Source organism: Leucoraja erinacea, chromosome 35 (genome assembly GCF_028641065.1).
Source record: "Leucoraja erinacea ecotype New England chromosome 35, Leri_hhj_1, whole genome shotgun sequence".
In the NCBI taxonomy this organism is placed as follows: domain Eukaryota; kingdom Metazoa; phylum Chordata; class Chondrichthyes; order Rajiformes; family Rajidae; genus Leucoraja; species Leucoraja erinaceus.
Window position 1 is genome coordinate 7767819 of NC_073411.1, and position 288358 is coordinate 8056176.

Consider the following 288358-nt stretch of genomic DNA (forward strand, 5'->3'; position numbering starts at 1 on the left):
CAGGGTGAGTAGATATAATTAAAATACAGATCAGCCAAAATCCAGTTAAATGGTGGCGTAAATGGCCAGCTATTGTTAGAATAACTGTGCGAATATCCAGTGCATTTTCTCTCTCTCTAATTGTCAAATTCTCTTTTTTCTTTCCCCGCTGCGAGTAATATCGTGGCATTGTTTTCCAATCATCTCGTTTTGAGCAATAATACTTCAAATCATTCATATTCACAATGCACAAAGAGAATATTGCTCTCTTTAATTAGATCCATTGAGTAAGCTGAGGGCCATTTAATAGACTATTATACATATTTTGGAATTGTCTGACATCAAATAATGCCTAGTTCATCATAATTGGAGGAATCGTTTAAAAGCAGAGGTCATCCACACGAAAAATAATAATTCAAGCACCATGCATTGCCCCGATTTAGTTTAAAACATCCTTATGAGCAGTCAATAATGATATATTCAACATCAATCATTTTCACTTTAATACAAAGAGTGGTAAATCACATGGCACATCTTGTTGATATAAAGTTCAAGTCATCCTATGAGCCACAACACACGAGGCAATCATTTTCTTCAGATCAATTCAAAAGTTAGAAGCTCTAGTGTTTAGATAACGGTTTCTTTATTTATTGTATTGCTACCCCATTGCCTTGCATGAGCATCCCTTTTGTCATTTTGTCATCCTACCTTCTGATGTAGTTGACTTTTCTTTTGTTCTGTCCTCCCTTTATTCCTGCGTCTTAAAACTTGCTCTCTAATTTTTTTCCAACTTCTATTTAAATTCACCTGGAACAATAACAACCTCTTTTTCTCTCTTCAGGCGCTGCCTGACCTGCCGTGTATTTAAACATTTTCAGGTGTTATTTCAAGTATTTTCACTTTCCATTTATAGTATTCTACAGATATTTGGAGATTGAAACCTGGTTGAAGAGACCACATTGTTCACCACTAGGTTGCAAGCAGACAGAGACATCGCTGACTCACTTGAGAGGTAACAGGTCTCCTAGCCTTTCAATTTCAATGAATCACTCTAGTTCCACTCCCTAAACATGAGGGGCAATTTACAGAGGGCAATTGACCTGCAAACCCACATGACTTTGGGCTGTGGGAGGAAAACGGAGCACCCGGAGGAAACCCACAGTTAGAAAGTGCAAACTCCACACAGACAGCACCCGAGGTCAGGATCAAACCTGGGTCTCTGGCGCTGTGGCAGCAGCTCTACCAGCTGTTATTCAGCATTTGTCTGGGCGTTTGCAAAAATCATCTCTCGCCCGCACCATGCCCAGCCCTCCCCTTTCTGAGCCAGCTTGCATTAGTTTCTTTCCTTCCACTAACAAATGAGCTTCCCCCTCTCTGTTCCTGCCCCAAAACAAGTGCTGAGACGGAAGTTACCGTTTTGGTTGCTTGGCACAATGGGATGGTCACCAGCGAATTGCAAGCAGGCTTGCGTAATAACATAATTGAAAATAAAACTAACATCAAATGCAGTTTAAATCACTTTAATAAAGTGTGCAACTCAAGATTGCTCTCAATGTACAGCGTTCTGCACTGACAACAATGGAGTGATTGGTGTACAGTACTGTACACTGACAATTGAATGGAGTGGTCATGTGTTTCTTTCATTAAATACTTATGATCTACCAATTCCGGGAAATCTTGCTAATCATGCGTGATATGAATTCACGGTGCAAATGAATCCATTCAGACCTCCACATGGGTTATTTTTGTCTACTGCAAAAGTGGGGAATCTTCAGTGGAATAATTCACAAACTCAGACGAAGGCATCATGTAAGCTTGAGTCAACTTGAATATCATTGTCTGAAACTATCCAGTAATCAAAGGATTCTCTGATTGCAGCACTCATTTGTGCCCATTGTGCATTAAAATAGGGCTACACCGCACACAATATAAACCACACTCCACACTTCTGGAGGGCAGCAGTTGCTGAAGTGCCTCTCCGGACATTGTAGTATCACAATTCAATGCACACTGTCAGTCCTTGGAAAGATAAAAGAGTTTTAAAAAGGCACTGCTAAATTGCATTTATCTTACAATTTACAAATTAGGCAGCTTAATTAAATTGTGTTGCATGGTCATGTTTCAAATTTACACATTTAATGCAGTTTTTATAAAAACACACCAACAGGGGGACTAATCGCTGGGATCATTGAACACTGCAATGGACAACACTTCTCTGGTGGATTTTTGGTCATCCCGGTTTCTGACTATTACTACCAACTTGAGGTATGTTCTGGCATTCAACGTAGCTGAGACTAGAGTCCTTACAGATCCCTGCTGAGCAGGAGGAGAAACGATCCCGGCTCTGGTGATGCACTTCCTATCTTCTTGTGCGTCTGTCAGGTTGGGCAAAGCTGAACCACTTCGGCAGAATCCGTAACACAATCCCAAACCATTTTGCAAGTCAACGGCCCGGGTCTCATTTCCAAGGTGGTCATTACTTTGGAAAATGCTTCATGCAGACCCGAATGCCAGGGGTTATTTGCACAGTCGAAGGCTGACATCGGATAATTTGACAGGCTGATACTATATTGCTGAGTGACAAGGAAAAGACCCATTGGCCTTGACTGGTCAGGCATTAAAGTGAGATACTGCAATTTTAATTGATGCTTCATCGCTCCCTGCCACGTCCATCCCGCTCCCATGTAGAACTCCTCTCCCAACTCCCACTTCCATTGAGGTTGGAAGTCAAGGTTTCTGATTTCGGGATTTAGTGGGAAAAGGAGCTGCAGCAAATGGATCGGCTCCTTGCACTTGGGAAGTCCTTGAGTGCAGAGAGGCAGGGTTTGTGGCTCCTCGTGCCCCCTGCAGCATATCGGGAGTGACTGCATAGGCATTGGGTAGCTGACCCTGCCACTCCTCCTCTTTGAAGTGGCGGGAGTACTTGGATAATGCTTGAGGATGAAAGGTTTGGGGGTTCCCTGAAGGCAGCAATGACTCTTGAGATCGCAAAGTGCTGGGGGTTTGCATTTGGTGGTTATGAGAATTATTGAAACTTTTTATCGGGTCTCCTTCTCGGTTAGACTTTGCTTCCTTGGAATCTTGCTGGCCAGCGGCCACGAAAGGTGCGGCTCTGTGCTGGACTCCATGAGATGACCCAACACTCGAGTCTTGAAGACCAGGGAACATACTTTGAAGAATCTGATGAGTGTCTGCTCCAACACTTCCAAACTGGGATTGATTAGCTATTTTTTCTGGGGCTTCCGGGACAGGAGGGTACAGAGCCGTCTCTTCCAACGTTGCCAGTGTTTTCTTTTTTGAAAACGGTGCCCTTGTGAAGACATCCATCTCCTCAGTTAGATTTCTAGCAGCATTTGCTTTTATTTTAAACGGAGCCTTGGTAAAAACATTCACGGCACCCTGCGCCGTTTCAGCGCCCCTCGCGTTCCTGAAGGGAGCGGCAGAGAAGACATCTGCCTCGTGGGTCGTCTCTTCACTCTTCTCTACGTGGAGCTTGGATGTCTGTGCCAGCACGTCTGCTCCAACTGAACCGTCGAGGCTAGGTTGCATTTCTGCCGCCTCCCCCAAACGGCACACTGAACTCGAGGGCTTATTGGGATCCTCGTCATCTTCAGAATCCAACAGTAGAGGTCGGTGGCCGCTGCTGTCCAGGAGGTCCTCAATGCAATCTTCGTCGCTGCTGTGCATTGAACCACAGCTGGAAGGACACGAACGGTTCGGCCAATTCACTCTCTCGGCATCGGGTCCCTTTGACTCACCAGACTCAGAGAAAAGAGGAACATTATTGGCAGATGATCGGAACTGCTCCACAGAATGGCCAGATGTGTCCATAGGGAAATCTGGAATAAAACAAAAGCCAAATTAATCTCATCCGTCAATGATGCTGCACTCCCCAAACTCCACTGGTACCATACATTGATTTAGTGGTGGAGTGAGTTTGCATAAGACTGATTAAATCCTATGATGCTTAGCAAGACTCTGGACCCTGCCGCCACAATGCACATTTGACTTTCACCCACTCCCAATATTCCTTTCAGTCCAGTGAAAGCCCGGTTTCCTTAAGGCACTTGGGGCATGTGCTTCGAATGGTAGGACGTGAACAAGGCAAGTCTAAACAACTGTGTTGATGTTCCAAGGAAGTCCACTTGAAACTCAACTATTTCACCCAAATGTTCTCTCACAATCTGCATGATGAACACAGAAATGGTGACAGGCAGAAGCAATCAGAGACAAACCAAAACAGTCTGCTGTACTTTGAAAGCCAAGGGTGTCTCAGTGTTGCTCCTTTTCCATTGCAATTGATGCTCAGAACTTCCACCCCAAAGCATTTCCATAGAATCTCTCCAAAGTTATTTCTTTCAAAACTTTGCCTCCTTAATTAATTAGGCCACTTTTGCTCCGTACTCAACAGTTCTCCTCTTTTACAAATCAATATTGAACAAGCCTTGCTGTAAAAGCAATGCTAGTTAAGTACAAAAGGGATTTAATGGAATATCAATCGCACTATTTTAAATTTTCAAATATCTGAGGGTGTGCTTTGTTTTGCTTTGGCTCTTTGCTTTTCAAAAGATGGCACAGAAAGAGTTCAAAAGATATGGAGCAAGGTAAAAAGATTCCAAAGTGCAGCCATATTGCAATAGCATATCGTCAGACCACCAATTGCTTTTTCTATGGAAACATGGAGATTGTCATGCTACACGTAAACAGCCACAGTAACCAATGCACAGCAAGGGCCTCAGCAGTAACAAGGAATTAAGCATTTCAAAGGTAGGGCGTCTCGTGCGTACAACATCAAAGGCTTAGTGTGCAATCTAAGTACTGCATGTAAAATCTAGTAGCTGCAGGACTCTTTAGATAAATGCTCCAGAAGCTCCTGTTAATTAAAATCAGAGAGCATAGCTTTTTTTTACACAGATTGTAGGGTAATTGAATGATGATGGAATCCCCAACAAGCATTTCAGAGTGAATTAAAGACCCGTGTAAACTGAATTGGGATTCTAGGTTAATTGAACAATGAGGGAAACTGTTGTGTAAGAAAGAACTGCAGATGCTGGTTGATACCAAAGATAGACACACAATGCAAGAGTAACTCAGCGGGACAGGCAGCATCTCAGGAGAAAACGAATAGGTGATGTTTCGGGTGGGAACCCTTCTTCAGACACTATCAGGGAAACAGATTGCCTGCTGTCTGCAAAAGGCAATGCCAGATCAACTAAACAATGGAGACGACCTAACAACAGGGAAGACCAAAACACTGATCAAAGAGGACCAAAAGCCAGCAGAATAATTTCACAGTCTGAAGAAGGGTCCTGACTCGAAACATCACATATCCATGTTCTCCAGGGTTGCTGCCTGACCCGCTGAATTGCTCCAGCACTTTTTTTTTTTTTGAATAGTTTCAGAGACTGGTCTGTTTTCCAACCCATTTCCCACATTTATTTCATAATTTTAACGACAGCATTTTAAGTTTGTTTCGCCAATTCTGTAAACATGATCGCTGCAGAATTGCCATAAACTGAATTTCTAGCATTACAATAGGATGTTGGTCAGTAGATCATACATATGGAAATAAGAAACAACCAAGAGATAATCCTACAATTAAATGCTTAACAGTTAATAAGTCGCATATTCTCATGGGAGTCGGAGAGAGTAATGGGATTAGTGTAATTCTGTTCTTGATGGTTAACGTTGACTTGGTGAGCCAAAGGCCCCGTTTTATGCAGTATGACAACATCACTTCCCAGCAGCGATCCGCTACAAACACTGCTCTACCCTTCCATCAACAAGCCATTGCCTATTGTTAAAGCACTGGGAACTAAAGGGTCAGCTGGTATTTTGTAACAAATGACAACATTGCAAGGGAAAGCGCAGGAGGGCAATGCAATCAGCTCATAACTGAGCAATTGAACCTGCCCCATTCCTCTGCTCCTTCCTCAAGGCACTTCCACCTTTGGTTACCAACAGCAGCTAGTTGGAAGTGGTCACAAACAATTTACGTGGAACAAAGAACAGTATAGCACAGGAACAGGCCCTCCCGCCCACAGTCTGTACTGATCATGATGACAGGTTACACTAATCTCCTCTGCCTAATTAACGTCTATTAAGCGACAATTGGGAATGGGAATGGTGAGATTTTTTTTTGTCTGAATCAGTCTGAAGAAGGGTCCAGACCTGAAAAGTCACCTATCTACATTCTTCAGAGATGCTGCCTGACCTGCTGAGTTACTACAACACCTTTTTGTCCTTTTTTTGAAAAACAGCCTCTGCAGTTCCTTGTTTTGTTTTTTTGCAAAGTTGGTGTATTATCAAAGGAGTGGCATTCGCTGCCGTGGTGGAGACACATATATCCGCACTGTTTGGAGTTTGTTTCACACCTCAGGCATAACCTTGTTATCTTTAGACTATTAGACTTTAGTCATTAGAGATACAGCGCGGAAACAGGTTCTTCAGGCCATCTGAGTCCACATAGACCAGTGATCACCGCGTACTCTACCACTATCCTACATACTAGGGACAATTTACAATTTTACCAAATCCAATTAACCTACAAACCTGTGCGTCTTTAGAATCTCGGACAAAACCGGAGCACCCGGAGAAAACCTACACGGTCACCGGGAGAACATACAAACTCCGTGCAGACAGCACCCATACTCAGGATCGAACCTGGGTTGCTGGTTTGGCAAGCCAGCAACTTTACTGCTGCGCCACTTTGCTGCCCCACTCGTGACAGTAGGAGTTAGCAAAGCTACTGGGCATATTTTATTGATATGAACCTGTCACTCTGGAGAATGTCATCCCAGGAGATAGTCAAGTCCACATGAAAAGGAAAATGAATGCTGGCAACTGAAAGAAAATGTTTGAAATGCACAAGTCGTTCATCTCCTGATATTGAACTTGGCAAGTTTTGGAGGTGGGAATGGGGTGGGGATGGGTGAGCTGATGTTAAAACTGGCTAACAATACTGGTTGCAGGCTGTGCAGCAATCCTGACATTTGAAACAGGAAATTATTCCCTTTTCTCTTCGATGCTGGCAGGTCTGCTCCGCACATCCAGCATTTGCTATTCTCGTTGCATCTAGTTAATGCTGACACGTGGTGAAAATGCTTTAAATTTAGCCGATTCACAACATGAAATCAATGTGCCTCATTTTACCAATTATACTTCGCACTTTTTGGGTGGAATAAAATTTGACTCATCGGTCCTGTAGCTCTTAAACTTTTCAAGCAATCTATTACTCAGTTTATAAACCAGGTCAATTTAAAATTGCTCCTAATGGGATGCAATTTTATGCATTATGTTACTGTGGAAGTGGCTACAATCTATGAAAAAATATAAATGAATGTGGTTCACAACACAATGATTGAGAGTTCATAAAGCATGCAGATTCATGTCCACTGTGTGATGAGTGCAAGACCTCATCCAAGACATTGAAGAAGGTCTATAACAAGGGTTCCCAACCTGGGGTAAATTTCACCTACCCAGGGGGTAAATTTGTTGATTCGGGATTTGTACTTTTTTCATTGACTGACTGTGTTTGGTTTTGGTATACCGTTATCTGTTCATCATTAATTGTTCATAAATAACTGAAATAATATTGCTACGTGCGATTACAGTTGCCAGGGGTAAACGGGACGAAAAAGGTTGGGAACCCCTGGTCTATAACATTATAAGCAAGCCCACTGCTCCTTAACGTTCTTTCCAGCTTATGAATTTCATATATCAGTAAACAGAACACTTTAAATCCCAAATAATATTGCTGGCAAGTGCAAAGTCTCAGTGAAAAAACCCTTGTAGATTAAAATTAAAATTCAAGCTTGTCGACTTAATCCACGTATTTAACTTTTAAAACATAAATCTCACCAATAGCTGATTCAGTGCATCATCTGCAGCAGATGTAAACAGCAAGGAATGTCTACGAGGTAAGCGTACATGCCACAATAATAACTAGCCTTATTGGAACCAGAATTGTCAATCTAATATGTAACAAATGGGAACAATTTTTATATATTAAGGCTCTAGAGAAACACTGAAAAATTTCTTACCTTAGCAGAAGTACCATTATGTTTTAAAATGCCATTTCTGCCAACCTCCAGTTGCATTTGCAGAAAAGTTCAGACAGTTTAGTACAGTTTAGAAACAAATTAGTTAGCTTCATTTCTCCTTTTCTGATTTTGTGCAAGGATTTCCCCCAATATCATTTGTGCCTCAAATTCCATCAATTTTAAAACACACTTTTTGTTTTCTAAAAATAAAAATGATTTCATCTCTTACATTTCTGTACAAATCCAATGTTAATAAGATGTGATTTATTAGCTCTAGATCCCCACCTGTCACCACACCTCCTCTCCCTAGTTTGCTCAGTGTCAGCCACTCTCAATCAGCTCAGCAGAGATTTAATATAAAGCAGTCTCTTTTGATACCCGGTTTAACTCAACCATCGAGAATATTCCAAGAACTGTACTACTGTGACATTTCTAGCAGTATCTTCCCAGCATCTTTAACTGGGATTTGTCTATCACTAAGTTTTGTACCATGATACAAGGTGGTGAGAAAAAAGGGTGAGATGCCAGATCTTTTTATTTTTTGTCTTAACTGCAAGCTAATGGAGGTATATTTAACTTATCTATCCAGATTGAAAGATGGTTCTCAGAATTGTGTCCCGTCTTCCAAATCTTTGTGTGGTTACGATAACTTTAAAGGGTACTTTGACAGTGATTGCAGTTCATTCTGTACCAAGAACCTGGCTCTGCTTTGCACTTCTACCAAGTAAGGGGTAAGCTATGATTGTAAATTAAACTATTTGCTGTTAACTAGGTCTCGCTAATGCACATGCACCCTTCAACTCTGTACCACCAAGTACTGGGGTTTTATCTTTCTCCACCCAAGTGACTGAACCAAAATAGTCTGGACTTTATTCCCTTTTTCCATGTATCTGTACACTGTGGACGGCTCGATTGTAATTGTGTATATAGATTTTTCCGCTGACTAGTTAGCAGGCAATAAAAAGCTTTCCACTGTACCTCGGTACATGTGGCAGTAAACTAAACTAGTCTATCGCTTCTGACGACAGTGTCAATATTTCAAGTCTCATTATTGCCAGCTTGTCCCATAAATTGAGCATGCAAGCACAGACATATCAGGAACTTCAGCAGCAGGGGGCATCAGCAACAAAACCAAAGGAGATTAACACACATACAAGATTTATTTTAAGATATATGCATCAAACATTATTTATTGGGAAAATGAATCACTTGGATACATTACACTGTGAAGTATAGATACAACGTCGTCATCAGCAAGACCCCCCTTTAGACACTAGAATCTGTACAAAAATACTCTGATTTGTAGCTTTACTCTGCTCAATAATGCTGCAAACATTCACTCTTCTGCACCATTTAATGCAAACTACTGAGAAGCATGCCAATATGTGTTCTGATTGCAGAAACTAGAAGCTGGAGTATCTCTCCTTCAGGGGGGTTTGCACAAGCCTTGAGTTTTTACAGCAAAATTGCGTTTTGGCCAGAAGGCCGCGATGAAATCTGGGAAGTTGGGAGGGGCAGGGGTGAGATTGCATGTTACATGTTGCGCCTCTGCGACTTCTGGAAATATACTTAACACAGGACGGGGGTTTTGCCTGGCAGTGTCACACCATGTGTGATAGCTTACACGCTTAGGCAGCATTAAAACAGAAACAAACCCTCAGAGGGAAAAAATATCAAAATAAAGTAGGTGCACTCTAAATGTCTGATATGGACGCAGTGTTCCATGTGGTGAAAGAGAAATGAAACACAATCCGTGTGAACAAGTGTGTACGTTATGTGTATAGGTGTGCAAGGGGAGAGTGTGAGCGAGAGGGTGAGCAAAAGGGTGAGCGAGCAGGAGACCATGAGAGAGAGAGAGGAGTGAGAGAGAGAGAACAAGAGGGCGATAGAGTGAGAGAGAGCAAGAGAGAGAGCGACACCGAGAGAGAGAACAAGAGGAGAGAGAGAGAGAACGAGAGAGAGAGAATGAGCGAGAGAATGAGAGAGCAAGAGAGATACTGAAGCTTTGAAAATCACAGTAAAATCAAAGCAAATCAAAGCCTCTTGAAGCAGTTATATAATTGCTGTCCTAGTTTTGTTACAAAACCAGTGTAGAGTTTGGTACTTGCACTGATCTCAGTAGATCCTTTAAATGAAACCTTTTTTTAAATTTTAATTAAACCACAGCACCTCCCTTGGTTCTGAAAGGTGCATGTAACAACAGACATCACATTACACTAGAATTGCACAATACTGCAGCTGGAATAACAACTCACAATTGTATATTTTTACTCGTATGAATATAAAACCAAAGAGGGAGAAAAGACTGATCTTTAAGAAACCTACTTGATAATCCACAATGATTAGAAACTACAGTAATACAGGTTGCATAGGTTGGCGACACATCAACCTTTAGAGTGAAGAGACAGCATTTTTACAGGCAGTTCACATGTACATTATTTCAATTGGGAATCAGAAAAGCAAAATTAGTTCTGTTGGAAGCAAAAAGAACATGGATATAAGTACAGGTTACATAGATAAGACTTTGGTTACAACAAGATGCACATTATTGGTTACAAGAGAAATGCAGCTTAGTGCAGGGTTTGAAGGAATGTAAATAATCAGAGCAGAAAATGTCATTATTTGTTAAAACAAAAGAATGCAAACATCAAATGGCATGAACGTATTCTGAACTGAAAAAAAAAGAGCTTTATAGCTATAGAATTAAGCTATCTGGATACTGTCACATAAGAAACTCATACTTCAGGAATTTTTCAGTACAGGAAAGCTCTGTCTCACGAGGCTTTTCAAATTGAGAGAGATCAAATGTGCAACATACTTTCCACGGATACATATTGTGATCTCCAAGTTCCTGTCATTTTAATGTGGTGGGCTGTTCTGGAATTTATTGTGCCAGCTGGTAGGAACTCAGTGGTGTGCCAATATCAGCATTGCTCTGTGGACCGGCCAACAGTGAGATTTTGAGCAACACCCTGTTTCCTTTGCAGCTCGTTCCCCACAGCTGGACAAGGGAGCTGGTGAGATGTAATGCATTGCATAGGAGAAAACAGAAATATGTATGCACTGGTTCATGGTCGGGAATTTAAACAAACTTACACTTGCAGCAGCAGAGATTGGCACATGGGATGTTCAAACAGATAGCAGTTGAGTGGCCAGTGATTTGGCTGCTGTTCATATCAATGAGGCCAGGGGGGAAATCTATCTGTGTCAGGACCAATGCAAGACTTTGCTCCACATAACACATTGTGGATCTAATCCACTATCACCTATTTTAACAGTGCCAATACATAGGTCAGCATGCATATTGTGGAGCAGTGCTGTAAACCAACATTATCGGCCTGATCTGACGAATGCATCATTTGGTGCATTGCAAGGGCAAGCAAGCTTTGAAGATTCTGACTGTATGAAGTGTGAAGGTACAGAAGCCATTTTCATACATTTCAGCTATACCGCCTACCCTGTCAAAGCATTGTTCAATGACACAAGCCACTGTTATATTCAACTTACATTTTGCTTAGTGTGCCACTTTGACCGTACTGTTGGGAATACATGTTTTCCATGCTACTTTAAAAAAAACCCCAACTAATTACATTTTAGCAGACAGAAAACACCATATATTACAATTGGTATGAAGTAAGTGGTGGAGTATAACATAGAGGATGCCCATTACCCTTTCTCTCAACTACCTGGGAGACAATACAGGAGCTTGAGAGCACACACACTCAGAACATCTTCTCTCTCCACTGCTGTCAGACTCCTGCACTAATTAAATATTATACACCCGCTTCCCGGGGGGTGCTGCTCACATACTATTACTCTTAAATCGTTATTCCATTATTGCACTTTAGCGTTTTTTTGCATTAATTCAGATTGCACTAGTCTGCTGTTTTGCATTTATTTCATTTTATTTATTGTTATATCTATCATTACCATGTATACTTTTTACTCTATGAGCTTCATGCAAACAAGGGATTATATTGCACCTTGGTGTATGAGACAATAAATTAATCTAATGTAATCTATTTATAGATTTTGATAACATTTATTTCACTGCTTGCAAATGCTGAAAATATAGTCACGTATTATATAAGTTTACACATATCTCAGAGTCATCCAATTGGGTTGGCCAAGGCCGAGTAAAGAGGTGGGTGGGAAGGACAGTTGAAGGAAGCAAATGCTATGAGTGAAATAATTAAAATCCAATACTGGAGAGGAAGTCATACATCTGCCAGGGAGCATTCATTGCTAAATTTATTTTTGAATTTCAAATCTGCACAAACAACACACATGTGGAGTATACCATTCATGAACACGACACTTATCTATTGTTCCCTAGTGGTAGATAATACACTGTGTATATTATATGCAGTGTACAATACATAGGTAAATGGGGATGGTCAGCAGGAAGTCTTGCTATAATATGCTATTAGCTACCTTGGTCTGGTCATTTTTTAAATATATACGAGAACATCAGGAAAGACACACTCCCGTCATCATCCTCAAATAATACATATAAATAGTCTTATACTACATGACCAATTGGCAAAGCCAAGAGATGCCCTTGCACATTATTTGGAGAGGAACCCATTGGAGACTATTCTGGAAAAGGTTTTGTCTTATGAACACAAAATATATTTTTTAAAGAAGTTGTTTGGTTAATTCATGAAGTAAAATCTTGTGAGACATTAAGCACTGAAACTTTCATGAAGCCTCGCATAAGGTTATTTAATTAACTGGAGCCTTGTTGAATGAGTTGGAACTTTTATACTCGTTTAGGCAATGGCCAAAATTTTAAAGAGGATGTCCCCAAGGGTTGGTGCCAGTATAATTGGTACATTTGATAAGTGTGAGATAAAAGAAGAGCAAAATCTAAACCAAACAAATTAAGCTCACCACTTTATTAGGTCACAGAAAGGTAAATGACATTTGGCCGAGGTAAATGTAATATTGAGTGTGGTCGAATCACCTCAGAACATTGCCACAACATGAATTCATCCTGAAAGGAGCTAAGAGGAAATGAAAGGTAGACACAAAATGCTGGAGCAACTCAGCGGGTCAGGCAGCATCTCTGGAGAAAGAATGGGTGACGTTTCGGGTCGTGACCCTTCTTCAGACTGACGTCAGGGGAGGGGGCGGGACAAAGATAGAATATAGTTGGAGACAGTAAGACTAGTGGGAGAACTGGGAACGGGGAGGGGATGGAGAGAGCAAGCAAGGGCTGAAGTTAGACAAGTCAGTGTTCATACCGCTAGGGTGTAAACTACCCATGCGAAATATGAGGTGCTGTTCCTCCAATTTGTGCTGGGACTCACTCTGACAATGAAGGAGACCCAGGACAGAAAGTCCTGGGTCTCCTTCGATTGGGAATGGAAGGGGGAGTTGAGTGTTCTCTTCCGATGGGAATGGAAGGGGGGAGTTGAAGTGTTGAGCCACCGGGAGATCAGGTAGGTTAAGATGGACTGAGCGGAGGTGTTCAGCGAAATGATCGCCGAGTTAGCACTTGGTCTCACCGATGTAGAGAAATTGACACCTGGAACAGCGGACACAGTAGATGAGATTGGATGAGGTGCAAGAGAACCTCTGCCTCATCTGGAAAGACTGTTTGGGTCCTCAGACAGAGTTGAGGGGGGAGGTAAAAGGACAGATGTTGCATCTCCTGCGGTTGCAAGGGAAAGTACCCGCGGAGGGGGTAGTTTGGGTGGGAAGGGACGAGTTGACCAGGGAGTTTCGGAAAAAATTATGCCTGTGTTATTTGCACAAAGCATTGAATGTTCACAATTAATAGAGAATCGGTGGCAAATGCAAACAATGCAACAGCGATATTTATAACTGATGAAGGACACCATTTTGTCATTGTGCAGATCTTTGGTTAAATGCATCAAATACAGTGAGCGTCTAATACATCTCTGGTCCCCTCACATCAAGGAGCTGGCTAAAAGTTCATAATACAGTCTGAGGAAATGATTCCTCACATAAAGATACGGATTAAAAGAACTGGATCTACTTCTTGTCAAGCAAAGGCTTATACATCAACTAATAAGAGGTTTAGTCAGTTGTGAAAGGGATAGATTTTGTGCCAAATTATGGAGGATTCCAGTTTGAAAGATTGGAGAGGAGACTGGAAAGGAAACACACAAACTGTGCAACTTTAGTAATGGACAACTCTGTTCCCTCTATAGGTTGTGACTGGAACCAGTGTTGTGTTTTATTGTACATGAGTAAATATTCCAAGTACATATTATCTCTTTGAACAGTTGTTTATCACTCAAGGGTGTCAGGAACAGTGGGTAAGGGCAGGATAGGTTTATTTTAGTAGGTTTATACAATGGTCTGGCTCTGTCTGCCAATTTGTATGTGCTATTATACAAAGCCATCAATGAAAGCTCTCCTTCGTACTAGTGGATTCCTGTGCATCTTCCAGATTACCTGTAATACCTTGCAAACATGGATAGGTGATCCCAAAATGTCACTTATCCATATTCTTCAGCGATGCTGCCTAACCCACTGAATTACCCCAGCACTTTGTGTCCTTCTTTAGTAACCAGCATCTGCAGTGCCTTGTGTTTCCATCACATCTATCACATTCTCTTATTTTAACATTAATGGTATCCTCTAGAGGACCCTTCGAAGTTACTGTGTGTGCAGGATTACGAAACGGTGCCAACACAAACTTACACCAGGCTATTCTTTCAGAATCCATTTTTCATTGCTTCAAACACATTTCATACAATAACAGCTATTAAAGCCATGCGGACAATTTTGAACCAGCTGGAATTGGGCAAACAAGGGAGGGGGGGCATAAATAAAAAAATTGTTGGCCCCACTTTAATGATGACAATTGTGCTTAAAATAATTTTTAATTGACAATAACAATCTGAGGAATATGAGAATTGACGTAAAAAAAAAATCAACTTTCACAGATAGGCACTTCCACTTACGGTGCATGAAAATGCATGAAGCAGAATAGAGTTCTCCCAGCAAAGTTCCTGCCACATTTGCACATTTAAGCAGCCACAGGAAGTGTAATGAAATCCACAGCTACAGACTTGTATTAACCAGAGACTAGCACAAAAGTCAGGCATTTACATTTCTGAACTCCCAGATGACAACACAAATTTCAACAAAACAGCTCAATTATCATCAACAAGGCTCCTCCAGTGGCTAAACTGAACAGCCACATACTTTTATTTCCTCACCTGTTTAATGAGAGGTGGATTGCTATTGATAATCATCAGTGATCCCATTATTTTTTAAGTATATTGTGATTTACCTAGGTCAAAAAATTATTTATATAGGTTATCAATGATAAATGTCCCTATTGGAGAAAGGAAAATAATTGGAACATATCTCATTGAACCTTTTCTGCCATTTCCAATCTTGAACACAATGTACTTGTTGGTAATGACAAAGGAAGCCAAAACAAACCTAGAATCCTAGACACAAAGAGCTAGAGTATCTCAGCGGGTTAAACAGTATCTCTGGAGAAAAGGAATAGGTGACATTTCGGGTTGAGACACTTAAGGTTAAACTTAAGGGCGATTTTTATTTTTCTCTGAACACTTATATGCTGCTACAATTTTTTAAATTTCATTTCAACATTTCACTTCCGTTGCACTAAATTACTGACAGAAATTCAAGTTGGTTTATTGGGATGCAACATGTTCCATCTTTTTAAATAGAGGTGTTGATCATAATTCCACTGGGAGAGCCAAGATTCCAAGGACAAAACTGAGGCATTGAACTGGTAATGGGCCACAACGGCATCCTTTGTGATTTTTCAACATGTTGAAAATCCTGCGGCGATCAGAAAGACGCTAGGACTGTTTGGGTGACTGAGGAGACGACTCACGACCATACAGGCGACACCCCAGCGACAGCCTAGTCAGTCGCCTGTAGTCGCGTTAAAAAATTGCCTAAGTGGGACAGGCCCTTAAGTGGCTGATTGTCCAACCATCAGGGTCATTAGTATGGTCCAAGATCACTCTGAAGCTATATCCCTGTTAGGTTTGAACCGGGTGGATGAGCAGGTAAAGTAATTTATAGGGTAAAGGACAGACATCAGGAATAAGAAAATCACGTCCTTCCAAACCTCACACTGAAACAAAAAAATGGGGAAAATGTTCACGGCAAGAGAAAAGGTTTCAGCTCTTCAATCTTCCAAAGAAAGCGCACTAAGCAATGTATTATACTGGAGGTGACAATATCATGAAGCATGATCTTTTGAAAGTGGAAGCTAGTGAAGTGGAACACAAGGAAATTGGGAACTCTATTGCTTTGACTACTGACTATTAAATTCTATTATTACATTGGATGTCTCAACATGATCGCCTATTAAATCTTCCAAACACCGCCAACTACAGAAATGAAACCTCCCTTCAAGCTTGTCCATTCATCTTTTGCTTTCAACATAATTTCACCGACACTACTTCAAGGAAGATCAAGGAGATTAGACAGCTGGTACAATGTGCAAACAGGAGACAAATGAAATCAAATGGCGAGAAATATGAAGTTATATTTTGGTAGGAAGGAGAGGGTGTACAATTTTAAAAGACCACAAGAACAGAGCCATTTGAAGGGGGAGGGGGGAGACTATGTGCATCCTTCACTGAAAATGAAGTTACATTAAGAAGGAGGTCAAAATTATACAAGATATATAAAATCACGAGAGGCATAGATGGGGTAGACAGTCAGAACCTTTTTCCCAGGATGGAAAAATAAAATACTAAAGGGCATAGCTTTAGGATGAGATGGGCAACGTTTAAAGGATAAGGGTTTTTTTTTTACACACAGAGGGTGCCCGGAACGTGCTGATGTGTTGGTTGAAGCTGATACATTTAAAAGATTTTTAGAGAGGCATATGGATAAGCAGAGAATGGTCAGATATGAGTTATGTACAGATAAATAAGTGCTGTTCTTGGCATCATGTTCAGCACAGACATTGTGGGTCGAAGGGACTGCTCTTGTGCTGAACTGTTTGATGTTATATTGCAATTTTACAGATCCAGTGGTTATTTTTTAACTGATCTATGTTCTATGTCCATCCTGGGCTTTATACAAATCAGCAATGGAGTCAAAGAACAAGAAAGGCATAATGAAGCATGGGTGGCTACAATTGGAGTACTATATTGAATTCCTGGTGTCAGGTGAGAAAGTTTCAGAGAGAGGATGGAGGACAGATTAACCAAACTGATTCTCGGCATGAAAGACATAATGAAGATGGGGACTAAAGAAACTGCAGATGCTGGTATTCTGAGCAAAACACAAAGTGTTGGAAGACCTCTGAGTTCCTCCAGTACGTTGTGTTTTGCTTATGTTAACGATGGCGCAGTCTACATGAAAATGGGGAGGATACTTACGAGATGTGGTACAGGTAATTACCACCTTGAAAGCTGTAGATTGAATCAAGGAAAATAAACTGTTCTCATTGGCAAAGGGGTAAAAAACTGGGGAACACTGAAAGAAGCTGATTGTCAAAGAAACGGGCAGTGACATGAGGATTCAAATATATATATAGCATGTGGTTTGGATTTAGAATACATTACATTTGAAACTACTGCCACTACTAGGTAGAGTCAAACAGACTGGATAAGTATCCAAAAACAAAAGATTTTGGAGGGCTGTTGGGAGAGGATGTGGAAATTAGACTTGTGGAACTGTTCTTGCATAGAACCTGAATGGCATGTCAAATAGTTTCCTTCCATATTGTAACCATTCTATGATACAGTAATATTTGATAGAAAACACAGTGCATGAACTAATAAGAGCATTTCTGTACATGAATGAATAATCTGTAGGTTATGCCCAAAATTATATTTCATTCCTCATATTTCTTTAAAAATAATTTAAAGTTTTCATTTCATCCAATCTTGATGATCAGTTTCATTTTCATCCAGTCAAATCACAATTTTTCTCTCAAGATGGCCTCATCTTAAACCCTTCAGTGACAACTACCTTCAATGATCTTGGTTAACTTTGACAACTGTGTTTGTTATGTGTTCTATCTCACATCTATCATTACTTCCTGCTTTTGCCTTGAAAGCAGCCAAGAGTTGGTTTAAATTGACATATGTACCAAAAACAGAACGACTAAATTCTTACTTGCAGCAGCATAATAGGTCTGTAAACACAGTACTCATAGATAGGAACGCTCACCCCACCCCCCCGTCATTCCCTCTCCCATCAGGCAGAAGATACTAAAGCTTGAAAATGCCATATTCAAGAACAGCTTCTTTTGCTGTTATCAAACTCTTGAATAGACCTCTCATTTGTTAGGGCTGAGTTCTCAATGTTTCAATCTATCTCATTACAGCCCTTGCACTTTTCAAAAAGATGTGCACTTAATCTATAGCTGCAATACTCTATGCTGAAATCTTGTTTCTTTTCCTCATTTGTACGACCTGATGTATTCATGTCTGGTTTGATTTGCTTGGACCATGGGCAAAGTTTTTCACTGTATCTCGGTATACATGACAATAGTAAACCAATACAGTACTAATTCAAACTTTAACATCAATCCTTCCCGCTTATAAAATCAGAGCTGGAGAACAGTTCATAACGAGAGACTTCGACAGTGACTAATGTAAAAGGTACTGTTCACACTGAATCTCCAATCTGTGCCCAGGGTATATAAGCAGGTGAAAGGTAAAAATCTAGTCTTACTGCTCTGGTGTCTGGCACTTGGAAACTCTGGAGTTACTGCACCAATCTTTCACAAAAGAGCCACCAAAATTAAAGAGGGATCGTACAGTTCTATGAGGATACTAGGCATCCAGGAAGGAAAATTGGACAATTTATCAGGACCAAACTTTTCATTGTACACACTGAGGAAAGAACCCAATATTACTTCAAACAGAAATCCTGGTCCTCCTCCTAACACACAATAACACTGATGAGAGATAAAACTGTACCTTAATTGGTACACGTGACAATAAAAGACCTTTGAACTCCACAGATCTGCAGAGGCACTGTGTGATAGTGAATTTGATCATTGAATCATCATAATCAGTCACATTTTGAACAGTGTCAACATTTACAAGATTACATCAGTTTTGGATAACAAGGCACAGCTTGCCTCAACACAGTTGGCTATATGCTGACACTGCTTCATTTTAAACCACTTAATTTACAGAATTACTCAATAACTTATTTTTATTTAGATCTATATTTAGATTTAATGGAACTTCAAAGGCCAAAAGTCTCACCTGCATTTGATGACAGGGAGGGCAAAGGGCACAGAGTTTTGGAATACTCCATGCAAGTCACAAAACACTACATGGCATTCGAGATAAGAATGCAAGGAAGTAGGGCAGCAACCAAAATTCTTGACTATTATTAAAATCCTATTTCTTCATAAGATTCCAATTTGTATTAAGAAATATAATCCACTGGGTAGTTATTTAGATCCAAATTTCACAATGTGCCCCTACACTCTGCAGATATCAACCTCCACCACTACATCAACAATTCCTATTTGGCAGCTCTTTGTTATAATTTTGTTTTAATTGCATCAGGAAGAGTTTTCAACTTCCTCAGTGAGTCGGTGTTGAATGTAATCTTTCTATGTAATACAAGGATGGGTAGATTGGACTTTCAGAGAATTTCAACATACATCAAGTCCAGATTTGCCCATATCACAGCTACTTCCACTTTATAGGGTTAATATATTTCAGAGTTTTTTTTTACCTGACTAAATCCACAGATTTTGTCTGTGGAAGGGCTAATAGTGTCAAGTGCCTAATAATTTCATCAAAGCAGGGACACACTCAACAATATACTGACATTAGTAATTGTACATCACTCTAACACTGTTAGTTTTTGACATGTACTGTTCAAAACTTGCAGTTCGATACAGAAACCATACAAATGATATTCCTGTATCCAACAATACCGTCAATGACTTGACCTGTTAAGAGAAAGCATTCCAAAAAGATCTATTGATTTTGCTAGTAAATACCCCACTCATTTTTCCATGAAAATAAATAATTTAACAGTATGGAAAAGCAAAACCAAGTTTGCTTAAAAGTTGGGATCAGGACAGAATGCACTATTGTGTTTTGTACACTGAATTCTGTTAAATTAATTAATGCCTATCTACCCTTTCTAGGATTTTGCAGAATTTACTTTGAAAAAGACACCATCTTAATAATCAATATGACCGTACTTTTGCTAAAATGGCAAAATTATATCAATTTCAAAGATGAAAGAAAATGTCAGAAAGGTCATGCTTATTAGACAGGACACAATGGCAAGATAGCAAAATGAAAATGCAACCTATTTCCTCAGTCAATGAAACCTTGTCACAGATTGCATGGACAATCCAGAGGGAGATGCAAATGGCGGTGCAGAGGGCTGCTGAATTTAACGTGCTTGCTGGGCCATCCTACAGGTCTATCAGTTGATCCACAAGCAGTAAAGACCTAGCTAAGTTGGGAAGACTGGATTCAGAGCTCCCACTGTTGTTTCTAGAATGGCCACCTGGAAGGGTAACACAAATTGATTTATGTCAAGAAGCACTGGGTTACATAATCACAGGTGTAAGACAGTACATGAGTGAAAAAGGCGATATAAATTTCTAGAGATTTTATTTGGCCTTCTATGCTATTATTCAAGGGCATTTGTTTGTATTATGGGTTAGACAAAGGGGGGGGGCAACAATATTTTCAAAAATTACTTTAAAAAAAAATCACAAATTTGATCCTTCCTTATTGTGCTACAACAGACCTGTTTTACAATGCAAGCTTTTCTTTGTAATTCGAAATGTGATACAGTTACGTCAGCCCGTGGTATTATATAGCATGTCCACTGGAAGCTATGCTCTGAGTATAAGCATTCAGAGTGTATTTTCAATTACGCATTTGGGCTAAGGACTGTATCATACACATAGTCTCTGATGCAAATGATGTGTTTTTCCAAATGTGCACAGAAATTATTTTCAAACTTCACATAAATTTAAGACACCTGCTCTGGAAGATTAAACAAAATGGCCACGAGCATGGGGAAGGCTTTAGAAAAGCAATTTTTTGGGAAATAATTTTATGCATGGATTATTTCAAAGTAGATTTGACTGCTGAGTAAATTTATACTGCTAGAAAAACAATGTTAGCTTAGAATAGGCTGGAAATGTGCAAAGCTGTGACATCAAACTTAATTGCAACACTCTCAATACAAAGATTGAAAAAAATATAATTGTACTGAACTCAAAGTAATATCTTCAAATGCGTGACGATATTACCATTCCTATTCGGTTTGAGAGGATGCAAGATTCATGCTGCCTCCTCTAATTCTGTATTTCCAAAATGACTCATGTTCATATTGCATTTTAAACAACCTCAAAATGTCCCAAAGGGTTTTGTAGCCAACGAAATAGCTTTTTACAGTTAAAATCGTAGAATTGTACTGTGCTGGAATAGGCCCTATTGGCCCACCTTGCTCTTGCCAACTGTGATGCCTTTCTACGCTAATCTCATTTGAATGCATTATACCTGTATCTCACTGTGCCTTTCCTATTTAAGTACCTGCCCTAATACAACCAAGTTTCAATAATAAGGCTGATTTATTTACACCCTCACCTGCTTGCTCTGCATAAAATATTGGTAGATTATTCATTCATTCAAAGTTTTACCGTTTCTCGGTGCTGTTCAAAGAAGAAGCCACCACTTATGTGCCTTTGCTCTGTTTTGACACCGCAGGCATCGAATATTTAATTATAGCAACATATTCCACATTCAAGCTCAGACTATAACTGTATCTTCATGTTCATGTCATAGGTACAGAATTAGACCATTCGACCCATCAAGTGCACCGCCATTCAATTATAGCATCTTTCCCTCTCAACCCCATTCTCCTGCCTTCTCCCCATAATCTTTGACACCCTTACTGTTCAAGAGCCTATCAATCCCTGCTTTAAAAATACCCAAAGGCTCGGCCTCCACTAACGTATGTGGCAATGAATGTCACAGGTTCACCAGTCTCCAGATAAAGAAATTCCTCCTCACCTCTTTTCTAAAGATGTGTCATCTCCTTTCTAAAGCTACAGCATTTACTTTCAACAGCTTGGGTGGATCTGTGGAAGAGCCAGTTTCTGAAACCAGCTGGCTTTCTTTGCATTTAGCTGCATTTTCTCACCCAAGAGACTCACTATTCTTGTTTCGGAGTGTTTGGGTCAGTTTGACCTTAAAACTATTTGTTCTGGTCGTGTTAAAGATCATAATACATCAACAAAATGATGGATTGGTGGTCATGGGTGTGGTGGTGGAACAACATTATAATCAGCTTAGAAACAACAACAATGACAATGAATGTGGGAAAGGGAGCCAGCTGGAGGGGTGGACTAACTCAATGTTAATGTGACTATCTCTTGTGGAAAATTATCCTTTCTAATTATATGTTCTATATAACAATTTTAAATACGACAACTTTCTGAATATGGGAAAAAATGAATTACAAGGCATTCCCAGCCATTAGAAAATTGTGCATTATAAGACTTGATAGAAGAATATACATTTATGAGAGGCATGGATAGGGTAGATAGTCAGAACCTTTTTCCCTAGGGTGGAAATGTTCAACAGTAGAGGGTATAGCTAGAAGGTAAGTGGGGGAAAGTTTAATGGAGTTGGGCCAGGCAAATTTTTTTTTAAACATAGAGAGTGGTGGGTGTCTGGAACGCACTGTCAGGGGTGGTGGTGGGTGTCAGGGGTGGTGGTGGATACTAATGAAATAGTGGCATTTGGATAAGCACCTGGAAGTGCAGGGAATAAAGGGACATGGATCGTGTACAGGCAGATGAGATTAGTTTAACTAGGCATCATGTTTGGCACAAACATTGTGGGTCGAAGGACCTGTTCCTGTGCTGTACTGTTCTATGTTCTATGTTCTATGCTATAACCCTAATCTTACAGCCTAGTGCATTACCTTGACAAATACTTCAATACAATACTGAACAAGTGCAGCACTTGTGGGCACACTTTTATTTGAATCTAAGGTGAAACTGAGACCATATTTTTCTATTTGCCACGGCATTAAAGTATCTTTTTAGCCATTTAAACAGCAGGCAAGTTCTTAAAATACCCAAACCAATGCTTATTCCTCAATGATCATAAGCAAAGACAACAGATCAACTGAACTACCTGTTTGTGGTCGTTCCTTTACTTCATAACTTGCACTTTTGAAAGTCGGAGGAATGTGACCAGCTGCGGTCATCTTTCTAATAGTTGCCAATTTGCCATGGACTCAAAACAGCTGACTGGTCTCCTTCTCTACCGTTAAAGTTACTCTGAATTTAATTCAATGGCTCCAGCCAGAAATCTCCACAAACTTCTTTTGCTACGCCCCACTTTAGTGTAATTGTTGTCACATTTTCCCCAACCACCCCGCCGCAAATACATATTCTCTTTGTGTTAATGAATTATTATTGTATGATTGTATACACCACACTCGTCCCTTCAATAGGAGATGGGAAGAGGAGAAAAAGCCAACTCTCAGTTTGAATAGACTGCATAGAATTTTGGGACATCACAAGGCTGAAAAAAAATGCTATATAAATCCCTGGTGTGATGAGCAGAATCTGGAGCCAGTTGAGAGGAACATGGGGCGAATAAAAATGGGATTTGTACAAATTGTGAGGAAGTTATTTGGACAAGATTAGTTTTATTGCTTGATTTTCAAAAAGAACTAAAGTGGGACGAAGAGCCTGTTTCCAAGCTATAAAATGGCAAAGTTGCACGATTAAGACTTAAACATTTGTGTAGTTATAGCTGTGGAAGAGGATTGTGTGATTTATATGTGAATTCACAAAGATTAGAACTACTAAAGCAAAGCTTGCATTATTTTCTTCCAATGATGGTTTTGTGGAAAGTGCACGAAATATCAAAAAAGGGGGAGGGTCAGACAACAGCAAATGTTCCATTCAAATCCTTACCTTGTGAATTTTTTGACAACACAGGAATGGGGTCAAATTCATCATCTTCCACTTTGTCATTTTTAATAGAAAGATCAAAGTCTGAGATGAGGTTAGTATCCTCTGCAGCATGTAAAAGGGAAGCATTGATAATAAGAAGCAAGATTTTTGTGAAAGAAAAGTTAAATATAAACAGAATGCAGGATTAAGTTGAGCAAAGTTAGTTCATGTAAAAAAGATATTTTACCATTTATATATAAACTTTTGATCAATTTGAGCCAACCATGTGACAATGAACAGGACAGTGTAGAATATGCCAAAAACAATGCACCAACCAAAAGTTGCATTTCTATGTTATATGCTTATCTGTTTTTCAGAATGTTGAGGGTCAATGATTTGATAACTAATTTCTTGACAAGTACCAAATTTGCATGACAGTTTTGTTTAACTTTCTCCCTCTCTCTCTCTCATGCCTCCACCTCTTGCAGTGAGCAACAAATAACTTCACTTTAATAAACACTACAGCTTTATTTTCCACCTTTATTTTAAAAATGTCTGACTTCAAGATACAAGGCACACAGGTGAATATCAGGAACAACCTTCTCTCGAACTCTATGCTAGACTGCCACTTAACCCGTTGAATACTGCAGTTTCTAAAATATCTCCTTAACTCTTGTAACAGGAGAACACAACATCTTGCATGTTTATTGTAGTAATCCAAAGTGGGGGAAGGAAAATAATTCATTAAAATACTGGACCAGAACTTGTTGCCAACAAAGTGTTTAAGAAGGAACTGCAGATGCTGGAAAATCGAAGGTACACAAAAAAGCTGGAGAAACTCAGCGGGTGCAGCAGCATCTATGGAGCGAAGGAAAAAGGCAATGTTTCGGGCCGAAACGTTGACTTTTTCCTTCGCTCCATAGATGCTGCTGCACCCGCTGAGTTTCTCCAGCTTTTTTGTGTACCTTGTTGCCAACAAGTTGGTCCATGCCGACCAGCGCACATCAACACTATCCTGAACACACTGGGGACAATTTACAATTATACCAAGCCAATTAACCTATAAACCTGTACGTCTTTTTGGAGCGTGGGAGGAAACCGGAGTTCCCAGAGAAAACCCCCGCAGGTCACGTGGAGAACATACAAACTCCGTACAGACAAGCATCCATAGTCAGGATCGAAGCCGGGTCTCTGGCGCTGGCTGCAACTCTACCTCTACGCCGCCATGCCGCCCCCATGCTCAACCCAATACTGTGAACCAACTATGGAGTGAGATAAAGGATATTGTGATTGACTTCAGGATTGACACATTCAGGCACACATTCGACTGCTGGTTGCGGGAGCTTCGATCGCCGCGACCGCGGGAGAATAAACAGGAAAATTGGACTTTTTTGCCTTCCATCACAGTGGGGAATGTAGGGAATCCACTGTGGTGGATGTTTGTGTTAACATTTATGTAGTTGTTGCTTTTTTTTCCGTATGGCTGTATGGTAATTTGCATACAATTGTATCTTAATTGGTACATGTGACAATAAAAGACCGTTGAAACCTTTGACACATTGAGGGCGTCAAAGTAGAGATGGTTAAAAGCTTCAGATTATTAATAATAAATATCACCAGCAATTTGGTTTGGACCGGCCATACCGAAGAGATGGCCAAGAAAGCACACGAACAGCTCTACTTCCTTAGAAAGCTTTGGAAGTTCAGCATGGCCCCAACAATGCTCACAAACTTCCACAGATGAACCTAAGGAAGCATTTTATCTGGATACATCATAGCATGGTTTGTGAACAGCTCCATCCAATGCCGCAAGAAATTGCAGAAAGTTGTCGACGTGACCTCTTATCCATTGACTCCATCTACACTTCACGCTGCCTCGGCAAGGCCACCGGCATAATCAAGGGCCAGTCTCCCTCTTTGTCCCTCTCCCATCTGGCAAGATGTACAGAAGTTTGAAAACACATACCTCCAGATTGCTTCCCAGCTGTTATAAGACAAATGACCAGCTAGAGAGAAAGATCCTCACCTTCCATCTACCTCATTGGAGACATTCAAACTATCTTGAATCGGATTGTATTGGACTACCTTGCGCTAAACGTTATACCCTTTATCCTGTATCTGTACACAGCGGATGGTTTGATTGTAATCATGTGTAATATTTTTGCTGGCTGGATAGCACGCAACAAAAAGCTTTGAACTCCACCTCGGTACATGTAACAATAATAAACTAAACGACAGAAATTTACACAAATCGAATGGCAAACAGGTCCAGTTGAATTTTGAGCCAATTTTATTCAACCATTTTCAGCAAGATTTAAAATCAAAGTGTCCAGAATCAAATTGATCATTTTGCAAGGATGAGAAATGTAGAATCGATAGAACAATATCTGATTTTAGCTATCAACTATTATGGGCCACACGTTCCTATTAAGGACTTCAGTGCAGAAAATCCAGAAAATCCATCTGCACACAGGTCCATAGAGAATGCACCAATAGGAAACAAATCTATCTTGTGAAAAGTGCTCCTTTCAATTCAAACTATAATGTACGGCTGTTTTATGATTAAAATAATAATGAATAAAAGCCCACCCACCAACACATTCAATGCAGCCTTTCTTTGACAGCTGTGAGCGACAAATAAAAATCACTTAAACTTAAAAAACTATGGCAAAAACACAACTCTCATTTTAAATCAATAACTTGGTAACCATAGAAACACCTTGTTTTCTCTCTCACAAGCCAATAGTTGAACATTGGCTTTAATTTTGTTTAGAGTTTCTATTGTGGAAGTTTAAGCATTTTATCCCAATGTCTTTTAAAATTAAAATTACTTTTCAATACTAAAATAGGAAAGTGTACTTGGAAACATTTTTTTAAATATAAATGTGTTAAGAGTAAAATAAAACCATGGAGCGGAGGGCAAGCAAAAGAATGGAAAATAATATATTCGCAAGAAAAAGAATCAATGCTGAGAATTACCACTAAATGGAAACGATTATAACTGGACACAGGACACTTACCTTGCTTCACCTGCCCAGATGGAACTACAGGAGAAAATTCATCAATAATTTCAGTCACCGGGTTAGAGAGGAGAGAGTAGTCAAGAATGGAGTCCTCCCCAGTGAGAGAGTCTGAGCAAGGTTCAGCAGTGGCAAGTACAATGCGGGGAAGCAGAAGGAGGATATACAGCAAATGATTAGTAAAACATTATAAAATCTTACATGATGCTTACAAAAACTAATTTCTCCATGCAAGTCTACCCCGTAAAATCATCATATTTAATTACCCCTTTAAAACACTTTAACCTCAGGGCAAAAGGATAGGAATGGTTTAGAGGGATATGGGCCAAATGCAGGCAGGTCTGACGAGTGAAGATGGGGCATTTTGGTCGGCATGGGCAAGTTGGGCTGAAGGGCCCGTTTCCTTGCTGTATGACTCTATGAAAAGATTCTTTCAAAGTAACAAAAAATATAATTAAAAACTGTAAAATTTGACCTCTATGATTTTCTTCATCTAAACACGTTCCACTATTGAACATTTCTGAAAATGGACTTCATAATTTTCAGAAACGTGATACTCAGCATTCTGGAGAATTCAATTATAATTAAACATAACAGATGCAGTGCCTGACATGGCACTGACATAATGCCAGTGCACTGTTCTTTCACATATTCCCTGACTAAAGCTCATTTCAAAAATTGATTCACTGTCATATTACATGTATTATATCAGTTCAATGTCCCAGAGGGTTTGCACAAACACAATTGTAGTTTCATTGGAAAGGACTCAATTTCTAGCAATTTTTTTTAACACCACTTTTGGAATTCCACTGTAATTCCAAGTTTGCCGTGGAATATATGCTTTAGTTAAACGCTGGGGGGATGTTGGGGTGGAAAAGACCTTGCTTTTGATAAACTTATCTGCTGCTGATGTAAATACATAGTAACCCCATGTCTCATATTACAGCTTCTCAGCTTGGACATCAAGCTGCAGTATAAATTTACTGTAAATCTACACCCATGTTTGGGATTGATTTTGCCGGTTCAGTTTACTCGGTGCTGCTCAGCAACACAAGGTAAGCTCTGCACTGCGTGGAACGTGGAAACTCAAAATGGAAGAACCAAACCTGTTACAAGGCAAGGCTACTTTTATTTTCACTACACTACAGACAGGAATGTAATAACTAAAGACATAATTTGAAGAACTAGCTACAATTGTAATGTTTGAACCATTTTATGGCCTCCATAACCTAACACATTAACACGTTTCTATTTTTCTCCCACCACCAACACTCTAACACAATTACATCCTGAAAAGTAGTGATCACTACAGTACACTATGCTACAGAAGAAGGACATTATTCTCTCTTCAAAGAACAATCTTCATTGGTTATACACCCCCAGTTAATTATTTGTATCCTTGCAATTACTTTTGCCTCAATATTTATACAACTCCCTTCCTAAACCCACAATCAAATCTATATGAATTGCCCCATCCAAATTCCAATTATTCTAATGGAAAATTAACTTTTTCCTCACATGTCTGAGGAAATTATCTCACCTTGCCGTATAGCTTCGTAACATATATATATATATAAAACATGGATTATTCAGTAACGTCTATTTAAGGAGCACTGGGAACAGAAACATCTTTAACGTCTCCGAATAAAAGCAAGAACGTATCAAGAATGAATGGAGAGCAGTTGTATATTAACCTGTCACATCGCAGCGCCGTCAAGAAACATTACCAGCAGAACTTTTCAACCAACCCTCGTATTGGCTATAGCGCTAACATTGTCAATATCCTCCTGTTCAATATCATGTCAATATCCTCCTGTTCAATATCATGTCAATATCCTCCTGTTCAATATCATGTCAATATCCTCCTGTTCGATATCATGTCAATATCCTCCTGTTCGATATCATGTCAATATCCTCCTGTTCAATATCATGTCAATATCCTCCTGTTCAATATTCATGTTCAATATCATGTCAATATCCTGTTCAATATCATGTCAATATCCTCCTGTTCAATCAGTTATCAGGTGCTCTTTCCCATGTCTTATTCTCTGGTTAGCCTGAATGCATCCCTTGAATAAAGACCATCCAGATACTGTATGTTAAACTATTAACCTAACAAATTAAACAGAAAAAGTTGGAAACTTAAGGCAGCTAAGAAAAACAAAGTTTCAGGTTGAAGGTAGACACAAAATGCTGGAGTAACTCAGCGGGTCAGGCAGCATCTCTGGAGACAAGGAATGGGTGATGTTTTAGGTCGAGACCTTTCTTCAGACTGAAGGGTCTCGACCCGAAAAGTCACCCATTCCTTCTCTCCAGAGATGCTGCTCGACCTGCTGAGTTACTCCAGCATTTTGAGTCTACCTTTGATTTAAACCAGCATCTGCAGTTCTTTCCTTCACATTCAGGTTGAAGGTCTTTGTTTAAATTCCATCAGTGCTTCAGTATTTATTTCGGATTTTAAGTACAGTTATTCATTGTGTCATTTATTCAAATCCCCACCATTGATTCAAGAATAAAAACTGTACAACGTAAATATTCCATAAAGGCCATCTTCTGGCTTCTCGCTAAAAAACCCATGAACCAGAACAAAGGGGAGGAAGAAGAAGGAGGCAAATTGCAGTAAAGTGCACATTACCAGGAAACGGGAAGAGGGTGGTAGATCTGTGGATTATATCCCAATTCAATTTTTTTTAAACTAGAATAATTTGCCGATTCAAAAAAAAAACAATGTGCAAATTATTTGGGAGCCTAACAATGTTAGGTGCTGATGTTAAATGCAATGAGTATACCAACCTGAGGAGTTTATAACGGCCACGGCACCCAAAGCTTCCACTTGCAGTGGTGCCAGTTGCTGAGTCTTTGTAGACTCAAATCCAGGTATGAGATTTCCCACCACTACCTCAGCATTTCCTTTTGATTCAGGGCACAAACAAAGAATTAAATGCAAGCAGACAATTGAAAGAATGTTAAGGTGCATCAAGAAAACAGCCAAGCTGCCACAGAGCGTGAAGGTAAATGGGCAAAGCTTTAGATAATTCTACCCTTCCATATTATACTCTACGATAATAAGCCCTTAACTCTTTGTAGTATTGATGGGGACTTAGACATAGCAACTAAATTCCTTCAGATTATTCTCAAAGAAAGTTTAACTGAAGTACTTTGAAAGAAATTAAAACTAAAATTACTTAATCTCATTAGGACTGTACATCAGAATTATGTTTCAGTCTATAAATAGAATACTGAGCTATTCACAATAATTCACATTAAAGCTGGTGGAGTAGAAAATTAGGATTCTGCAATGTGCCATGACTCAGTGACACATTTCAACAGAATTCAGAATGAACACAATTATGATGGGGCAAGCAAAATGTTGCCAAACAAATATTAAAGGCAAATAATGTAGGTGTCATAGGAACAACACTTGAATGCATTGTTCGCGCTTTTCCCCCCCAGAGCTCTGCCAAAATAACTTGGGTTTTCCCGTTGGATAATTGGTATCACTGCTTGAACAAATCAACTGATCAATAATGGACAATTTTTTTCTTGTCACAAACAGGATTCAGGCAAATGAGAAGTTGCAGTCATGGGTCTGTTAACTAGGAGATCCATTAAAATGCCAACGTAACGCAGGCATACCCTGTTGCAGCTGGGAGTTTCTTGAGGCAGTTACAGACACATTAGAAAAAGGCACAGACTGTCACACCACAATCACCATCCACTATAGAAAAATGCTACATGATGGAACAGGGCAAGAAGCTGACACGATAAACAACTCACAATGTATTGTGACAGACAGAAACACAAGCAGAGTCAATGGAAGTGTCAAGAATAGGAACAAGAGAATTTTCAACTCCAACCCCTAAATACAAATGTCAGGCATTTTACACAACTGATTGGGGACCAATTACTGATGACTGGATGTATAGACCAAAGTCATTGCCATATGACAGTGTTACAATGCCCTACCAACGCGACAGGGTTCATATCATTTTGCTGCCATAACCCCCTCTTTTGCTTTTAATGTGTGTACCGTACTGGTGAGAATGCACCAAATTTTCACACTGAAAATGCCAAATAAAGGGGCCCTTAAATAGATAATTTTTAATAAATAGTGGGAGACTTAGAACAAATATTCACCCAGGACGCCAACTTTGTGTACAATGTGTTATAATCGTGATTTATAAAACATTGATTTTTACAGGATCGCAAAAAGGGGCTGAAACTAACAGTTGAAAATACTCCAGATTCCTATAAGATGGTCATGCATGCTGAGAACAATACACCCAGATATTTTTTATTTTACCATTGATATTATCCTCATTACTCCCAAAGGGGTCAGCAAGAGATAGAAGGTCAGGAAGCAGAAAGGAAGTCTCAGGGGACTTCAGACCCTCTATGAGCTTTTCTGCATCAAGAGGTGAAGGAGAGAACAATGAAAACGGATATAATATGAAATGCAAGCATAGAGTAAAAAATAACTGTCGTTCAGCAAAAAATCAAATTACATAACACAGGTTAATTGAGGGATTCGCACCAGCTCACAAGCCGTAAAATACTGAGCAATCTGGAAGTCACTAATTCCCAAAGTGTATGTTGCAATTATGATTCAAATAGTTTCAGGCACAACTCCTCCTAAGATGTAGTCTGCTAGTTTCACAGTGGATATGCATGAAAAGATGTGAATGTTATAAAAGCCTATCAAGAGATAATATTTAGATGAATAATTTGACAATAAAATCGCAGGTTTTTATTTTGCACTGAAAATCCAGTAAAGTCCAGGAACACAGTCCCAGCATGAAAATCCTGTAGTTCTACAAATATAAATTTCACTTATAAAACCGCTGGCTTTGGCATTGAGCTCTTATTACTATGCAAAGCATTAGTTAAAATTCCAGGATAGTGGCATATTCAAGAATTTTGACCTTCACCCAGGTTGTCAACATTTTATAATAATTTACAAAACACTGATTTCCACAGGATCTTTAAAGGGTTCTGAAACTAACAGCTTAGGAAGGAAAGGCATAGAGGGAGGGAAATGGCGAAAGAAATGTGTTCCTGCCATTTTATTTTCATCAATTCAACCTCCATGTAATAGTGACGTATCACAATCTTTCAGGTTTTAAATCAGAGGAGACAGACGGTGACAATGGTATATCCATGTGCAGTGGGTGCAATCTTAATAGTAGATTACCATCCAGTGACTTCTACTGTAAACTACTGATATTGTTCCTTTAATACTTAGTGCATAGATCTATCACAGAAACTCCTCAGTGCAACCTGCCCTGCTTTGATGACCAGTCATTTGACTACTCAACAATAGGTGATGGGAGATTATAGTCTCGCAAATGTGATATTACATTTGCTTCCCATTATTGTCTTGCAACAAGGAGCAGGAATCCTTGTTGATCTTCCACTGGTATTCAAACTATGGATGCCAACTGAACTACAATACAGAAAATAAGTGAAGGACTACCATTGCATATACTGCAGGCACTGGAACCCATAGACGAGTTCTCAAAGCATCCATACAATTCAAGGGCCCCAAAATATTTCTGAAAAAGATTGAAACAATTCCATTTCTAACATCCTTTTTCAGAAATAACATGTTCCCTTATTCTTCTCAGAAATCAATATAACTAAAAACGTTTAATAATGTGCTTAAAACTGCTCTTTTCAAACAATCTTCCAATGGTTCAAAGATATTGAGTGAAACCAAATAAATGAAGTGAAATCACAAATGGTAAACTCTAAATAAAAAAGCAAACTGCCTGAGGAAATCAGCGGGTCAGCAGCATCTATGGGGGACGTGGACAGTCGATGTTTCAGGTTTGGAACCTTTTTTCAAGACTGAAGAAAAGGAGTCCGACCAAATAGTCGTCTATCTATTTCCTCTACAGATGCTGACTGACCCACTGAGTTCCTCCAGCAATTTGTTTTTGCTCAAGATTCCAACATCTGCAGTCTCTTGTGTGTCCAAATGGCAAAGCTTGTTCAGCAATCTATTATTATTATTATTATTATTATAGTAACACACTTTAGTCAGCTGGTAACATTCTGGTTGAAGGAGTAGGGTTTGAGAGACAATACTAAAGCACGCCTGTAGGATGCAATCACGGATTTACTCATTTCTCATTACTTGTGTTTTATGGTGTACTTAGGAAATCAGTGAACTTCGAATGCTTTCATTTGGTGGGATCAAAATCAAGTGTCAACACAGGCAGGCACTGTTCATTATGTTCAATGTCAAAGAATTGGAACAGAGCATCATAGGCACGTCGAAGGGAATGCAAGTTACTTCCAATGTACAGTTTTAACTACAGTGCATTACTTTTGCTTTGTAAAAAACTCACTTTAATAGCAAGGAGTGTAGAAGTAGCGTGGGGAAAAAAAAGATACCAACGCAGATAGTCTCAATGTAAAAAATGAGATTTAATTGGATGCAATGCTTTAGAATAAAACACTAGTGAATGTCCCACATGTCAGCCATTGCCAATCAATATTGGAATGACAATATTAATTCGAGCCCAAGGGAAAAGTCTCATATTGATCTTCCATGATTGATTTTGTACTAACCAGATTGAGAATTTAATCAACAGCAAAATTCCAGGGCAAAAACAAAATCAGAGGCATTATTGGATTACAGAATCTAAAAAGCAGAGGGCATTTAAAATTGTTTAAGATGCATCATTTGATAGATAGTTAAAACCTTGGATTCTGTCCCCAACTGACACTTTGGGACACTTTTATGTTTTCTCTCCCGCACAAAAAAGCCAGCAACACAGATGGTAAAGATAGCTTGAGTTGAACCTAGGGGAATTGTGCAAATTCATAATGCTTTTTGCCAGCAATGAAGTGTCCCTTCGACAGCAAAACTTTACCCCGTCTTTGTTCCTTCAATAGAAACCCAGAGGGTCGCTCTACACCTGAAACATTTTCTGATTACCATTCCCAGTGTGAACTCTCTGCAGGGTAGATCGAGTCCCATGTTAGAAACAGACGTCTTTGTACAATATTGAGCCTTCACTGATATGTTACAGGAATATTACCTTGAACTACAGGCAAGGCAACAAAACGTGGCCTTCTCTGATGTTCCAAATGCTTCAAGCTTGTGTTACATGCTGTTCTCAGTGTTAAGCGACTTCTAAAGCGGGTTGCTGTTTGATGGGAAGTATGGGCCTGCAGGAGCTGTTTTTAGCACTGTGCAATGTGGTCATAACAGCAGGTATAATCACTGCCTCCGAAAATGCAAGCAGGAATAAAAAGAGGTTATGCAGAAAGACTTGAACACTCTCACTTAAAGACACAGAAACGACCAGAGGATTGAAACCTTACATCTTTGTTCTCAGCAGTGTTTTTTTCCCCCAGCTTGGAATGTAATAGTGCAATGTGTCACCATGGGAAGGTTCAGCTATTCTTTTTCCAGTACTTTGCAGCATTGAATAACTCTCTCCTGTAGAAAGTTACCAATCCAAAAACCAATTTAACCTCTCCACATTGTTGGTAGCCAGACAGTATTGTGCAAATTTTTCAACTCAGGAACATTTCTCAAGAGCCAGAGCTAAATTTGATTTGTATTTAGGGTATGGTTAAATGTTTCTGAGGCTTTTGGATTTTGGATTGACAGAAGCTTAGGTTTACGTTATAAAGCCCATGTTTGATTCATTTGCTACAGAACCTCTCGGTGAAGTATACCTATTTAAATGCTCAATAACAAGCGAGCAGCAGGCTTTAAGTGAGGTGATGGATAAGTGTCTTCATCTTTGGGAGTAGGGGCTCATAACTAAAGTTTTAAGAACTTTGGCATAACTATTGTATATGCATGGCCATTACACTTATGTATTTTTGTATTGCATAGTGTAACAAGGTCTTATATTGTATTATGTCACAATATCATGAAATAATATATCATGTAATAATGTTGATAGTATGTATTAACGTACGATGTATGATAGGTGGTATATGGTATTATGCATCAACATTATGCTGTAACACATAACTATTGTTATTATTGGATATGCAAAGCCAATTAACAATTGTTATAAACTATAACAAGTGGGGATGGAGGGGTTTTGGGATTGGTGTGTGAGAAGGTGGGTCAATGAGAGCCTCTATGTATGTTATGTCTTGTGCTGTATGTTCTATGTTGGACCCCCTCGAAAACGAGATGACTGTCCATCTCAAGGGGTTATCCATGAATAAACTTGTTTCAAACTTGTTTCAGATGAAATGGAGGCGAACTGGTCCATTTAAAACAACCCTTCACGATCTTGATCTCCAGAAAACTGTTAATAATAGCCTTGCTCAACCTGATAAACAAAAGCTGTTATCTGCAATCTGAAAGGTCTCAACTATCCCAGCTTCAGCTCTGGATGGGATCCAAAGGCGCACCCAGTAATTATTTACCTGGCGGGTCAGATGATGGTACAGGAGTGAATGGATCGGGCGCGTTAATTGGTGGAATGGCAGCATCTGGAACCAGTAGTTCTGAAGACTTTTCAGCTGAACCAATGTAGTAGATGAGAGTAGGTAGAAGAGCAGAAGACAACAAGGAACAGCAAAGAGGGAGGAAAGAAGCAGAGAACAATTATACATCATAAAAATGATCCATCTATCTTCGGTCGCTGACTTCAATTTTACTGTTGATACAGATTCATTCGGTCCAACCAATGTTTTTTGATTTGAGAAATTATCCCAAAATGCAAGTTCTAAGAATTAACTAAATGTTGAACACATGACATGATGTGTAGGTTGATCAACCTACATCCTTCATTTTCTTTTGTTTCAAGTCACTTCCCTTAAGGAAGGTCGTCACTCAAACCAACATAAACCTGCTTTTATTATCGTGGTGCCTGACCTTCAGTGCACTGGCCGCATTTTCAACATGGAACGCAGCACTATTTTAGAAAGTAAAACTGCTACGATTGGTTTGCATACTAACCTGTCCCAGAGGAAAAGGGATCTATTCCAAAAGCATCTGCCTGCACCTGCACCTGCGTAGCTGGAAGCCCTGGCATAAGACTCTCAGTGGCTGCATCAGTCTTTTCAACCTTGCCTGTGAAATTCAGAAACAATTAAATAAAAATGTTGTCCACTTTAAATAAATGTTTTGCACCAAAGGCAAAAAGCAAAATCACTACAATGAAAAACATTTGTTCACCAATTAATCACAGCACATCTGACTGTGGTTAATTTAATCTTTATTTGACTTTATCTTGCACTAAACGGTATTTGCGTTATTCCACTTATCATGTATCTATACACTGTGAATGGCTTGATTGCAATCATGTATTGTCTTTCTGCTGACTGGTTAGCACACAATAAAGGCTTTTCACTGTACCTCAGTACACGTGACAATAAACTAAACTAAAATAATTTAAACAAGTCAAAAATACATAGGTAATAGGAAGTGTAATAAATAATATACTTTTTTTCCAATAGAACTCGGATTAATAACCATTTTAACCAGGGTCTAAGGATAAGGAGTAAGCCATTTAGAACGGAGACGAGGAAACACTTTTTCTCACAGAGAGTGGTGAGTCTGTGGAATTCTCTGCCTCAGAGGGCGGTGGAGGCAGGTTCTCTGGGTGCTTTCAAGAGAGAGCTAGATAGGGCTCTTAAAAATAGCGGAGTCAGGGGATATGGGGAGAAGGCAGGAACGGGGTACTGATTGGGGATGATCAGCCATGATCACATTGAATGGTGGTGCTGGTTCAAAGGGCCAAATGGCCTACTCCTGCACCTATTGTCTATTGGCTATTTTTTAGCTTTAATTTAATAGTCATTTTAATAATTGATGGATTATCATGGATGTTGACAGAATGTTGATGATTTGTTGTTTCATTCAACATTTGTTTCATCATTTAGTATTTTGGAACACTTAGGGTGCAATTTAAATCAACATTTTATTTTCATTGTCAGTGAATAGAAAAATAGAATTAAATGAGAAACAAAAATGATTCCAAGAATGTTCACAAAGTTAAGAGGGAAAGCAAAAACAGACACTCAGAAAAATCAAAGACAAATAAAAAAGGAATTAAATTAGTTATCAAGGTCGCAGATAATTCTGTCCAACAGTCTCTTTGTGCTCTTCCAGTACACTGTAGTGCACAATAACAATCGATTAATTGGGTTTTGCACTGCTTCACTGGAAAGGCATAATACTCAACCATTATAGCAACATCTTCCTAATATTCTTCACACATCTACCTCTCCCACTTCATTTGAACTCAAAATAATGCATCCCTCAAACGCCTTCCAAATATATTTTCCAATCGAAACAAAACTTCTGTTCAAAAGAACTAAAATGAAAATAGAGCAATTTTTTGTGATTCGTTACTTTCTGCCTATGTTAGTGTAGCTTCCAAAGCTAATCTCTCTGATGGCTGCCCTCACATGGTATGGAATGTAAATAACACATGCCTCAGTTCATAACCAGCATAAGGATCTCCAAGGGGAGTGTGTGGATCTGCTAGGCAATTTACAAAAATGTGCTTTTATTCAATTGTAGCTCTATCATTTTATCAAAAGCACAGTGAGACTTGCATTAAAGAACATTAATCTGCTCAGTTCCACGGTTGCAACTAGTTTCCGGAAGTGGCGGCGCTGTTAACAGCTGCGGCTCGCCTGCAGTCCGCCTGTCTTTACTTTTTGTTGGTTTTTTTGTCTTGTTTTGGCTAAGTTTTAGTTTATTAGGTTGTGTTATGGGGGGGGGGGGAGGGGGGGGGGGTGAAACATGTTTTTTTTTGTCTCTCCCTTCGGGGGAATGTGACTTTTACTTGTCGTATCCCCCTTCTCTGCTTCCGTCTGCGCTGAGGACTAATGGCGGAGCTGGCGGTCTCCAACCTGCGACCGACCTCGAGGCTCCGGAGGCAGAGCCAGCCAGGACTTACCAACGCGAGGCTGGCCGTCTTCGGGGCCGAGGCAGCGGTGGCTCGACTCGCTGAGGCGGCGTTCCAGCTTTCGGCAGCGGCCCGGAGCTGAGGCTGCGGGACTCGGAGCTGTTGCAGCGGGACTCGGAGCTGTTGCAGCGGCTCGGAGCTGAGGCTGCGGGTCTCGGAGTTGTTGCAACCTCGGAGCTGATGCAGTGGGATTCGGAGCCGATGCAGCGGCCCGGAGCTGAGGCTGCGGGAATCGGAGCTGTTGCAGCGGCCTGGAGCTGAGGCTGCGGGACTCGGAGCTGAGGCTGCGGGATTCGGAGCTGATGCAGCGGGACTCGGAGCTGATGCTGCGGGACTCGGAGCTGAGGCTGCGGGACTCGGTGCTGAGGCTGCGGGCCTCGGAGCTGTGGCTGCGGGACTCGGAGCTGATGCAGCGGGACTCGGAGCTGAGGCTGCGGGTCTTGGAGCTGTTGCAATGGGACTCGGAGCTGATGCAGCGGGAATCGGAGCTGTTGCAGCAGCCCGGAGCTGTGGCTGCGGGACTCGGAGCTGATGGAGCGGGACTCGGAGCTGAGGCTGCGGGCCTCGGAGCTGTGGCTGAGCAGACTCGGAGCTGATGCAGCGGGACTCGGAGCTGAGGCTGTGGCGGGCCGACTCGGAGCGGAGACGGCGTTCCGGCTTTCGGCAGCGGCGACATCACCACGGAGGTCTGCTGGACTGGAGGGCGGCATCTTCGGTCTAGATCGATCGCCTCAGCGCAGACGGAGAACAAGGAGGGAAGAGACAGAGACTAAGACTTTTGCCTCCATCACAGTGAGGAGGTGCTTGGTGAACTCACTGTGGTGGATGTTAATTTGTGTTTATTGTATGTTTTGTTATTTATTGTTACTGTGTATGACTGCAGGCAACGAAATTTTGTTCAGACCGAAAGGTCTGAATGACAATAAAGGAATCAAATTTCAACAGTGCAACTGGGAATAGTTAAGAATCAATAGTTGCTGCGTTGCTCAAGCTGCAGCAGCAGCACTTCTTCTAATGATGCCAAGAGCCCAGGTACACTCGGAAAAACACAGGATTTAAATTGTTTGTGTTCATCGACAGCACGCTTGGAAATGTGGTGTCTTTGTGAAGTAAACAGGAATGAAAATATGGTTAACCATACAGAAGTAGCCACACTCACTCTCAATTATGCTAATGACTACTACATTTTCTCTTTGTTCTACGAAAGATCAAAGTTACACCATCATTCATTACCAAGTGCTAAAATAATGCTGGATTGAACGCTTAATTTGATCACGTGATTTTTCTTTGTCCGCTTTCGGAATTAATTCATCTGCTTCATTTGAAAGATTTTCAGGACGTTCAATATTACTAATTCATGACAATTCATAAGTGGGGAGACAGGTCAAACCTTCAAAAAATAATTTAATAATTGGAGAATAAACTTCAGTGATACAATGAAAGGTGGAGGGGGTTACACTGACTGGATTACTTTAGTTTAGTTTAGAGATAAAGTGCGGAAATAGGCCCTTCGGCCCACCGAGTCCATGACGATCCCGTACACTAACATTATCCTACACATACTAGGGGCAATTTACAAATTTACCAAGCCAATTACCTAACAGACCTGTACGTCTTTAGTGTGGGAGGCAACCGGAGCACTCAGTGAAAAAGCACGCAGATCCTGGGGAGAGCATCAAATTCCGTACAGACAAGCATCCATAATCAGGATTGAACCCGAGCCTCTGTAAGTCAGCAACTGTACCGCTGCGCCACCGTGCTGCCCACTACTCTTGTGAAGTATTCTTCAATTTTATACTTACTCTCTTTGAGCTTTTCAAAGTCCTTGTTGAGTAGTTCCTCTGCAGTAAGCTTGGAGAAATTGTCATCAGCAAATGGGTTCCATGTAGAAACATCAGGAGGATTGTACACATTTTGTTGGGAAGTCCTAGGAGAGCCTGAGGGAGTGGTGGTTGCTGACCTGATTGGAAAAAGGTCTTGTGGTGAATACCTTACTTTGGTTGGTTTCAACGTATTAAACACACCCTTCTGTCACTAAATTCAGTTAAGAACAACCCAATGGTTTTGTAGATAAATGTATTCCCCTTGTATTGCAGTCAGAGTGGTCCAAATTCAATTTATGCTCTACACAGAGCTGAATGCCTTAGATTGGACTAGGAATTCCCCCAAATATTCCTGGGCTAGGTACAGTTGGTAAGACCAACTCCATAAGACCTAGTGCATGGATCGGACTTTGGAAATACAATAACTCCAGCAGTGCAGGTTTAAATACAAGAAATTCACTGTGTTTTGTACATGTGACAATAAAGCACTATTGAACATGAGGGGTGGAGGGATTGTATTTTTGAGTGAGATTGGGGTTAAACAAAAGAGCTAGTGATTATTCATTGAAGTACTGACAGATATAATATTGAGTACTCAGTTCCGAAACAGGAACATCACTCGGTGTCTGGAATTACCATTTGCTCTTAAAGAGGTGTGAATTTGTAACTCGTTACGGAATGGAATAGAATATACAGTCTGCATGGTGCATTTAAAAAGCCAGCTGAATAACGACACTCGAGGGGAACAAATTGAGGGTGATTGAGGCAGAATAATAGAGGCATTTGAAACTTGGAAAGGCAAGTGGATGTGCATGATTTGCAGGTAGATAAAATGTTCTTGGCATCATGTTCGGTACAGATATTGTGGGCCAAAGAGTCTATTGTTGCGCTATATTGTTCTATGTTCTCTAAAGAAAGATAGGAAGAGACTTTAAGGAGTCATAATAGATTATATTGTCTGCTCGAACCATAAAATTTATTGCAATTCCTTCAAGACAAATGATTATAATTACACCAGGCAAGGAAATGACTGTTCATTATCAAAATAAATGAAACCTACTTGGATTTGTTTAAGCCAGCCTCTGCAGCAGCAGCAGCCAGCAGCTGGGTTGATTTACTGACTGGAACTCCAAATACTGCACTGTACGTGACATCGCTCAGAATCCTCCTGTGCCCTGCACGCTGAGTCTTGGGGGACAACGGAGGAGTCACAGACACCGGCACCAGTTTTGGAGACTGGTTTGGTGCCACCTGCGGCGGTGGTGGTGGAGGCGGTGGCTGCGGCAGTGGAACCTGGGTCTGCAAGGGAAACCAGCCATCAATGCATTACACAACATACACCTGCAATCACAAACAGTGGTCTAAATGCGGCTTTGGGAGTGATTGTTTCGTTTAGAGATAGATACAGCGCGGAAGCAAGCCCTTCGGCCCACCAAGTCCGCACCGACCAGCGATCCCCACACATTAACACTATCCTACAATAGGGATCTTTTTTACATTTATACCAAACCAATTAACCTACAAACCTGCAAGTCTTTGGAGTGTTGTAGGAAACCGAAATTCTTGGTGAAAACCCGCGCAGGTCATGGGGTGAATATACATACTCCATACAGACAAGCACCTGTAGCCAGGATCGAACCCGTGTCTCTGGCTCTGTAATAACTGTACAGCAGCAACTCTACCGCTGCACAAACTTGCCGCACAAATCAGTTTCACCAAATGAACAGCAACTGTTAAAGACATACTGGTCTATAATGATACAGTATCCAAATTCAATCTGAGCACTCTTATTCTGATTTCTGCTTTTGTTTCCAGGATTAAGAAAACAAAAACGCCGTGAAAGTTTTCATGTAGCACGTGATTTCTGGTAGCTCTCTCGTTGTTGTGGTTCAGTTGTCGAGCAGATAACAGGTAACTGAACCATCCCACCAACAACTAGAGAACAGTCCTGAGCTACTATCTACTTCATTGGAGACCCTCGGACTATCCTTGATCGGATTTTACCTTGTACTGAACGTTATTCTTGTTATTCCCTTTATCCTGTATATTTGTACACTGTGGATGGCTCGAATGCAATCATGCATAGTTTTCCACTGACTGGTTAGCACGCAACAAAAGCTTTTCACTGTACCTCAATGCATGCAATAATAATCCAACCTAAACTAAATCATAAAATAGTTCAGACAGCTTTGTCTAAGCAGTTGCGAAGCTGATTCATTTTAGTGCCTACAATTTCCATGTAACATTATCACTTGGAAAAATCAGATTTGGCCAATTTTGTGGCTTGTGTGGACTAGGGATTGAAATCAGAGAAATACCTCTTTTTAATTTTTTTTAGGTATGAACGCTGACTGTATGAAAATTGAAACAATTAGACATAGCCTGTATTAGAATGACGACCACAGGGGGAAGGAGTGAACAAAATTGCTTCATTGCAAACAGCAACATAAGTATGACAGGCTGCAAAATTGTAAGCAATATTTTTTTTGTTAATGAAAACTTTAATTTGGTATAAATTTCATATTTGTATAAATGTTGGGGTAACAATATATTCTCGTATTTCCTTATGACATAGGAGAAGGGCATTTTGGCACATCAATTTTATGCTTGCTCAATGAGAAATCCCATTCCCTGCTCATTTTCCCTGTAGCCCATTCCCTATACTATTCCGTTAATCAGCCTAAGAGTCTACCATATTATCTACTTCATACTTGGAGCAATATATGATACTCAACTAACCAACCAAACTGTATGTCTTTGGAATATGGGAGGAAACCAGAGCAACTGGAGGAAACCCACATGGTCACGGGCAGAATGGGCAAACTCCACACAGGCAAGATGGAGGTCAGGGTTGAACCTAGATTACAGGAGCTGTGAGGAAGCAGTTCTACCAGCTGTGCCCTGGTGCTGCTGATTTAGGAGGTGTATTGGTCTCTTGGCCCATGCTTCCCACTCATCTGCCCATAGAAGGCACATCTCACTTCTCTGCAAATGTTTGTATTATAAGGGTTTAAACGCTTATTTTGCAAACTCTTACCATTCCCTGTTCCTGAGAGGCTGCTTGTGCACCTGCAGCATGTTGCTGCGGAAGGGGCAATTGTGTGTGTGCTGCAGTCAGCTGCGGCTGGACATTAGCAGGGTGCTGGCTCGCAAACTGCATCTGCTGCATGGCTGTGGAAAGCTGGTGTTGCTGGAGATAGAAATTCTGCACCATCTGATGTTGCATTACTTGTTGCTGGCCTTGCTGTATCGCGTGGTACTGGCGCACAAACACATGCAAATAAAACACTCAAAATCAATTAAAATAAATCAATAATATAAAGCATAAAATAATGAAAAACGAAAAGGAATAAGTTGACAACTTGGATTTCACCAATGCCAGATGATGACTGACCAGTATAAATACAGGCACCACAAGTCTGCTTTATCAAAGGATAAGCTTGGCTGCAGTAAAATAAACATCAATCTGGAGCAAGTAGATTGAGGTAAAGGGAATGAGACAAGTTTATTCAGCGCATAATTGAAATGAAATCTTAAAATGATTTAAACAATATAAAATAGTTTGCCGTGTTGTGACATTTTTACATAAAGACAGTGGGCCAGAGGTTTATAGGCAAGAACAAGATGACTTTTTGGTTTTAATATCATAAGTTACGAGAGGGTTTCTGGCCAAGGCATGCAGTCTTGGCCTTGGAATGCATGCTTTTTTCAAAAGCAGCATTTATTCCAATTGTACACTTTGTCAGTCTAAATTATATGTTCGAACTGAACAGAGAACATAACGTTAGAGCTGTTCCCTCACATCTCCAGAAACCCGGGTTCGATCCTAACCATGTGTGTGAAGTTTGTATGTTCTCTCTGTCACCGCACGGGCTTTCTCCGGATGCTCCGGTTTCGTCCCACCTTTCAAAGATGTGCAGGTTTGTACGTTAAATTGGCTTCTGTAAATTGCCCCTAGATGCAAAAGTAGGATAGTGTATGGGTGATCGATGGTTAGCATGGACTTGGTGGGCCGAAGGGCCTGTTTCCATACTTTATGTGTAAACTAAACAAAACAAAATTAAATTATAGTTGTTCAAACCTACAACCTAAACCTAGTCTTCTAACTCGGGACCAGGAATACGAGCAATATAATCATAAGTCTAGACAACTACTAATTGCAGAGGTAATTAAATGAGTTGGCAAAATAATGTTCTGCGGGACTTATTTATACACTAGTGCATGACTTCTATATACACTGGGCAGTCATGATCAATGAGTTGACAAATAGATGGTGAAATTGTAAGCATTCTGTAAAATAGAAAACCCAATCAAACAGAATAAAAGGTAGACCAGACCAATGATTGTTAATATGAAGAAAATAAATCATAAAAAATGATGAAGTTTCTCTACACTTCCTTTTTAATATAATTAACTATTGAAGTTGCTGCACAATTACTTTGCACAAATACACATTGGGGATATTTAGAAAAATGACTGTTTCAAATATAATATTGATTGCCACGGCATCATATTCTACCTATCATTGCGCATTTTGTACATGATCAATATATTGCCACATTGGTACACCAACACAAAAACCTTATCTAAGCCTGAATTAATAAAATATACAATCTTGGGCTAGTAATGTACTTGCAAGCTGCATAGTTCCATTTATAAAATTCCAAAATATATAAAGGGTCTCCAGAATTCAAAACAAAAAAAAGCACTCCAGAATATCTTAAAAATAATTGCATTGCAAACTTTGCATGACCTGCTGATGCACAGATGCAGCACTAAAAGTGCACGGCTTCCTTTCACATGCCAAAATGTTTCCATTTAAATTGCTATTGCCCCCGGTACCATTTCCCTGTTTCTATCTGTACTGAAGCAAGTTCCACCCTGCCCCCAACTTGTTTAATTAATGATACCAGGGAATGGTGTGCATGGGGTTTGGTAAGGCATTCAAAGTACCACACTGGCCACTTGTTACAAAGATAAAGGCCTGGGGAATGGGGGAAATAAGGGGACAGTGATAGTGTGGATACCACATGAACTCAGTGATGCAAAGCCTGATTATGGAAGTTAGCAATGGGGTTTCAAAATTTAGCATCACCACTATATATATATATATATATATATATATATGATCTGTATATATGTGTATATGTGAGTATGTGTATAGATATATGCGCGCACACACACATTGAACTTATTTTTCTCATTTATTATATAGTTTACAGTGTACTATGTTTACATATTCTGTTGTGCTGCTGCAAGTCAGTAAGAATTCTATTCTATCTGGGACACATGACAATAAAACACTCTCGACTCTTGACCCATAGGGAAGAGAGAGGGAGTATGGGAAGATGAGAAAGGATTTTGAAAGAACAAAGTTTCACATTTCAGTGAGTGGGTGGAGCCAGAGTTTGTAATTTTAAATTAAGTACCAAAAATATAGAAACAAATTGAGGAGGTATTATATCACTGATACACTTTTGTCCACCGGTGAGACCGGTCAGAGATCGTTTCGCTGAACACCTCTGCGCAGACCACCTTAACCTACCTGATCTCCCGGTTGCTCAGCACTTTAACTCCCCCTCCATACCCAACCTGACCCAGCGCAAATTGGAGGAGCAGCACCTCATATTTTGCTTGGGTAGCTTACACCCCAGCGGTATAAACATTGACTTCTCTAACTTCAAATAGCCCTTGCTTTCCCTCTCTTCATCCCCTCCCTCTTCCCAGTTCTCCCACTTCTTACTGTCTCCGACTACATTCTATCTCTATCCCGCCCACTCCCCTGACATCAGTCTGAAGAAGGGTCTTGACCCGAAGCATCACCCATTCTTTCGCTCCAGAGATGCTGCCTGTCCCACTGAGTTACTCCAGCATTTTGTGTCTATCTTATATCACTATGGTATTGTTTTACCTAAATAAAAGAGTGCAAGTTGGCTCCATTAAACAGAGAGTTGGACAGTTGTTGAGGATGAAGAAGCTGAATAGTTACCAAGGATATTGGGGTAGGTATGATAGGGCTTTCAAACAACAAGCATTAAATGCTGAACAATCTTCTTCTTTGTTATTTTTCTGTGATTTTCAGATCTTAGCCGATTGTCAACCCCATGACCATCTCCACAATAGCATAACCTAAACCAGCATCTGTATCAGTTCTCAACATTCAGAAACAGAGCAATCCATAACCAAATCAAAGAATTTAGCAAATATTCAGTGATTACAATGATTGAAATTTTCAGATGCATTGTAAACCACATTCATTTGAAAATAATGTTCTCTGATGTTCTTCGTTGATGTGCAAAATGGGCAAAATTGGGATCTTACAGAAACATATAAAATTATAAAAGGACTGGACATGCTAGATGCAGGAAAAATGTTCTTAGTGTTGGGATAGTCCAGAACCAGGGGCCACAGTCTCAGAATACAGGGGAGGTCATTCACGACTGAGGCGAGAAAAAACGTTTTCACCTAGAGTTATGAATTTATGGAATTCCCTGCCAGAGGGCAGTGGAGGCCAAATCACTGGATGGATTTAAGAGAGAGTTAGATAGAGCTCTAGAGGCTAGTGGAGTCAAGGGATATGGGGAGAAGGCAGGCACGGGTTATTGATAGGGGATGATCAGCCATGATCACAATGAATGGCGGTGCTGGCTCGAAGGGCCGAATGCCCTCCTCCTTGACCTATTTTCTATGTTTCTAAAATTATTGCACCAATGTTGTTTTCCAACACAAGCTCCAAATAATCTCCAGATAAGGTCCACAAATAGGAACGTATACATTTCATGGACTGCAATTTTGAAATATCCTCACCAAGGTGAGCACGAAGGCAGAAAACATAGAGCAGGAGACTTACCATGAGAATGCTATCAACACATTGAATTGCATGTAACTTTTACCTGCTGCGCCATTATCTGCTGCTGCTGCTGTTGCTGCTGGTATTGCTGCTGCTGTAGAAGCTGTGATTGCTGGAGGAAGAGCTGTGGTTGCACTGGAGTTTGTTGCGTGACTGGAGGAGGCTGCACTGTTGCTTGAGGCAGCTTCTGCTGCGCAGTTGCTTGCGGCTGAGGTTGTGCCTGTGCCTGTGCCTGTTTCTGCAGTGCCACTGCCTGCGTCTGCTTTTTCTGCAGCAACAGTTGTGGTTGTTGTAGCTGAGGTTTTGATTGTTGCAGGGCTGGTTGCAGGCCAGGGGGTTGGTTATTATGAGCAGTGCCAAGTACAATACCTGTAAGAAGAGAAACATTTGGAAATCGCACATCGCACAAAGGATGCTATTGAACTCTTTCTCTTATTCAAGACGGAAGGTCTCGACCCGAAACGTCACCCATTCCTTCTCAACAGAGATACTGCCTGACACGCTGTGTTGCTCCAGCTTTTTGTGTCTATCTTCTATTAGTTTAGTTTAGCTTAGAGATACACTGCGGAAACAGGCACATCGGCCCACTGTGTCCGCGTTAACTGCCGATCCCCGCACCCCAGCACTATCCTACACACCAGGGACAATGCACAATTTTTTACCAAAGCCAATTAACCTACAAACCTGCACTTCTTTGGAATGTGGGAGCAAACTGGAGCACCCGGATAAAACCCATGCGGTCACGGGGAGAACGTACAAACTCCATACAGACAGCAACCATAGTCAGGATCGAACCTGGGTCTCTGGCGCTGTAAATAAGCAACTCTACCGCTGCGCCACCGTGCAACTCATAAAAGAATTCCAAGTTGGTAACGCAAAAGAAAATTGAAATAACGTCCTGAATTTTTGGTACAATAGTGCTTTGGAAAATTTAAGTACAGTATTCTGTTATAATGGGATAGTTTACCTTTGTAATAAACTATGTGTTATAGAAAATCATGTTATAAAAACATTTGTCAATGAGAAAAAAAGGGCTGAGTTTCAGACTCATAACAGTGAAGTTATTTCTCCCACAGGATTCTCAAAAATGTAGGTCTTTTTAGTAGCTGCAAGTTTATTTTTGTTACTGCGAGTCAAAAATAAGAAAGGCGGTAAGGTACATTGTTTAAAAGAGTATCCTTGCACGAGTAACAATAGAAGCGATTCTTGTCAATTTCAATTGCCAGCCGCACTGAAACTGACAGACTATGTTCTTAAGAAATAAAATTGTCTGATTACTGCATGGAGGTTACATGGAAACACATAGACTGTTTTTTTGCCCAAGACAGATTTATTTTCTGTTTTTCAATTTGAACTGATGCCAATTGTATTAGAAAAAATCAAGCCACAGAATAGCCCCAAATTAAATGGCATACAAAGATTGGATTACGTACATTTTTTTTAATGACAGATGAGGATTTATAAAACTATAAAGTGGTTGTTTACATTTTGAAATGTTTAAATTCAAATTCCAAAGAAACAATATCCCATAAGAGACACAATGCTGTAATGGAGGATGATTGTTAAATAATTAACATCCTGAATGAGGCAACGCAGAGGCACCACGTGCTCTCTGAGCACTCATTCAACCAAATTAAATGAGTACTTTATTCCATTTCCCTATCCTTACTGTATATAAGCTGAGACTCAATTATCAGCAATCTTAGTCTAGTTCATGCAACATTCATTTCCAAAGGTGGTGAACAAAGCAATTGATAACAATAGACCCAAGAAATAGAGGATGTGGATTTAACGTGTCTGACAGAGAAGCAGGGACTGAAATGAGGAAAAATATGTCAGGCAGGGAGTAATCTCTGACCTGGAATTAACTGCCTGAGCGAGTAGTGAAGGCAGATTCAACTGGATGTCTTACAGAGAAGAACTGGAAAGATATCTACATCATCTTCTATATCTCTCGTTTCCCTTTCCCTTGATTTCAGCCTGAAGAAGGGTCTCGACCCGAAATGTCACCCGCTCCTTCCCGTCAGAGCAAGGTGGAATAGTTTTATAATTCCCTAGCCTTAAGTTCGTTCCATGTAAACCAGCGGATTTAAACTGTCAGAAATAAACTTGTGAAATCCTCCACATGCCAATTACATATGTGGTTATCATCATGCCTGACCAAACCTTGAGAATGAATCATCCATATGACAGGAGAAATTTCGAGATTTGATCCAATTTGATCTCCAGAGTTGACTTGAAATAGCTTAGCACAAAACTCCATTATTAAACTCAAAGTTTTACATTTCCAAGTAAACTTAGATGGTGGGAAAGGTATTGGTAAATGTTGGGAAAAGAGTAGGTGGCAAGAATTGAGTCTTCATGGTAAACAATGGGATCTGATGGCTCCTCATTAACTATAGTGATTTGTATCCAGAGCACAGGGCAAGTTGCCCAAATCTTCTGGACATAGCAATTCAGAAGTAATAATTCTCAGGTAGCTTGGGTAATAAAAGATATGCCAATCAGTTAGAATATCTTATACAATTTATAATTTATATTGCTGCAGGAGCCAAGGGTAAATCTATAATTCTTATCGATTTCATCCGCTACAGGTCTACCTTTTCCAGGCAACAATCAATGAGGCCAATGGAATGCCAAGCAACATGGACCAAAAAAGTGAAGAAAGCCAAACCGCAAAGTGATCTAATCAGACCACATCTTTCGTGTCCGATTTTAGGTGCAGCATGGAAGTTCAAGTTCGAGAGAGCAGCGTTGAACTGTAAATTGACTGTAACAAAAGGTTTGGCATTTTTGGAAACTTGAATTTGTGTCTTGAAGGAAGCAAGGTAGTTTTCCAAACTGTATACTAGACACTAAACAGAATTTAAAATTATGTCACCTTCATACAATAAAATTGACACAGGAAAAGCATAGGGGAAAAATTGCTTAATTCATGATCAATTTTGAGATCATAAAAACGCCCAGAAAGGTTCATTCAGAGAAATCTTACGACGGAACAGTGTGCCATCGCAGCAGTCTCCATTATGTAGAATGTGCAGCTCTGAAACCGATACAAAGACAATCTTCCCCACGTCATCCAGAGATGGGGTGAGATGGATCTATGAGTGCAGGTACACAGTTGTTAGAAAGTGGAATCACAGTTAGATAGGGTGGTCAAGAAGGCTTTCGGCACTTTGGCCTTCAGAAGTTGGGATGTTATGTTACAGTTGGACAAGATGTTGATGAGGCCACATTTGGAATTTTGTGTTCAGTTTGGGTCACCCTACTACAGGAAAGATGCGGTTGAGCTGGCAGGAATACAGAGAGGATTTAAGAGGATGTTGCCAGGACGGGGGCCTGAGCTATAAGGAGAGGTCAGACTGGCTTGAACGATGAGGGGTGATCTTGTATAAGATCATGAGGAGAATAGATACTTCCTTGCAGGGAAACTCATCTTGGGTTACTCTCGTTCACTGACTCACAAAAAGATCCAACAGATATCTCTGGATTATTCTATTGAAATTAGAATTCTCAGTGTTACTATGAATACTTCTTCTAAGATGGAAAACCATAAGATTGAAGTTTGTTAAAATTTTTTGACTAGGTTGTATGCACAAAAAAGTAGGTGGCATTAACACTTGTGCTCACTCTCCACTCATTATTGTACCAGAAAACTGACGGAAACATTTAAATATCGATTACAGTTCTTGCAGGCCAACAATAGAGGCATTTCAACAAAAGACAGAGAAGATGGATGCAATTCATCAGACCTGCTGGTGGTACAACTGCCTGGGCAGACGGCCTCTTTCGTGGTGTCAGCGAGGGCTGAATCGGTAGCATCCCTGGGTTGGCTGGAGCCTGCCCAGCTTTGGGCCTTTGGCGAGGAGCTATTGAGGTCTCAGTGGGAGGAGTTGGGTCTGTAAGCCTTGAGAAAATTAAGTATCCTTAGTGTGTGGGAAAGATATGGTACCAACATTCAATTGATCATAACATGCACCTTTCTTCAACCTTTTCAATATTTCTTTCTTCGAACTCCAATCAAGTTCAGAAGAACAAATATTCAGTAGAATGAAAATTGCCGAATAGCATGAACCATTTTTTATCTAAGTCCATGGAGTTCTCAAAGGAGTTTTGTGCTTTTCACTTTTATTATCTTAGTGCTAAGTGTAATCAAACGAGTATTATTTAATTCAAATAAATAAATATAAAATAGATTATTTAACAATCATAATTAGAGTCATAATCAGAGACATACATACAGCATGGACATCCTTCGGCCCCACTTGTCACGTTGACCAAGATGCCCCATCTGCCTGCATTTGTCCCATATCCCTCAAACATCTATCCATGTTCCTGTCCAAATGTTCTCCAGAAATTGCTATAGTACTTGTCTCAACAACCTCCCCTGGTAGCTAGTTCCATACACCCACCACCCTCTAAGTGAATTGAATACTTTATTGTCATATATGACAAGTCACAGTGAAACCCTCCTTAAATGTACCATTTCAATAAATCTACATTGAACAATTTTTATAGTGTTGCCCAACAATTAAATGGAAAATATTTGCTTCATTCCTCTATGTACAGTAAGAGATTTTCCTCACAACTAACGTCACTAAAATGTTCTGAAAACAATGTCATTTTCAGTCACCATCAGTTTCCATATAAAGACTTATGATGAGTTCCAGCTATAAGGCATTCATACGACGTTGAAACAAGTTCATTTGATGTCTCAAACGTGACAACTGATCGACCTCAGCCGACCTCTAACTCCCAACCAGCTCCACATCTATTCAACCACAATGTCACTCATGATGGTAGGTGAAATATTCATCTCAAAAGTCTATTACAGCTTTTCCTTAAAAGGCAAGCACCTGCTCCATTTAATTACATGAAAGTGATGCAAACCTCGCCTTGGGCTGTGTCTTCTTAGCAGCCGCTTCACTGGCTTTCACTGGCTCAACAAGCTTTGCTGGAATGGGTGAGTTCTGCAGAACAAAGTAATTATACAATTATTGATGAGTTCACTAACTTAATTTCAGATCAATAATATCACCATTTGCTCATATTTTTTCGTCTATCCTGATCAAAGAAAGTTCATGGGCTATGTTGCCTTACATTGCATTTGCTATAATATCCACAAAAGAGATGATGAGCTGTGCATACATGTGCACAGGCTAATTTTATTTCCTCCACCCATTAAAAACTCAAAAGGTTTCTGACACTTACTGTACATTGATAAACCACGGCACTTCAACCATCATTTCTCACTTAATTTAGCTAGATGTGTAAATATTCAGAAACAAGGAACCGCAGATACTGGTTTACAAACAAAACAGACACAAAGTGCTGGAGTAACTCAGCGAGTCAGGCAGCGTCTCTGGAGAACATGGGTAGGGAAGGGTCTCGACCCGAAACATTCCCCATCCATGTTCTCCAGAGATGCTGCCTGACCTGCTAAGTTACACCAGTACTTTGTGTTTTTTTTGTGTAAATATTCAATGAACACAGGCTGGATTGTATGTACACAGAACTCCACTCACTGATAGAACCTATAATAAATGTTATTTGGAACTTGACACTAATGAGAGGTCAGTAATTTGTTTTAAACAAAGAATGTATAATTTCACTCTGATTTCTCCAATTTCAAAAGTTTGCTTGGCACTTCCATTCATGGACAAGATCAATATCTAATATTGTTAAGACTCACAGATACAAGATGGGCTCACTTCATTTCATGGAGGCCAAACACACTGTGCCATCCCACCAAACTATCGGTTACTTGCTGATAGTACATCTCAATTGGACATGGATTGGTTTAGCATTGATAAACATTGATATTTTACATGCACTGTTAATAGACATCTGACATGCAATCGAATTCAAATTATTTCTAGACTTACACCAGCGTTCTGAACAGGGCATTCCTTCCTAATTTGTTTAAAAGCAAAGTGGGACACCTGATAAATATCTGGCCTCTTGTCAGGGTCTGGTTCAAGCATGAATCCTGCAAAGTGAAACCAGTGTGAGTAGACAATTTCACATTAGCATTAAAGCAGTTTTACTTTTAAGAAAACATTTATCAAATTTCCATTCCGCAATAACATTATTTTAACCATGCATGTTTAGAAACAGATTTCATTTTTACTTCTATAACATGTTTCCTCCTGCACTTCCATTTTCAACGTCCTTTTAGAAACATAGAAAATAGGTGCAGGAGTAGGCCATTCGGCCCTTCGAGCCTGCACCGCCATTCAATATGATCATGGCTGATCATCCAACTCAGTATCCCATCCCTGCCTTCTCTCCATACCCCCTGATCCCTTTAGCCACAAGGGCCACATCTAACTCCCTCTTAAATATAGTCAATGAACTGGCCTCAACTACCTTCTGTGGCAGAGAATTCCACAGATTCACCACTCTCTGTGTAAAAAATGATTTTCTCATCTTGGTCCTAAGAGACTTCCCTCTTATCCTTAAACTGTGACCCCTAGTTCTGGACTTCCCCAACATCGGGAATAATTTTCCTGCATCTAGCCTGTCCAACCCCTTAAGAATTTTGTACTTTTCTATAAGATCCCCCCTCAATCTTGTAAATTCTAGCATGTACAAGCCGAGTCAATCCAGTCTTTCTTCATATGAAAGTCCTGCCATCCCAGGAATCAGTCTGGTGAACCCTCTCTGTACTCCCTCTATGGCAAGAATGTCTTTCCTCAGTAGATGTGCTTAGCACAAGAGGGCATAGCTTTAAGGTGAGGAGCAACGTTTACAGGATATCTGTCGGGCAATTTAGTTTTATACATAGAGCATGGTAGGTGTCCAGAAAGCGCTGACAGGGGTGGTGGAGGCAGATACAAGAGAGGCATTTAAGAGGTTTTTAGTTAGGCACATGGATATACAAGGGAATGGAGGAATAAGGATCATGTACAGATTAAGGAGATTCATTTAACTTTGACATTGTGGACAGGAGGGCCTGTTCCTGTGCTGTATTGTTCTATGTTCTATGGAAAGGACCAGCACTGAAATGTGTTTCCTACTATCCTAATAATTTGGCAGTCACAAATAGAGACAAAACATATGTGGAATATCAAACCAGGCAAAACCAGTCAGTTTGTCAAGGAAATATAGGGTCAGAAAGCTTGAACAAGAATAACACAACTTTAAATACATTAGATTCCCATGATATTGAAAATTCAATGTCTTCAGCTATGGTCTGTCTTTTCTACCTTTCCAATCATCCTGTCTCTTAACTTTAACACAACATTTAGCTTGCCAGTAGTATGCCTGCTTCTGATTATCGGTCACTTTAAAGTGGATTTGATCAAACAAAACATTTTGGAAACCTATCCTAATTTATTATTAATTTCAGTGTTCAAGTGTTACCGCAATGCTCAAAAGGAATTAACCAGAAACTGAAGAGGAAACAAACTGAAAAATTTAGTAGCATGTACTTATTAGGCAGTGCATGTCGCTGGAGTACTTGGAGTTATCCGGGATTGTGAAGTTTCCATCACAGATTGCAACCTGGCTTTCTCCAAATGGTAGTGTAAAAAAGCAGAGTTTGTACAATAAACATCCAAGTGCCTGAAAAAGAAAGTAACATAATTAGCAGATGCAGAACAGCAATTAAACAGTTTAGTTCTTCAAAATTAACTCAACAATCTGCTTTGCTTTCGACAAATGCTCCTACATCAATAATGTTTCGGAATTAGAGTGGACTAAACCCCAAGCATATGGACCTTTCTTTTTCTCATCACACAAAACAATTAAAGCAGTCTGAAGCTCTGCATATAGTATCCCAAGAAATAAAAAAAGAGACACACAAAATTTGGAGCGACTCAACGGATCAGGATTCGGATTCGGAGAAAATGGGAGAGGTGACATTTCGGGTTGGGACCCTTCTTCAGACCAAGGAATAATGGTCCTGCTGAGAAACTAACTGAGAAAATTGACAGCTAAAGGGCCTGTCCCACTTTCACGACCTCTGCCGAGTTTGCCCTTCTCATACTCGCAACAAGGTCATCACAACGTAGGTAGGTCATAGCAGGCCGTGATGCTAGTCGTAGGTACTCGTGGCATCAAGTAGGTCGGGGCATTTTTCTGATGAAAAATGTCCACGAGTAAAAAAGGTTGTGAATTAGGTCGTGAAAGTGGGACTGACCCTTAAGCCATCCTGTCCACAGGTACGCACATGCGAATAGGTACATGCAGTGTTTTAAACATGGGATTCTCTATACATCTCTGTACATACAACTCATCTGGATTTGGCATTGACAAACAGATGAACTTTAATTACACTAACAGTGAGTCCCATTTTATCAAGCGTTGTATGTTAATAACTGTCCTGTGGCTACATTGCAATTGCAGTATAGTAAACCAATCAGTGTAACATTCAGATAGAAAATCCTCCAAACTATACTATGCATGAATGTCAAATTGACTGTAGATTTACTAAAAAAAAATACTATCAATTATTTAACTGCAGTATTCACCCTTGCTCAAAGTGAAGTTTTTTATTCCTCCTGTATAATGTCGTTCACCTGGTATTTTCTGACAAGGATACTTTAGATGCTTCAAATAAGTTGACTTTCACTAGCTTAGCTTCACTGTATACTTCTAAAGGGGGCATGTAAATACAGAGCATCGTTGAGGTTATAAATTCTGGGATCATATTTGAATAATCTTGATGTAAAATTAACCACAGGTTGAACAGCGATTTTCCGGCACACTTGGTTTTAGAGGTTTCCTGTATTAGCCATTTTCACGGACGAACAGAGGTGAGGAAATAATCACACAATACACCTCCTGTGACCCACTATTGTACCCCTCCTGTGTATCTAAAGCACCATGGACTGCTAGAAACTTAAATACAATAAATATTAAATGCAAATTAATTTTACAGCAAAACTTTCTTCTGTGGGCAGCCATGGAGCCAGTTAACGAGTTGCCCTCCAAAGTCTTTATGCGGGTCGAATCGGTGGCCGCCCACAGGATCAAGATGCTGTTTTCCCGGCTGGACTATTGGGCCGACCTGAGATTTTTCAAATCTGTCGAAAATGCAGCTCTACGAGAACGGTACCGGAACGGTCCACCTAGGCTGCAGGGGTGCCGAGATAACAGCCCGCAAAGTCGGCCAGGGAAACGGATCTGCTGGCACCAGTAAGGGCCACAGTCCGAGCGCTCTGGCTGCAGGCTGCAAATTCGACCTGCTATTCGGTACGGAAGTCCCGATGAGGTCAAGATTGGCTGTCTCACCCAGTCTAGCCGCTGCATTTTCGGGGGGGGATGTCCGAGGGGGTGGGGGTGTGTGTGGAATTTCAAGTGCGCTCTAGTGATTTTGTCCGGATCAAACGAGGAGTCGGACCACCAGTTGCTGGAAAATCACATTTAATTAACGTAACATGAGTAGACATGTCAAACTCTGTACAGCTGGATCTTTAGTTTCATGGAATGAAAAACTTTGCCAGTTGTGGTTTATGCATTTTGTTTCTGCACTTTTTCAGTTTCCTCCCCTCAACATATATTCGCTGTACATGAATATAAACTCAACAGACTAAACCACCAGACATAAATCCCTTCCATGCCAAGGCATTTAGTTAAATTAGAAATATTACATTATCCAGTCACATTTTTATAACATCTAAACCTATCAAAAAGGAAAAGATGTAGAAGATAAATGTGAACTGCCCCACTGCAGTGAAATTTAACATCCTTCACTCCTGATACTGTTATTTTCTCCCCAACTGTTAAATTGATTTCCATACTTTCAGAGGCGTTAACTTTCAATTAATATATCTGCCTACTTAACAGGATGTAAAAGATTGCGGAGAAATATTTGAAGATTACCACAAAGGTTTTCTGGCCAGCATTTTATTTATTATCCACCAGGGGACTGAGACTTGCTGCACTGCTCTTATGTGGAGCCAGATTGGCCTATATCCATGCTGTAAACATTATGATTCTGTGATCACTTGAACACAATGCCATTGAGGTTATTTGCTGTAAATAAACCATTTGCTACATTTTTTCTACTCTAAAACAGTGGCTTAACGTTGAGAAAAAGACTTCACTGGTCACCCGGAACACTGACACTGTGAAAACTGCACAACAAATGCAAGCTTGCATTGTTGCTAATGTTGTGCAATCCTATCAATTGAAAGTACTTGCTTGTCTCGTTATTCCCATGACATCAGCAGTGGAGAATCAGGAAATGCCTAAGCACACATAACCTTTTAAGCAATCACTCCCATTCATAACACGAGACACTAATTGGTTTTCCTCTACTCACCCATACATCAGCTTTTGTGGTGATAGCTTTGCCACAGTAAAGGTTTACCATTTCAGGAGCTCGGTAGGACAGAGTTGTGTACCTGAACAATACAAAGAGGCTTTGTATTAACACATACTTAATACATTGATGCATGAGGGTAGACACAAAATGCAGCGTAACTCAGCAGGATAGGCAGCATCTCTGGGGAGAAGGAATGGGTGACGTTTTGGGTCGAGATCCTTCTTCAGTCTCGACCTGAAACGTTACTCATTCCTTCTCTTCAGAGATGCTGCCTGTCCTGCTGAGTTACTCCAGCATTTTGTGTCTACCTTTGATTTAAACCAGCATCTGCAGTTCTTTCCTACACATTGATGCATGACGTCTGCAACTTCTAATTTGAGTTTAATTTCCGTATTTGGTTCACCATGAGGAAAAACAACTTGCTTTTATTATCCTTGTTAGGTTCGCATGGTGAATTTAAAAATACCTCTATCTAAATAAGTATGGTTGTTTTTTCCCCCAATTACACAACCTGAATCATAGGTTCATAAGTTCATGTGATAGTAGAATGAGGCCAATCGGCCTTGCCAAGGCAGCGTGGTGCAGATGGAGTGCATAGATGGGAGTTTGATTTGCAAAATGTTCTGGGCTCGCCCGACAACTCTGTGAAAAGGCCCAAATGTGACTTTCTTGCTCAAGTCGAGAAAGACAGAAAGCCGTAAACTTTTGGTCACTAATCTAAACATTTGATGCTACAAGGAGTTTGAGTCTATAAGTAAGGAAGAAGTAAAGAAAGAGATCTAAAGCAATCAAACTGAGTCAAGATATTTTAAATGGAAAGAAAAATCATGTCTGACAAATTTGTTACTTGAGGATTTGAGGATACAACAAGCAGATAAGGAGCCTACAGATAGAAACATAGAAAATAGGTGCAGGAGTAGGCTATTCGGCCCTTCGAGCCTGCACCGCCATTCAATATGATCATGGCTGATCATCCAACTCAGTACCCCATAACTGCCTTCTCTCCATACCCCCTGATCCCTCTAGCCACAAGGGCCACATCTAACTCCCTCTTAAATGTAGCCAATGAACTGGCCTCAACTACCTTCTATGGCAGAGAGTTCCAGAGATTCACCACTCTCTGCATGAAAAATGTTTTTCTCATCTCGGTTCTAAAGGATTTTCCCCTCTATCCTTAAGCTGTGACCCCTTGTTCTGGACTTCCCCAACATCGGGAACAATCTTCCTGCATCTAGCCTGTCCAATCCCTTAAGAATTTTGTAAGTTTCTATAAGATCCCCCCTCAATCTCCTAAATTCTAGCGAGTACAATCCGAGTCTATCCAGTCTTTCTTCATAAGAAAGTCCTGACATCCCAGGAATCAGTCTGGTAGTGTATTTAGATGTAGTGTATTTAGATACCAGAAGGCATTAAGATTATGTGTCAAATAAAAACCTGGTGCACAATTAGAACATGCAACATTGGAGGGCGGGGGTGGAGGAAACATTCACGAGGATTTAAGTGATTATCTCATAGAAAGTCAGAATAAAGTCAGAATAATTTTCAACGTGGAAGAAATGTTTCATTTTCGTTCAGGCTAGTGCATTGCCCCAAGGATCTGTTATTGGCCCTCACCTATTTGCCATCTACATAAATAATATGAAAGAGATAAATATAATAGTACAGTATCCAAATTTACTGATGGCATGAAAACAGTTGGGTGGGTTGTAATATGAAAAATAACTCTGCAAAAGGATATGGATAGGTTGAAAAAGTGGGAGAATTTTGTTCAACAAAGTTTAATGTTGGAAAGTGCATGGTCATCCACTTAGCTAAAAAGAATGAGAAGTCAGATTATTTTCTGTATGGAATGAGCGCCGTGTACAATTTTGGTTGCATATTTTAAAAACGTTGTACTAACATTGGAGGTAGTCCCGAAGAGATTCAACAGGTTCGTTTCTGTGATTCAGATTCAGATTCAGATTCAGATTCAATTTTAATTGTCATTGTCAGTGTACAGTACAGAGACAACGAAATGCATTTAGCATCTCCCTTGAAGAGCGACATAGCAAACGATTTGAATAAAAAAATAATAAGTGTCCGGGGGGGGGGGGGGGGGGGGGGGGTGTGTGGTGGTGATTGGCAGTCACCGAGGTACGTTTGTTTAGTAGAGTGACAGCCGCCGGAAAGAAGCTGTTCCTCGACCTGCTGGACCTGTAGCGCCTCCGGATGGTAGGAGGTGATGGTAGATGATGAGAGGGATGTTCTATTACCAACCGTTTAAAAAGTCAGATCTGTATTCTTTGGAGTTTAGAAGCATGGGGAGTGATCTTATTGAAACATACAAGATGCTAAGGAGGCATGGCAGGGTGGACATTGAGATGATTCCACTTGTGAGACAGGATCAAACATGATAACATTTACAAGGAAACGAAAAATACATTTATAACCAAGGAGCTGAGGAATTTCTTTTCATAGATGGTGACGAATGTGAAATCTCTACCCTGGAGAGTTATCGTTGAGATTACTCAGGGAGGTGGGAAGTTGATTTTGTTTTAAAGATCAAGGTATTGAGGATTTTGTGGAACTGGTACAGAAGAGGATTGGGGCAGATCACTCATGATCAAACTTGAGGAACTAGCCTATTCTTGTTACTTTTTTATTCTGTTCTGGTGTATTATAGACATGATCCTGTAAACGATATATAGGATTAAGTAATAGCATTTTAAAATTTAAAAAAAATTAAACCTATCCACAGGAATTTGTAATTGAGAGAATTTATCCAAGTGCTTTAAAACCTTCAGCCTCTTTGAAGGAGCTCAGAGAAACATGCTAAGAATTACTATTTATAACAAATCTGCTGTTTAACAAGTCTGCAGATATTTTTGTACTTCTACACCTATGAGATCATAATTGGCTGAAGGATCTGTGTCCTTCTGTTTTATTAACATGCTTTTTTGTTTCATGTGAGTTTTGGCACTGGAACAACACACCAACCTGTCCTTTATTGGTTTTTGTCTTCACTTCTCTACCTTAATTGTGAACAATTTTGAAAAAAATGTTTCTAAGAAACCTACTTTGGATCCGTCTGTTTTAGTCTCAATATTTTGTTAGATATGATTGCAAAATAAATCTTTCTACAATTATTTAAACCAAAGCTGCATATTGTGATAACTCGAGCCAGACAGACGGGATGTTATTGGGTAATTCCAATAATCCTGCTTTGCGTACTGGTGTGTATCATTGAGTCATACAGTGTGGAAACAGGCCCTTCAGCCCAACTTAGTCATGCTGACCAACATGCCCTATCTACACTAGTCCCACCTGCCTGCTTTTGGCCCATATCACTCTAAATCTCCCCTATCCATGTACCTGTCTAAATGTTTCTTAAACGTTGCGAATCAAGATAATTTGCACCAACCACCCTTCACTCAGTCACGTCCCGTGAGTAATTACTCAGGGTAGGCACTGGGCAGTCAGTCGACCTTTAAAAATCATTAAAAACTGCACATGCGCAGGAAAAAAAAAAAATTGTTAAACCACGCATGCGCAGATCGGTCCTGTAAGCAGTCAGTCGACTTTTACCAAATCTTTAAAAATGCGCATGCACAGATTGGTCTCCTCCCCTGTGGGCATGTGCAGCACCTTGCGCACAGTCCGCGGTACAAAGGCAGGATTTCAGCTGCCTTTATTGCCCGTTGTCAGTGAAGGCTTGAAGCAGCCAAAGGCATATAACAATGCAAAATAGACTTATTTTTGAATTCATACTCTGGCCCCACCCCACCCAGTAATCATAGGATGCTGGATGATCATGAGGAAGTAACAGAGCAAAAACCATTCATATATAAATCAGGAAAGACATGGAGCCAGCCATGTGAGTCGCAGCATTTGCATCATGATACACGTTATTAAACCAGCTCACTGATTTTCACACGGCAAGGGAGAGGATTCTTGATTTGAGAGGAGCTGGGCATATATTCACAAAAAGCAAGTCTCCTACACCATATTTTGTTCACAATGTCTGTTAACTTGGAATGGTTGTTGACTATAAGAAAACTTCAACAGCAGATGTTATCGCAATGTTTTGGAAACCTTTAGACAGGTACATGGATAGAGCTGATTTAGAGGCCAAACGCAGGCAGGTGAGACGAGTGTAGATGGGACATGTTGGGCAAGTTGGGTCGAAGGGCCTGTTTCCACACTGTATTACTCCAATTTGAATGAAGGCACTTTTTTCATAGGTTTTCTTACATTTTATATACCTGTACAGAACTAAAGTAAGTAGTCACAAGATGGTCTTTTTCGTTCAATAAGTAAACTAAAACAAATGTTCTTCAAGGTGGAGTTGTGAACTGAGGGTGGGGATGTTGTGGAGGAGGGAATCAATTTTAATTCTGATGGAATGCTGCATTACGCCATTTGATTCATATCATAAGAATGTGCCCAATAGTGCGGCTATCATACAATTAACCATCAGTATATAACCCTATTGTTTCATTCTTCAACAGACGCAACTTGCATTTAGAAAGAAGAAACCTATAAATACAAGACTTCCAATGGATATAATTGGAAGATTAGGAATGCCAGCCATTAACAAAATTACAAAAAAATATAATGACACAGATTGATAGTTAAACTTCATCCAAGTTCACTGCTCAGTAGGAGAAACAAACGACTTAGCAATATATTGAGGTATGATTTCACTTGAAGAAATATTAAAAAATACTCATTAGTTATGTCAAGAGACACAGCACAAGACAATGGAGAAATTAACTCGTCAAGTTCCTTATTGCTCTCATTAAATGTTACCAAAATTAAATACAGAACAATAAATTAAATATGGGAAACAATACTCGAGGGGAGTCTGAGCCACAACTGATTCTTATCAACGCATTGCTGCCCCAGGATTGCTAGCCACATCTGGGAAAGATGCCAGCTTCTACTTGGTGTAATAATTATGGATCACAGACAGGTTCATCCTCGACATAATCCAAATGGGTCTTTTCAAACCAGGCTGATGTGCCTCCAGAGAGTTGGTGATTTTGGAGAAACAAAGAGACGCATCTCTTTTTGAACTGGCTCAGTTGCAACACTCTAACCTCTGAGACAGAAGCTCACAGGATATGTCTACTTCCAAAGATGAGCATTTAGTACAGTGCTGGGGGAAAGTGCCAGTGGAGTACTGAGGGAAGGCTGCACAGTTAAAGTTGGTGTCTCTATGTTCAGCTATTGTTAAGAGGGGCGGAGCTGGTAGAGCTGCCATCCCGTAATCCCAGAGACCCTGGTTCAATCATTTCCTTGGGTGCTGTCTGCGTGGAGTTTGCATGTTCTCCTTGTGACCACCTGGGTTTCCTCCGGGTGCCACTGTTTCCTCCCACATCCCAATGGTGTGCGGGTTTGTAGGTTAATTGCACTCTGTAAATTGCCCCAAGTGTGCAGGGAGGGATGCAAAAGTGGGATAACATAGAACTAGTGTGAATGGGTGATCAATGGTCGGCATGGACTCGGTGGGGCAAAGGACCTGCTTCCTTACTGTATCTTTAAACTAAATCAAACTAAACCGAGGTTGCAAATGACACTATTCTAAAACCAAAGAACAATCAACATTGCTTAATCAGAATGACTGATTCGTCATGCACTGTTATCTTTGGGAACGTGCCACATTGTGCCATATTTCATAAATTTTGACGCTAGTTTCTTTTCAAAAGAACTTGATTGCCTCCAAAGTTTTTTGGAACGGCTCAGGGTTATGAAGGGTGTTAGAAACATTTTTGTGGCTCTTTGTCTTTTTGGTTAAGGAATAATTGCAGTTGAACTATGGCTAAGGGGAGCGCTCCGTTTCGCAAGCCTGCGGCAGCCGGCACCCTGGTGCGGCGTCTACAGCCCGGGATCCCTCGTGGGGGACCCGGAGGGGAAGAAGAAGCCACCACTGCCGGCCCGCGGCCAACTTCTACCGCGGGCCCGGCGTGGACTTAACATCACCCCTGGAGGGGAGCTTCGACCGCCGGCCCTGCAGTCTACGGTGCTTCTGGCTGCGGCGGAGACTTTAAATCTCGACCGCCGGCCTGCGGCCTACACCAACTTAAGCCGCGGTCTCCGGTGAGGAAGAGCCGATCCTGGACTGACTCTGGACTTTGGTCCTGTCCACGGGGGGGAAATGGAGGAGGACTGGCCAAATTTTGTGCCTTCCACCACAATGATGAATGCTGTGGTGGATGTTTGTGTTACATTTTTATTGTGGTTGTGTGTTCTTTATTATTGTATCGCTGCTGACAACCCAAATTCCACCGACCCTGGTTGTGTGGCAAATAAATTCTATTCTATTCTTCTATTCTAATTGCTTGGGATTCCTGCCAGTGTTTTGGGAAATAGTATCCTGCAATTGTTTTTGACAAAATGGTGAAACAACTTGCCTTGTCTGTAATATATTGTAGGCCGTTCCCTTCAACTAAATAGAAGTACGTGATGCTAACACAGATAATTGGACCAATGGGAACCTGCTCACACAGTTCTGTATTTAACCCTGTCAACATTACTCTTTTTTTAGTCACCTTTCACTATGCTCTTTTCTTGGGATAAGGGCTCCATCTGGTTCTCTATGTCTTGCTGGCTGGCTTTGATATTAGCATCACACACCTGTTCATTTGAGACTTGAGAGATAAACAGCCCACCCACTGAGTACCCGCTGCCCAGCGATCACTCCAGACATTAGAACTATCCTGCACACTGCAGACAATTTACAATTTTTACTGAAGCCAATTCACCTACAAATCTGCATGTCTTTGGAATGTGGGAGGAAACCGGAGCACCTGGAGAAAACTGGGTACAAACTCTGTACAGACAACACCCGTGGACAAGATCGAACCCGGGTCTCTGGATCTCTAAGGCAGCAACAATACCACTGAGCCACTATAGTTTCAAGAGAGAGCTAGATGGGGCTCTTAAAGATAGCGGAGTCGGGGGATATGGGGAGAAGACAGGAACGGGCTACTGATTGGGGATGATCAGCCATGGCAGATCTGTCTCGAAGGGCCGAATGGCCTACTCCTGCACCTATTGTCTATTGTCTTCCCCAATTTGCCAACATTTTAATTTTAATAATATGTAATTGATAATTGCTCAAAATCTCATAATGTTGATCTAATCAACATTAAATATAAATATGATTTTAATTCTGACCCTCATAGGGGGGCTATCAAGACTTATTTTTATTTCCTTTCAGAATTTCTGTAATGTCAGGCAGTATGCCGAAACCAGCACCACCCACAGCATCACCAAACCAGATGAACATGAAGGTTAAGTGTGTCTGCAACAGCAGCATTTTGGTACAGTTTACTGAAGTGGTGATATACCTTGTGGTGCAAAGATCCTGTTAGAAAGTTGAAGCTATATTTTGCAGAGAAAATATATAGTTGGCGGTGAATGCAATTGGCAAGTTAGCCTGTCACTTTTGCTTGTGTAAAAATTGAGTAGTTGCTGGTCAGGAAAAATAATTACTTCCGGAAAGACATCAGGAAAGATTACCATGAAAATATCTACATCAAAATCTTTCTGCAACTTTAGTCTTTCTGTGGATGTTATTGAACAGTGTTTGGGAATTCATAAAGTGGAATCAATAACTGAAAATGAGAGCATCAATCAAAGCTACACAGGGGATTTTTTTTGAGGAAAATGTTTCAGCGGAAGTAAGAATACACATGTATTGCAATTCTTGCCTAATTACTTCCAGTCGCAGAACTACCAGTGCTGGAGGTTATTGATAATGCAAAATAATGTTTCGTGGTTACCAGAACTCTGTTCTAGAACTGTCCCAATTACAATAAAGAATAGGTAATAAATGCAGGCTTGCAGCAGTGCTTACACCTTTGAGCAAATAGTTTATCCTGTCTTGTGGTATCTTTTGCTGATTCAATGTAAAACACGAATCATGAATAGTCATGCCAATTTGTCATAGGTTCATGTGATAGGAGCAGATTTAGGCCATTTGGCCCATGACATTTACTACGCCATTCAATCATGGCTGATCTCCCCATTCTACCTTCTCCCCATATCCTCTGGCACCCGTACTAATCAAGAATCTACGTATCTCTGTCTTAAAAATATCTATTGACGGCATCCACAGCTATGAATTCCACAGATTCACCACCTTCTGATAAATACTATTTCCAGACAGTTTTCATGATATTGATTACGGACAGCCAATTTATTAAGAAACGTGGAAAAATAAAGACACTTACTTTTTAATTTCATCTTCTACAATGTTGACTCCTTCGACCTGTGGATTCTGGAATTTATTGGTTGCACTTCCAAAATCACAGAGAACATAGTGCCCTTTGTCATGAAGCAATATATTTTCAACCTTAAGATAAATCAACAAAACCCAACAATGAGAATCATTCACTGATGGACCTCATTTCAATGTACAAATAGAGCACAGATTTAAAAGTACATAACTCCAGAGAATAAACATTTTCAAACTTCCCACTTCCGACACACCCTACACTTCTGAATTTATTTTCTCAATGCAATTCACTTTGTCGCTGCGTGAAATTCTGATGTCAGGTGCAATAATTTTAAATAGTTTATGAAAAATACACATGCCTGAAAAGGTCAGAATTTATTGCCCATTTCCCTTCCCCTCAAGAAGGGATTGGTGAACCTCTTTCTTGATGTATTGCTGTCTGTCTAGTGACGATATACATTGATATTGGGCTGTGAATTATAGGCATTAAACCCAGAAATTGAAGTACAGCAACAAATTGCCAAGCCTAGATGGTATGCGGAGGGAAGCGTGTAGATGGTGGTAGTGCTCCCAAGTACCATGGAAATTGTCTTGGTTGGAAGGAATCAGTTTGGTAAACCTATGAGGCAACTGTAGCCAGTTTAGCCACAAAACAAAAATCAAGACAAAAAAAGCGCCTTTCCTAAACTCCATAACCTACAGAAGCCATTTTGTGTCTCTGACCCACCTAGCGAGATCAGCTAACCTCGCCAAGATCAGTCATCCGTAACCTTCCCAGCCTGTATCTGCCCACGTCTACATCAATCACTGCACTTAGCAATTCAGTCATTAAAAATTGTTGCTTTTCCAAAAATACATACACTTAAAAATATAAAATCAATGCAGACAATTAACATAAGAGCAGCCTTATCCATTACACAACCTCTGCTTTGTGTTCACAATAAATAAGGAGCGGAAAGCAACCAAGGCCTTATGTAGAGCGGCATTGCTTTCTACTCCTAGATTATTACTCTGGGGAGAAAGGAGGTCGTATAGTCACTTCATACAGAAAGCCGTGTGGCCTTGAGGTCAGATTTCAGTGCGTTGCGATTATCGTGAGGATTAGGTGTGGGAAGGAAAAGAAAGAGAAGCACTTTTCCAGTAGTGTCTTCACTCGTGAATTGTTAAGATTCACGATACTATGAAAATAAACTCATCACATGTATGACAGAAGACTGCTTCATGTTCATCTTTAAATTTATGGTAACTAAAAATGGGGAAAACACTGTGGCAGAACAATGCTTGGTTGGCGTGATTCATTGTAGTAGAGGATAGTAACTTAAGTGTTGCATATCACTGTGTTTAGTATTGCTGCCAATGCATTTTTTAAGTTTCCTGAGCTACAAAAAATCTCATTTAAAATGCTGTTGCACGACACCGCTCATCTTGAGGAAATGCGATTCCTCCTAATGGATAAATCAGACCAATTCATAACGAGTTGGTCTCCATTCGTCGTTTTTTTGGAATCATATGGTGCAACACAATTGTAAAAAATAACTGTTTCAGGACTGGACGAGGGTTGGTCAAGATTATAAATAATGATCTCCTTTTCTTTTCACTATTTTCTCTCTCAACTTTCTTCATTTACTCGTTTTCTTTCTTCACACACTATATATTTCACATCTTTCTATCCTTTACTATCTAACTTCTTTTTCTTATTCTCATCTTTTTTCAATGTAACAAAAAAAAAAGAAGTTGTACATAAAATGTATTATGAAAATATATATTAGGCACTTTGGTGCCATATGACTGTGCTTACTTCTAATAAAATAAAATATTTAAAAAAAAATAATAAAATGCTGTTGCACATTGCACATCCAAAGCAATCTTTCCCTTCTTTGAGAATTCTACCCGCTGACACAACCCTTCTTAAATCACAAACAAAACAAATTGACCAAACAGGCTGACAGTTTTCAAATTGCATACTCTACTGAATCTTCCTCCGGAAGAGCAGGCAGTCACCTTTAGATCTCGGTGAATGATGGGGGTCTTGCACTGATGCAACCTTGCGACTGCTTCACATGTATCGCAAAATATCTGCAACACCTCATTCTCAGTGAATCCTGTTTGTAGCCGCTGGTTCATCAGGTTCACAACTTGACCTCCTGCAACAAGAAGAGGGATACAATACTTCATCACAGCCTTTCAAAGCAACAAACGTGAGCTAAAGCAGGAGAGATACTTAACCTTGAAAGGAACTATGAGAGACCCAATACATGCATGCAAGATTGCAGAATGAAAAAGGATAAATCCTTTTAATCTGCAAGGTAGGCGATGTGTATAAATGCAGCCATTCAACTGGCGAGCTGTTAATTATATCAAAAGTTATAAATCATTTCTGAACCCACAAAGTGCAACTTGGAGACTAAAAATGAAAATTGGCGTGGGCGTGCTTTGATGCACTGACTGGTTTTCCCTTTCTATGTTTGCATTCACAAGATTGCACCACATTGACTAGTTTTAGAAACACCAAGGCATTAGAGGGTATGGTGGAAAATGCACAAAGTGAAAGAGGAGACAAGATTGTGTCATTGATAACCGCCTCAGTCACATTGATGCGGCATTAGGTTGTAGAAAAAAACCCCCCCCCCCCCCCCCCCCCCCCCAATCCTCAGCCGATCAGGAGGTTGGAATAGGCATTTCAATATTTTTGTAAATTATTCATATGCGTGATATTATCCTCAATTCGGAGATTTTAGTGTTCCTCCACCAGATCCACTTCATGCCTTTCGGAAAGTTGGTCAGAGAAAGAAACTATTTCTAAAGATTGCTGACTTGCATCCAAGTGTTAAAGATGATAATAGGCATTCTGAAATAATGACAGAGCAATAATCTATGGAAAATGGATGCGATTGCTCCGGTTTACTCCTATACCCAATGGTGTATGGGTTTATAGATTAATTGTGCTTTGTAAATTGTCCCTAATGTATAAGGAGTAAATAAGAAAGCGGAATTACAGTGAACTGGTGTGATCAGGTGATCAATGGTCAGCGTGGACTCGGTGTGCCAAAAGCCCTGTTTCCATGCTGTATTTCTAACCTAAACTAAAAAGATCTCAAACTGACATTTTCCACATCAAGCACAGTTTGATGTGTAGATATTGCTTGTGAAGGTTGGAGTAAAGTAATCCACGGCAAGTGGTGTGGGTGCCCTGGGCAGGGAGATGGATTCAGGGCTGTAGGTTGCTCAGCACATGTCTGTCAACACATGGGGTAGTTGCCGCCATTCCCCAGCAATGAACCACACTCACCTTGCTCGCCACACATAGCTCCAAGTCCTACATAGCTCCAAGTCCTACATCTCAGTCCTGAGCAGCTGTGCTGCCCACTTCAGCGAGCCCCACACCAGTCCTCACCTTTCCGCGCTGATGAACAATTAGACAAGTGTACAGGAGAAGGGCAGTGGCTTGTGCCAGGTTCACAGCACAGCGACACAGATGGTCATGCATCTCTTTATATTTAATGCCATAATGACGATTCCATTAGTGCTCTTGTTCTTGGGAATATATGCTAAGTGCTAGGGCGGCATTGTGGCATAGCGGTAGAGTTACTGGTTTACATTGCCAGAGACCCGGGTTCGATACTGACTATGGGCGCTGTCTACACGGGAGTTTGTACATTCTCCCCATGACCTGTGTGGGTTTTCTCCGGGATCTCCTGTTTCCTGCCGCACTCCAAAGATGCACAGGTCTGTAGGTTAATTTGTTTCGGTAAAATAGTAACGTTCCTAGTGTGTGTAGGATAGCGTTAGTGTTCGGGGATCGCTGGTCGGCATGGAATCGGTGGGCTGAAGGACCTGTTACGGCGCTGTATCTCTAACCTAAACCAAACTAAGTAAGCTGACAAAGTACATTTCCAAGTCAGAAGTCATGTGTAACATAGAAACAAATGCTGGAGGAATTCAGCGGGACAGGTGGCTTCTGCGAAGGGAAGGAACACAAGATGTTTTGGGTCAGGAACCTTCTTTGCAGTTTCGGAAGATCCTTGCAGTGGTTCCATCATACTCCTATTGCATCATGTTCCAAGAACTGACAGAAAAGTGCCCTTAGCTTTCCACAAATTTAGCTCAGTCAGCTATTTCAGTGGATAGGTTCATTAAGATGCATCATCATAGGTTTCTCACAAATGCATTCAAAACAGCACGAAGAGAGATGTTGAAACTGCCCCTCATTTCTCTTCCTTCGGTGATAAAGAGGAAAATCAAAATAAGTGATAAGGAAGAAAAAGTTCCAGAAATCAAAGAATACTGATTTAATTATATATGTACTTTAATGTCAGAACAAATACATTTCTGGCGTTATATTGTTTTTGCGATCTTCACAGAACCAACAGCTGCAGCCATGGAAACAGGCAATCACTATCCATCGCTTGAAAGGAGCGCACACACATTGCACTCCCAAGTGGAATATCAGTGCCTGCAATTTTGCAGTTTCCAATGTCCGGGTGCTGCAAAGTGTGATCCGAATGTGTGGCAAAGGAACTGAATGTGCAAATTTATAATCGTTACAAATGTGGGCATGTTGCCAAATCTGCTCTCCATCAGCTACAGGCATTAGCAGACTGATGGTCTCTTCACTGTGATAAAGTTTCACGTTCAAGAAAATCTATTATTTGTTTGCTGAACAGTTGCTTCAGCTTTGTCGTAGACTTTCAGGTACACAAAAGGTAGTGCAGTGGTAGAATTGCTGCCTTACAGTTCCAGATACCCTGGTTCGATCCTGACTACTGGTGCTATTTGTACGTTTTCCCTGTGACCGCATCTGTTTCCCTGGGTGCTCCGATTCCTCCCACATTCCCCAGACATACAGATTTGCAGGATAATTTGGCTTTAGTAAAAATTGTAAATTGTCCCGAGTCTGTAGGATATTGCTAGTGTACGGGGAATGCTGATCGGCGTGGACTCAGTGGGCTGAAAGGCCTGCTACGGCACTGCAAACTATGAGGTGTTCTCATGAAAAAAAATTATTTTCTTCAGTAATTATATTATAGAGTATAATTACTCTTATTTCTTCATGGCAACAGACGAGACAAATTGACAAAAAAAATCTACTTCTATTAAATAAATAGCTAGTTACAGAAGTGCATGGAAGCACAAATCTTTCATGCCCATTAATTTAGTAATTTTAGTCTCATCATGACAGGAAAATCTAGAAGGATTGCACTGGTCGATAAAAAGTGGGAACAACAATATTCTGAGGTGACCTTTCATCAAGAAGTATGAAAATATATTTTTTAATTTAAATGGAGTATTAATAATTACATCATTCAGAGCATGACATTGCGGGAAAGGCCATATAACTTGGATCAGGAACATTTCACAGATGGGAACAGTTTATATCACTTACTGACAGATAATATTCCACATTTTTCTAGAACAGTGGTAAGTTGATCTTGAAGATAAAGATAAAGATGCATAGCATCCATGGTGATTTGGTCTTTTGGATTCAGAACTGGCTTACTTATACAAGACAGAGTTGTAGTGGGAGGGTGTTATTCTGGCCTTATGTCTGTGACCAGTGGAGTTCCGCAGGGATTTGTATTGGGACCACAGATTTTGTTTTTTGTAGTTTAGAGATACAACACGGAACCATCAATCCCCACTCATTAAAGCTATCCTACACACGAGGGACAATTTTTACACATACCAAACCAATTAACCTACAAACCTGTACGTCTTTGGAGTGTGGAAGGAAACCAAAGATCTCGGAGAAAATCCACGCGATCACAAGGAGAACGTGCAAATTCCCTGCAGTCAGCACCCGTAGTTGGGATTGAAACCGGGTCTCCGATGCTGCAAGCGCTGTAAGGTAGCAACTCTACCGCTGCGCAACCTGGATGTTTGAGATGTGTATAAATGACTTGTACGTAAATGTAGATAGTTTGGTTAATAAGTTTGCAAACAGAGAGGAAGGTTGTCAAAGTGTCCAGTGGGATATAGATCAGCCACAGAAATTGGCAGAGAAATGGCAGATTAAGAGTCTAATCCAAGCAAGTGTGAGGTATTACACTTGGTAGGTCGAATGCAAGGGAAAGATATATAGTTAATGGCGAGATCCTTAATAGCATTGGCGCACAGAGAAATCTTGGGGTTCAAGTCCATAGCTCCCTGAAATTTCCAACATGGATGATGAAGTGGTAAAGAAGGTGTATGCTATAAGATGAGAGGGGCAAAGTTTAAAGGAAATATGTTTAAGAAGGAACTGCAGATGCTGGAAAATCAAAGGCACACAAAAAAACTGGAGAAACTCAGCGGGTGCAGCAGCATCTATGGAGGGAAGGAAATAGGCAACGTTTCGGGCCGAAATCCTTCTTCAGACTTTTTTTTGAAAAGTACTGAGAATGGTGGGTGCCTGGAACAGGCCGCCGGAAGGTGATTGTGGAGGCAACCTGGGAATGGAAGGACATCGATTATTTGCAGGCAGAGGAGATTAGTTTAATTTGGCATATGCTCAGTGTAGACATTGCGGGCCAAATTGCCTGTTCCTGTGCAATACTGTTTTATGTTCTGTGCTAAGTTTAAATTGGTATCGTGGTCAACAGAGACATCATAGGCTGTGCTGATGTCTGTGTTCCTGTGCTGTACTTTTCTATATTAAACTACACTTTAACTCTCAATTATGCTAATGGCACATTTTCCACTTGTTCCCCAAAGTTACATCCTTCATCCCCAAGCGCGGGAAAATACTGGGATGAACGCTTAATTTGATCACGTGAATTTTCTTTGTCTGCTTTCGGAACAGTAATATTAATTCACCTGTTGTATTTGAAAGTTTTTCAGGTCTGTTACACAACTTGGCAAAGTAGTTTGAAATGTAAATGTTCAAAACCTGGTCGGTTTGACTGCGACTTATCCCGTTTTCAGCCATCTTAGACACAATGTTGCTCAATATAATCATAAGTCAATTTGTCCTCCCACTTCTCAACATCACGATGAGAATGAAAACGGGAGGGCTAGGTGGTTTACTAGCAATAATGTCTTTTCTGCTGTCAAAGACTTTCTATGTGCTACTGGATTACTCAGTACATGCTTGTCAAGTAAAGAAATGATAAAATGTGTGTGACTAATAGAAGCTGACACATCATTCTCATTTATCTGATTCAGAATACATCAGGAAAAACATATTATACTCCTCTTCCTACTCCCAAAAATGTTATGTCCAATGGTGCATTTAATTGCCCAAACAAATTAATTTCTTCCATTCCATGTGAGCAAGAGCATTTATGCAATGGAGCACAGCGGGAGGAGGGAGGCCTACGCATCTCCCAATGGTCAGCATTGATAAAAAGTATTGTGCAGCATGGTGGTGCAGCGTACAGCACCAGCAACCCGGGTTCGTTCCAGCCTACTGGTGCTGTCTGTACGGAGTTTGTATGTTCTTCCCGTTACTGCTTGGGTTTTCACAGGGTGCTCCGGTTTCCTCCCACACTCCAAAGACGTACAGGTTTGTAGGTTATTTGGCTTCGGTAAAATTCTGACTGGTCCCTAATGTGTAGGACAGTGCTAGTTTACGGGGATCGCTGGTCAGTGTGGTCTTGGTGGGCCAAAGGGCCTGTTCGTTGGCTGTATTGCTAAACTAAAAAGTGGAACAAAAAATGTTTGTTTTATATAATGGTAACTTCTGAAGGAGTGTCTCGACCTGAAATAGCACCCATTCCTTCTCTCCAGTGATGCTACCTGTCTCGCTGAGTTACTTCAGCATTTTGTGTCTAACTTCAAGAATACCCTGGATCTACCACACCCACAACCACTACCACATCCTTCACTTTGATTTAAAGGTGATCTGCAATTCTCCAAATAAATACCACAATGTTTCCAAATTAAATTGTTATTTTCCTCAAGAGCCGTTTTATGATCGCATCTAGCACAGATTCAGTTTGCTGATAGACATTGTAAGATATCACAGAGTCAGATTCAACATGAGGATGTAATCAATTTCAAGGATTAGCCTTTGACTCAGTAGTTGAGAACTTGTTCCACAAATCCATGGAAAATGTAAGGAAACAATTTATTTTACCGAAACTACAACACTCGATGTTTGCCATCTGAATGAAGCTGCAAAGGGATTAATCAAGTTAAGCCTCGCAATTGCTGTCACTATCTTTTTTTTAGAATGGTAGCATTGTTCCCCACAACACATTAGTCGATAAAGGAGAAATTTAAGTGAAGAGGACTGTAATTTCCGTTCCCAGTTGTACAACAAATCACATCACACTTAATTGCAACGCAGTTTCCAACGGGTAGTGGAAGCGAACTCCTCACCTCGACAAAAATCCATGAGGATCAGCACTTCCCAGACTTCTCCAGAGCCTACAGCCGTTGTGCTGGAATCGATATACCCAACAATGTTCTTATGCCCCGCCAGGTCCCTCTGCAACAAAGCAAACAATTTGGTCACTGGATCAACACTTCTTCCAACATTGTTCCAACAATATGTTACAACATTGCTACCTAAACGATCATTCAAAAAATAATTTAATAGTTCACTGTTGCATTTTTGCTCCATCACCTCAGGGCATCAAAAGCAGTGGTACAACAGGCATCTTAGGGCTGGGGCCATGAATGGGGACAAGTGGGCATGATCCATGACTCCAGTTTCTAACAATAAGAAGCGATGTGCCTGGGAAAAGTATGATCCTGGAGGCTTTATTATTAACTACACGAGACTTGGCCGCCACATACCCCAGGATATTTCAGCATTCTCGTATTCTCAGCCGAGGTAAAGGGCTAACGTTATGTTCAGCAGTAAGGAAATGAGCAGGAAGAGTAAACAAACAAAAACATAATAGCTGCTGGTACTGCTAAATGTATATTGACAACTTGCAGGCTCACTCTCAGAAACTTGCATTGTGTGTTCCAAAAGCAGCATAAAGGAACAGCTGTAAATATGCTGTAAAGCTGAAATACAGATTGAAAATCCTTGTACCACTCAGCTAGTCAAGCAGGACATGTCAGGGAGAGAGACAGAGGGGGCGGCATAGGGAGGGGGGTGGGGGGAAGAGGGCAGGAGGGAATCACATCTATGATCATGTGCCAGCTCACTGTGCATATTACAAATTCTTACATTAAATGCAACACTTGGCAATTTCTTATATATTTTTTAATAGATACTGCCTGCAAACATTTGCTACCTACCATTATCTGAATTTCTCTCTTGCACACCTGCAGGTCATGTTCATTGTTAACATACATTCTTTTCAGTGCACTTTTAACACCATTGTGAGTCTTCACCAGGAATACTATGGCAAAACCACCTGGGGACAGAAATAAGGATGAAACATTAGTCAGGGATAACATTTATATGGCTACCATCTGAAATACCGAATCTCAGCAAACTTCACCAAACTATGGCTGTATTTGTGAGATCACCAGCCCTCTGCCTCCAGAGAGAGAGTACCACTATCTTACTGGTGTAGTATTCTAATTACATATATCGACCCTTTCAAAATCTTTTATCCGTCCTTGCTCTGAGTAAACAGACGGATCATCAAATATAAACAACAATCAGAGATTAAAATCTTATTCTCTACCTTGTTTTTATGAACTTTCATTTCCTGAGTTGTCAACTGTGGTCATTAGAATAATAATCTGCACCTGAATATGATTCATGGTACTTTTGGGACGACTGAAAGAGATATTAAGCTGGAAAGGGTACAGAGAAGATTTACTATAGCGAGAGGCCGAGTAGGCTGGGATTCTATTCCTTGGAGCGCAAGAGGATGAGGGGTGATCTTATAGAGATGTATATAATCATGAGAATAGATTGGGTAGATGCACAGTCTCTTGCCCAGAGTAGGGGAAATCGAGGACCAGAGGACATAGGTTTAAGGTGAAAGGGAAAAGATTTAATCGGAATCTGAGAGGTAACATTTTCACACAATGGGTGGTGGCTGAATGGAACATGCTGCCACAGGAGGCAGTTGAGGCAGGGACTACCCCAACATTCAAGAAACAGTTAGACAGGTACATGGATGGGGCAGGTTTGGAGGGATATGGGGCAAGCGCAGGCAGGTCTGACTGGTGTAGCTGGGACATGTTGGAAAGTATGGGCTAGTTGAGCAGAAGGGCCCGTTTCCACGCCGTATGAATCCATGACTATCATAATGTCAGCAAATACTTCTCTTCGATGTCTGGAACCTGGTAAAATTTACCAACCATGCAGTGCTTTGGGTTAAACACTTTCAGGAATAAAATACTGAGCATCCTACACTCAACACTCCCAGAGATCATTTAAAAAAAAATCTGAGTTTTCTTGGTACTTGATGATAACCAGATCTTGCATCCAAAACAGACCAAAATTAGTTACATGGATGGTAGGAGTCTGAATGATCAGATTTTCCATTATCTAAAACCATAATAATGCAAATTTAAAAAAATGTAAAACCAAATATCGGGTGGAAACAAATTCTGGTATTTGGAGGCAGAGAAATTGGAATGAACATTTCTGACAGATCACCTCCTGTAAAAAACTAGAGAACTGGGAAGGAGACAGGGTGGAAAGTCCAAAAGGAGCATAAGATAGAAAACAGAAACCCAAAGCAGTTATCAAATGACGAAAATGGGATGATTGCTGAAGACAAAAAAGGACGGTAATCATCTACTTGAATTACCTCTCATTTTCTACTTTTCATTTCTGCAAATGAAACCTTCTTGAACAAACAAGCCGTTTTGTTAGAAACATTTTAGATACTTTATGATATTTTTTCTATATTGAATAGCAATTGAAAAGTAGCAAAATCTACAGCCTTTTCACTAGCTTGAAATTGTTGAGAGAATTTTGATCTACTATAATAGGCAGCACTGATCCTTGATTAAAATCAGTGGACACAGATGCTGCTTCCAACAGTAGCCTGGATCAGTGGCAGTAGTGGCACAGATGCAATATTCAAAGCAGACAAATTAATCACAAGGACAGCACTGACAGCAGGCAGCAATTTGCTCTGGCACACAACAAGCTGCTCTGAATAACCAAGCACAGCTCCCTGCTGGGAGGCAACAGCAGAGTGTCATGAAAGGACAAAGGCAGGAGGACATAGGATGCTGGAACTCCACAAAGAACACGCCTAAATCTTCAATAGATAAAGGTCACAAAATTAAGTTCAAGCTTAGCCTCACTTAGTAATGATGGTTAAATTGGGCAGTGTGGCAAGGTGAACAGCCCGCTTGCATCCCTCCTCCAATCTTACTTATTCAAGGACTTGACATGGTAGATGATGACTGATGAGAAACTGCTTCCCTTGACTGGAAGTGTCAGAGCCGGAGGGAACTGCAGATGCTGGATTATCTTGAAGATGGACACAAAATGCTAGAGCAACTCAATGGATCAGGTAGCAACTCTGGAGAAAAGGAACAGGCGATGTTTGGGGTCAGACTTTGCGTGTGGCTGACAGTGGAGGAGACCCAGGCCAGAAAGGTCAGTGTGGGAATGGGAAGGGAAGTTAAAATGTTTGGCAACCCCAGAGATCACGTAATCCTAGACAGACTGAGCGCAAGTGTTCAGCCACATGTAAATTGGAGGAAGAGCACCTTATATTTTGCTTGGGCAGTTTGTAACCCAGCAGCATGTATGTAGATTTCCCTAATTTCAACTAACGCCTGCATTGCCTCCCATCACTCCCTCCTCCCCATCCTAGTCATCCTACCAGTTCGACTGGTTGCATTCTTGTATCCCTCTTGTTATCACACCTTCACAGCCAACAATGGGCCATTATCGACTCCACCCTTCCAGAGGTCATCTGTAGGCGGCCCGATTTGTTCTGGCCTTTTCCAACCTCCAGTTTATTTCCCCCCCACCCCCACCTCTACTTTCACTCTGAAGAAGGCTTCTGGCCCAAAACATCATCTATTCTGCTTCTCTGGAAATGCTGCCTGCTCCGTTGAGTTACTCCAGAATTTTGTACCTACCTTTGCTTGACTGGAAAAATTTCTCAAATTAAACTCATGAAAAAAGGGTCAGCCCTTTACTTGAAGTGAACTTTCTTGGTGAATTATGATCATTTAAAATCTCTATCCCAGAAGACTGTTGTTCATGGATAACATTCAAAACTGAGATTGACTGATAGATATCTAGTTTGTACAGGAATCAAGGATGAGGAGATAGAGCAAACATGATTCTGTAAGATTTTCAATTGGGCCATTGCTGGTATATATGACAATTAAACACTTGACTCTCTCTTGAGTGGGGAAGCTTGACAATCACATAATCTGCTGCAGCTCCTACTTCTGAAGTTCATTGCTAATGCATTGATAAAAGGTTTTTAAAAGAGAATTAAAAATCAACAAAAAATTGGATTTCAATTCTTCCTCTCCTTACGATGTTGTTTCTTACAGAGGGGTTTCTAATACTTGAGACCAAGAATAAAGCAGAAAATGCTGCAGATAGCACGTTAGGCAGGTTGGATGTAGAGGAAAACAGTCAACATTTTGGAACAATGACCTTTCATAAGAACCAAACTGCAATTTAAATTGCAGAGTCAGATTCAGGTAGAGTATATAGAACAAATTGCCGGATCTTAGAGGTGATGACGTACCGAGGGACCTTGGTATGCAAAATCATAGCTTATAAAGTGTTGACACCAGTAAATAGGGCAGGGAAGGGAGCATTTTGTATATGCCGTCATAGGCCAAGGCATTGACAACACGAACTGGGAAGTAAATATGTAGCGGTACATGTAGACTGTGTACAATTCTCGTTGGCACTCTGCAGGAGAGAAGCGGTAGCAATAGAGGGCAGAATGGATATTACTTGGAACGGAGAACTGTAATTATGGGAAGAGATTGGATAGGTCAGGTTTATTCTCCCTGGAAGGTAGGAGGTGGAGGGTAAACTTATAGAGATTTATAAAATTGTGTGAGATGTAGATGAAATAGATAGTTAGGATCTTTTTACCAGGGCAGGGAATCTATAACCAGACGGCAAGATTTAAAGTGAGAGGAGATAAATTTAAATGGGTATGTTTTTCCACACAGAGGGTAGTGGCTATTTTGACTTTTCTTTAGACTTTAGAAATACAGTACGGAAACAGGCCAATCGGCCCATTGAGTCCATGCCAACCAGCGATCACCCCGTACACTCGCAGTATCCTACACACTAGGGGAGATTTACAATTTTACTGAAGCCAATTAACCTACAAACCTGTACGTGTCTGGAGTGTGGGAGGAAACCGGAGCACCTGGAGAAAATCTACGCGGTCACAGAGAGAACGTCCAAACTCCGTAGACATGTATCTAACAAAGTCAGCCACTCTACTGCTGTGCCACTGTGCCATCATGGAACAGACTGCCAGAAGTGGTTGAACTGGCAGATACAATTACAAGGTTTAAAAAGCATTTGGATAGGTATTTGAATAGGAACGGCACAGAGGGTTATGGGCCTAATGCAGGCAATAGGATTTACAGGCAAATGGGATTCATAATTGGCACATATGAGGTGAGGGTGAAAGCACATGTTTCTATACTGCGCAATTCTTTGAGGAGGAGAAGGGTGGAGACAGCAATTGGAATGTCTTTTCTGGGTGGAGATCGAGATTGTTCTGGTGACACAAATGCTGTAGGTGTTGTCAAACACAGGATGATTAATGCTTGTCTGGTTGAGTATAAAGAGGAATTAGTTCAGTGAGTGCAGAAGAGTGAGCAAAAACAATTATGGAAATTGTGAAATGCACAGCAGTTACCAGAGATCTGAAATCAAAGTTAATGCAGTGAAAAATTAGCAGATCAGATAGCATTAACTGATCATCCATCTGGAAAGTTTTTTCTCACCCAACATAATCTGCTGTCAGCAACAATAGCATTAGTCTTGCCTAAAGGATTGTGGTTTCCACCCGATCACAAACATGTCTATTTGCAAGGTACACAAAATTGCTGGAGAAACTCAGACGGCGCAGCAGCATCTATGGAGCGAAGGAAATAGGCGACGTTTTGGGCCGAAACCCTTCTTCAGACTGATGTCTATTTGCAATGCTTGTTGTTCTTGTGCAGGGCATGATTGTACTTATATCTGGTATGATGTGGCTGGATTGCATGCAAAAACAAAGTTTTTTTTAAATGCATCTCGATGCATGTGACATGAAACCAAAATCAAAACGATATCATGACTGTGCATCTGTATCAGTTACATTAGAATTCATAATGCATTTACAAGGTTGGTAACACAGCCAAAATCTTGATGGAGCATCAAGGCACATATCTAGCAAATAGGATTTAAAGCAGTGCATTGCCTCTTGGTTCATTCTTTACTTGGACCTCAGCAGCAATTTGTCTTACCACTGTTTATCCTAACTACTGTTTATCCTTCACCCCGTATATTATATTTCACCTGGCAGAATGAATAATGTTACCCAGGTACAACAGAGGCTGTAAACAACAAATGGGCTCAAATAACAGTGTGCAGTTAATGCTACTGTGTTTTTTATAGAATTGATTCACTGCTTCAGGAAAACTCATGTCAGAATGGAACTTGGCTCCCCATTGGTGCTTACAGTATATACTGGCTTTTACCCTAAAATGATTTTTGAGCAAAGCAGTGTTAGATTCACAACAGCATACAAAAGAAACACATACAACAAAACAAAATCCAGATTTACACCAAGTAAACCCAGTTAGTACACCTGAAGAAAAAGTGTTAAGGAACCGACCAGTTTCTAATTAGGTAGACAAAAGTGCTGGAGAAACTCAGCGGGTGCAGCAGCATCTATGGAGCAAACGAAATAGGCAACGTTTCGGGCCTGGCCTGAAACGTTGCCTATTTCCTTTGCTCCATAGATGCTGCTGCACCCGCTGAGTTTCTTCAGCACTTTTATCTACCTTCGATTTTCCAGCATCTGCAGTTCCTTCTTAAACAGCTTCTAATTAGGACAAGTAAGGAAATTGTGAATATCACTCAGATTTAGCCAAATAAGCATGACCAAAGATGACATTAAAGTTTTAGGTAAAGTTAATTTCAAATACCTATTAGGAAAGCAGCCCTTTATTTAGGAATAAAATCAACACATATAAAACACTTCAGCCTTTTCTCTTCCTCCACTTGCTTAATTAAAATAATTAAATGTATGAAAACATACTGCCTCACATTAAATCATAAAGTACTGGAGGAACTCAGCAGGTCTGGCAGAATCAGTAAAGGGAGTGAATGGGCAGGCAACGTTTCAGGTCGAGACCCTTTTTCAGACTAGGTCAAAACATCACTTGCCCATTGTCTGTGTTCCTCCAGCACACGGTGTTTTGCTCAAGATTCCAGCATCTGCAGTTTCTTGTGTCTGCCTCACATCAAACTGTGGGCCAGCAAGATAAATATAAGTGTTAATACCTTTCCTTCTCCATTCAGACTCACAGCCCTATCCTCAACAACCTGTGTCATGCATTTTCCTGCAACTACTATTGTTCCTTGATTTCTGTTAGCAATGCTGCAATGCAGGGCGGCAGAGCCACTTTGTTCGATGGTGCATTTCGTGATGACACAAAATAAATGGGGAAGGTCAATCAATGTTTGCCAACAGGCTGAAGCAAAAATTCAACACCCTGTGCGGAAGACTGCAGACAGAGAGCTTAATTACACATTTGACCAGACTCAGTTCAGAAATAAGAGATCAGTGTATCAGGTGACATTTGTTGCATGGATTCAATTGAGAGCTGCAGAAAATGTTGTGCCTGGAAAACAAATTTTGAATTCAAAATAAAAATAAACGAGTGTTGCAAAAATTGATAATGTTGAATTTGAGACTTTAACTGTTTTTCTCCCCGAAAATAGTGCCTGACCTGCCGAGCATTTCTGGTTTATATTTTAAAATTCAAACATGCGTGGTGGCGCAGCGCCAGAGACCCAGGTTCGATCCTGATTATGGGTGCTGTCTGTATGGAGTTTGTACGCTCTGCCCGTGACCGCATGGGTTTTCTCCAGGTGCTCTGGTTTCCTCCCACACTCCAAAAGATGGACAGGTTTGTAGGTTAACTGGATTGGGTAAAGATTGTAAATTGTTCCTTGTGGGTAAGATAGTGCTAGTGCACTGGGATCACTGGTCGGTGCGGAAGGGCCTGTTTCCATGCTGTATCTCCAAACTACACTAAACATCTGCAGGTATTTGTTTTCTAATCACATCAATTTCGAATGCCACCTTGATCAGCCATCAAATGAGATCACATGTTCAAGAAGGAACTGCAGATGCTGGAAAATCGAAGGTAGACAAAATTGCTGGAGAAACTCAGCGGGTGCGGCAGCATCTATGGAGCGAAGGAAAGGGGCAACGTTTCGGGCCGAAACCCTTCTTCAGACTGATCATTCAGTTCTGTCTGAAGAAGGGTTTTGGCCTGAAACGTTGCCTATTTCCTTCGCTCCATAGATGCTGCCGCACCCGCTGAGTTTCTCCAGTAATTTTGTCTACCAAATGAGATCACATGGATGTTTGACTGTACTTAGGAGCACGTGACAATAATAAACTAAATCACTCACTCTTATGCATCAACTCTTGCAGAACTGAAACTTCCGTACCTCCATTCCCAAAGAAGGAAACATTTTACACACCATTTTCATTGAACACACACTAATTTCAGCAGAATGCCAAAAAAACACTTTTTTGGATTTCTTCCAAGGAATTTTAGATCCCACTGATTATCAGTAGCAAATCACCAGGTTCAATTAGTTAGTATTGTATTGCAGCAAGCTCGGGTCATTGGGCAACTTCTTTAAAGGAAAATTATTTTGAAAATGAGCAACTTAAATTCACAATCACCCGGGAACAACATACTGTAAATTGCGAATGAATTTATTTCAAAAACAATCAAGTCTTTGCAAAGCCAATTTGGTCAGCACACTGAATTGGGACAACCTAGAAGCATCCCAAGTGTGGACAAGTACAATAATTTTCTTTTCCATTCATTTTTTTAAGTTTAGTTTAGTTTATTGTCAGGTATACCGAGGTAGAATGGAAAGCTATTTTGTTGTGCGCTATCCAGTCAGCGGAAAGACTATATACAGTGCCCTCCATAATGTTTGGGACAAAGACCCATCATTTATTTATTTGCCTCTGTACTCCACAATTTGAGATTTGCAATTGAAAAAAAAAATCACACGTGGTTATAGTGGACATTGTCAGATTTTAATAAAGGCCATTTTTATAAATTTTGGTTTCACCCTGTAGAAATTACAGCTGTGATTATACATAGTAGGTAAAGGGGCTGGGGAAGAGGAATGTGTAAGATAGAACTGCAGATGCGTGAAAAATCAAAGGTAGACAAAAATGCTGGAGAAACTCAGCGGGTGAGGCAGCATCTATGCAGCGAAGGAATAGGTGACGTTTCTGGTCGAGACCCTTCTTCAGACTTCTGCTCGAGTAACTCAGTGGGTCAATTTTCCCCAGAGATGCTGTCTGACTCGCTGAGTTACTCCAGCATTTTTTGTCTATCATCGGTTTAAAGCAGCTTCGGCAGTTTCCTCCTACATATCTGCAGTTCCATTCCGCACATGAGTGTATGGGCACTCAGGTCAGGATTGTTACTTTGAAACTTTGAGCCATGGTATAATTAAAAAGGGACTATATAAATAAGTCTCTTTCATTACTACATAGGCATAAAGTAATTGCTTTTAATTATTGGTTATCCCTGGAACAGAACAAACACAACTGCATGGGCAAGAAAGACACAAAGTGCTGGAGTAACTCAGCAGGTCAAGCAGCATTTCTGGAGAAAAATGGATGGGTGACATTTCGAAACGTCACCCATCCTTTTTCTCCAGACCAGTTACACCAGCACTTTGTGTCTGATTTCGGTATTCGGTATAAGATAGCATCTGCATCTCATCTTTCGCCTGCATAAACTAGCTACTATCTTATGCCAACAAAGCTAAGACATACGTATGATTAAAATAATTGAATTTGAATTAAAGCATTCCAATCAATGAATAAATCAAGGTTTCAATGTCAGTTTATTGTCACATGTACTAAATAAGGTAGTGAAATTCAAATAAACCAAGCTGCTTGTCAATTTGCAGTCACAATGAAATAGAAGAGATTAAATTGCTCTAAATTGGCCTTATTGCAAGACATTTGATGGAACATTAAATGGAACATTTTGTTTCTTTGTTACATCCAAAAATTCTAACCTTTCAATATTTTAAATTCCCGAATGTCTACTCCAACCCCTCGGATGGAATATCATCTTACAAGGTTACATCCCATGAATCGGAGAGAGTAAAGCAACATCACTGTTCACAAGTAGTATAGATTTATTCCAGCCAGCTAAAGCAGGGCCACTGGTTCACAGTATGAGGTTAAAACCCCTGTCCCACTGTACGAGGTAATTCAAGAATTCTCCCGAGTTTTCCCCTGATTCGAACTCGGAGAATGTCTGTAGCGGGTCCCGTAGGAGTTCGTGGATGTCTCGTAGCAGCTCGTACGAGTAAAAAGTAACCAATTTTTTAATCACAAGTATTTTTTTACTCGTGGACATTTTTTGCAAGGATGAAAAAACGTCACGAGTTTACCGGATGTCCCGAGTACCTACCGTTAACATTACGAGCCGCTACGAGACATCCACAAACTCCTACGGACCCGCTACGGACATTCTCCGAGTTCAGATCAGGGGAAAACTCGGGAGAACTCGTGAATTACCTCTTACAGTTGGACAGGGGCTTAACATGGAATTATAACATTTTTGCATGGCTTTTCTGGGCCCTCCCTCTCCATTACAAGATAAAACAAGGAATGGCAACATCTCTTGGCTTTACATTAACCAAATATCAAGTCCGGCATAGAGGCATACTGCATTTTATTCAGTATTTTGGAATAGAAAATCTACACTTTTTGCAAATAAAATGTCAATAGGTTCGGTTAGCATTCTGTTCCTTACTACAGCATTTGCTGGACCACCCAAGCAAGTTAAAGTAAACATCTCATATAACCTATTTTTGAGGCCACATAGCGGGGCTGGAAACTGGAAGTATCCTGAGCTAATTCTGCTACCACCATCATCTATTGCGACATTTGATGGCTCCCAATGATTGTCGCTGGAAGCTTGCGTCCTTTTCAGGACAGACGATGACAACGAGGTCAACATTTGTACCAAGATGGACACAAAAAGAAGAAGAAGACCCATTTTTGAGAGTCCAATTTAAGTTCAATGACCGTACAAACTTACAGCAGCGATCAATGCTATTAGAATAAATTAGCGGGTATATTTTAATGATGTTAGTTAATTGTTTCACCAATTTTGCGTTACCTTTTCCTCTCCCCAAGGAACAGTATGTATGTTGAATACCTTAGGCAAGACCTTGTACAAACTGGAAATCGAGCATTGCCATAGGATGCCGGTCAAATTCAGGGCATTGCCTGGTTTGGATGTACAACTGGAAATACAGCATTGTTTGCTAGTAAACACCTCAAGGTTCAGTAGTGCAATGTAACACAACCTGTACGAAATAACTTACTCAATACTGTTAAATTTAGAATCTTGATATGCTACTTGTTCAAGTACGATATATATCATATCTCCATTGTATGATTTACATTGATTAACTGGAGTATTAGGAAAATAATGCCCTTCATGCATCATACTAAGCATAATGTAAAGCCCATCCCTTCCTATGCACAGTAGTTTAATCTGTTAGGTTACTCCATTCTATTTATTGCCCCACTCTTCCATTATCTCCAGTAACTATTAATAATACTCTTTCCTCATCCTCCTGTTTCCCAATATTCAGCTGGAATGACGAACCTTCTTATCAACTAAGAAATGCAGTAAAACAGGAGCAAGAGTTAATTTAACCTCATAAATTTCAGAAGCCATTGAAATGTTCACCACTTTATTGAAAATGGCAATGAAGTACTTTTCAAAAATTGCCATTTGATGTCTTGAAGAAAGGAAAGAAGGAAAACATCAACAAAGGTGGTGGAATTGGAATAGCAAGCTTGATGTAGAAAGATAACACAAACAAATTAATTGCAAATACCTTCTATATTGTTTAGCACCAGTGAAAAACAGACTGCTGGTCCAGATAGGTTATGCATGACTCAATATTTCTGATCTGTTAAAATAAGTTACAAGTCTTTGTAGCACAGTTTTTGTTTGAAAGTCAGTGGCAATCTGTGGACAAACCCTTATTGGCACTGCTCAGGTCCTAAAGGTCATATGAAGTGATAATTTCCTTTCAAAATTGGGCAATTGATTAGAAGTGAAGTCCAGTACAGGTAGTATAACGTGATAGTTGCTAAGAGACCTTGTACTTTGGAAGATCGTAATTGTGTCGGTGGGGGGAAAGGGACTTAGAGCCTAGAGAGATTCAGACTCGCAATAACAAAGTTATTCTTTCCTTACAAGATGTTCAAAAGTAAAGGTATTTCTAAGCTAAAAAAAATTATTTTCGACTACAAGCTAAAAATACTAAAAGCTGTATGTTGCATTGTTTAATAGAGTATTTTTGTACGTGTTTTTAGAAGCGTGTGCTTACAGCCACACACAATTAAAGCAGCAGCTGCTTACTTAAGAGACAATGGTTTCTAATCACTGCAGGGAGGTTTTGTGAAAACAGGTTTTCTTTCCGTATATTGCTTAAATCCAAGACAGCTTTTTTTCTGCTTGTCAATTTTCTAAGTAACTTTTAAGTGGTTCTCTATTTCGAAAATCAAAATAATTATGGGATATATGGGAACTTGGGTTGGAGCAGAGCTACATTTAAAAAAAAAACTTTCTTGATATTAAATCCTACAACACTTTACTGCCAATAAAATACTTATTGGAAAAAAAAATTATATGGTAGGAAATGGGTCAGCTAATCTCCGTGTGGAAAACTCCCACAAACATCAGCAAGACAGTGATCTAACAATCTGATTTCAGTAATAGACATAAAGTGCTCCAGTAACTCAGAGGGTCAGGCTGCATCACAGGACTTCAAGTTCAAGTGAGTTTATTGTCATGTGTCCCTGTATAGGACAATGAAATTCTTGCTTTGCTTGAGCACACAGAAAATAGTAGGCATTTACTACAAAACGGATAAATGTGTCCATACACCATGATATAAATATATACACACTTGAATAAATAAACTGATAAAGTGCAAATAGCAGAAAGTGGTTATTAATAATCAGAGTTTTGTCCGAGCCAGGTTTAATAGCCTGATGGCTGTGGGGAAGTAGCTAATCCTGAACCTGGTTGTTGCAGTCTTCAGGCTCCTGTACCTTCTACCTGAAGGTAGCAGGGAGATGAGTGTGTGGCCAGGATGGTGTGGGTCCTTGATGATACTGCCAGCCTTTTTGAGGCAGCGACTACGATAAATCCCCTCGATGGAAGGAAGGTCAGAGCCGATGATGGACTGGGCAGTGATTACTACTTTTTGTAGTCTTTTCCTCTCCAGGGCGCTCAAATTGCCGAACCAAGCCACGATGCAACCGGTCAGCATGCTCTCTACACCATGAATCTTTTTGTGTCTTTTCATCTCTGATCTTTGTCCAACCATCTGCCTATCAAAACCCCCTCACCTTTATCCACTTGCCAGGATTTGTCCTACTCCTCTTCCAGTTTTTTCTTCCCCACCTCTCTCCACAATTAGTCGAAGAAGGATTGCAAACTGAAACGCCACCTATCCATGTTCTTCAGGGATGCTGCCTGACCAAATGAGCTACTTCCAGCGGTGCTTTCTGACCCGCTGAGTTACTTCCAGAGGTGCTTCCTGACCCGCTAAGTTACTCCAGAACTTTGTGACTTTTTTTGGTAAACCAGCAACTGCAGTACCTCGTATCTCAATCTGTTAACAGTGCTGTTGGCTGAAGAACATTGACAGTCACATCACCAAGACAGAACTCTATACGAGGTAGTTGAGGTTGCAACTTTTAAGAACCATTTGGACAGGTACTTGGATAGAATAGGTTTAGAGGGAAAGACAATAGACAATAGGTGCAGGAGTGGGCCATTCAGCCCTTCGATGTGATCATGGATTTTTGTTTGAGAAGGAACTGCAGATGCTGGTAAATCGAAGGTACACAAAAATGGTGGAGAAACTCAGCGGGTGCAGCAGCAGCATCTATGGAGCGAAGGAAATAGACAACGTTTCGGGCCGAAACGTTGCCTATTTCCTTCACTCCATAGATGCTGCTGCACCCGCTCATTTTCTCCAGGATTTTTGTGTACCAATGTGATCATGGTGGATCATCCACATATGGGCGAAACTCATGCAGGTGGGACTCGTGTAGATGGGATATGTTAGTCGATGTGGGTAAGTTGGGCCAAAGGGCCTGTTTCCACACTGTATGACTATGACTCTAATTGAGAATTTTGTCATACCGGGCTTTGTTCCATCCACGCGAGTAGCAAGAATCAGACTGCTGACAAGTCCTATTCACATATTAATTGCTGAGACAGCAGTTTTTCTTTCCAAAAGGACAAAATGCAGCACTCTTTATTGACATACTTAGCTGTATAATAACAGTGAAGCTTGGGATTTGGCCTATGTAAAGCAGTGGCTCAAATGAGGCCATTGCCTTGCCTTTCAGTGTTTTTATTGTGTGGTGGAGAGAGTGAAGTTACATAATAACTATCCTAAAATGCTGAATCAGTCTGAAACAGCACCCATCCATGTTCTCCAGGTGCTGCCTGAAACCCGAGTTACTCCAGCAGTTTGTGTCTTTAATTTGTAAACAGTATCTACAGTTCCTTGTTTCTATACCCTAAAATGTTCGTATTTCAGGTAAGAAAATAACAGAAGTGAACAACGTGTAATGGTTCTCGACTGGATGGTAGAAAGTCTGGTATGACTTCATATTCAATTGTGATTATCTATTCCTTCATAGCTATGTAATGGCAGCTAAATGGCAAGCAAGTTTTAAGGCAAATTAATGAACCATATTTCATGTCACATCTACCATGTTTCACTTATGTAGCACCTTTCAAAGCTTCACGACTCCCAACATGCCTCGGTGAAAATTACAACACTGTTAAGCCCTTTATATTGATGCTAACTGAAAGAAAAGACTGATTTGTCAACTTGCAGACAGCAGTGAGATGAATTAAACTAAAACTGTTTCTGATTCCCTGCCGCTCCTCAAATAGTATAACCTCAAGGGCCTATCCCACTGCGGAGACCTAATTTGCGAGTTTAGAAGAGTTTAAAAAAGTGTCATGGTCTTGTTGTATCGCTGAAGTAGAACACCTTCTACGACCTCCTTCGACTATGTAGAGAACCTCCTTCGATCTCCTTCGACTATGTTGAAAACTAGCTTCGGGAAAATTGGACACCGAATATTGGAGAGTGAAGACGACCACCTTCGACTATACTAACACTATCTACGACTACTTTCGGTTACATTCGACTACCTTCGATTACCTTCGATTACCTACGATTACCTACGATTGCCTTCGATTACCTAAGAATAACATGCCAACCTACTACGACCTACTTCGACTAAACCTACGAGTAAAAAAAATCGAATTCCAAGCCAACCAATTTTTACTCGCGGACAATTTTCAGCATGCTGAAAAAAACGCCTCGACCTAGCTGAGGTCTCGAGTATGTGGGAACTTCTCTCGAGCATGAGGGAGGGTTACATAGACCTCCTAGGACCACATGTCGACCATGCTGTGAGTTTGAGTCGAGCGCAAACTCTTCTAAACTCGCAAATTAGGCCCTTAAAGGATTGAGTACAGACATGGTTTAGTTTTTTTGAATGGGACACGTGTTCTTGCAATGCTTAAGCCTAGATTAAGTGCCAAAGGCCTAATCTCAGTCTGTAGGCTAGAGAAGGTAGCACAACTCCTCCATAATGCCAGCAAGGAAGTCTAGCACACTTAAATACCATCCGTGTGGGTGAGACTCTTTACCTTTGGGTCTTGCTATGTTTTCTAAAAAATGTGCTGCCTCTGAATAAGACTGATACTGACACATGCTTAGCAAACAGTCCTTGGAATGTGTGCCAGTCATTTGCTCTGAAGGCTTGAACCTTGGTCACAGAGTCATAGAGTTATACAGCTTGGACACAGACCCATTGACCCAACCTGCCCACACCGACCAACATGTCCCATCTGCACTAGTCCCAACTGCTTGAACTTGACCCATATCTTGAATCTTGGTTTTCAATTGCTCTAAGAGAAAGTTTTGATCTCAGACTTTGAGCACTCACAGATTTCCTCGAGTCTTGCGTTCCACAGTTGATTTAAGCTGCGTTCTATCCCCAATATAACACAAAAGAATGGTATACAACATCATGCTGAGAGTATACTATTCATCCTCCATGATATTTATCTTGACTTTTCAACTGACCCCCCAAAGACAATCTTTTAAGGCTTTCAATGTTCTCTCAGAACGTTATTATATCCTGTGCAAATATGCGACTGATTTTGATCACATACAATCTAATTCCTCTCCATTCTCGTCATAATCGTAAACTGCTAGAAGAATTTCGATTAAAAGCACTGATCAATCTCATGACTTAATAAAAGATTGAATGTCAGAACAATCTTGAAGAGTTCTTCAGAAATCAAATCCACTCGCATGCATCCAAACCTATTAAGTAAATGGAGACCCAGGACCAAATTCACTGACCAGACAAGGGTTACTGGCCGATCTATTGCACGCTGTAAACCTGATGTCAGAAAACCAATGTAAACTATCTGGTAGAGACTGACTCTTTCAATGACACTGTCATCCAAAAGATAACTGCGTGAAATAAAAATCCTGTTCTTTTTATTGAAGCGATAAACATAATAGTTCACGTTCAATACTCACAATCACTTCTACATTCAAAATGGCTCTAAGAAAAATACTCCACAATCAATGATGAGAAATCTATAACTGCACCTACAATTCCAAAAATTATGGTCTGCTGTTGACTTCAATCAGAAACATGGACTGCATTTTCTGGATAAGAATTGTAGGTTCTGATAAAACGTTGCTCCAGGGATATTCCTACCTATTCACCACCTCTAAGACACAAGACGGATCACCCTGATGGGCAACTTGCTATTGGAAACAGGGCCTCACTTTCTGCTCCAGCCCTCACACAAAAGCATGAGCTTCAGCTAATCTGTTCACTGATCAATCATATATCACAGAATATATAGACCCACATGTTGGAGTAACTCAGCGGGATAGGCAGCATCTCTGGAGAGAAAGAATGGGTGACGTTTTGGGTCGAGACCCTTCACAGTCTGAAGAAGGGTCTCGACAAGAAACGTCACCCCTTCACTCTTTGCAGATATGCTGCCCGTCCCGCTGAGTTACTCCAGCATTTTATGTCTATCTTCGGTGCAAACCTGCACCTGCAGCTCCTTCCTGCACAATCATATATCACAAACTGGTCCAGGAATCTAAAGTAGGGCTTCACGGAGGGACATTTTGTAATAGCTACAAATCATGTTTTTAACGTTGTTTGGACGTTGGCAGACAGAGGTTTATCAATCCCCACCACCTCCCTGTGCTAGGGACAGGAGGGGGGGGGGGGCACAGAACTAGTTTGGGAACATTGAAGGGAGGCAAAGAAGCAGCTCCTTCTACAGACTGCGCAATGTTTTGCATGGTTGAAGGAAAGTGTCAGTCTTGCCAGGATGGATCTCAGTCAAATCTCAAGGTCCGAGGTTAAAGATATCACCAGGGATAAATAGTCAATCTGACCCATCATGACAAGTGCTGATAAAATTTTAACATGAGATGTTAACTTAAGGCATTGACTGCTCTCTTGGAGAGATGTCAAATATCCCATGGACTATTTCAAAGAGCAGGAATGCTCTTCCCAATTTCTATCCTTCAATATTAGTGAAAGATGGGATCTAGTGGTTGCCACATTGCTGCTTGCTTGTAGTATAATTCTGTCAAGGAGAAACAAGAGGGCCATGCCTTTTTCCTTGACTGCCTTTCCTCACATCCGCACTTTGTTCCCTTCCCTTAACTGGTGCTCCTGTGGAGTCATACAGCGTGGAAACATGCCCTTCGGCCCAACTTACCCAACTGACCAACATGCCCCATCTACACTAGTCCCACCTGCCTTGTTTTGGCTCATATCCCTCTAAACCTACCCTGTCCATGTTCTTGTCCACCCACTACTTCCTCTCCGCTCCCTTCCATTCACAAGAAGAGCACAAAATGCAGAGGTTGCAGAGTTTAAAATCAGGGCGGTAATCGTATCGGGGTGATGATGGCGGTGCAGCGAGATCCTTTGGTGCCTGGGATGCTGTGTGTCATGACCCATGAATCTACCTGCCAAGCACACAGAGACCACTATCTGCCAATATTGGGATGCCCTGGGTAAGCACCTGTAGATCCCGAGGGCGTCGGTATCAGCAATCAGGCTCTGAAATAGGGCGAGCAGCAGCGATCAGTGGGCGACCTCAACGTGTGAAAGAGAGTAGATGGCAGCGGGAACATGCAGGGAAAGCAGGAGAACTGAGAATGAAGATCTGCGACGGGGGTAGGGAGTTGAGAGGGCGGACCATGAATGTACCAGTTAGGGTAATGGAAACAAAAATAGGGAGATAAGAGAAGGGATGGGAGGGAGGACAGCCAAATTGAGTGTGGGCGAGCCGGTGTGACTGTGCGTGGTCAGAATGTGTCAATGCCAAGTCTATGTGTCAAGTCTATCTGCAACAGAGCCGGACCATGACCCGGGTTGGCTAATGTGATAGCTGACATTATAATACAATCCCACATTTAAGGAATTAAAGTCATCTTCCACTCTTCAGAAATGGAACTGGATCAAGCCAACCTTAAGCCAGAGACTGTCAAAGAGGAAACTTGTTTTTAACATAAAGGGGGGGGGTCGGTGTGTGGAACTGCCAGAGGAGGTAGTTGAGGCATGTACTATCACAATGTTTTAAAAACATTTGGACAAGCACATGGATAGGATAGGTTTAGAGGGATATGGGCCAAACATAGGCCCTTCGGCAGATGGAACTAGTGTAGATGGGCCAAAGGGGCTCATCCCACACTGGATGACTCTATGACTCTCAAAGACAGTAGGCAATTCAGTAGCCGCCCAACCTTTGACAGGACTGGTTTTATATATGAGCATAAATGGCGTAGGATAAAATTCTAATCTCTGGACCAGGAAAGAGTGAGACATGGCCTTTAAAAAACAGACAGAATACATGAGATAATTGCTGGGATGATGTGTCCCTGGTTAAGAGTCTAGAATTATGGGACAATGTCTCAAAATACGGGGTAGGCTATTCAGGACTGAAATGCTGAGACATTTCTTCACTCAGAGAGTGATGAGTCTTTAGAATTCTCCACCCAAGAGGGCTATGAAGTTTCAGTCATTGACTGCATTCAAAATAGTGATTGATAGATTTGGGTATATTGAAGGAATTAGGGGATAAGACAGAGAACCAAGGCAAAAGATCAGCCACGATCTTTTTGAGCGCCTACTCCTGATTCTATTTCTTACATTCTGTACAGGATAAATGTAACATGGGTCAAGCTGCAGCCGTATACTCGATGCAGGTCTGCCGACAGTAATAGATGCATACTTTAATAAATGCCACCGGTTTTTTTTACAGATCGCAAAGATTAAAAAAAGTGAATTTTCATCAGCAATTTAAACCGAACAATATAACACAATAATTCTAAAATTTCCATCTATACTATGTCAAAGGATGCTGAAATTTCATTAGTACTGCAACATGGCCTGCAGATTTATCAGTTTTATGGCTGGAATTGCTGTAAATCGGCCAATAAGATTACCCTCGTTTGCCCCAGGTCTATCAGGAATATCATATATTTGCAATTTAATTTCCAAAGATCTATTAATAATAAGGACAACGCTGCAAACCTATAGATAAATAACAGAAGCAAATTTCAGAAAAAGTCAAATCTTTTCAGTAATATAATTCAGAATATTCCAATGAGCCAGAAAATTATTGAAACTGCTGAAAGGCAATCAGCATAAAAGTACATCCTACGGGTTAAAATAATTCTACTGCATTTATAATTGGACACCAGAAATAAACATAGCACATCACAGTAACACTCATGTGATTATTGCAGGTGCATCGGAAATGTTAATGAACGCTGCAGATTCAAAACCGGGTCTGTTGACTGCTAAAGTATTAGAGTTCTGGTTAGATTAGTATTACTTAGTTGGCTGACACTCGATAATAGACCAAGGGCAGGTGGATCAGTAAAATAGGAGGATCGATTGCAACAAGACAGAGCCAGGAAACAAAGTGCTGGAGGAACTAAGCTGTCATCTGTGGAACAAAATGAACAGGTAAGATTTCAAGTCAGGACCCTTCTTCAGATAATTCTGAAGATGGGTCCCGAACCGAAATGCCGCTGGCCCATTTCCTCCACAGATGCTGCCTGACATGCTGAACTCCTCCAGCACTTTGAGTTTTGCTCAAGATTCCAGCATCTGCAGTTCATTGTGTCTCCGGAAGCAGGGGTGTTGTAGGGTTCACCAACTGTATTGCTGCGATTGCCAGAGTTAATTTTTGTTTTAAAACTCATTCACAAGATTCAATGTAACCATGCAAAGTCAGCATGCTATGTCTAATCCCGTGTGTCATCAAATGAGTGGCTTGCTTGGCCATTACTAATTCTAAATGCCAAACGGGGTGTGAGGCCCAGATCCGGTATCTCAAATCCCACCACAGGATCTGGGGTGTTTTAGCTGGTATTCTAAATCACTAGTCTAGGTTTGGAGTAATCAGCCACATCATGACCACACTCTGCTGGCATGCTGTCATCATTGTTAATTTATGTTTCTATGAATACGGTCCTGAGTGTTGCCGAGGGCCACTGTAACATGGTGTGCAGTGCTGGTGTGCCTGAGGGGCATCAGTGCATTATTGAGTTCTTTAGTGGGCAGGAAGGCAATGTCCACCCATGCATTTGCACTAGGGTCATTGGGCGGGAGTGGTAAGGGTTAGCCAAGACATAGATGTTAGTGCATGGTTTAGGGGAGGATAGAGAAGTGATGCTGATGCGTGGGCTTGGCAGGGATGGGTAGTTCAACTGATGAGTTTACGAAACCTAGGATGTCTGGCCAAGCTGTACAGGGAATGTGGGGAAAGTGGAGGTGGAGGTAGGGATTATAGGGGCCTTCCAACAGTGTGGAGGCTGGGGATAGGGGCTCGTGGAAAATGGGAAAGATCAGGGAGTCAGGATGAAGAAGGGTCCCAACTCAAAATGTTACCCATGCATCTTCTCCAGAGATGCTGCCTGTCCCGTTGAGTTACTCCAGCATTTTGTGTCAACCTTCGTCCCAACTCAAAAAGTCACCTATCCGTTTTCCCCCGAAAGATGCTGCCTGAGTCGCTGAGTTACTCCAGCACCTCGTGTCTAGCAGTGGGAGAGACATGTTGGGGTTGTTCACTGGCTCTACTGGGGGCTGCTGACTGCACCATGTGGAGGGAAATGTTGGAGCAACGGATAGATGGCATTGGAGAAAAAGAGAGGAGGATAATGAATCAATTATATTGGGAGAAAGAGGAACGATTTGTCAGAGGTCAGGGGTGAGAGGAGTGAATGATCTGTGAGTGATGTTATGGGGGGGGTGAGAGAATGGTATGTTAGTGATGTTGGGGAGGGAGGGGGTGGGTGGTCAGTCAGTGATGATGGGGGATGATCTTGGGAGTGACTGAGTCACTGACAGATCATCCCTTATATCATTGGCATCGAGTGAGATTGGGACAAGGACAGGGAATGATCTGTGAGTGACGTTGGGGAGGGAGGGGGATAATACGCCAGTGATGTTAGTTTGAGGATAGGGGATGATATTGGCGATGGGGAAAGGAAATGCGATATTGGATGAGGAGAGAGGATGGTTTGTCTATGACACTGGAGGCAGGTGAGGGGCTGATCTGTCAGTGATATTGACGATGAGGAGAGGGGATAGTCTGCCAGTGATATTAGGGGGCAAGAGAAGGGTCGATCTGTGAGTGAGGTTGGAGAGCGAGGCCATGATCTGTCAGTGAGAGGCGATGATATGTCAGTCTGATATGTCCGAAGAAGGGTTTTGGCCCGAAACGCCGCCTATTTCCTTTGAGCCATAGATGCTGCTGCACCCGCTGAGTTTCTCCAGCATTTTTGTGTACCTTCGATCTTCCAGCATCTGCAGTTCCTTCTAGAGAACGATATGTCAGTGATATTGGGGATGAGCAGAGGGGTTGACACGTTATTGATATTGGAGATGAGGGGAGGGATTGATCTCCGAGTGAGATTGGAAGGAGAGGGCATGATCTTTCAGTAAGATTAGGGATAAGGAGAGGGGATGACAATGGCAGTGATATTGGGAATGAGGAAAGGGATTGATCTGCGAGTGAGGTTGGAGAAGGAGGGGTTCAGTGAGGTTGAGGTGAGGGGTAAAGAGGGGGGACGATGCCAATGATATAGGGGATGAGGAAAGGCATTGATCTGTGAGTGAGGTTGGAGAAGGAGGGCATAATCGTTCAGTGAGGTTGAGGTTAGGGGTAAAGAGAGGGGATGATGCCAATGATATAGGGGATGAGGAAAGGCATTGATCTGTGAGTGAGGTTGGAGAAGGGGGCATAATCGTTCAGTGATGATGAGGTTAGGGGTAGGGAGAGGGGTTGATGCCAATGATATAGGGAATGAGGAAAGACATTGATTTGTGAGTGAGGTTGGAGAAGGAGGGCATAATCGTTCAGTGAGGTTGAGGTTAGGGGTAAAGAGAGGGGATGATGCCAATGATATTGGGGATGAGGAAAGACATTGATCTGTGAGTGAGGTTGGAGAAGGAGGGCATAATCGTTCAGTGAGGTTGAGGTTAGGGGTAAAGAGAGGGGATGATGCCAATGATATTGGGGATGAGGAAAGACATTGATCTGTGAGTGAGGTTGGAGAAGAAGGGCATAATCGTTCAGTGATGATGAGGTTAGGGGTAAAGGGAGGGGATGATGCCAATGATATAGGGGATGAGGAAAGGCATTGATCTGTGAGTGAGGTTGGAGAAGGAGGGCATAATCGTTCAGTGAGGTTGAGGTTAGGGGTAAAGAGAGGGGATGATGCCAATGATATAGGGGATGAGGAAAGACATTGATCTGTGAGTGAGGTTGGAGAAGGAGGGCATAATCGTTCAGTGAGGTTGAGGTGAGGGGTAAAGAGAGGGGACGATGCCAATGATATAGGGAATGAGGAAAGACATTGAGGTTGGAGAAGGAGGGCATAATCGTTGTGATGATGAGGTTAGGGGTAAGGAGAGGGGATGATGCCAATGATATAGGGAATGAGGAAAGACATTGATTTGTGAGTGAGGTTGGAGAAGGAGGGGGTTCAGTGAGGTTGAGGTTAGGGGTAAGGAGAGGGGACGATCTGTCAGCGAGATTGGTTTGTGGGGAGGCGAATGACCATGGAGATACGATGGGCGCCGCACCGATGATAATGCCGGCCCTCCTCTCTCCTTCCCTCTCCTCACCTTCAGCCACCACCTCCTCCACCGTGACATGCTGCCGGCCCACGCAGAAGACGCGGCCGATGAAGCCGCTGCCGGGGCAGGAGCCGGAGCCGCCGCCGCCGCTGCTGCCGCCGCCGCCGCCACCCGAGCCCGCCGCCTCCCGCCGCGAGTCGAAGAATTTCTTCATCCCCAACCGCCTCTCTCACTCTCTCTCTCTCTCTCACTCTCGATAACGATGATGATTATTATCGACCGACGGATTTTTTTTTTCTTCAGATACACACACACCGACCCTCCCCGATCGCCGCCTAGCCGGGCCCAGCCGCGGCGGGGAGAGAAGCGACGGCGCTCCGGGGCTGAGCTGCGGACCAGGCCGGGCTGCGCGCCGTTAATCCCGACATTAAATAAATAACAGCAGCGCCGACGGGACCCAAAGAGCGGGACATCGGCGCGCCGCGACCCGGATACGCAGCGTACCGGAAGTCACCCGCCTTCCAACCTCCAATTATCCCTGCTATTCTTGTTTTTCAATGCAGCCAAATGCCATAATCTCTCGCAAATGTCATCTTCTTTCTTGCTTTGAGACGATTTATAATATCTTACAAGTGTGATTGGTCTACTTTGCCAAGTGTTGTCAAACCCCATGGACCGGTGCATCTTGGGTGTTGTAGTTTCCGTTCTACGCGTTATCTGGGAAACCAACGTCGCCTGTCACTGGGGGGACTACAAATCCCAGAGGTCTGTGCGGCATGCGCCATGGGAGGAACGCCCCATGGACTACAAATCCCAGAGGTCTGTGCGGCATGCGCCATGGGAGGAACGCCCCATGGACTACAAATCCCAGAGGTCTGTGCGGCATGCGCCATGGGAGGAACGCCCCATGGACTACAAATCCCAGAGGTCTGTGCGGCATGCGCATGCGCATGGGAGGAACGCCCCATGGACTACAAATCCCAGAGGTCTGAACGCCCCATGGACTACAAATCCCAGAGGTCTGTGCGGCATGCGCATGCGCATGGCGCATGCGCATGGGAGGAACGCCCCATGGACTACATGCCCCAGCGGGCCTTGTCGGCCTAGGTTGAGCCGAGCATCTTCTCTTCATAACAAGGTCTGGAGTTTTCTTCACATCCAATGTGTTTTTTTAATCAATGGTTTACAAGTATATTTTTTGTCGTGATCAGGATTCAAATGTCTGAAGTTTGATGTTGACATCATAGTATGGACCCCATTCCTTCTCCCCAGAGATGTTGCCTGACCCGCTGAGTTACCCCAGCGTTTTGTGTCTATATTCGGTGTCATCTGCAGTTGCTTTCCAACACATGGACCAAGTGGCCTCTGTGAATGCATTTGCTTCAGAGGGACAAGAGCGGTGCCGGGTGGTGTAGTCTTGTTACTACAGACTGGTGTGAGCAAACATTATACTTTTAGTGCATTACACACCAATTGTCAAGTCAAGTCAAGTTTATTTGTCACATACACATACGAGATGTGCAGTGAAATGAAAGTGGCAATGCTCGCGGAACAACAAAACAACCAAACAAATTATAAACACAATCATAACACACATATTATTTTATGATTGTGTTTATAATTTGTTTGGTTGTTATGTGCAGATATGTGCAGGAAGGCACTGCAGATGCTGGTTTACACCCAAGGCAGACACAAAATGCTGGCGTGACTCAGCGGCACCTCTGGAGAGAAGGAATGGGTGACGTTTCGGGTCGAGACCTGCTTCAGACTGACAGTCCGGGGACAGTGAGACAAGTGATATGAATGGATAAGGATTGAGTCTCATCTCAATTCTAAATGTTTTACCCCTTATTTGTGAGTGTGTGCCCATTCATTTTTGGCTGGGGTAGCAAAAGAAGCTTCTCAGCTACCAATTTATGTTCAAAGTAACCAAAGATGATGCAATTACAGATGACAACAACTTAACTGCAAAGATCCATTTTAAGAAACATCTTAAAAGGTGATTGATAAGACTGAAGAAGTGTCACAACCCGCAACGTCACCTATTCCTTTTCTCCAGTGACACTGTCTGAGTTACTCCAGCTTATTGTGTCTATCTGTGGTTGATAAGACTGTTGGTCTGGCTAAAGTATTCAATGGTAATAAAAATGACATGTATTAATAGCCACCTGACAGCCCACATATCTCCATACAACCTTTCATTCTGTTATCTTCCCAGAAACTGACTCAGTTTCTTTCAGTTCATTTGAGCTCTAGACTTTTATGGAAATTCAACTGCAAAATTACACTTCCGAAAGAGTATTTTAAGAACAGAGTAATATTGTTGAGACTGAATGTCCGCCCACAATATTTTTCTGGAAGAATTTAGAATGAGGATGATTTGTGCCCAGTAAATTGTTGCATATCTGAACATAAATATGCATGCAATAATTGATGCTTCACTGAAGAAATCAAAGCAGCAAAAACTGGTTGACTAAGATTGAAGAACATATTTCAGGAGGTAGCTCAATAAGAACAATAGTGCATACTCCGGCTGATCAGTCTGAAGAAAGGTCTCGATCCAAAACATCACCCATTCCTTCTCTCCAGAGATGCTGCCTGTCCCACCGAGTTACTCCAGCATTTTGTGCATACTCCCAATTGTCTTGTTTGGCACATCCCAATTTGGTTTGTATGTGGCCTTGTTGAAATATTCTTGGTTATAAACCTGCTTCTCCTTTTCACCTACCCTCCCCTTCACTCCCACAATCTCATTACTCACTCAACTGTCTTCCATAGACTATATGATTTACCACTTTGAATCATATTTTTGGTTCTTCCAGATCCCAAGAACACCGACCAGAAATAGCTTATTTTAAAAACGATCAGGAGTTGTAAATCCAAAAATGCCAACGTGTTCAGTGAAGACATTAAAAATACTAAAAGGGAAACGTTTGCAATGAATGAAAAATATGAGCTGTTTATACGATTTGATCATTCTTATTTTAATTTGTGGGCCTCGCTGTTGCCTTGAAGATGGGAATGAAATTATTGACGGCGGTTGGCCCCTGTAGGACTGATGTGTAAGTTGATACAGTCACAAAAATAGTCTCAGTGAATTGGGAAAAGACCACATTGACTTCCCTTTTGGATGTGGAAGCCTAAAGAATACTGAGGTGAAAACGAAAGCAAGAGAAAATTAAATGAAATGCAACTAGAATATTGTTCCTCTAACAAAGGGTATCAGACCTGAGATGTTAACTATCTTTCTCTGTCCATAGAGGCAGCCTAACCTGCTGTTTCCAATCTTTTTTGTTTTTATTTCAGATTTTCGACATGTGTATTTTTAATTAAATCTTCCTCCATGTCTGTATACACGCTGAATGAAAGAATGCAATTGCATGCATATAATTTATTTATCAGCTTCTTGGGATATGCCTCACTCCTTAAAACCAATGATGTACAGCTCCACAAGGATTGCACAGAACTCACAAAACCAGAGACATGTTGCAGCATTGAAGAAAACCATTTGGATCTTGCCCCAACTGGCCAAAAGTGGACTAATAAGTGAATGCTTCTAACCTTGGTCCTTTTAGCAGTTTATGTTTATAAAGGTACTTTTTACATGTGAATGTTTCTGACTTCCACCCCCTTCATGCTTAATATCACAACTGCTCATTCAATGAAATAAGTCTTTATCTCTCTCATCCTCATACCAAATAATGAATTTATGAGTCTCAGTATTGTACTCTCAGCAAAGGGAAGAAGATTATTTCTGTTTACCGGTCTAATTGGCACATCATTTTATGCACCTCATGTAAGTTCCCATTTGAAATAACATGAACAGAGCGAAAACAGGGCTGTCACCCTCACCTCCCTACTGGAATGTAGCTGTTTTAGCCATGTTTGTACCATGGTTGTGGTGTGCTCTGGAGCTGAGAGTTGGTGAAACCCAAACTGGGCATTATGTGTTGCCATTGGATAGTGCAGAAAAGACAACTTCACAATCAGCAGCCAGGCAGAAACTTTATACTTTTGGACTTTAGAGACACAGAATGGAAACAGGCCCTTCGGCCCCTTGAGTCCGTGCTGACCAGCGCTAACACTATCCTCCTACACACAAGGGACAATTTACAATTTTTCCAAAGCCGTACAAACCTATGCGTCTTTGGAGTGTGGTAGGAAACTGGAGCACCCAGAGAATACCCATGCAGTCGCATTGAGAATGTACAGACGCTGTATAGACAGCACCTGTAGTAAGGATCAAACCTGGGTCTCTGGTGCTGTAAGGCAGCAACTCTACTGCTGTGCCGCCCCTAACATTTGAGAATGATGATATTCTCGTATCTAATCCACCTTCCATTGGTCCACATTTTCTTTTGCTTACAAGTTATGTTTGATGCAAATATTTCTCCCTTTGTCAGCCTTTCTGATCATCAGGAAGATCAACTTGATGAGGTGGTGGTGAAAGAAGAGGAAAAGAGCAATGCATAAACCTCGCCATTGCTTGATTTAACACTTTTGGCTGATCATCTCAGCGAATGACATTTTGCACAGTGTAAAAATCATCCCAGATTCTGCCAATGCATTTGGCCAGGACAGTGATAGTAGCCTGATTTCCAGAGGTTGACACTGTCTGCAGATAAGGACATTTGTGAGGGGAGTAGATGGTGAATGCTACTTGGATGTGCATTAAGGAAATGCTTGATCCATTGGAAAGCCTTCCAGAAAGCTTGTGTATAGTGTCAAGGAGTGCAGAGGGGTGCAGTGTAAATATCACATGTGACTTTGTGCATGGTGCGAGCCTCATCTTTTCCAGCGGGCACACTTCCAAATAAAATAATCATGCCACCTCTGATGTTCAATGTTTGCGCCTTCCATTCCAGCACAAATGAAAGGCAAACAGTGTCAGTGAAAGCTCGGTTTGCTGGCATTATGACTGTTGATAACTATGTTTAAAGGGAATTGTCGGATCAATTTGTGCACATATGTGCATTAAATTATAGGTCATTTCTGTTTTCTGTGCTGAATGAAATGTTCTTCCTGTATCTGTATATGGGAACTAAATAGTTGAAATTCCAGTAAGGGATACACCTGATCAAAGCATCAGGCTAGCATTTTCGACATTATTTAATGGCTATAAACCAGTGTCTCCAATGGGATTTAATGTCTATCCTTGGCCCAGATACATTTCATCATACCCCACCAAAATATGTTTAGCAAACTCAATTTATTGGAAGTAACCATTCTTGATGCACATTACAAAAATAGTTCCTTGCATCTGAGAATCATAATTGAAATACAAAGTAACATTTATTTATTTAGGGTTTTTTTTAATTTGAAAGCAATGCATAATTACTCCAGGAAATCCTGTGTTATTACTGAAGCCACATTTTACATGAGGTTGCATGCTTTGTATAAATGGCATGTTAAAGGTCTATTAGGTTAAGTTGAAGTGCATCTTTGGAGGAGGTGTAGGTGACGTTTCAGGCCGGAAAACCTCTTCATTCGAAGAACGGTTCCCACCCGAAACATCACCAATTCCTTTTCTCCAGAGATGCTGCCTGACCAGCTGAGTTACTCCAGCATTTTGTGTCTATCTTCAGTATAAACCAGCATCTGCAGTTCCTTCTTACACAAGTTGAAATGCACAGTGGTTCAAGCAAATAGTTTCTATGTTTCAATGTAACTGAAGAAACAAACCATTCAGACATAATTTTGCCAAAATGGCAGCTTTGACTCTGTCTACTGTGATAAACAGTAGCCAGACCTTGTAACGAGACTGCAGCCGTCTAATCTGCAAAGTCTCTGTATCTCAGTCATTTTTCTTTATCTTATCTACATAGCTTCACAAAGGGCTCCACAATATATCAGTCTTTAAGTGTAATATCTCCCGAGTACTGGGATGTTTTAACTGGTAAATTCATCATCTTCCAGGAAAGGTTCTGGACCTGCAGAAGCTTTGTCATGTAATTTTGCATGCCATGCCATTTGACATAATCCACAATAACAGGAGGAATGCTCGTACTATTGAGTGTCATGTCTGTGCTGCTCTTTCTAGCAATATCTCATCAAGACCGCTGGTTTTATTTTGGAACAACTTTAGTTGTGGAGTATGTTCTCATCATGAGGTATTCTAAATGTGCACAAGTGACTTGCGGCAGGAGAGTAATACCATCTACCTATTGGCGTAACCTTTCAGTTTAGATTACAATGTCATTTGAAGTCTTACCTATATAGCTTTCATCAGAGGATTATTGTTGTTGAGCAGTTTTGCCAGTAGGGGGCTCTCATTACAAGCATTTTGCTCGTACTTTCTAAATAAATCTAACCCCCAGATTGTGTCAAAATCTGTTGCATGAAAGCACATTGTTCAGCCCAACTGACCTGTATGCGTTTACATTCCACATGAATCTTCTTCTGTCTTTTATTGCATCCAATCAATGTAGCTTCCCTTATGTTCTTAATTTAGGTTTCCATCAACACAGGAATAAATTCCACCTTGGGGTTAGATTTATTTTGACAAGTGCACTAAGGTGCAGTGAAAAGCTTTGTTTTGCATGTTATCCATTCAAAGCAGATAATATTACACATAGATACAATCAAGCCAAACTTAAATACAATAGGTAGAGTGAAGTGTGTACAATTTAGCTCACCAATTCCCCCATTAACTAGTGTGCTCTCTCAATTCCCCAATTTAATTGTGAACTCCACCAATAACCTTGTTTACTGAAGTGCTCCTCCAATTCCCTCGTATGATTGAATACGTCATTGAACATCAGAATCAGAATCACACTTTATTTGCCAAGTATGTTTTGCAACATACGAGGAATTTCAATGGCCAGGTCAGTCATACAATTAAAAGTAACAGATCACTCAAAAACACATTTTAACATGAACATCCACCACAGTGACTCCTACACATTCCTCACTGTGATGGAAGGCGAAATAAAGTTCAAGTCCTTCCTCTAGTTCTTCCTCGGTCGTGGGCCTCGAGCCCCTGTTGACGGGACGATCTTGACTCCCGTAACCTGCGGCGTTCGGGCCCTCTGCGTGGAGGCGATCCTCTCCCGCATCGGGGGGGATGTCAGCTCCCCCGCGCCGGGCGATCGAACCTTGCATCGGGGCTGGTCGAGTCTTCCACGACGTTGGAGCTCCCGACTAGCCTCACTCGAGACTGCAAGCCCTTGGTGTTGGTGATTCTGCGGTGTTTGCAGTGGGAGCTATTTGAAACTTTACAACCACAGTAAGGCTAATTTCATTCTCAATGTTTAGGTAAAATGATAATGAGGCTTGGAGCTACATATCCATAATTGTAGTCACACAATGAAAATAAGATTATCGAAGAGTACATTGATGACTCCCAACATATGAGCTCTCCCATTGTCTGTAAATCATTAGACTGTCTATCTCACATCCAGCACTAACTGAACAGAATTTTTCTACATCTAAATATTAGGAAAATAGAAATCATTATCCTTTGTCGCTATGTTGTTCCACAGCTATGGACTCCAATACTGAATCAGACGATTCTCCAACTTAGTGTCATATTTGATCCAGAGCTCATGTTTAGAACCTACAGCAGTACCATCGCTAAGCCTGTCTATTTCCAATTGCATTACATCACCCAATCTGACCTTTTTCCACTCTTGAAGATGGTTAGATATCAATTTCTAACCATCTTCTGCAAACCTAGTTTGTCAGCTGTATCCTTCTGGATTCAACATAACCACTTAATAATGGCACTGCCAATTCTGTCTTGGTAACTTTTAAACCCTTGTCCCCACTTTAAGTCCCATCAATCACGGTGTTGTCCAAGAGTCTATTCATAGATGTTAAGCATGGTGGACTCTGGATGGTGCTGTTTCATTTCTCGTAGACAATCCGGAGAAAGCCCATGTTATCACGGGGTGAATGTACAAACACTGTACAGACAGCACCCATAGTCAGGATCAAACCTGGGTCTCTGGTACTGTAAGGCAACAACTCTGCAACTGTGCCAAGTAGTGGAGCGGCACAGTAGTGCAGCGGTAGAGTTGATGCCTTATAGCACCAGAGACCCAGTTGTAATCATGACTGCAGATGATGTCTGAATGGAGTTTTTCTCCAGGTACTCCAGTTTCTATCCCCACTCCAAAGACGTACAGGTTTGTAGGTTCATTGGCTTGTGTAAATAGTGTGTAGGATAGTGCTAATATATGTGGTGATCCCGGACTCGGTGGGCCGAAGGGCCCATTTCCACGCTGTATCTCTAAAGTCTCTGAAGAATGTCCCTTCAGTATCTCTCTAATAGATATTCGGATTGATAATGTGAGGGAAAGAAGTAGGTGGTAACCAGTGAATAGGTGATTTTTGTGACTCCTTTGAAAAAGGTCCTCTACGTGGTAAACCTTGAAGCCTTGAAGGAGCTCAGAAAAGCGTGTTTTTTCCAAGAGTAAATAACCCAAACTCTCGTTTTGTCTGTGTGGAGTTTGCACGTTTTCCCTGTGACGGCCGTGTTTTCTCCGGTTCCTCCCACATCCTAGGGATGTGCAGGTTTGTAGATTGATTGGCTGCTGTGTGTTGCCTCAAACGTGTAGGGAGTGGATGGAAAAGTGGAATAACGTAGAAATAGTACGAATAAGTGATTGTGTCGGAAAGAACTGCAGATGCTGGTTTAAACCGAAGATAGACACAAAAAGTCTGAAGAAAGGTCACGACCAGAAACATCACCCACCCCTTCTCTCCAGAGATGCCGCCTGTCCTGCGGAGTTACTCCACCTATTTGTGAATGGGTGATTGATGGTCAGCTTGAACTCAGTGGACCAGTTTGTCTGTTTCCAAGCTGTATCTCAAATCTAAGATGATTCAGCTCGTTATACTTTGTTGCCTTTCGCTTGTCAATGTATCAGATTGTCTCCTTTTGACTAAATCACCACAATCCAAGTGATAGAGATTGCAGGGTTGTCTGGGCTGGCTCCTTAATGTATCTAGATCTGATAACTGGAACCATCCAATCCAAAGGAAGAAAAGGTAAACGTTATAGATATTTATGAATTTCTAGGACAACACCAAATAACTCAACACAAAATATATCCAATTCGTGAGAAATTTGTAGACTCACTTAAGGCCTGAACTAATGATAGTATTTTAGGCTAACTTTACAATTATTCTTGAGTTACTGATGTCAAGAGTACCATATATAAACATGTGCCCCGCACACTCCTATTCCACGGAATTCTTCAGATTATTGAGTGTCACATTCCAATTGTGATTTCTTCATAAAGCCACAAACATAGATGACTTGGATTTAGCGTAGGTTGAATGTGCTTGAAAACTACCTCGCAATCGTGCCACAAACATGCAAGTCCAACAACTTTAGGACGCAGCAGTAACCCACATAGGGACTGCACTTTTAAAAACAACCTTGCAAAAGTTTGCATGCATGCAGCACAAAGCTTCAGACGGCGACATGCAGTTTACCACGTTATGAGGAAATACAGATAACCCTCGTTATAATGGACCATGGGGGGGGGAGAACCCAGCTGTATGAACATTGACTTCTCAAACTTCAGATAGTCCTTGCTTTCTCTCTCCATCCCCTTCCCCTTTCCCTTCCCAGTTCTCCCACCAGTCTTACTGTCTCCGCCTACATTCTATCTTTGTCCCTCCCCCTCCCCTGACATCAGCCTGAAGAAGGGTCTTGACCCGAAACGTCGCCCATTCCTTCTCTCCACAGATGCTGCCTCCCCGCTGAGTTACTCCAGCATTTTGTGTCCACCTTCCAAACTCAGTCTTTTGTTTCCAATAGGAATGGATGCCTTAGCTACAAATGATTTTGTCAGCTATAACTGAAATCCGTTATAAACAGATCCGCAATAACAAGGGTGGACTGTAATGCAATTTGTGTACAATAATAGTGGTAATCTTTTGATCTTTTCATTTCTTTTTTTTATTAATAAGTGTAATTGTTTTAATTTGCATTAAGTAAAAGTAATGTACCATGTAAACAAGTGAGTCCCAGTCCATGCCTGCAACAGTAATTATAAAAAGCATGCTCTGCATCTCACTTTCCGTGCTACACTATAGCACTAAGTTAGTCATACAGTCAGACAGCACAAAAACAAGCCCTTCAGCCTAACATGCCCACGCCAACAAAAATGTCCAATAAAGTAGTCCTACTTGCTGGAAGTACATAGTCATTTTTGAAAGTAATTTTATTTCTGGCAATTTCAATTGGGCTTATCTAAATGATATATATATTTTTTTCAGAACTGATTCCATTATTTGTAAAAAAAATCACCTGTTAATTTCTGATTTACATCATTTTACCCTGATCCCGGTTACTATCGTTAAACTGAACCATTGAATTGAGCTATAAAACGTAGCATTATTTTAAAACTCTGCAACCAAACAAATATATCATCAGAGTGACAGACGAACATTACTTCCGTTGGACATCCGCAAGAAAGGTTATCTGCGATGGTTTATGTTTTACAGGCGAATAATTTAAAAGTCTGTTTTCCTTCTTTTTTGCCAGTGTTTATTTTGAACTTGAACTGTGAACGGTGATTTGTTATGAAATGCAGTTGAAAAGCACTTTGTTTCAAATCTATGTGGAAAAATGAAGATTTCCCTGTGGTACCCATGAAATGTATTTACTATTGGCAATTACTCTGTTTTCCATTGGCAACACTTTTTTTCAACTGAAGCCAAGATTTGGTTTGAGCATAAAGGATATAATTCACTGCGTGAAGGGCATTATGTCATTCAGCACCTTGACTTAAAGCATCACAATGGCACATGTAAGAGCCTGAAGCATACAATATAATAGCTGGAGAACAAAACCAAGCTTCTGTTTTACTCCTTGCTTTTCAAGGAACTTGCTGTTTGCTGTCTGTCTATCTTAAGAAACCATGTGGGCATTTGCTTTCAAAGCAATAATCTTTTAAAATGCTATTTGGCAGAGGAGAGCTTAACCTTGAGCTCTGTTTCAAGTAAAAGTACAAAAATGGGGCAAGAGGACACAAGCTAGTAAAAGGCAAATTGAGGACTCTTGAAGATACTTTTCTCAATGAGTGACTAATACTTAGAATTATGTTTAGGGTTGGGTAATTGAGACAAGTAGTCTGGAGTCATTCAGAAAAAGTTCACAATGGCAAGAGACTGGAGGTGTTTACAAATGGTTGAATCTTTTATACCCATCCCTTTTCTGTCCCCACTTATCTCTGCTCACAGAGTGTGATATTCCCCAATTACACATGCAATACTATTTTTAAAATGTGGCAAAAATAATGTGGGCATTCCTTTACTTTTTTTTTAGTAAAAATGTACGTTTAAAATTGGATGTGGCAATAAGGAGCTTGACACCATCTAGTATTTAAAGGGAAAGTAGAACATGGTTACTCCAGAAATCTGATAACTGATTCAGTGCCAAAGATTCAAATCCCACAATAGTGACTGGGGAATATAACTTAGAGTCATACAGCACAGAAACAAGCCATTCAAAGCCCAACCTGCCCATGCTGACTAAAGATGCCCCATCTACACTAGTCTGACCTCTCCATGTTTGGCCCATATCTCTCTAAATCTTTCCTATCCACGTACCTGTCCATATGTACCTGGTTCAACTACCTCCTCTGGCAGATCGATATAGTTCCATACCTTCTCAGTGGAAAAAAAAAGGCCCCTCAGGTTCCCATTAAATCTTTCTCCTCTCACTTTAAAGCTATGTCCTCTGTTTCCTGTTTCCCCTACTCTGGGTAAAATACTTTGTGCCTTCACCCTATCTATTGCTGTCATGATTCTATACACCTCTATAAAATCGCCACTTAGTTTCCTACACTCCAAGGAATGAAGTCCTAGCCTGCTCTACTACGACCCATCGTGCAGGCCCTCAAGTCCTGGCAGCTTCCTTGTAAATCTGTAAATTGTAAATTGTTAAATAATACAGAAAATAAACGGTATCATTGACAAAGCGGCTACTAGATTGTTATAAAACCGTGTCTATTTTGTTTAAGTCCTTTAATGAATTACGTTTGCTGTACCTGCCTCTTCTGGTCCACACGTGATTCAAGATAGCAATCTCGGCAACTTTCTGCCACACAACTACTCTCTAAGTGGCGAAAGAAACCAGACAGCAATGGTAATGAGTAGGAAGGAACTACAGATACTGGTTTAAACCAAAGATGCTGGTGTAACTCAGCGGGGCAGGCAGCAAGCATCTCTGGAGAAAGGGAATGGGTGACGTTTCGGGTCGGGACCCTTGTTCAGAATACTAAACTCTGCATTCAATCCCAAATCCTTGCCATTTTCTTGATGTGGTTCGCCGTTCAGTTGCGTTGACTGATCCCGTGCATTGAAAGACCCGTGAAGCTGCCTGCACGGTTGACACACTGGTCAACCTGAGGAGCACCTTCAGCAACAGACTAGTTCCACCAAGATGCAGCACAGACCGCCACAGGAGATCCTTTCCCCATGTGTCTATCAAACTGTACAACTCCTCCCTCGTCTGTCTTGGGATAGACTGACTCCCCCACCCCATCCCCAATCCTTTCCACGCGTCAATTTAATTTCATGTTTGGTGTATTGTGTGTTTTTATGACTGTTGGCAGGTCAATTTCCCTCCTGGGATAAATAATGTTCTATCGTATCGTGTGGTATCGTATCAACCCACCGTGAACCAGTGTTCAGTTAGGCGGGATCCAAAGGGTGAATGGTCAACTGCAGAGCTGCAAGGCGTGGGGTCCAAATCAGACCCTATTCCAAATGAATCCCACCTTATTATTGAATCCACCCCAAACACCGCCCATGCGCAGAGTCTGGATCTAGGCTGTCTGAATTGCAAACGGGTCATCGACAAGGCCACTAGGTTGTGAGTTCCAAAAACAAAAAGGATATATTTGCGATTCCCGACACACTAACTGACAATGTTCTGCTCATTACCACTTTTCCGGGCGCCGAAAAGTCTTGAAAATGCATCGTGCCGTCTTTATATTACCACGGCGTCCACTTGGTTGCAAACTCATTTTCACCAACCGGAGATCGCATTGAAATGCAATCCGAATTACATGTAATTAACAGTTGGGGTCGTTTAGTAATGCAACACTGAAATATGTAATCTTCATGTGTGGGACCACGTGCGAAAGGAGGGGCGTCGGTTTATTTTTAGTGTGGGAAGGAACTGCAGATGCTGGTTTCTCCGAAGATAGACACAGAATGCTGGGGTAATTCTCCAACACTGGAGCGAAGGAATGGTCGCGACTGAAGAAGGGTCTCGACCCCAAACGCCACCCATTCCTTTTCTCCAGATTATTTTTAGAAGCGGGCGGCAGAGGTTTGGGATTTCGCGTCTGGGAAATTGGGGACGTGCATATTTCATATTTCATAACACATAAGAGTGAGATTACAGGGATTAACCGAGTACCGGTCTGAAATCGGAAACCATCGTATTGCAGAATGCCTCGGTTTTAAAGTTCTCCTCGCTGTTTTCAAATCCCTCTGTGTTGTTGCCTATTCCTGTCGGCCAATGTACCAACCATTTAATTGTGCCCTCTTGATCCTTCAGTTCAATCGTCCCACCTCTGCAGCCTGCTTTCAGTTGCCAAGACTCCGAGCTTCAGAATTCCTTCCGTAAATATTTTCCCACTCCCATCGCTTTTCCATGTAATTACGCAAAATAAAATATGTAGAAAGGAACTGCAGGTGATGGAATATACCAGCGGGTCATGCGACATTCATGCATCCTTAACCTCCAGAGATGCTGCCTGGCCCTCTGGGTTACAACCAGTATTTTGCGTCTATCTTCATGATAAACAAACGAGCTTTTGAGCATTTTTGTTGAGGGACTTGGTATATTTGTTTGGCCATTGTGCGCTGTTTATTTACAATTGTTGCGAAATCGACTGGCTGTTTTTTAAGTGGCGGTTGGCGTTTAGATAGACACATGCATATGAAGGGAATGGGAGCGTTATGGGTCATGTTTAATATAGGATGTTTAATTTTTAATGTTGAAGTTGAGATCAGTTTAATTTGGCATCATATTCGACACAAGCATTCTGGGCCAAAGGGCCGGCTCCTGTGCTGAACTGTTCTATGTAGAAACAAGGAACTGCAGATGCTGGTTTATATGAAAGGACACAAAGTGCTGGAGTAACTCAGCGGGTCAGGCAGCATCTCTCCTGTACTGTTCTATGTTCTGTGATTATAACCAGAGGATTTATGAGGATTTTTTTTTAAATCGTTCTCAAATTGTGGCTGATTCACCAGGAAGTTTTTCACTGCCAGACACGACTACCCGCCCAAGTCAGTCCAACACCGACCTCTCCACAGTAACCCAAGTGTTTTGCAATAAAAAAAAAAAAAAACAAACGACCAGCTCGCTGCTTGCATTTCTCCTGATTAGAATGGAGTTAGGAAGCGAAATATAGTGGAGGCTGGAAGGAAGAATCCGAGGTTGCAATAAGGCAGCATCGGTGGGGAATGGACACGGAGTATGGATTCTTCGCTGGCCACCGATGCGCTCCGAGTTCACATTTAGTGCAGTGGGATGTTTAATAACTTGGGAATACGATGGTAGAGAAGAGATGGTATTTTTTTAAGTAGTGTTTTTATTTTTAGGACGAGTTCGCTACCTTTTAGGCATTTGTGATGTCTGTGCTACCCTTTGTAGCTTTGCCCCGTGTATTTTCAACATCTCCTGAAGCTGGAATGACCAATACTGCTGCCTTCAAAAGAGCGACTAATGCCTGGTCTGTTATTAATTGTAAAGGACAGAGGTTGCTTTGGACGCATGTAAATGGCGTAGCTAATCGCAAAAAGGTCAACGGTGCCTGATATTCGGCCTGATATTCAATCGCTTCACCTATCAAGCGATTAGATTGGTCGGCCCTGCATCTTGTTCGCTCTAAAACATTGGTTTACTTCATCCCCTCAATTCGATATTAACGAACACAGCGCTGTGATAACGGTGTTGGGCAATCGCACACGGGCCATCCTTATCTCTGAAAATAATTGTGCATTTGCTTTGGCAAAATGAGGAACGTTTACATCGTTTTTAACGCCCGTGCACTTCTCAAGGGCGGGAGCTAACACGATTTGACACTGAGCTTACAGCAGCAAAATAAATTAAAACTTGATTTGGAAAAAAAACACAAAAAAGAACAGGGATACAGCGTTCATATCAGACAATAAGTAAATCAGTGTTTACTTTCCGTCTCTTGTTGCAGGTTTAGATACCAGCCCAGATCCCAAAGGTCCGGCAATGGTCAGTCGGATTCCAGGCCTCCCAGTCTCCGTTCACCACACACTGGGATCACAGTTCAGAGGTAGGGTTTCACTGAAACTTAAGGTTTGTTCAATAAACCTTCGTACCGAGGGGGTAAACGGTAAAGAAATGCGCTAGCGGGTTTCGAACATCATTAAACATTTTTTGTTCGGATTTGCCATTAAAATACCAGTCATATCTATCCTGTTCTTGCACATGTTGGTTCACTGCAAAAACAAATATTGTTCAAATTAAATGTCTAATTTTCAAACGAAATATTTGAATCAGAACCTCGGGGTCGCCCGACATCATGTGGACAAAATATATCTGGGGACAGGCACGACTTTGGTCATTTTCTACCCGGACAATGGCTAGTCCTATTTAGTCTAAATAATCTATTTAGTCCAGAAAACCTTTGTTTCCTATAATTGGCAGGAAAGTGGGGAGAGGACGGGATACGAGCGGTGCGGAGGCGGGATTCTGCAAATTAAAAAACAAACAATGTAATGCCCTTGATAATTACTGCAACCTACTGTTTTGCAAGTGATAATCAGATCTACTTTCTTTGGGGAGGGGTAAAATAGTCTAACTGGACTCGTCTGTTATATCAGCGCCGTGTTTATCGTTTAGTTCCGAAGCCTCGAATAATTCCATCTTATTAATCGACTTGTTTTTTTAGGTAATTTTAAAAAGTAGTACCAATATGAAAACCAAGAGTGGGGGTATGATTGAGGTAACGGGAATGTAAGTGGAGGCGAAGAACTAATCATTCAAAAACGCCAGTCAAATCTTCGGTTTATTCCAACCTGCAAACCAATTCATGGCGGTTCCCCGGCCTCAAACATTTCCTACCCGGAGAAAGCTCCACAATCGCACAGGTTGGGCTCGTTCTATCACGACGGAAGCATTTGCATTTGATGGGTTTAAAAAAAACACATAGAAAGAGTAGATTTGCCATTTCCCTGTTCGCGCATGAATCCGACCGAGCCCCTCTCCCGTTTTAGATTTGCCCCCTCGTGTTGCTCTGAATCCCCCTGCTTCACTCTGGGAACCTGTAAATGCGGAGCGCAGGGCCAAATGGTGAAAATAAGAGTAAAGCTCGGGCTTGTAAACCCATTTTCAAATAAGGCAGAAAGCAGGAGTAACTCAACGGGTCAAATAAGGCAAAAATGAGTCCTTCTACTCCTTAATGGGTAGATCCTACCCAAAAGTCCCCGAAACTTAAAATTGCAACACCGTCTAAAACTTCCAAGTAATATTTTAATGTTACTAATCACCCACTATTCAGTATCACACTAGATAATAGCAAATAAAGAGATTCTGCATTTAGTTCTGCCTCTAGTAGTCAACAAACGGCGGTGTTTAATAGCAAATGTTTAATTACAGACGGCAGTCTGAAGAAGCATCTCGACCCGAAACGTCAGCCATTCCTTTTCTCCAGAGATGCTGCCTGTCCAGCTGAGTTACTCCAGCATTTTGTGTCTACCTTCGATTTAAACCAGCATCTGCAGTTCCTTCCTACGCGACGGTGTTTAATACATTTGGGGATTCGAAAGCAAGCCCTGACGCCCCGGCGTTTTGCTAAAGCAGGAAATTTAACCTAATCAGTTTAAATTGACCCAGGAACAAAGGTTTCAGGTCAATGGTACGGCCTAGTCTTGAGCGCACAGTGACCAGAGGTTGGCATTTCCTATTCGTGTCCATGTCTTATCAATTTATTAAACCAGGAATTCTCCAAGCAACAGGCGAATGCGTGCTACAATGCTTAAATAACTCGAATTAGACAGCACAACTGCGATGAAACTCTTCAAAAGCAAGTCAACAAAAAAAAAGGAATTCCCATAAAATAATAATGTATAAACAAACTAAAAAAAAAAGATCCATTTCATTTTCGGACTGCCCTATTGATAGGAAAACAATCAAACGCTACAAGGAGATTATTAATATTTCAAAATATACCCCAGATTATCAAGAGATTCCTCCTAATTTTTTTATTTCCACTTTTCCAGTAATACGGGATCTTGAGGAAACCTTTCAGCCTATGACTAGATTTTGTATCCAAACCACCAACCACTTCAGTGCGACATACCTGGGTCTGTTGGAGATGCTAGGGGTTTCGTTCATTGATTGTTGTCTATCAGCGATTTATCGGGTAATTGGACATTTGCCTTGCCTTCCAGCTCAGAGAACCCCAACGGGTGGGGTGGAGGTTTGGGGGGGGGATTAGAGGGGAGAGGTAGTGGTCGCCTCCATGCGATGAGGTATGGAGAAGAGGAAACTGGGGAGGAAAGGCCAATGGGCAACTTGTTTGCAACTTCCAGGACATTTGGAGAGTACTCTTTTGAGCAACCCGCAATTGTTAATGTTCTTCAAACGTTGTGGAATTTAGTGGAGGGGAGGCTATGCATTCCCTTGCAATTTCTAAGCAGTTAAAATAACGTGTTTTTCTGCATTGGCCAAACACACAAAGATTGGAGATCAGGTTATCCAGCGTTTGTATACGACGAGGACAATGACTGGCCATATCGTAAACGCGCTGGACACTCTGGAGGGTCATTCTGCAGTCTCTAACCGAGGATTTTGGTATTATCTAATTATAGTGTCGCTCGGGAAGTCAGCACTGGTCGTTACTTCCCCCACCCCCATTTACCAAACCCCGGAACACCCACAAACGCGGCGTGTAAAACACGAAGTCCGTTTTATACTGGTCGATCCACTGCATACTGACAGGGGCTGAGGTTGGGAGCTGGGTTTTGCACCGGCCCGTAGCTGAAGGTCGAGGAGTGATGCTTGGCTCGAAGTCTCAGGCTGGCCAGGCTGGTGTTGCAGTTGTCCCGGTACACGTATGGACTCGAGCTAGATCCGTAGGGGCAAGGAGAGGCAGCGACCGCTGTGTTCAACGAAGGGCTGCCAAGGCTGTTCAAGTTATTCAAGCTTGTGCCAGGTAAAGCGGAAGGGACCATAGTCATGGAAGGGATGGAGTTGGGGGCGGAAAACATGGCTTGCGATGACAACGAGTTCACATTCATGGAATTGAAGAAGGAAAAACCTTTGGCGGAGATGGGATTGGTTCCGAGTCCTTTGGTGGCCCAATTATTGTATGAATACCCGGAGTACATGTCCTCGTAGGGTTGAACCAGCCCGTTGAACGGAGCTCCAAACCCAGTCTTACACAGTTCAGTTTGTTGGTGGCGCTCCCGCTTCCTCCACTTCGCTCTGCGATTTTTAAACCACACCTGTCCAGACCAAAGCAAAAACAGAGGTTAATTCACAATTCACAAACAGTTGGAGATGAAAAGAGAGTCAAAAAGCTCAAAATCGTAGATAGACACAAAATGCTGGAGTAACTCCATGTGGTCAGGCAGCATCTCTGGGGAAAATGAATAGGTGACGTTTCGGGTCGAGACCCTTCTTCAGACATTTTAATAGACAGTGTTTTAATAGACGGTAGCTTTTGCAACATCGTTACCCTGGATAAAGTCTTGCAGCCGTATTTTGTGACACAACACTGCAGATACATTTAACAGAATTATTCATTGCTGACACAATTTTGGAAGTTCATGCACATTCACGGCCCCTGAAGAATGGTCCCGATCCGAAACGTCGCCTATCCATTCCCTCTCCAGTTGCTGCCTGGCCCGCTGAGTTCCTCCAGCACTTTGCTCATTTTGTTTTGCTCAATATTCCAGCATCATGCAGTCTCTTGTGTCCACATTCACGGCGCCTTAAAAAAACAAAAATCCTAGTTCCCAAACTTTTTCGTCCCGTTTACCCCAGGCAAATTTAATAGCACATAACAATGTTATTTCATGCCTGCTGTTGTGCTGAAGCAAAGCAAGAATTTAATTGTCCTATCTGACACACATGACAATAGACTCTCTTGAATCTTGTATTTCACTTATATGTGAACAACTAATGATGAACAGATACCGGTATACCAGAACCAAACACATTCCATCATTGAGAAAGAAAATGTACAAATCCACAATCAACAAATTTACCCCCTGGGTAGGCGAAATGTACCCCCCTGGGCGTAAATTTACCCCAGGTTGGGAACACTTGCCCTAGTGCATTCAAACTGTTTACCAGGATGTAATCGCGCGACCTTTTCTTCAACTGAAATTACGTAGAAAACTCAGTAATACGGCTTGAGGAACTGCGAGATTCGGGTTTGATAGGTTTCACATTAAGTGATGCCTCTCACTGAATATCGTAACGTCGGGGTAATAAAACTGAGCCCAGGAGCCATCGCATGTTCGCTGCTCGGGGTTTTCAACCAACCGATTGAACTAGATGATTTAGATCAGTTGAACTAGTGGGAAGAAAGATCTCGACCTGAAACGTCACCTATTCCTTTTCTCCAGAGATGCCGCCTGACACGGCGAGTCACTCCAACGCTTTGTTGATTGCAAACTCTTCAGATTACTGCAAAGACGGGTAGTTTCAATCATTTACTCCGTTCGTATTAGTAACGAGACTAACGCGGAGAGATTTTGCATTGAGCCCAACCTGTTTGTGCTGAAAATACCATCACATTTAAATTGCAGTTATAAAATTTAAATTACTTTTGACTGTAATTAGCAGCCCTGAACTAAAGCTTTAAAAATAAATCCCACTAAGTTTGCAGTTTTCGCTATGATTTAAAAAAACCTTAAAATCCACGTTTTTGTTAAGCACAGGGTTTTTTTAAAGCGTGATATTTACCCTGATCCTGGCCTCGGTAAGGTTTGTCCACACCGCTATTTCCTCTCGGGTGGACATGTCTGGATAGCGGTTCCTCTGGAAAGTCGCCTCCAGTTCTTGCAGCTGTTGGCTGGTGAAGTGCGTTCGCTGCCTCCGCTGCTTCTTTTTGGCCGAATTGTCTTCGGAGCCCGAGTCATCTGATTTACACCGGCGGTGCTGCCCGCTCTCTCCTGGCGAGAATTAAAACAAATACCAGTGGACAAGTGCATGTGGCACATCCTTTGTTATCGAAAATAAAACTCCAGTCACAATGCCCATAATCTCCTCACCTTGGTGTTAAAATGTCATGATCTTTATTTTGAAAACCCGATTTCACGCTGTTTTTACTCAGTATTTAAAGGACAACCCATTAAATGGCAAACGCTCAAGCGTTATGGTTCGGTTAAGGACATTAAATCGTTCAAACAAACAAAACTATATTGCCAATACATTTCTCGCGAGCGCCATTGATTTGTTCAACTTTTCTCACAAACCAGGCATTAAAATTAGCCAAGATCGCCGATCTAAATTTATACTGCTTCGGCTGGATAATTTAAACGAATATCACTTCAGGTAAACACCAGCTGCACGGGATTTGTAGCGTTTCCCAGGTAGCTACCTGGAGTTATTTCGACTTGGGAATAAAAAATATATATTTATTTTTCTTTCAAATTAACAGAAGATTGGAAACGTGACGGTCTCAGACCGCCCATCTTTTCACAACATCACAGGATCTTATAGTCTAAATCAAGAAAGATTAATAGGGACAAAAACTAAAATTGAAGTTAAAATGAAAGGCGAATATTTTGTTGTTGGAAGCAGTTTATCTTTCGAATTTGAGATGCTTTCTCTTGATTTGGTCCATTTAATTTACAGGCGCTTTGAACCATTGTAACGCGGGTATTTCGGCGAGTACATTCAGTAATCTAAATATGATAGCTTCCTTATCTTCAAATACGCAGAACGCTGCTACAGATACTGTTTTCTTTTTTCTTTGCATCGAATGCAAACGGTGCTATTTCTTCCACGTACCGTTTGGGACAAACGAGTTCTCTAATTTGCGGTATTTGCAGTTAATTATCAAACTGAAAAATTGCATTGGGACTATCTGAATATATCCCCCTGCAATAATATTCAGATATCATTGGATTGTAATTTCGGAGTTTATGGAGCTAGTGGTTTGAGTGTTTATTTGAAGTGAAGTGGTTCACAAATTATCTCATTTACACCTCAGCATATTACTGAAAATATGCATTTATGGCTTGTAAAACGTTCCTTCGTGAGACGTTTCCTATATAATGCTGCTCTTCGCAAATTGTTGGTGACTATTATGATGAGATATCGTTTTAATGCATTGTGCTAGATTTATAGTAATCTATCACAATCATAGCTAAAACCTTTGATTGAATTTGATATATTATTGACTAGAGTCCGTTTGGTACAACTGTGGTTTTTTGCAGAGCGATTGTGCTCAAGTTTAGTGTGTCCTAACCGCGGTTAATACCCGACGACCAGATTTAATATACCAGGGATATGACTTTATATAAGGTACACAAAAATGCTGGAGAAACTCAGCGGACGCAGCAGCATCTATGGAGCGAAGGAAATAGGCAACGTTTCGGGCCTGGCCCGAAACGTTGCCTATTTCCTTCGCTCCATAGATGCTGCTGCGCCCGCTGAGTTTCTCCAGCATGTTTGTGTACCTTCGATTTTCCAGCATCTGCTGTTCCTTCTTAAACACATTACTTTATATAAGTGCCTAGTGCGTTGTGATCGGCCTTAGTGCATGATGTCCAGGATTAGTGCCTTGTAGCATGACTAGTAGAGTGTATATGAACACCAATGTACCAACGCTGATCATACAGTTAAGAGTTATGACAATATATATTTCATCGATCAGTGAGTGTGTCCATATCATTAAACACAGACTAATCGGACAGCATTCCCCCGACCACAGTCAAGACAAACCATTTCCTCCTAATTACTTTTTCTTCACAAAATGTGGCGGCCTTGTGATTCTTGTCAAGTTGTATAATTCACGTGTTGAGATCTAAATGTATTTACTTCCATTTTATAGTTGTTAACTTCACCAAGTCGGGGTGAATATCATTCACACACCAGCACATTTCTCCTCGATAATCGCAAACTCGAACAGGAGAAATACGCCGTTCAATTAGGTAGCAGTCGGCACAACTTTAACCTCGTAATATTTGTTACAAAAAAATAATTTAAAAAAAATCATACACCATCATACAAAACGTAAAACATAAAGTACGTGTGCTGTAATTAAGATAATTGTCTGTAATTCTGCGAAGTTTGAGCGCCGTCCTGCTCACCTTACCGTCAGTTTTGGCGAAGCACAGATAAACTCATTAATAATAACTCATTAATAAAGTTCATTAATACACTCATCCTTCTTACCTCCACTTTCGCTGTTCGGCGTCCCAGCCAAATGCCTGATCCCGAAAGAACTATTATTCCCAGCTGAGCTCTGCAGTGACTTGAGAGATGTTGCTGCCATGCTGTACCTACTCCAAGTTGAACCAGGGCAAGGTTTTTTATGAACAAAAACGAGCCTTCAGATGGTCCATGCAGATTGTCAGAAAGAATAGACCTCTCTTTTTTTTTTTTTACCCCCTTATCCCTGATATGTGTTTTTGTCCCTAGGTCCCCCCTTAATCTCAGCTGCTAATTCCAAAGCTCAGTCTTTTCCCGGCCTATTCGTTGAGACGGCTGTTCCCCTTTGCTGTCCATTTGGACAGAGAGTAGTGGGATTGGACGAAAGCGGGTTGGGTTGGTTGCGGGGAGGGGGGGTGGGAGCGGGCGGGGAGGGGAGGGAGAGGCAGGTGGGTGGAGACAAGGGGACGATTGATGGCAGGCAGCGGGAGGAAATGCCGGCCACGCATTCCACGGATTGGTAACTTGTGGCTGCTGGACGAAACATCGCAAGGCAGCGCGGCCTGGCATTGGCTCCACAGACTGCCACTAATAATTGACTCGTGATGCTTTGGTGCAGATGGGTGTCCACGAGTGAGCAGCTGTCGGAGTGAATCCAGCGAGGAAAGTTCCAGCGGCCATAACTCTTGTGTCTCACATATATATTAAAAAAAAAACACTTTTGAATTCTGCTCAACTCCAGACTCAACTCAGTTCAATTTGAACATGCAATGTATTGTCGCCCTGCACTTTATCACAGATCTCCATCGTATGTGGCTAAAAGTTGCTGCAATTTGTGGGTATAAATTCTGCCCTGGCCAAAATGTTGGAAGTGTGCAACGTACCCGCTGGTTTTAGAGGCTGAGAATTTAGATTACATTTTGTGTTTAAATGTGCCAGCGTTTCATTTCATAATTTGTTAATTCCATCGATTTTGCATCTGACTGTTACAGTGCAATCTCACGTAGACTAAAAGAGAATTGGCTGCGTTTCACTAAACCACACAGCTATATTCAGCAGTGCGCAGGCATTTGTAAATGCACAAAAGATGTCCAAAATCACAAAGATAACTGCTCCCGACTCGGCTGTTGAACAGACGTCAACAATGTACAGCTGTTGTTAACGTTTATGCTGGGGAGGGGGGATGTTGGGAATAGTTTCAAACGTGATGTCATGCCCCTCAACCTTTGGAACGATTGAAGTACATAACAAGCTAAGTTGGATCTTTGGACTTCATTGCTCCATTGTTTTGGAAGGAATCTGTTGTTAGTCTTGTCAGGCTGCCAGGTCATCTCTCCGCAAACAAGAAGCCCTCGCTAGCTCTGTGTGGTGACTGGGAGAAGGGAATAGTGCCTAGGCAGGATGCCAGCCTTTGAAGTTAATGGCTTCACGTCGGGGTGGATTAGTCGAAATGGGGTTGCTAGTTGCATGGGCGAATGAATGAAACCAACGACCCGCTGGTGCCCTGACCCACAGCCAAGATTAAACTGCATCTGCAGTTCCTTTCCACACATTCGGATTAAATTGGCCCTCTCTGTTATTATGGAGTGGGACCTACCAAGTGTGAATCACTGCTCACCTAATGGCTACTGTGAAGTAGCTAATAGCAGAAAGATGGTTCACTTACTGTGCCACATGCCAGGGGCGGCGCGTTGCTCCACACAGCATTACGCAGCGCCCAGTCAACTATTTCAACGTAGATTGTTTCAAGAGAGAATCATTTTGTGGACAAAACTGAATTATCACCCTTCGAATCTTCATCACAAACCCAATGGTTAAAGATCACGCTCAGTACTTTTGAGCGACTGATAACTGAAACGTGATAAGTGAACCGTGCGCCGCAGAAGACCATTTGGCCCATCGACTGTGGATTGACTCTTCCAAACAACGTCCCATTCAGGAGACCCACTATCCTGATATTTTTTTTTTCCAGAGAACAGAGTTATTTTTATTCTTTTTAAGTATTTATCCGTTTTCTTTCTTTTTTTTTTTTTGTTTTTGTTTATTTTATTAGAAGTTAATACAGCACAAAACAATACAGTGGCACCTAATTTTAGGTGCCAACTATGTAATACCATAATCCATTCTATGTACAACCTCTAGTTTTCGTCTTTCTGACGAAAAAAACCCGATTGTATTTATTACTAGCCCCCTTACAATCACAACAAAATGTGAACCCTCCTCAGTCACTCTGGGCCTTATGTTACCAATCACCCTGAACCTGTGGTCTCTGTCACTGTGCTGCCGGTGGAAGCGTTCCGCTTTATTTCTTGTAAAGAATCCCCCTTAAAGCTTTGGATACGTTTATTTACTAAATATATTCGTAGCCTTTTGCTTTACTGATAATAATCACAGTGTGTTCAACGTCTCTATATGACCATGTTCATGTGAAAGGGTTTAGAGGGGTCCAGGTTTTAGTCTGAAAACGGGTCTCGACCTGAAACGCCACCTATTCCTTTTCTTCAGAGATTCTGCCTGACCCGCTGAGTTACTCCAGCATTTTCTATCTATCTCCGGTGTAATCCGGTGTAAACTGAAGTTCTCTCCTACACGAGGTTTAGACGGATATGGGCTAAGCGCGGGCAAATAGGTCCAATTTAAAGGGGCATATTGGTCACATTTGCCAGCGTTTGACCCATATCGCTCGAAGCAAAACTTAGTCACTAAACCAAAACTAAACGCTCCACCGTTTATAGACGGATCTGTCCATTTCCCCTCCACAGATGCTGCCTGACCTGCAGAGTTCATCCAGCTCTTTGTGTAGGGAGGAACTGCAGATGCTAGTTTAAACCGAAGATAGACACAAATAGCTGGAGTAACTCAGCGGTTCGGGCAGCATCACTGAAGGGTGAAGAAGGGTCTCGACTCGAAACGTCACCTATTCATTTTCTCCAGAGATGCTATCTGACCCGCTGAGGTACTCTGGGTTTTTGTGTCTATACTCATGCACTTAGATTATTTTTTGCTCGAAACCTTTTCCACGCCGATGATGAACTTTTCCAGCTTTTTCTGTTCATGCATGCTACCCCCCCCCCCCCCCCCCCCCCCCCCCCGGAAAATACAACAAGTTAACAGAATCTTAGAAAACAAGAAGTGGAGTCAGCACATAATCACATTCAAAGTAGAGGCAGGAACAAGCTGTTCCAGTTTACGTTTCTCCTCCACCTTTCAATGACATGGTGGTAGATTATATTGTACCTCCGCGCTATTTCCCCGTTGCAATCCCGTATCTTTTGATTCTCTTAATGCTTTGAATCTAAAAGTAATCTTTCCATCATTCCATTTCCCGAAATTAGACACAAAAACTGGAGAAACTCAGCGGAACGGGCAGCATTTCTGGGGAGAAGGAATGGGTGACGGTTCGGGTGGAGACCCTTCTTCAGACTGGTTAGCGATAAGGGGAACGAGACATATATACGGTGATGTGGAGAGATAAAGATCAATGACTGATCACTTCAGATCAACGTCTATATCTCTCGTTTCCCTTATCCCTAACCAGTCTGAAGAAGGGTCTTGACTAGAAACATCACCCATTCCTTCTCTCCAGAGATGCTGCCTGTCCCGCTGAGTTACCCCAGCTTTTTGTGTCTATCTTCGGTTTAAACCAGCATCTGCAGTTCCTTCTTACTCATCCCCCTTCTCCAGCCCCTTTAACTACCCGACCCTTGCCAAATATTTGTAAACGGTGAAATGTGAAAGCGATGAGATACAGATACTTGAATATTTATATGTACGGATGACCAAATACTACAAGAGGACGCAGAAAATAATCAAAAAGGCTGCCAGGAATCCGGCCTTTATATCCAAGGAGCTGCAGGTAGACAAAGCCCCGGTTGGACCACACCTGTGGAACAAAGAGGCGCAAAGAGGAGAGTTGGGAATGATATATTGTCCTTGGAAGGACTTCAGTACATATTTCCAGAATGGTATTCGGACCCCGAAGGTTAAATTACCAGGAGAGATGCCCCAAACTGGAGGCCTCTTCAATTCAGAATCATATGGTTTACTTTATCGACTGATATGGTAAATAGAGGGGAATTGTCGCCGCTGGTTGGGGAGATTAAGACGAGGTAGACTGGTCAAAAAAAAACAAAGCTAGGGTGAATTTAGAAAGCAGTTCCTTGCACACGCTGATAGCCAGAGTTCTCAACAACAGACAATGGTTCAGTTTAAGATAGACACAAATTGCTGGAGTAACTCAGCAGGACAGGTAGCATCTCTGGAGACAAGGAATGGGTGAGGTTTCGGATCGAGACCCTGAAGAAGGGTCTGAAGAAGGTTCGCGACCCGAAACGTCACCCATTACTTATACGCGGAGATGTTGCGTGTCCTGCTGAGTAAGGTCGCGTGCCAAGGACACGTAAGTGGAACAGGCCCTTTACTCCAGCTTTTTGTGTCTATCAGCGGAAAGACTAAAGATTATTCCAATCGAGATGTTCACAGTTTAGAGATGGAGCCACATAATTGATGGTGGTTAGTTGCTAATTTTAAATCTGACTTTGAAGAGCTATAGACAGTGTTCAGTGTTAGGTCATTATCGTGTTGAATGGTGGACCAGTCTAGACGGACCAAATGGTCTCCGCATATCGTTTTTGTCTGTTCCGGTGATTTAAAACCGGCTTGACGGAGAATCGTTATTGTACATGAACAGGTCAACGCGGTAAATAAAACGGTAAATAGATCTCATTAGATGTCTTCCCGCGACTCGGGGCGAGAGAGTTCGCCTGTCACCGGGTCTCATAACGCAGCCACATTGGGGCCATTCCTTGAGTAAATAGTATTTTGGCCAGCTGAAACCCTGAACTTGCCAGGAATGTCGATATACTTCAAAAATAATAATTTGGATAGTAAAACATACGGTTATACTTTATCTCCGGGAAACGGTTTCTCGACTTTAAACGGCACCTATCCATGCTCTCCAGAGATGCTGCCTGACTCGATGTGTTACCCCAGCACGTTGTGTCCCTTTGTGTAAACCAGCATGTGCAGTTCCTTGTTTCGACGGTTTCAGGAGTTGGATTCAGATCATCATCAGATCGTGAATAATTCTCGCTGCCGCTCTGGAATGAATCAATACAATAATAATTTTCCAATAATGTTTACAATATGTTTTATTCTCCAGAGATGCTGCTTGAGCCGCGGAGTCACTCCCGCCTTGTTTGTGTCTATCTTCGGTTTAAACCAACATCTGCAGTTCTAACCAAAGATCCTAGTCTTTGGTTCTGACCTACACATAATAATTCCTTGCTGATTTAAATCATAGACCTTTTCCTTCGCTCCATAGATGCTGCCTTCTCACCCGCTGAGTTTCTCCAGCATTTTTATCTACCTTGCTGCATTGAAAATGCTTTCGTTCCCTGCTCTTCTGCAACGTTTAGTTTCATGCACATCTCTGACTACAGTGTGAGAAGATTTCCACTACATGTTTCCACATTCAGGGCCAAGTGGGGATCATTTATTGGAGCATTTATTGACAATGAGACCACCACAAAACTCTCTCTGACCCGTGACCCTTGAATAAATCCTTCAGTTTTATAGATTCGCGTCCAAAGTATGTGAAAAGTTCTGCCCATAAGCCAGCATCTGCATTCCTTCCAACACGTTTAATACCACCAGTGTTTTTCTTTTGCTAGATGCACTTTGTACCTGCGGCTTTGATTAGATTTCGGAGTTGAATGCGTCTCTTTGCAATAGATTGAGTCAGGAGCTGACCACCTCGGCATGGAGTTTGTACTCTCCAGTGGCACAGTTCAAAAGTCAAGTATCAGTTGAATGGGGCCAATGTATCCCCGGCGGTGAGCGGCTCAGCGCCTTGAGCCCACAATACAACCGGCCGCCCCGATGTTCACAAACGTACACATGATGTAGTATGTACAATGTTACACAGATGTGGTCAAAGACGTCATGTGATATCAGTTCATTTGTGCTCGATGAAGCTCACAGCTCACTCACGCCAAGAGATACTGCGAGCAGTGCTAACACCGACTCGCGTTCACGGGTTTTAATATAGATTAAACAGCAGATCGGCTTCTACTCGCAAAGGCCCGATAGGGGAGTATCATTCATCGTGATATCCACCGATGCCATTTGAAACGTGAAATATATATTAAAAATGACTTTAATCCTTCCGAGGAGCTGTTCTTCCTCGCCGTGTAGTGATATTCGCTGAATCAGCGAATACAAATCTCTCTGTGATTTTAAGCAGTCGGTTTTGGTTTTATCCTCCTCACCCTCAAGATGACATGTCCTGTTCCCTTGCAGTGATTACTTACAGGACATGATCCAATATTTTCCTTGTTTTTATTTATTTTTAATTTTATTCAAGCTGGCTGATTTATTGTGGCGACGTTGAATATCCATGGCAGTGGCAAAGCGTTTGTTCAATGGGCGACATGTTATTATGAACCATGCTGTTCCTTTATTCTATTTATTAATTCACTGTATATTCCATAGGAACATAATCAAGCGAAAGCACTTGGAAAATAATATAATGTATATGTGTGTGTGTATGTATATGTACTCATGTATGTGTATATGTGTGTGTGTATATGTACTCATGTATGTGTATATGTGTGTGTGTGTATGTATATGTATGTACTCATGTATGTGTATATATATATGTGTGTGTGTGTGTATAAGTAGGAACTGCAGAGCTGGAAAATCGAAGGTAGACAAAAATGCTGGAGAAACTCAGCGGTTGGAGCAGCATCTACGGAGCGAAGGAAATAGGCAACGTTTCGGGCCAAAACCCTTCTTCACACTATATATATAAGGGTTTTGAAGAAGTGGCGAATCATCTCGACAATTAATAATTAACAGTCCTAAGAAGTGTCTCAATCCGGACGTCACCTATTCCTTTTCACCAGAGATGCTGCTTGACCCGCTGAGTTACTGTAGCATTTCGACAATTAATAAATTCTGTTAATCAAAGAAATGACAGGCAAAAGTGCGTGTCATTAAGAAATAACTTAATGTGAAAAATAAGTATTCTTTGTCTTCCAATTTCACTTAAAATAACCAGAACAATATGAATATTAAAAATATAGGCCACTTTAACCGGACGCTTTATTTGACGGAGTGAAAGTGTTCGGATTATTTTCGGACGGCACGAATAGCGTGTAATATGTGAAAACAACAATGCGGGTCCATTAACGCCTTACGACCGAGGCTTTAAATGTTTTCTTTCATTGCTAACTTAACGATATAATATAAATTCTGACATGCAATCCTCGCATTACCGACAGGTTAACTTGTTGGTACAGTGTATTGTGTTACATGTGGGCGCCGTGGAGTCTTTAATGGATCGCTCATCTGACACCAGTTGAGCGAGAAGGATTTTGCAAGGCACTATTGCCCGAGCAAAGGGCTGAGATCCGCCCGGTTAATTTATTACAGGCTTGCGAACATCATCAGCCAGTAAATTCAATCACATTAGTAACCCGACGCTGCCGTAATGATGATTACCGCAGGTTAGCACGATGTCCACTATAAATAAAGGTCCTTCATAATATTTGGTCTCGTAAAAATAATACGAGGTGTCACCCCCATCCGTTCCATTGATTTATAGGGCAGTGGAGAGTTTGTTCAAAGACCTTGTAAAATAGCGCGTACTCAATGATATAGAGCGAATAATCGTGAAGACTGTACATTGTTTACATTAGTTCATCTCTTCAATGCTTCATATAAATTCCCAGCGCCAATCCGATCCTGATTGACAATCCCCTCAGTCTGTGGCGTTTCCCTCAAATGTAAGGCATAAAATGCTGGAGTAACGCAACGGGACAAGGCAGTGTCTCTGGATGGAAGGAACGGGTGACGTTTCAGGTCGAGATGCTTCTTCAGACCCTCAAATAGTCCCCAACTGGCCGTTCGATTTTTTATCTAGTACAGTCATTACATTGTGTGTGTGTGGGGGGGGGGGGGGGGGGGGGGGGGGGGGGGGGGGGGCTACAACGTTAAACGGAGCAGCAGCAATAACATTGTCCAAGTTGGCGATACGCAGAGTACTGCCCTGTCGACTACAACATTCAGAAGCTTCAGAAGGTATTTCAACCCGAAAATAAATAAGTTCGCACCTTGGGCCAAACTTAATGTCAGATCAAAATACGTTCAATGATATTAAGAATACGGAAGCACATTATTGGGCTCAGCCGACCAGATGTAATTCCATTCAAAGTGTGTTACATATTAAAGACCCAAATGCATTTTACATTTACAAAAGCTTGCATTAATTATCCCGGTTTTATACTGAACTCTCTGCACTTCCGTTGGATTTTTTCTGAAGCTTAACACAAGAAAGAGGTCCGGTTTATTTACCGTTTTACCAGTTTCCCCCCCCCCCCCCCCCCCCCTGTTTTTAAAATGAAACATGATTTGCGATAGTTCGGGGAGGGCGTTGGGGGGGTTACAACTGCAAGATTCCCAGTCTCTACTGTATCCTGTTTATGGGTCTTTTCCCCCGCTGCCACTGTCTCCTTACCGCACTGTTCCTGCTGACTGGAACCGTTCTTTGATTCCAAACGCGTTGCTTCTCGCGAACGGCGCAGCTTCTGTTGTGGGCAGTCCAGGTCTGTAGTCTCAAGTGTGTGAATTTCCATTCGAAGAATTTAATCCTACAAACGGCGAACAGCGAAGTTTAGAAGCTAGGAGAGAGAGAGAGAGAGAGAGAGAGAGAGAACATCACCGGCCGGTCTAATGTTAAACGAAACGGATATGGAAAAATGAGTCTCCGATCTCTCTGTACAGAGAGAAAACGAGTCTCCGATCTCTCACAGACACCAAATGACATTTTCACGTGCGTTCAGATCTTTTTTTTTTTTATCCCAACTTACATTTTTTTAAGACACAAATCCAAATAATACAGCACGAGGAAGGGTTTCGACCCGAAACATCACTCATTTCTTCTTCCCAGAGATGCTGCCTGTCCCGCTGAGTTAACTCCGGCATTCTGTGTCTCTTCCTCCAAATAATACAGCCGATTGGTTTCTCTTGAACGGTTTCCGTTATTTTCCTGGAAGCTGAGTTTACCCAGTGTTGAAAACGACTGCTGTTTTAGAAACCTTTAATGAGGTAACCACAGACTTGGGAATGATTCTCCCATCATCCAGGTACCGTCAGAATATGCTGACACTGACAGCGTGTTTGCATTTGTTTGGCAGTTACTTTATGTTTTTGTGTTGAGATATTCTTCATCTTTAATATTGAAATCGGTAACGCGACACATAGAAGACGCCCAGCATTTCTATGGTTTCGAATCTGGTGAAAGTCTTCGCAAAGCCAAACAGTTTCTTTCCTGCAAGATCAGTAAATACTTGACAGTCTTGTCAGTCGTAAATTGAACTGCATCTCCTTCGCTATTGTGTACATCTGTGTACAAACACGTCTGGTGTACAGAAGCAAGGGCCTACCCGTGGAGTACACCGTGCAAGATATCAACCAGCATTGATGCATACGAGTGTTGCCTTGACATATCTAGTTCTATCCAACATCAACATTACACATAGCTTATTTCAGATCTGCAATCTAACCAAAACTCAAAGAGCGAGGTTTGCCTTCAGAATCATACCGCTACTGCGAATAATCTTCTGCTTGAGCAATTTTGGGCAATTTACCAGAAACATTTTTGTTTAAACATGTGAACGGCGATGTCGTCGCTGAAGGTGGATTACCAGCCAGGAGAGATTGTCAAAATGTTAAAAAAAAAAGCTGAATGAGCACGAGAGTGATTCTGGGGAAATAAACAGTTTGGAATTATTAACTATCTCCTGAACTCCCAAGTGGTTTGGCGAGTTTACAAGTGAACAGGAAGAAGGGTGAGACGAGATCGCATTCGGCATTCTTGATGAGTTGTCCTATCTGGAAGTATCTATGTATGGTTGTATGCCTACTTTGACAGGAGGAATAGCTTGCAAGAAAGCCGGAGTCAAGGACCACTTCAATACTAATGTCACTGAAACCTCAACAAATAATTGCAGCCTTCGAGACAGAAATACTGCAGACTTTCTTTCAAACGCAGTTTGATGTTCAGACTCTACTCGCGTGGAATACCCGGGTTCAGTATATCCGTAACAATGCACACAATGTATAACACTTACCCGAATCCGACTTTCAACTCAATTTATACACTTTGATTTTTTTTAAATAATGTGACATCAACCTAAAATTAATATTATTTTTTGGACTCGTATCAATTATTAAAGTCACATTTGCTGTTGAAAAAGGCTCGATTTTTACAATGCAATACCCTGGATATTTACCAGATGATTGGACTGGTTTTTGGCAAACAGAAAGGGTGGAGGTTTGAATGGGGTGGGGACTGGAAGAGACATTTGCATGGCGCATCGCGAATTAATTTGGGGGATTTGACTTGATTAAGATATCTGTCAGTTCGCAATTCGGAAAACTCATTATGGGACTGGGAGGCAAGAGGGTAGCGCTAGGGCAGCTGGAATTACTGTTCAGTGTTTGCAGATAATAATTTGCGCTTTCAGACCCGAATTTGCATATATTGCATCTGTCAATTGGCTCTCTCTCCGTTATTGAAAAATTACTTTGAACTGCATTGTGTTCCCTAATATGGGAGTCGAGCATAAATTACAATCCGCCTTTCATTTTCAAGTCATATTTGTTGTATAAAGAGAGCAGCAGCATTAATATTAATGGGACTGATGAAGTTGTCTAATGTCAGTGCCGAAGGTCTCGTGACCAAGAGCTACGATACATTTTTTTCTGAAGGCCTTCACTAGTAAGGGCGGTGTAAACATTGCACTTTCCCACACGAAAATGAATGATCTAAATCAGAATGGATAGAAGTCTATCCGTCAATATAGATTACTGCGAAGGCGCGATACATCTCCCAATCGATCTAAGCGCTAGAGTTAGTTAACTCAGCGGGTTAGGTAGCATCTCTGGCGGGTAATGATGGGTGGCCATTCGGGTCGGGACCCTTCTTCAGACTGCTGCCCTACCCACTGAGTTACTCTTGCACGTTGTGTCTATCTCTGGTGTAAACCAGCCATATCTCTCATTTCCCTTTCCCGCGACTTTCAGTCTGAAGAAGGGTCTCGACCAGAAACGTCACCCATTCCTTCCCTCTAGAGATGCTGCCCGTCCCTCTGAGTTACTCCAGCTTTTTGTGTCTATCTTCAACATTTGCTTTGTTTCTACCATCCAACCATATTCCCGTCTCTTCGATATTCGCACCTGTCTTTATTTCTAAAGAAACAATGCCAGACGAGGAAGCAGCATCTTAGTCTGACCGAGGAAGGGTCTCGACCCGGAATGTCACCGATTCCCTTTCTCCAGAGATGCTATCTGACCCGCTGAGTTACTCCAGCATGTTGTGTCTATCTTCGGTTCAAACCAACATCTGCAGTTCCTTCCTCCACATCTTACCGCAATAATGCAGATTAGAAAAAAAAAAATAGCCGAATCAATATAATTGTTACATTGTGAATATTGCCATGCAATTGAATGGTTATGTCGAAACATGTATGTAAAGAGAATGGAATCAATTAGTTTCTGGGTCATTGGAATAGGAGTTTCCTAAGTTTACTGTAGAAAGCTACAATTTCCTAACAAAACCAGAGACGGGACAAATATCTGGAACTGAGTATATAAGTTCTGACGGAGTCTGGCAGGTTTTACTCCCTCCTTAAGAACTTCGAATGCAGGCCTCACAAAGCTTCACTCAAGGGCACAGACTGTGGGTAATTTGATGGATTCCAGCCTCCTGCGCAGTTCCCGTCGTTTTTGAGAGGGGGAGTGGAGGCCATATCCCAAGTCTCAAAACACTGAGTTCTTCATTTGACCTGCAATGACCTTGAGAATGTGACTTGTAATTGTTTCTGAAGATCCAATCCCGGTAAACTGGATTTAATCTTGCTGTTGGATTCTGGCACTTTTTACAACCAGATATTTGAACACTTTTAAACACTTGTCGGTATAAGAAAAGGATCGGGGCAACGGGCCATGGGGGTAGAGATGGGGTGGGGTGGTCAATAATAATGCCCCTGTCCCACTTAGGAAACCTGAACGGAAACCTCTGGAGACTTTGCGCCCCACCCAAGGTTACCGTGCGGTTCCCGGAGGTTTTTGTCAGTCTCCCTACCTGCTTCCACTACCTGCAACCTCCCACTACCTGCAACCGCCGGGAACCGCACGGAAACCATGGGTGGGGCGCAAAGTCTCCAGAGGTTTCCGTTCAGGTTTCCTAATAAATTCGGCGAGTCAGGCAACATCTCTGGGGGACATGGATAGGTGAGGTTTCGGGTCTGGACCTTTCTTCGGAGTGATTATTAAGCGTTATTCTTCAGGAATAACTTGGTCTCTTGGCAGAAACTGAATAACTCCACATAAATATTGCCTTAGCTCTGCTCAAAGCATAATCCGAATCAGATCGAAACCATGTCGGCAACGTTAAACCGAACTCCCACACCATCCACACCCACCCAGTGCGTCGCCACTTCTCATCAATGGGAGAAATGTTGTTTTGTGTTGCATGCAACAAAATGGGAAACCTAATAATTCTGCAGAATATGACACAAACAAAGCCCCCCCCCCCCCCCCCACCTCTCTCTCCCCGACACACAAATTACCCCCCACTATTGAGGGGAAATTTGAAGCCATTTAGTTAAAATCAGTAAAACATCTCCCGATGAAAACGCAAAACAGAAGGTACAAGAATCTCAGACTAACAACTCTCCGAACATCTTCTCTGAAGTATTTTCTGATGCAGATGCTGAAAGTTTAGCTCAGTGGGATACACGCTGAATATAAATGTTCTCTCCTCTTCCAATGTTAGTACCAATACCAATACAAAGTGATGACATTCCTCAAGAATGCACGATAGAAACACCTTAATATTATCTCAGTGTCTTAATATTATAACGACAAAGGCACTTAGCAGTTCAGATAGCAACGATCGAGAGGGAAGTCTGAAGTTTCAATTGCATAGTGTTTCATTATAAGCTCTCACCTGATTTTAAGCACATCACAGTAGGCAATGATAATTCGGAAGTATCTCATTCACTTTTAACGTTCACGGATGGGTGTGCCGCTGTGACCGTTATTGCAACATGAACCAGGCAAGAGTCTATTTTAAAGAAACATCGCAACGGGAAAGCTACTGTTTGGAATCCTAGGATCACTGAATTTGGCCATTCGGCCCATTCAAAGCGTACCGGTTCCTTTTTGAACAATCCTCTCAGTCCCATTCTCCATCTCTTCACATGTAACCTTTCCAATTATCTCCCCCAAAACTCCAACTCACTCTCACTCACTCACTCACTCACTCACTCACTCACTCACTCACTCACTCACTCACTCACTCACTCACTCACTCACTCACTCACTCACTCACTCACTCACTCACTCACTCACTCACTCACTCACTCATGCTAGATTCTGGATACATTTTCTCAATGTGGGGGGAGTCCAAAACCAGGGGTCACAGTTTAAGGACAAGGGGTAGGCCATTGAGGACTGAGACGAGGAAAAACTTTTTCACCCAGAGTTGTGAATCTGTTGAATTCCCTGCCACAGAAGGCAGTGGAGGCCAATTCACCGGATGTTTTCAAGAGAGAGTTAATTTAGCTCTTAGGGCTAAAGGAATCAAGGGATATAGGGAAAAAGCAGAAATGGTGTACTGATTTTAGATGATCAGCCATGATCATATTGAATGACGGTGCTGGCTCGAAGGGCCGAATGGTCCACTCCTGCACCTATTTTCTATGTTTCTGGCACCTTGGTTTGATGCCGTGAAGTGCCACTGTTTCAAAAATAAAATATTAAACACAATGATAAACCTCGGCCAATCCAATCAGAATTTTGCACGTGTGTTGGGATCATTTATTTATCTATGTTTATTTATTATAATGTGGAAGGCCTGTTAAACTGCTGCAAATAAAATGAAGACACAAGGAACTGCAGATGCTGGTTTTCAAATAAAACACAAAGTGCTGGACTAAGTCAGTCAGGCTGCATCCCGGGTCAACATGGATAGGCGAAGTTTAGGGTCAAGACCCTTCTTCAACTGATTTAATTGTTCCGTTGTTGGTTCATGCAACAATTAAAGACCCTTGACGCTTGATGCTATACACACAATATAATCGTATTGATTGTTCCCCTGCCTTTCTGAAGCCTGTGCTCCACTTCTCATCCACCACCACCTCCACTGCACCCTCCTCCCCTTTTTTCCATCACCCAGGCCTTCTGACGTCCAAGCTCAAATGTCAGGTTCAACCTCTTGACCTTCCCCAAATGGTTTGATTTCACACGGCTTTATGCAAGGTCTCAGTTCCTCTGCCCTCCAAGAGTTACCGCCAGTTTGCACAGTGCTTGGCTGGAAAAAAAACTGTCAACACTGACATAACCCAGGTCTTAAATCTATCTCCGGCATGTGTGTAGAGCACTGGGCTGAGCAAACTCCAGTACTTGAGACGGGCAATAAATTAACTGGCAACTTTGGACTTTACTCCAGCATTCCGCATGTTTTTGGAATCCATTTGGTTCGATGGAAAGAATTGTGATCAAATATTTATCATTTCAAATAAAATGCTCTCGGGTTCACCAACCAATTCAAAACTCCCAAGGGATAGAAATGAAGAATTATCCAGTCATGTGCATCAGTACAAGGGGAAGGGCCAGCTCCGTTGACCATTTAGGAAATAGAAATGATGTAGAATTAGAAATGAATTGTTGAACATGCAGCACACCTCCCAGCAGCAGATGAGGGAGCTTGAAGAAATATACAGGTGGTTGTGCAACCCGTAACTGGTGGTCAGGTATGGGGGGCACCATCCCCTTTTCTACCTCTGCGCCAAGAAACTCAATACAAACAAAAAAATAACAAGAGATAGAGCCTTTAAGTCATACAGCACAGGAACAAACCCTCAGCCCAACTTGTCCCTGCCGATCAAGATGCCCCATCTCAGCTTGTCCCATCTATCCACATTTGCTCCACATCCCTCGAAACCTCTCCTGCCCAAGTACTTGTCAAAGCGTCTTTAAAATGTTGTTATTGTACTTGCTTCGACTACCTCCCCTGGCAGCTCGTTCCATATACCCGCCACCAAAGGTGAATATATGGTCTGGATTCTCATTTTGACTGCAGTTCGAGCAGGAATGAGATGAAGAAATCATTTTGTTTTTAATGAATGGAAACCAGCTTAGTAAGACATTCACTGGAATGAATTTTTCCTTATCTTTTTGAAAACTAAAGCACGTCTTGTATAAAATTACAACATTCTTTTGTTAGGAGATGTTCAAGATGATCAGTACATTTGAATATGACAAACTGATGGGGCTTTATTGGGTGTTTTGGTGATGCTGCAGGTAGTGCAGATGCCTCACTGGTAGTTCAATCTTGACCTCCAATGTGGCCCGTGACTGAATGCGTTGCCTCTGAGTGCTCCTCTTTCCTCTCACCTCCCAAGACGTGCCAGTTGGAAAGTTAATTGGCCATTGTAATCTGTCCCTGGTGCAGGTGTGCACTAGAATTATCGTTAAAGTGGAAAGGATGAGGTTTTGGTACATTTGGTCCACTGTGGCCAGCAGATGAAGATGATACCCTTGTGTGGCTGAGTGAAAAAAAGCAAGGAATAGAGGAATATGAAGTGGTGAAATGAAAAGAGAAGATATGGGGTTGGACAGGCTAGATGCAGGAAGATTGTTCCCGATGTTGGGGAAGTCCAGAACAAGAGGTCACAGTTTAAGGATAAAAGGGAAATCTTTTAGGACCGAGATGAGAAAAACATTTTTTACACAGAGAGTGGTGAATCTCTGGAATTCTCCGCCACAGAAGGTAGTTGAGGCCAGTTTATTGGCTATATTTAAGAAGGAGTTAGATGTGACCCTTGTGGCTAAAGGGATCAGGGGGTATGGAGAGAAGGCAGGTATAGGATACTGAGTTGGATGATCAGCCATGATCATATTGAATGGCGGTGCAGGCTCGAAGGGTCGAATGGCCTACTCCTGCACCTAATTTCTATGTTTCTATGTTTCTATATCTTTGAAAGTAATAGGATAAGTTGAGAAATTTATGACCAAAACTTATTTGTTTGTCTATTTAAAAAATAATTTATTGGATGAAGGTGTGGCTGTCAAGGCAGTCACTACTTGGCAGTGAATCATCTTCGTGAAGTACCTTGGTCAGTTTTCCTGGTAAATGTTCCCCGTCAGGGAGGGATGATGTTTCCTGTTTGATAAGTCCATTTCCTCTCCCAGATAGATGAAAATGAAGCAAGGCACCATTTTCGAGAAGAGAATAAAGGCATTCAAGAGTCAAGTCAAGAGTGTTTTATTGTCATAAGTCCCAAAACAGAACAATTAAATTCTTACTTGCAGCAGCACAACAGATAAGGTCTTGGTGTCACGGACAATTTTTATTGTTACATATCAGATTGCTCTTTGTGAAACGCAGTTGTGAGTAAATTAGCAGCTGTGTTCCTTACTGTCGCATTTTGACTATCTGAAACATTGACTGTGTATAGAGCACTAGATGTACTGAAAATGCTGCATGAATGACACTCTTTCCTTCATTTACCAAGTCCTCAGATACTTCACAGGAACGTTTTCAACGGATTTTGACACAGACATGCACTTATTTTAACAAGATGTCATAAGACACTTCAAAACAAATCCGTATCAATAATATCTCTTACCACTGAGGCATCGGAGGATGTGTTAGTACACATGTCCAACAGCATTGACAAGGTTTGAAAGAGTGCTATAAAGTTGAGAGGGTGATACAGTTTAGGGGGTAAATTCCATAGCTGCCAATGATGCTGCGATTAAAATTGGGAATGCTCAAGATACCAGGGGTGTGGAGATCTCAAACACTTGTTTGGCTGGGAGAGGTACAGAAATACAGAAGGCCGTGAAGGAATGATTTTAAGATTGAGTCGTCATGGGACCGAGACCTAATATGGGTCAGCAGGCACAGGGGATGATGGATGGTGCAAGAATTTCGGGATGACTGTAAGGTTATGTATTGTGCAAGATGGGAGGAGAGTCAGGAGTGGACTGCAATTAGGTCCAGAGGAATAGGTGAGCGTTTCAGCAGCAGTCAAGTGAGAAAGGGTTAGAGTCAGACAAGGTACTGCTCCAAATGAGACCAGCTAACACAGCACAGATTGAGGATGGAAACAGGGATGATGAATATGGTTAATGAGAGGCTGAATATTTCAGGCAGTTCACTACTATTAACTTTGGGATTCATTAATATACATATGTTGAAAAGCATACCGAATTCCAAAAGTTTATTATGTTTGGTAATGGTCTTTAAAAAAAGTACAAGTAAGGAACATAATCATTGATTCAGCTATTTCAACTTTGTGCGTGCAGTAGAAATGATTTAAAGAGAGAGATGAATCAATGCAGCTGCTGGGCAGTCATCTGGTGATATCCCGCATGGCCTGAGTCTGCAGGACCCAAGAACACGATTTTCAGTGAAGTTATCTGTAAAGCATTAACGAACAGGAGGGTGTCGTGCATAGTGGGTTGAAGCAGAAATCGGAAGAATTGATTAAAAGCAAAAACAGCTGTCCAGAGAAAATCTTCAAATTGGGAGAAGTGTCAGTGGAATGACTCCAGCCTGTGCAGCTTTTTGTTTAGATAGTGCCTCAATATAGTCACAGGAACGTTACCAAACACAAGTTGCCACCAATGCCCCGAAGGAGGTTAGTGCAGGTGATCATAAGTGCTCTTAGATGCAGGTTTGAATTTGCATCTGCATATAAGTGAGAGGGGAAGTTTTAACATTTAAATAGGTTCACAGAAGGCACACTGAAACTTGTGGATTTGGCAGTCAGTAAATGGCCAGCTGCCAATGCTTCCAAGATAAAGACAATTCGTAATATTATTGGAATCACTGTATCATCTATTGGAACTAATGAATTATTCTCAGGAACTCAATTCTGTTGCTCAGCCATTTATTCTGAAATACCTTAAACACAACCACCTGCTTCAGTGTTTAATCGCCGATATTGTCTTCCCTCTTTATATATATTGTCTTCTCTCTTTATATATTGCATTATATATTTTGAAAAACATAATGAATATTTGTTGACCTACTCTACATTTAATATTATTCTATTAGAAAAAGGCTTGTGTATAATATCATTTATTAGGAGTTTGTTCACTCAAAATCCTTCATAGACTCAATAAAAACACAGAATATGCATTTAAGTGACTTGATTCATGTTGGGAATAGTCATTTCATTCTAATAAACTGGACTATGGTAGAAACAAGTACTGAAGAAACCGATGAGGAGTAGCTGAATTGGAACTTCCGGAGAAGTCGAATTTTTATGTCCAAAAAACGAAATATTTTCCTTCAAAATCTTAATGTTACGCTTTGGAGAATTCACACACAGAATTGTTTCCATAATTTTGCGGAATGCTTTTGCCAGTAATTGTGCCACATTGAAGATTGCATCGCGGGAAAATCGTCGGCATGTTGACGATTCTTTGTGTGCCAGTGTGTTATTTATTTTGTGGATCTGTTATTCCCATGTCCAACGCAAATCTACTCTGGCAAGTCGCATTGGTTGCGAAAGAGTCTTTTAGTTCCACAAATAATTAAGGTGATGAACTTGGTACAACTATATCCTTTTATGTCCTTCTGAGTTTGCACAAACTCAAATACATTTCTCTAGAAATGGGAATTGGAGCTGTTCCCAGAAATTGACCATTTTGTATCCTCGGTTCAAGAGTACAAATACCATTCAAGGGGCATTATTCCGATCTCCAGAAACTGAGACAATCTCATTTTGCAAAAATAAGAACCAAATGCAAATTAAATCAAATATAAAACCAGATTTAAATCCTGTTAATCTAAGGCACAACATTTGAGTGATTCAAAAGGAAACATATTTTACATATATATCTTTGTCTTACTTTTGACATGCCTATCTTGCAATTCCAGAATGTTTATAACTGTTCATCTCTCTACCATTTATTTTTTGTTTTCTGAATGTTAACCTGCTTTCTCAATTTTGGATTTGCTCTGCTGAAATATTTGGTTGATTTCATCCATGCTATGTTTTTCCTCTTCATCTTACCACATGAATCAATTCTTCTGTTCTTTCCTTGGCTATATGTTCATCAATTATCCCTTTACATGCATCGATTGTGCCCTTACGGCACAGTGGCGCAACAGTAGAGTTGCTGCCTCACAGCATCAGAGACCCGGGTTCGATCCTGACTTGGGGTGCTGTCTGTGTGGAGTTTGTATGTTCTCTCTGTGACGGTCTGGGTTTTCTCTGGGTGCTCAGGTTTCCTCCCACATTCCAAAGATTGGCAAGTTTGCAGGTTAATTGGCCTCTGAAAATTGCCCCGAGTGTATAGCTAGGTGCTAAGTATCCTTTAAGGCTTTAGTTATTGGACCCATAACCAGAGGCTTGGATTGTTGTTCATTTAAATGACAATGGTTGGGAAATTTGACCGAATTAAATATAATCTGGAATATAAATCTGGCATAAGGTTTTCATGACTACAACATTACCAGCTATTGGTATCAACTGATTTGGTTCAAGAATGGTCTTTGGGGAATTGATTCTTTCATTCTTACTTAGTGATATCTATGAAATCACATCCACTCGTATTTCCACAACTGCACTTTAACATTGTCAATGACCCATTGCTAAGGAGGCATTTTGGATTGTTGTGGTCAGTGATGTCCACCTTTTATAAACCATCATAAAAAGTAAAATCCTGCACAACTCAAGCTTCTGTGAAAATTTGTGCTTGTTTAAAATCACCCCAGATCTTTGAGTAGACTGAATATTAAGTTAATTTCTTTTGGGAACAGATGCTGTTTGGAACATCTTATCAAGAAGCTGACTACTGCAATATATGTAGCAAATCATTCTGTGTATGTTTTAAAGCTTACTTTACCTATTTAAAATTAAATTTATTCAGTTCATGGATTGACCCCGTAATTAAAAAAGCTTTTTTTAAAAATGATAAATCATTTTTTTTGCTTTATTTGTCAAATATAAGAAGCAATATTTTTGAAGCTATTTAAAAATAAATAATATAATAATGCCTTATTATATTAATTCTAATTATATTAATTTGGGCGGTATTGTGGAGCAGCAGTAGAGTTGCTGTTTTATAATGCTTACAGCACCACAGACCTGGGTTCGATCCCGACTACGGGTGCTGTCTGTACGGAGTTTGTACGTTCACCCCGTGACCTGCGTGGGTTTTCTCTGAGATCATCGGTATCCAAAGATGTACAGGTTTGTAGGTTAATTGGCTTGGTATAAATGTAAATTGTCCCTTGAGTGTGGAGGATTGTGTTAATGTGCGGGGATCGTTTATCGGTGCGGACTCGATGGGCTGAAGAGCCTGATGCTGAGCTGTACTTCCAAACTAAACTAAACTAAAATAAATTCATATTGGATATTATATTCAGCAATGAATTTGAACAGAAAGCCCACTTGAAAAATAATACTTCAAAATGGCACAGTGTTGTACTCTGACAATTGAACCCAATATGGACATTTAACACCATTCCTGACTAACCTTCCCGACAGTGTTTACGACTTGTACTAATATTATAAATGTGAGGGTAAATTAAATTCCTTTTACAGGTTAGTAATGCAAGGTTATAATTTAGAGTGCAGATGAATCTTTCTGAGTGACAGCCTCTGTTTTCTGTAACATCAGTGATCTTAAGACTCCTCTTATTTAAACTATGGTGCAGGTGTCCAGGAAAGTCAACAGAATGCCTACAAGCAAAGCAAGCTCGATCTTTCTTTTCCAAACAAATTGTAGTTGGATTGTAAATGGCAGGAAACAAGAAGTTATGAAAATCTCATTACTGAAAGGTTTTGCAGTTGCAAATCTGAGAGTGTAGAACATCTCTCAGCTGCTGTTGCCAGTCACTTCTGAGCAGCTGTTTGTGGTTTCCTGCGCTGTCCCAGAGGAGCGCGGAGACACATAACTTACACCTGTCGACAAACTACACCAATTTCTGCTGAAGCACTTACTGTAGTCCACCTTTCAGATCCGGTTGGGGCAAGATACTTAACTCTTTGATTAATATATTTGTCATCGTCCTGAGAAAATTCCACACATTAAGCAGTGGTTCCTGTTCACAAGGTTGACATTCTGAAGGTACACAGGCACAGCATGGGTGCTGTTCGTTGAGCTTGGTATGGGACATGATTCCTTCTAGCTTATGTCTCAGTTCTGTTTTAAGTAACACCTCTATCTGGACGCACTTCAATTATTGGACGATTCTAGCATCAAACCATCTCTGTCTGGTTTGGGGACTGCAAAGCCTCTGACTGGAAGAGAGTGGTGAGGACGGCTGAAAAAATCATTGGGACTTCTCTTCCTTCAATCCGGCTCATTGCGTGCAAATGTTGCTTGTCCAAAGCCAACAACATTATAAAAGACCCCACACATCTCCATCACTCTGCTGCCCTTGGGCAAAATGTATCGCAGTATAAGGAGCAGAACGGCCAGGTTTTGCAACAGCTTCTTCCCCCGAGCCATCGGACTCTTGAATTCCATATAATGTGCCGCCACTATTATCTATTTTATCTTTTTGTCTATTTTAATTTGTATCTATTTTATCCTTTTGTTATTTTATGTTGCACGGTGAGCCAGATGCAACAGAATTTTGTTCAGACTTGCATTTGTTGGTGTATTTTTGAATGACAATAAAGTCTTTGATGATGATGATTCTAAGGCCACTGCTCATTGACTCCCAGATATGTTTTGACCATTGAATCATATAGCACGAAAATAGAAAATCCACTCTGACCATTAACACTTATCCTACCTCAATCCCATTTTTTTCCCCTCACATTCCCATCAACCCAAGAGTCAAGAGTGTTTTATTGTCATATGTCCCGGAACAGAACAATTAAATCCTTACTTGTAGCAGCACAACATGTATGTTAACACAGTATCCAATAAATAATGCAACGAGCAAACACAAAAAGTTCAATAAGAAAAAAACAATATAGTGCAAAAACAAAACAAAGCCCAAATTCCCTAGTGCAACCTAGGCAGTTCGTAGTTTGTAGTTTAATAGCCTGGTGGCTGTTGAAAGAAAGCTGCTCCTGAACCTGGACATTACAGCTGACAGACACCTATACCTTCTTCTCAATGGCAGAAATGAAATGTGAGTGTTGATGATGCTGGCACAACCTTTTTGAGACAACGACTCTTATACTGTAGATTCCTTCTCTGCACTATAAAACTAAAGGATGTTGTCTCACGATAGAATGTCTGAGATGAGGAGAAATAAGACCATAAGACCTAGGAACAGAATTAGACCATTTGGCCAATCGAGTCTCCTCCACCATTTGATAACGGCAGATGATATTTTTCCCTCTCAACCCCATTCTCCTGCCCTTCCCCCATAACCTTTGATGTCCTTACTAATCAAGAACCTCTCAATCTCCATTTAAAAAATACCCAATCACCTGGCCTGACCAATGGACGAGGCACAGAACATGCTGGAGAAGCTGAGTAGTTTTCTCCTGCTTATATCACTTAGGTTCCTACTGCTACAATGATGAATAAAGGGCAAACACACTGAAAAGAAGAGATACAGCAACACGTTTGATTAAGTATTCTCTGCCATATTTTATAGGTCCTGAACATGACACCGCCTTTTAGAATTCACATAGACACAAGGAATTGTAGATGCTGGCTTTCAAAAACAAAACACAAAGTGCTGGAGTAACTCAGTGGGTTAGGCATCATCTCTGAAGGACATGGATGGGCAACATTTCTGGTTGAGACCCTTCTGTAGACATATTACATTATAAAGATGTGTTGGTAGGCTGTAGTTATTTTCCCTTAGTGTCATTGTTACAAGATTCGGAGGTGAGCTTTAGACTTTAGAGATACACTGCGGAAACAGGCTCTCCGGTCCACTGAGCCCACACCGACCAGTGATTACCTCAAACACTCGTGCTAGCTTATAATAGTCTTGGCATCTTTTACAATTTTACCAAAGCCAATTAACCTACAAACCAAAATGTCTTTGGAGTGTGGGAGGAAACCAGAGCACCGGAGCAAACTCACCCAGTCACAGGAGGTATGTACAAACTCTGTACAGACAGCACCCGTAGTCAGGAACGAACCTGTGCTTCTGATGCTGTAAGGCAGCAATTCTACCGCTGCACCACTATGCCGCATTGATGAGCATTGATGAGAGATTCGGTTACAGTAAAAGAAATAGAGGAATAGAACTGATGTGAATTCTCTGAGACACTCTTTGTGCTGAATTGTCTCCTTCCATGTTTTAGAGCCAAACAAGAATATATATATTTTTTAAGTCATATTTTTAGAAATATTGAAACTTGAGAGTTCCAATGCATTCACTCAAAATAGTGCCACATGTAGTGAAAACACAGCAAGATCTTACCCAGAATGTTAGCTATTAGCTGGTGAGTATGGAATCCTCCACCATAGAGATTACCTAACACACTCTCGTTATTTCAAAATGAATTATACTGATGTACAAATAATTTGATAAAGGTCGAATGTGGAATGTGTTTCTGATTGTGTGCACAAATAGCTCAGTAATGTTTTGTGCATTCCCTATATATCATTATGTCCATCCATGTATACTTAGACGTGACCTTCACTTTGGTTCATTGAGACAAAGCTGTGTAAGGACATATTGCATACATATACAATTTGTCAGTGCACTGTGCACTCTGCTTCTTGGAAGCAGGCAGAGTATCATTCATACCAGAGATTTAAGGTGAGAGGGGTAAAGATTTAAAAGGAAACTTGGGGGCAACTTTTTTCACTCAAACGGTGGTGGGTATATTGGACGAGCTGCCAGAGAAGGTAGTGGAGGCTGGTACTATAACAACATTTCAATGACATTTGGACAGGTACATGGTAGGAAAGGTTGAGAGGGAGATGGATAAAATAGAAACATAGAGACATAGAAATTAGGTGCAGGAGTAGGCCATTCGGCCCTTCGAGCCTGCACCGCCATTCAATATGATCATGGCTGATCATCCAACTCAGTTTCCCGTACCCGCCTTCTCTCCATACCCTCTGATCCCCTTAGCCACAAGGGCCACATCTAACTCCCTCTTAAATATAGCCAATGAACTGGCCTCGACTACCCTCTGCGGCAGAGAGTTCCAGAGATTCACCACTCTCTGTGTGAAAAAAGTTCTTCTCATCTCGATTTTAAAGGATTTCCCCCTTATCCTTAAGCTGTGACCCCTTGTCCTGGACTTCCCCAACATCGGGAGCAATCTTTCTGCATCTAGCCTGTCCAACCCCTTAAGAATTTTGTAAGTTTCTATAAGATCCCCTCTCAATCTCGTAAATTCTAGAGAGTATAAACCAAGTCTTTCCAGTCTTTCTTCATAAGACAGTCCTGACATCCCAGGAATCAGTCTGGTGAACCTTCTTTGCACTCCCTCTATGGCAATAATGTCCTTCCTCAGATTTGGAGACCAAAACTGTACGCAATACTCCAGGTGTGGTCTCACCAAGACCCTGTACAACTGCAGTAGAACCTCCCTGCTCCTATACTCAAATCCTTTGTGGGCAGGTAGGACTGGTGTAGATGGGGCAGACAAAATATGCAGGAAAGAACATCAGATGCTGGTTTATACCATTTCAACTTGAAGAATTCTGAACCAAAACGTTATCTATACCTTTTGTCCAGAGATGCTGCTTGACCCGCTGAGTTACCCCAGCATTTTGTGCCAATCTTCAGTGTAGAAGGGGCATATTGGTTGGCATGGGTAAGTTGGGTTGAGGGGGGCCTGTTTCCATGCTGTATGACTCATCGCACACCTATTGTGCCATCGAGTCATACAGCATCGGTAAAATGTACGTCGAGAATATTTGTTGGAAATTAAGCTCACACATGAGCTGCCGCATGAAGTTGAGCATTTAACTGAAGTGTATTGTCCTGAACTCAATTGATTGAAATACAAGGAAAGAATGAAGACAGTGGCAAGCATAGCAACCACAAAATCACCAAAGAGCAAGGTAGGTATGTCCTAATTCTCACTAGTTGCTGCATAATCTGAAACTAAATCAGGTTCCACATATGAAGGATATGTGAAAATCAAAAACAAAACTGGAGATGCTGGAAAACTGAAACCAAAAGTGCTCTCAGTCTGAAGAAGGGTCCCAACCTGAAACATCACCCATTCCTTCTCTCCAGAAATGCTGCCTGTCCCGCTGAGTTACTCCAGCATTTTGCACCCACCAAAAGTGTAGGACTCTTTTCAAGAGACATGTATTTTTGATTCAGAGGTATGTCTATGTCCCACAGCAGTTGGGAAACTGAAATTAAGGATAGTTAATTAAACTAAAATTAATTTAAAAAGTATCGATAAAAGTGACCAGGAATCTAACAGGGAGTGGCTCATACCAATCCAGTTCACTAATGTACTTTGTGGAAGTGAACCATATGCTTTACCTAGGCTGGACTATGCTCTAAAATGACCCAGCAATTTTAGTTCAAAAGACAGTTTTAGTTTTGTTTAGTTTATTAATGTCACATATACTGGGGTCCAGTGAAAAGCTTTTGTTATGCATGAATAAAATCAAACGATCCACAGTGCACAGATCAAGGATAAAGGGTGCAACATTCGGTGCAGGTTATAACACTGAAGTCTGATAAAGTCCGTCTAAAGATAGTTCAAAGATCTGCCGTGAAGTAGATGGGAGGTCAGAACCACACTCTAGCTGATGAGAGGACCGTTCAATTGCCTGACAACAGCTGGGAAGAAACTGTTCCTGGAATTGGAGGTATGCGTTTTCAAACTTCTGTACCTCTTGCTTAATGGGAGAGGCAAGAAGAGGGAGTGACCAGTCCTTGATTATGCTGGTGGCCTTGCCAAGGCAGTTAGGGATGGGCATTAATGTTGGCCTTGCTGTTGACACATACATCCCATGAATGAACACAAACAGAATGAGTGATGTTAACTGAAGAGTGTTCAAAACTGTCAAGTGACAGAAGTGTACATTCAGTCCAGAATTTCAGAGACAGCCAGGACTTTTTTTACTCAGTTATTTGTGCAAGTGAATACAAATGGACCTTGTCAGCATTTATTGCACATCCTTAATGGCCTTCCGTGCCCTCAAAGTCGGCTACAGGTTGTGCCCCAAAGATGGACCAATGTACCAGAGGGACATGGTCTGCTGGTTGATCCACACGTTCAAGGAAGGTGATGGCTGGAGGCCCACAGTAGCCTGGGGCTTGCTTGGATCGGGCAATGCTCATTACACCTAGAGCATGGCGACTGGACTTTGAAAATGGCACCAAATACGGCACCTTGTGCATGCGGGCACATATTTCTGTACACTTTGCAGATCGGGGGTTGAGCTTAGGTTTGGCAATACTGTACTAGACTGTGCATAAGAAAATAATTTCACAGTGTTTTTACACATATGATCATCAAAGCGGCTATGAACTTTTGAACCTTTAATTGTTTCAGAAGGTCATGAGAGAAGAGTCAACCCACATTACTATGCGATAGACACAAAATGCTGGAGTAACTCAGCAGGACAGGCAGCATCTCTGGAGAGAAGGAATGGGTGACGTTTCGGGTCGAGACCCTTCCTCAGACCCTGCATCAACCAGCATCTGCAGTTCCTTCATCCACATTATTACATGTCTGGAGGCACATTTGGGCCAGATAATATAAGTATAGAATTTTTCCTTGAACAATATCAATGAATCAGATAATACAATCTGAAGGACACAAAATGCTGGAGTATATCAGCAGGTCAGGCATCTCTGGCGAACATGGATAGGTGACGTTTGGGCTTGGGACCCTTCTTCAAACTGAAGGGTCCTGACCGAAAGATCATTCATCCATGTTCGCCAGAGATGCTGTCTGACTCGCTGAGTTACTCCAGCACTTTGTGTCCTTTTGTGTAAACCAGCATCTGCAGTTCCTTGTTTCTAGAATATATAATCATATTATTTCATGACTCACTATTACAGATACAAAGATTTTAAGAACAGAATTAGTTAATGGCCTGGAATTATAGTCCCCATCTTTTAAAGTGGGATTTGAACTCATTTTGTTGGCTCAACTGATTGAATGTCAGTCTAATAACTTAACTACATGCTATGATATCCATCCAATTACAACTGAACCAGCATTTGCCTCTTGCTGCTTCTGTGTTATATTCCAGCATTATGACCCCGCAGATGAAATCTGGCAATGATTCCCTGTGCCTCCTCCACTATATCTGTTCAAACACAATGAGCGAACAGCTTTCAGTCATCTCAGCTGCAACTCTCCGGGATAACCCCTCTCTCTGCTTCTTAAATCTATCCCTAAATCAATCGCCCCTTCAGCTACTTCTCCACACACCCTATAAAGTCACAGCATCTTTTCCTTCGGCTCGCTTTGAAGTGCTGTGGCATGCTTAGGCGCTTTATAAATGCAGCTCATTATTATCCAACTAGCTCCTAAGGCAGTGATGAAACGGCGATTTCTCTCAGGTGCTGCTCGTTTTCTTGTCCCAACACTGTGCCAGCTGTGAAAAATGCTTCGATTGCAGTGACTGGGCTCTGCCAGGGTGACGTGGATTGCAGAAAACAAATTGCTGTGAGCTAAACGATATCGGAACATTTCATTCAAAGAAAACTCCAGTTGTTTGACAAGATCCCTTCACCAGGTGCAGACTCCGACCAACATGGGCAGTCGGTGCAGTGTGGACAAACTGTAAAAAGTCCATATAAGCTGGACGAGAAGATAAAAGGTATGAAAAGAATGCTGAATAAGAAGACTGCATGCTGTGGGCTAGGGTGCATTGGAAGATCAAAAGGGTAAGTTATATGCTGCTCGTGTTTTTTTTCGATATGTCACAGCAGGGCTACGGCTTACCATAATGAGGTGTGAAAGTGCTGACAGGAACGCTCCTGCTGTGCTGATTAAAATAAACTCGTTAAAGATCCCCTCCTGGAAATTAGGATAGGAAAAATTCAAACCTGACATCAGAGACCTTTTAAAAGGAGCGAGGTCGACACTGTAAAAAGGCCATGCATACTTTGGACGTGTGTCACGTTGTTGTCATGTTGCTGTGAGTTTCTTCCTATTTTATATGTGATCAAGGCATATGGATGTCACTGGTGGAAGCCAAGACTGGCTCTTCATCCCTAATTGCCCTTGAACTGAGGGACTGGTAGGCCAAGGCTTGGCCATTTCAGAGTTAACCACTTTGCCATTGATACACACACACGTACATATATACACACTCACATTTATATATACACACAAACGCACACGCACGCACATGCACACACATATGTACAAGCACACACCCATGTGTATACACACACATTTATTGATACACACACACTAATATATATATTTACTCACATGCACACACAGACACACATGTACAAGCACACACACGCACGCACACACACACACACACACACACACACACACACACACACACACACACACACACACACACACACACACACACACACACACACACACACACACACACACACACACCGTGACACACGAGCGTGAAAAAATAGTGCTTTTACTTCCCTGAAAGATATTAAAAACAGCGACTTTCAAGTATATTCTCAAGTATATCGTGGTCACTATTACTATTCCTAGCTTTTTATTCCAGATTTATTTAATTACTTGTGTTTAAATGTCTTAATAGTTGTAGTGGGATTAGAAACCAATGTACCCTGTTCTTTAATCTTGGCCTCTGGATATTAATTCAGTATTTTAACTACAATATTATGTTTTTTAGAAGTTAATTCAGCAACAGCCTTGCTCACAATTAGCCAAGGACTTGTATTATGTGTAATCATTTCTATTTGACAACCACCTCTATCAACCTTATAATGTCCATTCAAAGAATAAATCATTACCAAACTGAAGCCAACAGCAAGACAAAAAACAGTAAAAGAGTTTAAGACAAAGTATTAAATTTTCACAGCAGTTCGATTGTGTACAAAAAGAAACTAGATTTGCATGGATACTGGGCCTTTGACCAAATGCCTGAGGGTTTCATACCTGGTGAAGCAATTGAGATTGCCATATCAGAAATACACCAACTAATCTCTACATAATAGCAAACAGAAATGTTCCAGACAATCTATATTAGGAACAAGGAACTGCAGATGTTGGTTTATAAAAGAAGACACACAGCGCTGGAGTAACTCAATGGGTGAGGGGGTATCACTGGAGAACATTGATATGTGACGTTTCGGGTCAGGAGCAAACAGTCTGAAAAAGGGTCACACCCCGAAACGTAACCAGCCCATGTACTCCAGGGATGTTGCCAGATGCGCTGAGTTACTTCAGCACTTTGTGCGTCTTTGAATCTATCTTTGGAATTGCTTGTTATTGAGATACATCAAACTGTTATATCCACTTAAGGACTGAAGTGTGCTTAGTTTAAGTTCTCCTTCAACTGTGCAGTGCATCCAAAGTTCTCTAAATGAGTAGCCTTGATTATATGCTCGAATCTCTGTAGTGGGTCTTCAATCCATAATCTTCGACTTCAGTGGTCCACCCAAAAAGCCATGTATGCTACACTGCGATAAATCATGGTGAAGGAGACAGAAAAAAATACTCACATTTATATTTGTCTGATTGAGATTGAACCTTTTTTTTTTCTGACTGAAGAAGGGTCCGGCCACAATACTTTACCTATCCATGTTCTCCAGAGATGTGCAAGAAAGAACTACAGTGGCTGGTTTACACCGAAGATAGACACAGATTGCTGGAGTAACTCAGCGGGTCAGGCAGCAGATGAAGGGACATAGTCTGATGAAGGATCTTGACCCGAAACATCACATATTTATTTTCGTCAGAGATGCTGTCGGATCCGCTGAGTTACTCCAGCAATTTGTGTCCTATTCTAGAGAAGCTGCCTGACCCATTGAATTACTCCAGCACTTTGTGTCTGCTTTAGTAAATCAGATTCTGCAGTTTCTTCTTTCTACATATTTTTAGCACTTTTCTTTTACTCAGCGGTACATTATTGAGATCGATCTGTTATAACTGAGTGAACTGATTCCATGCTTGTATTCTACTGTTTAGAATCCTTTTAAACATACGTGTGAAGCCCTTCTGCTTGAAGTCTGCTGGAAACAGATCATTCATAAACAGAGTTTGCTCGATTGTTGCAACAAGCCATTAAAGCTCTTCTCCTCAAAACAGTTCAGCAGAACCAAAGTGATCGGAAATGTTTGTGGAGAACCTGATGCCTACACTTCACTGGTGAAATTAGTAAATGAGAATAAAGGGCCTGTCCCACTGTACGAGGTAATTCAAGAGTTCTCCCGAGTTTCCACTGATTCGAACTCAGAGAATTACGGTAATAGCCGCTCATAGGTACTCGGGGCTCTCGTGGACATTTTTCAACATGTTGAAAAAGCTTCACGAGCTTACCGCGTTTCCCGAGTACCTGCCGTTAGCATTACGAGCCGCAAATTCTGGAAAAACTCTCCTATACCAACAATAAAAATGTGGATTTCAAACATGTTTGAAACATTACACCTGGAAGATATGAGACTCCTCCTTGCAGACAAAGCAGACCACTTCCAAAAGACGTGGTCTGCATTTATGAGCTTACTAGAAGCATAAGGTGCAACAGTAATTTAAAAAATAAATGGTGCCAGGATCTGGTAACGGGGGATGAAAAATATGGTTGGTATATCCCTTTTTGCGGAGTTTTTTTTATAATAGAGCGATTGTTTCTCTTTCTTTCTTTCTTTCTTTTCTAGGGTCTATTTCTTAACTTTCTTCTCTAACTCTCTCTCTAATGGGCTCTCTTTTTCCAACTTTCCTGCACTATCACGACTCTTTCTCACTTTCCTTACTTCTTTTATTTCTATCTTTCTTAAAGCTCAAAAAATGAAGGGGTACAACAAATGTAATAAGATATATGTGGTGTGTATTACTGTAAATTATTGTACTTCTAATAAATAAATGAGTTAATAAATAGATTTTAAAAAAGCATTACGAGCCGCTAAGAGATGTCCCGAGCTCCGACGTACCCGCTGCGTACATTCTACGTACTTACCACAAGTTTGATTTTTTTTTTAAACTAGGGAGAGCCCTTGGGTAAACTTGTATAGTGGAACAGGCCCTTAAGACTAACATGTGGATTGAGATGGTACAGTATATAACATTTTAAGAGACAGATAGGGTAGACAGTCAGAACCTTTATCCCAGATTGGAAATGTCCAACACCAGAGGGCATAACTATCAGATGAGAAGGGGAATGTTTAATGGTAATATACAGCATTTTCAGTCTGAAGAAGGGTCCCGACACAAGTTTTTTATGCAATGGGTGGTGGGGTCCTGGAACTCTTTGCCTGGGATGGTGGTGGATGCAATAGTGGTGCTTAAGAGGCTTTTCGATAGGCACATGGAAGTGCAGGGTATAGAGGGATAGCGATTATGTTCAGGCAGATGAGATCAGTTCAGGTAGTCATCATGTTTGGCACAAACATTATGGGACGAAGAGCCTGTTCCTGTGCTGTGTTGGTCTATGTTCTATATTCCATGTTGTATGTTCTACGAGATGGTTCCAAGTTGCATCTGGGTTTTGTCTGATGTTCAATTAAGCACATTATCATTTTTATCCATTCCTTTGATTGGGGTGGAGAAATGAATCTGGGTTGAATATCCAGTGACCGTCCTGGACATTAATCAAGGAAAGCATCAGGATCAACTGAGATTTGGTTTGCCGACTCTGGGTGAACAGATTTCTGGACTTTTAAACGCCTCCAACTACCAAAGTGAGTGAGGCCGACCTTTCCCTTTCACCCCCCACAAAATAACAGGAAGAAATACCACTCGATTTATTTTAACTAGCTCTGTGATCTTTCTCTGGGATTTTTCAAAGCTGCATCCAGGGTTAAGGGGATTCATTACAGGAGGTTCAAGGATGATCCAGGAGGATTGTGGCATAGTGGAGCAGCGGTAGAGTTGCTGCCTTACAGCACAATTCAGCGCCAGAGACCCGGGTTCGATCCCGACTACGGGTGCTGTCTGTATGGGGTTTGTACGTTCTCCCCGTGATCTGCGTGGGTTTTCTCCGAGATCTTCGGTTTCCTCCCACACTCCAAAGACGTGCAGGTTTGTAGGTTAATTGGCTTGATAAAATGTTAAATTGTCCAAGTTGGCGATATGCAGAGTACTGCCCTGCCGACCAGAAGGTTCAGAAGGTTCAGAAGGATTGGCGGTCCTGACTTTGAAGTCACTGCCATGCATTGTTTGGCAGGAAGGAGGTGGAAGAGGGCACCCTTTAGCTTCAGTACTGTACTGCAATGAGGCAGGAATTCCCAGCTTGTCATGTCTGATCTCGTGTCTGTCTCGTTCCTCTATAAATGTTTGTGGTGTCGGGCCAAAGAAAGGGGGCAAAATGCCTTTGAAATACTTGCATATGACAGTAGCACAATAGCCGTCAGAAGGCTAAGTGAATAAATGAAAACGATGCAGAGTTTCCACTTGACTGAACTTTGTCTGTGTGAAAGGGAACTATGTGCAGTTCAGCATGCTGGAGTCAGTGGCATTTGATTGTTCAGGAGATAGCCTTGTGACCTCTCCGAAAGTGGAAATAAACAGTAGGCTGCAGAAAATAACTGAGATGGCAAAAAAACAAAATCCTTTTGGTTTATTTTCCTTCTCATACATATTTCCTCATTGCAATTGCTCCGGCCCTTGCAACTTGTGTTTTATTTGCCGAGGCAGAGAATGCAAAAGCAAGTAGATTACGTAGACACAAGTAACAACAGATGCAAGTTTACAAAAAAGGGCACAAAGTTTTGGGGTAACTGAGTAACTCAATGGGTCAGGCAGCTTCTCTGCAGATTGCAGGTGACGTGTCAGGTCAGGGTACATTATGTTGGAATTGTGCACAGTTGCTTGAGTGCAGTGTTGAGTTAACAAGGAAATGCAGATGCTGGTTTATACCAAAGAAAGACACAAAATGCTGGAGTAACTCAGTGCGTCAGGCAACATCCCTGGAGAACATAGGCATTGACGTTTCGTAGGAAGATTCATAAGGATGTCGCCAAGACCATAGAATCATGGATATAAAGAAAGATTGGATAGGCTGTGGTTCGTTTCTTTGAAACAAAAGACTGAAATGGGATGTATTGTGAGGCCTTGATCAGTAAATAGTTATAGCCTTTTCCCTTTTGGAGATTGTCAACAATCTATATTCTTTTGAGTTCACTTGAGTTTCGAAGAGGTGAGGTCTCATTACAAAATTCTAATGGGGCAGAACAGGCTGATTGCTGGCAGGATGTCATTAACTCTATACTTTCCTCAAAGTGCATGTCTCACACTTGCTCAGATGAAACTCCATCTTTCCACTCATATCTGCAGTTGATCTTTCTCCCGCTATTTTCTTTGAAAGTCTTCTCTGCTGTCCGAAACTCCACCAAATTTTGCGTTGTCTGCAAATGTATCTTGGGACATGGGCATTGTATTGTGGATGGAGCTGGTACACTAATGCGAATGAGCAGTGAGAAGTAGACTCCTGATGCAAGAGGACAGATGAGGTAAGACTGGATAGACTCGGCTTCTACTCGCTAGAATTTAGAAGATTGAGGGGAGTTCTTATAGAAACTTACAAAATTCTTAAGGGGTTGGACAGGCTAGATGCAGAAAGATTGTTCCCGATGTTGGGGAAGTCCAGGACAAGGGGTCACAGTTTAAGGATAAAGGGGAAATCCTTTAGGACCGAGATGAGAAAAACATTTTTCACACAGAGAGTGGTGAATCTCTGGAACTCTCTCCCACAGAATGAAGTTGAGGCCAGTTAATTGGCTATATTTAAGAGGGAGTTAGATGTGGCCCTTGTGGCTAAAGTGATCAGGGGGTATGGAGAGAAGGCAGGTACAGGATACTGTATTGATCACATTGAATGGCGGTGCAGGCTCAAAGGGCCGAATGGCCTACTCCTGCAGCTATTTTCTATGTTTCTATGTTTCTATGTAAACCACAAGGAGGTTATTCGCAATAGAGTCATGGTACGATTTGAATCTATAGTCAATGATCTTTCATTCAAACATGGTTGATCATGAAGCATTGTGGAAAAATTGTACGAGATTCAAACCCTTTTATTTGTGGCAAGCAATAAGTGACAGAATAATTGCAGGTTGTGGGGAACTGGAAAACTAATGGAAACATTGAACCTTCTATACAAAGACTTGGTTTATAGAAATAAAGAGAAAGTCCCAATGATGCGATGTTGTGAACTTATGTTTCAAATTACTTCACACATTGTTTTTGCATTAAATTGTCACTATTTATTACATAAACTTTGCAATTGTAAACAGAGTATTAGGCCTACACTTAAATTCTACACAAGGCACCTTTCTTTCTTGAAAATGCTCTATATTTATATGTTCTTATTACAGGGGTTGAGATTACAGATTTTGGTGGTTGCATTTCATGATTTCAGATTTTATCAGAGCATTTTCTTTTTTTTTAATGTGTACTTTCCACCACAAGGACAAATGGTTCCAGCCAGTTCAACACTCACAATGTAACAACAGAGGACAGATGATTACTTAGCACTTTCCAAAATGCAGCACTCACCAATATTACATCAGACATATGTGTTAAATCCTCGTTTTAAATGGAGAAAAACAAATATTCAAAATAACCATCAAGTTCTGTGTACTTTTGACTCAATGTCTTTCTCGAACTTGTTTCAGGCCCTGAGCTTGTCCTGTTTATGTGAGGTCCATGTGGTGTACGTCAAGTCACCACTAGCTTCCGTGACATCAAATGTTGTTCTCATTGGTTTCATCTTCATTGTATCTCCGACTCCCAGCAGTAATAGCTCATTGACACCTCAGTAATATGCTCATCATCTTGATCTTGTCATGATGCATCTTTATACATTCCATCAGCAGAACTCTTTATAGTATTTTACTGTCTGTTGATTAGTATGGGTATCTTGATTAGCATGGATGTCAAGGGTTATGGGGAGAAGGCAGGAGAACGGGGTTAGGAGGGAGAGATAGATCAGCCACGATTGAATGGTGGAGTAGACTTGATGGGCTGAATGGTCTAATTCTACTCCTATCACTTATGAACTCATAAACCTTACTTACAATTAATGAGTGTGATATATTTCTGGTCCACTGCAACGAACCAGCTCATGTCAAGTGTCAAGAACGTCAAGAGTGCTTTATTATCGTTCCCAAAACGTAACAATGAAATTGATATTGTGTTTGAAAGATCTGCAGATGCTGGTTTACACCGAAGATAGACACATAATGCTGGAGTAACTCAGCGGGTCAGGCAGCATCTCTGGAGAAAAGGAATAGATGATGTTTTGGGTTGAAACTGAGAGCCAGGGAAGGGGAAATTGCAAGAATCTTTTTAGATTTTACCTTTGCTGAATGCATCCCAACTGATTTCAGTGCAGTCTTGAAAGTTGGTAATGGATTATTTGTCTGTTTTTACTACACCACCTCAAGAATGCTGGCAATAATGCTCCCTAGTCAAGTAGAAACATCACTGGTTGCGTTTTCGCCAGTCGTTATAATACAGATACATCTTGTGGGTATCTATCTATCTATCTATCTATCTATCTATCTATCTATCTATCTATCTATCTATCTATCTATCTATCTATCTATCTATCTATCTACTTTTAAAACTCTGTGTGTGTATGTATGTGGGTGTATGTCATTTTGCCTTTGACATTTTGCCTTTGATTCGTTACTCCGCGAAAACGAGACGCAAAAACAGGTTTCCTCCCACATCCCAAAGACATGCCTGTCTGTTGGATTGGCATCTGCAAATTGCCTCTAGTCTGCTGGGAGTGGATAAGTGGGATAACATAGAACTAGTGTGAACAGGTCAGTATGGACTCAGTCAGCCAAAGGGCCTGTTTCCATACAGTATCTCTAAGAAGGAAACGATGTGTGTTGAACCAGCAGCAGGCCTCCCAACGACATGAAAACTAAAAACTAAAAATTATCGTCAAGCAAAGCTGAGTACAAAGCAATGGCACATGGGATGTCGAGGCCATGGGTTGTGTAATTGAGTTTTTTACGTACATTAAAAAAGGAAGTATTTCTACTTGTTTTGTTTCTAAATATTCTTACCTTTTTAATAACTTTTCTTTGATTGAAATCCTACCTATTAGAGGCCAGAGTGAAAATACAATAACTTCTGTGGAGTTACATATGCGCATAGATATTGCAGGAAGAGGCATTCTCTGCCATCCTCCAGAAAGGGTGTACAGTGCTGGAGTTCATTTAATACAAAAACTGTTTACCGTCAATTCAGTGTGTATCATTTCAGCTTATCAATCTTCTGAAAGGTGAGACCACATTGCTTATTTACATCCATGTAAATCTGATCTTTAATTGCTTACAAAAAACAACAATATACCACAAGCTTAGCAAAGCAATAAACAGCTGTTGCCGGAATGTGGCACTCTGTGAAATTTGCTTCATGTTTCCCTATGACCTCCCATCTTATTTATAGCCAGAATGAGAAGTGTTCCAGAGATTCAGGTTCACCGCACATGTGTCCCAATCAATCATTTGAACTAAATTTATATCCCTTTTGCCCGCTATCGGTGTCAGTCCGCACTGTTGGGAATTTCTAACCTTGACGATCGCGGGATATCATTCCCATTAATCCGTCCTTAAGACTGTAGCTTATCATGTTGTCATTAAGAGACTGTAAAGTCATCCATCTACCTCCTCTATTGATTTGAGGCATGGCTTATATATTTATGAGCAACCATTTTGCTCTCCCAGCAGACTTAATGAAGCACTTGTACTTATCTTTCAGTTGAAGAATGCAAATGCAAGCAGTGTACACTGTGTACCCAAGTTGATCTGGACAGGTTGTTCAATGTGCTGAAGGAAATGTCTGAAAAGTTGGGGAGTTTGCAAATATATAGTTGGAACTTGGATGAGTTTAATTGAGCTTACTTTAGTTCAGAGATGTAGATACAGGCCCCACGGCCCACCAGTCTATGTCGACCAGTGTTCACCCATTCACTAATTCTATCCCACATACAAGGGCCAATTTATAGAACCCAATTAGTCTGCAACCCCGTACATCTTTGGGATATGGGAGGAAATTGGAGCACCGGGAGGAAGCTTACGTGGTCACAGAGAGAACGTATTAACACGGTAAAGATAGCACCCGTAGTCAGGATCGAACCCGGGTCTCTGCCGCAGTAAGGCAGCAACTCTACCGCTGCGCCACTGCATTGTGGAATAGGTTGTCAGGAAAGTTATTTTCTTAATTCATTCTTTGGATGCGCTGTCCATGGCAAGGCAGATATTCTGCCATGGCATGGCAAGTTCTTCCTCACTTTCCCTTGAACAAAGTACGTTGCTGAGTGCCAGTTCACAGGGCCATTGTATTTTGGCATGGACCTAGATTGCCACACGAACCCTTACCTAGGTAAGGATGGCAGGTCCCCGATAATGGCTTTTATTAAACCACATGGATTTTTACAACAGTATTGTACTTTCAAGAACATTACTGGCATCCTTTCCCATCAAGATTTTAATTTAATTGATTGAGTAAATTTAAATTCCCCAGCAACCAGCGTGATATTGCACTCGTGTCAATATCTAAAACAAAATAGGAGCAGGGATCTTTCAAACCTGTCGTGCCAATCAATAGCTGATCCACAGCTGCAATATCTTACATGATCCTTCACTTCCCGATAGTTTACATGGAGTATTAGCTCCAGTCAGGCTTCTGATATACAGGCTGGAGAAAAGGAATCTTTCCATTGCCAGTAACCGACAGATGAGTTCTAGAAGTGAGAAAGTAAAGTGAAATGAGATTTTTTTTTATAACTTTCTTGAGCGTTATAAAGTTCTGAGGCAAGCATGATGAAAGAAAGAAAGGGATCCTCAAAGCACTGAGTAACTAATGTATTATTGTTAAAACCATGCTTCTTCTTCTTGCATATGGCATGCACAGCCTAAAGTTGTAGGACAACTTGTTCTATTTGATCTGATTTGATTGTGCACGCCAGGTTGATTGCGTTCGTTGCAATCTCCCACCCCAAAATCATGCTGTCATTAAGGGACGCCAATTTGCAGAGCATGCTAACTTGCTAAGAAGATTGTTGTCCTTAATTCTATCTTCCCCTTTGTTATTTCAGCGTACCGTTTAGTTTAGTTTGGAGATACAGCGTGGAAACAGGCCCTTTAGCTCACTGAGTCCATGCTGACCAGTGATCCCTGCACACTAACACTATCCCACACACGCACTAGGGACAATTTACAATTATACAATTAATTAACCTACAAACCTGTATGTCTTTAGATTGTGGGAGGAAACCGGAGCACTCAGAGAAAACCCACGTGGTCACAGGAGAATATACAAACTCCGTACAGTCAGCACCCACAGTCAGGATCAAACCCGGGTATCTGGTGCTGTGAAGCAGAAACTCTACCGCTGTGCCACTGTGCTGCCCTTATGCTGACAATCTGGAGATTGTGCTGAGAGAGTGTTGAGCTTTCGGAGGTGTCATCATTTTGATGAGATACTGAACAAAGACCAATCTCCCTTTCCTGAAGAAGGAGTCCCGACCCGAAACGTCACTGATCCTTTTCCTGCAGAGATGCTGCCTGACCCATTTGCTGGTCCAGATCACGAACACATCATTAATGTCGACACAAATGCCAGCTCCCTCGATGTAATGAACCAGGAAAGGGAAGACCCTGATCCATGATCGGCACATGTGGGTTAAACATGTACACCATAATCACAAGTTCCTTCTGGGTTGGAAGGGTGAAGATGGGCTGCTCCTTCAGCAGGTAGAGTGGACTTTCATTCCTTTGCTACCTGCCGTGTGTTTGAAAGTAATGTTCTCCAGTGATGCTGCACAGCCTGCTGAGTTACTCCAGCACTTTGTGTCTATTTTTTTCTTTTCTAACTCTTGGATGTAAAAGATCTCCTGGCACGGTTTCTAAAAAGGAACAGAATGTTCTTCCGTGTGCACCTGACATTTATCCTGAACAGCTACTTAAGAATATCCAGTTTCTTATCGAAGACAGACACAAAATGCTGGAGTAACTCAGCGGGACAGGCAGCATCTCTGGAGAGAAGGAATGGGTGATGTTTTGAGTCAAGACCCTTCTTCAGATTGGTGTCAGAGGAGTGGGCAGAACAGAGATAGAATGTAGTCAGAGACTGGTGGGAGAACTGGGAAGGGGAAGGGGATGGAGAGAGAGGGAAGGCAAGGGCTATTAGAAGTTAGAGAAGTCAATGTTCATACCGCTGGGGTGTAAGCTACCCAAGCGAAATATGAGGTGCAATTTGCGCTGGGCCTCATTCTGACAGTGGAGGAGGCCCGGGACAGAGAGGTCAGATTGGGAATGGGAGGGAGGAGTTAAAGTGCTGAGCCACCGGGAGATCAGGTAGGTTAAGGCGGACTGAGCGGAGGTGTTCAGCGAAACGATCACCGAGCCTGCGCTTGGTCTCGCCGATGTACAGAAGTTCACATCTGGAACAGCGGATACAGTAGATGAGGTTGGTGGAGGTGCAAGTGAACCTCTGCCTCACCTGAAAAAGTGTTGGGGTCCCTGGATGGGCGTGGGAACTGCGTCTGCAGAACTGGTGGGCGGCAGCTTCAACCACCCCGGGCCGCGGTGTTTGAGCCGCGGGACTGTTCTTAACATCGCCCGGGGGGGTATCGCCCCAGCGCAGAGGGAGAAGAAGAGGGAAGAGACTGCAGACCTAAGACTTTTGCCTCCATCACAGTGAGGAAATGCTGGGTGGACTCACTGTGGTGGATGTTAATATGTGTTTATTGTTGTTTTATTGTATGGTATTATATGTATGACTGCTGCAATTTCGTTCAGACTTCGGTCTGAATGACAATAAAAGGCTATCTATCTAAAGGGACAAGTGTTGCAACTCTTGCGGTTGCAGGGGAAAGTACCTGAGGATGGGGAGGTTTGAGTGGGAAGGGACGAGTTGACCAGGGAGTTGCGGAGGGAACGGTCTCTGCAGAAAGCAGAAAGGGGTGGAGATGGGAAGAGGTGGCCAGTAGTGGGATCCTGTTGGAGGTGGCGAAAGTGTTCACCCATTCCTGCTCTCCAGTGATGCTGCCTGTCCCGCTGAGTTACTCCAACATTTTGTGTCTTCCTTCAATTTATAATAATAATAATCTTATTTATATAGCACATTTTTAGTCAACTTGCATTGACCCCAAAGTGCTTCACATAATTACATTACATTTACACACAGGCAAAGGTGGGTGAAGTGTCTTGCCCCAAGGACACAACGACAGTATGCACTCCAAGCGGGATTCGAACCGGCTACCTTCCGGTCGCCAGCCGAACACTTAGCCCATTGTGCCATCTGTCGTCCCACATTTAAACCAGCATCTGCAGTTCTTTCCTACACTTTCAGTTTCTTATCAACAGTTTGAGGGAGTTTGCATCATGCAAAACATTTGATGTATTTTCTATGTGGACGAAGGAACCGCAAGTGTTGGTTTATATCGAAGATAGACACAAAGTGCTGGAGCAACTCAGTGGGTCAGGCAGCAACTCTGGAGAAAAGGAACAGATGGTGTTTCGGGTCAGAACCCTTCTTTAGACTGAAGAAGGTTTCCAAACCAAAACGTCACTTGTTCGTTTTCTCCGGAGATGCTGCTTGACCCACTGAATTGCTCCAGCACTTTGCGTCTACATGATGTATGTTCCACACTGCATCTGTGCCTAAATTCAGCAATACTTCATTGTTGTCTAAGCCATTGTGAGTTAAGGAATACAGAAGAAATTTGACCTGAAAAAATCTGGATGAAATTCAGGGAGAAGATCACACTCAAAGTTCCTTGATGGTGAAGGATTTCCATCGCAAATACCAGCCTGCAAGTCCTCAATTCCCAATGTTCCTGTCCAGGCATCTTCAACACAAGCACCTGTTGACTGAGTAGAAGAAAACCAGTGGTGGTTAAGGGTATAAAGATTTTCAATGTAAAGGCAGGAAGACTGCGCAGTGCATAATAGGAAGATGAGTGATGGTTATCTGATCCAAGGCATTTGTTACACCTGGTACCAATTATTTAGAAACGTCAGTCTCAATTGCCTACAGTCTTGGCTTGTACAATTGCCAACTCAATGCGCTGGTTTGGCAGCTCGTTGGCATCTATCCTGATTGTATAACTTTCCCTTTAATACAACTTCATCTCAATCATGACACAGATGTTGAAGTTGTTGTTACATGGAACATTTATTTGACATATATAAGCTTATTTCGCCAGCCTTAACATTGTTTCTCCTCTGCTATGTCACTTTATCTCCAAGATATATGAACTTTTCTTATTTTCATTTGCTGCGGATTTCATGGAGATGGGGTGCTGGAAATTATTTGTGTTTGTTCAGTGAATATTCCACTGTTTTTATCTGAAATTATTTACCAGCTCTAATTTTGTCTGGTATCTTGGTGAAAGGTAATGCTCAAATTGAAGCTCTGATTCTGTCACTGATTTAGAACTGTCATATCATGTTTTACTCATCTCATCGAAGACTCCATGTATTTCTTGCATACTGAATATTCTAATATAACTCACAGACATTTTCAAATCAGGTTAAGGACATAGAACATAGAACAATACAGCAAAGGAACAGGCCCACAATTCCCATGCCTAACGTGATGCCAAGTTAACGTAATCTTCTCTGCTTGCATGTGATCTATAATCCCTCCATTCCTTGTATTTCACTGGGTCTATCTAAAAACCTCTAAAATGCCGGGTGGGCATGCTGAGGGCGGCACTGAGGTGGTAGACTTGCTGCCTTACAGTGCCAGACCTGAGTTCGATCCTGACTATGGGTGCTGTTTGTATGGAGTTTGTATGTTCTCCCTGTGACCATGTGGGTTTTCTCTTGGTGCTCTGGTTTTCTCCCGCACTCCAAAGACATGCAGGATGGTAGGTTGATTGACTTCTGTAAATTGTAAATTATCCCTTGTGTATGGGATAGTGCTAGTGTATGGGATGATCATTGATTGGAGCGGATTTGGTGAGCTGCAGGGGCTGTTTCCTTGCTGTATCTAAAGCCACTATCATATCTGCCTCCACCACTACTCCTGGTAGTATGTTACAGGAACTCACCACTCTCTGGGGGGAAAACTTGCTCAACACATCTCCGTTAAACTTTGTCCCTTAAAGCTATGCCATCCTATATTTGACATTGTGTTTGAAATTCCCTCTCCAGGAAAGAGGTTCTGACTGTTTACCCTATTGGTACCCTATCTATTTAATGGGAATTTTATTTGAAATTTAAGATTACTTGGTAAATTTTAACAACATGTTGCTAAATTACTAATAATTTGATATGCATTTACCGGCCAAATCAAGCAGCATTATTTTGCTTATAGCTTAAGCGGGTTTTAAGAGGGAATGCATTTCACCTCCAGGCCTCAGAAAAATGACTAAATCCAGATTTTGTTTGGAATGCTAAAACCTACATTATTATATGGACCTTGAGAAAGGTAACTCTGTCAAAGATGTAGCCAACTGTTGGTGTTCTGCACCCTTTTAGAATTTCTCTCCCACATCAGCTTCCCAAACAATTTATCTGACGCTGATTAGTTTTCTGAACTCTTCCCCGAGTGAAGCTCCCTCTGGCTTTGTGTCCAGTCTTTGGTCTAAATGCAACCAATTTCTTTCAAGTAGAACAATGTAGAATATACAACAGTGGCGCAGCAGGTAGAGCCCCTGCCTTAGAGTGCCAGAGACGTGGGTTGGATCCCGACCTCGGGTGTTATCTGTGTGGAGTTTGCACGTTTTTGCTGTGGCCGCCTTGGTTTTCTCCGGGTGCTCCGGTTTCCTCCCACATCTCAAAGACATGTGGGTTTGTAGGTTAGGTTTTGGTTAGGCTTTGTTACGACAGGTCCACCACCGATTTTCCGGCACCCTTGGTTCCAGATCCTTTCTGGATTAATGGTCTCCACCCGAAACATCACCCATTCCTTCTCTCCAGAGATGCTGCCTGTCCCGCTGAGTTACTCCAGCATTTTGTGTCTATCTTCGGTTTAAACCTGCATCTGCAGTCTCTTCATACAAATACTCCTTTCTGGATTATCTGTTTTGAATGACCATCAGAGGTCACGTCCTCCGCGAGGAGTTGAACGGTATCGGAATGGTCTGCCTAGGCTAGTGAGGAGCCAAGATATCGGCCCACACAATAGGCCTTGTACGTCAGCTACTGGCTCCAGCTGGGCCGGAATTCCAGAGTCCTGGACGCTGGCGTTAAAATTCGACCCATCGATCTACTGCGAAAGTGCCGATATTGTAGAGATCAGCTGCTTCATCCATCCTAGGCGCCATGTTGTCGGGGGGGGGGGGGGGGGGGGGGGGGGGGGGGGGGGGGGGGTTTGAAGCGAGCTTTCATAATTTTTTCCGGATTAAAGGTGATGCCAGACCACCAGTTGCCAGAAAATCAGTGGTGTAAACGTTTCTCCACACATTTACCAATCAGCCCTCCATCTATCACTTGCCAGGTTTTAACCCCATCTCTTCCTCCAACTTCTTTTTACTGGCTTTTCCCTTCATCTCCATAAGGCTGTGAAGAGGAGCCCTGATCCGAAATGTCGTCTGTCAATTTCCCTCCATAGATGCTTCCAGGCCTGTTGATTTCCTCCAGCAGATTATTTTGTATTGAATAATCCCCAACACTTGCTTCCTTTAATTTGCCCTTTAATTGCTGATTGCTGTTCTCACAACCCCAGAACCAATCCTCCTATCCCTCATCCCCCTCCTCCCCCCCTCCCCCCCCCCCCCCCCCCCCCTCCCCCTCCTCCCCCCCCCTCCCCTCCTCCCCTCCTCCCCCCTCCCCTCACCCCAAACCCTCTGATGTCAGCAGCTGCTCCCTATCTACCCCAGGTCAAATTGATATGGTTTTACCTTTGGTAGGACTTCAGTTGTTTGAAACCAAGGCAGTTCAATTAAACGATTAAAAATTTAGAACGTGAAATTCCCTGCTGAAACAGAAATTTTCATCGTAATGAATTCCATTTATAAAAAGAATGGAAATAACTTTTCACTTGTTGTTTTAGGTATTTTTCAACAATCCAAGTGATCGGAACCAGGTCCTTGGAGATATTTAATCTCATCTGCTTTTGGTTTGTTCTTCATCTAAAACATATTTCAGATTTGCTCCAAGTTGACTTGGTATGGGAACAAACACTAAACGCAAAGAGTATTTCTGTTGCACTGCAGAATTTCTTGGTACCTCACTCACCTACTTTGCAATTAATTGCAGATCCACACACAGGTGCACCATCGTTTTTCCGGTACCCTTGGTTCCAGAGCTGTGCCGGATTATCCATTTTGCTGGATCAACAGTGATCAGGTAATAATAATTCAACAATATACCTCTGACCCACTAATTATATCACTCCATATGTCTACAGCAGGATGGACTGCGAGAGACTTAAACAAATAATTTAGTATAGCTTAGCTGTGTTTGGTTTAGAGACACAGCTCAGAAACAGGCCCTTCGGCCCACCGTACCCGCGCCGACCATCAATTCCTGTACTATCCTACATACTAGGGACAAGTTTTACTGAAGCCAATTAACCTGTACGTCTTTGGAGTGTGGGGAGAAACTGGAGCAGCCGGAGTAAACCCACACGGTCACGGGGAGGACGTTAAAACTCTGTACCAACAGCACCCCGTAGGCAGGATCGAACCCGGGTCCCTGGCTCTGACAGGCAGCAACTCTACCATTGCTCCACTGTTAACAATTAGCAAAGAAGTAAGCAAACTCTTTCAGCACGGAGGAATACATCCCGAAGGAGGGTGCACCACACACAATGCTGTCGTAATTTTGTCTGGATTAAAGGAGGTGCCGGCCCATCAGTTGCCGGAAAGTCGGTGGTGGACCACCACTTGATTTAACATTGGCATCCAACTTTCCAAGTTTTGTCTTTGCAAAATGTTCACCAACCACTAGAAGGTCCACCAGGCCTCGTGACCCCTTGACCCTCAACTTGCTGCTCCCTCTCCTCAACACTAATGCACAATCAGGGAGATTGAAAACTTGCAGGTGGACAAAAATGCTGGAGAAACTCAGCGGGCGAGGCAGCATCTATGGAGCGAAGGAAATAGGCGACGTTTCGGGTCGAAACCCTTCTTCAGACTGAACTTGCATTTGGCAGACAACATCACAAGTCTGCCAAATAATATCTCCTTGACATTGTTGGTTAGTGCACTAATTTCGTAGAAAGCTATTGGCTTTAAGTAACATTCATCAGCCTTGAGTATGAAAATGTAGGTCGACATTCCAGTGTCTACCAGGGAAAGTATTGCACTGTTGGGGGTACTTTCTTTCAGACGTAATATTAAATCAATGTCCTGTTTGCTCTGTGGTGGACGTAAAAGAGTCTGCCACGCTAATTGGAAGAAGAGCTCGCAAATTCTCTATGGTATCATAGCCAATATCTATTCCTCATTCATCTTCACTGAAATAGATAATGTGGTCACTGTCATCTTTTGGCTAAACTAACTGCTTCTTTTTCTCCATTACAAAAACGTACATTAAAATCCTTTCATTGCTTGTAAACCACTTGTGATTGCCATGGTTATGAAATACACTGTTGCAAGTACGAGGCATGCATTTATATTTGATATCATACAGAAACACCGTACCATTTAAAGAAAAAAATATAGGGCCAGCTATCCGGGTTCGATCCTGACTGCAGGTGCTGTCTGTACATAGTTTGTATGCTCTCCCTGTGACAGCATGCGTTTTCCCCGGGTACTCTGGTGTTCTCTGACATTCCAAAGCCAAACAGGTTTTTAGGTTAATTGGCTTCAGTAAATTTGTAAATTGTCCTTTGTGTAGGATAGTGTTCGTGTACGGGGTGATCGCTGGTCGCCGTGGACCGAAGGGCCTGTTTCCGCACTGTATCTCGAAAGTCAATGTAAAAGGCATGTCTCAATGAAATTTATTAATTACAATATAATGCGATGCAACATTCCCATTACAAAGCACAAGGTTTTGATTCGTTCTCTGAATCTTGTTCTGTATTTCCTATCAATTTTTAACGCGCTGTTCAAATTTAAATTAAGTGCTTTCATTCGCAAATGTTAGACAAGCAAGTCTATGGATTTTCATGCAGAGGACCCTGTAAATAACTTGAAACTTTCTTTAGCAGGAGAATTGAATGTTGGTGTACATACCACACCGGGTGTGCATCCAATGCTTTTCGCTTTGACAGTGTCTTTTTAGATTGCAGGTCTGAAACTAATGAAATTATCATTAATATATTGCACTTCTCATACGTATAATGAGAGGAATAGATCGGGTGGACGCACTCAGTCTCATGTCCAGAGTGGGGAAATCGAGAACCAGAGGGCATGGGTTCAAGGTGAAGGTGGAAATATGCAATAGGAGCCTAAAGGGGCTGTCCCATCCTACGAGCTAATTCAAGAGCTCTCCCGAGTTAAAAAAACAAACTTGTGGTAAGCACGTAGAATGTACGTAGCGGGCATGTCGGAGCTCGGGGCGTCTCTTAGCGGTTCGTAACGCTAACAGCAAGTACTCGAGAAACGCGGTAAGCTCGTGAAGACTCGTGAAGATTTTTCAACATGTTGAAATATGTCCACGAGAGCCCCACATACCTACGAGCGGCTATTACCGTAATTCTCCGAGTCCGAATCAGGGTAAAACTCGGGAGAACTCTTGAATTAGCTCGTACAGTGGGACAGCCCCTTAAGTGGCAACTTTTACACGCGGAGGGCAGTGGGTGTATAGAATGAGCTGCCGGAGGAGGTAGTTGAGGCAGGGACTATTGCAACGTTTAAGAAACAATTAGACAGGTGCATGGATAGGACGTTTAGAGGGAAATGGGCCAAATGCAGGCAGGTGGGACTAGTGTAGATAGGACACGTTGGTCGGTGTGGACATATTGGGCCGAAGCGCCTGTTTCCACACTATGACTCTATGGTTACCATTTTAGTTGAGCTGTTGCTTATTGTCTTTTACAGATGTAATATGTTACAGAAGCCTATTATGAGGATGATTTATTTTAGTGATAATCACCACTGCTGTATTTGGGCTCTGGACTCGTGGAGTCAAAAAGATAAACTGCTATTGCAGAAGTTTAAAATAAAAATAGAAAATTACAAAAATATACAGCAGATAAGTCAGCAGTTGAACGAGATAAAATCAAGATAATGTTTTGGCTATGTTTAACTATTAAAACTTCACTTGTTTTTAGTTTGGTTTGGTTTAGTGATACAGTGCGGAACGGGCCCATCGGCCCACAGAATCCGCACCAACCAGCGATCCCCGCATATTAACATCCTGTACGCATTAGACGAAGTTTACATTTATACCAAGCCAATTAATCTATAAAACAGTACGTCTTTGGAGTGTGGGAGGAAACCGAACATCTCGGAGAAAATCCACGCAGGTCACGGGGAGAACGAACAAACTCCGCACAGACAACACCCGTGGACAGAATCGAACCCGGGACTCTGATGCTGTAGGACAGTAGCTCCTCCGCTGCGCCACCATACCTCTCTTTTCTCTTTCAGTAATATAAAGCTCCTGCATGTTTCTGCTTTATTCCATATGATTGGTTTCCTCGTGGATGAAACCAAAATTATTCCAAACTAGATGACTTACTTAATAATAGTTTTCCAATCAGCATATGAGTTGCATTGTTGAAAGGGGGGAGAAAGCCTCGACTAGGTAATGCACACATTAATTAAACCAACAAAGCTGCATTTTTTCTCTTGGTTGTCAACAATCTCGCTGTGCTTTGTTATGGTGATGTGCTGTGACTTTATTTTTTTTTTAAACCTTTATTTGTGTTGCAACAATGAGGGCAAAACAGCTTCTTAATATTTCAGAACTGCTGCTGTCCCTAACGCTGATATTTGGTAGGGAATTCCAGGACTTTTGACCCGTCCGAACCTATGAATACAGCCAGCATTCAAGGCAAAATAACGTATGTGTGTACGCGCATACACCCATGCACATTTGTGCACAGGGGATGGAGAGATGAAGGACTTGAATTTTCATTGAGGACATTTGTTTTCACTCAGAGTATTTTCATGATAATGCCATTGACATAACAAAGCGAGTCTTATTGCAAAATGTAATTAAGAGTCATGTCAAGAGTGTTTAACTATTATTTGTCCCAAACGGAACAATGAAATTCACACTGGCAGCAGCACAACAGGTTCGCAAACACAGGTCTCCATTTCTAACAAAGTAAACACACAAGAAAAAGTTCAATAAATTAAAAACCCAATATAGTGCAAAACAAAACAAGTCCCAAAGCTCCTCCTCGAGCAGTGAAGGCTTTTCAGAGTTTGGAGTTTAGTCAGAGTTTGTTGTGTTCAATAGCCTGACGGTTGTTGAGAAGAAGCTGTTCCTGAACCTGAACTGTCACAGCTTTCAGAATCCCCTGCCTTCTGGCTCTGGTTATTTTTTTCAGCAGATATTCCCCTGGGCTAACCTGTTAGTTATCCTTGCACCACACCTAAATGCACAATGGAAGCAATCATCTATTTCTGCTCAGTCTCAGTCTAACCAGGTTGGTTAGTCTGAGACCAACCTGGTGGAATGATAGAGTTGCAGCCTTATACCTCCAGAGACCCAGGTTCTATCCTGACAATGGCTGCTGACTGTACGTTCTCCCTGTGACTGTGTGGGTTTTCTCTGGGTGCTCCGGTTTCCCCCCACATTCCAAAGACGTGCGGGTTTATCAGATAATTGGTCTCTGTAAATCGTCCCCAGTGTGTGGGATAGAACTAGTGCATGGTATGATAGTCAGTCGGCGAGGTTGTTCGAAGGGCCTGTTTCTGTGCTGTATCTCGATACGAAACTAAACATAAACATTGATTACTTTTTTGTGTCATCAATTTTTTTGAAAAAAAATCAAATGGACTTGAGGCGGTGGTGCTTGTGATTAGTCTAACTTCTTTCTACCGTTCAGTTATCGTTACTGACAAATTGGGCAAATTTGCCACAAGTAGAAAGTAAAAAGTAATGTTGTATTGGCATAAAAGCACAAGAAAATAATTGTTTTTCAAGTTATGCTCATAAATGTTAGCTTGTGAATGTTCTGTGCATTCAATTCAATTCAATTCAACTTTAATGTCATTGCACAAATACAAGTATGGGTACAACGAAATGCAGTTTAGCGTCAGTCCGTAGTATAGTGCAATATAGAAATAAAAATACAGAATAATCAAACAATGTGGACGGAGAGACTGGAGAAGTCTATCGGCGGGACTCCGAGTTCAGCAATGTGATGGTATTATTGTAGAAGCTGTTCCTCATCCTACTAGTACGAGACCTGAGGCTACTGTACCGCCTCCCTGATGGGAGGAGGGCAAACAGTCCATGGTTGGGGTGGGAGGGGTCTTTAATGATCTTCCCGGCCCGTCTCAGACACCGTTTTCGGTGGAGGGCATCCATGGCAGGGAGCGGGGCACCGTGTTACACTTCAGCTATTTTAAAATGACAAACCTTGTCCCCAAAAATCAATCATCATGACTTTTCTCCCATCAAACTATTACGTTGTTTAATAGTGCCACTGTATCGCCCTGCTAAATCTATGTGTGCCCAATGGGAATAGTACCGAGACACCTTTAACCCCCTTGTAACAAAACTCTTGTACTCAGGCACTTCTTCATTCAGTCTCAGACCTGATTATGCTTGCATCTTGACCGATGTCAACTGGACTCTGTATCATCGGCTGTTCAGTGTTAGTCGCAGCATTCATCTCACAAAATAAAAAGGGGATTGTTAAGGGATCAGCACAAGAGTGCATGGCTTAGACTGAACTAGAAAGGTATTTGGCCTGAGAAATCGTGTTCTGCTGACATGCAGCCAATTCAGCAATCAACCTGGCTCTCTGCCAAGAGAAATATCATCTGGAGCCAACAGCAGCCGCGTTCCAACTGTTTTCCGACCCCAGTTCCATTGGTGAGCTGGTGTTTGAATCCACAAGCCCCACATGGCAACCAGCATGGAAACTACGCCAGGCACTGGGGAGATGTCACATAAATTAACACGTGGAAAATGCCTAACATTGGGGGACTGTGACAGGACTGGCAGTAACACTGGGATTGTCCTGTCTATGCCTTCGAGACTATTTTAGTACACAATGTATGTTAAGTACCCAGGGTTACCGCCGTTCCACGAGGAAACTATTTAACGTCCATTAATTTACTGTTATCTGTAGCTCAAAGCATCCCAAGGATGCAATAATGGCAGGTCAGCTGGCGTGTCACTTTACTATTCTTAACTATTGTGCATTATTCTTTTTCCAGTACTATTACAGGAACTAGAAGGAAGCACAGATTTAAGTTTACGGATAAGGAATAGAAGGGAGTTGTAGAACATTCTCTTCGCCTGACATGTTGAAACCCATTGCCTGAAAGGCAATGGATGTGGACAACCTCAGGAGTTGACGTCTAACGATCTACGAGGCTGTGAGTTGAGAGCTGGGAAGAATACTGAGCCCATGAAATAACAATAGTGTCACCTTTATCAATAGTATCAAGAATCTATCTATTCCTGCCTTAAAAACATCCAGTGACCTGGCCTCCACCACCGTCTGTGGCAAAGAATTCCACAGATTCACTATCCTCTGACTAAAGACATTTTTCCTCATCTCCTTCCTTTCATCATGCCCAATCAGACTATTAAGGTCTCTGCCAATTTAGGTAATGTCAACTGATTGGGATTCTTGTGTGGTGTCACTGAGTAAAGCGATCCCTGCCAAAACCATTTGTTTTGAATTATTGTTGGCTATCTCAGCACTCGATTACTGTCTGTTTACGCAGAAACTGGAACTGTTGTGAAAAAATCAGGAGTTAATTGGCCAGGACATGTGGTTCTGATGAATCCGTTTTTCTCCTGGTTTACCCAGGACGCCACTTAATCTGGTGATTGGCAGCTGTCAGCCCAGGACAGAAATAGACAGAAACACAACTATCCGATCCCAAGGGAGAAGGAGAGCTGCACCTACCCAAGACCGCACGCTAAACCAATCAAACCAAATGACATATCAAGACTCGTGGAAACTAACGGCCCTCACCATTGATCTTGTCTGTTTTTTTGCTTAAAAAACGTAAAGGTTCCTAATCAGGCTTAATATAGGTGTAAGAAGGAACTGCAGAGGCTGGTTTAAACCGGATAGACACAAAATGCTGTGGGTAACTCAGTGGGACAGGCAGCATCTCTGGAGAGAAGGAATGGGTGACGTTTCGGGTTGAGTCAAGTCAAGTCAAGTCAAGTTTATTCGTCACATACACATACGAGATGTGCAGTGAAATGAAAAGTGGCATTTCATGAGATAAGGGAAACGAGAGATATAGACAGTGATGTGGAGAGATAAAGAACAGTGAATGAAAGATATGCAAAAAAGTAACGATGATAAAGGCATTCCCTCTCTATACACCCCCCCGCCCAAGTCACATTAGCTTCTCATTTTCACCCTAAAAAACAGTATATGTGGGAAATGTCCCTGGTGTGTAGGATAGTGTTAGTGTGCGGGAGCGTTGGTCAGTGCGGACTCTGGGCACAAGGGCCTTTAATACATGGATAGGAGAAGTTTAAGAGGGAACTGCAGATGCTGGAGAATCGAAGGTTACACAGAAAAGCTGGAGAAACTCAGCGGGTGCAGCAGCATCTATGGAGCGAAGGAAATAGGCAACGTTTCGGGCCGGATACTTTCAAGAGAGAGCTAGACAGGGCTGTTAAAGATAGCGGAGTCAGCGGATATGGGGAGAAGTTTGATGGATATGGACCAAACGCAGGCAGGTGGGACTAGTGTAGCTGGGACATGTTGGTCTGTGCGGGCAAGTTGGGCCGAAGGGCCTGATTCCACACTGTATCACTCTATGACTCTATGACTTTTCCTAGATTATAAATTACAGGCAAAAGCCAGAGATAGCAATGGTGGACCGAGATGATTCAATAAATCAATGTTTCAATGCGACTTCATTGTCACATGTAACCAGGTACAGTGAAATCTTTGTTTAGCGTACAACTCGGTAAAATCATACAGTAGACCTTGTCCAGGCAGAACCACGTTTCTGGTGCAGAGAAGTTACAAAAAGGTAATTGAGCAGTTTTATCTTCTGCTTGCAGCGGCGACCCAGGCCTGCTGCCGCACGTGGCAGCACGCGGCCCCATGCAGGGTCTTCCCTTCATTTTCGGCGAAAAAAACCCAAAAAACTCAAACAAGGCAGGAAACATGTTCCCGATGTTACCGGAGTCCAGAACCAGTGGCCACAGTTTAAGAATAAGGGGTAAGCCGTTTAGAACGGAGATGTGGAAACACTTTTTCTCACACGGAGTTGTTAGTCTGTGGAATTCTCTGCCTCAGAGGGCGGTGGAGGCCGTTTTCTGGATACTTTCAAGAGAGAGCTAGACAGGGCTGTTAAAGATAGCGGAGTCAGGGTATATGGGGAGAAGGCAGGAACGGGTACTGATTTTGCATGATCAGCCATGATCACATTAAATGGCGGTGCTGGCTTGAAGGGCTCCTGCACCTATTGTCTATTGCAATGATCCTGACCTGAACTACAGGCCTCATGGTGGGTTACATGCCGACATTTTGTAAGGAAGCTTAGGAATCAGTATATGAGAGTGTCCCATATGTCCTATATGTCATAAATTTAAAAAAAAAAGTCAAATTATAAAAGCATTAATTTGTGGTCACATTTTGGTCGAATTTGTTCACGCATTAGTTAGGCCTATTTTTATTGTTGTAGTATTTCATTATGATTTAATAACTTTCAAATTTGGCCACCTATGTCACAGGTTGGTACCCTGATTTATGGAATCACACATGCGTATTATGAAAGTTGAGTTGACGAAAGTGTGCAGAAGAGATGTTTTAATACTGATGGAAAATATTGATTTTGGTGTAAAAGGGAAATGCAAGTAGATCAAGATGTTGGCAATATGAATTGCCAAAGTATAGGGTGATAATTTGTTCACACAACTCCAAAAAAAAGAGGCGTGAGATGTTGAAAGTTGAGTTAACCTGAAATAGAGCAATTTTGAACATGTTTATGTGTACTTTAATATCCACTGGGGAAATTAATTTCCTTATTTGCCAGTAGTACTTTGTTCTCTCTAGTGTTTTTTGTCCGGTGTAAAATTCCTTCAAGTGATGGTTAACAATAGGGCAACACATAAAATTCACATGCAGTGAGATTTTCACTCCGAAATCAGGAGGTTTGTTAAATAACCGTTTTTTACGTAGCCATTTCCTCTGAAACCGTGTAACTGTGTAAACAGCCAACACTCAATCAGCGTAATTGTTTTCCCTAATATCTTTGATTTCCTTATGACCCCACATGTGCCTTGACTGCTTTGTCCGAGGAGGTCAGGGTCACATTCACTTTTAGCTTCCTATCCTCAGGACCATTTTATGGTGCTCCCCTTGCGACATTTCACGGTTGACTGATCATTGCTGCATGAGAAGGGTCAGTGAGGTTTATACACGAGAAGATGAGACTTTATCTGCTTTTTCTTCTGTCGACATCAACAGATGGAGCTAGGAAAGATAGTCAACAGATTGCAGATTGCAAATGCTGGATTCTTATCCCTGCTTTTTTAAGGGCCTGTCCCACTTTCATGATCTAATTCACGACCTTTTTTACTCGTGGACATTTTTCTTCATGCTAGAAAAACGCCCCGACCTACTTGATGGAACCAGTACCTACGACGAGCATCACGACCTCCTACGGCCTACCTACGACCTTGTGACGACCATGCTGCGAGTACGAGTCAAACCAGTACGTCTTTGGAGTGTGGGAGGAAACCGGAGCACCCGGAGAAAACCCACGTGGTCACAGGGAGAATGTACATACTCCGTGCACACAGCAACCATAGTCGGGATCGAACCTGGGTCTCTGGCGCTATAGGGCAGCAAATCTACCGCTATGCCATTGTGCCGGTTATACATAACATTCACAGAACTGTATCGAGCCATTCAACCCCATGGCCCTGGTGATGTTTAGTTCCCACTTGCCTCCCCTTGTCCTTCACCTCAGGTCTTTTACTCCTTCTACATATCCTTCTACTCCTTTCACTCTTAGCAATTCTCAATGTACAACTCTCCTTCCTCAAACAGACAGGTCTCATAACTTTCCTTTGCTTTTTCCTTGAGCTAGGAATATTTCCTTTTTTTTTGTTGTTCACTCATGCGATGGGCATATTGCTTGCATATTACTACCAGTAATTGCATATCCTTAAATGCCCTTAAACTAAGTGGCTTCCTCTGTTATTTTACAAGGTAATTTGGAGTCAATCACGGGAAATGGAATGATTAAAACTGGGGACTTTAAAAAGCCAGAATTAGTTGCTGATGATGATGATGATGATGATGATGATGATGATGATTGTTGTTGTTTTTATTATGATGATGATGATGATGATGATTATTATTATTATGATGATGATGATGATGATTATTATTATTATTATTGTTATTATTATTATTATTATTATTATTATTATTATTATTTATTATTTATTATTATCATTATCACATATACCAAGTTACAGTGAAAAGCTATTTTGTTGCATGCTATCCAGTCCGCAAAAAGACTATACATGATTGCAATCAAGTTGTCCACAGTGTACAGATACATGATAAAAGGTATAGCGTATAGTGCAAGAAAAAATCCAGATAAGTGCAATGAAAAATAATTTGAAGGTCTCCATTGTTTCGAGATACCACGTGGAAACAGGCCCTTTGGCCCACTGAGTCCACACCGACCAGCGATCCCCACGCACTTACACTATTCTACACACACTAGGGACAAATTACAATTATACCAAGGCAATTAACCTACTGTTAACTGTAATTAAATGATCACAATTAACCGTACGTCTTTGGAGTGTGGAAGGAAACTGGAGATCCTGGAGTCAACCCATGCAGGTCACGGGGAGAATGTACAGACTCCGTACAGACAAGTTCCCATTGTCAGGATTTAACCCCAGCCTCTGCGGCTTAAAGGCAGCAACTCTACTACTGCGCTACCCAGCCGCCCTTGGAATAGATGGTAGCTCAGGATTGGTCTCAAATCAGTTGCCTGATGACAGCTGGGACGAAACTGCCCCTGAATCTGGAGGTATGCAAGTACTTCTGTACTTCTAGCCTGATAGGAGAGGGAAGAAGAGGGAGTGACCGGGTGACATTTGTCCTTGATTGTGCTGGTGGCCTTGCCGATGCTGTGTGTATTGTAGAATTAGGAGGGGATCTAGGAGGATCAAAATCCTGGAGGAGGTTATGTAGATAGAGAGGAAGAAAATCACAGTGGGTTTCAAGGCCGAGGCAGGTTGGAGTTTCCATGAGGCATGCAATGATCGATGGGTTAAATGGTTGCTGTTGGAGAATGACCATGCAGACAAAGAGGTAAGAATGTTATGAAACGCATGGCTGTTGCCTGGCAAATCAGGGTGTGCTAACAGAGAAATAATATCTCTGGATGTGGATGACTCGCAGTGAAAATGATCAGTTCTGATACTGAGAGAATTTGTTTTTCAGTCTGGAAAGCTGCAATGTTCCCAGATGGAAAATTAGGTTCTTAGTTTAGTTTAGTTTAGAGATACAGTGCAGAAACAGGCCCATTGGCCCACCAATACTGTGGACCACTGTGCTGTTAAGTTGATGCCCAATGCCAGCTTGAGGCTTAGACGCAATGATATCATGAAAGAAAGAATGGGAAAAAGAGTGAATTTGTACCTGTCACAATAAATAAACAAGTATGCTGGTCAAAGAGATAAATACTTATGCAGCACCTAAATGCATTTGCCATTAATTATAGCACTTATAGCCATGTGTTTATTTAAATGGAATGTGCAGAAGACAAACACAAAATCACCCTGACACTTGTGGATGACTCAGTGGAGGGTAAATCAACAAATTAGCCTCAAGCCAAACAACTTTTTTTCTGGCATTTAGAAATGTGAGATTCACTGACTACAACCATTTCTGAAAAGAAATTGGTTCAGTTGATGAGATAAGAGTGAATGACTGAAAACAATGGTGTGTCTGGGACAGTGGTTTCGCTTTTGTAGTGCCATTTCATTTGACGTGTTGCAATTCTCGTTATGCAATTAACTGTCGACATTTCAGAGTGTGTTCTGGACAAGATGAAGCAAACTGGTTCAGGGTTGAAAAGATGCCACACTCATGGAGATGTCATTTTCAGATGAGATGCTCAATCAAAGTCCTTTTGAATGTTTCAGATTTAATGACCAAAGGGCCCAAAGGTAAACATAGAAACATAGAAAATAGGTGCAGGAGTAGGCCATTCGGCCCTTCGAGCCTGCACCGCCATTCAATATGATCATGGCTGATCATCCAACTCAGTATCCTGTACCTGCCTTCTCTCCATACCCCCTGATCCCTTTAGCCACACGGGCCACATGTAACTCCCTCTTAAATATAGCCAATGAACTGGCCTCAACTACCTTCTGTGGCAGAGAGTTCCCGAGATTCACCACTCTCTGTGTGAAAAATGTTTTCCTCATCTCGGTCCTAAAGGATTTCCCCTTTATCCTTAAACTGTGACCCCTTGTCCTGGACTTCCCCAACATCGGGAACAATCTTCCTGCATCTAGCCTGTCCAACCCCTTAAAAGTTTTGAAAGTTTCTATAAGATCCCCCCTCAATCTTCTAAATTCTAGCGAGTACAAGCCGAGTCTATACAGTCTTTCTTCGTATGAAAGTCCTGACATCCCAGGAATCAGTCTGGTGAACCTTCTCTGTACTCCCTCTATGGCAAGAATGTATTTCCTCAGATTTGGAGACCAAAACTGTACACAATAGCTCTGTATGGCCATTGAAGGACTTTGAACACTTTGAGGTGAGGGGTGGGGGGAGAGAGTTATTGGGAACCTGAGGGGCAACTTTATTACTCAAAGGGTGGTACGTGTGTGAAATGAGATGCCAGAGGAGGTAGTTGAGGCAGGTACTATCACAATGTTGGAGGAACAATTAGACAGGTTTGGAGGGATATGGGCCAAACACCAGCAGGTGGGACTAGTGTAGATGGGACATATTGGTCGGCATTGGGAAGTTGGGCTGAGGGGCCTGTTTCCACACTGCGTAACTCATCTATAACCCAAAAGACTTTCAACTAATATCCCCCCATCGCACTGCATATTAACTGATGGAGCAAACAGTCCATAGGAGTTGATTTAAAAGCAAATTGATGTGCTAGACCACACGAGGTTTACAGATTTGTTGTATATATTAAGACCAGCGCTGCCACAAAAAAAAAAGATTCACCCCAGGGCTTCTAGCTTGCTTATTTACCCTGTGTATAGCTAAAGGCACTGATCTTTCTCTCCTATTTCGCTTGAACAAACATCTCGCTTAAGAGCCACAAGGTGTTTCCTTCAGTGAAATAGAAAATAAACATCAGTGCAACTCTTGGAATCACAAGGACGTATTTCAGAGACTGAATGTTTAATGCTCAGCACTACAAAATCTCTCTGCTTGCTCATCTTTCCACCCAGCTAATGCAGAAGCCGAATGATCACCACGGAAACATGCGGACAGAAATATTTCTAACACAGGTTACCTTTTTAAATATTCCTAACAATACCTCTTACACAGCATACCTGTTATTTTTGGAATTACACTGGTACGGATTCTCAAGGTTAAACATCTCATGACCTGTGCTAGAAAAGTCTGCTTTATTCAGTCCCAACAACAGCCCCTCATTAGTCTACCTGAGTAACAATATTAGTCTATGCTGACCTGCACCTCATTATCTGTTGAGTTGCTTGCGTTCTCCTTCAAGATAGCCTTCAATATTGATAGTGCTGCCCCAGATCTTAGTCAATTTTCTCTAATATTATCTTAATATGGCTCATTGCCAATATTTGCTTCATAACGTCTGAAGAAGGGTTTTGGCCCGAAACGTTGCCTATTTCCTTCGCTCCATAGATGCTGCTGCACCCGCTGAGTTTCTCCAGCTTTTTTGTGTACCTTTGCTTCATAACACTTTGATTAAGCCCCTTGGAATGCTTTTTTACAACAATAATATAATGTGTGGTTCTTGTTGAAATCGGGCAAAGCTTGGGTGATTCAAATTATAAAGGATGTTGTCAGAGCAGTGAAGACTATCGGGCAAAGTATTTGTAGTGTAGCATTTAAAGAACAATTGAGCATTGGCAACGACTGAGAAAAGGGCAATATGATTGTATATGTTCATCAGGAAGGCTGGCTCCGTCCTGGGAGTGGAGTTGGATTCATTGGAGGTGGTCTCGGAAAGGAGGATGCTCCTCAAATGGTGGAGCATCTTGGTCAATACATCTCACCCCCTTCCATGACACGCTGATCAAACTGAGGAGCATCTTGAGCAAGAGACTGGTCCCACCAAGGTGCAGCATAGAATGCCACAGGAGATCCTTGCACCCTGTGGCTATCAAACTGCACAACACCTCCCACTTCTGTCGTGGGGAGACTGGCTCGCTCCCCGCCCCCCATCTTTGCACATCCCTCATCCTGGACTTTCCCACTCAATCATTTAATTTCATGTTTGTGCAATGTTACATATATCCTGTTCCAAAACTGGTCACGTAAATTTCATTATTATTATTATAATGCCCAATGCCTTGTAACTGTATCTTTTGACTGGTGGCAACCAATTTCAAACCCGGATAAATAAAGTTGTATCGTATCGTAAACAAAATGGTTGCCTACAGCAGAACCACTAAATTCAGGGATGAGCAAAGGAAATGAGATGGGACTAACTAGATTTTTCGATCCGCAAATGTGTACTGAAAGGAATATTCCCAAGTGTTTTTTCTTGGTTGATTGCACTTTCTACCAGGTGTCAATGAAGACTGAAGTGGAAGTACCTGTTCTCCACCAACTAAGATTCATTAATAGACCCTGACCATTAATGGAGTTAGTGGACTCCCAGATTGCAGTCCACTAACTCTGCTCTGCCTGGGGATAGAACAAGAGACCTTTATGGTTTGACTTTACTGTGATTCAGGCGAAGAATGATATGTCACCAATATCTAAAGCAAGACAGGTTGTAACTAAGGGCGGACTCGAAGAATGGGTATATGCTCAGATATCGCCCTTGATGATATGAGGATTATGTGACAGTTCAATAGGATTCCCTCGCAAGTATTGTTCCGAGAATGATGAGAGTTGTGATATGCCAGGTGCTGGTTTGAACAAATATCTAGTGATTGGAATTCGTAAGCCACACATCACACATCAACCAGGCAGAAAGGTGCTGCAAGGATTAAGTTAGCTGTGAAATTGAATTTCACATTTTCATAAGTTTCCCTTATTATCAGACAGATTGACTAATAGCCTGGGGGCAGCACCGAATAAAGCTGCGTACTGACCCAAGCAAGCTCCTTCGTTCAGCCATAATTATTACAATATTTGCCAATATTAGCTGGCTATTGAGGAAGCTTTCTCGTTCTGCCTCCAGCAACCTCTGATAGCTTATTCTTTCTAATCAGTTGCACATAAAGGTAATGCTCATCTCTTATCCTTTCATCCAGGCAACGAAGACATTTAAGCTCTAAGACCACTTTAGTTATGGTCAGCACTGCAGAACATTTTCTCAGACTGAGATCAAGTGGATGCGTTGGTGTACAACCCGAAATATTCTCTGGACGTTGATAATAATGGGAGGAAAGTTGTCAGTGATTGATCTCTGGAAACACTGCAAACTGTTTCCCATTCAAAACCTAGAGATGGTGAAAAAAACAACTTCATCACACTTGTCTGAAATGCTCACAGCACACCCTCATTAATGAGCGGTTACTCCAGCATTTTGTGTCTATCTTCGGTGTAAACCAGCATCTGCCGCTTCCTCCCATTAATCATTTCTGAGGTATATTTTGGCCAACGTTTTGTATTGAGTCTCTGTCTGCAACTCAGGAATATTGAAGCCAACTGTACTGAGGCCACATTTAACTTCCTGGGTCAAAGCATATTGCTGGGTGTGGCCATGGGTATGTTTAATTGTGTGTTGGGATATCCAATAATCATTTGGGATACTGAGATGAACAAGTTGACCAAAACAAAGGAGGAGAGATAGAGGTGTGGAGATTGGGACAGATAAACAGCCAGGTGTATAGGGCTACCTTTGCATTGCACACAGCTATCAGAGACCAATATTTGGGAGGCACAGTGGCATGACAGATTTGCTGCCATACAGCACCTGACACCTGGGTTCGATACTGACTACGGGTGCTGTCCGTACATTCTCCCGCGTAAGTTTTCTCCAGGTGCACCGGTTTCCTCCCACACTCCAAAGATGTACAGGTTTGTAGGTTAAATCGAAGATAGACGCAAAATGCTGGAGTAACTCAGCAGGACAGGCAGCATCTCCGGAGAGAAGGAATGGGTGAGGTTTCGGGTGGAGACCCTTCCTCAGACTTAATTGGTCCAGTAAGTTGTAAAATGATCACTAGTGTGTGTAGGTTAGTGTATGGGGTGATCTTTGGTTGGCATGGATTCGATGGGCTGACGGACCTGTTTTCGCACTATATCTCTAAAGTCTAAAAATCTACTAAATGGGAGGTTTCCTTGACTGGCATTACACTGGCTCCAATCTCAGCAAAACAAGTCTGATGGAACAATGAGAACATAATTTCTTCACAACTGATTCATAAACATTCAGAGATCACAGGCATGAGGACATTTAGATATTCCAATACAGTTTTAAATTGGGTTTTATAACACTTATAATTTTCACGTCAGTTCTAACCTGGATCAAGTTTGCTCCTTGTCGAGAGCACTTGCACACCAAATGGCTAGACGATGGTCCATAGTAAAGTGGTCAAAGGATCCTTCAGTCTGAGTGAAGAACTGAAGATTAAGGCTCAAAGGAGAACAAAATCAACAACTAAAATGCAGCAAAACAATTCAAAGTTTGGAAATGGCCTTCTGGTCAAACTACTACATAAATGGCATTTTGTTTTCATTTTGAGCCTCATGATACGCATGAACCTACTGCGCAGCACCCACAAAAACCTCAAAACGATAGCTCCTACGACAGCAGAAGCCCATCTACGTCAAGCCCACAGTCGCCGAAAAGTTTTGAACATTTCGAAATCCAGCGGCGATCAGAAAAACATTACGACTCTTTAGGCGACTTGAGGAGACTACTCACGAACGTACAGGTGTTACCCCGCGACAGCCTAGTCGCCAAAAAAATCACCTAAGTGGGACAGGGGCTTCACACCACATCCTACAAATGCTACTTGAGACAATGTACACAGATCACACTGCTGAGGTGAAACTTGTACTCTTCTGCCCAGGAAAGACTTTTATAAATGGGTACACTTTCTTTCCAATAATTAATATGTTATTGGACCGGATAATCCTAGATTATGCCCAGACTCATTGCTCATAGTCCTTGCTCTTTACCTGACCTCTTTGAGCTGACTTTGGTTCCTAGCCTAGCAATACCTCATTTTAAAATACTCATCTTTATTTTCAAATGATATCTCGATGGCCAAAACCCTTCCTAACTTTATAACCTCCTTCACCCCCACATTACTAAGATACCTTCCAATTCCTGCTGCAATATGATCCTCATTTCTAATGGTGCCGCCATCAGCTGCCAAGCTTTGGAATTCCTATCCTAAACTTCTTTATGCCTCAACATCTCCCTCTCTCCTCCTTTAAGGTGCTGGTACTTTTAAGATAACTCAGTGATCTTTAGTTTAGTGTAGCTCAGAGATGCAGCGTGAAAACAGGCTCTTCAGCCCACCGAGTCCATGCCGACCAGGATCCCCACACACTAGCACAATCCCACACACTCGGGACAATTTACAATCTTTACCGAAGCCAATTAACCCTTTTTTGGATAGGTCTGAAGAAGATAGGTCTGAAGAAGGGTTTCGGCCCGAAATGTTGCCTATTTCCTTCGCTCCATAGATGCTGCTGCACCCGCTGAGTTTCTCCAGCTTTTTTGTGTAACCTATTTTGGAAGTAGGTTTGAAGAAGGGTTTTGGCCCGAAACGATGCCTATTTCCTTCGCTCCATAGATGCTGCCTCACCCGCTGAGTTTCTCCAGCATTTTTGTCTACCTTCGATTTTCACGCATCTGCAGTTCCTTCTTAAATATTATTATTTGTTTAATTTCTATTCAGTTTTCCCTATACTGAGTCCCCTTGCCTCTTTTTTTCTTTCTTCTTAAACCTATTTTGGAATGTGGGAGGAAACCGGAGCACCCACGGAAAATCCACAAGCTCACGGGGAGAACGTGCAAACTCCGTACAGACAGCATCCGTAGGGAGAATTGAACTCGGGTCCCTGATGCTGGAAGGCAGCAACTCCATTGCTGCGACACAATGCCGCATCCTCTACACCTTTTCATGTGGTGGTCAAAAATATGTTTCTTGTGAACGGGGGTGTTCCACACTGTAACTGTAAATATGTCAGATTACTGCAACACCACTGGGGTGTTTCTTACAGCTGAAATCAGAGTTCCTGGCATCTGTTCATAACCATGAAATGCTGTTCTCGCCTTCTCTGAGCAGCCCCTCTGACAGGTGGTGCCTTGCAGTACTTTTCAATTGTTTTCACAGCTCTGGTTTACTGTGGATGAGACGTGTCAGGTTCTGTGGCTTATTGCTGCTCCCCTCTCGAATCGTTTGATGTACTTTTTTGCTTTGTTTCGGGGTTTGCATTGTGAGGTAATTTAGTGGAACTACGAAGGTAATTAATTTTTGTCTGAAATAGATGCACTCCATGCCTTCAATGGGCAGTGAGAGAAGAAGGCAGAAGCGAAACATTTGTTTCTGCAATTATATTACAGCGTCGGAAACAGCACAATGCAGGTTTTCCTGTCTTTTTCTCAAGTAAAGATGCAAGATTGCCCAAGGTCTTTTCAGTTAAAATGTTATAGAGTTCGTGCATATAATTCAGATTACTGTGATTGCATGAAACTCTCAGGTACACAATGACTATGACAAAATAGCATAGGCAAGGATTAGTTTTAATTAGCATAGTGCAGAGAACACATGGAAGAAATTAAGTGCTGAAAGCAACAAAAATGATGATAAGGGCACCTTATGATCGCGTATTAGACATTTTCTTCTCCCAGAAGAAGAAATATATGTTTAATATTGATACTTAGCCAAGATCTAAATTTTAAACAGATTTTTAACTTTTATGCTGTCGTTTTCACGGTCTCATTCTAATTTTGCTTGAGCCTTCACATTTACCTTTTTGTTCATACTGATTCTTTTTTACAGTCAGATTTGCTCGAGTTCACCTTAAGTTCAACACTTTTCACAAAGGGTTTCTAAGGATCCTTCTTCACAGGTCACGGGTCAGAACAAAAGAGACTGTGGTGCAATGTGAGAGCTCATATGATGACTTTGCCACTGGGGCGATCACTAGCTTGGTGTCTCTGGGGACTGAGGTTCAGAACACAAGTGCAGCAGTCATTGCGTCATGCTTTCCCACAAGACTTCCCCTGCTTCCAACTTGTCCGGAGAAACCAATGGCTACTCATTGCTCACTGGATAAGAAAGAAGATTTTTGTTTGATAGATCCAATATAACATGCTGTTCTAGGTATAATGAAATGCACAACGTTGTACAACACTGTCTCCATCCTCTGGCTTCACATTTCATGCCTCTTCTCTCTTTATCTGCTTATCTCATAACCTATTGTCTTTTTATCTCTAGCCTTTATCAATTAGACATTCCCTCACCTGTATCCACCTTTCACTTGCCCGGCTTTGTCCTACACCCATCTCTTACTGCTTTCTTCCCCGTATTATCTGCCCCGAATTCTCTGCCTCAGAGGGCGGTGGAGGCAGGTTCTCTGGATGCTTTCAAGAGAGAGCTAGATAGGGCTCTTAAATATAGCATAGTCAGGGGAGGCAGGAACGGGGTACTGATTGGGGATGATCAGCCATGATCACATTGAATGGTGGTGCTGGCTCGAACGGCCAAATGGCCTACTCCTGCACCTATTGTCTATTGTCTATTACAATCAGTCCTAACCATCAACTATTTATGTTCTCCTGAGATGTTGCATGATCTGCTGAGTTATTCCAGCCATTTGTGTCCTTTTGTGTAAACCAGCATCTGCATTTCCTTGTTTCATATTCTCCAAAGATGCTGCCTGAACTGCTGAATTACTTCAGCACTTTGTGTCTTTCTTAAAATAAACTAGCATCTGCAGTCCCTTGTTGGCCATTCATGTTTTAAGGCCCGTGTTGGCTGTTTGAACAAGCAATCCTGTTTTCTCTCATGTGCTTGCATTTTGGCAATAGCCATTTACATTTCTCATCCTGAATACCTATCCACTGCATCTTTCACTATAGATTCAGCTTCCTTCATCATTCCAGATCCAGATATCACTTTATTATGGATATGGGAACAATATGACCCTCAGAAACACAACAATCCAAACACCAAACACAATGTATGAATTCCCCCAGTTTAGAACATAAACCATTTTGGCAGAAACAGTGAATTGTGTGACTCAATTGAGGTGAAACCTGATGGACAACAAAACAAATGTTTAAGGTGTGTAGGACAAAACTGCAGATGCTGGTTTTCACCGAAGATGGGCACAAAATGCTGGAGTAGCTCAGCAGGACAGGCAGCATATCGGGAGAGAAGTAATGGATGACGTTTCAGGTCGAGATCTTTTCGCCCCAAGACGTCACCCATTCCTTCACTCCAGAGATGCTGCCTGTCTCGCTGAGCTACTCCAGCATTTTGTGTCTAAATTGTTCAAGCGATTGGATTTCCAGGCAGGTAGCCTATGAAAAGAATGGGACAATGCAGGATATTCGTGGAAGAATGGAATTATTTAAATTTGGGTTTTGCACTTGTATCTTACCCAAAAGTCCACAAGGAAGACCTGGAGGATACAAGAAGCTAGGCACAAAAATCTAGAGTAACTCAGCGTGACAGGCAACATCTCTGGAGAGAAGGAATGGGTGACATTTCGGGTCGAGACCCCTGAAGAAGTTTAAACCAGCATCTGCAGTTCCTTCTTACACACCTGGAAAATACAGACCTGACTAAAAATAAAATAGCAGCTAGTTGCCAGTCCTTAGCTCCAAAGCAGGAGTACAGCAAATACTTGAACGCTTTTTTAATGAAGCTAGTACAGTTGGCAAATCTCATAGTTCAACAGACTTGAAGAACACACTCATCAGGGATTTAATTATTTGTGAAATCAGGGATACCTGCTTGAACAACCATGCAACAGACTGTTCAAAATAAGGCATTCAGACGTGCAAAGATGCGCAGATATCCTAAGCTGGCGATGTTGGGTAGTCAACAAACATGTGATGTAGTGCGAAACTAAAGTCTGCCAAGATCATTTAGACATGTTGAGGATAATAATATGTTACTGGCAAAGAAATTCATGAGTATAGAAATAAATGTGCATGATCTACATCAGCAATTAGTTCTTCAAACAACACATAATGAAATGGATATTTAAATTCCATGAAGGGGGTGAGGTGAGCCAAACAGAGTCAAATGTAGAGTCAAATTCAGTGCCCCAACCGAATACAATGTTCCTGATGACAAATGACGTGAATTCGAGGGACGAAACACTCACAGGATGTATCTAAACCCAGGATGTTCTTTTTACCCAATTGTGTTTTGCACCAATGTCTTTTTTCTTTGCGTAATATTTCCTTGCTTGCAGATATTTTTGTGTAATTTCTGTACAATTTATGAGTCATAGAATCGTACATTCATACAGCACAGAAACAGGTTATTCGGCCCAACTTGCCCACACTGACCAAGATGCTCAACTGGGTTCAAGACTGTGCATTCACCTCATCTATTCCCCTCTTGATCTTATATAACTCTATAAGATCACTACTCAGCCTCCACCCATGAAGGAATAAAGTCATGGCCTGCCCAACCTCAGGGCCTCAAGTTCTAGAAAAAGCCTCTTAAATCTCTGCGCCCTTTCTAGTTTAACAACATCCTTCCTGTAGCATAGTGACCAAAACTGAACAATAAGTGCAGCCTTTCTGATATCTTCTAGAACTGTAACATAACCCTGAATGATAAGGGTCTATGTATTGAATGCTTATTTTGACCATCCAACCTACCTATGATACCATTTTTAGGGAACTATGTACCTGCACTTCGAGATCCCCCTGCTCTACAAGACTCCCCAGGGCCCTGTCATTCATTGTGAAGGTTCTGACCTGGTTTGACCTCCCAAAATGAAACATCTTGCAATTATCTGCATTAAACTCCATCAACCATCCTTCTGCCCACTTACCCAGCTGATCAAGATGTTGCTGTAATTTTTGATAACCATCTTCGCTGTCTATAATACCACCCACTTTAGTATTGTCCACAATGTTACTGATCATACCTTATATATTCTTATCCAAATTGCTGATATAAACCACAAACAGTAATGGGCCCAGCACCAATGTCTGAGGCACAGGCCTCCAGCCTGAAAAACAACCTTCCACCATCACCCTCTGCTTCCTCCCATTAAACCAACTTGTTATCCAGTTAGCTAGCACTCCCTGACTCCCATACGATCTAACCTTCCAGAGCAGACTACAATGCGGAAAAACTCATCTGAGGTCCATGTAGACAACGTCTACAGCTTTGCCCTTGCCAACCTTTCTGGTTACTCCTTTAAAAAAACTCAATCAAATTCGTAAGACGTGTGTGTTTGTCTGAGTCTAGCTGCCTGTGATGCTGCTGGAAGAAAGATGTTTCATTGCACGTAGCTCAGTGTACTTGTGCATATAGCAATAAACTTGTCTTGATATTATTGCAAAGACCAGTATTTACACTTCAACCTGGCATATGAACAGTCATAGTCATTGAATCATACAGCATGGAAACAGGCTCATTGACACAATTAAACAATTCTGACCAAGATGCCCATCTAAGCTAGTCCCATTTGCCCATGTTTGACCCATATTCTTCTAAACATTTCCTATCCATGTACCAAACCAAATGTCTTTTAATAAACAGCAAAAAGCTGGAGTAACTCAGCAGGACAGGCAGCATCTCAGGAGCGAAAGAATAGGTGACGTTTCGGGTTGAGACTCTTCTTCAGATAGGTATCTGAACAGGGGTCTCGACCCGAAACGTCACCCATTCCCTCTTTCCAGAGATACTGCCTGTCCCGCTGAGTTACTCCAGCTTTTTGTGTCTATCTTTGGTTTAAACCAGCATCTGCAGTTGCTTCTTACACAAATGTTGTTATTGTACCTACATTGTGCAACATCCCCCCAAGCAAGCCATTAGTCTCAAGACATTGCAGTAGAAACCGAGTCATGTTCCGGTAAAAGAAAAAGACACAAAGTGCTGGAGTAACTCAATAGGTTAGGCAGCAACCCTGGAAAACATGGATAGGTGAGAACTTCTAGCGTTCTTCGACCCCAGTCCATTAACCCAAGTATTTGGAGAACGCTGAGACGACATTGTTATTTTGGATGCACTTTATTTTAGTTTTAAAGCAGAGATGTATCATATATGATGTTGTATTGTAAAATTTAGTAACTGTAGCTTATGTTGCTGCAATTGTTTTAGTGTAGAACCCACCTGCCTGTATGGAAGTAGGCTTCAGCAAAGATGCTGTTCTTCAAGTCAAGTCAAGTTTATTCATCACATACACATACGAGATGTGCAGTGAAATGAAAAGTGGCAATGCTCGCTGATTGTGCAAAAAAAACAAACAAACTACAAAACAGAATGCAACATAATCACATATTCACATATTACATATTTGTGAGAGGAAAAAAGAAAAAAACAGCAATTTTAAAAAGACATCACACAACAGTAAAATGATACAGTAAAGCTAGTCCCTGGCGAGATAGGAGTTTGAACTCTGAACTTTCTTTTATTTAATGACACACCCTTGTTGGTTTGACGTGTTAGAATCTAGACTTTAAACTTAAGAGATACAGCACGGAAACAGGCCCTTCACCCACCGAGTCCATGTCGAACAGCTATCATCCTGTACTCTAGCGCTATCCTACCTACTAGGGACAATTTACAATTTTACTGAACGCATTCAACCTAGAAACCTGCACATCTTTGCAGTGTGGGGGGAAATCAGAACACCCAGGAGAAAACCCATACGGTCACAGGAAGAACGTACAAGCTCCGTACAGGCAACACTCGTAGTCAGGATCGAACCCGCGTCTCTGGCCCTGTAAGGCAGCAACTCTACTGCTGCGCCACTAGCTATTTTCCATGATCTTGCAGAGAGATCCTGAGATATTGCTTAGTGGGGGTGGGCCTTCCATTTATAATCACTCCCCAGGCAGCAGTGTTGACCAATACCCCAATAAGATGGCGTAGGATTTGGTCGGTGCGGTACTCTTGCCCATGTTTGTGTTGTTAATGCCTCATGGAGACCCATGTTGTTGCTGCTTGAGAATGTACAGAAACATAATCCAATGCTGAAATGGATACTAGAGATGTACTGAGGACCCAGACTCCGGGTGGGCTGTCAGAATTTGTCAGGCCACATTAAGACAGAAAATTTGCAAAACTACACTGTCTGGATTTGCATAACTCTGGATACATCTAAGGGATTAATGGAGTCTGGGTGTCTTCTGTACATTTTGTGTTGCTTAGCGTAACTGCGGAACTCCTTTGCCGTTTAGTGAAATCAGCGGGGTTTTCAGGGGGGGTGTTAATCAGGAATTCTCTGCTTTGGAAAGAATCACAACCTGGGGCTACAGAAAGTCCTGTCAGGCCTGCTTATCTTCTTGAAAGACTGGGCCATTGTTCTGAGCCCCTGATAGCACAATGTAATGCCAATTACATCTGCCATTAAATGCTTACCTGTTCATACCTGTGCAGCTGGGAGGTCTACATTTTATTTCAGGTGACCTTTCTGTTAAACATGATAGAAAAATTAGAAACTTAAATGAAGAAGCAAATATGCCACAAAGAAAGTGCCTTAACATAATATATCGACAAAAGTATTAAAATAAGGCAAAAACAAAAATGATTGTAAAGAAAGCAGTAGCAAGGTGTTAATGTATCTTTATTCAGAAACATATTGTTCCAAGCAGACTATCACATATAAAACTCCAGCAAAATTATTACAGTATCAGTTATAATTACTGTCGATCGTAATATCAGTATGAGCAAAAACAATTACAGAATAAATCACGTTTTGTCCAAAATTTCATTATTTCAAATTCTATTTATTTTAAAGAGCTGGTGATAAAATAACCAGCAGTTTGATTGTGTAGTCTCTTCACCCATTGAGCTAAAAACATTTCTAACATGATAAAAAGTGACAAAGTTTAACAGTTCTCAAAGATAAACACAAAGCTTGCATCATAACAACCACTACATTTAATAGATTATTTTCCCACCGTATACAAGTACATCATTTATTGCCACAGACGGTTGTGGAGGCCAAGTCACAGAGGTTTTTTTTAAAGCAGAGATTGATAGGTTATTGATCAGTAAGGGCATAGAAGGTTATGCGGAGAAGCTAGGATAATGAGGTTCAGAGCGAAAAATAGATCAGCCATAAACGAATGGCGTAGCAGACTTGAAGGGCCGAATGGCCTAATTCCGTCCCTATGTCATATGGTCTATATAGAAACGGAGGCGGAGAACTCTTATGGCACATTTGTGTTCGGCCACAAAGTAAGATCATTGTTGATCCTGAACCTCAATTCCACTTTACTGCACGATCCCCATAACCTTTGATTCCATTGAAGTTCATAAATATGTCATTCGATGACTGATCATCCATGAATAGACAATTAAATGCTCACTAACTAAAATAATATTCTCCTCTTAGTTCTGAATGATTGTTCCTATACTCTGGTCCTCAGGTTTTTCAGACTCTTTGTCAACTATGGACTAATTTTCTTCCCGTCATTGTTCTTGCCTTCCGTTCCTTTCCCAAATTGTTATCCCTGTTATCTTTAATGATGCTAACTTTTTACATTTCATTATTGCCAATCTTTTGCAGTTGTCTTGTCTTAGACCCTACAGCAGCCACAATGTTTCCGTACAGTCTTCCCCCCAGTTATTCCTGCAGAGAAGATGATCACTTCTTATCAACTTAACTATGCAACGAAAACCTGGTGGCATTATCTTTTTTTTGATTAGTACGGCTGTGGGGGTCAAGGAAAGAACGTTGATGTCATGGCACTGTTTCCACCAATCTTTCCACCACCCCGCACAAAAACACAAGAAGCGACAAGGCAGACACCATTGGATGCAGATGGCGAGAAGTGTGTTCAGCTCTGGCTGAACAACTAATCTTGTGTGTGGACTCGATAAGAAGAGTACGGGTGTCAAAGGTTATGGGGAGAAGGCAGGAAAGTTAGGTTAGGAGGGAGAGATAGATCAGCCATGATTGAATGGCGGAGTAGACTTGATGTGTTGAATGGCGTAATTCTACTCCTATTCCTTATGACCTTATGATCCACTAATGTATTGTCACTGCTATAAGGGGACGAGACAAATCCTAGCAGTTTAGGGCATTCCAGAAACAGTGATGAGAGGTCGAATGCTGAACCTCGACCAAATTGCTGACCATCCTTTGCCTCCATAGCTTGGCTGGCTGAATCCCTCCACCTTGTTTTTTGCTCCAGATTTCAATGACTGCTGACAGTCATAGAGTCAAATTGCAAACAACAGACTCTTCGGCCCAACTTGCCCATGCCGACCAAGGTACACCATCTACACTAATCCCACCTCCCCACATTCACCCCACATCCCTCTAAACCTTTCCCTATCCATGTACCTGTCCAAATGTATTTTAAATGTAGTGAGAGTGCTTGCCTCAACTACCTTTTCCGACAGCTTCTTCCCATTAACTCTTCTCTGCACACTTATTGTATTGTATTGTATATCTTTATTGTCATTTTCCTGAGTACTCACATACCCAGAGGAAACAAAAAAACGTTGCTCAACCAGTGTCCATTCAGTGTGCAGTAAAAATAAATAGAAATAAAAATACATATATCATGAACAAATTAACACTCTACTCTCTACTAAACATCAACAGGCGTTTCCAGCTTAACAAGGTAACCAAAACTTTACCCAATATTGCCAATGTGGCCTCACCAACATCTTATACAACTTTGGCATATCCACCCAAATTCTATACTCAGTACCCTGAGTGATGAAGGCCAATGTACTGAAAACTTTCTTGACTACCCTATCTACTTTGTCACACCACTTTCAAGGAACTATGAACCTGCACTCCAAGATCCTTCTGCCCTACAGCTCTCCCGAGGGCTCTGCCATTCGATGTATATGTCCTGCCCCTGTTTTACTTCCCAATATACAGCACCTCACACATTTCAGTGTCTGTAGTCTCTTCTGTCCCTTCAATGTGAGGAATTTTTTGGACTGGACATAACTGTACAATGGATTTTCCTGGTGTCAACACCTTCAGCATTCTCTTTCTTAAGATATCAATGATTTGGGGTCAGATGCATTATGCACAACTTCCAAATGGCAAAAAATTTGAAGGCGTGTTCAACTGTGCGGGGGAAAGTGATAGATCTCAAAGTAAAATGTGCATGGGTAAGTGGCAGGTGCATTTTAATGCTGAGAAATATGTGTTATATACTGCAGGTAGAATGAGGAAAAACATTTTGAACAAGAAGGCACAATTCTAATATGTGCATAAGAAGAGATGATGGGGGGGAGCATGAAAGTGGCAGGGCAGATTGAGAAATTGGTTAAAAATGACTTGGTCCTTCGCTCCATAGATGCTGCCTGTCCCGCTGAGTTACTCCAGCATTTTGTGTCTATCTTCTAGTTGGCCTTCCTCAGATCCATGCTAAAATCACTTAACCCGGCACGGATTGGGAATTAAAAGTGAAATAGCCGATTTTTTGTTTAAACAGTGCGGTACCACTCCGAGTAGACTATACACTGACAGATTCATGTGATGATCCAGTTAAACAAAATGTATGTTTTCATTTTCCTTGTATATCCTGACGCTTCTGTTGAAGTGCAGTGAGTGTTGCTCTTGTACTTTAATCAAAAAGTTTGGCGTTTCGGGTAACTTGGCACAATCATTGGAGAGGAATAATTGTTTCTTGATATATGCTGTTTTTAATGTGTAAAAAAGGGAAACAGGAAGAAAAATCACAGGAACCTATAAATTATTTTTTTTAAGTAAAACACAAATGATTGGTTTGTATTTTTAAGACACGTAACTAAAAACAAGGTGATTCCCAACATGCACTAAAGCTTGTGTTTTTCCGCTCCCTGGCCACCCAGAAAGCAAGAATAAAGTCTAGCCGACCCAAATCTGTTTAGCAGGGAGACTGGAAACACCAAGAAAGCACTTAATTAGGTGTTATGTTGTGGATTACTGCTACCTTTAGGTTGAAGCTTTTCTCCCCCCCTGCCCCCTACCCCCCCCCCCCCCCCCCCCCCCCCCCCCCGCCACCCGCCCTCTATCTAAATGGCTTTGCAAATCTTTTCTTTTCCTATTATGCATGTTTCAAGGTTCACTCTTTCTTGCTTGCACACTTGTAGCTTGGAGCACATCTGTCAGAATCGATGAATCAGCACTCTCGTCAAAAAAGGGTCTCGACCTGAAACGTCACCCATTCCTTCCATCCAGAAATGCTGCCTGCTCCGCTGTGTTGCTCCAGAGCATTTTGTGGCTATCTTTGATGAATCAGAAGTTGGTTTTCTGCTCTCCATTCTCCGAGACTACTTATCCTCGCTTGCATTTTCAGTCCGTTGATTTTGGTCTGGGCATGCTGATTGCTCCCCTCCACCCCAACTGCTGAACAATTCTCTTAATTCTTGAACGAAAGCAGAAATTAAACATTTGTGTGTGGCCAGTTTGGCAAGTTGTCCTATATCATTGTTTCATAGAGTCATACAGCGTGGAAACAGACCCTTCTGCCCAACCCTCCGAGATCTTCGGTTTCCTCTCACACTCCCACAGTCCAAAGACGTACAGGTTTGTAGTTTAATTAGTGTGTGTAGGATTGTGTTAGTGTGCAGGGGTCGCTGGTCGGTGCGGACTCAGTGGGTCGAAGGGCCTGTTTCTGTGCCGTAGCTCTAAACTTAAAAAAAAAAAAATTCCACTCTTTGCTTTCTTATTCTTTTTCAGTTATCGTAAACGCACCTCTGACTCCTGCCAATTGAAACAATTTCTCACCAACTGCCCTCTCAAATGCTGTATAGTTTTGAAGATCTCTGTGATATCTCCCTTCATCTTCCTAGTCTCTGACAAAACTTCTTCCAGAATCTTCTGGAATGAACATGAATGGACAATCGAAGGATTTGACATCTCCTTTCCAAACTTTCCAGTCATGTAATAATTTATAGTTTCCAGCAGGTGGAATAATTTACCTTTGCCCATTCATAGCATTCAGGAAAGGAAAATGCTTTCAGTAAAAGATTATCTGATCACACAATTATGGAATTTAACCTGCAATTGATTGTGGAAACACACTTAAAATTTTATCCATCAGTCTGAAGAAGGGTTTCGGCCTGAAATGTTACCTATTTCCACTTCGCTCCATAGATGCTGCTGCACCCGCTGAGTTTCTCCAGCATTTTTGTGTACCTAAAATTTTATGCAACCCTTTTCTCCAAAGTTATTTATCATGTCTCTGTTCAAACATTGATGCCTGAAGCAATAATGAATGCATTAGAGAATGCAAGATGCATAATACTGTCATGATACTCTTCATATTCGATCATCAACTAATACTTTTGTTCATTTTCATTCCTTGTGATGTCTTATTTGTCCTGTAACATTTGTTAATATTTGTATTTCTTATTCTGTCCTCTAGTTAAGAATAGAAGTGAATTGTGTGTTGCACTGCCTCAGATAATAAGCACCAGTTCAATATTTTATGTTGTATTTTGGCTAACACTCTGTCAAATTGACCATTAAGTGGGAGCAGTTACAGAGATTTGCAGATTGTTCTTTGCAGTATGTGGAGTCCTAATCCCAACACAATCTTCATGCTAGCATAGGATTTCATGGCAAGCTGGTTATGCTTTAATCAGGACTCCACTATAATTAAGACTATTCTGACCTGCTCTCTCATCTACTAATCCAGCAATCGGGCAAAGGGCTTAAAATTGCTGCCAGTATCCAGTTACTTCAGTCTTAGCTCATGCTATTTCCCTTAATAAGTGGACTGCCTCGCATTTACCTCAGTAAATTGGGCTACTTTGTCTCTGAGCATTGGAGATGATGTTTGTGAGGCTTTTTGCAGTGTTTAGCTGCAATTACTTGTCGCAGCAAGGTCTTCAGTTTCCTATTATCCATTAATAACCTCCAATGGGAGCCGTGACTGCAATTTACCTCCATTTGACTGCCTTACAGCATCCACTAATGAAGGGTTGAGGTGTATTTTTCTCATTACTCTATGGCTGAGTGCTCTCTGAGTTTGTTTCACCCTGTGACTATCTGTGGTGCAAAGAACGTTATAAATGGGAGATGAATTTTTTGCAGTTAAATGTAGAAAGTATAGGGCATTTATTTTCTGCAAAAATATTGACAGTTCATTCAATTGATGGAAAACAATAGCAGCGATTATATTAAAGATAGACATAAAGTGCTGGAATAACGGCATCTCTGACGGAAAAAGGACAAGTGACGTTTCGGGTCAGGAAATTATACTTTTGTGCAATATTAAAGGCTAATATTTCAGAGCATTTAATAAGGCCGAAAGTTTGGACATGAGCTGGACCTAACATGGGCGTTAACAGAGGTAAATTTGTCCAAAGATGGCAATTATTGGGACTTCATGGAAAGCAGAGGAAAAAATACAAATACAAGCATTTTCGGGTATTTGGCTAAATATCTAGCAAAATAATTGCCTCAGTGGTTTGAAGAACTAAACACATATATGTTTCAAAACCTCTGTTCTTTTTTGAACCTGTCCCTTGTTATTGAGGATGTCCTGCTACCATTCTGATTTTGTTGGTTCTGAATAGACTTACAATAGGTGTATAGAATGGAAACAGGCCCAATGTGCCTATGCCGACCAAGATGCCCAATCTAAGCTAGTCGCCCCTGCCTGTGTTTGACCCACATCCCTCCAAACCTTTCCTATCTATGTTCCAATCCAATGTGGAAGTCATGTACAGATGGGACGGGTGGGGGTTGAAGGGGCAGGTCAATGAGTACTTTATCTGCTTGTTCCACTGCTTACCAGGGCCTCTGTGTACCTCATCCTGAATGATTCAACCTCATCCTGAATAATTTTTCTTCATTTAGCCCAATTGTGTGTAGCCAGTTTGAGATTCCTACGAATTAGTTGGGGTGCTGCATTTTTGCAAGGTGGTTTTGAGTACAACCTTGGACCTTTCCTGTGCCACTTTGCCATCTCTTTCCACAACTAAGCTCAGAAAGAATGTTTCAGAAGTCTGCTGTTAGGCATACAAATAATATAGCCTCCACATAGCTTACTCAATGCTGCGATGTTTCGCCCAGAAGATTACACTGATTTCTATTTACTTGTCCTTACAGAGAATTTTGTGGAGAAAGAGTTGATGCCTTGATATGTCTGATGTAGACAGTCTAGGTCCACGCTTTCATCGGCCTAGGAAGATGAGGATATTCCATGGCATTTTAGACGAGCTGTCTTCATGAAGGGAGATATCTAACTGTGGTAAGTACAGAAGGACCTTCCTGCTGTCTGCTACAGGGAAATTCTCTAACACAGTCCTTTCATTGCATCCGCCTCGCGATCACAGAGATGCTCCCTGATTCAGATTGATCCAGAGGCAAAGAGGACAGAGATCTTCACTGTGTGGTAACATCAAGAAAAGTGCAGGGAACAGCACTAGACACAAATACAATAGATCTTATCAAAGCCTTTGTCTTTATTAATCAGTAGGGACTGTGAGGTACCTTCCTCCAGTTCCATTGCACACGGAAATTCTTCTCTATTTTACCATGAAGATTTTTATCATGTATATTACTCAGAAGATTAACGGATATCTAATGAGAAACATGGTATGCTTGCTTTTGTAGGTCGGGGCATTGAGTATAAGAGTCAGGAGGTCATGATGCAGCTTTGTAGAACTGTGGTTTGGCTACATTTGTAGTATTGTGTCCAGTTCTAATCGCCCCAATTACAGGAAGGATGGGGCGGCTTTGGAAAGGGTACAGATGATGCCTGGATTACGGGGTATTAGCTTCAGGGAGAGGTTGGACAGACTTGGATTATTTTCTCTGGAGCACCAGAGGTTGCAGAGGGACCTGACAGCAGTCTATAAAATTCTGAGAGGCATTGATAGAGTAGACAGTCAGAATCCTTTTCCCACGATGGAAGAATGAAATACTCGAGGGCAGAGCTTTAAGGTGAGAGGAGCAAAGTTGAAAGGAGATGTTCAGCAGGCACGGAAATCGGTATCAAAACATGGGGCGGACCGGGGGTGCACAATATCTTGCCGGCCGCGCACACATGCGCACACTCACACACGCGAGGCTTCGGAGGCTTCAGTCGTGGGCCCTGTGGACAGTAATTAGTGACGAGTGCCGGCAGTCGCCGAAAAAATCGCGTAAGTGGGACAGGCCCTTTAATTTCCCATTGAGTCTTCAGCTCCCACTAGTCGAGATGCAGGTGCTTTGTGATAAAAGTGATGAACGACTCGAATTGTTCTGCAGAACACTACTCATTAAACCCGACACAATACCTTACCAAGCTTGTAACGGGGGGGGGGGGGGGGGGGGAGCCGTCTCACACCTCTGAAAACATGGAGGGGACACGTCTCCCCCCCGGGATTTCCGCCCCTGATGTTCAGGGCATGTTTTTTTTACACAGAGGGTGGTAAATGCCTGAAATGCACTGCTGGGGGGTGGTTGTTGAAGCAGATACATTAGTGATATTTAAATTTTGGACAGGCACATGGGAATACAGGGAATGGACGGATATGGGTTATTTGAGGTAGATAATGGCATCATATTCAGCACAGACATTGTGGGCCGAAGGGCCTGTTCTTGTGCTACACTGCTCTATGTTCTATGGCATACCACTCTCTTATAAAGTAAGTGAGTTTATTGGCAAAGTATTCACATACAAGGAATTTGCCTTACTGCTCCGCCCACAAGTAACAACATGACGTACAGTGACAGTTACGAATGACTCAGAGAACACTAAACATTAATAATAATAAAACATTAATGATAAAACACCATTGATCAAGCATGTGAACCAACAAAATACTATAATGCTAAATGCTATAAATGTGACCTAATGCTATAATGCACTTGAACTCGAACGCATGTGGTGCCCTTCTCTTAGTTCTAATTATGGTTAAATGCATTTGTCCCAAACTTAGAAACTGTAAGTATGTCGAGTGGATTATAACGGGTTGTACAGTTTATCTTCTTCATTGTATGATCAGTGTTTCTTTTGTGATTAATGTTCTCACGTATAGTATGTACAGATGCCACCCTGTGAAAGGCATTACTCACCCCTAAAATAGTCCAACATGTTTTGAAGTTTAAATAGTTGCTCATACCCATCTAGTCTGCATTACTGCCATCCACATCAGTAACCAAATACTTCCTTGTCAACTATTGCCTGAACTTCCATGAACTCGGTAGAAAGAGTTTGTTTCCTTGTAGAAACTGTGATGATTATTGGAGAAAATGCTTTATAATATTTAAAAATTCTCATCTTTGTTTTTAATTTCATTTCATTTGTAGTTGCCTGATCCCTGCCTTAATCCATGCCATGCACTATAATGGCATCATCGCGTAAGACAAGGGTTCCCAACCTAAGGGTAAATTTACCCCTAGGGGGTTAATTGCGTCTACCCAGGGGGTAGATTTGTTGATTCAGGATTTGTACATATTTTATCTCATTGACTGACTGTGTTTGTTTCTGGTATACCGGTATCTGTTCATCATTAGTTGTTCATAAATAAGTGAAATAACATTGTTATGTGCTATTAAAGTTGCCGGGGGTAAACGGGACGAAAAAGATTGGGAACCCCTGCTGTAAGAGTCCAATCTCTGCAATCTGTGCTCTGCTAGACTCCAAAACCATCCTCTTACATTTGTCACCTTTGCAGCCACGCGTTATCTGCTCGTGAGCATGCACCTTCCCACCTTGAGCAAACTCAACCTAGTTTTTCAAGATGCTCCTAAAATATTACTTCTGACCTAGTTTTGGTTTCCAGATCGAATATCTTATTATGTGAGCCGGGATTTTAATTTGTTACATAATCCTCCTATGAAATACCTTGGTGTGGTTCACTACATTAAAGATGTTGGTCTAAATTCCAAGATATTCAATACTAGGTATACAGTGGATTATTAACAGTAATGTAGATGGATTATAGACATGAAATTTGTTACAATACAAATTTTGAGTGGATCGCATCATTTATCGTGGATATATTATACACTGGGATAAGTGCAAGAAATTGAATGAATCATTTATTCATACTTGGTCTTTTGTAGAGTTAGCAACTGCAGTTGTGTGTTGGAATTGCATGGGAAAATGCAGGGATTCTAGCAAATTAAACACATGGATTTGGGTGTATTATAGATAGAGATTAATGGGATTATTAAACACATAAGGGGTATTAATATAGAATCAGAGAGACATTGCATAGAAGGAGGTCATGTGGGCCTTGCTGTTCCTTGGACAACCAAAATGAACTGTTTGTTAGTCCCACTCCCATCGCTTGATATATAACCTTGTAGGTTATACTTCCTCATGTACTCATTCTCGTGCTATTTAAATGACTCCTGTGCCCCTTCAGGCAGTTAGAAGTAACCCATACCCATTGATTAGTGTGGGTGTCAAGGGTTATGGGGAGAAGGCAGGAGAATGGGGTTGAGAGGGAAAGATAGATCAGACATGATTGACTGGCAGAGTAGATTTGATGGGCCGAATGGTCTAATTCTGCTCCTATAACTTATGAACCCAGCCAAATCTTCACTAATTGAGTGAAAATATTTTTTTCAACATTTTCCTGAAACCTTTCTACCAATTGACCTATATTTGTTCCCAATAGTCATGGTTCTCTCAGCTAAAGATGGCAGGTCCTTCCTATCCACATTATTTTGACCTCCCATAATTTTATGCTCCTGATCTCAATTTCTCCTCAGTCTACTTTGTCCCAAAAGGAAAAAAAAAAAATCTTATTAGGTATCTATAATCTATCTGGTATCAGCGCGGGTGACATTCTGGTAAATCGACTCAGTATTTTTTCTAGTGCTATCAAATCTTTCCCATACATGGTGACCAGGTGTACCTTGTGTTAGTGGATGAGTCTAAAATTGGTGGTATAGTGGACAGTAAAAAAAAGGTTATCTAAGATTATCACAGGATCCTGATCAACTGGGCTAATGGGCTGAAGAATGTTTGTTGAGGTTTAATTCAGATAAATGTGAAATGTTGCAATTTGGTACAATAAACCAGGGTGAATTGTGCAAGTACATAGGGGAGTGGGTACGTAATCACGTGGGGTGCAGATACATAATTCCATAGAAGTGGTGACACAAGTAGGAAAGGTGGTGAAGAAAGTGTTTGGCATGCTTGCCTTCATCGATCAGTATACTGAGTACCGAAGTTGGGAGATCATACTGCTGCTGAGCCAAATTTGGAGTGTGTCTACTGTTCTGCTTGTCCTTCTATGCCGTTATGTCGTTATTATGCCGTTAAAGTGGAAAGGGTGCAAAATAGATTTATGAGGATGTTACCGGATCTAACTGTGTAGTCGGACACGTTTCTGTGGGAGTGCATGGTCACAATCCCCTGCGATCAATAGTAGCCTTTCGGTCCACAGATCGAGAGGTCTTTGAGTTACATTTACCAATGCACCGAAGCCTTGATCTTTACAGAGGATTGCTGGCATCGATTTTTACCTCATAAAAATTTCATGGGAGGATTTTTGTGAATATAAACATGATATCCAAGGTGGAGAAAGGTTAAATCATGCATAGTTTGCTATTTTTTTAATGATATACTCCTAATTTTATCGTGAGTTATTATAGGTCATGGCTTTTCGATCCAAATTCTGTTCTTAAATAATTAATCTGTGCCATGCACCATATTGACATCATACTATAAGATAAATACTGAGACTAAATGAAGCCCACATTAGGAAAAGGGTGTGTTGTCATGAAGAACTTTGCCCATTTTCCTGATAGACAGGCCTTGTGTCCGAAATGATTCTACCCAACCATTTTAATCTGCAAATTTTGCTTTCTCATTATAAAAAAGCACATATAAATGACACATTGTGTATACTTTCTAGATAAATTAATGACTCTGAATGCCCCATACTTTAAAAAATGTTAATTATTCAAAAATTTATTAAAAGGCAACCAAACTTACAAAATTCTTAAGGGGTTGGACAGGCTAGATGCAGGAAGATTGTTCCCGATGTTGGGGAAGTCCAGAACAAGGGGTCACAGTTTAAGGATAAGGGGGAAATCTTTTAGGACCGAGATGAGGACAACATTTTTCACACAGAGAGTGGTGAATCTCTGGAATTCTCTGCCACAGAAGGTAGTTGAGGCCAGTTAATTGGCTATATTTAAGAGGGAGTTAGATGTGGCCCTTGTGGCTAAAGGGATCAGGGGGTATGGAGAGAAGGCAGGGATGGGATACCGAGTTGGATGATCAGCCATGATCATATTGAATGGCGGTGCAGGCTCGAACGGGCCGAATGGCCTACACCTGCACCTATTTTCTATGTTTCTAAACTCTTAATTTTTCAAAATCATTAGTGTTAAGATATCTTTAAAAAATAAGGTCTGTTGAATACATTAGAAGTAAGCTGAACTAATTGTTAATTATTGGTCACTAACATTATTTTCTCCACGGATATCAGTGGAGTTGTTCTAATGGCACATGGTCAGTGATCCCATCATGTAAGTGCTGGGAATTTTTAGGACAGGATTAAATCTGTCTGGTAATCCTAATTATTGCTATTAATATCACAAAATCTGGCCAACCATCTTACCACCCCATTCCCAGATCTTTCTTAAACAAATCCCCCAACTCATTCCCTCCACAATCTGGTTGCCTGGTTCGGCAACTTGAACGCCCAGGAACAAAAAAGATTGCAAAAGAGGCGAACACTGCCCCGTCCATCACGTTTACTGACCCTCCCCGCTATCGAATAGATTGTCATGAGTTGCTGTCTCAAAAATTGCAGCCAGCGACTGACAACACCCTGGCCACGCGCTCTCATTTCGCTCCTGGCATCGGGAAGAAGGTACAGGAGCATGAAAACTGTGATGGCCAGGTTCAGGAGATGCTTCTTCTCTACAACCATTAGGCTATTAAACATGACAAACTCCAAATAGGCTCCGAGCTTTATAGATTTCAGGACATTATCTTTGCATTATTATTGTCTGTCTATTATTTTTGCACTTATTGTCTATTTATTTGTCTGTTTTGATTTATATATATATCTATATATTCTTTTAAATGGAGAGACACAGTAATCTCGTTGTATGTGACACATGCAATGACAATAAAGCATTCTGATTCTGATTCTGATATATATACTGAACTTTTTTTTTGGTGTTTTTTGTTCTGTTGTTCTGTTGTTTTATTATGGGTTTTGCACTGTACTCAGTTAACATATCTACTGTGCCGCTGCAAGTTAGAATTTAATTGTTCCGTTTCGGGACATTTGACAATTAAACATGCTTGACTCTTGACTACACGAAGTAGAAAGCTTGCTTAACTACTAGAGTACCATAGGTCTTGCACACAATTGTATATCTGAGCTTCCTCATTGGGAATAGACACAAAAATGCTGGAGTAACTCAGCAGGCCAGGCAGCATCTCTGGCGAGAAGGAATGGGTGATGTTTCGGGTTGAGACCCTTCTTCAGGTCTTGACCCGAAACATCACCCATTCCTTCCTCCAGAGATGTTGCCTGTCCCGTGGAGCAACTCCAGCATTTCGTGTCTATCTTCTGTGTAAACCAGCATCTGCAGTTCCTTCCTACACACTTCCTCATTGGGGTAAGGTATACAAAAATGTGTTTCGATTTTCCAGCATCTGCAGTTCCTCCTTAAACACTCCTCTCATTGGGGTATTTATCTTCAGTGAACTAAGCCAAGTGTTTGCCATATTAGGTTTATGAGCCATAATTTGTGATTGAAGTATTTGATTTTCTTGTCTGTGTTGAAATGTTGAATTCAGGTTGTACAATTGTGAGAAATCTTCTCTCTCTGCCTCAGTTCAGCCCTTTTCCCCACCATGTACCTGAGTCAAGAACAATAATATCAAATGTTTCACCTGCTTATATGTTTTACCCCAGAATCGTGAAGCCAGCTGCCTGCTCTGTTGCTGCACCTGCAAAAGTTTCACTCAATATATTGCTAAAGCAGGTGGCCCATTTATGTCTCAGCGATTTAATCTAATTTTGGTTTTCCAGAACCAAACCGATGCATGATTTGGCTATATCATTTCCAGAGAAGTTTGAAATGTTGACTTCCAAGCAAGGCCGGATTTAGATGTAGAGAGGCCCGAGGCTTCAGCCTATGAAGCCTAGTGGTAAATCCAGCTCTGCTTCCAAGCAATGTGTGCAAATCACACCAATACCTAATACCCTTGCACAGGGTGCACAAATATCAATTAATGGTAACGCCACTGAACTTTAGACTTTAAACTTTAAGGATACAGCGCAGAAACAGGCCCTTCGTCCCACCGAGCCTGAACCGACCAGCAATCACCCTGTACACTAACGCTATCCTATATACTAGGGACAATTTACAATTTTACCGAAACTAATTAACCTACAAAGCTGTAGGTCTTTGGAGTGTGATAGGAAACCAGAGCACCTATAGAAAACTCACACAATCACAGTAAGAATGCACAAACTCTGTACAGAGAGCACCCGTAGTCGGGATCGAACCCGTGTCTCTGACGCTGTAAGTCAGCAGCGCTACCGCTGCGCCAGCGTGCCGCCTCAAAGTCTGGATTGCTGTATTTAGATGCAGTGGAATTAGTTGTAGGGTGGGGTGGATGGTGGTGGAGTGGTTTGGGAGGGGCTGGTTGACAAAGAATTAGGCTGGATTCCTGTTCTCGGTGGTGGTGTGGAATTCCTGCTGGAATTCCTTGAGGGAATGAAGGGAAAATCTGGTTGGGGTTTCTGCCGTCGCCAAGGCGGAAGAAGTTGCTATTCCAGATCCCAACCTGTTTGTGGTGGGGTGAAATTACATTGGGGTGACTGACCTGTGGTCGCAGCCTCCTTCAAATGACCCTGACGCAGTTAGAAACAAACACAGCAGAAAAACGAAGGGAAAAATTAGATTAATGACACGTGCAGGAGCATGCAGTATTTTGAAAAAAAAATCGAGGTGGGATTTGAAGGCTGACATGCTGTTTGCCCACAGGACTTGGAAAAAAGCTCTTTAACAGTCATCTTTTGGCCTATGCGACCGGCCTAGATATCCTCCCTGAGTGAGATGTCATGCTAAAAGAACTAAAAAACTGTCTTGTGTTCTGTCCTGAATTAATGAGTGATAATTAGGTTCTGCTGCCCTTATTAAATCTGACAAGGAGGGAGATTTCATTGAGCTGGGCTGTGTGTGACTTCCCAGTGCTTCCAGACTGCACCCAGCTGCTTTAATAACTTCACTTTAATCCTCAGTAAACAAATGTTTGAGGGAGGTCCACTTGTTAACGTCTCTGGGTAATATTGCTCGCTGAAAACGACACCTGCATTATATGGTTTTTGTTTAACACGGTTACTGAGGGGACATTGCTATTTATTTTGGCAGACACCACGCAGCTGCTCTTCTATGCAGGAAAATGAAGCCAACAACTACTGAAGAATTCATACATGGACCATTCACCGAGCCAAAACATGTGCGTGCGTTTTATTCCCTGCATATCTCCCTGCACCGACTCCCCATCCCCCACTTCTTGGCTGTAAAATTTCGAAAGCTGATATTCCTTCCCAGGCACTGTCACAAATAATTTGTTCTAGCTTCTCGATTTCAAGTTTCTCTCCATGCTGGGCAACAAACGGGAAGTGCACACCATATTAATTGTGTTTGCATTACACATGTAATATTTCAGTGTGTTCCAAGCAGCTGCTGGAGTTTAAATTGGAAACAAGGCAGTGACACAGAAGGCAGCATTTGTGGCATGAATCTGCAACTTGTGTGTTTCTCTTCATTTAAGGTTGCAGATACTCGGGTCTCCCAGTATATTCCAGGGTGAGGTTGGACAGAAGACTGGGTGCACTGGCAAATTTAAATGTTAGGATACCTCGAGGTATCATGCGGTGTGACTAATACATTTTGGACTGTCGTTAGTTGAGACTCATTGTCTTCAATAAAGGGTGTTCTGTTTAAAACTCGATGTCAGATAATTTGCCAATGTCAGTAGCAACATAAATAAACCAATCGGCACCATACAGTGAGACAAACAAGTGATAAATGAACTGTCGGAGAGAGGTGAGGCTTGTGGTAAAAAACTAGCCATTAACATTGAATGCCAGAGCAGGCTGGATGGGCCAAAGCCTGATCTTGCATTCATTATTCCTTTCCCTTCCTCCCTCGCTTTCTCCCTCCCACCTTCCCTCTCTTCCTTCCTTCTTCCATCCCTTCCTCTCTTTCTTATCCTTTTCTCCTTCTAGCTTTCTTTTTCACACCCACTTCTGTTCCCTCTTTCAGCTCTTCTCTTTTTCTCCACTTTAGTTCTCATTTACCATCATTCCTACTTTCTTCCGCTCCTTTTTCATTGTTTGTTCCCACCTATCTTCATTCATTTCTTGCTTCGTAATTTTATGCTGCATCATCATATTTGATTGCATCACTGCAAAACAAAAATGTGTTGAAATTATGCTCTTTGCATCCCTTTCATAATCTTACAAAATGCTTTGCAGCCAATAATATCCTTCTGAAGTCCTGTTGCTGTCACAATGGGAGAAGCTTTGCCCAGTTGCACACAAACTCCTAGCCAAAAATAATGTGAAAATAATAAAATAATCCGTTTTAATGACGCCATTTTGAAGGCTCTGAGGGATAAATATTGCCCAGACAACTGGAGAAAACTTCACATTTTCTATTTCAGTTTCTTTTTTGTTCATCTGGGAGAACAGATTGGGCACGGGTTGTTGAATCATTTGTAAGATGGCACTGCCAGCTTTGTATTACACTCTTGGAAACGCACTGGCACATGAGCCAACATTTTTTGTCCTCAAGTCTCTTGAATGGGCATGACAGTTAAAAAAATGATCTTGGCCGTCTGAACTTTGTATTGCAAAGAAGTTCTATATCTTGGATTTGACCCTGACGATAGACAATAGACAATAGGTGCAGGAGTTGGCCATTCGGCCCTTCGAGCCAGCACTGCCATTCAATGTGATCATGGCTGATCATCCCCAATCAGTACCCTATTCCTGCCTTCTCCCCATATCTCATGACTTGGCTATCTTTAAGAGCTCTATTTAACTCTCTCTTGAAAGCATCCAGAGAATTGGCCTCCACTGCCTTCTGAGGCAGAGAATTCCATAGGTTCACAACTCTCTGGGTGAAAACGTTTTTCCTCATCTCTGTTGTAAATGGCTTACCCCTTTATTCTTAAACTGTGGCCCCTGGTTCTGGGCTCCCCCAACATCGGGAACATGTTTCCTGTCTCTAACTAGTCCAAACTCTCAATAACCTTATATGTTTCAATAAGATAACCTCTCATCCTTCTAAACTCCAGAGTATACAAGCCCAGCCGCTCCATTCTCTCAGCATGTGACAGTCCCGTCATCCCGGGAATTGACCTTGTCAACCTACGCTGCACTCTCTCAATAGCAAGAATGTCCTTCCTCAAATTAGGGGACCAAAACTGCACACAATACTCCAGGTGTGGTCCCACTAGGGGCCTATCGAACTGCAGAAGGACCTCTTTTCTCCTATACTCAACTCCCCTTGTTAAAAGGCCAACATGCCATTTGCTTTCATCACTGATCTGATGTCAACTATTCTATTTCAGTCTGAAGAAAGGACCGAACCCAAAATGTTGGTTATCCATGTTCACCAGAGATGCTCACAAAATGTTGGAGTAACTCAGCGGGACAGGCAGCATCTTTGGATAGAAGGAATGGGTGACGTTTTGGGTCGAGACCCTTTTTCGGACTGAGAGTCAGGGGAGAGAGACACAGAGATAAGGAAGTGTAAGGTGTGAAAACGAGGCATAGAGCTGGAGAGCAGGAGGAATCACGGAGGGAGAGCAGCGAGAGAGGGTGTTGCAGACCTCTCGTTGAAGAGAGGAGGAGAACATCTTCAAAGCAGGCATACCTTGAGGAGGTTTTGTGTTGCAGACCCTCTGAGTTACTCTAGCACTTTGCGGGGTTGTTTTGTCTTTGTTTTGTAAACTAGCATCTGCAGTTCCCTGTGTCTCAATTCTTATTTAGTGCTTGGAAGAATTTAGGATTGTAGATAGTCACAAAAATGATTCACAATAACACCTTGCATTTATGTAGAGTCTCACTAATGAAAAAATCCTCAGTTATAATAAAATAAAAAAATGGCAGAAGGGCAATACCAGCACAGACAAAGAAAGCCTGGCCAAAATAGTCATTGTGAAGAACTATCTTATGGAAGACTGAATGGCAGAGGTTGTGAAAGTTGGTGTCCAGGTAGGCCTGGCTACTGAAGACAGTCATTAGTGGTTGTGCAGTGGATCAGGAGGAACAGTCAAGTCAAGTCAAGTCAAGTAGCCTTTATTGTCATTCAGACCTTGCGGTCTGAACGAAATTTTGTTGCCTTGCAGTCCTACATATAGTAAAAATGACAAAAACACACAATAAACACAAATTAACATCCACCACAGTGAGTTCACCAGGCACCTCCTCACTGTGATGGAAGGCAAAAATCTTAAGTCTTTGTCTCACCCCTTCTTATTCACCGTCTGCGCCGAGGCGATCCAGGCTTCAGATGTTATGACCCCGCTGGGCGATGGTAAGTAATGTCAGTCCCGTGGCTGAATCCGAGCTCCGTGGGTCAATCCTGACCTTGTGAGCTGTCCGTGCGGAGTTTGCATATTGGCAGCGTAGAAGATGGATGGCACATGTGGCAGAAAACACGTGTTGCCGAAGATTCCCGCAGAAAAGTGTTGGAATAGTTGTCAAGAGATGACAAAGGCGTGTTTGAGAGTTTAAGCAGCACTCAGGGTAAAGCAGTTGTCACAGAGTGATACATACAGCTTGGACAACCGGTCCTTCAGACCTACTTGCCCATGCCAACCAAGATGCCGCATCTACACGGGCCACACCTGCCCACTTGTGGCCCATACATCTCTACAACTTTCTTATCCATGTGTTTGCCCATGGAGTTGAGGCAGTTGATACACAAATGGAAAAGGCAGTCACTGATGAAGAGGACGTGGATCAGGAGACTGACCATCAGGTCACATGTAACACCAAAGTTGCAAACAATATCTGGTGTGGATGCAACATTTCTAATTTCCGAGATGCATAAATAATTCTTCCCATTTTCAGGCAAGTGAATTTGTCATGAAATATCTGGTGACTCAGTTACCAGAATTTGAACAGACGAATATTAATTTCCAATATATCCGTTTTAGTATTAGAGACACAGAGTAGCAACAGGCCCTTCGGCCCACCGAGTCCACGTTGACCATTAATCATCCGTACACAAGTTCTATCCTACACACACTAGGGACAATTTGCAGAAGTCAATTAACCTACAAACCTGCACATCCATGTAATGTGGGAGGAAACCGGAGCACCAGGAGCAAACCCATATGGGCACACGTACAAACTCCAGACAGACAGCACCCGTAGTCAGGGTCAGACCCGGTCCTCTGGTGCTGTAAGGCAACAACCCTACCTCTGCGCCATTGTGCTGCCCTCTTCAGCGAATCTGATACTTTTGATTTATTTAGCTGGTCGTCTTCCACTAGTAAGTTACCTGTAATTTGTTTCATTCTGACTTGCTCTTCCTTATGACAGAAGCTGCAAGTCCAGTCAATAGCAACTGACTTGGAGAAGTGCTGGTGTTTAAGCAAAATGAGTTGCCAATGCTGCCCTCTGCTGCTGTCAGAATGAACATTCACCTTATAATTCTAAGGTAGACAAAAATGCTGGAGAAACTCAGCGGGCGAGGCTGCTTCTATGGAGCGAAGGAATAGGTGACGTTTCGGGTCAAGACCCTTCTTCAAATTCCATTCTTCATTATAAATTCCGCTGTCTTTTCCAGAAAACCAGAGATTGATACAAAATATTCCTTCACAGATTCTTTTTCAATGATATGGGGAATCTCAATATTGTGTGAACATCATATGTATTTGTGCACAGCCTCTTGCCCAGAATAGGTGAATCGAGGACCAGAGGACAGAGGTTTAAGGTGAAGGGGAAATGAATTTATAGGAATCTGGGGGGTAACTTTGTCACACAAAAGGTGGTGGATGTATGGAACAAGCTGCCAGAGGAGGTAGTTGAGGCAACATTTAAGAAACATTTAGACAGATACATGGATAGGACAGGTTTGTAGGGATATGATCCAAACGCGTGCTGGTAGGACTAGTTTAGCTTGGATACGTTGGCCTGCGTGGGCAAGTTGGGCCAAATGGCCTATTTCCACCCTGTATGATTCTATATATGTAATACTGAAATAACTCTTTCACCAGCATGGTGTGATCTGATTTCTCCCCAGCTCCCAATCTTCGATGTGGCAGTATGAGTCTACTTCAGTGGAAAACCAAACAGGGAACTTATAAAAGGGTAGTATGATATTTCCCCTTGGAAAATAGGCTGGATTGATATTGGCTGTTACACATACATGAAGGCTCAGACTTGCTTCCCGTCTGCACGAGACCAAGAGTTGATAAAGTGACCTGCAAGTCGAAAAGATGTGAGATGTTTTGGTCAGCATTATTTAGTTGCCATTTATTTTGAAGGACAGCTTGGGATATTTCTAAAGGTTGCACACACTTATTTCCACAATGCAATTCTAAAAGCTGTTATTGAAAAGCAGTGATTGAGGAGATGACATTTAGAAAATCTGTACGGCAAAATGTTCTGCATTCACGTCAATTACTAAAATACATCGTGTAAAGGTCTCCGGCAATCGTCTTCATAGCAGTGAGAAGTTCTTGGGGAATTGAACCATTGGACTAATCTCGAGATGCCGACTGGCAACGCAACAGGAATTAGATGGGAATACATTCACTTTAAATGGGAACAATGATGTTGTGCAGAATGTACATTGGTACTTGTGCGTTTCCCTCAGAATCCCAGGTTCTCCATTAGATTGGCATCTATATACCTCTGAGAGGAATTTCATAAAAATAGTTTAGAGATAGAGAGAGGAAACAGGCCCTTTGGCCCACGGAGTCAGCATCGGCCAGTAGGACATTAACATTATCCTACACACACTAGGGACAATTTACATTTATACCAAGCCTATTAACCTACACACTTGTACGTCTTTGGAGTGTGGGAGGAAACCGAAGATCTCGGCGAAAACCCACGTGGTCATGGGGAGAACGTACAAGCTCTGTCCAAACCACCCGTAGTTGGTACCGAACTCGTGTCTCTGGCGCTGAAAGCGCTGTCAGGCAGCAACTCTACCGCTGCGCCACCGTGCAAGATGGTTTTCCCCCAGCGGGATTCTGAATAATATAAATTGTTTTAGCAACAAACCAAAGATGTAGCAAACTGAACTCTCAAGAATTCAGAACAAATATTCTAAGATGGGTAACTGCTTTAATTCTCCATTTCTAGTTTAGTTTTGTTTGTTGTCACGTGTACCGAGTACAGTGAAAAGCTTTTTGTTGTGTGCTATCCAGCCACCGGAAAGACTATACATGATTACAATTGAGCCGTCCATTTTGTGCAGATACAGGATCAATGGAATTACATATATTTCAAGATAAAGTCCGGTAAAGTCTGATTAAAGATAGTCCGAGGGTCTCCAATGAGGTAGATGGCAGCTCATGACTGCCCTCTAGTTGTGGGTAGGATGGTTCAATTGCCTGATAATAGCTTTGAAGAAACTTGTCTCTGAATCTGGAGGTGTGTGTTTTCACACTTCCGTACCTCTTGCCTTATGGGAGAGAGGAGAAGAGGTAGTGAACGGGGTGAGACTGGTCCTTGATTATGCTGGCGGCCTTACCGAGGGAGTGTGTAGTGTAGATCGCGTCTATGGGAGGGAGGTTGGTTTATGTGATGGTCTGGGCTGCGTCCACAATCCTCTGCAATTTCTTGTGGTCTTGGATGGAGCTGTTCCCTCATCGGCTTTGCGGGCTTTTTTCCAACCTTTGCCGTGACTATCATTCATGTTAGGACTGGTGGTGAGAAGTGGGCAACACTGTAAGTATTCTGAATGGCCGTGAAGTGCAGCTGTATGGCTTGGTGGAACATTTTTGATGCCTATTGCGTGGATTTTTAAGCATCCTTTAAGGTAAGGTACATTTTTAGCAGTCCAGCAGAAGTGTTTACACGTACTAATCTAAGCAGATGTAGAGATATGCCCCTGTCCCACTTAGGAAACCTGAACGGAGACTTTGCGCCCCACCCAAGGTTTCCATGCGGTTCCCGGAGGTTCCCGGCGGTTTTTGTCAGTCTCCCTACCTGCTTCCACTACCTGCAACCTCCGGCAACCACCTGCTACCTCCGGGAACCGCACGGAAACTTTGGGTGGGGCACAAAGTCTCCAGAGGTTTCCGTTCAGGTTTCCTAAGTGGGACAGTGGCAATAATAGAGATTGAAAGCAGAAATGGTTCTGCACTGACCTCAGTTTTGTTCTGGAAAACAAACGTAGGGGCAATTAGTAGACCAAACACAATAAATTGACTTAAGAATGAGAACATAAAGGGGAGCAGGAGTTTGTTATTTGGTCTTTTAAACTTGTTCTGTCTTCAGTAAAGGGTCTGTCCTTGGCACGTAAATTACGTGACCTCATGGTCGCGTTGAGGCGCACGGGCATCGTATGGCCGCGCGGGGCCGGTCCCACTGAGAAGCGCGGAGGGGTATGTAGTTGTGCACGACATTGCGCGTCGCTCCGAAATTTTTGTTGCGAACTAAATCCTCTCGCGCCAACAAACCCGGGACTCTAGAGCTGTAATCAGCAACGCTCCCGCTACGCCACTGTGACGCCCATGCTGTGTGGGTAAACAGCATTAAACCTACTGTGGGATAGAGGCATGCAGCGTACTTGTGGATGAGCTGATGTTAATACATGGTTTAGGAGACTGCCCAGAAGAGTGAATATTACAAGGGAATGGACAAAGGGTTCAGGTTTCGACTGGCTGTTCGCAGAGGAAGGTGCACTTTACAGATGGAAGTTGATGGTCTTTCTGAAAGAGGAGATGAGGTCCAGAAACTCATCTTAGAGCCAAACAAGATGCTGAAGCTGAGAAGGCTGGCCTGAGTAGGCATGGGTAGAAATATGGTGCTGGAGTAACTCAGTGGCTCAGAAAGCATCCCTGGAGAAAAAGGATGGGTGATATTTCGGGTCGGGACCATGGCATGGGCCTGTAAGTTTGTAAGTCTGAAGAAGGGTCCCGACCCTTTTCTCCAGAGATGCTGTCTGACCTGACCCGCTGAGTTACTCCAGCTTTTTCGTGTCTATCTTCATCCGTAATGCCATTGTTGGCCAGAGTATACATCTTATGGTAGGTCCAGTGCTTTCATAGAAACATAGAAACATAGAAATTAGGTGCAGGAGTAGGCCATTCGGCCCTTCGAGCCTGCACCGCCATTCAATATGATCATGGCTGATCATCCAACTCAGTATCCCGTACCTGCCTTCTCTCCATACCCCCTGATCCCCTTAGCCACAAGGGCCACATCTAACTCCTCTCTTCAATTGACAGGTCTGTTGAAGTGCTATCGGCATTGGTTGGCTATAGGTAGGTGTGATTCATTTGAGACTGAAGAAAGACATTAAATGAGTGCAAAGGAGATCAGCATGCATGGTGACACAGTCTCCTCTGTTAGGTGCCGCCTGTCACCGGCAGGCAGGCAGGCAGGCCAGGGGAAGCCAACTATCGGCACGGTAAACATAGCCTGGATGCCAGAGAAACACTGACACTCTGGGCAGAGCTTCCGACAGAGCCAAGGCCCAAACAAGTAACAGCTGCATCCAATCAGCTGTGAATGGATTGGTTCACCTGAACCTCATCAGCCTGCTCCTTAATAACCAAGGCAATTGCTGGCAGAGGAGAAGTGAGGAAAGAAGAGAAAGAGAAAGAGAGAGAGAGAAAGAGAGAGAGAGAAAGAGAGAAAGAGAAGTGAAGGAAGAAAAGCAAAAAACAGAAAGAAAAGAGAGGTGATGAAAAGAGAGAAGATAAAAGATAAATGAAAAGAAACCGAGGCTTCTCCCTGCTAGCTGCGTTGCCCTTTTGCAGGTTTGAAGGAAGACTGTCGCACCGGGAGAAAGGCTCCTCTTTGAGGTCATGATTGACTGGGCGGGGCAAGTGAGACTGCCAGTACCTCATCACCTGCTCCCCCCCACATGCAACAAGGGAGTGCGCCAATACTCGTGGTGCAAAGACTGAGTTACCGAAACAAACCCGATATCGCCAGTGCCTCCTCTTCAAAGCGGACTGAGCTGCGAGGACAAACCCGACAGCCAACATTCCTTCAAGGCATGGACCAAGTCGTCAGGACAAGCCTGAGTCCACCAGCATCTTCTCCTGAGTCAAGCGTGAACTGCAGGGAAATCGCTGAGCCTCCTTCTTTGAAATTTGGACTGAGCTGCCGGGGCAAGCCCGAGATTGCAGTTTATCCTCACCTTCACTTTGCATGTGGACTTGGGCCTTCTTGTCCCAATTGTTATTCACTATAAATAGACCATATCAGGTGAGTGCACTCTACTGCGAGTGTTGGTGTAGTCATTGTTGAGCTGGCGTAATCCCTTATGCTACAGCATTAAATAATTGGAACTGGAATGTAGTGTTGATATATACATTGACTGCATTTTTTCAGATTATTTGCCAACAAGGCGGCATGTAGATGAATAATAACCAAATATACTTTCTTGATGGATAATTGAGTAAGGGGAGACAACATTATGTTGCTACTTTAAGGTGGCCACTTTTTTTCAGAGATATATTATGTCAACAGGCCCTTCGGCCCACCAGGTCCACACTGACTATCGACTGCCTATTAACACTAGTTGTACGTTATCTCATTTGTGCATCCAATCCCAACACACAATAGACGCAGGAGTAGGCCATTCGGCCCTTCGAGCCAGCACCGCCATTCAATGTGATCATGGCTGATCATCCCCAATCAGTACCCCGTTCCTGCCTTCTCCTCATATCCCCTGACTGCTATTTTTAAGAGCCCTATCTAGCTCTCTCTTCAAAGCATCCAGAGAACCTGCCTCCACCACACAAAAGGAAACCACACACTAAACCCACACAGAGAACCTGCATACTCCACACAGAAAGCACCTAACATTTCTGATGACACAGCGGGGAACTCCGTCCATGTCAATTGCTTTTATGTGTTAACTATCAGGATGCCAGTACGTTATTTTGTGGTGATGATCATGGATTCGGGTGCATCTGCAATGGCACAGTATACATTGAGTTCGTTGGGCAGGGACCATTTGTCAGCAATACTGTCTGATTTCACTTTGTAGTCCGTGATTGCATGCAAATCTTGCCACCATACCTACAGTATATAATGGAAAATTTTGGTTAATTTGCCAACAAAAGTACGCATGGATAAAGAGTGAATCTGTAAATAATGTTCACCTTTCAACATGGGTAATGATCATCGAGAATTGGGGAAAAAAACCCCCATCTTAAATGCATGCTTGGAAAATAAGGCATGGTGAAGATAATGTTAATATTTAAGTACCTTCAGATGACTGCCATATTGCCATTTATCCAACTCTCAAAAGAATTTGAGAAAAAGGCTTTCCACTGTACTTCGGTACACATGACAATACACTGAACTAAAGTTAGAATGCAAATACTTCCCTGAGCCTGTCCAGAAATAAACGGCTGATAAGAAATATTTTATTTATATTATTGTAAATATTCATAATATTGATATGATCTTAAATATTGATGTGCGTTTAAAATCAAGCACTTTTCCCACAAACTCTGGAACTTGCATCCCAAAGGTTGTAAATTAGAAGTTCACGTTTGAGATTGTTGTTAGATAAGCATACCTTGTGATACTGACAAACTCGGATGAATCTCGTCTAGGCTGGGATCTAATTGAATAGATTGTGCAGGAAGGATCTGCGGATGCTGGTTTACATCGAAGATGGACACATGTTGCTGGAATAATTCAGCGGGTCAAACAGCATCTTTGGAGAGAAGGAACAGGAATAAGTAAAGGAAACCCTGAAGAAGGGTACCAACTCGAAATTTCCTTTTCTCCAGAGATGTTGCCTGACCTCCTGAGTTAAGACCCTGTCCCACTTTCCCGAGCTACTCACGAATTCTCCCGAGTTTTTCCCTTGATTCAAACTCGGAGAATGGCCGTAGGAGTCCATAGATATTTCATAGCGGCTCGCAATGCCAGCCGTAGGTACTCGGGGCATCAGGTAAGTAGGGACGTTTTTTCAGCATGTTGAAAAATGTCCACGTGTAAAAAAAAAAAAAAAAAAATGCCCCGACTACCTACTGCTGGCTATTACCGTAATTCTCCGAGTTTGAATCGAGGGGAAACCTCGGGAGAATTTGTGGTAACTCGGGAAAGTGGGACGGGGGCTTTGCTCCAGCATTTTGTGTATCTAATTGAATAGATTGTTTGTTGTGGCCCCCTGTTGGTCAGTTTTCAATGTATACTGCAGTTACTTCAATGGCAACTTGTGCAGATAAAAGTTCAAGAAATTGATCAAGACCTGGGTCGAATTAGTGGTCAAAATGTGTGGGAAGGAACTGCAGATGATGGTTTATACCAAGACACAGTGTGCTGAAGTAACTCAGTGGGTCAGGCAGCATCTCCGGAGAAAAAGAATAGGTGACATATTAAGGTCGGAACCCTTCTTCCGTATGAAGCAAGATTCCAACCCAGAACGTCACCTATTTATTTTTCTCCAGAGATGCTTCCTGACCCACCGAGTTACTCCAACATTTTGTGCCTATCTTCAGCCCAGTATTTATTTGACAGCAAAATTAATCCAGACTGCACTAAAGTTGATTTTCAATTTGTGCCTATGAAATTCAGCAAACCTGTATTTTTTTTTTTTGTGGTTTATTTGACAGCAAAATAGAATAATGACCAGAACATGCAGGACATTCTGCATTTAAACTGATTTTCTATATATTTTCTAAAGGTCACTGGAGCGTGATCTGCAAATCCAATTCTCAGTGGAAACTCTGTACATGTTTTTTTTTTGCGAGGTTGTGAGCTGCAATTTACTGGCCAGTCGGGGTGACCGTGAGGCACAGCTACCTAGATTTACAGGAAAAAAAAGATAGCAAGTAAGGGAAATTCAAGAGGGAACTGAAGGTGCCAAAGCGGCGGAAATGAACAGCCGACATTTGCCGTTATATTAGAAGGTCCAAAATATCGGGAATTATCGCGTTTGCTCGCTGAATTTCATCAAAAGTAAGGCATTATTAACTTACTTCTGAAAAATTGAAAATGAATGATATTTTGGACCTTTAAATATCCACGCAAATGTCGGCTGTTCATTTCCGCCGCTTTGGCACCTTCAGTTTCCTCTTGAATTTACCTTACTTGATCTTTTTTTCCCCTGTAAATCTAGGTAGCTGTGCCTGTACCCCGACTGCACAGTATTAGCTCACAACCTCGCCGGGTTTTTAACGGGTGCAAAATGTGTTTGGTCCCCATACACAACATGTACCGAACCCTCGAGTGTCCTCCACTTGAGAATTTTGGTCACGTGGGTGCGGATCTACGCTCCAGTGACCTTTAGTGAAATCACCCTATTGCTCGATTCCATTGTGGAGTCCTGGGTATAGAAGATGCCATTATGCTGCACAAAATAGGTGTATCCTTTGTAAGTATAGAAACGGGGGACTGCAGATGCTGGTATACACAAAACCACACAAATTGCTGGAGTAACTCAGCGGGACAGGCAACATCTCTGCCTGTCCCACTAAGTTACTCCTATGGGCAGCATGGTGGCGCAGCGGTAAAGTTGCTGCCTTGCAGCGCCACAAACCCGGGCTCGATCCCAACTGCAGGTGCTGTCTGTACAGAGTTTGTAAGTTCTCCCCGTGACCTGCGTGGGTTTTGTCTGAGATTTTCAGTTTCCTCCCACACTCCAAAGACGTACAGGTTTGTAGGTTAATTGGCTTGGTATAAGTGTAAATTGTCCCTAATGTGTGTAGGATAGTGTTAATGTGCAGGGTCGCTGGTTGGTGTGGACTCGGTGGGTCGATGGGCCTGTTTCTGCGCTGTATCGCTAAACTAAACTACACTTTGTGTCCTTTTTTTATCCTTTCTAAGTGATTAACAAAAGGCTACTCTATTAAAAAAATAATTAAAAGGAACCTATTAAATACTTCCAGATCCTAATATCGGAAAACCGCAGATGGGTCACTCATTCAGATTAGCTCTCCGCCGATGTGTGTGATTCTTCTGCACAGGATTATTATTCTTAACACAAAAATCCACGTGTTTAAACTTCTATTTTAGAGGATTAGGTTACTAAAGAACACAGTGACGATGATCTCAGATATACAGGCCACAAAGTTCCTTGCATTCCTTTTGTACCCAGATTATCTACTTCTTGCATGTTCTTTTTTTTATTAAAAAGTTAGTTTATTTTATTTTTTTCTTTGCTGGTTGACTTTTTACTTTAGTTCCTGGGAGGCACTGAACTGCTCCTTAGAACAGAAACGTGACAATACTGCTTCATTCATCAGACAGATGTTGAAACTGACTCGTGCTTTGACTGCTGATTGTGCGTAAATCCTGCTTGAAATCACTTTTGCAGCCTTTTAACTTGTTAGCGGTAAGCCTCTTTGTATATGTCTGAAGAGGGAGTGGCCGGTGTGAGACTGGCCCTTGATTATGCTGGTGGCCTTGCCGAGGCAGCGTGAAGTGTAGATGGAGTCAATGGAAGGGAAGTTTGCGTGATGGCCATAATAATGTATGTTTAACCTGTGGTTGAGTGGTAACATTCTCACCACCAAGTCTAAAAGATTTGGGTTCATGACCCACGTCAGTGTCCAAGTCAAGACTGATGCTCCCAATACATTACTGAGAGAACATTGTTCTGTACCCACTGTCTTTTGCATTGATTTTGAACTAAGGCCCCCTCGGGTCTCTAAGACTGGTGGAAAAAAATTCACAGAGGGTAATTATCTCTGTAGCCATGGCCAACATGTATCTCTGAGTTAGTGTCACTGAAGAACTAATTGGCTGGTCATTATTGCATTGCCGTTTGCAGGACCTGGATGTGGCTGCCATGTTTCTGGCACTTCAACAGTTCAGAAGTCACCTCAATGACTAATGGACTTTGGAACAATGCAATCGGCAGTAGAGAAAACTAAAATAACTAAATAAATAATGCCATGGGAGGAACGTGATCTACCCACGATGAAGTTCCTGCTCCATTCATTTTATTTATTCATGAGAGGTGGATGCTGTTGGCAATCCTGGTGTTCATTGTTCATGCCCAATTGTTTCTGAGTTTGAAGTTGAATTCAGGTGTATTTCATCCCTAAAGGAGATCAGTATTTTTTATTTTTTATTTTAACAACCCTGTTACTTAATTGTAAGATATGAGACAAGCTTTCTGTTTAAAATTAATCGGGGATGCATCACAGCGTGAATTGGGTACAGTTCCATCCAAGACCGCAAGAAATTGTGGACAAAGCCCACAATTGTGGAGAGTTGTGGACAAAGCCCAAACCATCACGCAAACCAATCTCCATTCCATTGACTCCATCTACACTTCACTACCTCGGCAAGGCCTCCAGCTTAACCAAGGACAAGTCTCACCCTGGTCACTCCCTCTTCTCCCCTCTCCCCCAATTTATTTTCTAAATGGGGAGAGAATCCAGAAATCGGAGGTGCAAAGGGACATGGGAGTGCTGGTACCGGATTCCAAAAAAGTTAAAGAAAGCAACCCAATGCTAGCATTTATTTCAAGAGGGTTTGTATATAAAAACAGGGATGTAATGTTGAGGCTCTATAAGGTGCTGGTAAGGCTGCATTTGGATTATTGTGAGATATTTGGGCACCATATTTGACAAAGTATGTGCTGACTCTGACGAGGATCCAGAGGAAGTTTACAAGAATGATCCCAGGAATGAGTAGGTTCACCTACGATGAGCGTTTGTCGGCACTGGGCCTGCACTCGCTGGACTTTAGAGGAATGAGGGGGAACCTCATTGAAACATACAGATTAGTGAAAGGCTTGGATAGGGTGGAAGTGGAGAGGATGTTTCCACTAGTGGGGGAGTCTCGGACTAGAGGTCATAGCCTCAGAATTAAAGGACATTCTTTTAGGAAGGAGATGAGGAGAAATATATTTAGTCAGAGGGTGGTGAATCTGTGGAATTCCTTACCACAGAAGGCTGTGGAGGCCAAGTCAGTGGATATTTTTAAGGCAGAGGTAGATGGATAGAGTTGTGATTAGTATGGGTGTCGGAGGTTCTGCGGAGAAGGCAGGAGAATGGGGTTAGGAGGGAGAGATAGATCAGCCATGATTGAATGGCCTAATTCTACTCCTATCACTTATGAATGCCTGAACTTTACTTACAATGTATGAGTGAGATATCATTTATGACCTTATGACCCATCAGGCAAGCAGTACAGAAGTTTGAAAATGCACACCTCCAAATTCAGGGACAGTTTCTTCCCATCAGGCAACTGAACCTCTCACCAACCTCATTTGGCGTCCTTTGAACTATCTTTAATCGGACTTTCTATTGCTAATTATTGCATCCTTTATCGGTATGCTGTGGACAACTTGCTTGTAATCATGCATAGTTTTTTCTTTGACTGGATGGCGGTACATGTGACAAACTAAACTAAACATTCCAGAATTATTTAATTACCTGAATTCAAATTCCGCAAGTGAGATTCAGACTTGTGCCACAGCATGAATCACTGGCTTCCTTTCTAATAACCTAACCACTAGGCAGCTGACCTTAAATCAACAAATCTATTTACTCCTTGAAAAATGCCGCTGGATGTCAATCAGCACTTTCAGTCTCAGTTTAGTTCCAATGAATAGTTTGATTTCCATCCCAAATTACCATTTCGATCGAAACTAAGGTATGGACTCAAAAGCCTTATTTCACCTCGTGCCTTCAATCCTTAATGACACCTAATGCTGGATATAATAGCCCAAGGTCCTAACCCAACATCAGAGGAACAAGCAACATTTTGGTGTATATCAACGCTTTTTTTTAATGTCTCTACATCCATTTGTTTGTTCCTCAAGATTTTCATATACTTCCTGAAGATGTAGAGGGATGGTACTTGGGTCACCGTAGCATAATGCAGATCAATCCCATTCCCGCATTAATTTCTCCCTCCCGTTACGTCTTTGCCCACTTCCCCATCATCTATACATTAGATTACTTGGCGTGGGCATCCAGGGGGAAACGCGGTCAAAGGGTGAATGCACAACTCCACCCAGACAGCACTGGAGATCAGGTGAACTCCAGGTGTTTGGTGCTGTGAGGCAGCATCTCCACTGCCTGCCCAACTGTGCATTGTAAGTTTGATACAAAATCCTAAAAACCTCAATCAAATTGCCCCTGAACTTTCAGAATTTCTGCGAATGCACGTATGGTTTATCCTCATTTCCTAAGAGCCCAACAGCTTTCTCGTCAATCTTGCAAGGTCGATACATCTTTCTTAACTATGGTGTTTAAAAAACTTGTGCAGCATTTCAGATTTGATCTCGCCAGTGTTTTGTTACAAAACATAGTCCCCTTTATATTCTAGCCCCATACTAGTTGCAATAGCTAACATTCCATCATCCTTTTGATTCATGTTATGTTGTCAGGATGGGAAGGAATAATCATTTTTGTTTTGTGCAAAATATTCCCTTAATGCTTTTACAGTAAAGCATATATTTTTAGGCCTCTAAAACTATTGATTCCTAGGAATCGGAGTGGCTTTGTGCTCAGTCATGCAGGAGGGAAGTGGAAAGTATTTTTGCTGAAGAAGGGTGTCGACCCTAAATGGCACTCATTCCTTCTCCCCAGAGAAGGGTGGTCATGGTGGCGCAGCGGTAGAGTTGTTGCCTTACAGAGCTTGCAGCGCCAGAGACCCGGGTTTGATCCCGACCACGGATACCATCTGTATGGAGTTTGTACGTTCTCCCCGTGACCACGTGGGTTTTCTCCGAGATCTTCGGTTTCCTCCCACACTCAAGATGTACAGGCATGTAGGTAAATTGGCTTGGTGTATGTGTAAAATTGTCCCTAGTGTGTGCAGGATACTGTTAATGTGCAGGCTTTACTGGTCTGTGCAGACTCCGTGAACCTGTTTCCTCGCTGTAGCTCTAAACTAAACAAAACTGCTGCCTGTCCCGCTGAGTGCCTCCAGAATTTTGTGTCTATCTTCAAAGTATTTTTGTGCATTCTGTATCATCCCCTTTGCTCTACCTATTCGTGAGTTTGACTTGATTGTGTTTATGTGCATTGATACCTGATCTGTTTGGATCACCAAAGCTTTTCACTGTACCTCGGTGCATGTGATAATTCTAAATCTAAAACCAATCAAATTAATTTTCATCAAACAATTTAAAGATTTTTTTTTAATCTGATAATTTAATTTTGTGTGTCAGTTAGAACTCTAGACATCATGTTCGGAATAACAATTGCAGAAATGTCTGAGCTTTTCCAGTGGAAGATGCTGCAAGGATTATAGATAACAAACCTGACTGCACAGCTCCTGGGAAGCTAAAAGGGACACAGGACACAAGGGGAGGGATTGTTTGAGCTTCTGATGTTGTTCTGCAAATAAAGGAGCAATGCAATAATCAGGATTCTGGCCCAGCTCATGCTCAGAGTGGATTAGAGGGAACTGCTGTAGGAAAGTCTATAGAAAAGGCAGACCTCTCCCATGAAAGGGATATGACTTTGCAGTTAATAACTTTGGGCTCTTGTAATTAGAATCAATTCTTATGAGTGGAAATCCCTGCCGCTGCTGTTGCATGGTCGTGCACAAGTAGACTTTGCTGCGATTTGTTGTGCTTTGCCAATTTACAGACAATGCTGCCTAACAGTTGTGTGAGGAAGGTTGGAACATGTCAAAACTTGTGTAAGTGTAGAAGCCAATTACAAAGCAAATTGTGCGTTTGCCTTCGATGCAAGGATTTGGATTGTAAGGCAAATGAAGTCTTATTGCAATTACATAGAGGCTTAGTAAGATTGTACCTTGGGCAGCGAGGACGTTTTTGATCACCTTACGCAAGGAAAGATATTCTTTGCTGGGAATGTACTGTAGAGATTCATGAGATTGATTATTGGAATAGGTGGGAAGAGCGATTAAACAGGTTGTGCCTGTAATCCTTGATGTTCGGAAGATAACAGCCTCCTTAATTCACAGAACACTTTTAAAGTATTTAGGCAGGATACGTTTTGTGAGATTATTTCCTCTAAATCATTGGCATAGGTTACATTTTCAGCCATTGAAAACTGAAAGTAATGTCTTCGATCATTTGGGTGGCACGGTGCCGTAGCGGTAAAGCTGCTCCTTACTGCGCCAGAGACCTGGGTTTGATGCTGATCGCAGGTGATGTCTGTGCAGTTCGTATATTCTCCCTGTGACTGCATGGATTCTCTCCGGGTGCTCCGTTTTCCTCCCACACTCCAAAGATGCACAGGCTTTGTCTTCCAAACACTTTGCGTTCCATCACAGTGAGGAGGAGATTCACTGTGATGGATGTTTGTGTGAATTGAATTGTTTGTGTGTCTTGTAGAAATTATTTCTGTTTGTATGGCTGTGGAAACAGAGTTTCGTTTGAGCCTCATTTGAGGTTCAAATGACAATGAATAAATACTGTGTATTATATATTGTTTGTAGGTTAATTGGCTTCGGTAACTTTGTAAATTGTTCCTAATGTGTAGGGCAGCCTTAACGTGCTGAGTGATCACTGGTTGGCACGGACTTGGTGGGCCGAATGGCCTGTTTCTGGGCTGTGTCTCTAAGGTCTAAATTTAAGTCCAAATTTTTGGTATTCTCTATTCCAGATGGCTATGGATGTTCAGTCACTGGATACATACAAGACTGATATCAAGGATACGGGAATAGTTTGGAAAGTGGACTTTTGATGTGGATGATCAATAATGATGTTATGTTACTGTGCAGCAGGTTTTGGCGCACTTCCATAGTTTCAGCTGCAGCTGGTCGTAAAGGCTTGTTGTAGCTGCCACCTCTGTCCAGTTGTCCTGTGAGCTGTTGTTCCTCTCCTCGCTGGTCCATCATCAACCTTTGTGCCCTGGGGGCACTTCCTGCAGCCGGCCTTGAGGGCACTGTGTCTACATTTTGACCCGACACGTCTCCAGAGATGCTGCCTGACCTGCCGAGTTACTCCAGCACTTTGCATCTTTTTTTTGTAAACAGACGTCTGCAGTTCCTTGTGTCTCCATCCCATTTGTGCATATGTGCTGTGTAAACATGTCGGTGCTTACAATGGTGAGGTGCTGCTAATTACCCAGTGTTGGTTCATTCTACCAAGCATCAATATGTTGGCTGAGTATTGGTATACTTTGTTGAGTCCTGTCCAGTGCAATGTTAAAAAAGGAGCATTGCACATTAAGTATTAACTACCTATGTGTGGTCGATGATGCCACTTATTTCTGAGTGGCAATTCTTTTTGCTGAGTAGCAATAGAGATTGATCTTTCGCCACCAACACTAAATGGTCAATGGAAACAAGAATTGGGAGGCAACCCTCAAGGCTTTTGCCGACTTGTGATCACATCCTTTGATGTATCGGTATTTCTTGTTTGATTTGCTGTGGTGGGACTAAAGGAGAGTGGAGAGCAAAGAAGAGTTTACAATGGCATCTTGACGACATTCCTTGCACAGTTCGATATTCAAGGAGCATTTGCCAGCGTCATTGAAACAGCCGAAATGGTGACAGTGCTTCACTTTTCCTAATCTCCTTTGGCTTTGCTGTCTCAGTCACAAGCCACAGTTGAAGGACCAAGGTTGCAAGGTGACCTTAGTCTGATCTGAGATTAACGGGAATGAAAAACAAAAAGTCAAAAAGGCCTTTTCTGTTCCCTCGACTGGATGAATGCTGATTGCCTGCAATGACGTGAAAGAGGGTTTGGCAGTTTTTATAAGCATTGAAGTCAACAAAGGTACTTTATATTTCCTGGAATTGACAAGCAGTTTAACATGGATCTTAAATGGCTGATACTAAGTACAAGAGATTAGTGACGGCTGGTGAATTTTGTGCTAAAATCCACACAGATAGATCTTTTGAAAGCAAACTTAAAAGCAAAAACTGAAACCAAAAATAAACAACACACTGACTTAAGTTCATTTTTAAGATCTACTCAACTTCGCATCCATGAGTGTGAAATATGCAACATCTGCACAGTCGATTCCGAAATAAGCATGTGATTTACTTGTATGCCAAGAGTCAGAAATAGCCACAGGCATCCATCTTGTTTTGTAGTGCGGTGTAGGGGAGCAAAGTCATGACATTATTTATAAATGATCTGGTAGTTCAGAAACATAAGTTCAATTCCCTTTGTAGTAGCTGTGAAATTTAACTACGTAAATCTGAAATAAAAACTATTATTAAAGACCATGACCACAAAGCAAGTAGGTTATCAGAAAATTGGCTGAGAATTAGGCATTGCAGTTTGTGCCAACCAGCGATCACTCATTCACTCGAGTTCTATGTATCTGAGTTCTATCAACAACTACCATCACATTTGGGGAATTCTGGAGCGCAATCAACATAGAAGCCCGCATGTCTTTGGGATGTGGAAGCCAATTCATTGGATGTTTTCAAGAGAGAGTTAGATGTAGCCCTTGGGGCTAACGGAATCAATGGATATGGGGAGAAAACAGGAACAGAGTACTGATTTTGGATGATCAGCCATGATCATATTGAATGGCGGTGCTGGCTCGAAGGGTCGAAAGGCACCTATGTTCTATGTTTCTATGAAACCCACACAGTCACAAACTCTACACTGACTGCACCCGAGGTCAGGATCGAACCAGGATCTCTGGCGCTGTGTGGCAGCAGCTCTACCAGCTGCACCTCCTATCTATCCTGCCATCCTATCTATGTGAGCAACTGTATTACTGCCCAACCACTGTCTGTCCACTTACCCAAGAAAGACTTGCCAAGAAGTGTTTGTCCTTGGATGAAACTCTAACTTACAACAGTGTATGTCAGAAAAAAGGAGCAGGAACCTCTTAAGCAAACTCTTTTCTTAACGGGGGACATATGGTCGGGTAGGGGTTATCGGCAGTTCAAGGGTACAAGCTCTTTCATGCAGCATGTAACATGATTCCATCCTACTGTCCCTGGACCTTAGACTGAACCTTGAACTGGCTTAGACCAGAAATAATAGAGCTTGTCTTGAAATTAAAGTCCTCCTTTGAAACACAACTCTGAAAGGGTTGGTCTTTCTCTGTCCTTTGGCCAAAGGAAAAGAACATTTGATGTCAGTCAGAAGATAATTAGTAGATAACTAATGAAGGGATACTTATGTGAAACTAAGAACAGAAAATGATGAAAATAAGTTTAAGATCAATAAACCTGAAAAATCAACTGTTGACACTTTTGTTGGGATTTAATTAGGATTGGCACAATTAAGATGCGGTGATCTTTGTTGAGGAGATACAATCCAGATGTAAACGTGGTTTTCTTATTCCAAAGCTGCGGAGGGCTTACAGTGTTTAAATATGTCTTGGTTCAAAAAGACCTTGACTATTCATAGTTGCTGTAATCAACAACGGAACATGGCGCATTCTCTGGAGAAGAGAGGATCTATCTGACAAGTTTGCAAAAAGTAAAATGTGGGAAAAAAACATTCTTGCTGCCAAGACAAAAGTAGCGGAATAGAATAACTTATTGTCACATGTGACAGGGCACAGTGGAATTCTTTGAAAGTGTACCCAAGGTATACAAATAGTCACCACATACAGCACTGACAAAGTTACAAAGTACCCCTGCCAGCTCCTTCTTTGTTCTTCGCCCCCTCCCCTCCCGCTCCCTTTTCTGAAATCATAATTCTTCTCTAGTAGTGTCTGCCATGTTTTGGTCTTTATATTTTGCAGAATGCTTATATCCCATTTAGAATTGAAATGCTGTCTTTCACACAGCACAAACTAGTGCACATTTTAAAAAGTGATTTCGAAATCATAAAAGATTCCAAAATAATTTTCTGGTAAAGTTATTTGGGAGATGACTAAGGTGGTTAACAAGCATTGGAGATAGACTTTAGCCAAAGTATCATCCCAACATGAACATCACTGAAACAGATTATCTGTTTAAGAAACAACTGCAGATGCTGGAAAAATTGAAAGTAGACAAAAATGCTGGAGAAACTCAGCGGGTGAAGCAGCATCTATGGCGCGAAGCAATAGGTGACATTTCGGGTCGAGACCCTTCTTCAGACTGACTGGTTTGTTATCTGATTTGTTATGCAATGACAGTGCATGCCAAGTGGCTCCGCACTTGACTGCTATTAAATATGGCAGATTAGAATCTTTTTTAATAATCAATTCATTTTAGGCACTAATTTCAGTTTTCAATTGGTTTAAATTTTCAGGATTGTACAAAATTAGGGGTACTAAATGGAGATGGGCAGTTTATTAATCATATGTCATTTAAAAACTTAATGCAATTCAATAATGAACAGAAGTTAGGCATAAACCAATTATATATAATTCCTATCATTGCATTCAAATAGAAGCTAATGTTAAATTTGCAAGGAACCTGAGAAATACAAGTCTTTTTCCGGCTATCTGCGCCACTCTAAAAGTTTATCTCAATTGCCAATTATTTGGAAATGATGAAAGTTGATCTGCAATTGTGAAGTGGTACCAACATTTACAGATGTAAATTATATCCTGACAAACCTAACTATAAAATTTTAATTGCTCGTGATATCCTAAGTATGTAAATACAAATTCTTTCTTTCTTTGAAGTGTTTTCTAATTTTGTCAAATAGAACGCTGCATGATATTCAAGAAGTAGGCCTAACAAGCCTTAAATCATAACTGCTAATGCATCATTTATGACTCTTGGTGTTCCTCTGCACATAGCTACCTGAAGCAGGTCTCATTAACAGTTATAATTAGTGACACAGTACCCAATGGTGCAGAGTCTGGTGAACGTTAATCAAATTCCAGCTGTCTTGCAACTTCTTTCTCGATTTCTACATTCTCGGTATTTCAAGCCTACGACTCAGTTGAAGAGGCACCTGCTGTTTTGGTAGAATTGAAACTTCTGGCAAGCATTTTATCTTTTACATAGAAACATAGAAAATAGGTGCAGGAGTAGGCCATTCAGTCCTTCAAGCCTGCACTGCCATTCAATATGATCATGGCTGATCATCCAACTCAATATCCTGTACCTGCCTTCTCTCCATACCCCCTGATCCCTTTAGCTACAAGGGCCACATCTAACTCCCTCTTAAATATAGTCAATGAACTGGCCTCAACTACCTTCTGAGGCAGAGAATTCCACAGATTCACCACTCTCTGTGCAAAAAATGATTTTCTCATCTCGGTCCCAAAAGACTTTAGCCTTATCCTTAAACTGTGACCCCTTGTTCTGGACTTCCCCAACATCGGGACCAATCTTCCTGCATCTAGCCTGTCCAACCCCTTAAGAATTTTGTAAGTTTCTATAAGATCCCCCCTCAATCTTCTAAATTCTAGCGAGTACAAGCCGAGTCTATCCAGTCTTTCTTCATATGAAAGTCTTGCCACCTTTGTGGAAGCAGATAATTCTATTCATGCCAATGATACCAGATACACATAAAGAGACACAAAGTAGCTCGGTGGGCCTGGCAGCATCCCTGTAGAACATGGATAGGTGACGTTTCAGGACGGGACTGATTCTCGGGGGGTGGAGAAAGCTGTAAGAGGAGGGGCAGGCCAAACCAGGCAGGTAATAGGTTGATGTGCAGGAAGGAACTGCAGATGCTGGTTTACACCGAAGATAGACACAAAATGCTGGAGTAACTCAATGGAACAGGCAGGAGAGAAGGAATGGATTACATTTTGGGTCGAGACCCTTCTTCAGATCAATAGGGAGGGGGGGGGGGTGGTTGATAGGCAGATGGTTATATGAAGGCCAGAGAGGAGAAGACGGGTGTGAGACAAGAGGATTGAGGAGTTGCTTATTGTGAGGCGAGAGGAAGAAATGTAGGTGGAAGGTGAGGTGGAAAGGGTGTAATATGTGTGAGTCTAGGAAAGACATAGGAGAGTGGGGGTGTAGGGGGGAAGAAAGGGACAATGTGCTTTGATGATAGCTGTCTATAAACAAATGAAAAAGTGGTGAAATCAAGCTGTATGGTTTATTTATTTATTATTTTTCTTATCTTCAGGTTTCAAAATCCCTTTGTGTTTGGTGTATCAGAGAGGAATGTTGGATGTGTGTTAATTAATTTATGAGTAATATTTGAAAAAAAGTGACGTCATCTTTAAAAATTCCAGATCATTTTTTTTTCTCTCCCCCGCCGGTATGTGGTTCTCCTTTAAGTGAATGTTGAAAAACATTGGGTAATTGCCGCTTGCTCACATATTGCATACTCTCCGAGGTCATGGTGTAATCTAATTTGGGCTGAATGAAATTCTTACCACATTGCCGCACATGGGAAAAGTCGCTCCACCTATTTGCGTTTCAGGAGCAAATTGTTTTGCTAGCCCAGCCAATTATGGGTCATGGGACTATTTTTCGCGTTCTCATATCACCTTGGTTTAAGCTAATGTTATGATTGGGCTGGTTCTTCTGGAGTTCAGAGTTCGCTGCTATAAGGACCTGCTTTGTGCAGGAGTTTGAACTGTACTGGCTGTGCAGTTTTGTTTTCCATTTGTTTCACATCACAAGGTATTTTCCAGTTGAGCCCCATGTGGAGGAATTTTAGATGGAAACAGAAAATGTCTTTAAAAACATCAGATTAGTCTGAAAGTGAAAGATGATTAATATTCTAGTCACAAACGCTTCGATCACACTTTAAGATTACCCTACCGTTTCCCTTTGAGACAAAGACCGATCTATGCATTTCTAATATTTCCTGGGTATACTGTATATCAGACATTCAGTTATTACAGTTATAAAGCTTGGAGGTGATGAAGAATGTGAATTCTCTGGTTGGACATCATAACTGCATTTGTGAAAGATTCCTGGTTAGTGTATCCAGTGAGATTGGTAATGTGTTTCTTGTGAACGCATTTGTCATGTTCCTGCTTAGGATAACCAGAGCAATTTGTCTCCTATTACTAGAAAGAGTTAGGTATCAGCTCCTTCAGTATGAAGCATTGGCAAGGATCTGAATGAGAAAATTCAAAGTGCTGTGATTATCACTGAAAGATCAACTCTTGAAATCATTTTTAATTGGCAAAGTGGTTTTGCTGCTTTGGGATATTCAGCATAGGAACAAAATCAAGATGTTATATCGAGGCATGAGAGATTGCAGATGAAAGTCCTGGATGGTCGAGTGGTGAAGGTGTTGGACTTAAGATATAATGAATGAACGAACATTCACTTGGGTTCAAACCTGGTAATTCATTAAGATTGCCGTATATTTTTAATTCATATTTGATGATTTCAATCCAGTCAAATGTTCATATCTCCTAAAATAAATTATTTCTATTGCCTTCAAAGTACATTAAATGCATAAAATGTTCCCATTCATATTCTGCATCATACAGTATCAAAAACATGTTCTTTGATCCATTCTTCTTCTTCATGCACAGCCTAAAGTTGTAAGACAACTTGTTCTATTTGATGTTTAAGAGGGAACTGCAGATGCTGGAGAATCGAAGGTTACACAAAAAAGCTGGAGAAACTCAGCGGGTGCAGCAGCATCTATGGAGCGAAGGAAATAGGCAACGATTCGGCACGAAACGTGGCCTCTTTCCTTCGCTCCATAGACGCTGCTGCACCCGCTGAGTTTCTCCAGCTTTTTTGTGTAACCTTGTTCTATTTGATCTTCTGTTTGTGCACGGCAAGTTGATTGCATTCATCGAAACAGGGTGGACCAAGTGAAGGTTGCAATCCCTCACCCCTTGGCCCATTGTGTTTGTGCTACCATCAAACATCTATTTGTACCAAACCTATATTAATCCCATTTTATTCTCTCCACAATCCCATCTACCTGACCCAGATTTGATTACTCAAGATAGACACAAAATGCTGTAGTAACTCAGCAGGTCAGGCAGCATCTCTGGAGAAAAGGAATTAGTGACGTTAAGGGTCAAGACCCTTCTTCAGACTGAGAGGGAGGGTAGACTCTCTACTCATCTACACACTAAAGGAAATGGGTAATGGACATTTAACCTACGGACTCAGACATCTATGGGGGGGAAACCATAGCACCTTAAGGAAACCCGCACAGACACAGTGAAAATGTGAAAACTCCACACAGACAGCACAGAAAATCAAGCTTAAACCCAGGTCACTGCAGCTGCGAGGCAGCATCTCAACCAGCTGGACCGTACATGGATAGGACCAGTTTGGAGGGATATGGGCCAAAAATTGGCAGGTAGGACTAGTATAGCTGGGACATGTTGGCCAGTGAGAGAAAGTTGTGCCGAAGGGCCTGTTTCCACGCCGTATTACTCTGTGCCTCTCCCTTGGAGCCTTTTTAAAAAAAAAAAAATTTGATTAATTATTTTAAATACGTTCTTACCTCTGTTGAAATAAAGATTTCATTCAATAAAAACAACCATCATATAATCTAATCCAAAGGTTAACGTCTTTGTTAATTAATCTTCGTTTTAACATATACAGTTGTTCAAATGCTGAATGACAACTTTCCTGAACTTATGTTACATCTGCAAAACAACGTTTTCTTTCTGTCAGTGATATCATAACATAATTTTGCACAGTGTCCAAAATAATCAAAGCAAGAAAGCCTTAATCACAAATAACCTGAAAAGACAAGCATCAACCAACAAAATCTGGAAAATATCATAAGCCTCTCTCTGCCCCTTATCTCATGAGTATCTTTAAATCCCAAGGATTTCTGGAATTCTATTGCCCTTATTCTCTGGATGTGAGAAATACAGTCAGCATATATTTATTGTCCATTCTCCGTTACCATGGTGACAATGAGATTGTTATCAAGAGTGTTTTATTGGTATATGTACTGAAACGGAGCAATGACATTTTAACTTGGTTTAGAGATACAGCGTGGAAACAGACCCTTCGACCCACCGAGTCTGCGCTGACCAGCGATCCCCATATTTTCACACTATCCTAGACACACTAGGAACAATTTACATTTATACAAAGCCCATCAACCCACAAACCTGTAGGTCGTTGGAGTGTGCGAGGAAACGGAAGAACGTGGTTCACGGGGAGATCCCGTGGTTGGGATTGAACCTGGGTCTCTGGTGCTGAAAGTGCTGTAAGGCAGCAACTACACCGCTGTGACACTGTTCCCTCTCTACTTGGAGCAGCATGACTGGTTTGTAAACACAGTACTCAATAAAAAGTGTATTAAACATAAAACATTTTAATAAATAAAAAAAACTAATATAGCGTAAAAACAAATAAAGGTCTGAAGTTGCTGGTGTAACCCTCTGCAGTTCATAGTTTGGGTGGTTGGAATTTGTAGTATTCAATAACTTGTTGGGTGTTGGGGGAAAAAAACTGTTTCTGAATCTGGATGTTACAGTTTTCAGACCTATAACTTCTTACGATGGCAGGAGTGATACGAGATCGTGGCCCGTGTGATGTGTGTCTTTGACGAAGCTGGCTGCCTTTTTGAATCTGTGCTTCCTATAGATCGCTTCAATGGTGGGTAGGTCAGTACCTGTGATGGACCGGGCAGTGTCCACCACTTTTTCTAATCTTCATTCCCGAGCTTTCGAGTTGCCGAACCAGGCCATGATACAATCCGTTGATATGCTCCTGTTTTTTGATATATATTACCCATCTGTGGAAGATCAAGAGAGAATTCTTCAGCATACTGAATCTTCTCAGGAAACGGAGGCGTTGATGGGCTTACTTTATGATTGCATCAATGTGCTGGGTCCAGGACAGATCTTCAGAGATATGCACGCCCAGGAACTGGATGTTGTTAACTCTCTCCACCACTGACCCATTGATGAAGGCATGTTTCTCCTGAGATGCTGCCTGTCCCACTGAGTTACTCCAGCGTTTTGTGTCATACTTTCAATTTAAACCAGCATCTGTAGTTCTTTCCTACACCATTTTAATACTTTTTTCAGGTGCACTTTGAGGACAGTGTCATTCACAAGGTGCATCATGTTTTTATCTGCAAATGTTACACTAATAATGTTGCAGTCGGTGGGTTGTGAACTTGAAAATGAGATGGTGAAAGCATTTCTAGTGTTTCTTTTATTTCGTGTTTTCGAGAGCATTATGTTGAAACTGAACTGGGGAGTCACGGTGGCACAGTGGTAGAGTTGCTGCCTTGCAGCAAAATGCAGCGCCTGATCTCCGTGATCTGCGTGGGTTTTCTCCGAGAACTTCAGTTTCCTCCCACGCTCCAAAGTCGTACAGGTTTGTAGGTTTATTGGCTTGTTTAATTGGCTTGATAAAATGTTAAATTGTTCAAGTTGGCGATATGCAGAGTACTGCCCTGCCGACTACAAAATCCAGAAGGTTCAGAAGGAACTGTTCAACAATATCACATCAAGGATGTTTAATACTAAACCAAAATGAAATCTCGAATTCCATATTTCTTTGATTAGTTAATGGTTCACTTCTATATTTTGGGCAGTAAATTGTAAAAATGTTGCTATTTTCTTCACTGGATAACTAATGATTGTCGTGATATTTTTTTTAAAAGCTGGAAAGGGTGCAGAGAAGATTTACGGAGATAGAAACATAGAAAATAGGTGCAGGAGGAGGCCTTTCGGCCCTTCGAGCTAGCACCGCCATTCATTGTGATCATGGCTGATCATCCCGTATCAATAACACGTGCCTGCCTTCTCCCCATATCCCTTGACTCCACTAGCCCCTAGAGCTCTATCTAACTCTCTCTTAAATCCCTTAAAGATGTTGTCAGGACTCGGGTAGGGGGAATGGAGAACCAGAGGACATAGGTTTAATAGGAACATGAGGGATACCTTTTTCACACAGAAGGTGGTGGGTGTATGGAACGAGCTGTCAGAGAAGGTAGTTGAGGCAGGGATTATTGCAAGGCTTGAGTAACATTCAGACAGATACATGGATAGGCCAAACGCAGGCAAGTGGGACTAGAGTAGATGGGACATGTTGGCTGTTGTGGACAATTTGGGTTGAAGGGTCTATTTCCACGCTGTATGACTTTATGACTATAAGATAATGAAAAATAAATTACATGATTATAAAACTACAGACTATGTTTTCCTCTGAATAATATTTTTTTTTAATATGGATCTTTTATGAGTCAAAACCTCTGAGTCAATTCACAACTTGCCTTTTCTGATATCGGCTTTCCCCTGGGAGTTTGATGTTGTTCTAGCCTCTTCGGCAATTTCCTCTCATGAAACATTGCACCATTTTCCTGTTACTTCATCTCAATTTATTTCATACTACTGTAATTGTCAAGGGTTTTCCAAGAAATATATATATTATATATTGATATATGTTACCCATCTGCAAATGAGATGTTAAAACGTATAACTTGCTCCATCAGTTTTCACAGAGATGGTGAGAACCCCTCGAAATGCTCCATTGAAACATCGTGGATGTATTAACCAGCTTTTTTTCCCCCTCTTGAATGCTTCGCAAGAAATCTCAATCTTCCCAAAAGAGGGCAGTATGGTGGCTCGGCAATAGAGTTGCAGCCTTAAGGCCCTGTCCCACAAGGCGAGTTTACCCAAGAGCTCTCCCGAGTTTTTAAAAAAATCAAACATGTGGTAAGTACGTAGAATATATGTAGCGGGTACGTCGGAGCTTGTGGATGTCTCGTAGCGGCTCGTAACGCTAACGGCAGGTACTCGGGGAAACGCGGAAACTCGTGAAGTTTTTTCAACAGTGAAAAATTTCCAAGAGTAAAAAAAATACTCGTGATGAAGTATCATGAGTTTGATTTTTTTGTTTTAAACTCGTGAGAGCTCTTGGGTAAATGCGCATCATGGGACAGGGCCTTTACAGCGCCAGGGACCAGGGTTTAAACCTGATTACGGGCGCTGTCCAAATGGAGTTTGTACGTTCTCTCCATGACCTGTGTGGGTTTTCTCCGAGATCTCCGGTTTCCTCCCACACTCCAAAGACGTACAGGTTTGTAGGTTATTTTTTTAATGTAAATGTAAAATTGTCCCTAGTGTGTATAGGATGGTGTTAATGTGCGGGGGTCACTGGTCGGTACGAACTTGGTGGGCCAAAGGATCTGTTTCCACGCTGTGTCTCTATACTAAAATAAACTAAAAAATGATAAACCACTTCCCCTCGGATCTCACTAGGAGCAGGGGAAAGTTTAAATATATTTTCTTTACCCAAAGTAAGATCAGAATTTTTATTTTTTTTTTAAATCTGAAGGATTCCAACCCAAAATGCTATGTGTCCATTTGCCTCCACAGGTGCTGCCTAACCTGCTAACTTTAGATTAATTTAGATATACAGAATAGAGACAAGCCCTTCACTGAGTCCACGCCGCCCAGCAACCATCTGAGCATTAGTTGTATCCCACACACTGGAGACAATTTACAAAAGGTAATTAACCTACAAACCTGCACATCTTTGGAATATGGGAGGAAGCTATACCACCTGGAGAAACCCCACGCAGCCACGGGGAGAACATACAAACTCCACACAGACAGTACCCATAGGTCCTGGTCGACCCCAGATCTCTATCCTGTAAGGTTGCAACTCTAAAGCTGCTCCACTGTACTGCCCCAAAGTTCCTCCAGCATTTTGCTTTTTGCGTCATCTGATGCCTGCCCTGATTTGTTCTCGCCTCCAATTTATTACCCTGCCCCACCCCACCCCCTCCTCTACTTTCAGTCTGAAGAAGGTTTCCAAGCTGAAACGTCACCCATCCAGAGATGCCGCATGACCCACTGAGTTACTCCAGCATTTTGTGTCTGGACACATTCTGCAAAGTGGCCGTCCACTCTGTGTTTGGCCACTGTTGGGATGGCAACGTTGTGAACATCGAAGGTAGTCTACTAAATTGGAAAAAGTACAAGTAAATCAGTCATTTATTTGGAAGAAGAATTGGGAGTTCTTGGATGTAAGAAGGAATGGGGTAGAGGGGCAGGGAAGGTGGAATGGGAAGGCAGAATGGCTGAAGAAGTGGAAGCCAAGTATTACCACTGTTCCACTGTAACCTGACCCTCAGCCCTTGGTCTTCTGCTCCTTCATTCTTTTGATGAAACTCAATATAAACTTAGCATTCAGCACCTCATCCCCTGCCATGTATACTAAAGTACTCAACATGGTTTTCAGCAATTTTGGGGTAATTAGTCAACGCATTTATATATCTTATATTACCAGTATTTAGATTTATTTCCTCTCTCCTCATCATGTATCTCAGATTTAATTCATTTCATCACATTTATATCTCGTCGAGACACTTCTTTGCTGAACCGCCACTACACGTTATCAATTAAGTGGAAAACCTAAGATACGGTTAATTATTTCATGGACCTACATCCTATTCCATCGTACTGTGTGCCACATTCCCTGATGTGGCAAGGAATTAGTGCCACGGATAGCCTTTCAACCCAAAATAATTGGTGATTTTCCTGTTCCAAGAATCTACTTCTTGGGAAATGAAACATCATGTTGCAAATATGGCTTCTTCAGAAGCTTTTACTTTGCGTTTTTGGCATTGTGCATTTTTAAAAAATTTATAAATTGCCTTTCATAGCTTCAGGCAAATACTCCGTAAGCAATGAAGATTTTTTTTCAGCAAAAGGGTGGCAAGGTGGCATAGCGACAGAGCTGCTGCCTTACAGCACCAGAGACCCAAGTTCGATCCTGACTACAGGTGCTCGTCTGCATGGAGTTTGTATGTTCTCCCTGTAACCTGCGTGGGTTTTCTCTGAGATCTTCAGCTGAGATCAAAAGACGTGCAGGTTTGTAGGTTAATTGCCTTGTTATAATTGTAAATTGTCCCGAGTGTGTGTAGGATAGTGTTCGTGTGCAGGGATCGCTGGTCGGCGCGGACACGGTGGCTTGTTTCCGTACTGTATCTTTAAAACTAAAACAATTAAGCAGAACTGTTTTGAGGTAAGCGGATTCAATCTAATCTTCCCACAACACTGTTCCCTGTTTGTCTTCCTGACTGTCTCCGATTCCCAGCCCATCCACTGTCATTCTCCACCATAAATTGTGGAGAAGCAGAACTAATGAATCCAGTAGCAGCCCATAAGACCCAAACTAAAGGATTTTAATGTCTACTTTCGACATCTGCTAAAGTTTTTTTCCAGCATGAAATCACCTTTAAATATCATTCCAGTCTCAATTTTTTCCTTCCTGTCTCTGCCCATCCCCCCCCCCCCCCCCCCCCACCACAAAAATAATGTGAGCATTTACAAATTTAAATGAATCTGATTTTCCTCATTTGACTTGTCCTGTTTGTAAACTTTTTTTCACTCGTAGACTATTTTCCATCCAGTTTCTGTCCATCGCTACTGCAGTAACAAGAGACCCCCATCAGCATCTGTTTCATGTAAGATTCATAAAACCTATTTGTCCAGTCCCATGGATTGACATGTGCTGGGGAAATTAGGCATCTTACACAATGGACAGGCCCTCCCAAAAAATTTAATAGCTTTCTGTGCGGAAAACATCAAGAGCCTTTAGTGTTGAAAAGCATCAAAGCCTCCCAAGTCAATTCAATTTTGTCTTTTTTTTTTTAATCAATCGAGGGAAATGATGTTATCAAACCTGAAACTACAAGGCTAATCTTGGAGGAAGAGGAGGGAGGATTTACCAACAAATCTTCTTAAGAGGGTTTTGCTGTGTTCCTGGCCAAAACTAGCTTTAATAAGAATCCTAATTCTCATTCTTGGTAAACAATTTAAACCGTATTTTTTAATGGTTGCTTACAGCCCAGTCTGGAGCTGAAACTTATCATTCTGGAATCAATTACACTGAATAGGGTCAGATGGGTATTGCTCACCCTTAGGCTATGAGTTCAATTCATAATGGATTAATTTTCAATATTAAATTATATGATCAAAAGATAAAAGAGACTTAAATAATGAGTCGGTTTCCATTTTGATATCTTTTTTCGAACAAGGTCAGTTTACTTTGGTTAATAATAATTAAATTGAGCGATTTGGCTGTGCTGACGATTAAAGCCAAATGTAAGACTATATAGGACAAGAGGTGAAATTAAGTGCCACAGTCTGCCACTGAAGCTCTTTCCTTTTCTCTGTTGCTATTGTGATTTATCTCCTGTACAAAAAAAAAGCAAAATGATAAAGGAAACGCCAGTAATCATTTCTATCCAACACTTATTCAGATATTTCAGTCACATTATCTGCATTGTTTAATTATTGTCACGTGTACTGAGAATCAGTGATAAAACTTTTTTCAGTTTGCTATCTAGGTAAATCATCCATACTGATTACAATCAAAGCTTGCAGAATATAGTGTTACAGCTATGGAGGAAGTGCAGATGAAATAAAAGTGCAATGGGGTAGATTGGTGGATCGGGAACCACATCCTCAGCTTATGAGGATTTAGGTTATTCAGGACATCCTGAGCAATTATTGGAATGAATGTTAAGCAGGCAAATGCCGCAACCTCATTCTAGTAGGTAATGGCTGAAAAAATGTAAGATTGTAAAATGTAAGATTGAATGAGGAATGTGGTCTTTTAGACAGGTCTGTGGAGCCGAATTCTTTGTTTTGTTTTCGAACTAGTTGATGATATGACATGTGGTATTCTTTGTGGACTGCGTGTTGTGTTATATTTATGAATGCGACGATTAGAAAGATGCCATATTTAGGATGAATAATATTCATATCACCAGAGTTACTAGATTCATTGTAAGCTTGTGTTGGAAAGAACTGCAGATGCTGTTTTAAATCGAAGATAGACACAAAATACTGGAGTAACTCAGTGGGACAGGCAGCATCTCTGGAAGGAAGAACCCCTTCTTCAGACAGTCTCAACCTAAAACGTCTCCCATTCCTTCTCTCCAGAGATGTTACCTGTCTGAAGAAGGGTCTCGACCCAAAAACGTCACCCATTCCTTCTTTTCAGAGATGCTGCCTGTCCTGCTGAGTTACTCCAGCATGTTGTGTTTATCTTCATTATGCTTGTTTGCCAGTTATGTGTCAAATGACTGATGAGAATAAATTAAAAGTCACAAAACTATGGCTTTGTGGCGAGCTGGGACTGTAAAATGGCGGAAAAATAGCACCCCATCAAGGTGGACTAGGTGGGCTGTTCTGTGCATACTGTACTGACCAAGGTGATTGTGCTTATGTCTTACTGAGCTGTATGCAAACAATATATTTTGCTGTACGTGTGACAATAATGAAACCATTGCATCACATCTGGAGATGGCCCAGGCATAGGTGATGTATGTGTAACGCTCCTGTGAACCAAATGTTGGCACGTCACTCTTTCTGTTTTTGGGGACATTCTGAGGTTCAACCACATTATCGGGAGCACTAATCCAATTTTGGTTTTGGGCAGTTATTTCAAGATCTTGAGCCAGAATATTTTGGATGTTTATTCAGCTCAGATGATGGGGTTGGGATCATATGAATACTAACCCAGTTCTGGAAGGCATCAAGGCAAAGTTAAGTTTATTGTCACATGTACCGAGGTACAGCGGAAAGCTTCCTTGTTGTGTGCTATTCGGTCAGCAAAAAGACAATGCATTATTGTAATCACGCCGTCCATAGTGTACAGATACAGGATAAAGGGAATAATGTTAAAAGCTGAGAAATTATGAGTTTGATTAAGATGAGGCTTTGATTACATTGGTCCATGAAATAAATGAAATTACATCGTTCTTCATTAGTTGTGGGCATTGCACTAAAACGTGCATTAAAACAAAATTCAAAGAGCTATTTTTACACGTTTCATAGTATCAAGTTTTCAACTCGCTGGAATTTCATTGTTAAGCTGCATAAACCTTGGAAGTGGAACAGTTAACAGAATAAAGGAAAATTACATTCTGTTATCTTCAAGGAAGTATTAATCTATTTACTTAAGACTGAATATCACCTCTACTGCAGTGGAGGAAAAATATTATTCCTGCAAGAGCGAAGGCGAATATTCTCAATGGTTATTTCAGGGCTCTGTTGATTCATACGAGGTATCAGCAACATTATAGGCTTTATTATAATATAACTATAATTTGTGTGCGGCATGGTGTCGCAGCGGTAGAGATGCTGCCTTACAGTGCCAGAGACCCGGGTTCGATCCTGACTACGGGTGTTGTCTGTACGGAGTTTGCATGATCTCCCCGTGAAGGTGTGGGTTTTCTCCGGGTGCTCCGGTTTCCTCACGCACTCCAAAGATGTATAGGTTTGTAGATCAATTGGCTCAGTAAAAATTGTAAAATGTTTCTAGTGCGTTGGATAGTGTAATGCGCGGGGTGATCGCTGGGCGACGTGGATTCGGTGGGCTGAAGTCCTGTTTCCGGGCTGTATCTCTGAATTGAACTAAAACAATGAGAATATAATACACATCTGCAATAATTTGATCCAAATCGCATTGTGACCAACGTTAAAACTGGTGAGACAAAAGTGCTGGAGAAACTCAGCGGGTGCAGCAGCATCTATGGAGCGAAGGAAATGGGCAACGTTTCGGGCCAAAACCCTTCTTCAGACTGGTGAGCACAGAATTAAGAAACTATCAAACTCATTCAATTCGTGTTCTCAAGTGTATTCTGGCGAGTGGTATTTATGAGTTAATCTGGGACATAGATGTGATGTTTAATCTCTTCTCTGAAGTGGGATTCTTGTGGCATCTGGTGGGTTCCTTCATCTGTGGGAATAAAAAAAGCAAGGAAAAGTTTCAGGGTCCACTTTGATTAAGCCAGCACGAAACAAAGGCGTTTTCCATTTTTATTCGAAAATGAGTTGCAACTGTGATGTCTGAAGTGTGATGGAATTACCACAGATGCTATGCTTTTCTGTTCGTATAATAGGCAGGATTTTGGTCCGTTCTACTCCAGTGAAGTGCAGTAGACCTACAGAGTGGATCTTGTTTTATCCTAAACTGTAGGACGGAATTGCAGATGCTGGTTTAAACCGAAGATAGACACACAAAGCTGGAGTAACTCAGTGGGACAGGCAGCATCTCTGGAGAGAAGGAATGGGTGATGTTTCGGGTCGAGACCCTTCTTCAGACGTCAGACCAATTCCTTCCCTCCAGAGTTGCTGCCTATCCCGCTGAGTTACTCCAGCTTTTTCTGTCTATCTTTGGTCTATCCTAATGCAATGTGTGCCACTTCAGACTTTCATACCTTGTATATTTAATTAATTTCAATAGCTGATATGATACAATTGTGCTGAGATATACACTAACAGCTTTGCATTCAAGACTGTGGTGTGGCATTATCTGCCCTACAATCATCACTTCAGATTCCTTTCCCTGAACACTCACAGTAACTGGCCTGGCGAGACCATTGCATCGAGGGAGATTGTGAAACCAAACACGCATTGCTGAGGAGGCAATGGTTGGCTATTAACTGTGTTAAAGATAGGTGAGTTAAAGGCTGATTGGAAATTTACCAGACATATTTGAAATGTAACAGGAATGTAATTAGCCAGAATTGCTGTCTCCTTGCCAGAAGATATTTGTATCCTGCATTCTAACTTTGCATTTGGTAGCATGGATGTTAAATTACTGCATGAGCGGTCTGGAGACTTGATGAAAGATAGAGCTCAAATCCTCAAAATGGCAATTGTAGAATTCAAATATGGCTTTTTTAAATCACTGATTTAGTTAATTAATATAAGTAATAGCGGCTGTGAAACTACTGGATATAGTAAAAATCAAATTGATTTTGCAGAAGTCTTTCCAATCCACCACCTCCATGTTCATAAGCTACAAAAGCTGAATTAGGCCATTCAACCCATCAAGTCTGCTCCGAGTTTTGTTTCACAGAATGACCACTTGGTGGGTGGAGCAAATGGTGTTTTTGAAAATGTTTTGCTTAGTTTAGTTTAGAGATACAGCGAGGAAACACCGTCTACGGGTCCAGCGATCACCCCTACTCTTGGTACAATTCACAGTGTGCAGGATGGAATCACTGCGGTAGTTCTATTTTTCCTGTGACAGTGTGGGGTTGCCCTGAGCACCTGGAGGAAAGCCACACTGCCACAGGGAGCACCCAAGGTCAAGATCAAATCTGGTCTCTAAGGTAGCACCTCCACTGTGCCGTCTCAGGATATTGTGTATTTTGTGTTCTTGACCGTTTGTTGTGTTTATTGGCTGTTTTTCCAATCATACTGTACATTTTGATCCCCGTATTTGGTTATGGTGGACAATCGGTAATAACGGCCAACATTACCCGCTGTGGAGGAAGGAACTGAAGATGCTGCTTTAAATTGAAGACAGACACAAGTGCTGGAGTAATAGGCTTGTCACCACAACCATACAGGCGACGTGTCACGGGGTGACGCCTGTATGGTCGAGATCGTCGCCCAAAGAGTCGTACCTTTTTTCTGGTCGCCGCTGGATTTTCAACATGTTGAAAATTTTTGGCGACCTGCTGCAACTATGACGGGTGCCGGCAGTCGCCGAAAAAAATCGCGTAAGTGGGACAGGCCCTTCACTCAGCGAGGCAGGCAGCTTCTATGGAGAAAAGGAATGGGTGACGTTTCAGGTCGAGACCCTTCTTCAGACCCTGTGTGGCCATTATAGTGAGGATTTACTGTACTCAGAAGTGCTTACTTGCATTTCATTTCTAGGATGGTGGCAGATTCATTCCTTTCCCTGCAATGGTGTCTCTTCCTGTAAGCTACGCAGGGTGACTCTGTGGATCGCTCTGTCCTTGGCAACATCACATTTGTCTGCACTCCTCTACTTCATAAATGGGTTGGGGATTCTTGCTGGTGTTGAACCAGCCAGCCTGCAGTGCTGAAGGCGTGTTTTTTATTGTTTAGCTCTTCCTTCAAAATAAAGAAAATGTTTCCTCTGGCAGAAGATAATTAAAATTAATTAGCAGATGAACATAATTTGTGTAGCAATTTGTTCGGTTGAATGCATTAATTGTGAACAGGTTGATAAGTTTTAAATGGAACTTGAATCAATAATTGAAGTGGAAAACTTGACTAAAACTACGGAAAAAGACAAGCAGTAGAACTAATGAGATAACTCTATAGACCCAGCAGCAATATGATGGACCGATTGGCCTCATTCTGTGCTATGATTTAAAAAAATAAACTATTTATTGTGTCAGATGCTGTGGAGAACTGTGCTGAACGATCGCCATTATTAAACTCTCTGTGTTTTAGTGTATTCTGGACTGGAGCATCAATGAAAAGATCCCAGTCTTGTATGCTGCTCTTTGTTGGGGTGTAAGTTTAGTTTAGTTTTGGAGATACAGCATGGAAACAGGCCCATCAGCCCACCGAGTCTGCCCCGACTCATGATCACCTGAACACAAGTTCTATCCTATAAACGAGGGACAATTTATAAAAGTCAATTCACTTACAAACCTGCATGTCTTTGGAGTGTGGGAGGAAACCGGAGCACCTGGTGAAAACCCACGCGGGCACAGAGAGAACATACAGACAGCACCCATAGTCAGAATCAAACCCGGGTCTCTGGCTCTGAGGCAACAACTCTACTGCTGTGCCACTGGCCTTCCCTGTTTTGTGCCCTCTCCTCTGGTTCTGGATTCGCATTACAGTTGCTTATATCCTGCATTTCTCTATGCCAGACAATATTCTACCTCTCGAGCCTGCTACAAGTTAGACCCTGGTGTAGGAACAGCAAATCCTTTTCATTTGGTTGAAAAAAATGTTTGCGAAACATTTGGGTTGATATTAGGGCGCATAGTGCTAGAGTAACACAGCAGGTCAAACATCAAGTTTGGAGATCATGGATAGCTGACATTACAGGTCGGGACTCTTCTTCAGACAATTCACAGTGTACCCTATCTCATAATTTTATATACAAAGTGTTACTTCATCAGTGAAAGTGGGGATCTCAACAATGACATTAAATTATGTCTCTTAGGGAGAGCTGGTAATTTACAATTTAACAGAATATACTCTTGTGGATTTGCTATCATTTAACAATGCCTGCTGATGAGAAATCCGCTCATGAGTTACAACAACAGTGTTAGTTTTTTTTGCAGTGCCTCCTATCATTGGACATACCAGTACAATTGTACATACCAGTACAATTTTCCAATACAGTCATCGAGTGATACAGTGTGGCCCTTTGGCCCAACTTGCCCACACCGCCGAACATGTCCCAGCCAAACTGGTCCCACCTGCCCGAAATATATGACATCTTAATGAATTACCAGGAGTGGGATTTGAACCCTGGTCAGTTCATTGCATCTTAAGTCCGACATCTTCACCACTCGACACCACATCTAGAAAGATCTTGATAGCATTGTGGACAATTTAGGAATTTTGAATGTGAATAGACAGATGAAAGTTTAAACTAAATTTGAAAATATGAATTACAAATTAAGTGTTTGAAATAAGCTTTGGGTCAGGCAGCATCTGTGGAAAATATAAACGATTAACTCTTTTTCTTTCCACAGATGCTGCCTGATGTGCTGTTTACAATACTTTTTTTAAAAGTAATGAATTAAGCAGAGTAACTTTTTCAATAATTTGAAGTCGGATTCTTTTTGAATGAATTCCGGGATATTTGTTGCTTGCTATATTATACTTGGATCATATTAATCATGGATCTTGAGTTGATACTTAAATATGATTGTATCAATGTACAGAATCATTATTTTTTAAATTGAAATGGAGGCAAAAAAGGGACTGTACCTAGGTACCTGTGGCAATAAAGTACCAAGTACGTGCAAACTCTGTACAGACAGCACCCGTAGTCAGCGTCAAACTCGGATCTCTGGCGCTGTGGCAGCAACTCTACCCCTGTGCCACTGTTCTTCAGGATTTCTCATCCGTTAAACTGCCGACCCTTACCCCCCCCCCCCCCCCCCCTCATGTTTTCTTCACCACCTACAGATTGGTTACACACTTTTCTCTTGTTACCCAAATGCTTCCCTTGTGTTACACTCAGTAAGTATTAATTTCTCTCTCAAATCTTCTGTCTTATTCAATGTCCTGGTTCATTTTGCCACTTTGTGGCACTCGATAGAGTGGAGAGAGCTGTGCGATAGATATTGCCACCTTTTGGCCATGCAGACATATTGCAGCTGAGGCAGAAAAAAATCAATGGTTAACTGACTGATTCAAATAAAACAAATTGAAGTCATTGTCAGAACATTTTAGCTTTCACATGCTTGTACTCGAGTAACTTTAGTCAGCACGCAAACTGCAGCCACTATGACAGTGCATGCACGTGGCCCCTTACAAACAGAAACGGGGGATTTTATATTGCAGATGAAGAAGTGGCAGAAATTAAACCGATACATTCCATTTGCCTTCGTGGAAGAGACAAATCTTTCCTGAAAATACTAGAAAACAAGGATCTGATGTAATGAAGGAAGTAAAAGGAATTAGTGGAAATCTAAATATCTGCAGATGTTTTTTACCAAAGATAGACACAAAATGCTGGAACAACATAGTGGGCCAGGCAGCATCTCTGGAGAAAAATGATATGTGACATTTCGGGTTAAACCTCCAGCCCTTGCCCCTCCCACCCCTTACTGTCAGTCTGAAGAAGGGTCCCGACCTGAAACGTCACCCATCCATTTTCTCCAGAGATGCTATCCCCCTGATCCGCTGTGTTACTCCAGCACTTTGTGTCTATAAAATGGATTAGTATTTGTTTAATCAAAGCACGTAAAATTAAAGGCCCAGAAGATAAACAGCCATCAATTCTGAAAAATATTTGTCAATGGCAAACATAAATTTTATTCAGAATAAAAAAACAAATACAAAACAAAATCTGTATTATTTCGCTTCATATATTCTCATATGTACATTCAATAGTGTTATACTCTGTACAATCCACACCTATCTTTAAACAAAACACTGTTGCCACTCATGTGCCCCCCCCCCGGGGGTGATATCCATTCCCTTGTTTGAGGGGTGTCCTCTCGGGACTCTTCCCCTTAATGTAAAGTAGTCGAGGGATGCCAGACTGTCCTTCCCCCACAGAGCCTTTGTGTTGGCTGCATCGAGCTTCAGTCCATCTCTCAGTCCTGCCATCTTAACATTGGTAGCTCGAAAAATGCCAGAATCTATAATTGAGTTTGTGCCGCCAAAACACTTAAAGTAAAAATGTGGTTGAACATAATCGACTTGAATGTATGTAAAGGAAATCATGCTTTGAAATTGGACAAGGCTCTTGTTGATTGTAAACTTTCAAATCTTGATCAATAAAACAGCCAGAGTAAAAATTGAATGATGAGTTGCTTGAATTTTGAACTGATTTTTCATTTGTCACTTCCTCTCCCTCTTCCCTTTCATCTTTTCTGCGATCAGAACTATACATAATGCTCTGTCTTATGTGCCCTATATGGTGCCTCACCCTGCTCTTATTTTAATTGTCTCAGTTGATAAAGTGCCCTCCAGTGGCGGACTGGGTCTAAAAAATATTGGTTGCCAGGAGACAAAGGGGGCCCACCCACAACTACAATGCTATCATTTAACAGGGGCCCACTTGCCATCACTTGCTATCACTTCATCAGGAGCCCACTTGCCATCGGGCAAGCTGACACCCTGGCCAGTCCGCCACTGGTGTCCTCCTCTACCTATCAGCTACTGGCTCCTGTCTCACCACTACCATCTCTCCTCCTCTGAAGAAGGGTCCTGACCTGAAACAATTCCTGTCCATGTTGTCCAAGGATGCTCCCTGACCCGTTGAGTTACTCTAGCACTTTGTGTCATTCCTTGGTTGACAATCATTGGCAATTTCTTGTTTCTATCTCTCTCTCTACTCTGTAGATTGGCCATCTTTCCTCTCCACTCCTAGTCCTGATGTAGGGTTTCAACCCGAAATATCAATTATTATTCCCCCCCCCCCCCCCCTCTCCACAGATGCTCTTCAAACTGCTGAGTTAAGCACCTCAAATTTTGCTTGGGTAGCTTACAACCCAGTGGTATGAACATTGATTTTTCTAATTTCAAATGGTTCTTGCATTCGCTCCCCTCCTCTTTCTCCCCCTTCTCCCACGTTAGTCGTCCTACCATTCCACTGATCAAATCCTTGTATCCTTCTTATTATCCCACCTTCGCCAGCCAACAGTGGGCCATTATGACCTCCACCCTTCCTGAGATCATCTGTTGCCGGCCCTGCTTTGTTCTGGCCTTAAGTCACCTTAAGTTTATTTCCCACACTCCCCCCCCCCTCCCCCCCACCGCCTCCACGTCTAATATCAGTCTGAAGAAGGGTTCCAACCTGCAACGTCACACTTTTTCTCCATTGATGCTGCCTGACCCGCTTGGTTACTCCAGCATTTTGTGTCTGCCTTGAGTTCTGTCATCCGTTGCTTTTGTTCCAGATCCCAGCATCTGCACTGCCATGTGTCTCCATCCTTTATGCCACGTTTGTTATGTCGAGTGCTGTGAATTAATAACCATCCCTCCACATTTTTCATCTTCTGCATCTATTACATTATGCACCTGGCATGCTTTAGCACACATCCAGAGAACTGATTGCTTGGATTATATTTTTAATTTGTATCAAATATAATTGTGTCACGGCTCACTGAACGACATTGGTCCACCAGTGAGGGTTTGATGGCAAATTGGCAATATTTGTGGTCACTTTCATACATGTTTGTGTCGGTGAAAACTGCATGCTTACTCCCAAGGACAGGGCAATTGGTAATACTTTGCTTCTGGCTTCACTTTCCGTGTGAAGCAAAGAGCAGGCGAGTAATCCTCAACATCTGTTCATGTGTGCCAGTGGTATTTCCCTTAAACACGGATAATGCACATATTAATTATAATTCTCCCACATCAGGGGTTGAAGTTAAATTAACAGCTTTGAGAAGCAGTGCTGAAACATTACACATTGACAGATTCACTGGAGAACAGGTTCAGTCCTTGCACAATGCTGTTTTCTAATTAATTTTTACAGCATTAATTCATGTTGGAAGTGTGCTGCTTCATTTGTAGTTCTGCAAATGAGGTGCAGTCTCGAATTCCAAGGTGACTATACATCCTTTATCATTTAGCCCATCTCAGTAATAGCCTCTCAAGTGCAATAATGGGGGTCTCGGAACAGCTAGCGCACAATTAAAGCTAGATTGGGATTTTAATTTATCTCTTCACACTCATTGTCTTAAATCTTCCGTCTTGCAAATGAGGTGTCCAATTGTCAGCTCGTTCGTTTTCTTTTTATTTTATTCCTGGGGTCTGGTCAAGGGCAACATTTCTTAGCTGACATTCAATAAAAGGAATTTGAGTTAGCCAGATGAGATTTTAAACTAAATTTTTGTAGGTGCTGGTTGCATATACTGCTGACAATACCATGGTGAGCCAGAGTGAAGATGAATGGGGATTTCAATTGTCGAACACATTTGGTGACTCTTCTGCTGTTTGTGATTAGGACGGGCTCTGCACATCATTTTGAGGTAACTAACCACCATTTACTGCAATTTTCTGGAGATATCACCCTGTTCTCTTTTGACAGAGGTTGCTGCGGTTTGTGCTTCCACACTTTGAATGAACAGTTTGGAAATAAATTGTCTTGGTCATAGAGTCGAACAGCATGGAAACAGGCCCCTCAGCCCAACTCGTCCATACTGACTAAAGCTCATCCTATTTCCCACATTTGGTCCATAACCCTCTAAACCTTTCCAATCTATGGAGCTGTCCAAGTATGTTTTAAATGAAGATAGACACACAGTGCTGGAGTAACTCAGCTGGTCAGGCAGTATCTCTGGAGAAAAGGACTAGGTGATTTGGGTCAGAACCCGTCTTTAAATGATATTATTGGTAGCTCGTTCCATGTATCTTCAATCTTCTTGAGTGAAAAGGTTGCCCCTCAGGTTCCCATTACATTTCCCCCTCTGGCCTTAAATCACTATTATCTCTGCTATTGTTTCCATACCCAAAAATCCAAGGATTACTGTTCTTAATGACTACAGGCCTGTCGCACTGACCTCTGTAATCATGAAGACCCTTGAAAGACTTGTGCTGGCCAAGCTGAAAAACATCACATGGACCCCCTCCAGTTTGCATACCGGGCAAATAGATCAGTGGATGATGCAGTGAACCTAGGCCTGCACTTCATCCTCCAGCACCGAGGCTGCTAGAGGACCTATGCAAGGATTTTGTTTGTGGATTTTAGCTCTGCATTCAACACCATTGTGCCAGAACTACTACACACCAAACTCTCCCAGTTGGCTGTGCCTGAACCCCTCTGTCTGATCACCCCTCTGTCGGAAGCAGCATGTGCGGCTGGGAAGCAGCACCATCTCGGACCCGCAGACCCTGCACCGCAGGCTGCGACACACCAACGACTGCAGCACTGTCAAGAATTTGCTGGGATTGGACTGAGCAGGATGGGGACATCTCTACAGACAGGAAATGACAGAGCCCGTCTGGTGTGATTGCATACCTGGAGCTCAATGCTCGCAATTGGTTGGCTGCGTCACCATCAACAACATCGCTCTATTTTGGTGTTGCTCGTTCTCCTCTGTTGGTTCAGAATGCTCTGCTCGCCTTTTAACAGGGACTCTGCACTATCGCCAATTCTAGCCTCCCCACTGGTCAAGCTTCTCATTTTAAGAATTTGCGGAACTTAACACCCATACGCCCTGGTCCCTGGTCAGCTGGTCAGCTGCTCCTGGAGGTCCGAGGTCTAGTCGGGGGAGGGGATAGATGCTACTCTACCCTGCCGTTGCACATCAGACAGGCCCCCTCAATGTCCATCTTCAAACAGCATTTGTACTCCCCTGGCTTTTGACCATGCCTGAGACGTTGCTTCTGTTTGTGGTGTTTTTGATGTTTCTTTATTTTACATGTCTTTTCCTACTATTTCTTTTGATTGTTATTTTTGGTGTGTATTAACTTTTTTGTCAATGATTAGTGATGTACAGCACTCTGTTGCAGCTATGTTTGTTTTTAAAGTGCTCTATAAATAAAATTATTATTATTATTATTATCGCAGTCACATCTGTGGAGCCACAAGAAACAGGGAAGTGTCCGTGACCACCTGTTGTAGACTAGGGATATTTACAACTTAGCTCTACACCCCATCTCACCATCACACAAAACCCTGTCTTATCAGAATGTACAACTGTGGAGACCATTCAAGAAACAACCCCCTTCACAGATAATACCTGACAATGCAGAAGTTGAATTAAATATAAGCTGCCAATAGGTTTAAGGAGATATAAAGTTTATATCTCCTTAAATCCTTATAAACCCCGAGAGACTATTTTATTTTCTTTGGCAGTGCAGCAGTTGAATTAATGCACTTTACGACATTTCCCTTTGAGCTTGGACACTCATTAATTTTTTCTTTTTTAATTCACTGCAAAGTTTTATTGCAAACTACTTGGTGTTTACTACAAGGAAATACATTTTTAATTATCTTTCAAAATTACATTCCTCTCGGAGATGTTCACAATTTATTGCAGTGTTAGAAAAGTAAGTTTAATTCATTTCGTTTTTCATTTTAAAAGTTCCTTCTAGCATATAAATAATCATATTTTTATTGATTCAATAGGGGTTTGTTAGCCAAGCCTGGAAGTAACACTTTCCAAATATTGCCTTCAAATGTAGCATTCAGCATTATTTTGAAGGGGTTGACTTCACAACTAGTTGGCTTTCTGCGTCAAAAGAACTCGGAGCTTATAGGTTTTAACAGAAGCTGCGAGAATTGTTCAAGAGGGGCCATCAAACCCCGCTGTCGGATACACTTTAGTTTTAATAAAAGGTTAGGAAATTGAAAACAAAAATCAATAAACCCAATTCAACTCGTATAACAAAAACCATTAATGTGAACTCCAGTAAGTGTAGAGCGCACAGAGCGGCCTTACCTGTGGGTACATTTTGTTGTTAAAAGGTAGTCATCCCATTCAAAATGGGTACTAGATGTGGGAGCTGTGAAGTATATGTGGCTTTGCAGCTTAGTGTGCGTCCACTGTGCACTGTTAATTAGTCCAGCAACACACTGGAAATCGTGACGTGCACCATCTTGCTTAAACAATCCATTAAGATCGTGGCTCATCATTTATCTCAGCGCCAATTTCATCCACTAATTCCAAAATATGCCGACTGTGCAATTGTGGTTGTGCAAAAGAATTTCACTGAGCTGTGCGTACGTGACAATTAAGTTCATAAATTTTGGGAGCAGAATTTGGCCATCATGTCTACTCTGCCATTCAATCATGGCTGATCTATCTTTTTCTCTCAACCCAATTCTCCTGCCTCCACCACATAACCCCTGACACCCTTACTAATCAAGAATCTGTCAATCTCTACCATAACAAATATCCATTGACTTGGAGTTCGACACAATGCTGGAGTAATTCTGCGGGACAGGCAGTGTCTCTGGAGAGAAGGAATGGGTGACGTTCTGGGCCGAGACCCTTCTTCAGACTTGGCTTGGCAACTCCATTGACTTGGCCTCCACAGCCGTCCGTGGCAATGAATTCCACACATTCGCCACCCTCTAACTAAAGAAATTCCTTCTCATCTCATCTCAATAAAGAGCCATTGAACCCTTGGTTTCCTGCTGGTGCTTGGGAGCAGGAGAAAGGAATTTGAAGATAGGTGATCTGAGTTTGGGTCTGCGAGTCTAATTCCGTGAAGGGAATCCATTCTGGGGGTAGTAGAAAGTAGACAAAGAGATGAACAAGACCCTAAATGCTCACGAAACAGAAGCAACAAATCCAGATTGTATATTAAAAGGAAAGGCTCTAAAATTGCCCACCAAATGACTCTTGTACAAGGACAATCTCAAACTGTGATTTTAATTGTCGTGTTTCTGAACTGTTAGTTCTAATTGTGGACTTCTGATTTGACCTTTTTGCATATTACATGTGCACACTCACTTGGAAATGAAAACAAAAAAAGCACGCAAGCACAGACGTGCACATATATACACATGGAGTGTAATCACAAGTATGTTGTACTTTATGTGGAAAATGTGCCTTTACCTCAGATTAATATTTAGCTCCTGGTTTGAGCAGCTGTTTCTAAAGTGCATGTTTTAAGACTTGTGCTGGATTATATCAGAGCTGGCAGATTCTCTTCTGGAAATGTAGGAGTCCTCGAACTGTACCACATGGAAACAGGCCCTTCAGCCCATTTTATCCATTGGGCTTCATCCACACCGGGCTAGTCTGATTTATCTGCATTTGGCCAAGAGCCTTTAAATTCCTATCAATCAGACTACATCTGGAAACTTGAACTGATAACATTGAAGTACTTTCATACTAAGCAATGATTTTGATTAAAGCCAATATCACACTCCGTTAAGGCAATACCACAAAGACTGAGGAAGGATCCCGACCTGAAATGTTCTCCAGAGATGCTGCCTGACCCGCTGAGTTGCTCTAATACGTTGTGTCCTACAAGATGACAAATGGTATAATGAGCCTTTAGTTTCAGAAATAGAATGTTTTAGTTTTTAATGTTTTATAAAACAAGTTATGGGCTTAAAAGATTTCCCCTATCGTTAAACCTGTTCTTTCCTCGTGCTGCCCTTCAGTTGGGAGTCTCAGGTAAAGCCTTGCTGGGGGACTACAAGCTATGGTGTGACTTCATCTTCTGGAAAATAAATGTCCTTGATTCATTAAGAAAAGACTTAAATGAGCGAGATATTTGGTTGCCTGTTTCACTGAATGGAAAAAAGTAGCTTTTTCAACTTCCTCTTTTCAGCAGCACTTTTTTCAGTTTTGTGTGGAAATAAGATCATGAAGCATGAGTCTGTAAACAGGCTCAGTTTTAGTGCATTACTGATCTCAGCTGGTAGGTGGACCAACTAGCTGGAGTAACTCAGCGGGACAGGCAGCATCTCTGGAGAGAAGGAATGGGTGACATTTCGGATTGTTTCTTCAGAAGGGTCTCAACCCGAAACGTCACCCATTCCTTCTCTCCAGCGAGGCTGCCTGTCCAGCTGAGTTATTCTAGCTTTTAGTATTTATCTTCAAATTCCTTCCTATACATACCCCTCATGTTCCTATTAAACCTATTGACCTATGTCCTCTGGTTCTCCATTCCCCTACCCGAGTCCTGACAACATCTCCGTAAATCTTCTCTGCACCCTTTCCAGCTTTAAAAAAAAAAATGTTTTGGGTCGAGACCCTGCTTCAGACTGAAAGACCACTCTTCCCAAGATGTGAAATGAGAGCAAGACTGGGTGGTGCAGCTGTAAGAGTCTGCTCCAGCACAGTAAGATAATGGCTGATCTGATGACTGATCCACCTCGTTTACCTTCCTGATCCCCACAAACCTCTGATTAAAGTTAGTACTTTACAAAAAACTTTGTAAAATGGGAAACACAGGAGCCAGCTTGTATTCAAACCAGCAACATCTGATAGATGTTTCTTAAAATGATAAGTCACAACATGATGGCACAGTGGCGCAGCGTTAATGTTGCTGCCTTACAGCTCCAGGGAATACAGCGATCCTGACTACGGGTGCTGTCTGTATGGAGTTTGTACATTCTCCCTATGAGGGTTATAGTTTGTTTGGTTGTTTGTTTGGTTGTCTTTTTGCACAAAGTCCGCGAGCATTGCCACTTTTCATTTCACTGCACATCTCGTATGTGTATGTGACGAATACACTTGACTTGACCCTGTGGATTTTCTCCGGGTGCTCCAGTTTCCTCCCACATTTCAATGACGTGCTGGTTTGTAGGTTAAGTGGCTTCTGTAAATTGCCCCTGGTGTGTCGGACAAAGAACTAGCGTACTATGATCGATGGTCAGCATGGACTTGGTGGACCGAAGAGCCTATTTCTAAGCTGTATCTCTAAATTAAACTAAGTTTGTTGCGGTGACTGTGGATTTTTGTCAATGTAAAATAAACCTTCAAATTTGTGTTATTCTGCTTAAAATTATTTGCAGTTTATCTATACAGGGTATTCTCTTCATGTACTAATTCTTAAACCTGTCCGAAAAGCCCAATGAATACACTTGCCCTACATAAAAAACACCTGAAAATTAAATGGCATGCACTAACTCATTTTTGGGTATCCATTTCTGGTTTGGCTTGCTGCGATGCTGATATTCAGTAAGATACTGAAATGTGCGTAGGAATTGTAACGTTGCCTCTTGAGCTACATTTATTACAGATGTCCTACCTCTAATTCTTTATGTTTGCTCCAGCTCCCAGAATCAACATGTTTAAAGGAGAGATGATTTAGTTGACTCGCGAGTAAAAATTTAATCACTTATTTTAAAGATTTCTTCAGTCTGAGCTAAGCTGATGCATTTTACTTATTTATGTTGCTTTATTAATTCTGCAGGAAAGAATTTGCTATTTGGAATGAAGCACTTGAGTGTGGCATATTCCAAGAAGATTTGAAAATTAGCTTTTTGTAATTAGCTAACAATAGACAGTTTGTTTTTTGAGCCCCAATGAAGGTGATGAAAAACAATGATTTCTCAATTAAAAAATGTTCCCAAAGGCAAGCTACACCTAATTAATATGGAAACCGAGGTGTTGTTGTATTTCAGATGAATTAAAGCTTGAAGCCTCCATAACCTTCTTAGCTTTGTTTCCACACTTTTTCATTTTGTTTCATTCTGAAACAGGCCCTTCGGCCCACCGTGTCCATGCCGGCCAGCGATCCCCGCACACTTGCACCATCCTACACTCACTCGGGACAATTTAATTTTTTTTACCAAAACCAATTAGCCTCCAAACCTCTATGTCTTTGGTGTGTGGGAGATAAACCGGAAGTCTTGAAGAAAACCCACGCAGGTCATTGGGGAGAACATACAAACTCCTTACAGACAGCACCCGTAGTCAGGATCAAACCCAGGTCTGTGGAGCTGTATGGCAGCAACTCTACCGCGTCACACCCATTGATGTAGGATCTATACGTTTTGTCTTGAATGATCCATAAATTTCAATTCAGAAGATACTTTAGACTACCACATTCATTTACAAACTCTGATTGCAACCAATGTATTCCTTAATTGCTGTCTGAGCTGTTCCCAGTATCCAAGAATGAGTTTCAAACTGGAATGTAATTAAGGGAATTAGATGATTTATATGTAAAAATAATGGATACCTAAGAGTAAGTTAAAGACTGAAAGCTAATTAATTCAGGTCTTTTTAATATAAAATACAGTAACAGATAGCCAGGAGTGATTCATTATGTATTCAGGTGGTTCATTTGTCGAATAAAGGATATCTGGACGCAATTAGAGGGTGATATCGAATCAAGAGTATCAGATGCTTTACATCACGAGGAGAGGAAAGAACCTGGTGCAGGCGTTAAGATACGTAGCCTTAAAGCAGAGTTGGCGATATCTGGGAGTGAGCTGCAGACTTGAATCGAATCTGAGCAGTGGGGATGATATGTTTAAATATATATTGATGGATACCTGGGAATACGTTGTGTGAGTGTGAATGCAATTAATTAGTTCTGTTGTGTAAGATGCTGGTTTAAATCAAAGGTAGACACAAAATGCTGGAATAACTCAGCGGGTGAGGCAGCATCTCTGGAGCGAAGGAATGGGCGATGTTTCGGGTCGAGACCCTTCTGCAGACTGATGTCAAGGGAGGGGGCTGGACAAAGATAGAATGTAGGCGGAGACAGTGGGGATGGAGAGAGAAAGCAAGGGCTATCTGAAGTTAGACATTCCTTCTCTCCAGAGATGCTGCCTCACCCGCTAAGTTACTCCAGCATTTTGTGTCTACCTTAATTAGTTCTGTTTATCTAAGTAATGAGGCCTTTTAAGATATGGTGTCCTTTTAGCCAATTTGTCTTTGGCTTCCGTATCTGAAGTATTTTAACTAACAGTGGGACGTGGAGAAAGTGTGTGAATAATGCTATGGTGGAGGGATTTGAAGATGCCTCAGATCAAATGATAGGCACAACTGTCAGAAAATATTTGTGAATGACAATTTGTGAAAGACTTGTCCAATTACTAAATCAATATTGTAACGGGTTTAAGGTAAGAGGAGAAAGATTTAATAGGAATCTGAAGGCATCTTTTTCACACAGAGGGTGTGAAGAAGATCTATCATTACATTTAAAAGATGTTTGGACAGGTACATAGATAGGAAAGGTTTAGAAGGGTATGGGCCAGGTGGGACGTGTAGATGGGGTATTTTGGCCGACATTGGGCAAGAGCCTGTTTCCATTCTGTATAACTCAATGACCGTGACCTTGTATGGATTTATTCCAAATTGTGTGTGATATAGAAAGATGAATTGTAAAGTCACGAGAGGCTGCCTGAAACTGTAATTGTCATTCCTTTCATAACACCTTAGTAGTTTTAGTTGATCGGTGGGCGTTTGAAGGCATCATCAGAAGCTGAGGGGCTTATGTGAGTTCACTTTAATATTGATCGAATAATTAGTAAACATTAAACTGTAAAAACTCAACAGGAAAAACAAAGGTATTTAGAGAGCGATTATCAGAAATGTGTTAAGCTGAGCCTTTTGGTACTTTCAGTTATCGGAAATTTTCACTGAAATCTAATGTGCATCACAATCCCTTGAGCTGTGATGCTCCTTTGAACCGTTTCTTACACAGAAGCCCTCCATACAGGACAGAGGAATAGAAGCTCCTCCAGAAGATATTAAAATTTAACTGAAGTTTTACTTTAGGGTGTAGCAGTTCCTATACTGGCGGGACTCCTTTTTGTTTTTTGTGGAAGATACATAGGCTCTTCATTCATTCAACTGAATCTGAAATCAGCATCTCACTTTTCCCCAAAAAGTTCACATTTAAGAAGTAACGTTTAAGACCGACTCGTGCAATTTCCAGTTCTTGGAAATATACGAAATGTAAAATGGGCTTAGTGCAAATGGGTACTTGATAATTGGCACTGGGGCGGCACATTGGAACAACAGTAGAGTTGCTGCCTTACAGCACCAGAGTTTTGATCCTGACTATGTTTGCATGTTCTCCCTGTGACCACTTGGGTTTCCTCCGGGTGCTCCAGTTTCCTCCCCCATTCCAAAGACGTGCAGTTTTGTTCGTTAATTGGCTTCTATAAATTGTCCCTCTTGTGTAGGATAGATGTCCCTTGTGTGTAGGATATTTTGATTTTAATGCTGCCATGTTTAATCGTATGGAGATAGTGTTGGTGGTATTATCCCAGTGCCTTCAGGTATCTTGTTAAGGTAGTATAGGTCTCGGCAGCGCATGGGACTCCGGGATCACTGCTGCCCAATAATGTCACAGAGTCATGGAGTCATACAGCACGGAAACAGGCCCTTTGGCCCAACTTGCCCATGCTGACCAAGATGCCCCTTCTACAAGTCAAGTCAAGTCAAGTTTATTTGTCACGTACACATACGAGATGTGCAGTGAAATGAAAGTGGCAATGCTCGCGGACTTTTGTGCAAAAGACAAACAACCAAACAAACTATAAACACAATCATAACACACATATTCTTTTACATAATAAATAATGGAAGGAAAAACGTTCAGTAGAGTTAGTCCCTGGTGAGATAGGCGTTTACAGTCCGAATGGCCTCTGGGAAGAAACTCCTTCTCAACTTCTCCGTTCTCACCGCATGGCAACGGAGGCGTTTGCCTGACCGTAGCAGCTGGAACAGTCCGTTGCAGGGGTGGAAGGGGTCTCTCATGATATTGTTGGCACTAGTCCCATCTGCCTGCGTTTGACCCATATCCTTCTAAACATTCCTGTCTATGTATCTGTCCAAATGTATTTTAAATGTTGTCATAGTACATGCCACAACTACCTCCTCTGGTCATTTGTTTCTTATACCCACCACCTTCTGTGTTAAAAAGTTGTCCTTGGGTTCTAATTAAATGTTCCCTCTCACCTTCAACTTGTGTCCTCTGGTTCTTGATTCCTGTACTGTGGATAAAAGACTCTGTGCACTCACCCTATCTAATCCCCCACTTATTTTATACGCAGACCTAGTTGAGGTTTTATGTTGTTGCCAGATTTTTCAATCTTCATGTAAACTTTCCCTTAACTCGGCAAAAGTGAAAATGATGGCTGCTGTTTATTAGTATTATTTGACTAGTGGTTCCTGAGGTATGGCAAATAGTCCACCTTCCCCGTAAACCCCTATTGGTGGAGTACAGTCTAGGCAGGTTGAGAGAGGTGCCTTGGAATAATATCCTCTTCCATACGCATGTTTCTTTACAAGTCATTGATGATCAACATGCAGCATCCTCGTAAATCTTCTCTACACCCTTTCCGGCATGACAACATCTTTCCCATGACATGGTGCCCAGAACTGAACGATCTGAAGAAGAGTCAAGACCCAAAACGTCACCCATTCCTTCTCTCCTGAGATGCTGCCAGTCCAGCTGAGTTACTCCAGCCTTTTGTGTTTATCTTTGGTTTAAACCAGCATCTGCAGTTCCTTCCTACACAATACTCTAAATGTGGCCCCACCAATGTCTTGTATGACTGCAACATGACCTCCTAACTTCTATACTCGGGTGCCTGACTGATGACGGCCCATGTGCCAAAAGCCATTTTGACCACTCTATCTACCTGTGACCACTTTCAAGGAAAGATAACGTGAGTGTTAAAGCCAAGCCTGGACCTTTTCCCCAATCAATGCTCATTCTTCCCAGCTTGAGTCATCGAAGAGCAATAAGCAGCAGGTAACCTGACTGCTTGCAGTCTGGTAAAACTACTGGATAGCTGTGATTTATGATACGATATGATGGAACTTTATTTATCCCAGGAGGACAATTGATCTGCCAACAGTCGTAAAACACAAAACACAAGAAAAACACAACACACATGAAACAAGTCATAAAACACAAGATACGTGAAACAACAAGACACATGAATACATTTACTGACAGCAAAGACAAAAGGGGGAAGAAAGAGTGAATTGTGTTTCTGTGAGCACCTTCTGATGGTACAAGAAGGCCCAAAGTGCCTCCTAGCCAGTGGAGTGCTTCTAAAGTTCGGTCACTGAAATAATAGCCTATTTGTGCACAAATAGAGTGACACTCACAGCACCGTGGGAGAAATACTGACCAGGACGCTGGTGGGTGCTCCAAACCTCTCACCAAACGATCTTGATGCCAGCCTGCGAGAAGAAATGGAGACTTGATTTAATGGTCTCTTCCATAAGGCAGTATGCAGAGCGAATCCATGAGGATGAAAAAAATGCCGAGTGCTGATCAAATAGAATAATTGAAACTGACTGTCCCAGCTAATGAAGTGGCAAACTTGTAGCTCTCTCCGTCTGAAGCTCAACACAGCAGGGAATACTGCAATCATTCACTTAAATATCACTAGATCTGATTTCAGGATGTGCATCCATTGCCAATCACTTGCAGCCCTTAAGAATATGATGGTTAATGGTGTTGTTGACTCGATGCCATAAGACAGCACAGGGACATGACCTTTGGCCCCCAATATCCATGCCAAACATGATGCTGGATAAACTGATTGCTGACTGCATGGGATCTGTTGGGCGGCACGGTGGAGTTTGCAGTGCCAGAGACCCTGGTTCGATCCCGGGTGCTGTCTGCACGGTGTTTGCACGTTCTCCCCGTGACCGCGTGGGTTTTCTCCGAGATCATCGGCTTCCTCCCACATTCCAAAGTCGTACAGGTTTGCAGGTTAATTGGCTTGGTCTAAGTGTAAATTGTCCCTAGTGTGTGGAGGATAGTGTTAATGCACTGGGATCGCTGGTCGGTGTGGACTCGGTGGGCCGAAGGGACTGTGTCCATGCCGTATCTCTAAACTGAACTAAAGCCCTCCGTTCCATCCATATCCATGTGCCTATCCAAATGCCACTATCGTATCTGGCTCCGTCACTTCCGCTGGCAGTGGCTTCCAAGCATTCTACCCCCCAACATCTTGTTTGATATTTTCCCCTCTCAAAGCCATGTCCTCTAATCTTTCACATTTCCGCCTTGGGGAAAAATATTCTGTTTACCGAATCTATGCCTCTTCTAATTTTATATCCATCGACCAGGTCTCCTCTGTTGTCTCTAACTCTCCAGAGAAAATAACCTTCACTCTGATCTGGACAACATTCTGATGAAGCTCTTCTGCACCTTCTACAAAGCCTCCACATCCTTCCTGTTAAGGGGTGACCAGAAAGGGGGGTGGGGGCTCATTGGCGCAGCAGTAGAGTTGCTGCCTTACAGCGCCAGAGGCTCGGGTTTGATCCTGACTACGGGTGCTTGCCTGTATGGAGTTTATACATTTTTTCCACTGCGTGGGTTTTTTTCCAGCATCTCCGGTTTCCTCCCACACTCCAAAGACATATAGGTTTGTAGGTTAATTGGCTTTGGTAAAAATTGTAAATTGTCCCTAGTGTGTGTAGGATAGTGTTAATGTGCGGGGATCGCTGGTCGGCGCAGACTCGGTTCGCCGAAGGGTGTGTTTCCACACTGTATCTCTAAAAATTAAACTAAACACAATACTCCAAATGCAGCCTGACCTAACGTTCTATAAAACTACAACATGACTTCCCAACTCTTATGCCCAGCGCCCAAGCCAATGAAGGCAAGCATACTGTACGCAGTCTATGTGGTAAAGTATTCCCACACTGCTGAGAGAAAGGGTTCCAAGGTTTTCACTCAACTTCAATGGAGAAATGGTGCAGCTCATTCAGGGTGGGGAATGTAGCTGATGTTGCTATGTGCCCTCTTTTCTTGTCTGTCTAAGTGGTGAAAATAGTAGGATGAAGAGTTTTGTCAGATAAAGTTCTGGCAGAAGACACCAGTGTCGATGGAATACACAATGGACAGTAGAGGGAGAAGTGAAAAGTGCTGATTAAACAGAATAATTGAAGTTGACTGTCCCATCTGATGAATTTCATTCATGATAGAATTTGATTGTCTCAAATGGAAATTGAAAAGTTAATTGTCCTGTTGAATTGGGATGCTGATTAATATTCTCCATCTGACCCTCTTGTCAGTTGTAGTACCAAGATGTATTCTTCTCAAAAATTTCTGCAAATAAATATTGCAGTTCTATTAACGAGTATTAATGTTCCAGCAACGAGAGTTGTGCCCTGCATTAACTTCCTAACACAGCACGGTGGCATAGCGGTAGAGTTACTGTCTTATAGTGCCAGAGACCCGGGTTTGATCTTGACTACGGGTGCTTGTCTGTACAGAGTTTGTACGTTCTCCCCGTGACCTGCGTGGGTTTTCTCTTAGATCTTCGGTTTCCTCCCACTTTCCAAAGTCGCACAGGTTTGTAGGTTAATTGTCTTGCAATAAGTGTAACTTGGTATCAGTATAAGTTATATAGTGTGTGCAGGATAGTGGTAGTGTGCAGGGATTGCTGGTCGGAAGGGCCTTTTTCCATGCTGTACCACTAAACTAAACTAATGGTGGTAAAAAGTATCCTGAAAATTGCCATTAACATTATAAACTGATGCTAAATTGAAATGAAACCCCATGTGAAGATATTAAACTGAGGCCAGAAGTGTTTTTTTTGATGAAGAAAAGCAAGTCTTTCATTTATTTGGTATTAGAGTCATAGTCATACAGCGTGGAAACAGGCCCTTCAGCCCAACTTGTCCACACCGACCATCATGTCCTATCTACACTAGTTCCACTTGCCTGCGTTTAGCCCATATTCCTCTGAACCTGTCCTATCCATGTACCGTTGTGATAAACTTCCTCCACGACCTCCTTCGGCAGCTCGTTTCATACCCCCACCGCCCTTTGTGTGAATATTATGTGAGTTTTCTTCACAAACTTGGAGTTTCCCTTTTTCCAAGCTAAATATTTAATCACAGCGAAGTTCTTGTGTATATATGAAACATATGGAATATATGAAACATAGCAGCAGTATATTGATACTGAAAAACTACTGTTTTAATGAAGTTGATTCGAGGGATTAATGTTGTCCTGGTCACTGAGATAAATATTATGAAATTATCATACGAGATTTAAGGGCGGCACGGTGGCGCAACAATAGATTTTGGTTTCGATCCCGACTGTGGGTGGTGTCTGTACGGAGTTTGTACATTCTCTCCGTTACCACGTGGGTTTTCTCCGAGATCTTCGGTTTCCTCCCACACTCCAAAGACGTACAGGTTTGTAGGTTAATTGACTTGGTATAAATGTATAAAATTGTCCCTAGTGTGTATAGGATAGTGCTAATGTGTGGGGATTAGTGGTCGGAGCGGACTCGGTGGGGCGAAGGGCCTATTTCCGCACTGCTTTAAACTAAACTAATCTTTTAAATCCTCTTGTTAGACCAGTTCATGCCTTGACTTGAGGTCTTCCTCAATGTTGCATGAAGTATCCAGCTGGATTATGAAGAGGCCTCTAGAGTTGAGATTCAATACACAGAATTCTGAATCGGAAGCGTGTGAGTTAACATTGGACTGATAAAAGCTCCCGTGCCACCATTCAAATGTTGGTGCTGCTTATAAACAGTCAATTAACTCACTGTACGTACAAAGGAGTTGTAGCATTTTCCCATAGCACATAAAGGTAATTAATAATGAACTAGTAATTAGGGCGGCACGGTGGTACAGCGGTAGAGTTGCTGCCTTACAGCGCCAGAGATTCCAAGTTCGATGCTGACTACAGATACTTGTCTGTATGGAATTTGTACGTTCTCTCCATGACCTGCGTGGGTTTTCTCTGGGTGCTCTGGTTTCCTCCCATGCTCCAAAGATGTACATGTTTGTAGGCTAATTGGCTTGATACCCAAGTGTGTGTAGGATAGTGTTTGTGTGCGGGGATCGTTGGTCGGTGCGGACTCGGTGGGCCGTAAGGCCTATTACCGTGCTGTATCTCCAAACTAAACTAAACTAAACTAAACTAAAATAGAATGAGAAATAATTCTCTGCTTGCTTTTTCTGTTTACAGGACTCTGTTTTCTTTTTACCTATCGGCCCCTTCCCTCTCTTGCAGCTTGCACAATTTTGATCTATAAACTGAATAGAAAATGCTGCAATCTGTGCATAGAAATCCAGGTATATTCCTGTATATACAGTGCAGCTGGTAGAGCTGCTGCCTCACAGCGCCAGAGATCTAGCTTTGATCCTGACCCCGGGTGCTGTCTGTGTGGAGTCTGCCCGTTCTCCACCTGACCGTGTGGGTTTCCACTGGGTGCTCTGGTTTCCACCCACATCACAAATACGTGCAGGTTTGTAGCTTTATTGGCTGCTGTAAATTTCCCCAAGTGTGTAGGGAGTGGATGAGAAAGTGGGATAACATGGAACTAGTATGAATGGGTGATTGTGATCAATGTGGGCTGAAGGGCCTCTTTCCCTGCTCTATCTCTAAACTACACTAAATATGAGCAGAGTGCATATGGCTCGTTACATGCACTGCCAATATAATTTGAAGGCTGGTTTAAGCCGTACTCTGTTGTTTTGGCAGCAGAGGAGTTAATGACCAGCAACTCAATGCATGAAGAAGTGATTCAGAGACACGAGTTCAAACGCTATCATGTCACCTGGGGAATTTAAATGCAGGTAATTAAAAACGGGAATGTAAATGCAGAATCAGAAATAGTAACCTTGAAACTACGAACTGTTGGTACAATCCATCTGCTTCTCTAATGTCCTTTAGGGAAGAAAATATCACATACTTAACAGGTCTGACATTCACATCATTCCACACTCCAAACGATATTGGCTAATGGCTCAATGGAATGGCTTGGCAAGGCCGATTGAGGATGGACATGGATGTCCATTGCTTGCTTAGTGAAAATAATATTGCTTAATACAGATCCAGAATCTTACCGATTTATAAAATATTAAGCTTCCCTTTCTCAAAAAACTCACTGTTAACGTTCATCGGTTCCAAGAGTTTCTGCTATTGTGGCCCAAAACCGAGTGAGTCTGCATGTTTATAGAATCGTACATTAGAACATTAGAAAAGTCCTCATCTCAATTAAACGTCACATGGTCGAAGAGTTAGCCTTCCCCATGTGAGTTCAAAACTAAAACTAAAGACTAAGTTTCTGCGCAAGAAACCTAGCTCTGAACACGCCCTAGAATACATCATAAATCTCACCCAAATAATAACGGGCACTAAAAAATTTAAAGACACATGCCATAATTAATCACACAAAAAATAAGCCAAATGGCCACTACAAATACTGCTCGCATGGTTAATGTAAGATTGCACGATTTTGACTGAAACTGCCTTAAGGGTTAAGTCTAGCGGTGATGATTTGTTCCTATATTGACCATTGTAATCGACTGCAAAAATGTGACTAAGTGTGGATTGAAGCGCCTAATCAAAGACATACTTTTGTATGCAAATTGCTACTTGTAGTATAAAATTTATCTTCAGTTAGTGATTGTGACATCCAAGCATTGTAATTTTGAAAATGCCACATTTGTCACTTGCCTGCTGAATCATTTCCATGTGGATCAGATGAAGGGATCTGAACATCTTGTTTTCAAATCACCAAGAGGAAAATTCCAATTCTTTATATAATTGCTGCCTTTGAGTCAACAAAACGTGCTCTGATTTCACAATATTCTGGTTTAATGTTTGAACTATTGACTCGTCGCCCAATGCATAATTATGGTCCTGTATCAACTTCTGTCGCCGGTCACCTGTAACTCGCTTAAAAAGAAACAGCAAACAAACTTCATCCATCAAAGTTGGAATATATTGAATTTTTTCAACTAAGGATCAAATACAAGGGTGACGCTAAACCTTAAAATGGATTGCGAGCAAGACGGTGGAACTGAATGGGCCACTACATCATAGTGATAAGCTCTCAAAAACAAGATTGGCTGGCAAGGGAGTCATAGCTAGTTTTTCCTAATCTCCTGACATTTTGAGCAATGGCACGATTGAGGTAAATCCTGGTCACCAATCTTCCAAAGCAATTGTTTGGCATTTTTTGGCTTCAGATGAAGTGGGAGGTGTCACCGGCTGGGATTTTTGCAATTTGGTGCCAGGCAAAGAAGAGGATGATTTCTTCATTATTTTGATTCCTGAAGTCTTTCTTGAGTTGTCTTAATCCTACCTTTGCTGCAGGTTGCATTGCAGTAACCACTTGTTTTAAAGGGCTTCTTTACAAGGGATTTTGGTTATAGTGGATGGACCTACCCACCTTTGCCACCAAGCCGGCTGTCGAGGCCACACCTTGCCCGCATTCCCCAGCCGCTTTCAGGCTGGGCCCACCCCACATTCACACCAGGCTGCCCACACTGGCCCGCGCTGCCTATCTGGCCGCTTCGAGACCGGGCTAACTGGTGTCACCGCCGGTCCACGCAGCTTCCTCGGCCACCTCCAGGCCGTGCCTGCCACCGCCACTGCCGACCCCTTATCTGCACTCCGACAACCCACGGGCCTCGACCAATGACTCGGTCGATCATCGCCTCTCCCCACTTTTGCCGCCAGCAGGCGGGGGCCATCGACACACCTGGATTCCAGACCGACAGTCTGAAGAAGGCTCTCGACATGGAACGTCACCGATCCATGTTCTCCACACCTGCCTGACTTGTTTACTCCAACCTCTTTGTGTCCTTTTGTGTACTAACCAGCATATACAGTTGTTGATTTATTCTACTTGCACAATGGTAATCCCTTGCTCAATTATAGTGGACAATCGGCAATAATGGTCACCAATCTAACTCGGGCTACAGGCTGAGTTAAGAAATAAAATAATAAGTCATGAATGGTTAACTACTGGATCTGTAAATTTATAATAGCACATGAACAGCCCCTTTGGCTCACAATATCTGGGTCAAACACGATGCCACGACCATCTATCTACCTACACATAGTCCACATCCCTCCATTACCTGCCTATCCATGTGTCCATCCAAAAGTCTTTTAGATGTCACTAACATATCTGCTTCAATCGCCATCTCTGGCAGCATGTTCCAGGCACTCACCACCCTCTGTGTTTAAACAAAACTAGTCCCAGACATCTCCTTTAAACTTTGCCCCTTTCATATTCATGCTGGGCCCTCTAGTATTTGATTTTTTCCTTTGGTTCTTGGCTTCTTTGCAAATCGCACTTTGTTGTTAAGCTTCTTTGTGAGTAAATTGGAATGAGAACATTGATGATTCAGTCACACCCCAAGAACAGATAGGCCTTTTGAATATTTGAACAGTTTGTGAAAGGGAGTGTTATTGCTGATGGAACAAGAAAAATAAATCTCTCGCAAGCTGGATTCCATCCAAATCGGAGATTAGTCAGAATGAAAAATCTGCAGTCTCAGGAAACGGTTGGCGTTAGATGCCTTGCACGCTTTAACGAGAAAACATTGCGTACTTAGAGGGAAGGGATACAAGAGAATGACTGAAAGATGGCAGAGAAGGAAAAGAGGAGAATAAATCAGGATGCATGATGTGTGGAGTGGAACTGCAGATGTTGGTTTACACCAAAGATAGACACAAAATGCTGGAGTAACTCAGCGGGTCAGGCAGAGTTACTCCAGCATTTTGTGTCTTTCTTGGTGTAAACCAGCATCTGCAGTTCCATCCTACAACTCATGCATCCTGATGAGAAGCAGAAAATGCTGCAGTAACTTGTGTCTATCATCAGTTTGCATGAGTTGGCCCAAATAAGCTTTTTCCATGTTTTATATTTTATCCAATTTGATGCAAAAAAATGTCCTGACGTCCCCCGTGTGGGATGGTTTTTCATGAACAGGTCAAAATAATCTCCATATCTCGTTTTAGACTGATGTTTATTTCCCTCGTCAGTTCATTATGTTTTTCTTCTGAATGTTTGGCCTGCTGGATTATTCACTACTTTGCATTTTTTTTCACTAGAGATCAAAGTCCAATTTTGTAGAACATGAGTTCCAGCAAAATAATGATTGCAACCAAAGAGGTCATGAGTTTGTTGTATTTGTTCCAAACATAAGATTCTTATTTTAAAATTTAAATTGTTTGGTTATTTTGGCAAGGTGGGATTTTACACTCTGTTTGCATTGATAATTCCGATGAGCTCTCTCTGGAAGTTTACATAGGATTACACAGAATCTTTGTCACAAGCGATTTAACCACTTCATCCTTGTAACATATATAACTCACATGAGCTCCTCTCATTTCGTGTAGTTTAGTTTTAGTTGAGAGATACAGCGAGGAAACAGGCCTTTCGTGGCTGCATCCGGAGGAGTGTAGAGCCAAGGCACGTGGGCACCAAGTGTCACTACCTGCTGAGGTTCTACCTGTTCCCTGGTATTGCGAAGGATGGGCCTGGCGCAGATGCCACGCAATGTGCCAGTCAGCTGGACATTGCCGCCCCATCTGTTGCTAGTGGAAAGGTTCTTCCGGACATGTAGTCAAAGGTGACCGCATGTCCATCGGGCAATGGTCAGCACGGAACGTCCTGCAGGCACTGCAGGGAAATTACTCCATGTATCCGGTGGCGTGGTTCCCAGAGCAGACTGCCCAACTTGTCTGGCAAAATGCCTCATCGCCAGAACTCACCAACAAGCACCAAGAACCCCCCCCCACCCCAGTCAGATCTTTCTTGCACTGTCTGAACATCACTGCCAACGCACGCTGCCCTCGGGATGGCTGCTGTGGAGAGGAGACGGTTGCCCACCTCTTTGCAGAGTGTGCGTTTGCAAAGAGAGTCTGGAGAGGTCACGTTTTATTCCGAACAGCTCTGTCACAGAGGACTCAGTGAATTACGGACTGTTCCCAGGGACGCATTCAGAGACTGACATCGAGTGCTGCTGGAGGGTCATCAACAGGGTGAAAGACGCTCTTTGGTCAGCCAGAGCGTTGTTGACCACCCAGCAGAGCGAGATGTCCATCAGGGAATGTTGCCGACTGGCCCGCTGCAGATTGCAGTAGTACGTGCTGAGGGACGCACTGAAGCGCGGTGCAGCCAATGCAAGGCTCGGTGGGGGACGACCACAGTCTAGTGTCCTTCCGCTGCCTGACATAGGGGGCACGGTATGGTGGAGATGCCCCTCAAAATAAGGAAAGGATCCCATGCCAGTGGGCCACATGAGTGGCAAGGGTGGGGTTAAATTTGTAAAATTTGAGCAATGTATGTACACTGCATTTGTATAGCCTCTGAAAATGTTGGATGAATTTGTCACGCAGCTCATGTATTGTATATATTTATTACCTGAATAAAGTCGATTTTGAAATTAAAAAAAAGGCAAGAGACCCGGGTTCAATCCTGGCTACGGGTGCTGTCTGTACGGAGTTTTTACGTTCTCCCCATGACCTGCGTGAGTTTTCTCTGGGTGCTTAGGTTTCCTCCCAACGACTTGTTTGTAGGCTAATTGTCTTGGAAAAAATTGTAAATTGTCCCTAGTGTGTGTAGAATAGTGTTAGTGTGCGGGGATCCTCGTCAGCGTAGAATTAGTGGGCCGAAGGGGCTGTGTCCCTGACTAATACAATATGGTTGTGATTAATTCTGGTGGAGTTCTCTAGACTTTTTAAAAATCCATTTACATCTGCTTCATTATTAATTTCCTGTTTAGATAATCCATTTCTGCTTCAATTCAATTTTATTTTGTACATTCAAATTGAACTAACCTTAATTTGCTCACTCACACTTTGTTTGCTCAGTCAGGAAATTTCATGGTGAAATGAACATGTCATGTTTTATATGTGAAAAGAAAACATATAAAACACATAGGGAAAAACAGCCAGACATTACTGGGGATTAGTTCCAACTGGATCATTAGTTATATATTTCTGGCAATTGGTGCAATTCTGAAAGGTGTGTCTTTGCTTTAGACTTTAGAGATATTGTATGGAAACGGGCCCTTCGGTCCACTGAGTCCCTGCCGACCAGCGATCACCCCGTGCACTAACACTACCCTATACACTTGGGACAGTTTACATTACAGAAGCCAATTAACCTACAAACCCGTATGTCTTTCGAGTGTGGGAGAAAACCTCACATGGTCGCGGGGTACAAAACTCCGTACAGACAGCACCTGTGGTCAGGATCGAACCCAGGTCTCTGGCACTGCGAGGAACAGTGCCAGAGACCTTTAGAGATACAGCCAGGAACCAGGCCCTTCAGCCCACCGATTCCGCACCGACCATCTATCCTTGCACATTAACACTATCCTATACACACCTATCCAGGGACAATTTACATTTATACCAAGCCAATAAACCTGTACATCTTTGGAGTGTGGGAGAAAACCGAAGATCTCAGAATAAACCCACGCAGGTCGTGGAGAGAATGTACAAACTCCGTACAGACGACGCCCGTAGTCGGAATGGAACCCAGGTCTCGAGTGCTGCAAGCGTTGTAAGGCAGCAACTCTACCGCTGCGCCACCGTGCCGCCCATCTCCTGAAGACTTTGACAACCCATATTTATTCATGATATGTTTTGGGGAACGAATGTTGCTCAGAATGAGAGGACATGAGCAGGCTGAATTCATAATGCATCATATTGCCGTTTCAATCCCTTAACTTTGTGATCAGTCTACTGTTTATCTTGGCACTGTATTCATCGACTGTCAGGATGAAAATACATCACTGTTTTGTGATTCTATCATACTTATTGATATTGCTACCGCCAACACACATTTTATGGGACTTGAAATTACACTGTGTGGCTATTAATAATCGAATGTTTCATACATTTGGCTGAAATTCCTGACTCTGCCAGTACCTGGAGGTATTAGACTGTTCGCATTCATTTGAAGGTCATTGTTATTCATGCAATTTTTGCAAAAACCTCAAAGTAAGACTGAGGCGATTGACCTGATGTGGTTTTATGCACAAGCAGGAGCTTGTCACCTTGCTCACAAGCGAAGGACAAAAGTCTCAGTCATCCTGTTAGTTACTGATCTAAGATAGACACAAAAAGCTGTGATAACTCAGCGGGAGAGGCAGCATCTCTGGAGAGAAGGAATGGGTGACGTTTCGGGTCGAGACCCTTCGTCAGACTAGTTAGGAATAAGGGAAATGAGAGATATAGAAGATGATGTTGAGAGATAAAGAACAATGAATGAAAAATATGTGATGATAAAGGAGACAGGCCATTGTTAGCTGTTTGTTGGGTGAAAACGAGAAGCTGGTGTGACTTGGGTGGGGGAGGGATAGAGAGAGTGGGAATGCTGGGGTTAGATAAACCAATATTCATACCACTGGGCTGTAAGCTGCCCAAGCGAAATATGAGATGCTGTTCCCCCAAAGACACTGATCTACCTGTGCAAGTTCATGGTCCTTTCATCTAAACGTGCTACCCCAATTCTGAAGTTGTAACTGAAGCTTTGCAGATTGTCTGCAAACCAGCAAAGTCAGAGAAGAATGCATTCATCTCAATTACCATTAAGCACAGTTAATTCACTAAGGATAAATGCAAGGAAATTGGTGATGCTTGCTAAAGCTAAGAAGGGGGCTTGAATTTCTATTGAACCTTTTTCAACAGGTCATCACAAAGCATTTTCGAAAATAATGAAACACATTTGATTTGGAGTTGCAATTAAAACGTGAGGAATATTGTGTTGTCTATTTTTATGCATTTCATGTGAATTCATTGAAGCAGAAGGCTGTGGAGACCAAGTTAATGGGCATTTTTAAGGCGGAGATTGAGAGATTCTTGATTAGTACTGCGGTGTCAGCGGTTACGGGGCGAAGGCAGGAAAATGGGGTTGAGAGGGGAAGACAGATCAGCCATGATTGAATGGTGGCAAAGACATGATGGACCAAATGGCTATTCAATGCTATATGGACACACTGATATGTTCTGTATTATTTATGCCTACAATATTCTGTTGTGCTGATGCAAAGCAAGAATGTCATTGTCCTATCTAGGACACATGATAATAAACTCTCTTGAATCTTGAATCTTACAGTTTACTTTATTGTAATCTAGGAGCGCCTCACTGACGGCAGCCTCTGCCTACAGCCTGTTCGTTTTTTCAATCTTTTTAAACATTTTTAGTTTTAATGTCTATTTTAGGGGGAGACTTTAACTTTTCTATGTGGGGGAGGGGGGCAGGGTAATGGGGAAACTGTTTCCCAGTCGTTTCCTGGCGGGGACGCGTCCTTGCCCCCTAGCTCGCGGCCTACCACCTGTATCGTAGCGGCCTTTCCTGCCGGGGACCGGGAACCGGACCAGAGCTGCAACAGCGGCGGCGCAGCGCTGAATTCGTCGCGGAGCGGGCGATACCTACCCGGGTCGCCGTTTGGAGCTCCGGAGTGTTGGGCGCGCTGCTCCAACATCGTGGAGCTGCGGTTTGGGAGAGTTCCCAATGCGGGCAGCGCTGAACAACATCGCGGAGTCCTGGGGCCCATTGCCGAGGACCACCAGCGTGAATCTCCGCCTGGCGCGGCCTGCGGACTTTGGGAGCCGTGGACTCATGTAGGTGGTGGCCGACTCTGATGTCCAAGCCACTGAGGATGTCCCCCAGTCCCGATGTCGGAGTTACACCACCCCGGCGAGTGGGCCTGAACATCGGGCCGCCCGTAGCGGCGACTGCGGAGGCCCCGACCACGGGTGAACAGTGGGGAACATTAGAGGAAGAGGACCGACTTTGGTGCCTTCCCTCACAGTGGGAAACTTTGATTCTGCTGTGTGGGGATGATTTATGTTGAACTCTATCGTGTGTTGTGTTCTTTATTTTTGATTGTATGGCTGTATGGTAATCACATTTCACTATGCCATCTGGCACATGCGACAAATAAATGTATCTTGTATCTTGTCACGTGTACTGCGGTACAGTGAAAAGCTTCCAACTGGCTGACCTATCTCTGTCTCTCATAATTTTATACGCTTCCATCAGGCCTCCTCACCATCTCACACTCCAGAGAAAACAACCCACGTTTGTACAACCACTCCTGAACTAGCTAAGCATTGCTTTGTATATAAGCACGATGATACACAAATATAAATTGAGTTCAGCTCCCTCCCTTGAGTGGCAAGCTATTGAATGAAGAGCTTTATCTAAGGTCTGAACTCGTTATGTGTTGATGTGAGAATACATTGGAATGTATGGCTTTGAAATCAACAGCCAGCTCTCCAGAGAGGGTTTGAACCAGCTTATCATTAAACAGGTGCAGAGTTATGATTTCCCTGTCAACCATGAGACGAGGTTCTGTTGCACAGATTGAACTGGAGAAAGGAGCAGCTAATGCATACAGTCATCTACTAACATGTAATATTACAGAATCAGAATTGCAGTTGGCATCTTCATGACACGAAAGGCTACACTCTTGAGCCATTATTATTGGAAATAATCACAGTCGTACAGCATGGAAAGAGGTCCCTCTGCATAAGCTGACCGAGATGTCCCATCTACACTAGTCCCACTTGCTGATGTTTTGCCCATATCCCTCTAAACATTTCCTATTCATGTCCCTGTCCTACTGTCTTTTAAATGTTGCTGTTGTATCTGCCTCAACTATCTCCTCTGGCAGCTCATTCCATCTCGCCACCACTCTCTGTGCAAATGATTGCCCCCTCGGGTTCCTATTAAATAGTTTTTCTCTCACCTTCAACCCAGGTCCTCTGGTTGTTGATTCCCCGACTCTGGGTAAGACTCTATGCATCAATCTATTTCTCCCAAAATTTGATACATCTCTATAAGCACCTCACACATCCTTTCCCTCTCCAAGGAATAAAGTATTAGCTCACCCAACGTCTCCCTGTAACTCAGTCCCTCCATGTTTGTAGGCTAATTGGCTTAGAATAAATGTAAAATTGTCCCTAGTGTGCTTGGGTGCACCTCGAGTCCTGGCAACATCCTCATAGTCCTTCTCTGCACCATTTCTAGCTTAACAGCATGTAGGAATCCTTTTAGATGTCAACATTTCAGGTCAATGTCTGGATATTTGCAAGTTTCTCTGCCAGTAAAGGTCGATTGATATGAACTGTCTGTTTCCATTCACCACCTAAACCTCCCCTGATTTGGTCCTTGCTCTGCATTAATATGTGTGCATCTCTCCATAAAACCCATTGCACTCGTCGTAATATGGTCTGTGGAGCCTGCCTTTCCTCCTCCAGAGATGCCGACATAATTGCAGGTTTCTGACAAGAAAAGTAACAATCATTTACAATGGCAAATGATACAAGGAGTATTACAACAGTATTATCATATACAATTGTAATCTAATCGAATAAGGAAATATTAACTGATGATGCAATTTTTAAAATCAGACAGCACCGGTAGTCAGGATCCAACCCAGGTCTCTGGCGCACTAAAGGGCCTGTCCCACTTTCACGACTTAATTCAAAACCTCTGCCGAGTTTAAAGGACCTAAAAAAAAAAATCAAGATTGTGGTACGATCTCCCACGACCTTCCACGACAATGTTCATGAACTCCTACGAGTATGTCTACAAATTCCCACGACTATTTTGATGCCCTCTTTACGAGTAAAAAGTTGCAATTTCTTTAATCCTGACCATTATTTTACTCGTGGACATTTTTTATCGGGCTGGAAAAAACGTCCCGACGTACCTGATGCCATGAGTACCCACGGCTAGCATAACGAGCCGCTACGATATATCTACGGACTCCTACGACCTCCTATGGACTCGTTACGAACATTCTGCGAGTTTAAAACTAGGGAAAAACTCGGGAGAATTTGTGAATTACCTCGTGAAAGTGGGACAGGCCCTTAAGTCAACAACTCTACCGCTGCACTACCGTCCCAACCTTTGAACATGAAGTTATAGGTCTCTAAAATTTGTGAATTTGTGACAATATAATAACCTTGGAGGCAATGTGTCATGATCATATAATGCAACAACCTTTATTGACTCTGGGTAAAATAACAGATGAGAATATTTGAAAGAGAGATAATGATATACTGAATATTCTTTCATTGTTCTCCTTGGAGCAGAGAAGGCATAACAGAAATTTAAAAGACTTCTTCAATATTCCAAAATGCTTTGATAAAGTAAGTGAGCTGAAAATATTTTCGTTTGTGAGTACATGAATAACCAAAGAATACAAATTCGTAGTAATTGGGGAAAGAAGCAACGGGGAGAGGAAGAGAATCTTTCGTGTTATGATCTGAAACACATTGCTTGAAAGGGAAGCAGAATCTATGGTTGTTTTCAAAGGAACGTTAGATATAGACATGAAAAGGGTATATTGCAAAATCTTGGGAAAATAGTACAGGTCGACTAATTGGAATTAGGAATGGCGACCTATATAATTTCATTCTGTGACTCCCCAGATCAGCATTGAATTCAGGTGTATTGTCATATTAAGGCAAGGATTACACCAGCCACACAGTGCATTTATCATCCTACTGACGTTTGGCCATATGTGTGGTAAAGTTTTAAATGAAGGGTTTGAAATGTTGCAGGAAATCACCAAAAGTTGCAGTCTAATAACCATGTCTTGGAAATGGGATACATTAAAGTGACATGACATCTGAAAATAAATGTACAATTTCAAATGAAATAATGTTTTGCAAAGCGATGGATCTCCTCTCTTACTCTGCAAGGATTTAGTGAGTGTTTTTGGCAGGTTATGTGTCAAATCATAAACGACTAGGTCGTAGGTTTTGTGTGTGAACAAGCAGATCCTTGAAAGTGGCATCACCGATAGATGGAGTGGTCAAAAAGGCTTTTGGCACATTGGCCTTCATCAGTCAGAGTGTTGTAATTTGGCAACCTTTCTTGGCTCTTCTTCTTTCATGTGGCGTGCACAGCCTAAAGTTGTTGGACAACTTGTTCTATTTGATCTTCCGTTTGTGCACGTCGAGTTGATTGCATTAGTCAAAACAGGGCGGACCATGTGAAGGTTGCAATCTTCCACCCCACCTTTCTTGCTGATGTTGGAGAAGAATAAGGAGAGTCTGAAGAAGGGTCTCAACCCTAAACCTCACCCATTCCTTCTCTCCGGGGATGCTACCTATCCCGCTGAGTTATTCCAGCATTCTGTGTCTATCTTCGGAGAAGGAGAAGGTCATTGAGAAGACCCTCTACCTTCAGGTAGGCTGCTGGCGCTCAGTGTGTGAGATGAGTAGAACATGCAAAGTATTGGATCCCATGCAAAAGTAAACTGGCAGGAGGTGACAGCTTGAGGAGATGATTAACATGGGACCCGAGAGATAAACAGTAGTCTGTACTCTGTGGTTCGGTAATAAAATATTGTTTGCCAATCATATCATAGAAGGGATAAAGCAATGACAAATCTCTATGATTCACAAGCCTAAAAGTATAAATTATTGCCGCCTCTTACATTTGTTGTACCAGCACTCAATGAGCACTTTCTTCCATTTGTTGTATCATTGAGGAGTAAAATAAAGGGGGGGGGGGGGGGGGGGGGGGGTGAAGTGGGTGACATTGGCAGGTGCTGAGGAGTGGAGTGATGTGACATTCATAAAGATGTCAGGAAATCATGTTCATGAGTTGAAGGAGCAGAATTAGGCCATTCCTACTCTGCCATTCAATCATGGCTGATCTATCGTCCCCTCTCAACCCCATTCTCCTGCCTTCTCCCCATTATCCATGGCACCCTTTAATTTTAGTTTAGACATATAGCGCGGAAACACACCCTCTTAAAAATTATTATTTGTTTAATTTCTATTCAGTTTTCCCTCTACTGAGTTCCCTTGCCTCTTTTTTTGCCAGCATTAATGTTCTGAGATTTCCACATTTCCTATATGTCCTTCTTTCATATGTTGATAGATCTTTTCTGTAATTGTATCATGCTCTGAAATAACTTAATTATTTTATTCCTCCAAAATGACTTTTTTCTTTATTAAATCTACATACCACCATTGCTATTCCTCACATAATGAGGCAATAAACTGTTTTATAATATCAGGAATATAAAGTAAGAATCAATTTTAAATGGATCCTCATGGTGTTATATATTTGGGTTTTATAACGTGCATTTGTGCAGTCACTGTTGAAATGTGGCAAACATTTGGTGTACAGCAAGTTCAAAACTACTGTATGCTCTTAAAGATAGACACAGCAGGTCAGGCAGCATCTCTGGTGACAATAGACAATACGCAATAGGTGGAGGAGAAGGCCATTTTGCCCTTCGAGCCAGCACCGCCATTCAATATGATCATGGCTGATCATCCACAATCAGTCCCCCATTCCTGCCTTCTCACCATATCCCCTGACTCCGTTATGTTAAAGAGCTCTATCTAAGGAGCATGTCCCACTTGGGCGCCATTTGCGCGTCTTGCAGGTGGCACGCGAAGACTTTGTGAACCCCAAAATCCTGGGGCGTTGCATGCGACTGCGCGCCACTGCCTACGTCACCACGCACTATGCGTGCGTAATGCACAGCATGCGCGCATCACGAGCTCGTCACAAAGCATGCGTCATGACGCGTAAATGATGTGTAAATGACGCGCAAATGACGCCCAAGTGAGACAGGCCCTTAACTCTCTATTGAAAGCATCCAGAGAATTGGCCTCCACTGCCTTCTGAGGCGGAGAATTCCACAGATTCACAACTCTCTGGGTGAAAAAGATTTTCCTCATCTCCATTCTAAATGGCCTACCCCTAATTCTTAAACTGTGGCCCCTGGTTCTGGACTCCCCCAACATCGGGAACATGAAGGTCGGGACCCTTCTTCAGACTGAAAGTAAGGGCTGGGGGAGGTGAAGAACTGGAGGCGAGAAAAGATCAGGACCGATCAGCCACAAATGACCTCTGGCAGGGCAGTATACTGGTTTGAAAACTGAGGATTAGTCCCAAAGTAGACTGGCTTTAAAGCTGGAGTCAAGATAGGTTTGATTATAAATCAGGTTGATAATAAACCTTGCACAGTAGTGGTCCAAAAAAAATTAAAATTCTATGTCTGCAGCACTGACACGAAGCAATTAAACAAAAGCGAATAAAAAAGATTTAAAGCAATGCCAGATTTTGGCCCTGGAGCATTTCTCATCACTCAGAGAGGTTGTAGATGATCTGTGGCTGAACTACACTTATCTGCTCATCTTAGCATCCATTAGCAGCTTTAGTTGACAAAAATCTATTGTTAAAATTTAAACTGAATGACGAACCAATCTGCAACTCATGTTTGCACAAGAGAGTTCCAAACAGCTACGCCCTTCACTATGTGAGTTTCCTCATCACGCTTCAAAGACCCGGCTTTTCCTACCGGCTCTGATTCCTGGACCAAAATTTCCCAACCAGAAGTGCTAATTTATATTTTTCAGATGCCCTTAATAGCTTGAAATCTTTGATCCAATCATCCCCTTAAAGGGCCTGTCCCACTTTCACGACCTAATTCACGACCTTTTTTACGCGTGGACATTTTTCATCAGGCTAGAAAAAACGCCCCGACCTACTTGATGCCATGAGTACCTACGACTAGCATCACGACCTCCTACGACCTCATGACGACCATGCTGCGAGTATGAGTTGAGGGCAAACTCGGCAGAGGTCGTGAATGAGGTCGTGAAAGAGGGTCAGGCCCTTAACCTTCCACATTCTTGGGAATGAGAACTGAGAGCCTGTACGTAAATTAACACTGGACTCCAAGATTGATACTGAGAAAATCTACATTGCACTCAGGAGATCTGCCAATTATCCATCGCCCTTTCTCCCTTAAATATTTAAAAGCCGAATGCTTGGAGTTTTGATCTCTCGGGATTAATCTCATCCCCAATGGCGTACGAGTTAGTCGAGCCAAACAAGAATGTCTCTGTGCACTGTTTATGAATGCACTTGGTAACTTGTAGGAATTTTATGCAAGTAGATTAACCCAGCATACAACCAAAGGAAATTAAACTGCTCACTCATTTCCCCTGTATTCTCTTCCCCTTGGGGAGTTCTTTTTGAAGTTGAATGTTTTACAGTGCAATGATTAATTAAACTTTCTTGGTGAAATTGTAATGAGATTTTGCCTGCAAACTTGTCACAAATCATAACCTTTAAAGAACTGGAAGTTCACAACAACCTCCCCTGCTTGAGTGATTCAAAAGTATTTAAATGTGAGAGTAGGAGTACAAAGAATCTCTCTTCTGGAAACAAATGCAAATTACTTTATTGTTGACAGTTAACTATTAAATCAAATAAAATACCTTAAAAACTTGTGGTGTCCCTCTTTACGGAGGTGACCTATTAAAAAGGCTCTAATCTCTGAGTTGTCTACCTAGTTGCACAGAGCCACATCAAGGATGGCGTGGCTTCCTTTGTGTAATTTCAATAAGACTTATCGCATATTATTTTTCTTTAGTTTCTCTCCATTCCTTTGGATCCCTTTTGCTTATCGCTCTGTCTTTCCTCCTCAACCCCCTTCACACCCCTCTCTTTCCATAACCTGCTCAATTTTCTGAAGAAGAGTTTAGTCCCGAAACATCGCCTATCCATGTTCTGCGGGAATCGTTTGTAAGTTCATAAGCTACAGGAGCAGAATTCTCCGCCATTCAATCTTTTCACTGTACCTCGGTGAAAAAACTTTTCACTGTAACCTCGGTACACGTCACAATAAACTAAACCGAAACTTAATCATGGTTCATCCAACTTTCCCTCTCAACCCCATTTTCCTGGCTTCTCCCCATAACCCCTAAAACCTGCAGAAATCCTGAATCTGTCAATTTCTGCCTTAAAACAATATCAACGACCTAGCCTCCACAGCCTTCTGTGGCAATGAATTCTGCAGATTTGCCACCCTCTGACTAAAGATGCTGCCTGATCTGCTGAGTTACTCCAGCACTTTGTGTCCTTTCGTGTGTTAACCAGCATTTGCAGTTCTTTGTTTCTACAGTTCCCAATTTTTTTTCTGTTTTTCAACAGCAGCATGGCTGTGGGGAAAAGTGGGGAAATCCTACTGCCGTTGCATATCTTTGCAATCCTTTACTGACCTGGGCTTTCTCTTGTCCCTTTCAAAAACAAGAATTGGATTCCTTCTGAAGAATGTTTGCACTTGTTGATGGAAGAAGATTTAAAATAAGTAGTCATTAGAAGTTCTCGAAAAAAACAACCTGGAAACAAAAAGCTGAAGAAAATATGTGGGTAGATAATCTGTTCAAGAAGGGACTGTAGATGCTGGAAGATCGAAGGTACATAAAATTGCTGGAGAAACTCAGAGGGTGCAGCAGCATCTATGGAGCGAAGGAAATCGGAGACGTTTCGGGCCAAAACCCTTCTTCAGACTGGAGAAAGGTTTCGGCCCGAAACGTCACCTATTTCCTTCGCTCCATAGATGCTGCTGCACCCGCTGAGTTTCTCCAGCAATTTTGTGTACCTTGGGTAGATAATCTAATGTTTTTTGAGTTGTGCAGAAATTCCTAATATACCAAATTCCTAATATTCCTAATATTCCCTGTCACAGAGGGCAGTGGACACAGTGGAGGCCAAGTCACTGGATGGATTTAAGAGAGAGTTAGATAGAGCTCTAGGGGCTAGTGGAGTCAAGGGATATGGGGAGAAGGCAGGCACGGGTTATTAATAGGGGACGATCAGCCATGATCACAATGAATGGCGGTGCTGGCTTGAAGGGCTGAATGGCCTCCTCCTGCACCTATTTTCTATGTTTCTATACAAGGATAGTGAAAGGATAATGTTGACAACAAAACATCATAATGTGTTGACAACAAAACATCATAATGTGACATTGAAAGTATTCACTGCATCAACAAATGCTGTAAACAAGAGCATTGAATTCCCATTTCATGCCAAGTTTACATTTATTGTCACATGCACCGATTGGTACAGTGAGATTTCAGTTACCATACAGCCATACGAATAAAAAGGAACACAACACACGAGAGAATTAGACACGAACATCCCCACACAGCAGAATCAACGTTTCACACTGTGAGGGAAGGCAATAAAGTTCAGTCATCTACCTCCTTGTTCAACTGTGGTCGGGCCACACATTTTCTTTAGCTTTTTGTTTCCAACTAGTTCCTTTAGAGAACTTCTAAAAACTACTTGGGTAGACAAAAGTGCTGGAGAAACTCAGCGGGTGCAGCAGCATCTATGGAGCGAAGGAAATCCCTATTTCCTTCGCTCCATAGATGCTGCCGCACCCGCTGAGTTTCTCCAGCATCTTTGTCTACCTTCGATTTCCCAGCATCTGCAGTTCCTTCTTAAACAAATTCTAACAACTACTTATTTTAAATCTTCTTCCTTCAACAAGTGCAAACATTCTCCAGAAGGAATCCAATTGTTGTTTTTGAAAGGGACAAGAGAAAGCCCAGGCCATTATGCCATGCCATTTAAATATCAGCCAGCATGTAGTCCGAACATAAAGTCCGCAAGCATTGCCACTTTCATTTCACTGCACATCTCGTATGTGTATGTGACAAATAAACTTGACTTGACTTGACTTGACTTGACTTGACTTGTACCGTATTTCCAAAGCAGTTGCTTGTAATGACCCTGTATTGCCAGAGAGGGGCAGTGCAATCCAAGGATGGTCCACACAACATGCAGATTCATTCCAGATACAGGATTAAGGCTTTTTGTTTCCAATTTCAGTGCATGATCAGTGTGGATAGAAATATGAGGTTGTAATGCAAACCGAACAAGATGATACCTGAAGGAGATTAAGGAGAAATCATCTGACATTATGGGAATAATTTTAATTTAAATTGCCCTGCCGCCAACTGACATCAAGAAATCGGATGCTTTGTTTTTTAACAACTAGTCGGTCTTCATTTTCATTATAGTAAAGATCAGCAAGTTCACCTCTTGTGTCTTTTTCTTGCAAATGGGCAAGGTTAAAATTGCCCTCAACAATGAATCTAGTCTCAGCAGACTCCAATTTATTTTGGAAATTAGTAGCCTAAATTAAAAATGTATGAAAGAGGAATAAATGCAACTCAATATAACTTCCACATCTCTTGTATGACACAAGGCACTTCAATTAATTAAAACACAACATCGCTGAAGTAACTCAGAGGGGAAGGCAGCATCTTTGGAGAACATGAACAGGTGACGTTTCAGGTCAGGACCCTTCTTCAGACCATTCTTCAGATGCGAATGAATTAGTTGTGGTGTGTAGTCAACCTTCGATTTAGGCAAACATAGCATTCATTGGCACACAGTGAGATCTTATAAAGATCAGTGCAGTGAAAGATCAGATGAGGAAACAGAAAACTCCAGATGCTGATTTATACCAAAGATAGACACAAAGCACTGGAGTAACTTCAACAGGTCAGGCAGTATTTCTGGAGAAAAAGAATAGTTGACGTTTCCAGTCAGGACCCTTCTGCAGTCTGATGAAGGACCCTGACCCGAAACATAACCCATCCTTTTTCTCCAGAGATACAGCGTGACCCGTTGAGTTATTCCAGCACTTTGTGTCTGTCTATCTGAGGTGAAATATCACTCCTGCTGTGCTTGGATTGTATTCGGGATCAATCTTAGGTAAGAATCAGAAACGAAGTTGCAATCTTTTATAGTATTTTTAAAGAGTGTGTCAGGATTTAACACCCCATTTGCGAATACCTCATCTTTATCAATTAATATATTCATAAATGATCTATTAATTTCAGTATTCAATCCCTTTGCTTAATAATAGTCAGAAAGGTATAGAGCTCTACAGAATGGAAATAGTACCTTCAGCCCAGTTTGTCATGCTGACCATCGTGGCATTCTGGCCTAATTGCATTTGCGTGAATTTAACCCATATCGCTTTAAATCCTTCTGATCTGAACCCTAACGAGCTGGATAGATGCTTGATCAGTATGGGTGTCAGGGGTTATGGAGACAAGGCAGGAGAATGGGTTTAGGAGGGAGAGATGGATCAGCCATGATTGGCGGAGTAGACTTGTTGGACCGAATGGCCTAATTCTGCACCTATCACTTATGACCTTATGATCCATGGACCTGTCCAAATGTCTTTTGAAAGTTGTGATTGTATCCTCTGCTTCTTCTGGGAGCTTGTTCTCGTTATGGACTACCCTCTGAGTGACTACCGTCTTTGCTTTGCTTCCCGCCCGGCCGAGAAGTGAATTTTGCCGGTGCGGGAGCGAAGTCGGGCACAGGTTTTTTCCCCTCCAGGAAACTGGTGCCGTTGCTGCTCCTGCCGGCTGCTCGCACTCCGCGGGTCTCCCCACCAGCTTTCCGCAGCCTTCATGGATCAGGTCCATGTCTCCACCTAAAAGGTAAGTAGAAAAAAGGAACGCAGAGTCTCTTACCTGCTGTTCCCGACTTTCAAATTCTCCCGCTTGGGGAACGTCGTTCCCCCCTGTGGGACTCGTTGCAATGCGTGTAGCGATATGACACGCATGCGTTGGAAGCGGGTTCTTCACGAAGTCACTCACGTGACTCCGAAGTAAAATAACACTTTGGTAATGGCTGCAGGCCTACAGCAGTCTAGGGTTTGCCTTGAATGGGCACCACTGACAATACCTAGAGCATGGACTGGACTTTGAAAATGGCACCATTTACTTGGTACTTGCATGCGGTATCAACAGACTACTCTGTACAATTTGCGAATCGGGGGTGTGCTTGTGGTATGGCAATGTTCTACTGGACGGTCTGTAAGAAAATAGTTTCTCTGTGCGATTACACTTGTGACAATAAAATCAACATTGAACCTAAAATGCGGGACCGCTGCAGGGCATTGATCTGCAAGTGGACTAGCTTATGCCAGCTGCAGATATTAAACAGCTTGACGATAAATTATTTCAGCTGCAAGTTACTGTGTCAAAGTCAAAATTAAAGTCAAATTCATTCATCACATGCACATTGCATGCAGTGAAATGAATTTGCCAGCAGCGATACACTTAAAAGAACACACAATACACAATACAATTTAACACAAATGTCCACCACAGCATTCTTCACTGTGGTGGAAAGCAACAAAGTTCAGCCAGTCCTCCTCCCTTGTCAACCGTGGTCGGGGCCATAGACCCCCGTAGTCGCCGCTGCAGACGGCCCTCGATTTACAGGCCCTCGCGTTGGGATGATCTAAACTCCGACGTCGGGACGGTGAAACACACTCCGCAGCTTGGAGGTCCCGAATCAGCACTTTCCTACCGGAGTCTGCGGGTTCAGGATGTTATAGGCTGCAGGCCGACGTTCGGAGCTCTTCTCCGGCGATCCCTAGTGAGGGATCCCAGGCTCCGGATGGTAAGTCCACACCCTGCCCGCAGCTAGAAGCTCCGCAGGTCGTGGCTTCAGGATGTTATCGGCCGCAGGCCGGCAGTCGGAGTTCTTCCCCGGTGATCCAAGTGATGCAACCAGCCAACTCTCCTTCTACTAGAGAAAAACATTTTTCACACAGAGAGTGGTGAATCTCTGGAATTCTCTACCACAGAATGTAGTTGAGGCCAGTTCATTGGCTATATTTAAGAGGGAGTTAGATGTGGCCCTTGTGGTTAAAGGGATCAGGGGGTATGGAGAGAAGGCAGGTACAGGATACTGAGTTGGATGATCAGCCATGATCCTATTGAATGGCGGTGCAGGCTCGAAGGGCCGAATGACCTACTCCTGCACCTATTTTCTATGTTTCTATGTTTCTACACCTATAGAGTTTCAAGAGAGTATTAATAGAAATAACAATCTCGTCAATCTAAGGAAGTAGAGGCGTTGATGTACTTTCATTATGTTTGCATCAATGTGCTTGGTCCAGGACAGATCTTCAGAGATATGATGCTCAGGAACTTGAATTTGTTAACTCTCTCCAGCACCGACCCGTTGATGAAGACAGGTTTGTAACTCCTCGGCCTCCCGCTACAACTCTTCCAAATCAACAATCAGTTCCTTGGTTTTATTGACTTCATTCAGACAATGAATTTCATTGCACCTGGCTGTGCATGACAATAAAATGATCTGATTTGATTTGATCCTAGGGAAAGGTGATGGTGGATAAATGAAATAAATTGCATTTGTACCGCGCTTTTTGCAGTCTCAGTGTGTCCTCAAGTTCTTCATAATCAATATTTCTTGTTAGTATCAATAAGGGTGATCATGAAAATGTTGTAAAAATTGATCTGGTTCACTATTGCCTTTCTGTGAAGATGGGTCATCCTTGCATGTACATTAACACAGGCCGTTGACTTAACGACCTCCTGAGCAATCCTGATAAGGGCAACTTAGCGTAACAATAGGGACGGGCAATAACTGATGGCCTTGCCAGATAAAGCCACATTCCACTATAACCTCTCTAAGTGCCCAACAGAGGATGTACCTTCTGCAGCAGCTGAGAAAACACAATCTGTCACAGGCAATGATAGTCCAGTGTTAAACTGCCATCATAGAGTCTGTCCTCACCTTCTCCATCATAGTCTGGTTTGGCTCAGCCACCAAGCATGACATTCGGAGGCTGCAGCGCATCATTCAATCAGCTGAGAAGGATATTGGCTGCAACCTTCCTCCCATCGATGATCTGTACACTGCAAGAGCCAGGAAGAGAGTGGGTAAGATCATCTCTGACCCCTCTCACCCTGGCCTCAAACTCTTTGAACCACTTCCCTCTGGAAGGCCACTCCGGATTGTCAATGCCGCCACAGCCAGACATAAAAACAGCTTTTTTCCCCACGAGCAGCAGCTCTACTCAACAGCCAAAAGTCTGTAGCCTCCTTGTGCTCTGGTATTTTATTTCATTCTTCATATGTTTAAATTATAATGTTTTATTTATAGTCTATTCTGGCTCCCTGTGAGATCGAGGATAGACTATAAAGTACTCCTTGTTGTCTATAAAGCCCTAAATGGCATAGGAGCAACATATTTTACAGTCCCTCCTTCCCTATGCCCCTATTCGAGTGCTCAGGTTTTCTGATGCTGGCCTGTTAGCCTCTCAATGCCACAGCAAGAAGAATATTGAAGAAGCTGCCTTTTTCAATTGCGCCCCAAGCTGTGGAATACCCTACCCAGGGCTATGAGAGACGCCCACTCGGTTGACATTTTTAAACGGCAGCTAAAAATGCCCTCAATCAAGCTTTTAACTGACTTCTTCAGATGACATTGTAAAATTGACTTTTATTCTCTTGTACTGTATTTATCTCAGCATATCGTTCAGCAGCTTGTGTTCTCATATAGTATATGGGACTCTGTATTTGATCTCAGTGTTTTTGTTTTTTGTCATTTTACACTCTCAATTTTATATATTATCTATCTATCTATCTATCTATCTATCTATCTATCTATCTATCTATCTATCTATCTATCTATCTATCTATTTCTATTATTATATAAAAGTCTGTGGCTGTCGCCTGCCGTCCATCCGTCCGGCTGCCGGCTGCATTTCTTCCTTTTGATTCACTGCTCCTTCCTATCACCTTCCAACGCACTTCAAAACAAAGTTGCAAGACAGGAACACTCTGAACTTTTCACCTCAATGGGATATCACAGCAAGTGCTTCAACAGGAGGGGGAGGGCCAATTGGTATTGCAATTGGAACTGCTGCAGCAGGCAGGGGAGGGGAAATTGGAATTTTTTTTAAAATCCACTGCTGAGGGAGGCAGGGGAGTGCTGGAATCTTACATTTGGGAACGGGTTCAGTTCCGTTGGAGGAGACGGGTGCATGGTGGAATATTAGGTTGCGGGATCACACCATTGGTCTGCACTTGGTCTAGTTTTATATAAATCTGTGCTTTTTATGCTATTATCTGCCTATGTCCTTACTGTTTTAAATCATATTTTTGTTTAGACCTGTGTTTTTGTGGAAAGCACTTTGGGTTACATTCAATTGTATGAAAAGTGCTATACAAATAAAGTTATTATTCCTCTTATTATTATTATTATTATTATTATTTTTAATTGTCTACTGTATATCATGTTGTTACTTACGAGCAAAGCACCAAGACAAATTCTTTGTGTGTATACATACTTGGCAAATAAAATTAATACAATTCAAATTTATTTGGTGGAGTCGAGGATCATAAGTTCGAGAAGCAGAATTAGGCCATTCGGCCCATTGAGTCTATTCCGCCATTCAATCTTGGCTGATCTATCTTTCCCTCTCAACCCCATTTCCTGCCTTCGCTCCATGACCCCTGACACCCTGACTAATCGAGGTCATGGTTGGAGTTAATGGTCTAGCCCTTTGAATGCCTAGTAAATAAACCACAATGCCATCAAACGATTATAATGTTCCTAAATTTTGATAATTGAGTACAATGTGCATGTGATTCCAAATCACACTTATCTACTGCAATGAAGGATGAACTTTTTCCTTTATGCTCCCCTTGTCTGGACCAAATCAAGTCAAGTTTTTGCCATCTGCACAAGTCTTGGGAGGTACAGGTACAATGAAAATCTTGCATCAATGAAAATCAGCATCAGAGGCTCATAGACTCAGACAACATGCAAAAACATTAATTATATGCAATTCCACACAGATTCTACAAGACAATGAAAAGAAAAAGACAAGGCAAAACATTGGTGCAAAATTGGAGAACACAATTTCGAGATCAGTCTGACACGAAACGTCACCCATTCGTTCTCTCCTGTCCCACTGAGTTACTCCAGAATGTTGTGTCTTTATTTGGTTTAAACCAGCATCTGCAGTTCCTTCATACACAATTAGAGAACAAGTCCACAGTAGTGGTTTGTAGTGCTCTGTTGGGGTAAGATTAAGGTTGTGAACCTGAATATTGTTGGGAGTGTAATTGTTCCTGAACCTGGTGGTGCGGGGCTTCTGGCTTCTATACCTCCTGACCAACAAAACAATTATGTTTATAAACATATTTTATCCTTGAATATTTACTGACATCAATTTACTCAATGTAGATCCATTTTTATTTTAGGATCCAGTGCCTACCATCAACTACTGTGCAAAAATGCAGGAATTTGTGAATCGAGGTAAGCATTTTCTCAACTGAGGCTACCGTGAGGGTGTTAAATGCCTTCCCACGCAGATGATTTTGATTTTAAATATGTTATTAGAAAGGGAAGTATTTTATCAATTTTCTTCGGCATGCATGGACAATGATACTGTGTTGTTATTGGGGAAATTGAATAAGTTGTGGAGTGTTGTACTCGAATTTGTTGTTGGACCGAGACCTTGTTCACTCCCAGAGATGAATGTCAAAGAACCCACCATGAATCTTAAAGCAGAGTGTTTGTACAGTTCCAGCGTTGTCGAAAAAAAAAAGCTTATCATTTTTTTTTCTTCTTGCAAAGCAGCCAAGGTAACCATTGCTTTCCAATACATTAATCTTCAGCCTTGGTAACTATCAGTTACTGGAGCGAACACAATTTGTGAAATTGAAAAGTTTTCCAATTTCAAATAATTGCAAAGTGTGTCGAACATATGCCACTTACAGCTGGATCTGCTGGTGCACATCAATCCTATTCAGCCATGTATTTACTTTTTCTTAATCTTACTTCAGGCTTCTTGTCTATTGCAATCCCCTCATTTGTATTCAATAAAGTACAAATTTCAAGGAACTATCTACGTTCCAATTTTATCAGTAATCAATCAAAGCCTGAGCTTCGGATCTTTGAAATCTTCATCAAAGAATAATTTAAACATGCCCACAATCATTCCGTTTTTTATTACTATTGAACAAAATTGGATACCTACGTTAATAACTAAACCTTGGAAAGGGGGAGGGGTTGACGGGGCGGTATTATATTAAGGAGAACAATAACATGGAAACTGTGGTGCTGTTACATTTGAAGAATTAAGTGGTAGCCTTGATATATTTATTCTGATTTCATAAAGTTCATTGCAGGACTGAATCTATTAATTCCTGCGCTCTCTACATTGGATCTGATCTCTCTTGTGGTCTGTTCTTCATTGCTTGAGGCATAGTTGTACACTAATGCTTAATTAGAAAATCACCATTTGTGAATTGCTGGCCAAGCCTCTGTTAATCCTTTTCAAGATTACCAGGAATTACTCCAGATCAAGCTAACTTGGAAGAAATTCCCCAGCCACCCGCTATTGATTGTCCAGCGGAATATATATTACCTCTCAATCGTATTTCCATCCTGCACCATGTTCTGGGGCCAAATGTCAACCATAATCAACACAAATTGATTTCATACAATAAAGATGCATTTTCCCTTTTTTGTCTGCGTCCTCTTTTTGTAGCGCTCATGCTCTCCAATTGTTGGCCGTTCTTGGGTAACGTGTGCAAGCAAGGAGCTTTCTCCTTTAAGCACATGTCTTCCTTCTTGACATGTAGCATAGACGATGTCAATGCAGAAATGCCATCAACAGTGTAGATTAGTGGCTTATGCTATGAGTCATGCATTTGTAGTTACGCCCACTAGCTTGTTAGCGTTGCGGTCTGCTGCATTCCGTTAGTCTTAAAGTGAACTCTTAAGTGAGAAGTTGTATTGCTTGTACCCAATAAACTCTATGTAACCCGACATGGTGTGAGGCTACTGTTATTATAAGGACTACAAATCGACAAGCAGACACTAAGTTGCAAAGCCAAACTGATGATAGTTCTGTACCTCACTGACTTCTCATCTGGTACATTTCGCTCTTTTATTCATTACAGTAGTGTTGCATCCATTTTTATTATTTTGGAGGTAGAATTATCATCTAAATACTGTGCCCACAAATTTCTCATCTCACTCTTGTTACATATAAATGGAACACATCCCAATAAAGCAGCAGATATAAGAGTTTTACACCAGTTGTTAATTTATTTGCATATAATTATTGTACAGAATGAAACCTAAAGATTTTTTTTTAACAGCTTTGTGAATGGAATGTTTTTCCAGCAGTGGTGACTCAATCTTTATAGTGCATTTCGTGTGACTGGCAAACAAGGAAAGGTAAAAATAAAAGATGGGTGTAAAAGTAGAAAGGCAATCTGATATTAGAACCTGCCAAAATTGGGAGTTGGCTGTTTCCGATGTGATTCTCAGAATGTAAGTTTTGAGAATCACATTCTCATGCAAGTTTTCAAATGAATAGCTGGATGTAAAATGATTCTCTATTCCCTGTACTTCCAAGTGCCTATAGAAAAGCCTCTTAAATGTCACTATCATATATGCTTCCATCACCACCTCTGGCAATGCGTTCCAGGCTCCCTACTATTATCTGTGTAAAACAAAAACTTGCCCGCACAACTCCATTAAACATTCCCCCTCTCACATGAAAGCTATGCCCATATGCATATGTTTATACATTTTTGGTGCTCGTTTTGATGCAGAAGCGCAGGTGTACCAAAGTAATGCCTTCGATAAGAGGATATTATGACGTCTTGTGTCGAGCGAAGCTCTGAAGTATCTTTACTAAATACTTTATTACTAAATGGTAGGAAGGGACACCAGATGCTGGTTTAAACCAAAAAGCTGGAGTAACTCAGCAGGACTGGCAGCATCTCTGGTGAGAAGGAATGGGTGACGTTTTGGGTTGAGACCCTTCTTCAGACAGGGGAAGGGTCTCGACCCAAACCGTCACCCATTCCTTCTCTCCAGAGATGCTGCCTGTCCTGCTGATTTTTCTCCAGGTCTGTGTGTCTATCTTTACTAAATGGGAAGTTGTTTCAAAACCGTTCAATGGCCCTGCTACTTGTGGTATGCAATTCTGATCCTTCACTAAGTGATATGTAGATTGATGACGAACTTATACCTAGCCTATGAGGTGTGGGGTTAAATTTTCTATGTGTTTTCTTTTGCTTATATAAAATTGTTCTTGTTGGAAATGAAGCACTTTGATTAGCTATATGACAGGTAGAAGTGATGCAACAATCTCAAAACATACTTTAACTCAGTAATCAGAAACTCTGTTTACCTCTCCACCTATGTTGTTTGAGCTACTGCGAATTTCCAGCATTTCTGGTTATATTAACATTATGATAATAGATGATGCGCTTAAATAATAAGCTATGCTTGGCTTCATTGGTTGGGGCATTAAGTATAAGAGTCAGAAAGACCTGATGAAGCATTTTAGGACTTTGGTTAGGCTGCATTTGTGGTATTGTATGCAGTACACATTGCCCCATTACAGGAAATATGTGCAGGCATCGGAGAGGTGCAGAACAGGTGTACCGAAGTAATGCTTTCGATAAGAGAGGTATTGTGTCGCTTTGTGTCCAGTGAAGCTCTGAAGACTCACCGAATCGTCACCCATTCCTTCTATCCAGAGATGCTGCCTATCCCGCTAAGTTACTCCAGCATTTTGTGTCTATCTTTAGAGAATCAAATGTATTTTTTTCTCTCTGTGTGGTGTGTGTGTGTTTTTGCAAACTCCAGTCACATAACAACTGGAGCGTGGACTGGACTTGGACAATGGTGGCAAATCACGGTGCCTCTTGCATGCAAACTCAGTAGACTATTTCTTTATAATTGGTAGGCGGCGCGGCTCTGGTCAGCAGCGGCCTCTGCAGTCTGTCCGCGTTTTTATTATTTTCTGTCTGTGTTTTAATGTAGTTTTTGTTATTTTTTTGTGGGGTGTGTGTGTGGGGGGGGGGGTGGGGGGGGGGGGGGGGGGGGGGGGGAAACTTTTTAAATCTCTCCCTGCACTGGAGACCCGACCTTTTCTCGTCGGGTTTCCGTTGTCGTTGAGGCCGCAACGAGGAGCGGCCTCCAACAGGAAGAAGCCGGGGACTCTGGTGCTATGACTCACCGTCGCCGTCGCGGGGCTGGCCGAGTCCGGAGCGGGTGGAGCGGTGGAGGAGCGCTGATGCTGCTGCTGCTGCTGCTACCGGAGAGTCGGAGGCTCCAACGGCAGGTCTGTGGACGGCGGCGCCGGGAGCCCGCGGCTCCCTGGAGGGAGACCGCTTTTCGGGGCTCCTGCAACGGCGAATTCTCCCGCCCGTGTTGCGGGGTTGAAGAGCTCCTGGAGCGGGGCCTAACATCACTGCCCCGCGCGGCTGGAATGGCCGCGGGACTGCGAGCGCACACCGGGGGCTCCAACACCAAGACCCGGTGTGCGACCTCGCACCACCCGGCGTGGCTTTAATGGCCGCGGGACAATCGCCATCGCCAGCCGGGGGCTTTGACTTTGACTCTGACATCGGGGGGGGGGAGAGTGCAGTGGAGAGATAAGTTTTTTTTTTTTGGCCTTCCATCACAGCTATGTGATGGATGTTTATGTAAAATGTAATTATGTTGTGTCTGGGGTCTATTTGTGTGTAATGTATGGCTGCAGAAACGGCATTTCGTTTGGACCTCTAGGGGTCCAAATGACAATTAAATTGACTCTTGACTCTCTTGAATTGCAAATTGCGGGGGTGTTATGGTCATACTCTACTGGACTGTTCGTGACAAAGGAATTTCACTGTGCATTTGCACTTCGCACATGTGACAATAAAGCACGAAGATAGACACAAAATGCTGAAGTAACTCAGCAGGACAGGCTGCATCCTTCTCTCCCGAGATGCCGCCTGTCCCGCTGAGTTACTCCAGTATTTTGTGTCTATCTTCGATTTAAACCAGCATCTGCAGTTCTTCCCTGACAATAAAGCACCAATGAACTACCAAAAAAAAGAGCTTACTTTAAATTCCAGATTTATTTAATTCATTGCATTTAAAATTTGATAGCCGGTAAATTGGATTTAAATAAACCTTCAACAAACTTAACAATTCAGACACATGGAATCCTTTCTTAATTTATATAGAAATACACAAAATGGATGTCATAATGCAGCTTTATTTGGCTCCAGTAGTGTTGAAGCAATTCTTCCAGGTGTACTCACCTACTGTTTGATCTCCGTTGTGCACAGACACTTATTTGTACACTGACTGCTGGTTCTTTACAAAAGCTGTCAAAGAAACTCGAAGTGTCAACACCTGCCTCCGCACATAGAGAAACATCTGTTCAGATCATGATGTGTGCTGCGGTTGTAGATACATTGTGAA

General features: G+C 41.9%; 2 protein-coding genes and 1 long non-coding RNA gene across 14 annotated transcripts; 1 reads left to right on the top strand and 2 right to left on the bottom strand.

Annotated features, from left to right (window-relative positions):
• Positions 1-464: 464 nt before the first annotated feature.
• Positions 465-97256, bottom strand: aak1b (AP2 associated kinase 1b). 10 transcript variants are annotated; one of them, XM_055662224.1, is made up of 21 exons: positions 96384-97256; positions 74173-74291; positions 73300-73408; positions 67003-67145; positions 64997-65118; positions 56778-56859; positions 53941-54073; positions 52393-52496; positions 51398-51477; positions 50260-50414; positions 46551-46876; positions 42695-42916; positions 40718-40956; positions 39637-39794; positions 35875-35988; positions 35340-35435; positions 31240-31341; positions 29730-29846; positions 26937-27047; positions 23938-24039; positions 9163-20495 (listed from the first exon to the last, which is right to left on the bottom strand). In XM_055662224.1, exons 1-21 carry the CDS (start codon positions 96547-96549, stop codon positions 20401-20403), a joined length of 2895 nt encoding a protein of 964 aa, XP_055518199.1. In that variant the 5' UTR covers positions 96550-97256; the 3' UTR covers positions 9163-20400. The 10 variants fall into 10 exon arrangements, with proteins under 10 accessions (XP_055518188.1, XP_055518193.1, XP_055518189.1 ...); XM_055662213.1 differs by lacking the exons at positions 9163-20495; positions 23938-24039 and adding an exon at positions 465-3818 and having other exon boundaries at positions 96384-97247; XM_055662218.1 differs by lacking the exons at positions 9163-20495; positions 23938-24039; positions 42695-42916 and adding an exon at positions 465-3818 and having other exon boundaries at positions 96384-97245.
• Positions 97257-97374: 118 nt separating this feature from the next.
• Positions 97375-99946, top strand: LOC129713278 (uncharacterized). Its single transcript, XR_008726206.1, has 2 exons — positions 97375-97473; positions 99642-99946. It is a non-coding gene; the product is annotated as an uncharacterized LOC129713278 (long non-coding RNA).
• A 12390-nt stretch (positions 99947-112336) lies between these two features.
• LOC129713277 (pituitary homeobox 3-like) lies at positions 112337-128911 on the bottom strand. Of its 3 annotated transcripts, XM_055662226.1 has the most exons (4): positions 127548-128911; positions 127196-127328; positions 116263-116471; positions 112337-114794 (listed from the first exon to the last, which is right to left on the bottom strand). In XM_055662226.1, the coding sequence occupies exons 2-4, from the start codon at positions 127311-127313 to the stop codon at positions 114258-114260; spliced, it is 864 nt and encodes a 287-aa protein (XP_055518201.1). In that variant the 5' UTR covers positions 127314-127328; positions 127548-128911; the 3' UTR covers positions 112337-114257. The 3 variants fall into 3 exon arrangements, with proteins under 3 accessions (XP_055518201.1, XP_055518200.1, XP_055518202.1); XM_055662225.1 differs by having other exon boundaries at positions 127196-128910; XM_055662227.1 differs by lacking the exons at positions 127196-127328; positions 127548-128911 and adding an exon at positions 118702-119065 and having other exon boundaries at positions 113953-114794.
• Between the last annotated feature and the right edge of the window lie 159447 nt (positions 128912-288358).

Excerpts from the sequence above, each read along its gene's own strand:
- LOC129713277 (XM_055662226.1), bottom strand. The coding sequence starts at position 127,313 with ATGGAAATTCACACACTTGAGACTACAGACCTGGACTGCCCACAACAG. Across the intron at positions 116,472-127,195 it reads CAGTCAGCAGGAACAGTGCG|GAGAGAGCGGGCAGCACCGC; the intron begins GTAAGGAGACAG and ends AATTCTCGCCAG. Across the intron at positions 114,795-116,262 it reads TTACCGAGGCCAGGATCAGG|GTGTGGTTTAAAAATCGCAG; the intron begins GTAAATATCACG and ends TGGTCTGGACAG.
- aak1b (XM_055662213.1), bottom strand. The coding sequence starts at position 96,549 with ATGAAGAAATTCTTCGACTCGCGGCGGGAGGCGGCGGGCTCGGGTGGC. Across the intron at positions 35,436-35,874 it reads TCCCTTTTCCTCTGGGACAG|CTGAAAAGTCTTCAGAACTA; the intron begins GTTAGTATGCAA and ends ACATTGGTTCAG. Across the intron at positions 31,342-35,339 it reads ACCATCATCTGACCCGCCAG|AAAAGCTCATAGAGGGTCTG; the intron begins GTAAATAATTAC and ends CTCTTGATGCAG.